General features: G+C 40.7%; 5 protein-coding genes across 19 annotated transcripts; 3 read left to right on the forward strand and 2 right to left on the reverse strand.

The window, feature by feature from the left end:
* The first annotated feature begins 3,248 nt into the window (after positions 1-3,248).
* On the forward strand, positions 3,249-56,626 carry chfr (checkpoint with forkhead and ring finger domains, E3 ubiquitin protein ligase). Of its 3 annotated transcripts, none has more exons than XM_072587717.1 (16): positions 3,249-3,440; positions 17,099-17,195; positions 23,053-23,162; positions 28,077-28,136; positions 29,308-29,748; positions 30,359-30,515; positions 31,980-32,134; positions 32,905-33,067; positions 35,136-35,257; positions 38,362-38,481; positions 41,010-41,093; positions 43,620-43,690; positions 48,286-48,373; positions 49,700-49,807; positions 50,879-50,951; positions 52,596-56,626. In XM_072587717.1, the coding sequence occupies exons 1-16, from the start codon at positions 3,332-3,334 to the stop codon at positions 52,636-52,638; spliced, it is 2,001 nt and encodes a 666-aa protein (XP_072443818.1). In that variant the 5' UTR covers positions 3,249-3,331; the 3' UTR covers positions 52,639-56,626. The 3 variants fall into 3 exon arrangements, with proteins under 3 accessions (XP_072443818.1, XP_072443819.1, XP_072443820.1); XM_072587718.1 differs by lacking the exon at positions 3,249-3,440 and adding an exon at positions 7,945-8,021; XM_072587719.1 differs by lacking the exons at positions 3,249-3,440; positions 17,099-17,195; positions 23,053-23,162 and adding an exon at positions 26,850-26,993.
* Positions 56,627-64,797: 8,171 nt separating this feature from the next.
* LOC140488061 (uncharacterized) lies at positions 64,798-119,482 on the reverse strand. 2 transcript variants are annotated; one of them, XM_072587729.1, is made up of 8 exons: positions 119,013-119,482; positions 107,766-107,921; positions 97,591-98,621; positions 83,275-83,326; positions 79,641-79,761; positions 78,932-79,065; positions 71,448-71,693; positions 64,798-70,299 (listed from the first exon to the last, which is right to left on the reverse strand). In XM_072587729.1, the coding sequence occupies exons 2-8, from the start codon at positions 107,778-107,780 to the stop codon at positions 69,706-69,708; spliced, it is 2,193 nt and encodes a 730-aa protein (XP_072443830.1). In that variant the 5' UTR covers positions 107,781-107,921; positions 119,013-119,482; the 3' UTR covers positions 64,798-69,705. The 2 variants fall into 2 exon arrangements, with proteins under 2 accessions (XP_072443830.1, XP_072443829.1); XM_072587728.1 differs by lacking the exon at positions 107,766-107,921.
* golga3 (golgin A3) lies at positions 98,473-201,897 on the forward strand. Of its 7 annotated transcripts, none has more exons than XM_072587721.1 (24): positions 98,473-98,563; positions 141,210-141,585; positions 154,342-154,731; positions 160,111-160,223; positions 162,687-163,363; positions 165,561-165,672; positions 166,394-166,700; positions 169,073-169,275; positions 169,785-169,922; positions 170,762-170,923; positions 171,815-172,183; positions 174,803-174,880; positions 175,044-175,307; positions 175,432-175,526; positions 176,921-177,137; positions 184,566-184,709; positions 187,377-187,574; positions 188,538-188,654; positions 189,255-189,394; positions 190,850-190,982; positions 192,714-192,836; positions 195,674-195,838; positions 196,583-196,746; positions 198,996-201,897. In XM_072587721.1, the coding sequence occupies exons 2-24, from the start codon at positions 141,450-141,452 to the stop codon at positions 199,234-199,236; spliced, it is 4,686 nt and encodes a 1,561-aa protein (XP_072443822.1). In that variant the 5' UTR covers positions 98,473-98,563; positions 141,210-141,449; the 3' UTR covers positions 199,237-201,897. The 7 variants fall into 7 exon arrangements, with proteins under 7 accessions (XP_072443822.1, XP_072443824.1, XP_072443821.1 ...); XM_072587723.1 differs by lacking the exon at positions 98,473-98,563 and adding an exon at positions 123,514-123,545; XM_072587720.1 differs by lacking the exon at positions 98,473-98,563 and adding an exon at positions 123,627-123,792.
* Positions 201,898-208,605: 6,708 nt separating this feature from the next.
* On the forward strand, positions 208,606-267,862 carry ankle2 (ankyrin repeat and LEM domain containing 2). 3 transcript variants are annotated; one of them, XM_072587731.1, is made up of 14 exons: positions 208,613-208,738; positions 213,401-213,553; positions 225,410-225,907; positions 234,364-234,558; positions 235,906-236,099; positions 237,257-237,445; positions 240,940-241,062; positions 241,163-241,229; positions 242,776-242,957; positions 249,433-249,530; positions 253,064-253,242; positions 257,805-258,723; positions 261,056-261,187; positions 266,031-267,862. In XM_072587731.1, exons 3-14 carry the CDS (start codon positions 225,421-225,423, stop codon positions 266,266-266,268), a joined length of 3,003 nt encoding a protein of 1,000 aa, XP_072443832.1. In that variant the 5' UTR covers positions 208,613-208,738; positions 213,401-213,553; positions 225,410-225,420; the 3' UTR covers positions 266,269-267,862. The 3 variants fall into 3 exon arrangements, with proteins under 3 accessions (XP_072443831.1, XP_072443832.1, XP_072443833.1); XM_072587730.1 differs by lacking the exon at positions 213,401-213,553 and having other exon boundaries at positions 208,606-208,738; XM_072587732.1 differs by lacking the exons at positions 208,613-208,738; positions 213,401-213,553 and having other exon boundaries at positions 225,683-225,798.
* A 1,583-nt stretch (positions 267,863-269,445) lies between these two features.
* Positions 269,446-283,424, reverse strand: pgam5 (PGAM family member 5, serine/threonine protein phosphatase, mitochondrial). Of its 4 annotated transcripts, none has more exons than XM_072587735.1 (6): positions 283,233-283,424; positions 281,149-281,324; positions 279,206-279,331; positions 276,528-276,616; positions 275,145-275,275; positions 269,446-270,614 (listed from the first exon to the last, which is right to left on the reverse strand). In XM_072587735.1, exons 1-6 carry the CDS (start codon positions 283,418-283,420, stop codon positions 270,467-270,469), a joined length of 858 nt encoding a protein of 285 aa, XP_072443836.1. In that variant the 5' UTR covers positions 283,421-283,424; the 3' UTR covers positions 269,446-270,466. The 4 variants fall into 4 exon arrangements, with proteins under 4 accessions (XP_072443836.1, XP_072443834.1, XP_072443837.1 ...); XM_072587733.1 differs by having other exon boundaries at positions 275,145-275,278; XM_072587736.1 differs by having other exon boundaries at positions 283,165-283,401.
* Between the last annotated feature and the right edge of the window lie 4,934 nt (positions 283,425-288,358).

Below are 288,358 nucleotides of genomic sequence, written 5' to 3' on the forward strand. Positions count from 1 at the left end.
CTTCACCAGTCTGTTTCTGTTCACATACCTATTGAAGTCTTTACAGTCAGTTTTTATGTTCCTCATGAGCTTACCCTCATAATCCAGTTTCCCTTTCTCAATCAATCACTTAGTCCTCCTTTTCTGAATTCTAAACTGCTCCCACTTGTCTATTGCTTTTTCTGACCGATTTGTAAGCCTCTTTCTTGGATGTAATACTACTTATAATTTCCTTCATAACCTTTGTTTGGCCACCTTTCCCATTTACTTTGGCACTAGACAGGAATGGACAATTGCTGATTTCACCCGTGTGCTGTATAATGTTTGCCATTGCCTTTCCACCATCATCTTTTGAAGTAAAATTCCCCAATCTGTTATAGCTGTGGGAGAAAATACTGGTCCCGGCCTCCCTATGACATGGCCACAAAACAGACAACATAACATGTTGGAAATTACCCACTAAAGCCTACCCACAATGCCTTAAATTGACCAAACCAGCCACTCCAGACATCACACATACTTCAGAACGTGACTCACCCAGCCCCAGACCAAGAGGACATACTTCTTGAGATGAACTGATACTGACCCTTATACTCCACAATAGCCTAGCACCTCTGATGTCCTTAGGGCACAGCTGCTCCTACTAGGAGTCAAGCCTTCACAAAGGGTACCTGGACAAGGAGGCACCAAAGATACTTTGCTCACCCCCTCAACAATACAAACACATTGATACCAGGATGAAGTTAAAAATCACACAACACCAGGTTATAGTCCAACAGGTTTAATTGGAAGCATACTAGCTTTTGGAGCAGCGCTCCTTCATCAGACCAGGATGAAACTGACTAATACCTACTCCAGCCAAGGATTGGAATCTCCTGAGTCAATTAAGAAATTCATTGTCAGACACCGGACACTCAAATCTTTTCAATGAACGAACTTTATTTCTCTTTGTTGTACAACTCACACCATTGTCTCATAACTCATACTTCATTGTTGTAAAGATATAAGACTCCACTGTATTCTCTGTTCAGGGAAGAAGCCGTGGTTCTTTCTGAACAGCCTGTCAGTGATTGTTTCAGTGGGGTTAAGTCTCTTCGGCGATATCGCTGTTTGTTAAATAAATCCCTGTCAGTTCTCAGTCCAATCTGTGTGTTTGTGATCTCTGATTAATTGGGCTAAATTCTCCAACAATAGCCAATTCATATCATCTTACCATGTATTTATATTCAGGACCTCAGTCTCAGAATCAACTATGTTAGTCTCCATCCTTGATGAGGTATTCCACTATATTAAGGTCGCCAAGCCCCAAGGTGCCTCACACAATGCAACTGCCAATTAATCTTTTCTCACCACACAATACCCAGTCTCAGGTGGCTTGCACTCTAGTGGGTTCTTCAACGTACAGTTGGTTCTGCTATAATGCATGTTTCTTCAACTTGAATTGACTTTAACGCAATTGAAGAATTTAGATTGTTATTTGTTGAACGCAAACTTTCCAAACCTGTATTAGGTATAACATGATTGTGACTCCAATAGTTTAAATGGCACAGCTATTGCACGATTTTCTTTTAATGCGAGTTTTTCTGCCTTCATGTTTTCACAAGACAGTTCTTGGAGACAAGTGAACAAAGGTCCAAGGTCGAATGTCCTAGACCGCTGAAGTGTTCTCCGAATGGGAGTTCACAGGGAGTTAACACCTTCAATACCTTATCTAGGCCAACATGGCCATTCTAAAAGATGAGACACTTAACAAACAATTCAGGTCTTTTTCAATATATAATTTCAGTTACATCACACTGGAAACTTTTGCTATAAATTCTGTGTCTTACAATCTTATTCTCCACAATCACCTGATGAAGGAGCAATGCTACGAAAGCTAGTGCTTCCAAATAAACTTGTTGGACTATAACCTGGTATTGTGTGATTTCTAACTTTGTTCACTTGTCTCCAAGAGCTGTCTCGTGAAAACATGAAGGCAGAAAGGCTTAAATGATGCTGGAAGACCATTCGTGAGGAATATGCTTGGATGGGAACTTTTGCAGCAACAAGTTGAATTTCAAAGAGCCTTAACCAAGCATAAATAACATCTTTTGAGATGAACTCAAGTATTGCACAGGGAAAGAAGCAAAAACTTTGATTTTACTTCCCTGCTATTCATTTCATTAAAATGTGTAAGGGGATGGGGTGGCGTGGTGGCACAGTGGTTGACATTGCTGCCTCACAGCATCAGGAACTTCTTGATTCTAACCTTGGGTGACTTGCATAGAGTTTGCGTGGGTTTCCTCCCACAGCCCAAAAATGTGCAGGTTAGATAGACTGGCCATGCTAAATTGCCCATCGTGTCCAGGGATGTGCAGGCTGGGTGGATTAGCCATGCAAGGTTACGGGACTGGGTATGGGTGAGATGACCTCTATCTGCACTGTAGGAATTTTATTATTCTATTCTGTGGAGATAAATAAATATCAGTACCCCTCTCAAACTGCACCAAGAAGTGAAGAATTTTTTTTGTCGGGTGGTCTGGGGACTACGTTCACTTTCAGGTGTCGAAACAGAAACTGCTCTGGGAAAGTAACGTAAAGTCACCATCAGACCATCAGGTTGCTATTACTTAGAGAGGGATGAACAATGGTGAACAAGAGTTCTGAAGGAGGGTCATTGGACCCGAAACATTTCTGGTCTGATTTCTCTCTGCAGATGCTGTCAGACCTGCTGAGATTTTTGCAGCAATTTCTGTTTTTGTCGTTAATGTGGCTTAAGCTGACGCTCACCACACTTCAGGTGATGGGGAGAGGAAAGCTCGTAACCTCATCCCTACGCTGTTGATATTACTTTGCATCGCATTGCCGTCCACCCGACCTCGCTAATTGATCCCAAACTGTATACTGGCAACAGTGTTGACAATCTCTCCATTCAGGGGGTGCAATACCAGGGGGTGCAGTGTGGGAGCAGCAGAGAGCCGGGGAGAGGGGGGGTGGGAAAGAGGGAAGGCGTGGCTTACGTCAATGCGGTGCGCATTGGCTGGGCGTCTGATGTGATTGACGTCTTGCTTCACCATTCCGAAGTGACGGATGTGCGCGCGGTCAGCCAATAGAGGAGGGGAGGGGTGGGGCGGGATGAAAGGGGCGGGGCCTGGGCTGGTGCTTTCCGGTTATGGGGGTGGGTGGTGACTCGCCCTGTCAGCTGTTAGTGGGGGGAGGGGAGTGAGACTCCGAGGCCGGCTCGGCCTGGTGAAGGGGGGGGGGGGGGTCTTGTGGAGTGATTGCGCGTGTCCTGTCATCCCTGTTCCCGGGTGTGTGAATGAGGAGGTAACCGGCGGGAGGTCTGGGCCCGCAGGGAGGAGAGTGGAGGGGGATGCAGTCACTGGAGAGCCAGGCCTGGGGCCGCCTGAGCCGCATCGACAGAGAGAGCGAGAGCCACATCCTGCTCGTGAACAGTGAGTGGACCATCGGCCGGAAAAAGGGTGAGTGAGGCCTCGGGGATCAGGGCTGGAGAGAGGCTGGGCTGACAGCAGCTGCTCACACGGCGAGGGGAGGAGAGGGTAAGTCAGTCTCCCTTTCAGTAAAACTGGCCTCATTGTCCCCCTGGCAAAAGGAAGCCAGAGTCTTATTTAAAGTTACTACTGACTGTAAATTCTCTGAAGAATAAAGAGCCCCAGGATTGTGGAAGATTGTTTATCTTTAAATTATACATTTCTTTTGAAATTAATTTGTTCCTGATCAAAAGGAAAGGGGCAATAGATTTTTCCCATTACACAGGGTAAGGTGAATGAAGTCTTTTTTTTATTTTGCTTCCTTAGCTTGTTTAAAAAAAATTACATATCCTGTTTGCTGGATTTTCCAGATTTCATCCAGGGTCTTGTTATTTAGTAAAACATTCCTCAGCGTTTAGTTGTTGAGCTGGTTATCTCTCGCAGGTTTGGATGTTCTGAGCTTTTTTTTCAGTTTAAAAAGAAAGAACATGCATTTTTAAGGCACCTCTTTTGATCTCGGAATGACCCAAAGTACTTTGCAGCGGGAGGCAAGTTTTCTGAAGTGTACTCATTTGCAACATATTTTTGGAACCACACATCAAGCTCCTACAAGCAGTGGTGTGATATTGACTGGATTATCTACCTTCAGCAGTGTTGATTGAGAGGGGGAGAAAGGAAGGTGGTGGCGGCGGCAGCAATATTAACCAGGAAAATCAAGACAGCTGTCTTATTCTTCAAGTAGTCATAGAGATGTAAAGCATGGAAACAGATCCTTTGGTCCAACTTGGCCATGCCCACCAGGTATGCTAAACGAATCTAGTCCCATTTGCCAGCAGTTAGCCCATATCCTCCTCAACCTTCCCTGTTCATGTATCCATCCAGATGCATTTGAAATGTAATTTTACCAGACTCCTCCACTTCCTCTAGCAGCTCACTCCATACATGTGCCACCCTATGCTTGAAAATGTTGCCCCTTAGGTCCCTTTTAAATGTTTCCCTTCTCACCCTAAACCTCTAGTATTGGACTTACCTACTCCAGGGAAATGTCCATGTTTGTTTACCTTATCTATGCCCCTCATGATTTTATAAATCTCACAAGGTTGCCCCTCAGTCTCCGCTCCAGCAAAACAGCCCCAGCCTGTTCAGCCTCTCCATTTAGCTTAAACCCTCCAACCCTTCCAGCATCCTTGTACTATAAATCTTTTCTGAACCCTTTCAAGTTTCACAACATCCTTCCGATAGGAGGGAGACCAGAATTGTAAATAATATTCCAAAAGTGGCCTAACCAATGTCCTGTACAACTGCAACATGACCTCCCTGCTCCTATACACTGCTCTGACCAATAAAGGTCCTTTCTACCTGCAACTCTACTTTCAAGGAACTATGAACCTGCATTCTAAGGTCTTTGTTCAGCAATGCTCCTGTCTTCTTCTCCCTCAGATGGCAAATGTGGTCTTGGTTTAGTATCTGATCCATAACACAACACCTCCAATAATTCAGATCTCTCCTGGTACTGCAGTGCCAAGTCTTTGGTCTGAGACCTGACGCCTCTCTACCTTTTAACTGGGACATGAATTCTTCTACTTTTGTTGAATGGAAAAATTTCTTGCAACAATATCAAGTATCTGCAGATATACTAATTCCTTCAGCATTGTTCTCCTGATTTTAATGTTCATAGAATTCCAGGATTCTTCTTCCTGACCCTGTTTCCCACACGTCCAAGAAAATAATTGAAATTTCTTTTTGTTTCCTTGTTTACATTTTAAGATTTTTTTTGTTTGATCTGATTCAAAGCTAATTGACAATCCTCAAACTGTCTTTCCTGCAGATTCAACATATTTTTAAGTAACTCCATGAACTTGGTATTTCAGTTACTGGATGAGCAGCGGTCTCTAATTCAAATTTCACCATGATGCAGAGAATGTGAACCGCTGGTCTGGCTTAAATTGCATAATACAATGCTGATTCCTGATGCCCTAATGCACCCAGGGATGGGCTTGAAATGAAATGCTGTCTGGCAAATCCTAAATGTCACAGTCCAAGGATGATGGTTCGGCCACTTAGGACTGAAATGAAAAATTTACTCGAGTTCTGAATCTTTGGGATTTTGGAGACTGTTTGAGTATATCATGATAGTTTGGGAATTGTTTGGGAATTTAAGGGATATGGAGATCGTACAGGAAGGTGGAGATGAGACTGATCAACTATGGAGTGGTTGAATAGTATTTCAGACTCAAGTGGCCAAATGGCCTACCCCTCATTTTTGTTGAGATATGTTGAAATAAAGGCTAGCATCTTCATGTAATACTGCACGTTGTTGGGCTGTTGGAGGCGTCATCTTTCAGATGAGACACTAAAATAATGAGGCATTGGTTGTAGAGTACTTTGAAATGCTTGGAGGTCATGAAAGAATGCTATAGAAATGCAATTTTTTTTTAAACTCCAGTTCTTGCCTTCTGGGGCAATTAGAGTGAAATAATGTTTGACCTTCTCTTAACTAAGTTATTCCCCTCCACTGCTAACACTCACCAACCCTGAGGCAATTTGTGTTAAAGCTGTACACCTTTTTTGAATAATTGCATAACATATTGTACTGAATGTGGTGGTGTTTTGGGGTTGTTATCAGAAATGCCACAGCATGCATTAATAGGTTCAGTCATCAGTCGTTCTTTGTGCCTGTCTGCTGCACTTTGTCCTGATGGAATTGTGAAATTATGAATTGGACTTGAAACCACATACAGTTTAATTTAGGTTAGAGTTGTTGAGATATATAATTAAGGTAGGGTTCTGTTATGTTTGTATCTTTTCATAAAATAAATTCTATAGCTTTTTTTCTCAACCTATTGGTTGGCAGGAAGCCCACAGAACCCACTTCCTGTACTAATTAGAATTAGGAAGATGAAATGTTTAAGTTCTCTATGCCCAAATAATTATTTCGAAACTCATAGCTCAAGCTAAAAATATCCAAGCAGTTGAATGATTTTTTTCCAAAAAAATCATTATTCTCTTGGTTGTTCATAGCAAAGAACCACTTTAGTTCCACTCTTGTATGTCTTCACTGAAAGAACTGAGTGCTATGCTGCCTCTTTGTTGGGTACCTGGAACAGTCCATCTTCCGCAGCTGCACTGGCACATTCCCCACCTTTTCCTCCGCTACGTCGATGACTGTATCGGTGCTACTTTGTGCTCCCACGAGGAGGTTGAACAGTTCATCAACTTCAACACCTTCCACCCTGACCTCCAGTTTACCTGGGCCATCTCGGACACCTCTCTCCCCTTCCTGGACCCCTCCATCTCCATTTCCAGTGACCAACTCAGCACGGACATCCACTCCCACAGCTACCTGGACTACACCTCCTCCCACCCTGCCTCCTGTAAAAATGCTATCTCTTATTCTCAATTCCTCCGCTTCCTCAAGATCTGCTCCCAGGAGGCCCAGTTCCACCGTAGAATATCCCAGATGTCCTCCAGCACATCTCCTCCACTTCCCTCACCTCTACCCTTGAACCCCATCCCTCCAATCACAACAAGGACAGAACCCCCTTCCACCCTACCCTCACCACCGGATACATTGCATCATCCTCTGCCATTTCTACCATCTACGAACAGACCCCACCACCAGGGAGATATTTCCCTCCCCACCCTATCTGTGTTTTGGAGAGACCATTCCCTCCCACTCCCTTGTCACCTTCACCTGCCACCACAAGAAGGGCAAAACTAGCACCCAGACCTACCCCCTCATCTCTGTCCAAGGACCCTTCTACATCCGACAGAAATTCACCTGTACTTCCATACACACCTTCTACTGTATCCGGTGCACCTGATTGGGGAGACAGGATGCCAGCTTGCGGATCATCCCAGAGGACATCTCTGGGTCACCTGGACTAACCAACCCCACTGCCCCGTTGCTGAATACTTTAACTAACTCCCCCTCCCACTCTGCCAAGGACATGCAAGTCCTGGGCCTTCTCCATCACCAAACCCTAACCACCTGACGCCTGGAGGAAGCATGCCTGTCTTCTGCCTTGGGACCGTCTAACCACATGGTGTCAATGTGGATTTCACCAGTTTACTCATCTGCATCTTCTCTCTCCTCTTTCCCCACCCCCAAACATTATCCCAGTCCCAACCTTCCAACTTGGCATTGCCCTCTTGAACAGTCCTACTTGTCAATCTTCCTTCCCATCTATCTGCTCCACCCTCCTCTCAGATCTCTCTCTCTTTCACCCCCACTTTCACCTACCTATCTCATTCCCAGCTACCTTCCTCACCAATCTCAACACCAGGTTATAGTCCAACAGGTTTATTTTGAAGTACTAGTTTTCAGGTCACTGCTTCAGGTAACTAGTGGGGCAGGATCATAAAACATAGAATTTATAGTAATCTAGGTTTGTTTAATATATTGTTTTAATTGCATGACACTGATATTTTGCTATAAATTCTGTCTTAACTAAAGGTTTTACTTAAACTGTAACTTATCTTGAAGGTGATTTGAAAGATCTGGGATTTACATATTAATGAACCAAAACCTGGAACCCTTCCTGAAAGATAAAAGACTTCACAGCAATCTAGGTTTGTTCAATACACCATTGTAATTGAATGACACTGATCCTTTGCTATAAATTGTCTTATGATCCTGCCTCACTAGTTACCCGATGACAGAGCAGCACTCTGAAAGCTAGTACTTCCAAGTAAACTTGTTGGACTATAACCTGATGTTGTGATTTTTACCTTTGTCCAGCCCAGTCCAACACTGGCACCTCCACATCTTGAAAGTTTGTGGAATTACTTTGTTTTTAAAACAATTGGAGCTAAAATGTGTTTTGCTTGAATTATCTGGGTGGAATCTTCCAGCTCCTGAATGAATGGTTTTTATCTTGTTTCACTGGTGCAATTCCCAATATGTCTTCTGCACATTGGGTGTAATGTAGTGTTTTGAAGGTCTTCACCCCTTTTAATGGTTCCTTGGGAAAGCTTTCCAAGACACATGTGTAAGCAGCACCCTAGAATCAGTAATGTATCTGTCACAATTAGAACAGAGTTTTTATAGTATTGTTTAAGCATTTGAACAGCCATCAAAGAAAATACTAATGTTTGACATTAAATGCAATCTTCTGCTGTAACAATCGTGATGGATTTCACTAAGTGGTTGACTGGTGTTTAATGGAGTGCTTTCTTTAAAGTAGCACTTTGTGACCTCTCAATCATTTTTTTCTTTGTAAGCTGGTTATAAATGATGTCTTTGTGTAGAGTTGCTCAGGTGCTGCCCTCTACTTTTTATGGAAACTAATGATTAAAGTTAATAGTGTTCCTCCCTTCCCTGGGGAAAAGATTGCTGCAGTGTTTAATCTGCTGAGTGCAATCCACACTTGCCCTGAGTGAGTCATGGATCTGTAGTGTATGTTTTTTCCTCGTTGTGCAATACCAAGATTAATTGGCTCCTTTTCACTCTGTAAATTATGGACCAATTCTTTAAAGATATTTTTCTGCCCCAGTATTTTTTTTCAAAAGTGTTAATCTCTTCCCCTTTACTGAAGGATTTTGATTCTTGAATCCTCACTAATTTAAGATATTTACATGCCAACAGCCCTTTCAGATTTGCAAAACACTGACTATTATTAAAAAGGCAGTTGTCTCAGACAATGTCACACTTCTTTGTATTTGAGCTCGATGATAAATTTTGGTTAAAATATTGAACTCAACTAATTTGTTCAACTCAGTCATAATCGGGATCAGGAATTTTAGCTTTAGCTTTGCATCTTTCCCAAGCCAAGGTGCTGAGATCTATTGCCGTGTTGCTTTATTATGTTAACAATCACACATCAGGTTATAGTCGAACAAGTTTATTTGGAAGTACTAGCTTTGAGTGCTGCTCCTTCATTAGGTAACTACCGTGGCAGGATCATAAGACAGAATTTATAACAAAACATCACAGTGCCATGCAATTAAAACTATATATTGAGAAAAACCTAGATTGCTGTTAAGTCTTTCATCTTTTAGAATGGGTTGCAAGTTTCAGTTCATTAATATATAAATCCCAGAACTACTTTTAAGTTACCTTCTCAAGATAACTTAAGGTTTTATATTAAAAAAGTGACCTCTCGGCTGAGACAATGAATTAAAGGTGTGAAGTTAGAGTCTGTCTGTATCCCAATCTTGAGTCAGACAGGAGCGGAGAAACTACGCCATGTTTTTCGTAGTCTGCAACACATTATCAAAGAGGATGTGCACCTCGCCAAGACCTTCCCTACGCCTCCACTTCTTGCTTTTACACAACCACCAAACCTTAAACAGACCATTGTTCGCAGCAAACTGCCCGGCCTTCAGGACAACATCAACCACAGCACTGTACAACTGTCATGGCAACCACTGCAAAACGTGTCAGTGTGTTGACACTGATACCACCATTACACATGGGGGCACCACCCACCATATACACGGCAGGTACTCGTGACTCTGCCAATGTTGTCTATCTCATACACCTGCAGGCAAGGGTGCCCTGAAGTATGGTACATTGGTGAGGCCAAGCAAAAGCTATGAAAACAGGTGAATGGACACCATGCAAAAATCATCAGACAAATGTTTCCTCCCAGTTGGGGAACAGGTCAGTGGTCAGGGACATTCGGCCTTGGATCATCAGGTGACCTTCCTCCAGGATAAGCAACAACACAGTGGGTGAGCACAGGCTGATAGCCAAGTTTGGAACCCATGAGGATGGCCTCAACTGGAACCTTGAGTTCATGTCATGTGACCTCACTACACTATACACTCTCGCACAAGCGTACTCATGCAGACCCCCTCCTACACATGCTCTCTCAGACACACGTCCATATACCATGCACACACCCTCTCTCAGCCTTATCCGTAACACACACGCACTCTACCAAGCATACGTAAATGCACACATTCTCATGCACATGCCTCTCTCTCTTCCCAACCCCCCCCAACATGTGCTTGTGCGCACATGCACACACAAGTTTGGGTGTATTTCCATTTTCAGATCTATTCCACTTTTGCTCAAAAAGCACACAACCTGCTGGCAGTCAATCCATTAATTTGTAAATTCCTACTTTGAAAATAGAACCAGTCTGACTGAAGATTTGGGAAACAGACAAACTCTAACCTCACACCTTTAATGTATTGTCTGAGCTGAGATATTGCCTTTTTTTTTGTATAAAACCTTTAGGTTGTCTTGAGAAAGTGACTTGAAAGAAAGTCTGGGATTTACATATTAATGAACTGAAACCTGTAACCCATCCTGAAAGATGAAAGACTTCACAGCAATCTAGGTTTGTTCAATACCCCATTGTAATTGAATGACACTGATCCTTTGCTATAAATTGTCTTATGATCCTGCCTCACTAGCTACCCGATGACAGAGCAGCACTCTGAAAGCTAGTACTTCCGAGTAAACTTGTTGGACTATAACCTGGTGTTGTGATTTTTAACTCTGTCCCCCCAAGTCCCAGTCCACACTGCTACCTCCACATCATGGCTTTATTATGTGACCACCTCACATAATTTCTCAAAACGCTACATTCATTACCAATTCTCCCCTCCCCAAGTAATCGTGGGATGCTACTAGTTTATTTGGAATGGTTGTATAACTATTTCCAAAGGATATTAAAATGTTAGCCAACCAAAACAATGGTGTTGATTTCCATTTCTCTGATGATACTTCAAATCTGGCATCAAGTCAACAGAATCTCCAATAGTCCAGCTGTTAGTGGTCTTCAAACAGCATAATCAACCATTTTGTTGAAGTATTTTGTCAGAGAATATTACAGAAAATTATAAACTCTTTCACTTTTAATTTTCAAATAACATGGTCAATTATTAAAATTGGATGATTATTAGAAGTTGAAACATTTATACATTTTTTCCAAAGAAATTAATATGTTGAATCGCTTTTACCATAATTGAGGAGTTTGACATTCTGAAAATGTAAAAGTTGTTTCTCTGGGCCAACGAGGCTGTTTTACACTAATTGTAATCTTAGTGTGCCATTAAAGGCCCAATTACACCCCTCTTCATAGGTGTCATTTTATGGGCTTTTACAGCAACTTTAATCATTTAAAAGTTGAGAGCAACTTCAAGATTTCTATTGTTTATCAATTCCCAAAAGACATTAATGGAGTAATGATGGCGAATGCTGGCAATCTTCCTGTTAGCACCAATGTACAGTCCACACATATATGTAGAATTGCCTGTAGTTCAGACCAGCTTTGGATGGAGGGGGTTGCGGACAGGTACCATTTCTGAATAACTTGTTTTTCAAATGAAAATGCAGGAGTTTGCATGTCCCACAAGTACCCAGATTTATTCAAATTCAATTCAAACCACCTTGTAATGATAGCATTTTATCTCTTGTCATTAGGGAAGTTTGTAACTAGTCCATTACTGTAATGGCTACATTTTTGTGCCTGTAATATTGAGTCGAGAGTGTGGTGCTGGGAAAGCACAGCAGGTCAGGCAGCATCTGAGGAGCAGGAGAATCGACATTTTGGGCATAAGCCCTTCATCAGGAATGAGGCTTGTGGGCTGGGGCTGAGAGATAAATGGTAGAGGGGGGTGGGGCTGGCAGTGTTGGGTGAAAGTTAGGTGGATGAAGGTGAGGGCGAAAGTGATAGGTCAGAGGGGTGAGTGATGGACAGGTCCGGAGGGCAGTCCTGAGTTGGAGGCTTGGGACTGGGATAATGTGGGGTTGGGGGGGGGGGGGGGGGGGGGGGAGGGGGAGAATAAGGAAGATGTTGAAATCCACATTTATCCCATGTGGTTGCAGGGTCCCAAGGCTGAATATGAGGCATTCCTCCTCCAGGCGTCGAGTGGTAACGGTTTGGCGATGGAGGAGGCCCATGGCCTGGATGTCCTTGACACAGTGGGAAGGGGAGTTGAAGTGTTCAGCCATGGATTGGTGGGTGCGGGTGCCCCAGAGATGTTCTCTGAAATGATCCGCGAGAAGGCGTCCTGTCTCTTTTGACGTAGAGGAGACAAAACTGGGTGCAATGGATGCAGTCGATGACATTGGTAGAAGTACAAGTAAATTTCTGACTGATGTGGAAGGGTCCCTTGGGGCCTTGGGTGGAGGTGAGGGGAGTGTTGTGGGCTCAGGTTCTGGAAAGGTGTCAGGTGTGGGGGGAATGGTGAGAACCTGCTGAGGGGGTAGCGGAGAGAATAGTATCTCTGGAATGCTGATAGGGAGGGAAATGTACCTTTGGTGGGGTCCATCTGGAAGTGGTGGAGGATGATTCAATGTATCTGAGGTTTGTAGGGTGGAAAGTGAGGACCAGGGGGGTTGTGCCATGTTGCATTCGGAGAAGTGGGGTTCAAGGGTGATGGTGTGTGAAGTGGAGGAGATGCGCTGGAAGGCATCCTCAACCACGTGGGAAGGGAACTTGCGATCATGGAAGAAGGAGGCAATCTGGGACTTTGAGGTGGAATTCGTCATCCTGGGAACAGATGCAGCGGAGGAATTGGGAATAAGGGATGGCGGTTTTACAGGAGGTAGAGTGGGAGGAGGTGTAGTGTAGGTAGCTGTGGGAGTCGGTTGCCTTATTGATGTCTGTGGTTAGTTGGTCGCTGGAGAGGTCCAGGAAGGAGAGGGAGGTGTCCAAGATAGTCCAGGTGAATTTTGAGGTCGGGGTGGAAGGTGTTGGTCAAGTTGATGAACTGTTCAACCTCCACGTGGGAGCAAGAGGCAGCACCGATTCAGTCATCGATGTAACAGAGGAACAGGTTGGGGGTGATGCTGGTGTATCTGCAGAAGATGGACTGTTCCATGTATCTGACAAACAGGTAAGCATATATAGCTGGGTGCCAATGGCTTTTAGAGGAATTGGGAGGATTGGAAGAAGCTGTTGAGGATGGGGACTAATTCAGCCAGGCAGATGAGGGTGTCGATTGAAAGGTACTAGTTGAGCAGCGTGAGAGGAAGAAACAGAGGGCTTGGAGACCTTTGTCGTGGTGGATCGATGTATACAAGGACTGGATGTCCATGTTGAAGATGAGGCGTTGGGGGCCGGGGAAATGAAAATCTTCGAGGAGGTGAAGGGCGTGGGTGGTGTCACGATCGTAGGTGAGGAGTTCCTGGACTAAGTGGGACGGGACAGTGTCTAGGTAGGAAGAGATGAATTCGGTTGGACAGGCACCAGCTGAGACAGTAGATCGCCAGGGGCAATTGGCTTTGTGAATCTTCAGTAGGAGGTCGAATCGGGCAGTGCGGAATTCACAGACAATGAGGTTGGAGGCTGCAGGTGGGAGATCCCTGGAGATGGAGGTTGTGGATGGTCTGGGAGATGATGCTGTGGGTGGGAGATCCCCAGAGGTGATGAGGTTGTGGATGGTCTGGGAGATGAGAGATGAGCCAAAATCCTAACCCTAACCCATCACCAATTGGTGATTGGACCTAATAGATTTATTAATCAGTTACTCCATGTGTTACAATTGATTTGTTGAGAGAGCTGGGAAGATTAAATTAAAATCAGGCTTAAAACCTCCTTACAAAATGAGAGGGAAATCTTGTAAATGATAGTTTTCATCTGCTTTGTCTGATAGCACAACCTGCTGCATCATGTTTCCAGCTGCTTGAAATGGGTAAATTATCCATGTACAATTTTCAGGAAATCTCTTAAGCAGTCTCCATGACCATAACTTACTACTACAACAACTTACATTTATGAAGCACCTTCAACATGATGACATTTAGTAAGCCTGTCACTTCCTATCTACTACTGTTTTTGAAAACATTCAGCAATAAGAGATTGCAATAAAGTGTTCATGTGCACTACATTCACAAATTTATATCTCTCTCTTTCTTCCCCCTACCCCATACTGCTGATTAACGTTACTGCCGATCTCTGTATCATCCTGGGATTTCACAAACTCCCCCTGCAGGCTGTTCCATATATGCAGGAAGTGTGAAGAACTTGCATCTTGTATATTGTTCTTGTGTCAAGTTGAACCTCTGTGATTTACTCTGCAAAATCTGTTAATCTGTTTCTGTTTCCTCAAGAGTATTTCTAAGCTCACCTTTTTCAATGTAAACATCTTTACTTTTGTTTTCCCTTGAGGGCAGCTGTCCAAACCTTATCAAGTTGGCTTTGATTTAGTACTTCCAGAGATTGTGTTGTGCTTTCCAAATGTGATTGACCAGTTTTTAATATTTAGCACCTCCAGGTTCAAGTGCACCTTATTGTTTGTTTTATCTTTCCTTAAAAGGAAGCACATCCATTCCATGATTGGTGGTTATTTCATGATGCACAGACACACCTCAGAAATGAAAATATGTTTTCCTTCAGCACCTTTCACAATCTTTGGACACCTCAAAGGTGCATTACAGACAATTGAAGTATAATTACTTTATAACTTAAGAACAGCAACAGCCAAAATCTGCACAACAAGCTTCAACAGACAGTGTGACAAGGATTAGATAATCTAATTTTCTGGTGCTGATTGAGGGTATATAGATATTGACCCAGGCACGATGTGAGACATTCCTTGATACTTCACCAGAATTTGGCCTACGATGTACAGATCCCATGAGTGGGACTTGAACCCACAACCTTCTGACTTGAGTGCTACCAGCTGAGTTCTTTCAATGCATCTGATGCACATATTCTGCTGCAGTGTTACTTGTGTCCTGATAAGATCGTAGACTAATTGTTGGGAACAAAAAGCAAGGCTGATTACAGTTGGACAGGCTGATGGCCTGTTTTTGGTGTTGTGGACTAGATCAAACACCAGATCAAATTTAGGAGATAGCCTAAACCTTAACTTTTATCCTATATGTAGGCAAGTATAGGTGCTGTGTTCCAGATGTAATTTGTTTGGTCTCACTACTCAGCTTAAGCAAAACACACTTTATTATTACCCTGCAATTAAAGAAAGAAGACTTAGTCTAACTTTAACTTTAATGGAAAACTTAACGGAATAATGGATTATTTAACTACCAAACAGCAATTGTTCCAATATAGGAACAGCTCACAAACAGATACAGTACTTGGCAAAGGCAAAATCAGCAAAACTCGTTGTCTCAAATGCGATTCTGGCAGCAGAAAGAGAACCCCACCTTTTCTGTGTAACAGAGAAAATTCTGGAAAAGAAACTAATTCCACGGCCAAATTCAAAATGCAACAACTGCTGAAAGTTAAACTAAAACCCTGGTTTTGTGGGAACCTGACTCCACCCATTCATGTGGCTTCTGCTGGTCCAACATTTTTTAAAAAACCATGGCCTCACAAGAAGTTTATTTTATAGGCTTGGAGAGATTAATTGGCATCTATGGCTTTGAACCTTTCCATAAAAATACCACGACAAAATACATCTGTAAAAAGCCATAGTATCATCACACTGGCAAGAAATCAGAAGCTTTCAGTGCTTAAAATTGTATTCCATTATAATGAAATCTGACATTTGATGCTAGAGAAATGAGTCTAAGAGTGTGGTGCTGGAAAAGACTCTGATCTCCAGCATCTGCAGTCCTCACTTTCTCCCAGTTGTTAGAGAGATGAGCAAGGTATTTAAAATTAATTTTGATAAACTCTTAATATAGCGAAGAGAGTTGGTTAGTAAATTAGCCCTTTTACCTTTCTAAATTATAATTTGTGTAGCCCCTCTACAGAAGTCCAATATTTGTGATTGGGCATGGACCTGTTTCTGATTATTGATATCGGAAATGAATTCTTTTAAAGATGAGATTTGTATCCTTTTTACTCCTGAATCGTGCACAGATTAGAAATAGTTTCCATATTGGTTTAAAGAAGGAAAATGATGTAAATCACTTTATTGGGGGTTGTGTATGACATCAGTTAGTGAATATATTGAGTTCTGTATGGGATTGACAGAAGGAATGCTGCCTTGGGATTTTGTGCTTGCTTCTATTTAAAGAGCAACTCTAACATGGTTTTACATATAGAATTGGAACAGGTCTATTTTAGTTAATCACTGAGGTGCAATATTGAAAATTGAACTATCTTCAAATGATAAGAATTTTAGGTAACAAAATGAAACAGCACAGAAGAAGCACATTCAGCTCATGGTGGCTTTGCCAGCCAAGTGGCAGGATGGTTCAGGGACCTGGGTTCGATTCCATCTTGGGGCAACTATCTGTGATGATAGTTTGCACATTCTCCCCATGTCTGTATTGGTTTGTCTGGCAGTGTTGGTTTCCTTCCACAGTCAAAAGATATGCAGGTTAGATGCATTGGTCATGGTAAATTACCCATAGTGTCCAGGGATGTACAGACGAAATGGATTAGCCATGGGGAATGCAGGGTTACAGGGATAGGGTGGGGAGGCGGATCAGGGTGGGATGCTCTTCCGGGGGAGGGTGGGGGTATACTCAATGGGCCAAATGGCCTGTTTTCACACTGTAGATTTAAGATTCTTGGTAGAGCAACTCAGAAACTCGCCTGGTATTTCCTGTAACTGGGTAATTATTTTCCCTTCAAGTCATTATCAAGTTCTTTTTTTCAGAATACTATTGGATGCTTCCACCACCTTTTGAGGAATTCCATTATGTATTGAAAGTTGACTAATTAGTGAACTATCTTAATTTGAGAAGAGTTTTGTACCTGACTAGTCCTGAATTATGCAAGTAATATAATAAATTACCTTTTTATATTTAAAATCAATGTTCTGTTTTTTTATAGGTTGTGACTTGTCATTTCCTGGCAATAAACTTGTTTCTGGAGACCACTGTAAAATAATTAGAGAGAAAACTGGACAAGTGTGGTTAGAGGATACAAGGTAAACTGCATCCTTTTTTTCTAGATTGAGCATTTTGTTTCTGTTTTTTAAAGTATATTCTGAAAGTGAAATTTGTTTATCTTGTGATGGTACCACTGCATCCAACACAGACTTGTTGTTTATTTGTGGATGCCTGGCTGTTGCTAGAGATCAAAATTGGGATGAAAGTTTGTCTCTCTTTTGTATGCGAGGGTCCAACCTGAAATGAATTAGGTGCACTTGATCCTATTTGTATCAGAATTTAACCTATAAACAGAACTGTCAACAACTTGGCATTGAAGTGGCAATCTCATCAGGGATAAAATTACTTCTTTGAAGATAAAAATGCACGTTTTAGTGGAATAGAAGTGCTGTGCTGGGATTGAATTTCAAATCCTTTACTTGTGTAAAGCTAGCTTTTTCCTGCTTCTGATTAATGCTGTATTGTTACAAGGTAACCGTCCAGTGATTTTGATACTGTCCACAGATTGAAGTCAAACCTCTCCCATTTGGAGAATGACAGATCTAAGTTGGAAATGTTAAATGACAAAAATGACTGAAGCATTACTATCTAATGAGCTGATGTGATTTTTTTGGTTACTTTTTTGTGACCGTGATGTTAGATGCAGCATTAAGTTTAGAGTAAATCTGAAAATGATAAACTGATGCAAAAATTATAAGTTAAAATGATAAACTTTAAAACCCCTGATTTAGCTATATTCAAATTAACTCAAATTCTAGCAATTGATGAGAAAACTGAAAAGAGAATGCACTTTCTGTGGCTGCTTGTGCAAAATACAGCAACTAATTAATGTTGAATTTCACCAACGACTCAGTAACCCAATTGAATTCTTTGACTCCCTGTTTGAAATGGCTCTTATGACTCTTCAATTAGATTTTGTTCTGGAGATTTTTCTTTGTTGAAATTGTTGTATGTTGCCAGTAGGTGGCTGTAGAGTTCATTAAACATCCAAGTAAGTTAATGGTGCAATTCGCTAGCATTTGGCTGGTTGAACTTTAAAATTGTTTTGCCTGGGTCAGAGCTTGATACATTAACATGAATGTACTGATTTCCAACAGTTAGCAATAGATATGTTTGGAAAGCTGAAGTCCCAGTCTAAACATTCAAATTAAAGCCAGATTGGTCCACAGAGCATTCTTTAAACCTATCTAAGGGTGCTTTTTAAAAATACAATAACAACACCAACTGGATTTATACACTGTACAGTAGTAAATCCAAGAATTATGTAGTTCCATTTTCCAGGCTTAGCTCTGGAATCAAATTTTAGCCTCATTGCAATTTGCTAAATTTACAGAGCATAATTAAACAATTTGCATGAATTAAACAATTAAGTAAAACAGGAAGAGCTTCTATGCCTCAGGCAAGGGGTGAAATTGAAAAGCAGTCTCCATAAGACCATGAGATATTGAAGGTGAACTCGGCCTTTGGACCCATTGAGTCTGCTGCAGCACTTGATCATGGCTGATATGTTTCTCAACCCCATTCTCCTGCCTTCTCCGTGTGATCCATGACCCCATTAAGTTTCAATCAGTTTCCCTCATCATTCTAAATTCTTTCATGTATTCCCAGTCCTCGGCTATTTCTCATGACAAGTCATTCGTCCCTGGGATCATTCTTGTAAACCTTCTATGGACCCCTTCCAATGCCAGTACATTCTTCCTTGGATACAGGGCCCAAAGCTATTGTCAATATTCCAAATGCTGTCTGTGCAGAGCCTTTTAGGGCCTCAGCAGTACATTGCTGCTCTTGTATTCGAGCCCTCTTGAAATGAATGTGAACATTGCATTTAACTTCCTAACTGCCAACTGAATTGGCATGTTAACCTCAAAGAGGATCCTGATCTAGAACTTCCAAGTACCTTTATGCTTCAGATTTCAGAAGCCTTTCTCCATGTAGAAAATTGTCCTCATCTCTGTTCTTCCTATGAAAGTATATAAACCTGTCACATCATATTTCATCTGCCACTTGTTTGCCCACTTGCCTAGCATATCCAGGTCTTATGGCAGCCTCCCGGCTCTCTCAACACTACCTTGTAAAGACTTTCCGGAAATCCAAATAGATATGTCCACTCAGCTTTCTGTGTCTAACTTACTCATTGCCACTTCAAAAAAATTCTAACATTTGTCAGATGTGACCTCCCACACTACCTCCCCCCCCCCCCCCCCCCCCCCAAACAAAGTTGTGTTCACTCAGTCCTATTTTATCATGCACTTGAGTATTCTACAATCTCTTCTTTAATAATAGACTCTCAAATCTTACCAGTGACTAAAGTCTTCTGCCTCCTTCCATTCTTAAACAGGGGTGTTACATTAGCCATTTTCCAGTCCTCTGTGATCTTCTCTGACTCTAGTGAATCCTGAAAGATCACCAATGCCTGTGCAATCTCCTCAGTTATCATCTTCAGAACTTTGAGGTGTATTCCATCTTGTTTAGGTGATTTATCCACCTTCTCCTTACTGATAGCCACTGCACTTATGCCTCTTGACTGTCTTGAAGGTCTGTTATGCTGCTGGTGTCTTCCACTGTGAAAACTGATGCAAAGTGCTTATTCAGTTCCTCCACCATTTCTTTGTTCCCCATTACTACTCCATCTTCTTTTTCCGTTGATTCAATGTTGACTCTTGCCCCTTTTTTTTTAGATATCTGAAAAACTCTTGATCATCTTTTATTTTACTAGCAAGCTTACACTCTTTCATCTCTATTGTTTCTTTAAGTTATGCTCAGCTAGTTTTTAAAGGCTTCTCAATCCCCTGACTTCCCACTAATCTTCTCCACATTATATGCTTTTTCTTTTATGCTATCCCTAGCTTCCCTCATCAGCCATAGTGGCCTTACCCTCCCCTTAGTATGTTTCTTCCTCTTTACAATGAATTTCTGCTGCACTTCCTGAATTACCCCAGAAACACCTGTCATTGCTGTTCCACCATCTTGTCTGTTCGGCTCTCCTTCCATCAACTCTGACCAGCTCTTCTCTTGTGTCTTTGTATCGTGTCCTTCTTGGTAACCTCCAGCTTTTGACAAGTCGCGTAGAAAGCAATTTACTATTTAAATAGATATTGCAGATCTAAGGTACAGAGTGATTAGTGAGCCCCTTTACGTGAATTATAAAATGTTAATATGCTGATACAGCAAGTGATTAGAAAAGCAAATGTCATTTGTTACAAGGGTAATGGCATATAAAAGTAGGAAGTTTTAGTGCAGCTGTGCAGAGCTTTGGTGAAACCACGTTTGCAGTACTGTATACAGTTTGTTTTCCAAACAGGAAATTATTACTTCAGAGGGAGTTTCAAGAAAATTTGCTGGACCTATTACTGGAAAGCTTATCTTATAAGGGGACCTATAGCCACTGGAATTTGGGAAAATGACAGATGCTGCATTTGAAACATTGAAGGTTTTGAGGGGACTTCATAGAATGGAGACTGGGAAGATATTTCTTTTGTGAGGTGCTCTAGAACTAGGGACCATGGCTTTTTAAAAAGGCTGACCTCTCCTTCTTAAACTGAGATGAGGGATGTGGAGGCTGAGTGATTAAGTTTACTCAAGGTGGAGCTATTTTGATTCTGAATAGACAAGGGAGTTGAGGCTGATGTAGTGGAGAGACAGGGAAGTGGAGCAGATTAACCATGATCTCTCTGAATGGAAGCCATGATGTGGAGATGCCAGTATTGGACTGGGGTGAGCAAGGTCAGAAGTCAGGCAACACCAGGTTATAGTCCAACAGGTTTATCTGAAATCACAAACTTTCGGAGCATTGCTTCCTTGTCAGGTGAAGTGAGAGAAGCACACAATGTATGGGCAGAGAAATCAAAAGATCATACAAATGGTGTGCATGGAGTGTTGCTAGACCAAATAATAGGTCTCTAGAGTGTCAGATGGTGTGTGTAAAATGTCAACAGCTGAATATCAAGTGAAGGGATGACCTACAATCTGATTAAATGAGGCAGAGAATTACAAAAAATTAAGATGGTACTGCAGTCAAATCAAATGACTGGAATAAAATAATAGGTATAAGAGTCATATACTGAGGGTCTAACCAAAGTAATAATTCAAAACTGTAAAAACTAAGGTAGAGAGATCATCACAATTTATCAAGGTGATGGTGTCAAAACAAGATAGTAAAGAAGATCTTCCAGATACAGAGCAGTGTGGTGGGGTCACATATAATGCAGCATGAATTCAGGGTCATGGTTGAGGCTGTCTGCATGAGTATGGAACTTGACTATCAGTTTCTACTTAGCGATTCTGCATTGTTGTGTATCTGTGAGGACGTTTGCCTGAAGATGGGAGGCTGAATGTCCTTGACCACTGAAGCGTTCCCTGTTTGGGAGGGAACATTCCTATCTGGCAATTGTTGTGCGATGTCCATTCATCCATTGCTGTAGTATATGCATGGTCTCACCAATGTACTATTATTTGAGGGGACCTTGCCTGCAGCATATGGGAGAGACAATGTTAACTGAGTCACATGAGTATCTGCCACATGCATGGTGGCTGGTGTTCCGATGTGTGATGGTACTATCCATGTCAATGATCTGACATGTCCTGCAGAGGTGGTTGTGGCAGGATTGTGAGGTGTTGTGGTTGATGTTGTCCTGAAGGCTGGGTTGTTTACTGAGAGCAATGGTCTCTTTTTTAAGGTTTGATGGTTGTTTGAAGGTGAGAAGTGCAGACATAAGGATGATCTTGGCGAGATGCTCATCATCATCATCAATGATGCGTTGAAGACTGCAAATAACATGGCACAGAGCGCCAGGAATGTCCCTCCCAGTCGGAATGCTTCAGCAATCAAGGAAATAAGGCTTCTGTTCTTCAGCCAAATGTTCACCAAGCAGAAACTGATAACCAAGTTCCATATTAATGAAGACCGCCTGAGCCATGATTTTTGGGTTCATGTCGCACTATGTATAAGCGCACCACATTGTTCTGTATCTGTAAAACCTTCCTTACTGTCCTGTTTTGACACCATCGCATTGATAAATTGTTATGCTTGCTTTCTGAGTTTCCACAGTTTTAGATTACTTATTAATTTGGTTAGACCCTTGGCATGCAACTCTTATACCTGTTATGTTATTCCAGTCATTTGATTTATCTCCAGCGCCACCTTATTTTTAATCTTTTGTAATTATCTCTGTCTCATTTAATCAAATTATAGGTCATCCCTTCACTTGGTATTCGGCTGTTAACATTTTACACACACTATTTGACACTTGATCACCTGCAGAAAGCTATTATTTGGCCAGTTAACACACCATGCACACTATTTGTATGATCTTTGGATCTCTCTGCCTAGAAACTGTGCTTCTCTCTCTCCACCTGACAAAAGGGCAATGCTGCAAAACTTGTGATTTCAAATAAACCTGTTGGACTAAACCTGGTGTTGTCTGACTTTGATATTGAATAGAAGAGCAGGCTAAAAGGGTCAAAAGGTATTTCTGAACCCTAATATTCCTAATTCAAAGTTGCTTTTATTCTCTAATCAGATGGTGCAATGTTCGAGGTGTTTATACCTTGTGTTTGGGGGTTGTTTACAGGATTATGGCTGTGAAGCAGTCCTGTGCAAGTTAGTAGCGAGCACCACTGTTGTGGCCTAACATTTACATTATTGCTGCTACACATGCCAACAACAGTGGCATCTTGTTTTACTTAGTATTTAACTTAGGCCTTCAGAATTAGTGGGGAGGGAATTACCAGAATGTCAACTTGTTCATTGCAATGTTTAAAAAGGGTTTTAAAGTTGAGCATGGCATAATTTCCAAATAATGATGAAAGCCCTGGGCTTTGACAATCTGATGAGTGCAGGTTTGATGTGCCTCCTTTACCAAGAAGGTTGAAGACGACCTATGTTCTTGTTTTCAGCACCAATGGAACAGTCATCAACAAGTCCAAAGTAGTGAAGAAACAGACCTATCCATTGCAGAATGGAGATGCCATTTACGTTGTCTACAGGAAGAATGAGCCAGATCAAAGTAAGGTTACTATAATTAAAAGTATCACCCATAGTTTGAATGATCCCATTTCCGGTTTGTTTGGATGTGATTGGGTTGCAACCTGTGAAGCCGCTAAGTAAGAAACCTGCTTTGTAGTTGTCTGTTATTTTTGGCTAGTTATTGTTCTCAGCTAAGTAAGATTTGTTGCTAAGATAGCAGACAGCTTATTTGACAGCTGGTACTGAATTAGCAAAATTTCCTGTAAAGTTAAATATTCCAAAATGGAAAACTGATGCCTTTGTTTTTGGTCCCTGCTCCAAACCCCCTTCTGATTTCACCTGTCTCCCTGAGACATAATCAGTCAAGACAGTTTGCAACATCAAAAGCATAATTGGCTTTGACATGAGCTGCATAGAATAGAATCCCTACACTGTGGACACAGGCCATTCGACCCATTGAGTCCACGCCACACCACCAGAGTATGCCATCCAGAGTCGCCCCATTCCGGCAACCCTACATTTCCCATGGCTAATCCACCTAACCTGCATGTCTCTGGGCAATTTAGCGTAGCCTATTCACCTAACCTGCACTTTTGCGACTGTGGTAGGAAACCAGAGCACCCAGAGGAGACCCACATGGACTGGGAGAATGTGCAAACTCCACACAGATAGGTAGTTGCCTGAGGATGGAATTGAACCCAGGACCCTGGCGCTGTGAGGCAGTAGTGCTAACCACTGAGCCACCTTGTTGCCAACTACATTCCTGCCTTCATTAATCTGACTTTTTTTTACCTCTAACGTTACTCCACTCAGTCTCAGTCCATCTGCTGCTGAAACCCTCTCTTCCAAACCCTCTGTTCCCTTGAAACATAACTATTCCATTGCACCCCTGGCCAGTCTACCACATTCTACTTTTTAAACTTAAAATTGTCCAAAAGTGTTTCCCAAGCCTAACTCATACCAAGTCCCTTTGACCAGTCGTCAGTGTTCCCTCTAATTTTCTTCCCAGCTGCGTGGCTTCTGGAACCAGAAGTCAGTGCTGAGATTACAGGCTGTCGCCAATCACCATGCGTGGGGCACTGGAACTTCTGCAGCTTTGAGGGAACATTACCTAAACCTGGCTCTTGGTCAAGCACATTCTTGATTTAAATATTCTCAGCCTTACTTACAAATCCTTCCCTGGTTTCATCCTTCCCAATCTCTGTAATCATCTTCATCTCCACAATTATCTGAGCTATCAGCATTCTTCAAATTCTGACCTCTTGTACATCCCAATGTTATTTGCTCCACTACTGGTAATCATGCTTTCAGTTGCCTAAGCCCCAAACCCTGGAACTTCCTCCTTAAACCTCAACAATTATCTTCCTTGCTTTTACTCTTTTAAACTTATTCAGACCAACCTCTTTGACTAAGTTTTAATTTAGCTTGTGACCTTGTGCTGCATTTTTTAAAACCATAAGAAAAGTAAATGGGAGTAGGCCATTTGGCCCCTGAGCCTGCTCTGCTCTGCTATTCAGTAGGAACTTGACTGATCCAGTGCTTCTCACACTTGCTTTCCTGCCCCTTCTCATAACTCTTGAATCCCCTATGGATCAAGAATCTATCGATTTCTGCTTAAATATACACTAAGACTCTGTCCCTGCAGCTCTCTGTGGCAAAGAGATCCAAAGACACTAAACCCTTTGAGAGAAGATATTCCTCCCTTTGCAACCCTTTATTCTGAGACTATCCTCTGATCCTAGGCTCTCCCATTATGGGAAATGTCATCTGTGCATTTACCCTGTCAAGCACCTTTAATCCTATATGTTTCAATGAGACCACTCTCATTCTTCTAAATTTCCAATGAATAGAGTCACAAGCTCTGTAACCTTGCTCATAAGACAATACCTCCAGACCAGTAAACATCCTAGTGAACCTTCTCTGAACTGTCTCCAATGAAATAAAATCTTCTCTTGAAATAAGGGAACCAAAACATTCTCACCAACACCTTGTATGGTTGCAGTAAGATTTCTTGACTCTTGATACTCCAAACCCCTTGAAATAAGGGCCAGAATTATAACAGTATAGACCATAACGAAAAGAGCAGAATTAGGTCATCTGGCCTACTGAGTCTCTGCCATTGAATCATGGCTGGTATGTTTCTCCATCCCGTTATCCTGTTTCTTCCTGTCATCCTTGATCCATTTAGTAATCAAGAACCTAGCTGTCTGTCTTAAATACCCTTGATGACTTGGCCTCTATAGTCCTCTAAGGCAATGACTTTCATTAGGAAACCGTCTTCTGAAGAAATTCTTCCTCGCGTCAATACTAAAATATTTTGAAGGGTCACTTGACCCAAAACATTAATTCTGATTGCTTTCCACATATGCTGAGCTTTTCCAGCAATTCATGTTTTTGTTTCGAAAAAGACATCCCTGACTCTGAAGTTGTGCCATCAGGTCTGAGGAGAAAGTGAGGACTGCAGATGCTGGAGATCAGAGCTGAAAAATGTGTTGCTGGAAAAGTGCAGCAGGTCAGGCAGCATCCAAGGAGCAGGAGAATCGACGTTTTGGGCATAAGCCCTTCTCCAGGAATAACATTCCTGAAGAAGGACTTATGCCTAAAACATCGATTCTCCTGCTCCTTGGATGCTGCCTGACCTGCTGCGCTTTTCCAGCAACACATTTTTCAGCCATCAGGTCCTACCCTCTTTCTTTATCTCTAGGTCCACTCTATCCAGACCCCTCGGAATTCTAAGCTTCAGTCAGATGTCTCCCTCCACATTCTAAATTCCATTGTGTACAGCCCCAGAGTCTTCAACTGCTCCTAATATGATGAGCCTTTCAGCTTCAGGATTGTTCTTGTAAACCACCCCTGGATGCCCTCCAAAACTAATGCATCCTTTCTTGGATATGGAGCCCAAAACTGCTCTCAAAATTCCAACTGAAATCTGATCAGACCCTTACACAGCTCAGCAGTACATCTCTGCTCTTGTATTTTAGCCCTCCTAAAAGGAATGCTGACATTTCATTTGCCTTCCAAACTGCCTAACCTGTATTAGCTTTCCTGATTACCTGCTGCACCTGTGTAGTGTGTCCAAGTCTTTTCAAGTCCCTTTATGTCAACATTTTCTGCAGTTTATTCTTTTTGTGCTCTGCCTTTTTTGTAATACTGTTCTATTGTTTTTATTAGCTTTACATTTTTTTTCCACATTGGGCAAAATGTTGGTATTAGAAGTACAGTTATTTTGCCCTATCAATATCTCTGTAAACTGTTTGGATTCCTCTCTCATCCTGCCTTTTGTGTCATCTGCAAATTTAGTTGCGATACATTCATTGCTTTCGTCCAAGTCGTTAATATAAATTGTAAAAGGTGGCAGTCCCAACACTGATCCCAGTGGGACCCCACTGGTTACAGGTTATCAACCTGAAAAATAATCTGTTATCCCCATTCGCTGTTTTCTATCCATTAGCCAATTTTCTATCCATGTCAGTGCACTACCTTCAGCATTGGGGGCTCTTGTCTTAAACTTTGTGAGGTACTTTGTTGAACACCTGGAAGTCTGGTTGAGACTTCCTTGCAAAACTCTAATAAATGAGTCGGGTAATATTTCCCTTCCATGAAACCATGCCAACTCTGCTTGATTAGATTATGATTTTCTAAATGGTGTGCTATTACCTCAATAATTGATTCCAATACTTTATGAACGATTGATGCTAAACTAATCATCTTATTTGCTTTTTTGCAGCCCCACCCCTATTTTTTTAAAATATGGTTGGCACGTTTGCAGTTTTCCAGTTCTCTGGCATTTCTCCAGAATTGAAGAATTTTTTTGGAAAACTACAACCAATGCATCCACTGTCTGTAGCTGCTGCTTTTATGATGCTAGAATGTAAGCCATCAGGATTAGGGTCTCTTACCGATCTAGAGACCCATTAGTTTGCCTAATACTACTACTTGAGTTATGGTACTTAATCCCTTTCCTGAATTCTTTAGATTCAAAGTCTCTTCCGCTGAATTGACTGATGCAAAAAAATCTCTTTAACTCCACTGCTATTTCCTTGTTCCCATATTCATTTTCTAAGAGTCCTATGTTCACTTTGATCCTTCTCTAATTGTATAGTAGAAAGTGAAGGCTGTAGATGCTGGAGATTGGAGTCGAGAGTGTGGTACTGGAAAAGCACAGCAGGTCACGCAGCATCCGAGGAGCAGGCGAATTGATGTTTCGGGCATAAGCCCTTCTTCAGGAACGATGCTTGTGGCTAAGGGGCTGATAGAGATATGGGAGGGGTGTGGGGCTCGGGGGAAGGTAGCTGAGAATGCAGTGGGTAGATGAAGGTAAGGCTAAGGTGATAGGTTGGAGAAGAGAGTGGAGCAGATAAATAGGAAAGGCGATGGGCAGGTCAGGACGGCAGTGCCGAGTTGGCGGCTTGGGACTGGGATAATGTGGGGGTAGGGGAAATAAGAAAACTGTTGAAATCCACATTGATCCCATGTGGTCCCAAGGTGGAATATGAGGCATTCTTACTCCAGGTGTCATATCGATCTTAGTATTGACAGTGATAGTGAGTGCGTTCTCTGCTAAGCATTATTAGTTTGTGAGCATTGAGGAAAAACTGATTTGTATTTGTAAGATTTATTTGCATGGGGTAAACAGCCTAATACATACCAGTCAATCTTACATTCAAATAGGTCCTTTTGTGACCCTAAATTTCAAGGAAGATTTGTAGCTAAGTTTGGCTTTGGTGACACCTGCAGTACATACAATACTAACTTCCAGGAGGATGTTATTATAAATGAACTACTTGAATACCTTACGTTATCATCTTTCCATTCAGTATCCCTGCATCATTGGCAAACTACCAGTCAACTCCAAAGGATGTTTTACAGTTCAGTGTTATTGCACTATATCTTTTGGTTTTAATGAAAGGAAGTAGCCTTTTCCATTATCATCTCTCTTTAATTTATATTCTAGATGTTGCCTATTTGTACAAAGCACTGAAATCTGAAGAGGGAATCATGGAAGAACCAATAGGTAATTAAGAATTGTTTGTTAGATTTTAATGGAAATATAAAGTAATGCATGTGAACTTTCTCTAGTTGTAATAACATGAAGAAAAATGTTTAATTCTGTCATTGATGGAGTGAAATAGGGTAGGAGAAGGCTTATATGGAGATCAAACACCAGCAGAGGATAGTTTGGTCTGTTACTATGCTGTAAGACTTACAAGGTATCTTGTGAACCTAGTGACTTATATTACAAGACAGAATTCAATGTTCAGAATTGAGGTTGCTAGAAGTAAGTTGGGAAAACCTGCTTCTATTGGCAATTACAAGGCATATAATTAAAATGTTCACCAGATATTAGTAAAATTTGTGACCAAGCCCCTCCAAGGTTTAGGGGTCATGGAAAACCTGCAAAAGTAGTAGAAATTTCAACATGAAGCCAAGTAATTGAAAAGTCATGGAAATTTGTAAAGACGTGGGAGAGACATTTTGGACTTCAGACAGAATTAGAGTTTTTCTGATGTTGGTGGACATCAGTACACACACCACAAACACCATAGACACGTTGCTTTGCCTCATGCCAAGAATCCAGGTTTGTTCCAAGTGTCAGGCTACAAGTTGTTCTTGTGGAGTCCGAGGTCTCAGTGGAGGCTTTCTTCAGAACCTGAGCTTAGTTAATGGTAACCTGGAACAGCATCAAACACCTGGTGCAGAAGAAGATGCCTAAACTATTGTTACAGGTCTATATTCAAGATCCATTTTCTCTGATCTTTTGCATGAGACCCATTTATTAAAAAATTCTGAATAGGTCTGTTATGAAAAAAGCATGGAATTTTTTTTCCTGAATGGTGCAGAGTCCTGTCAAGAATGTTGGCATGACATTGATTAGAATTGATGATAGAAATGGAAGTGGATAAATATTTGAAAAATTAAGCAATTTTGGACCAAAATGTGTGGGAAATTGGCTAAGAATTAGACTGTTGGTCAGTTTTTTCAGAGGACAAGTACCGAGACAATGGCTGCCTCTGTGTTACAACATTCTTGGATATTTCTTATTTTATTTATATATCTTCGCAGTTCATACAGTTTCATGCAGTTAGTATTCCATAAGCAAAAAGGCTTTTTAGTGAGGGGTGAATTGACTTAATGTCAATCTGAAAATGCGTTATCATGTACTTACAAATAATTTTTGTGTACAGGATCCTCCTGCAGTATTTTTAAAGAAACCTCAAGTTTGGACAGCAACAATGACCAAACAGCAGTCATTTCCCCACTTTGTTCAAAACAAGCTGAACACCCTTTCCGAGAGGAACCACAGCCATGCACGTCTTACTACGATCCATTCTGTACCTCTGGAGCAAACTCCGACACTGATCAGCCTATTACTTCCATTGTGGAGCCATGCACTTCCTCAACAGAACCTGTGGCCACTACTGCTAGATCTTCAATGTTTGCACATGGACCTAAATGTAGTCCAACATTTTGGACTTCATGTCCAAAGATCCTTAGTCCTGCTTTATCACCTTCAAGGATTCAGGTGAATATAGAAAGCACATCAGGACCTGAAGCCTCAAATCCAGGTGCCTTGGAGAAGGAGAAAGAGGAAGACCTGGAACCAACCAAAAAGAAACACAAAATGGGCAAGTGTTTATTTTGCAGCTTTGACTATTGAGAATTTAGATTTTATTTCCTGAGTTGACTAATATGAGCACCTGACGCTACACAACTCCTCCAAACCCTTTTTCCCCATTCTATAGATCTGTCCAGATCTTTACTGTCTGAGCTAAATTGTAAGGAAATTTCAGACAAAGTTTCAACTTCCAATTGCTTTCCAATTATGCCTGCATAATGTGGATATCATTGAGAAGTGTGGTATCTATGCGCAGAGGAGCACAACCTACCAGGAAAAGGGGGAGATAATTAAACGTCCTGCATTAAAATTTTGGAACAAAAATGTGACAGTGCATTTGCAGTTTGAATCATTTTTAAATTTATGTAGGTCTATACATGACGTATTAACATAGATTCACACAACACAGCAGAAGGTCTTTTAGCCCATTATACCTGCACTGGACCTTTTCACTATTCATATGGTGATAGGCCCACTTTTCATCTCCAGCATTTACTTTCTTTTTAAATTCAAAGATTGGATTCTGTTTTTCTTTTGTCCAACTTAACACATAAGCTTTGTGCAATTTTAATATTTGCATCTGCTATAAAATACCTTTTTCTTGTATAACTTTTTGGTAGAGACATATGGAGTTTCAGATCCATTGCTGCTCCATGAGAGTCAAAGTTCAAACATTACACGTGAGGATCAAGTGACCTCTGAAGGAAAGCAGCCAGATAAAATGGAGGAGACGCTCACCTGTATCATCTGTCAAGACTTGTTGCATGACTGTGTCAGGTACATTGAGATGTGAAAGCTTTACGTAGAACATTACAGCGCAGTACAGGTCCTTCGGCCCTCGATGTTGCGCCGCCCTGTCTTACTAATCTGGCGCCCATCCATCTACACTATTCCATTTACATCCATATGCCTGTCCAATGAAGACTTCAATGAACTTAAACTTGGCGAATATACTACCATTGCTGGCAATGCATTCCATATCCTTACTACTCTCCATCTCTTATGAGATGAGCTACGTTTCCAACATTTGATTGTTTTGAAACACAGCAAACATTTTATTAACAGGTACCTAATGGGACCCAGGTGTGTACCAGTTGATCAAATATTCTGGATCATAGAATCTCTACTGTGTGGAAACAGGCCATTCGGCCCATTGAGTCCACACCAACCCTCCAAACAGCATTCCCCCATCCCTGAAACCCTGCATTTCCCATAGCTAATCTACCTCCCCAGCACATCTCTGAGCACTATGGGCAATTTAGCATGGTCAATCCACCTAAATTGCACATCTTTGGCCTGTGGGAAGAAACTGGAGCACCCTAAGGAAATTCACGCAATCACAAGGAGAACATACAAACTCCACACAGTCACCCAGGGATGGCATTGAACCTGGGTTTCTGGTACTGTGAGGCAGCAATGCTAACCGTGCTGTTGATCGAGGTCCACGTTGATGGGAAAACACACTAAGTAATAGAAACGAATTGCAGGGGTATACACATCACTGTTATATTTTATTTACAGCATAAATCACTTAAACAATATTGTAACTTTACCTTAAATAAAACTTGGCAGTAGAGAGCCATCTCACTCTCAATCTTAACTGATTGCTCTGACATTGTGGAGGTCATGATAATACATTATTTGAGAGATATAATTTTTGCTGGCTTATCAAGAATGCCAGTTCATAAAGTACTAGTCACTGCAGAGTTTGCTGCAATGGGAGTTTATTTAAAATATCTACTCAAGACCACAACATCACAATATTTTGAACAGTCTAGCTCTAGTGGCGTCTTAGACCCAGATGTAGCCTCCTAATGTGGACTTTGTGGGTGGCACTGCAAAATGGCAGAAAAAGATGAGCTTCTGAATTAACAGTATTGCTATCAAGGATAGTATATTTGGGGTATGATCAGTAGTAATTAATGAGTGTTATGCATCATTATAGCATGGATATTTTCTGATCAACTGATTCAGAAAAATCATTACGCAGCTCTGAACCAGGGGGTATTTGAACTGGAGCCTCCTGACTCAGGTAGGTGTATTAGCCACTGCATAACAACAAGAGCTTCTCAATCTAGCCTGTGCTTGTTGTTAATATTATTGTTTGAGTGATGGTAACTCTGAAAAATGTGAGTGATTAAGCTTAATCTTTGCAGCACAAAATGTAAAAGCTTTATCCAACAATAAACCCTATGAGGTCTAATTCCACCTTTCCCTCTACCCACCCCTGACCACCTTCAGCCTTCAACCATGTATGCATTCTTTCTGTGCGGCATGTTACTCTGGCTGGATGGAGCGATCATCACTCTGTCCAACGTGCCGTTGTCCTGTCGAACGCATCAGCAAGAACCACATGGTGAATAATCTGGTAGAGGCTTACCTTTTGCAACACCCAGGCAAGTAATTGCTGTGTTAAGTTTATGTACACTGATTTTTGTTTGTGTTAGAATATGCTCTGTCACGTATTCCAAATGTTTGATGTTGTGTGATTTGGGAGAGATGGAGAAATGTTGGACATACATCGTAAAGCTGAAAGCTGTAATTTATGGAAAGCAAAATTGTAAATTCATTGATATCTTGCTCTTGGTTATCCTTCATTGAATTTGACAGTTATTTGAGTTTTCTCAGTGCATGAATTAAGACTGCAGAGGTGTAAAAAAAAAACCCTTTATCTGGAAGGAAATTGAATTCCCACATGAAATACTGTTGCTAAGTCAGTAATGGTTGTGTGAATTCAGGCTCTGACCTTTTTGAGTGAGTTAATGGACATGACACATGCAAGATGCAAGAAGCAAGATTGTTTCCAATTTGGTTCCTTTATTGAATTTTGTAGAACATTCGCAATTTTACCACTGTAACTTTCCATTGCTGGATTGGAATGCAATTCTGAGAAAGCTATAATAGTTAATAGGGAGTAATGCAACAAACAACAAGAAATACAATTTTAAAATGTCAGAGTGGAAAAAATGATCTTGTCAGGAAACATGCCAAGTATGCAAATTTCTTGACAGAATTTGGTAAACTTGATTTCCCGATCCTATTTCTTGCTTATCTGAAAATTTCTTTGCTTGCCCTAGTGGGAGAGGAAAGGAAATTACTGTGCTAGATAATGGAACTGGTTTGATGATTTGTTTTGGTCACATTTATGTGTGAATTACTATTTCAGAGAAGTGTCGCAGTGGAGATGAACTGCAAAGCATGGATGCCAGAAATAAAATCACACATGACATGTTACAGCCTAAGATTAAGCGGTCATTCTCCGATGAAGAGGTCAGCTCTGAGGATTTTCTCGAACTGTCTGATGTTGATAGTGAATCTTCTGATTTTAGGTGAGTTTTTGAAAGATCTGCTGTTTCATATAAGAAATGCATGAGGAGCAGATGATCCTTGTAAAAGAGGGTAGTTGTTGATCAGCATTCGTGCTGAAGTTCAAAGATTCCTAAGGCAAGCAAAATAATTGGTACAGTGACTAAACAGCAGTAAATGTCCTGCTTTGTAATGAATTATTGGCCCTTTACAATGCAGTGGGGACAGACACAGACTGAGAATTCAGTATCCACAGTTGGCTAAACGTTATTGCAAAACACCCTGACATAATTTAGGCCATGTTCTTGTAATACTTCAGCTGTCATGTTATGTATATTCACTTTTTGGAATGAATAATGGAGTTCCCTTCCTGTCTTCTCCTGAAGCTGTTGCTTCTTTGCTGTCCAGGCTCTTCAGTGCTGGTTATGTGCTATATAAGCTAACCTAAAATCTATTTTTAGAACCTTAGAGCATTACAGGCCCTTCAATCCTCTATGGTTCCACAGGTCAGCACAACAATCTGAAGCCTATCTATTCTACACGATCCACTCTCCTCCATGTCTATCCAATGACCATTTAAATGCCCTTAAAGTTAGCGAGCCTACTACTGTTGCAGGCAGTGTGTTCCATGCCGCTACTACTGAGGCAAGAAACTACCTCTGACAACTGTCCTATATTTATCACCCCTCAATTTAAAGCTATGTCCCATCGTGCTAGCCAACAACATCTGAGGAAGAAGGCTCTCACTGTCCACCCTATCTAACCTTCTGACTATCTTGCATGACTTAATTAAGTCACCTCTCAACCTTCTCTCTAATGATGTGTTATCTGAATTTGGAGGGTTTCGCAGTAATTTGATTGAGCATTGTTTTTAGAATTTTTGAAATAAATTTATAGAATAGATAGTGAAAAGCTTTTTCTGCTGTTGGGCTGAATCTCAGCCAAAAAACGTAAGTTGAAAATCCCTCAGGTTATCAGGAGACATTAGGAAACTCCTCTTCACACAGTGATAAGGTGTGGAGCAGACTTTTACAAAAAGCAGTAGGTGTCAGCTCTAATTATTTTAAATCTGTGATTGATTTTGCTGGCCAAAAGTATAGAAGGATTGGAGCCAAGGTGGGTGGATGGAGTTCAGAGCTATCAAGGAGTCATTAAATGGTGGAACAAGCTTGAGGGGCTGAATGATTGTTTTGTTGCACGCATCGGCAGTTGGTGTCATTGGACCAATTAGTCATGGGAGTACTGTCACCAGGACTGACTTTGTTCCACCTAATGTGTTCAAAATGCATTGTGTAGTGGATAATCAATGAAAAGTGGGTGTCACTAAATGGCAATGAGGAAGAGGACTCTTGGATAATTTATTTTCGTCTACCCTCTCCCATATCCAGGGCACTGAAGTTAGTTGTTTTCTGCAGTTTTGTATATTGGTTAAGATCCACTGATTTGCTGTAGACTAAGGAATCCTGGTCTGAGTAGCTCAGCTGCTTAATGAACAAACTTACTAAGGTACCTACAATTATATAGTACCTTCCACACACTCAATGTCACAGAACTCCATGGTAATTTGTTATCGTAATGGTCAGGATGCAGGGGCAAACTTCCCTGTTCTTTAGTTAGTGCCATAGGATCTTTCTTTTACCTAACCATCAACCAAATGTCATTTTAACATGCCCTCTGAAGGACATTTTGACTGATGAGCAATCCCCCTGTACAAGACTGGAGGATCAGCCTCTGCTTTGTTCTATTCTCTGCAGTTGGGCTAGGACTTCTGACTGGTGTTCAAACTGGTACCAACTGACATTTGAATAAAACTACTTGAGATACTGCTTCAGTTTATTTTGAGCGTGTGATGGTTCAGCTCAGCTTTTTAATGGAGACAGAAGACATGAAATGCGAGTGGTGCAAAATGGGAAATGTAAATGAGTACAAAACAAGATTTATGATTGGATTAATTGCTTCTAATACATTGTTTCTCTGTATTTGTTTTCTTGGTGCTCCTTAAGAGTTTCACAAGCTCTGCAGTAAAAGTTTTTAAATACAGTTTGCTATCTCTACATGGTTGACTGCATTTATATTTCTATTCATTTTCAGTCAGCCCCATATTGTATGCAGACAGTGTCCTGGATTTCGGTCCGATAACAATCCACCTACATTTTTGCCAAGTTTCAGAATGAATACTGATGCCCCATCAACTTCTTCTAGTATTCCTGTTGGTAAGTGTCTATTGACTATAGGCAGCACGGTGGCTCAGTGGTTAGCACTGCTGCCTCAGTGCCAAGGAGTCTGGTTTGATTCCAGCCTCGGGCGACTGTCTGTCTGGAGTTTGCACATTCTCCCTGTGTCTGTGTGCGTTTCCTCCCACAATCCAAAGGTGTGCAGGTTAGGTGAATTCACCATGCTAAATTGCCAATAGTGTTCAGGGATGTGTAGGTTAGGTGCATTAGTCAGTGGTAAATGTGAGGTAATAGGGTAGGGGGAATGGGTATAGGTGCGTTACGCTTTGGAGGGTTGGTGTGGACCTGTTTGGCCAAAGGGTCTGTTTCCATACTGTAGGGATTCTGTAATTGGCAATACTGCAATTATAGTTAATATCTCGAAGCACAGCTTTGAATTGCTTGCTTAACTGCACGGTTTAATTTTTTATATTCACTTGGGATGTGGGTGTCACTGGCTGGCTAGACCAGCATTTATTGCCCATCCCTAGCTGCCTTTGAGAAGGTGGTGGCGAGTTACTTTCTTGAACTGCTGCAGTTGAAGTGCTGTGGATTGACCACCATGCCTTGGAGAGGAACTTTCAGAGTTTTGACCCAGCGACAGTGAAGGAACAGCAATATATTTACAGGTCAGGATAGTGAGTGGAACTTGCAGGTGGTGGTGATCCCCTGTAACTGGTACTGTTGTCCTTTCAGATGCAAGTAGTTGTGGGTTTGGAAATTGCTGTCCAAGGATCTTTTGGTGAACTTCTGCAGTTGTAGGTAGCAGTGTACATGAAGTATCAGTGGTGGAGGGAGTGGATGTTTGTGTGTGCAGTGCAGTGCAGTGCCAGTCAAGCAGGCTGCTTTTTCCTGGATGTTGTCAAGCTTCTTGAGAGTTGTTGGAGCTGCACCCATCCAAGCAAGTGGGGAGTATTCCATCACATTCCTGACTTATGTCTACTAAATGCTGGACAGGCTTTGGGCAGTCAGGAGGTGAGTTACTTGCTGCAGTATTCCTAGCCCTTAGTCTGCTCTTGTAGCCACTGTGTTTATGTGGCAAGTGCAATTGAGTTCTAGTTAATGGAAACTCCCAGGATGATGATTAATGTTTCAGTAGTGGTAATGCCATTTGGATCTGAAAATGTGTTGCTGGAAAAGCACAGCAGGTCAGGCAGCATCCAAGGACAGGAGCCCTTCCTGAAACGTCGATTCTCCTGCTCCTTGGATGCTGCCTGACCTGCTGCGCTTTTCCAGCAACACATTTTCAGCTCTGACCTCCAGCATCTGCAGTCCTCACTTTCTCCTAATGCCATTGGATGTCAAGGGTTGGTGCTTGGATTGTCTCTTATTGGTGATGGTCATTGCCTGGCATGTATATCTTGTGAATGTTTGCATCATTTGTTTTCAAGTGGATGTGATATAATGGGTTAACGTTTTGTTGTCTCTTCTATGATTTTCAGTTCTGTGTTAATTAATTTGAGCTGTGTGAGGCAAAAATGTGGAAGACTAGACTGAAGATTGGGAAGAAAGAAATAGGATATACCAATGGGGTGACATGGAGTATGGCTGAAGGAGGCTTTTGTGTGGCCAAAACAGCAACATGGGAGAATATTTTTCCAAATGATCTGTTTCTGCCGTACCTTTTGATATATAGTGTTGCCTTAGAGGGGCAGGCAATGAATTTGCTGATCAACTGACCTTGTATCACAAATGGATTATCTAGAAAATAATCTGGTGGCTGAGGAACAGTGTACATAAATGCCAGAAAATAATGTGAAAGGAGAGGACCTGAGCAGAGCTAGATGCTAACCTAGTTATGTGACCCCAATATTTAGACCCCTCATTTATTTTAAGAACTGTCTTGAGAACAGGTCTCTTGTTTTTTGAGTTAATAATGCATGTCAACAACAGTACTTGAATTTTGCAATGATTAACTTAAGTTACTTAACTTTGTTATTTTAGTTTTTGAGAATTTTTGTTTGCCTATCATTTGCTTAGTTGCTGGCTCCTGCCCAAATCTGATTTAACTGTTAAATTGAAAGTCACCCAGAACTGGCTACTAGAATATCAGAGCTGAAAAAGACATGAACATAGCAGTGCAGGAGGAGCCCTTTTACTCCCTCCTGCCTACACCTGTACTGCTCTTAGAGTCATAGAGATGTACAGCATGGAAACAGACCCATCGGTCCAATTTGTCCATGTCGACCAGATATCCCAACCCAATCTAATCCCACCTGCCAGCACCTGGCCCATATCCCTCCAAACCTTTTCTATTCATATATCCATCCAGATGCCTTTTAAATGTTGCAATTGTACCAGCCTCCACCACTTGCTCTGGCAGCTCATTCCATACACGTACCACCCTCCTGAAAAAGTAGCCTCTTAGGTCCTTTTTATATCTTCCCCTCTCACCCTCAACCTATGCCCTCTGGTTCTGGACTCCCACACCACAGGGAAAAGACTGTCTATTTATCCTATCCATGCCCCTCATGATTTTACAAACCTCTAAAAGGTCACCCCTCAGCCTCCGACGCTCCAGGGAAAACAGACCGAGCCTATTCAGTCTTTCCCGATAGCTCAAATCCTCCAACCTGGGCAACATCCTTGGAAATCTTTTCTAATCCTTTCAAGTTTCACAACATCTTTCTGATAGGAAGGAGACCAGAATTGCACGCAATATTCCAACAGTGGCCAAATCAATGTGCTATACAGCCGCAACATGACCTCCCAACTCCTGTACTCAATACTCTGACCAATAAACGAAAGCATACCAAGCGCCTGCTCGTCTAATCTTGTTTCACAGCATCCTTTTTAAAAATGTTAATCAATTACATTTATAATCACTTTACATCTGAGAGCTACAAAAGTGTAAGTCATATATAATGATATGAATTCTAGATTGACTTTACTTAATATACTTAACAGTGAATGCTCAGATTATGGATCATGATCATTCATTTGACTGTGTACTGGTGGACGAAAGGAGATTCTCATTTATGTTTTAGGTTTTTTTTGTATTTAGCAGTGAACTCATAAATTTTCTGATCTCTGCTGAGTGAATTACTTTGTCCATGTCCAAAACTTGCTAACTGTATCTTTGTTTTTGTTGAAATGTTTTTAAGCTGTCCAGGAATACACCTGCCCTGCTCGAGGTCCTCACATAATTTGCACTTGCTGTTTTCAACCGATGCCTGACCGTAGGGCAGAACGTGAACAGAACCCGACTATTACACCTCAGCAATGTAAGTGGTCACCTTGCAGACTGACTTAGTTTTTTTTAATGAATTGCCTGGCTGTTTTGAAAAAGAAATTTATAGGGCCTCTGAATGAAATCTTTAGCTCAGCTTCCTTTCCAATGGAGTTCCAGGTCTTGTCCAAGTTTCATAAGACTATAAGAAATAGGAACATGGAGTAGACCATTTGACCCCTTGAGCCTGCTTCACCATTCAATAAGATCATGGCTGATCCAGCACACTCCATGTCTACTTTCCTGCTCTTTCCCCACAAGGATTCTACCCCACAGCTAGCTGTGGCAAGGGGTTCAAAAGGTTCGCAACCCTTTGAGCGAAGCAATTTCTCTTCATCTCAGTCTTAAATTGGCATCCCTTTTATTTTGAGACTGTGCCATATGAGGAGAAACCATTTATGCTGTCAGAATCCTGTATGTTTCAACTAGATTACCCCTCATTCTTTCCAGTAAGTAGAATCTTTGTTCATGAGATAATCTCTTCAGACCAGGAATTATCCTGGTGAGCCTTCTCTGAACTGCCCCAAATGAAATGATGTTTTTCCTTTTCAAAAAAAAAAGACCAAAATTGATCACCGTATTTTTGTTGTGGTCTCACCAGCACCAGGTCCTAGGACCTGAGCACAAACAAGGACCTCAGTTTGACTGAACCTTTCATTAGAAATTGCATTATTTTTAAAGATGTGGTTAGTGTACTCCAGTTTGTTTAAACCTTTCCCTGACCTGAAAGTGTAATGTATTTTTTGTTCCAGAATGAAATTGTTTAAGCTTTAGGTTATAAGTTTGCTCGCTGAGTTCAGACATTTCATCACCGTGCAAGGCAACATCATCAGTGAGTCTCTGGTGAAGCGCTAGTGTTCCCGCTTTCTATTTGTGTCTTGGTCTGTTAAGGTGGGTGATATCATTTCCGGTTCTCTTTCTCAAAGGTCCAAATCATTGTGTTTGAATGCCAAGCCTCTCGGAATTCTCGTGCGTGTCTTTATTCATCCTGTCCTAGGATGGATGTGCTGTCCCAGTGGTGTGCTCAGTCCGTGTGAAAACTACCTATACAGTATATTCAAGGATGGGTACCCGATAAACACATTCCGCTGATTGTTAAACAATAAACCTAAACAAGTAAACACAACACACCCAGAAACACTAGCCACATTGCCATTCATCAAAGACATCATCAAAGAGATGACTACCAGACTACTCCAACCTTATGGCATCATGGTAGCCCACAAACCTACCAACACACTGAAAAAGCTGCTGATGAACCTAAAGGACCCTATACCAACAACCAGCCAAATGAAATACTGTGCAAGGATTTTAACAAACACTACATTGGACAGACAGGCAAAAAGTTAGCCATCAGGGTTCGCTAACACCAACTAGCCACCAAAAGACATGACCCACTATCACTAGTTTCCTTACATACAGACGAAGAAGGACACCACTTTGACTGGACAACACATCCATCCTAGAACAGACTAAACAGAGACACGCATGGGAATTCCTCGAGGTCTGGCATTCAAAACCAGAACTCCATCAATAAAAACATGTATTTGCACTCTATTTTCCAATGTCTGAGAAAAAGAACCGGAAATGATATCACCCACCTTTTTAACAGACCAAGATACACAAATAGCATGTGGGATAGAACACCAGCACTTCATTGGAGGCTCACTGATGATGTTACCTAGCATGGTGACGAAACGTCTGAGAACAAACCTGCCAGCTCAGCGAGCAAGCTTACAACCTAAGCTACAAATCTTCTTAAAAATTGCAAATTGTTTAAGCTTGGTATTCATTAATCATGTGATTACTGTTATATATCATCAGTCAGTTAAAACCAAAAATCCCTAACTGGGTATTCATTTACAGATAATTTAATGCTAAAGATAAAGTGAGGGCAAAACAAAAATCTAATGTATGGCCGCAGTGATGTAGCATTTTCTTAGGGAATCATATAACAGTGCAACATAAAGGAGGCCAGTGTGTCTGTTTGAAAGGCCCTTTTAAAAAGCTAACCAATTATCCCAATTTTCCCCATGGCCCTGCAAAGTTTTCTTCAAATATTTAACCAGTGCAACTTTGCAATTTATTATGGATCTACTTCATCTTAAGGCAGCAAATTTCAGATCATAACTTATTGCTGCTACATTTCACATCATCTTACTTCATTTGCTAATTATTGTTTTTTAAAAAGATAATAGAAGTCTAAATCTAATTTAGTTTAAGTTGCCACTTTAATATAACAAGGCTTACTCTAAAATGCGCAATCCATGTAGTTCCCATTTAAAACTGATTTCTAACAGTAAGCGAGAATAAACAGGTCAGCTTTTTCCTTTAAAATCATAAATTTGGATCTACATTAGAATGTTAGTTTATGTAGAAACTTGCTGTGAAATCTGTTTCAAAACAAAATGAGCCTTGCTTCATGTAACTGCCTAATCAATGCTGTATTCAGCCATTCATATCACGGTTAACCTATAATAACATAATAGACAAGTAATTCTGAAAATGTGTCCTTCCTTGCAGGCACAATTTGTTTGCGGACCTTTTGCCACATGTACTGGGGCTGCACTCGCGTGGGATGCTCTGGCTGCTTGGCAAGATTTTGTGGTAGATGCACTTTCTTTCATTCATTTGAAGGAGTCCTTTAGAACGATACAAAGATGAGACTGTAAGATGGGTCAGTTTGTTTAGACTGATGATACAAGAATACTTGGTTCTCAGCTAATAGTTTAACATTCTGTACTTCAGCAGGTGTTTTTCACTGATGACTTGTTGATTCTTTTCCTGAGTGTTCTTGTCAGGACTCTGGGATTTAGATGTGTCGAACTGTGATTAGAGAAAATTCTCTCAGGCAACCTCTGGGGCTGAGGATGATTTTCTTTTTTGCAGTTTCAGTGGATTTGGAAATGGCCGATCAGTCCAGTGCGTAATCCTCAAGCTCTGCCATATGTGCGTCAAGTTGTGTTTTAAAGATTGAGTAGATGATATTTGGTTGGAGGTTTTCCCACTTCCTCCAGTGCCTCAATATTGCATCTTTCTGATGAAGTTTCTCAGAGGCAGTGTCTTTTCTGTCTTCCTGAATGAACTACTTTTCATTTTGGCCAGTCAGGGTCTTGATGACTCTGCTTGTGTATTTTTTTTAAAAGTGCTTAAGAAACTCAAGTCTGGTCGTATTTGAGAAGAGAGGAACAGCATTCATATTTCATATCCAATCTGACTCTTATTCAGTTCTCTTTTCCTCACTACAGATGTTGCCAGACCAGCTGAATTTCTCTAGCCCCTTTTGGCTTTTTATTTCAGATTTCAAACATCTGCAATATTTTAATTTTGTTTGAATCTGCCTGTATCATGAACCTCTTCTAGGATTCTTTCCGTGTATACTTAAAATGTTTCCTCGCCCTCCTAGGGATTCCTGCTAAAACCAAGCCCCGAGTTGAGCCATTTGTTTTGCGTCTGGTATCGGGCATGCCACAATGTGTTCTGCCTAGCGGAACTGATTTTGAGTGAATATTGCCTCAATGTTAGCTTGGAAAAGGATGCTTAGGTTGCCTTTCTTGCCATTGCATTTGGAAGATTGTGCAAAGGTACTACTTCCCCAGGCTTTGAGATGTAGGTTATCCAAGTTTTTAAAGTGTATAGTGTTACGACAGCCCCCCCCGCCATTAATCTAAACCAGCAACACAGAAAAGATTTACCCTGTGCTGCAATCTGTGAAATTTTGAGGCAAAGAACTATCCCAAAGTCATTATTAAACAATAAGAAGTTATTAATTATACTTTGAAAGTCTGTTGTGGTTCTCTTCGCCAATTTGTGTTGCAGACGTTTCGTCCCCTGTCTAGGTGACAGTCTAACAGAATAATTAACTAACAACTATTTACTCAATTACTAACGACTCATTTATCAAAACTTATCTTTTACCTTCCCCTCTACAATACTGATCCGATAAAATCTCCAATTAAGATTTACCAAAAAATTCAAATTTCAAAATCAGCCAGCTGTTAAATCTTCTCTTTGTATCTTCCTTTGTAGATTTGCTCTTCAAGTCGGTGTCGATGTTTTTTTCTTTGCAAACACTTCAGATGGGTACATCTTGGAGAATTCTTACGAGCAGCCTGCACCTGTTGGACTTTTGGCAGTTTTCTCTCAACTGTTCAATTTTTTTTCTGGTTTTGTACACCAAAGCATTGATCATTTTATTGGCTTTACTATTGTCAAAATACCAAATTCAAACTTGATTGGAGTTTGGTATCTTGGGGCATAATTCGGCTAATTGGTTTAAATTTGAATTTGTTTTTGTCTCATAGCAACCCAGTCAGTGCTAACTGCTCTGACCCAAGCGTTACATTGTTACCTTGTTCCAGACTTTCTGCGCCTAAGTCCTTGCTAGCTTTCAACTCTCTTAGAGGTACAGTACCCCTTACACCTTCATAACAATAGGAGCACAGGAATTGCTGCAGCTTGGTAAACCATGCCTTTAATCTCAGACTTGAGATCCAGCATTCAATATACTCTTCTGAGTTGACTAGAGGCTGAGCTGGCACTTGGGAGTCTGTGATGAATTTCTTAGTCTATGCCAAGAGTAGGCTCCCAAGGCTTGGAAAATTGTCTACATTTTCTGGAATCTCACCACTGGGCTCAATTCTTATGGGATGGCAAGGGTGTTTTGCTATGGGAGTTTGCTGTTAGTTTCCTGAGTGTTTAGTGAAAAAACATGTTTGAAATGCTTTGGCAGAGGAATCCATGATCTGGAACTTACTTTCTGATTGAATGCAAGTATCATTTGGAAACTAAAATGATGACTGAAGTTGGAGTGGTTTTGGTTTCAGATGTCCATGCTGACAAATGGAACATTTTCCAATTTCTAAACCTCTTGGATATTTTCAGTACAACAGAAATCCATTTGGCTCATAGCTCCATGCTAATACTTTTGATAGGACAAGATTGAACTACAATCACCATTTTGCACATCCCAATAGTTTGTGACCCTAGTTATTTTTTTAAAATGGATCTGATGTAGGGCCACTCTGTGCTAATTCCAGTTTCTGAGGAGCAACCCTATGTGAATATATTGTTCTTTTTTTTTCTATAACTGAACTTTGAGTGTTAACCTGATAGTGCAATATTTTTTGACAGATGTAAATTTTGGCGAGAAGTGTTTGGATGGAATATTAAACAACAACAGCTATGAGTCTGACATCCTGAAGGTAAGGTTCCCTCTTTGAACAAGCTTCAATTTTTTTTTAATGCATTCAGTTTCTAGGCCTGTATTTGGTTGACCCTGGAGTCCTTGTTCTGCACATTTTAGCTAGCCAGGTGGACTGCTGTTTCACATCCCTTTTATTGCTTGTACTATGTTAGTGTTAAAGACGAGAGATATCAAAGAGTGACTTGGAATGACTCTTGTATTTCCTATTCAGTTAAGCAAAAGAATAGGTCTTTTTGTTAGGAGTTCTTAATGCACTGAACTACTATATGATTTACATCATGATTTTGACATTATCATTAAAATTATGAAGAATAGTTAGGCATGCCTACATTTCAGTGCACATCAGAGGCAGTTATTGTTTGAAACTAAATGAAACTGTGCTTTGTTCAATGTATGATTGCTCCAACAGTGATTAAGAGGAGCAGCAGAAAATATGTTTAAGGTGTTAGTCAAGAAAAGGAGTTTGGTCAAGACGAGCAGATGAATGCATGGCTGAGGAGCTGGTGTATGGGAGGAGGATTCACATTTTTGGATAATTGGAATCTCTCTCTTGGGGTAGAAGTGACCTGTACAAGAAGAATGGATTGCACCTAAATTGGAAGGGGACTAATATACTAGCAGGGAGATTTGCTAGAGCTGCTCAGGAAGATTTAAGCTAGTAAGGTGAGGGAGGTGGGACCCAAGGAGATAGTGGGGAAAGAGATCAATCTGAGACTGGTACAGTTGAGAACAGGAGCGAGTCAAACAGTCAGGGCAGGCAAGGACAGAGCAGAGAATAAGGTTGGACTGATAAATTAAACTGCATTTATTCAATGCAAGGGGCCTAATAGGGAAGGCAGTTGAACCTCAGGCATGGTTAAGAACATGGGACTGGGATATCATAGCAATTACAGAAACATTGTGCAGGTTTGGACAGGAGTGGCAGCTTAATGTTCCAGGATACAAATGCTACAGGAAAGATAGAAAGGGAAGCAAAAGAGGAAGAGGAGTGGTGTTTTTGTTAAGGGATAGTATTATAGATACTGAGGGAGGATATTCCCGGAAATATATCCAGAGAGGTTATTTGCGTAGAACTGAGAAATAAGAAAGGGATGATCACCTTATTGGGATGGTGTTATAGACCCCCCTCCCCAAATCGTCAGAGGGAAATTGAGAAACAAATTTATAAGGAGATCTCCGCTTTCTGGAGGAATTAATAAGGTGGTTATGGTAGGGGATTTTAACTTTCCAAACATAGACTGGGACTGCCATAGTGTTAAAGGTTTAGATGGAGAGGAATTTGTTTAGAGTGTACAAGACAATTTTCTGATTTGGTATGTGGATTTATCTAAGAGAGAAGGTGCAAAACTTGACCTACTCTTGGGAAATAAGGCAGAGCAGGTGACTGAGGTGTCAGTGGGGGCCAGTGACCGTAATTCTATTTGTTTTAAAATAATGATGGAAAAGGATAGACCAGATCTAAAAGTTGAAGTTCTAAATTGGAGAAAGGCCAATTTTGACAGTATTAGGCAAGAACTGGCAGCACAGTGGCTTAGTAATTAGCACTGCTGCCTCACAGCACCAGGGTTCCAGGTTCAATTCCAACCTCTGGTGACTGTCTGTGTGGAGTTTGCACATTCTCCCCGTGTCTGTGTGAGTTTCCTCCGGGCACTCCGGTTTCCTCCCACAGTCCAAAGATGTGCAGGGCAGGTGATTTGGCTGTGCTAAATTGCCCATAGTGTTAGGTGCATTCGTCAGAGGGAAATGTGTCTGGGTGGATTACTCTTCAGAATGTCAGTGTGGACTTGTTGGGCCGAAGGACCTGTTTCCACACTGTAGACAATGTAATGTAAAGTTTCAAAAGCTGACTGGGGGCAGATGTTTGCAGGTAAAGGGACGGCTTGAAAATGGGAAGCCTTCAGAAAGGAGATAATGAGAATCCAGAGAAAGTATATTTCTGTTAGGGTGAAAGGAAAGGCTGGTAGGTATAGGGAATGCTAAAGAAATAGAAGGTTTGGTTAAGAGAAAAAGAAGGAAGCATATGTCAGATCTAGACAGGATAGATTGAGTGAATCCTTAGAGTATAAAGGCAGTAGGAGTATACTTAAGAAGGAAATCAGGAGGGCAAAAAGGGGTCAAGAGATAGCTTTGGCAAATAGAATTGAGGAGAATCCAAAGGGTTTTTACAAATACATGCAGTAGATGGGGGAGATACTAAACGAGTATTTTGCATCAGTATTTACTGTGGAAAAGGATGTGGAAGATGTCCAATGTAGGGAAATAGATGGTGACATCTTGAAAAAAATGTCCATATTACAGAGGAGGAAGTGCTGGATGTCTTGAAATGCATAAAAGTGAATAAATCCCCAGGGTCTGATCAGGTGTACTCTAGAACTCTGTCGGAAGCTAGGGAAGTGATCGCTAGGCCTCCTGGTGAGGTATTTGTATCATCGGTAGTTATAGGTGAGGTGCTGAAAGACTGGAGGTTGGCTAAAGTGGTAGCCTGATGTCGGTGGTGGGCAAGTTGTTGGAGGGAATCCTAAGGAACAGAATGTACATGTATTTGGAAAAGCAAGGACGGATTAGGGATAGTTAACATGGCTTTGTTGATTGAGTTTTTTGAAGTAACAAAGAGCATTGATAAGGGCTGAGCAGTAGATGTGATCTATATGGACTTCAGTAAGGCATTCGACAAGGTTCCCCATGGGAGATTGTCTCGCAAGGTTAGATCTCTCTGAATAGAGGGGGAACTAGCCGTTTGGATACAGAACTGGCTCAAAGATAGAAGACAGAGGGGGATAGTGGTGGTGGAGGGTTGTTTTTCAGACTGGAGGCCTGTGACCAGTGAGTGCCACAAGGATTGGTGCTGGGTCCACTATTTTTTGTCACTATATAAATAATTTGGATGTGAACATAAGAGGTATAGTTAATACATTTGCAGATTACACCAAAATTGGAGGTGTAGTGGACAGTGCAGAAGGTTACCTCAGATTACAATGGGATCTTGATCAGATGGGCCAATGAGCTGAGGAGTGGCAGGTGGAGTTTAATTCAGATAAATGCAAGATGCTGCATTTTGTGAACGCAAATCTTAGCAGGACTTGTACACCTCATGGTTAGGTCCTGGGGAGTGTTGCTGAACATAGTTTCTTGAAAGTGGAGTCGCAGGTAGGTAGGATAGTAAAGAAAGCTTTTGGTATACTTTCCTTTATTGGTCAGAGTATTGAGTACAGGAGTTGGGAGGTCATGTTGTTGCTGTACAGGACGTTGGTTAGGCCACTGTTGGAATATTGTGTGCAGTTCTGGTCTCCTTCATATCGGAAAGATGTTGTGAAACTTGAAAGGGTTCAGAAAAGATTTACAAGGATTTTGCCAGGACTGGAGCATTTGAGCTGTGGGAAGAGGCTGAACAGGCTGGGGCTGTTTTCACTGGAGCGTCGGAGGCTGAGGGATGACCTTATAGAGGTTTACAAAATTAAGGGGTATGGATAGGGTAAATAGACAAAGTCTTTTCTCTGGGGTGGGGGAGTCCAGAACTAGAGGGTGTAGGTTTAGGATGAGAGGGGAAAGATATAAAAGAGACCTAAGGGGCAACTTTTTCCATGCAGAAAGTGATATGTGTATGGAATGAGCTGCCGGAGGAAGTGATGGAGGCTGGTACAATTACAACATTTAAAAGGCATTTGGATGGGTATACGAGTAGGAAGGGTTTGGAGGGATATGTGCTGGGTGCTGGCAGGTGGGACTAGATTGGGTTGGGATATCTAGTCAGCATGGAAGGATTGGACCGAAGGGTGTGTTTCCATGCTGTACATCTCTATGACTCTCTGACAAGGGAACTCCCAACACTTGCAGTAGGTCTGTGGAATCTTTAATTTCCTCAGCAGGATTTGAATCCATCAGACCCAAGCAGTGAGTCTGATACCAAATGGGTCAATAAAGTGTGGCACTGGAAAACCATGCAGTAAGTCAGGCAGCATCTGAGGAGCAAAGCATTTCGGGCTTGACCCTTTCTCCAGCATCTGCAGTTCTCACTATTCTTAATACCAAATGGGCCAAGCTGTGAGTTCAGTTAGCAGAACGCTGGCTTTTTGATCAGCCATTGTACTCTTGATTTTCTCTCGAGACAGTACACCTATCCTAGCTGAGAGAACAGGTGGATTAACTACTCCCAGGCCTTCTATGCTGCTGTATGTCTACATTTCCCCAATTGTGTAAACCTGACTGTGATCACATTTACTCCTCTTGTGGGCTGTGGAAACAAGCCCGTCGAAGTTTTTTTTTTGTTTTTTAACTGTACAAAACCCATCTTATCCTTCCTTTGGTTTGACATTCAACATTCAATTAATGCAGGAGAGTCACTACATCGCTTCAACAGATAACTCATTAATTTAAAGGGAATTACTTTACACTTTTTTAACTCATCATTAAACCACCGTTTCAGCTTTTAAAAGAATTACTGTCTTGTCTTCTAATCTGTGCTGAACCAACAGAAATGTAATCTTAGACTTGACACCGACATTAAGAGCAAAATAAGTTGAGAACTCGATACCAAATATGCAGCATATAATAATACTGCATTGCACCATAATCATGTATGGCATTGCCTTTCAGAATTACCTTTCATCTAGGGGCCTTTCCTGGAAAGAGATGCTGCAAGAAAGTCTTTTACATCTTCAGAGAGGAAGGTTTGTTCTTACAGGTATGTATAATTTAAACGGGTAATTATAATTGAAATGTTAATGGGGTATTCTGAAAATAAATGTTTAAAGAAAATCTTGCATTTTGTTAGCACCATTTATGGCCCCAGGAAGTCCTGGAATGCAAATACTTGAGCAAATGAAGTGCTTAAAATGTAGCCACTGTTGCAGGAAATATGACAACCAATTTTCATGTGATGCGATCCCACAAAACAAAATGGCATAATGGCCAGGCAATTATCTTATTGATGTTGATTGAGGGATAGGCTGAAGTGCCTCAATTGGTTCATGAAGGTTTGATCAAAATGAACATCAGAAGATGCATATGCTTTGATATAATGCAGATTTATTAGCTTCAACTAAATATATTATCAAAAATGACTTATTTGCTTAATAAAGTGATTTTCTTATACATATTCAAACAAGTGAGTCCCACCTTAAAACACCTCATGACATCTGGCACTTGGAGCTCAATGTTAATTCCCATGGCACTGGTCGTAAACTCAGTCCAGTGAACTCTGAAAAGTCTCTGATATTAGTTGTATACGGGATTTGATATTGTACGCTGTATTGTCTCATCTGAGTACTTTCCCAAGCATTCCTGGTGTGCAAGCAAATCCAAATCCAAACTGTCTGTTCCCACACATGGCTACCTTCTTGCAAGACAGCCTGTTCTCAATACTTTTCCATTCTCCATCAATTGCTTATTGATATGCCCAATTATCCTTAATGATTGAATTTGGCAATTGTCATTTTTGGTATCATAACTAGAGATGGGTATTTGCCAGGATACTTGAGAGACTTCCCTTGCTCTTTGAACTGTGCCTTAGTATCTTGTGCTTCCACCTAATAGGGCAGACTGGACCTCAGTTTAACATCTCATCTGATGGTCAGTTCAGTCATACTTAAGGGATGAGCTTTGACCTTTGTGGTTGAATCTCAAGAGTGGACAAATAATACAATTTTGCAGTTATATTACCTGGAATAAGTGACCACATCAAAATTTAAATTGGATCCACTTTCATATTGGAATGCATATTTTTCTTTGAATTTTTCAGTGGTACTTTACTTTCTGAATGGCATTCGTATGTATTAGATAAAAAGGCAATCATGGTCATCGTGTTTGATCTACGTGGCACGTAGTGATTACTGTATATGGTAACTTCCAATGAAAGTAAATTGTGGTAATAGCCCCTGCTTTAGCGTTTTACAGTCTTTAATAAATTGGAATAATGTTTGACTATAAGTTTGTATAATCAAAAACATGAGTTTAATTCCATTGAGGTCTGAGTTGCATTTACCCTTTATTAATTTTTTTTAAAAAACAGATTATCATGTCACAACAAATGTTGTCCTGTGCTACTGCTGTGGTTTGCATAACTTTCGTGAGCTAGCTTACCAGTACAGGCAGAATATTCCTGCCTCAGAACTTCCAGGTTAGTTGTCTTTAATAACTGGTTACCAGTTTTTGAGAAACTGGTCACTTTGTTTTTGTTCTCACTCATATCCTCAGGACATCTCAAAACACTAGAGAAACGATAGAAATATATTGAGGTTCAACCAAGTTCAACCATCATCAATAAACTGACAAATATCTCTCCAAATATGGATCAATTTCATTCAACTTATCTGAGAATAAAATTCCTAAGCACCTTTAGGAACTGTGCAGCAAATCAGATTTTTTTTTCTAAATAGATCCTTTTTCTAAATGGAATTTATTTTCAGCCACTTTTCCTAGAACATAAATCCTAACTTAATTGTTTCGACTACGTTGAATCAATTGATCACAATTTTTAAAAAAAACTTCAACATTACACATTGAATAAAGCTCACTCCAAATATGTTCCATTTTCAGATTCCTACATATGAATACATGTAACTTCTAGCAGGCATAAGTGAGTCACATTGCAAGTCCAATTGATAACTGTTTAGTAGTTGGGCTTTCAATGTAGCTCACCTAACACTTGCCAGAAGCTGCATGTATTGATTCATAAGAACCTTTCATTTCAGGAAATAGTAACATGTCCAGATGTTGTGATTTTTTTTCAAGCTAAAAGCATGGAATGCAATAATTACTTAGCGTGTTCTCCCTGACAACATCTCAACCAATCAGTCACCTTGCTGATAGATAAGCACCCTTTTCTTGTGCAGCATAAATGTTTGTTCCCTTGGAAATGTCATTGTGTCTGCTGGACAAAGCAATTAAATTCTGCTGGATAAAGTGAATATTTAATAGGAATAAATGTGTTCATTTGACAAAAGAACACTTGAAGAGATAAAAGTATACAGGCTTAAATTAAGTGTAGATTGTACTGTATTTAATTTGACTGCATGTGTGTATTTTAAAGCACACTATCAATTGTGCACTGGTTTTCAGCAGGACACCAGCATATATCTGTCTATTTATCACATTCTGTTTTGTCCTGTGTATTGTAATGAGGTAGAGTTATTCAAGGTAATCCTGTCTTTAAAAATTGTTTTTCTACATTACAATTAATTCATCTTAGAGTCTGTAACTGCACGTCCAGATTGCTACTGGGGCAGGAACTGTCGCACCCAGGTTAAAGCACATCATGCTATGTAAGTACCAAATGCAGGTTAATTACATCTCTAGTGTTGAGAAAGTTTTGAATATATTGCATGTTACTTTACAGTTTCTCTTAATCACTGCCTAAAATTCAATAATGTTTGCCACTGTTGATTAACAGTCTATAAACATGCCAATTTATGATGTCTGCATTTTGACTCATCGGTGTTTAGATTTGGTGGCTAGAGCCTGGACTATGCAGTTTGCCTCCTGGCCTTCTGCTTTGTCGACTTCATGGCCTTGATAAGTGTTCTTGCTCTTACCATCTTTTGGCCTTGCTTACTGGTGTCTGGTTCTTGCCACTTTGTATTCCCTCGCCTTGGTTGTTGATTCTTGATTACATTAGAGATGTGGTGATAGCACAGATTATAGAGAGGAGACTTTGTGTCAGGTGGAGTAGAGTGAAAGAGATAAGATGAGAAGAGGGACTTGGGAGCGAGCATAGGAGGGAGGAGAGTGCAAGAAGTGTAGTGAGTTTTAGGAAGATGGGTGATAGAGGCGTGTAGACATGGTGTGAGAATGTAAGATGGAATGAATGGAGATGAAATGCTGCTCAGAATAAAAGAGAAGGGCCAGGAGGGAAAGGTTTACCTGACAGAAGGGGGATGGTAGGAAGACAAAAAAAAATGGGACGGGTTGGAATGGGAGGCATGGGATGGGGTAGAAATTTGTCAGAGGGATGAAAGGAATTTCAAGAGGTACTGTTGAAACAAAAAGTTTCACTGCAAATGATTTACTTGTCGCTGTTATTTTGAACAAGGGTTACAAAACTAGTAAATGTCTAGTGGCATTTCTAAAGTCAGGGGACGTGTTATTCCCAAATGATTATTGTGCCATGTACCAGTCAATACATTATATGGTAAAATGGCTGTTTGTTTTAAGGGCACATTTCTGGGCATTAAGATACTGACTTGAAAGAAGCTGTTTGTAGCTGTAAAGGAGCCCTGTTTTGTCGCCTGTCCATTTAGGGCCTCAGTTTTACCAAACCAGAGCAAGGGTTGGTCAAATATGGATTTGCTACAGCAAATGATCCCAATACCCTCATTGCTGAGGGATGTTTATTTAAAAACTAATTCGAAACACAAATAAATCCGAATGCTTCATCTGCAACTAATCTGAAAAATCGGCTTTTCTAATGTTTCAAATTGGCATCTGATTGTGAGATCTCAGCTCTTCCAAATGAAGCCAATAGGCTATTTGGTTGTGTTTTATTGTTCTATATTTTAACCCTGAGTATCCCAGCTGGCTTTTATGCACCGCCAATTTTCTTCATTCCATCATTGTTGTGCCTAGACTCCAAATCCTGGGATACCCTCCCTAAATCTCTTCACCTCTCTTGTCCTTTAAGACACTTATTAAAACACTCCAAACATGTGTCACCTATTCTAAAACGTATTTTTGTGGCTAACTGTCCAATGTTGTTCGATGCAATACGTTAGGACACTGTAAATCATTAAAGACAATACAAATGCAAGTTGTTAGTTGCATCAGTCAAATATTTGGAACAGACAGCTTGTACAAGACTTGTATGCATGTATGTTTTCTTGTAATATAAATTGGAATTGGTGTTGACAGCAAAAAGTGTTTTGAAGTAAGTCAGTTGAAGAAAATCTTGCTAATAACTTGCTTTCTTGCAGGAAATTTAACCACATCTGTGAGCAAACACGTTTCAAGAACTGAAGATTCTCAGCATCAGAGCCATGCAGCCCCCTGCAGATGAAGTTTGAGTGACTTTGAACTTCAACAGTTGTCTTTAAGAATCTGTTTTTATACAATCAACCTTTTGAGTCTAGGGGTCATTGTAAAGTTTATTATACCTAAAAGTTGAAACCAAGATGAACCACATGGTAGAAAATACATCTGTTTTTCTACCATTTGGTAGGAAGCTTGTGCTTTGATATTTTTTAAAAAGTTCTATATTTAAAAGAGCACACAGTTTCAGAGCAAGGCCTGCAAATATTTGCTCTGCTGTATACTGCTGTAATATCACATTTTCCACATAAAATTGATTATTCTTAATGTTCTTTTGTTACTGCTGTGCAGTCAATGTAGGAATATAATTTTTTTATTGATGCTTAGAACAACTGGAGCTAAAACACTTCACAGTGTTTTTATGGGACAGTTGTCTGGGGAAACTCAGTGACTTGACCATAGAAGCACAGAGTTGCAATGTAAAATTCCCTGCATTCTGAAGCATTCCTTGCTCAGCTGACCTCTGGAAGCATTTGAACAATATTTTTTGAAGCTGAGTATTGTAAAGGTTTAAATTACAATAGGAAGATTCCCTTAAATTTATATTGAAAGCCTGCCTTTACTTTTTACTGCATACTTCCTCCTAATGCAACATTAGCTTCTGAAAGGGCCCAGGCCCAGCAGCTTAGTGTCTCAGGTATATGTGATGGTTGCTGGTTTAGAATATGTTGACCACCAGTAGCTGTCAAGGATAAAACAAAATCTTCTGATAGAAATAAAAGTCGCTCCTTATCATTTGGAGTGATTTCTTTTACATTTTTTCAGGGATTTCTCCAATATTTGGAAGTCTTTATCAGATTTTATTGCCTCCTCTTTTGAGGTTCCTCGCTCGACTTACTGTTCTATCCAGATCAAAGGGCCGTTCTCCATTTGAGGAGCTTATATTAATGAGTATCGATAGGCTATTTGACTGTAGAATCTTTGCAGACAAGCTGAAACACTTTCTCCATCATCCATTCTTATAACTTAACCAGTGTACGAACGCTGACTGACTGTTATTCTGCTCCTTATCTAACACCATGGTATTAAGAACATTTAGGCACAGGGTGGTGTAATTTAGGCCGTCAAGCCTGTTCCATTACTTTGAGAGAACATGGCTGATCAGTTCCAATCCATTTATTTGCCTTTGCTTTGGCTCCTTGATAATAATACTCAATGGAAAAACAATGGTCTTGTAAATTCCATTGTTTCAGGAAGTTCTGGGTTTATAGTATACCTTGTGTGGGGAAACAAATCCTTCCTGATTCCACTCCTCAACACTCTGAATCTAATATAAAGATTTGTAACAACCCAGAAACATAGCCCTGTGCTAAACTTTCCTAATGTGTGTGGCTTGGTAATTTTGCATAAAGTATTTTTCAATGGGGTGGGGAAGGCTGTAATCTTCTGTGTGGCTAAAAATCATTGCAGGTCAAATTAAGAGTGGATGGGCACATTCACCTCTAACTTAAATGGATAAATTCATTGTGAGACAGTAATGTCCCAGACTTGATTTCCAATTCATAGTGTTAGCTGATTTTATGAGACTGAAGGGAGGGTTCTGAACTTGATTTCAAAGTCCCTGCACAAATATCCTGCTGTCCACTGACATGCTGCTGGTTCATAGTCAAGTAAAGACAATCCTGGAGGTTTAGTATGATCCATTTCATGCTGGGCCAGTCTGCTAACTCAATATCTGGTCCTCAATTGGAAAGTAATCACCGAGTGAGATGTGGATCTGTCACCCAGCAAGGAATTTTCAGAACAGATCAGGAGAAAATTGAGCTGAAGAAATTAAGTTACTTTTCAGTATATTTAATTTATTTTGCTAGGCAAAGTGTGCATTCTAACTTTCAACTACTTTTACCCAGAATGTAGTGGGAAAATGAAATGTACGATCATGTGGAATACTTAAAATGAATAGTCTAAAGATGCATTTATGGGGAAATGTTGATAGGCACATAAGGAAGAGGAAATAACTTTTGATAGTGGGCAGAGCTTATGGAGCATAACCACTTGTTTAGATCAGTGAAGGCTAATGGCTGTTTTTGTGCTGCACATTTTAAGCCATTATTCAACTTTTAAAACTTTAAACAGTTGTCACAATTTGCGAAGCAATAGAAGTATTTCCTCTGGATCTGTACCTAAATCTCAGGATCGGGGAATGAAGACGCCTTGATTTATTGTTTATTTTAGCAATCGAAAATACAATTTCAGCTGTAAATTATTGTTGGGATAAATGAATGTTTTACTCATGGGAGAAAAAGCCAGAAAAGAAACTGGGTTCACACCTGGAGGGACTGCACTCGAACAGTTGCTCCTCGGTGAATCACGTCTTAGTCTAGGTCCTTCTGTACAAGCACTTTATTTTGATAAAATACTGAATAGCAATTACAATTTATCATTTGAGATGAGCAAGTGATTTAGCACTGGAATGTTTCATTTTGCATGAATGTTTATAGCTGGTTTACAATCTGATCTGAAGCTGCAGTAATTTTAAGCAAAAATTGATGGAACCTAGACAATTTCATCATTGACCATTTTAATATGAAGTTTTCCAAATTTAAAATCTCACCTTTCCACCAATTGGCATATATTGTCCTTGGTAGGAAATATGCAATCCAGTCTATTCCCTTGGAAACTGGGCTTTGAAAGAGACTTACATTAATAGGATTGAAGAGATCTGATCTTTTCTTTTATACAGCATAGAATCATCTTAGACTAAAGGAGTTTATTTAAACCATCATCCTTGAGCAAGACCTTTGAAAAGACCATCCAATTAGCCTCACTCGTCTGCTGTTTCTTCATAGCCAAGCATGCTTCATTTTCAAGTACTTATGCAGACCCTGTTGAAAATTCCTATTGAATCTGTTTTACCCATCCTTTCAGGTAGCATGCATCAGAGCACCAAAACTTGCTGCATTTATTTGGAAGAAATTATCTGCTCTCCTCTTATCTCTCATCAATTACCTTTAAACCGGAGATCTCTGGAAGCCCAACACAATAAATAAATCCTTGATAATTTTGAGCACATGTATTAAAATATTCTCTTGTCCAAGTTCCTTGTAAGAACAGCCACAATTTCTCTAGTTTCTCTACATAAATAGTCCTTCTTCTCTGGTACTATTGTAGTGAATCTTACCTGCGCCCTTTAATGTTTTGTCCTTTCCCAAGCACAGTGCCCAGATTTGGTGTCCTGTGTCCCCCATTATAAAGCCCAAAACCCCACTGTCATGTTTGGCAGCCTTCTCAACTTGGCAAATATTTGTCCATGTGAAACTCAAATTCTCTTCCAGAACTCCATTATGTACTGTTCCACTTTGTTTAATATCACTTTTCTTCCTTTCAAATGTATAATTGAATTTTTCTCTGTATGAAATGTTACCTGCCATCTGTCTTCCCAGTTCATCCGTCTTTGTCCTCCTGACTTTTACTGCTATCCTCCTCATTGACAAAGAACATACACCCGATTAAACAATGTTCCCTTTAATCTTTGACACCTTGCCTTTCCTGTTTAGAAGACTAGTATTAAAGGTAGTTTGATTCCATGAAGTCTGATAGATCTCATCTCATTTGCATAAATTGGAGCTCCTGCTCATGATATGCAATTCCTACTGTGTTAATCAAATGTCTTCCCACTGAGGCCATCACCAAACACCCTAGCTGGCCTAACTTTGCACCCACCAGGATAGCTGCTAACATTTTCCTCATCTGTTATTCAGTAGCATCACATTTATTTACCAAGTTGGATTTGTGACCCTGGGTTGGATTTTTGAATTGAGTCACAGGGTTTGTGATTCTGTGGCAGGGCTCTAGAGGGATTTAAGGAAATCTCAAATGTCTGCAATAATTTTTCAGTGCTATGTAACACTGCTAAACTGGTAACTGTTGCTGAAAAAATGATGTGTTTTATATTGATTAAAAGCAGTTTGCTGAACTTTGTCTGAATATCTAGTAATAGCTGCAATGCTTAGCTATATGTTTGATTTGTTAATGTGTAAAGTCTGGTGTTTTGAATTGGACTTCTCAGCAATCTTAATCCCCATTGAGTTGCTGATTGCTCGGTCTCATGGGTTTTACAGCTTGCATGTTTCCCAAGGTTCTGATGTCAAAGCTGCTTCACAATTATCTTTTAAGAGTTAGGGAGATTAACGAGTTTTTTTTAACAAAAGAGGAAACTGGAAATCTGAAACAAGCAGAAATCTGAATAGTTATGTACAGAAGTACATTTTTGCCATCATATCTGTTCTGCTGTCCTAAGGGGAATCACCTCTTGCCTCTCCCCACATCCCTGCATATTCCCCTCATTCAAAAGGTAAGAATATTTAGGAAATGTAAAACAACTGTACGGCACAGAAGAACATCCCATTTTCCAGTGTATGGTCTGTATCCTTAGAGCTTAGGGAAATGTTCTAAGACCACAGCATTCCAGGGTAGACATGTAACATTACAGCTTGCCTCAACAAAACCAAGATGCTGGAAATCTGAAATAGAAGCAAATGAAAAAAAAAAAGACCTAAAATATTGTCTTTCTATCTCCAGGAATGCTGTCTGACCTGCTGAGTGTTTCGAGGATTTAATCATAACTTGCCCTTTTCTGCATACTTTCCAATATTCTATTTCTGGTTTTGTTGATCAGTGAATTAAGTAGTAGGCATACATTTCCGATTTTGCATGCTCCAAATAAAAATAGCGTTCCTGGATGGAAGGAGCTGTTGGTGATTAAGAGTTAGATTTGTGTAATTAAACACTGAAGGAAGACTGTGCGGAGACTGTTACATATCCAGGAATGTCTCTAAATGTGACAATTCCTCGATAGCATGCACATTTTCTTCCTCTTTTTGTCTATGCAGCACTTTATCATATTCTCAGAATATACAAATACTTTGCAAGTGCACAACATTTCCTATATGATCACTGTTCTGTACAAGCAGGATTGCTGACAGAAAGCTTCCACCAATAGCAGACGTTCCTTACCACCCGGCCTGCTTCTTGATGGGATTTGGTGAAAGGAATGTAAAATAGAGTGTTGGATATATCGCATGTCATAAAATTGCACTGACTTATGGGCCTGGATTATGAGTTGACCGCTGGAGCAAGGTTTGACATTAACCTTAAAGTTCCACTATGAACACAACTATATCCCTGCTGTTAGAAGCAGCTTTATGTAAAGTAGGCATTGCAATTAATAGCTCAATCCATGCAATATAGTATTTTGTGTATATTTTAAAAATTCTGAATGAGTGCTTCTAAGTGGTGTTCTCCCTACTGGTTTATGGGAACGCACAGTGGTACAGGTAAACAAAACCTAGTGGAGAAAGGAGGTTTACAATATTTAGTTCCAGCTGACTTTTCATAATTATTTCTTTTGAAGTGTCTCCGTACCAAGCATTAGTTTTAGAATCCCTACACTGTGAAAACAGGCCCTTCAGCCCAACAAGTCCACACTGACCCTCTGAAGAGTATCCGAGATCTACTCCCAAAGCATCTCTAATATTGGCAGCCAGCAACAGCTGCATGTATTTATGTTGTGTCTCTAAATTAGGAAAACATTCCGAGAGGTTAAAGGTAGATCTCTGTGGACTTAGTCACTTTTCCTGTTTTGCAGCAGTGAGCACTTTCCAAAAGTCCTCCTTTGCCTCTGGTGCTCTTTGGGATGACCAAGGATTATAGAGTTAATGAGATCAGGAACTCTGTAGGACTATAGCAATGATCTGTCATATCTAAACTTCTGTTAAGCTCTGCATTAATTTGCTGTGCAACTTTACCCTTTATAAAAAGTAAATGCTTATAGCAGATAAGATCAAAACTTCATTTCCCAAAACTACTGTGGGAGTTAGTAGCTAATGAAAGCAATTAATCATCTATCCTCCAGAAAATTACAGCTAATCTTCTAAAGAATTGTGTTGAACTTTGTTTTCTGTTTAATTGGATGTGATCCAACCCCTTTGGCCTTCCAAATTTCCTCATCTTTTGACATTAATCTGATCTTTGTTCAAAAACTTTTCAGCATCAACTATCAAAGCAGAAAACATTATTTTAACTGGCTGTGTTGAAACTAATAAAAATAAATTGTAAGAAACCCCTAGAAGCTTTTAGTGTGTTAAACACAGTTTGATATCTTGGCTGCTTAATGAAAAGGTCATAGCATAAGCAGACATTTAATCAAGAATTGCTTTAATTCTGTTGACACAAAGTTGTCGTGGGTCGGTAGATAGAGGTGATCACTGAAGTAACTTACATGCTTCAGTAACGACCACAAAATTTTATTTTGGACATAATTTATTTAATTCGGACACTAGTTGAGCCTCGTGGTACTGGGAGTGGATGCTTCTCCGTGCGTTCGTCTGAAAGTGTCTGTCTGGCTATACTGACAATTAATACTACTTCAAATGTAACCCCTGTGGTGTGACTGAGCCAACAGACCTGGGTTTAGGACACTTGTGATTGAACCAAATGAGGTGAGTTACTGCCCTCTATCAATTTTATTCATCATTTGATGGGATGTAATTGAATAAAGAAAGCTTTCTTGTCCAATTGGCTTCTTCCCCTAGGTGCTGTGACAGTGTTGTTTCAGATTTTGCTGGTGATTTATAAGCCATTTTCTCAATAATATGGCTTCTATTGACTCCCCCTTTATTCAATTTACAAGAAGCTTTGTGATTTGTAATTGTTTGTTTATAGTAGAATTGCTCAGTAATTCTGTTAAATTACATGTTCTTGGGCTACCATTTTGGAGGAATCTGTGCCTTTATCTTTCAGACTGGTTTTCATCGAAAAGTCGTTGGTTAGTAGATAAGTTAGAGTTACAGCATCGAAAGGCTACATGGCCTGATAATATGTCCATAGTGTTTATGCTTCAGATGAGCCTTCTCTTGCCCTTCTTCTTTTAACCCATTCCATGTAAATTTCTATTCCTTTTCCTTTAAACATGTCTGCTGTTTCCCTCAACCCCTCCTTGTGGTAGCAGGTTCCACATTCTAACTTAGCTCTGGGTAAACAATTTCCCCTGAATTTCCAATTTGATTCACTAATGACGACTGGTTTCTTATGACCACTGCTTTTGGAGTATCCATCTGGGAAAATCCTCTTCATGTCTGCTCTGTCAAGCCACTTTTTGATGTTAAATGCCGTTGTGTCAGGTCACCCCTCAATTTCTTTCCTCTCTGAAGAGCAACCAAACCTATCCAATCTTTCCTGATGGATATCATCTCACATTCTGTAAATCATTTTCACCTCCTCTCGTGTCTCTATAGTCAAGTTATAAAACAGAAAGTAGAACTGTTCACAGTAAAATGTAAAAGTGTAGCCAAAATTCCATACAGGCTTAACATAACTTTTCTGATTTTCAATGTTATCCTTGTATGTATGAGCCCCAATGATTGGTTTGCTTATTTCATTATGGCATAATTAATCTATGTTGCCACTTCTAATAATTTGTGTAGTTCTCCCTGCTCCATTATCCATTTTGTCACTTAATATTCAATGAATCCTGGGCTGCTTATTCTTCCAGTGTACACCTCGGCCTTCTCCAAATTCAACTTCATTTATCAATTATATGTCCATTTTGAATACTATTAATGCCTTCCTCTGTATTAATCGTACTTTTCCCCCTGCCAAGTCTGGCAATATCCTCCGATTCTGAAATAGACCTGTTTGCAAGGTTGCATGAGACATACGTTGGGCACTAGTAGATAAGCATTCTAGGAGGAATGCTAATTTTGAGGGAGTTTGTATTTTTTTAATTCATGTAATTCAGGCATTTTCTGTGCCCACAAAGTGGGGATGAGCTCCTGCCTTTCTCCACTGCAGTCCTTCTGTAGGTGCTAGTAGAGAGGCTATCCCAAGATTTTGACCAAGGAATAATGAATGTAGTGCCAAGTTAGGATGGTGTCTGCATTTGTATGAACCCAAAATAATCTGTATTTATGTGATTTACTAATTGAGAAGTTAATCTTGGTGTAGATTTAAAAATCTGAAATTGAAGGTATGATTTAAATATTTTGTGCTATTTTTCTCATCCCATCAAAACCCATGACCCAATTTTTAAGCATTTAATTCTGAACATAGCTGACCTTTCGTTTAGCTCACTTAATTGGTTAGTGTGTGCTTACGACAATGGAATCCCTATTTAACTTGTGCATAAGGGCCTATAATTAGACCCATTTGCATGTGTGTGCAGACAATTAAAGTTTCAATTTGAAGATCCCTCTTTGAATTCAGAATTAAAGCAACCATTTAAATGAGCCAGGTTGTGAAAATTATTTCCATTGTACCAATTGTATCAATGACTGGCACATAGTTAATAATGTGGGCCAGGAATTCCAAAGGGATTCAGATCTGACTTAATTCCAATCTCTGATATATACGTGTTCTATAAATTTGTACTATATTTTACTGCATTAATTTTTTTGAGCAAAAATCAAACTTTCTTTTCTGTCTTGGAATTGCAAATAAGCTTTTGGCTGTAGTTTTTCAAACTTTCTGCCTCAATAAATTGTTGTGTATATTGTTTATCTTTAAAATCCTATGTTGCATTTTTCTTCTGACATGGTCATTCAATGTGAATCAGCTGACTTTCAGAGGAAATCAGAACAATACATGGTATGTTATTACAAATGTGTAGTGTTAAAACTTACAAATCCAGTATTTTTCTGGGTTGGCTTCTTGTAACATTTTTAATTCCAACTAAAGGAAGTAGAGTCAAACTTTTTGTTGGTTGTCTTTACTTCTGGATGTGCAACTGGAATCTCTTAAAGCATTTTTCATTTCTCTGCTACTGGTTTAAGAACACATCACCACCTCCGTTTCTCTCAATCATGCAGTCAATGTAACTGTTTCAAAGGCATATCAATGTTTTCTGTTGAGCAAGGCTGCAGATCATTTAACAATGCTATGTTGCTGCATCTCCGACAGAAATAATAACTGTATACCTGGTTTATTTTTGTTCCTCCTCCCGAGAGAGAGTGATGAATGGATCCTCTCAGTTATGTAGCAAATGATGAATTCAAAGATATTCATGTCAAAAATTGAGTTTCTACAGTAGCTATTAGTTATCTGCAATAAAACACAAAGTCACTACATTTAGATAAAAGCATTGGGTGGAAGTAAGACCACTGGTTTCAGCTTGGGATACCTTGGATGTTCATTTTTGATGAACCGAATTATTCCAAAATAATGAATTCAGGTCAGAATGAATTTGAGTTGATGTTTTGTTAAATATTAAAACTGCATACTTTTAAATGCATAAATCCAGCATTTGCAGATGGCTCAGAATTGGTTCAATGTTCGTGTTGTGACAGTTCACTTTTTTAAAAAAACTTGTTAAATGTGTGGGTGAACATTTTAAAGACAAAATTCTTCTTTTACTTCAGTTTTGATGACAAGTGTGACTTGTGTTTCTGTAAGTAGCCATGGAGCAGAAATACTGAATACTCAATACTGAAATTTATAAAATAAAGGCAGCAAGCTTCATATGATAGATTTTGGACATGTCTTCAGTTGTTTGTGAGGATGGATGATATGTTCCAAATGATAGTTTAGTGCAGGGTAATCTATATCAATAGATTCTGCATTGACTTTTTGTAGGAGTTTAAGTGTCCATGAACAAGGACAGTGAACTTGGTGCACCAACTTTAGATGCCTTCATGATTGTGCTGACATCAGTGGAAAGATCAATGGTCAATATCAAACAGTCAATTGGTTTTTGTAGAAATACCAAATAGTAGAATATATGGTGCTGACTGACTTCATTTGTGTTGGCATTTTCATAGATTCTTACAGTGTAGGAGGCTATTTGACTCACCACACCTGTGCTGGTTCTTCAATGAAGCTATTCACTTAATTGCATTCCCCTGTTTTTACTTGATAAACCTGTGGTTTTCTCTTTGAAGTAAGTGCATCAAGTTTTCTTTTAAAATGATTGCCTGAAAAGGCAGTGAAAATAGGTTGAACAATGTGTGGTCTATTCTGCATTCTATATGGTGCTTCACATCACATCTCATGAGAAGTGGCCATGATTGCAGAGGCTGCTTTTCAATTGTTACATTTCGGGCATTCAGATGGTAATCCTTCCAGCATGATCGACTGTGCAAATGTCTGTGAAGTGTATCCCCCTCTGACTTAGTTGACTAATGCCTCCTTTTGTGGGTGGATGATTGTAAGGTATATAATTGAAAACTAAGATGATGGACTCTGATTTCAGATAGGATGTAGACCAACTTGGCCTTCAAGCCATGTAGCTGGCACAAGTGGTCCTGAACACACTAACCAAATTTGCAGGGAAACAACATCATCCTAAACTGGTAGAGAGTGAAAGATTACCTGAGGGAGATGTTAAAAATTCTGGAAAGGTTTGGTAGGGTACATAGAGAAAGGGGTTTATGCTTTCTTAGAGGAGACCAGATAAGATGGACCAAGTAAAAGGTTATGTGAATTGGCTATGCTAAATTGTCTGCAATGAGTCAGGTGAGGTGCAGGCTTGGTGAGTTAACTATGCTTAATGGAGTTAGGGTAGGGGGCTGGGTTTGGGTGCAATGCTTTTCAAAGGGTTGTACGGACTTGATAGGTTGAATGGCTCTCTTCCATATTGTAGGGATTCTAGAATTCTCTAAGACAAATTATTAGTGAACATTTTATAGGCCCACTAAGGAATTCAGGTGAAACATCATTACTGAGTAATTTGTCTGTGGAGTGCTGTCCATTATTGTTGTTTGCTAATTTATATTAATTCAGTCTATTGGCTTCTGTTCCTTTGTACAAATCCCACCACTTCCACAGTTATCTATTCAGGTTTTATTAGAAGTTCTAACACTGCCTCCAATTAAGGAGCTAGAAAGACCGAATCGGGGTTTCTAAGTGTCTTGTGGTGCTTTGGAAGCTGTGGATAGAGGTCATAGAGACGTACAGCATGGAAACAGACCCTTCGGTCCAATCTGTCCATGCCGCCCAGATATCCCAACCCAATCTAGTCCCACCTGCCAGCACCCAGCCCATATCCCTCCAAACCCTTCCTATTCATTTACCCATCCAAATGCCTCCACCACTACTTCTGGCAGTTCATTCCATGTCAGTTGTGAATTTCACTGTTAATTTTCCCAGACGTGCTCTGATGTCCAGCGATACATGAATTCAAACAGCAAAGGCAGTAACTGTGGAGGTACTTTGTGGTATCAGTTTCTCCCTCCCTCCCTCCCTCCCTCTCTCCCTCTCTCCCTCTCTCCCTCCCTCTCTCCCTCTCTCCCTCCCTCCCTCCCTCCCTCCCTCCCTCCCTCCCTCCCTCCCTCTCTCCGAGGACCATGTGCTTCCTTTGTCTTAAAACTGCTGTTGTTTTGACATTTTTTTTCCAAAGCTCAAAAGCTATGCAACAGTAATTGCTACTCCTGGAATCCAACACCTAAAATACCTCAAACAAGCAGTTGTTGCAGCCAGAAATTTTTCCCTTCCTCCATCTTGGATGACTAATCATAAACTGTTTGTGGTTCGTGGACTTGGTTCAAATCATATTCTTCCCTTTCCAAATGTTAATCTCCCTTTGTTTCAAAATTTGTCAAAATGGAAAAAAAACTTAATACAACAGTTGACAGTGATGGTCACAATTTCCACTGTCAAGACAACCAGAGAACAGTGGAAGAAATGGGCTCCATGCAAGACTTTAAAGCAGAATTTCAATTGTCATATATTGCAACCTTCTGCATTTTTGCACTGAAATATCTAATGTGCTTCATTTTTACTCTTTCAAACTCAGTTTATCCATTTTGTAAACATAACAAAAGACAAAGTATTTATCATTTTCTTCAAAATGCTGAACATGTTAAAGTGAGGAACCTGTTATTACCTAATTGTTTATCCATTGCTAGTACTCCCAGTTTAACTCCATATTGAGTGAACTAGTACTTTGACTGCACCTGAAAATACTACTTGAAAGGATGCTATCCATAACCAGCTTTAACTAAAGGTTATTTTGGGACAAGTAACAATTATTTGATTGAACAGTGCTGAATGTGAGTTTGATGAAACTAATAGAAGCATATTTCCTTTTGAAAATGTATAAACCATGAAATGAGAGAACAATCCCACTGAAGTTTGGCAATACACTTATCAGCTACATTTTATTTTGAGAAACTCATCATTTAACAACATAAATTGAAATTTCTTCCTGGAACATAATTTAGGAAAGCAATTTAAGATGCATTAAGACCTGAAGTGTAAATTTTATTTAATTATATTTAAGACTGATAATTAGTCACAAGTACATTGCATGACAGTTCTTTTAGTTCTGAACCACAACCTGAGCTACAAATCTTCACAAAAATCACAGTTCTTTTATTGCTATGAAAGCTTTTGTTTAATTATAAATTGATTCATTTAGGGACTGATTATAACCAATTTGTTAATGTGGCCTCAGTGTAATAACAAAATTGTCCTTGTTAGCTGTAGGTCATGAATTACTTAGAGGTCACAGAGATAATAGAGTTATAACTAGGTCTCCAGGACTAACAAATGGGCCTATTACTATCAGACTGTTACCACAAAACAATCGCTTGTATTATTAAGGACATGGTTTAGATTTGTTTACTTCATTAGTATTCAAATGAGGCTGCAAAGTCGTATACACCATTATGTTTACTGTCCTTTTCAACCACTTCTTTAGTACACTGTCTCCTGCAGTTATGCTAATTAAACTAGGCAAGCATGTGTATGGTGAGGTAATGGTTGCCCTGTTGACATTTTTGAACAGGTGAGGCACACTCTATGTAAGACACAATAAGGAAAGGTGCATAAAACATTATCAACTACCACAGACCATTTAAAGATCCAAAAAGAATAAAAGGAAGGGAATTTCAATATTTTCTTCCTCCAACAACATTACAAAATGACTTCATTGATCTCCGTTCTTTGCCGTATGATGTTGACTATTAGAAACAGACTCTTTGGTCCAATTAACCCATACTGATGCAAATTAAACTAGTCCTACCTGTCTGTGCTTGCCCCATATCCTTTCAAATATTTCTTATTAATGTCTTTTAAAAGTAACCACCTGCATCCACCACTTCCTCTGGAAGTTTATTCCACACATAAATCAAGCATGTTTAAAAAAAAATTGCCATTGCCTTGTTTTTAAATTTTTCTCCTCTCACCTTAAAAATATGCCCCCTAGTCTTGAAATCCACCATCCTATACTCTTCATGATTTTATAAACATTTAAGGTTACCCCCTCAACTTCCTCTGCTCCAGCGTCTCCTTAGAACGCAAACCTCTATTCCTGGCAATATCCTGGTAAATCTCACCTCAGCCTCTTCCAGCTTAATGATAATCTTACAATAACAGAGCAACCAGAACTGGGATCTTGTTCACTAACTTTTGGCACTGATATATTAATGTAGGTGAAGTGCTTCGGCAGGTTCAAGAGAGATGATCAGTTGTTGTACGGATGTAAAAGATCATAGTAATAGCTTCTTACCCATCCCCTCTGCTGCAGTTTCTAGGTACTTGATGAGCTGCAAATAAATTTTTCATTAAGTACCATGTTTCTATCACATGATGGAAATAGAGTTTCTATTATCTGAATGACCTCAATAAGTAATTAATGACCCAAAACTCTCTTTCATAAGGATGAAATAGTTATTGAATTAAGGGACATGTTACAGTGGAATCTACTATTTGTTCACCTGAGTTCAATTATAGAAAGAAACTGGGATTGATCTCAAATCAGGAGAGGATCGAGTCATGGAATATAAAAAGCTTTCATGCTTCTGGAGAGATCAGGAGAAAGGGTTTCCACTTGCAAGAGAGGTCGTAACTAAATGCTAGTTAAGTTAATATAGCTCATTTTGTCAGAGGTGAAATTGGGAGAATTTTTTTGAATACTGTTTTAAAAAGTCAGACAATGCTGGATGGAGATTTGGTAGTAGCATTCAAAAGGATACTGGATAAATATAGAGGGAAAAATTGCTGGAAAATAGAGAAGGCCATGGGATGAACTGGAGCACACTTGGAGAGCTCTCAGACCTAGCTGGCTAAATGGCCTTGTGTGCTGTTCTATTCCAAGGCAGCATAGAGGTTATACAATAAAACTAGTTTGCCTTTCACAGGAGTTATGGACCAGAGTATAGAATCGAGAGAGAGAATAAAACACGAACTGGGCTGTATGCAGTTAGTCTATCATCACATTAACTCATCAAATGAAAACTGTATTAAAAGAGAAAAGGACACTTAACTATCTACAAGCTAACTCTTTATTACTAGTCACTTTTTAAAACTGCAAGTGAAACACGCAACAAGACGACTGGTTTGACAATTAAAACAATAATTTACAAGTGCCTTTTGTTTAGAACCCTGTTTTTCATTGGATGACAAGGTTTGGCGTTCAGTCCTAGTCCGGTTCAGAGGCAGGATCACTGGACGCAAACTGTTAACAACTCTTTCCCTCCACAGATGTTGCCAGACCTGCTGAGATTTTCCAGCAATTTTTGATTTAGATTTAGTCCTAGTCCATCTTGCACTCTGTGCCAAGTGTGTGGATTTTCACCAACACAGGATAACAAAACTCCAGTTATATGTAAAAATGTAAAATTCTTGTTTACAATCTAATCATTTCAGTTTTGATACTTGATTTGAGACAAATTACAGTTTATTTCAATGAAAATGAAAACAAGCAATAATAGTTAACTTCAAATAAGTTACAAATTGAGGATGCTAAATCATTTATTTGAATCTTGCCTTAACGTTATGTCCTGTGCCTTTATTACAATTTGGTTTTCACCATTGTGTTATTCAAAGATCTGCAAATATTGAGATAGACAGAGAACCCAGCAATACTAGAAGAATGAGACAAATATTTCCCGATTGGAGCAGTTTGTAGACAGCTCTACATTCACAAGTGACACATGCATCAGTTTTCCTTTTATCAACTGCCTGTTCGTTGTCATTTCTCACTGAATTCCACCTCCTTAAAAAGATCTTAATATTTTTTTTTAAAACTACACTGAAAGTTGCAGCTTTTTTTCCAGAACTGTCCTGCAACTCAAAACAAACCAGGCAGGATTTTCAGTCTCATGAATAAACATGTTCTCTGACAGAGATTTGAAGTTTAATAATTTTCAAAAAAATTTGTAGCTCAGCTTGTGGTTCTGAATGTGAGTTTGCTCGCTAGCTGGAAGGTTAGTTTTCAGACATTTCATTACCATATTAGGTAACATCATCAGTGAGCCTCTGCTGAAGCACTGGTGTTATGTCCTGTGCTCTATTTATGTGATTAGGTTTTTTTTTGGGTTGGTGATGTCATTTCTGGTTCTTTTTCTCAGAGAATGTTAGATGGGATCCTCACCACCCACTTCACTTTCAATAACAGGACCTATAAGCAAATCAACAGTACACCCATGATATCACTGATAGAGTTCCTAGCAGAAGGTGTCAGGCAGAGACTCAAACAAATACCTCTGCCAATCATCCACCCTAAACTTTAGGTCCGCTATGTGCTGGACACCTTTGTCATCACTAAATGAAACAAATTAGAGGAAACCTTTAAGACCATCAATAATATCCTCACTGACACAAAATTCACAAAAGAGGTGGAGAACAACAAACTGCCATTCCTAGATGTCACACTAGAGCGAACAGTCAATGGGGAACTTCAAGTAGCATCTACAGGAAAACAATACACATGGACCAAATACTTAACTACAATTGTTCCCAATACCCGCAAATGAAGCTGCATTAGGACATTATTTCAATGAGCCACTACACACTGCAGCACAGTGAAACTATGAAATCATCTATCCAGCATATTCAAGAAGACCGGGTACCCAATAAACAGTCTGCCAATTTCTCAGCAACAAACCCAAAGCGCCCAGAAACCCTAGCCACTTTACCCTACATTAAAGACATCTCTGGAATGACTGCCAGACTACTCAGACCTCTTGGCATCATGATAGCCCACAAACCCACCAACACACAAATAGCAGCTAATGAACTCAAAAGCTCTATATAGACAACAAGCAAAATGAACATCATTTACAAAATACCTTGCAAGGACTGTAACAAACTACATCAGACAACTAGCCACCAGAATACATGAACATCACCTAGCAGCAAAAAGACATGACCCACTATCACTAGTACCCTTACATACTGATCTGGAAGGACACCACTTTGACTAGGACAACACATCCATCCTCGGACAAGCCAAACAGAGACACGCACAAGAATTCCTCGAAGCATAGCATTCCAACTCAAACTCTAGCAACAAACACATCGACTTGGATCGCATCTGTCATCCTATGAGAAAAAGAGCCAGAAATGACATCACCAACCCAAAGAAACCTAAATGTAAAGAGAAAGAGGACATCACACCAGCGCTTCACTGGAGGCTCACTGATGTTCCCTAGTATGGTGACAAAACATCTGAAATCAAAATTTCCAGCTCAGTGAGCAAACTAATATCCAGATTTGAAGTTGTCTTCACTTATCAAGAAAAACAAAACTAGCCAGAGAAGCTGTGCAGAACATAGTTGTGATATTCAGGTGTACAGTTTGCATATTTAGCTCAAGTCAAATATAGATCCGTAATCCTGACTTCTTTATCACTTTTTAAATGGAAAGCTGAAGCAGTTTAACAAAAGTATTGTCAAAGTAGACATAAGACTCACACTTCAGGATATGGCTTGTTTCATTTCTGACAAGCTGAGTTGTTTTAAGAGAATCCAACCAGTTGTCAATGAAAAATTGAAGACTCTTCCCACAACATTATTGTCCTAAGACAGTACTTTACCACTGACATCAAGTTGTTCATTGTACACCTTTGACATGCATTGCAGGCAATGATGTAGGTCATCGCTTTTGTGGTTGTGTTCGTTAGTTTTAAGAGCTGGTACATTTCAAGGACCTGGTAGTTCAGCCGCACTTGTCTCCATCAGCGAGATACAGCTTTGCCCTTTTTTGGGCATCAGTTATGTTCCTTTATGTTGATATGAGAAGTTCGAAAATTTATCCATAGGATGGAATTATAAGTTAGAATTACTTTAAATTGATTGGATGATTCAGTTTCGGAAAAACATCTGAAGCATTATTAACTTTGTCAACTGTAACATCCTCCAATGGAGCTAGATTCCCAGACAGGCCAGCAGGATGTAGAGCTTGTACCAGAGGTTGTCGATCTTCACTCACTTCTGAGATGACAAAAACTGGTTTTGCCAAGGTTTTTCGATCTGGTTCATTTGCCAGACGTCTGCTTTTGGTTGAGTCAGTCTGAAGACTTTTGATGATGTTGTTTGACACACAGCTCTCTGTGAAGAACCTTGGCCCTTGATTAGATGGCACAGATTGTGGATCTGGCTGCTGGCAGGCATGGTCCTCACAGTTAGTGGTCATGCCCACGTTGTGGTGACGTGCATTTGACCGGTAGCCAAAGCAGGGACTTCCAAACCAGGCTCTTCTCAGGTTGGTGCCTGTGAAGACCCTACGATGACTCTGTGCAGATTGAGTAAGTGGATAAGAAGCAGCACTTCCTGAAGAATCATATATTTGCTCCAACTCTGTTGCCAACCACATATCAGACACAACTTTCCGCTTGTTCTCAATGTAGTGGTCACTTGGTGAGTTGCCAGTACACTGCGTAAATTTTAAAGCATGAAATAAAAGGAAGGGCAATAGTGAAGCAAACTTTTGCTATCTTCATGATTTTATAAATTGATAAACTTGTACTGCACAAAAATCTGCTTATCTTTGGATGATGAACATTAAGTATAACAAAGATCAACCAAGTCTCAGTGGGTACAACACTACTCTGCCCATTACCTAATAGCCCCACGATGAGAGACTGGAGTATAATGCAGACTGACACTCCAGTGTAATAATGAGACAGTGCTGCACTGTCAAAGGTGTTGAATCTGAAATGGAGTTTCCATCCAGCATAGTAGACATAAAAGAACAGAAGAGATTTCTCTCTTACCAATATTTATCTTTCAACCAACATAATTTAAAATTATTTTAAACACATTATTTGCTAATTATTTAATTGCTTTCTGTGGGAACTTCCCATACACGAGTTGGTTCACATGTTCCCTACTTTATAACACAGCCTGAATAAAGTATTCCATTGGCTGCAAAGTGTTTGGGGAATCTACTTGCCTCGGATAGAATCATACAATGGTTATAGAACAGAAAGGTAATTCAGCCATTAAGTTTGTAATGCTTTCTGAAAAAGCAGATTTTAAAAAATTGCAGGATGTAGACATCACTGGCTAGGCCAGCATTTATTGTCCATTCCTCAGCTCTTGAGAAAATAGGTGGTTATTTCAATCTGAAATTCTATTAAATTTTCCTTTCCTGCAACCACTTATCTAACTTTTTCATACTTGTTGACCTGGTCTTTGCTTCAAATCACTAACACTGCTAATGAATTCATAGCCTCACTGCTCTGTGTAACATGCATTACTTATTCTCCTCTAGCCAAGAGGCTAGAGTCAAGTTCCACCTTCTCCAGAGGTGTGCAGTAACATCTCTGAACAGGTTAATTAGGAAATTATCTGCAAATACTACTCGGTCAACGTAAGGACACTTGCACTGCTGCCTCACTAGTGATGTACTCAACTGGACCATAGCTACCACAAACAATTGCTGGCCCTTCACCCTACCTACAAGGCTTTAATTTCTCCAATTCTATTTGGAGTGAATTACATTCCATGTACATATTTTGCCAAATTTCATCATCTGGCAGATTTCATGATTGAAACAGGACTGACTTTAGATGTACTCACGCAATTCTCCACCAGTTTTGTAAATGAACTTGTATTTGTCCAGTCACGCCAATTTCTTGGCAGTTGTGGTAATGGCCCCAAAACATCATGGACATTCTGGTCGCTCCAGGTGTGCTGCTGGGTTGGGGAGGCTCCTCCACCATCACCTCTTCTAACCAACTGTGGCTTCTCTCCTTCAGAAACCAAGAGATCTGGAGCTAGCCAATCACAGGCCAGAGATGGACTTGTCGGGCTTCTCTTGGGAACCTGTGGTGAAGGGAATTGGAGAGAATCCAAGCAGGTATATTCCAATGTACAAAAGAGGCCAGCGCAGTCTTGTGCATCTACCTTTATCGCTGATAAAGGTAGATGCAATAGCAATGTTTAAGAAGCATTAAGACAGAGACATGAACAGGCATACATGAATAGAGGCATACAGACCATGTGTATGCAGATGGGATTTGTTTAGAATGACATCTTGGCCAGCAGAGACATGGTGGCTGAAGGATCTGTTCCTGGGTTGTATTGGTTTTATGTACCTATGTTCTTACCAAATCTTTTGATTTTGCTGATTTCTGGTTTTGGGAGAGGGCCACAGAATCACCACTGATAGAGCACTGACTGACAGGTGTGTTCCAAAATGACCTTGTAAGAGAAGAGCTAGAGGGGCAGTGAGGTTCGGGAAGGAATTAGTGTGTTTAGAACCTCAGCATGATGAACTCACAGCCACTGATGGTGGTAAAAGTAAATATCAGGATGCAGGAACTACAGAAGCATGGACACCTTGAACGTTTAGAACCATAGATCATTACACAGATAGGGAGAGTTAACCAAAGCCAACACAAGGATTTTATTTTTGTAAAATGCAGCAAGTGACTACAGCTGGTAATGCAGTTACTCTAAAAATGCTGGATACACATTCAGTTGTGACCTTCAAAGAGGAACTGGATAAATGCCACTAAAAAAAAACTGCAGGGCTATACGTAATTGACAGATTAGCATGACAAATTAAATGACTCTCAGAGAGCATGCACATGAACCAAATGGGCTCCTTCTGCACTGCAATCATTGTGATTCTTTTTCCTCAATACTACCCATCCTTTTTGGAAGGTCTCCACGTCTGCCTCAGGAAGTCTCTGGAGCAGTTAAAATTGCCCAGATCAGCAGATTGCAATTTCAGCAGAGGTACACCAACATTATCCCAACTTTGATAGGGATTCATGCTGGCAGCTATGTGCCACAGAGTCTTGGGTGATGGGTTCAGCTTCAATGATCAGACCAGTGATAATAAGAATTGAGATGTCATGTTGAGGTTGTAAAAGACATTGGTGTGGTCTTTCCTGGAGTACTGTGCACAGTTCTGGTCACCCTGTTACGGGAAAGATATTAAATTGGAAAGGGTTAAGAAAAGATTTGAGAATGTTGCCAGGAATGGAGGACTCGAGTTACAAAAATAGGCTGGTTAGGCTGGAACTTTCTTCATTGGAGAATAAGATATTGAGGGGTGACATTTATTGAGGTTTATAAAATCATGAGGGGCATAGATAAGGTGAATAGCAAGGGTCTTTTACCTCAGGTGAGAATGTTAAAGATTAGGGGGCATATTTTTAAGGTGAAGGGAGAAAGTTTTGAAAAGGATTTGAGGGGCAATTTTTTTTAAACACAAAGTGTGAAATGAACTGCCAGAGGAAGTGGTGGATGCAGGTACAGTTACAACATTAAAAAGATATTTGGATAAGTACATGAATAGGAAAGGTTAAGGGGGATATGGGCCATTGGGACTAGTTTAGTTTGGGAATATGGTCGGTGTGAATTATTTGAACTGAAGGGCCTGTTTCCATGCTGTATGACTCTAAGCCCCACTCCAGAGACCTCAGTGTAAACTCCAGGCTTACACCATAGTAGTGAGGATGTGCAACATGCAATTCTTTTGTTCCGATATCAAACCAAGCTTGTTCCAGGTAATTCTAAAACATCTCAGGGGTAACCACTGGAAGAGTACCTTTATGATTCAACTTCACTGGTTCTAAAGTGCTTTGGGATCAAAATACCTACTCACCAAGGACTGCGGTGGTTTGAGAAAGTGCCTCACCACCACCTTCTCCAGGGCAACTAGAGATGGACAATAAATACTGGCCTAGCCAGTGATGCCCTCATGCCATGAATTAATATTTTTAAAAAGTTAAAAATCATGCAACATCAGGTTATAGTCCAATAGGTTTATTTGGAAGCACTAGCCTTCGGAGTGCTGCTCCTTCATCAGGTGGTTGTGGAGTACAAGATCATAAGACACAATTTAGAGCAAAAGATTACAGTGTCATGCAACTGAAATGATATATTGAAGAAACCTAGATTGCTGTTAAGGCTTTCATCTTTCAGAATGAATTACCAGTTTCAGTTCATTAATATGTAAATCCTAGAACTTCTTTTAAGTCACCTTCTCAAGATAACTTAAGGTTTGATAATAGTAGGTGACTCTCAGCTCAGACAATGCATGAAAGGTGTGAGTTCAGAGTCTGTCTGTATCCTAATCTTGAGACAGACTGGTTCTTCTCTAGCTATACCCTAAACATTAAAACAGCCACCCTCTACTGACAAGCCCTGTGCGTACACAGGATCTGTTCAGATGAGGAGGAACGTGACGGAGACTTGAAGATGCTCAAGGAGGCCTTCATAAGACCAGGGTACAATACTCAACTCATTGCCAGTTCTGACATGCCACAGCAAGAAACCGTAATTACCTCCTTAGGAGACCGACATGGGATGCAACTGATAGGGTACCCTTCGTTATCCAGTACTTCCCAGGAGCTGAAGAACTACGCCATGTTCTTCGCAGCACCTTGCCAAGACCTTCCTTATGCCACCACTTGCCTTTAAACAACCGCTAAACCTTATCCAGACCATTGTTCACAGCAAACTGCCTAGCCTTCAGGACAACATCAACCACAACACCATATAACACTGTCACGGCAACCACTGCAAGACGTGTCAAAGTGTCAAAGGAAATACCATCATTACACGCAGCATGTACGCAACTAGTACTCACGTGACTTGGCCAACGTTGTCTATCTCATACGTTGCAGGCAAGGATGCCCTGAGACACGGTACATGTCGAGACCAAGAAGACACTACGACACAGTTGAATGGACACCAACAATCACCAGACAGGGATGTTCCCTCACAGTTGTGGGAACACTTCAGCAGTCTGGGACACTTGGTCTCAGACCTTCGGGTGACCATCTTCCAAGATGGACTTCGGGATACACAACAATGCAGAGTGGCCAAGCAGAAGCTGATAGCCAAGTTCAGAACCCAGAGGATGGCTTCAACCGGGATCTTGGGTTCATGTCACAGTACAGGTGACCCCACTATACTATACACACACACATCCACGCAGACCCTCTCTCACAGACACGCTTTCTCTCAGACACATACATACGTCTCCCAAACTCACGCACACACCCTCTCACAGGCTTATACTCCATCACACACTCACACACACTTTACCAAGCTTGCACACGTGCAAACACACACACGCTCACATGCACTCCACTCACATGCACACTCTCTCTCTCATCATGCACACACACTCATATACGTCTATGGGGTGAATTTGTATTTGCAGAATTCTATTTGCAGGTACATTCTATTTTGCTCAAAAGATGCACAATTTGCAGGCAGTCAATTCATGTAATAATTTGCAAATTCCACTTTGGAAATAAAACCAATCAAGATTGGGATACAGACAGACTCTGACCTCACAACTCTAGTGCATTGTCTGAGCTGAGATGTCACCTTAAGTTATCTTGAGAAGGTGACTTAAAAGAACTTCTGGGTCACTGCTGTCTCACAGCGCCAGGGACCCGGGTTCAATTCCAGCCTTGGACGACTGTTTGTGTGGAGTTCACATATTCACCCCATGTCTGCATGGTTTTCCTCTGGGTGCTCCGGTTTCCTTCCACAGTCCAAAGATGTGCAGGTTAGGTGAATTGGCCATGCTAAATTGGCCATAGTGTTCAGGAATCTGTAGGTTAGGTGCATTCGTCAGGGGTAATGTAGAGCATTAGGGTAGGGGGAATGGGTCTAGATGGGTTACTCTTCGGAGGTCGGTTTGGACTTGTTAGGCCAAATGGCTATTTCCATACTGTAGGAATTCTATGACTAATAAAACAGAAATCTGCAACCCATTCTAAAAAGATGAAAGACTTAACAGCAAGCTAGGTTTCTTCAATATATCATTTCAGTTGCATGACACTGAAATAGAACATAGAAAAGTACAGCACAGAACAGGCCCTTTGGCCTACAGTGTTGTGCCAAGCAATAATCCTAATGTAAAATTAAATAACTTAACCTATGCACCCCTCAATTCACTTTGCTATAAATTCTGTGTCTTATGACCTTATACTCCACAATGACCTGATGAAGGAGCAGCATTCTGAAAGCTTGTGCTTCCAATTAAACCTGTTGGACTATAACCTGGTGTTGTGTAATTTTTAACTTTGTACACTCCAGTCCAACACCAGCGCCTTCACATCATACTTCTAAAAAGAAACTTATCTCAGGGGGTGCAGTTATACCGGAATGGCAATCTCCTAGTTTCAATTGGGAATCCATCACCATTGTGATTGGGATCTCAGGATCCTTTGCAGCTCACCAACTCAGCTGGACAGAGTTTGCAAGTGGATAATGCTGCTTTAAGCAGCCTCTAATACTGCTGTTTAGATTATGAGGCTGAGGCATTCTATCCTATTAGTCAGATTTTCTCATGAAAGTTTGTACTGAATTTCAGTTCTGAAGAAGGGTAATTGTCCATATTTTGTGTTTTTGGCTGACCTGGGTAAAATCAGGTTACCTTCAGTTCACCTGCTCAAAGGGGAATGTTCACCGACAGGGATTTTCTGGTTGGAAAGATTGCTGGCTCCCAAGCTGATTGATTGGAGAAGGAAGGGCATGATGCTCTTCTGAGGGTCAGTGTTGACATGATGGGCCAAATGGCCTGCTTCCAGTCTGTAGGGAATCTATGATTCAATGTAATGTATAATAGTACCTAATAATTAATAGATGTAGGTGAGTGTATGGGCCTTTAATTCAAAGGGCACAAAAAAAATCTCTGGATAAGAAATTAATAAATCCTGCATTTTTCTTCATAATTTAAAAAACAATTAAGACAGAAAATCTGAAACTTAGGCCCAGAATATTACAGGGCAGCAATGACTCTATCCACGGGTTGAAAAGTCGGCGGCAACCTTCTTGTAGCCATGTCTGGGAGTTTCATTGAGATAGGTAACTGCCTGAATGTCAGACTCCCATCTCTTTAGGGATTCTCGTATCAATCTGTTCTGGGACATCACTAATTTTGTCTTCCTCTTTGAAGGTGCTCCTTAAAAACCTACCTCTGTGACTAAGCTGTTGATCATCTTGTCCCGATTTCTCCTTAACTGTCAAATTTTGCGCAATATTTCTTCTCTAAAGCAAGTTACGATGTTTGCTATGTCAAAAGCTCTATTTAAATGCATGTTTTTGTTATTGTACTCACTGTAATACAACATTTGGGCAGGAGGTCCTGATCCCAAACAGAAAAGCACTGTTAATCTTTGTTTTCCTTCCAGAAAATGAGATAATCCCATCAGCTTACTTGTCTAGACAATTATTACAAACCAAAACATTCACCAGCTGCCATGCCAACATCAGAGCCATGCACTTTTGTGTGACTTGAGTTGGCACCGTTTAGGGCAACGAACCATACCTCATACTGAATGTAACAAATATTCTTATGAAAATTACAGAATATCTACTCTATTATTTTAAAGAATACCAAGTTCCATTATTTAGTGTCTATACATTTTAAAGTACAAAAGAGCTATAAAAGTCTGTAATATCTGTCACCGAGGAGGCATAGAGCCTTCTGTTAAATTTCACAGAATCTCGTAGAATTGTTATAGTGCAGGAGGTGACTATTCAGCCCATCCTGTCTGCACTGGCTCTCTGAGCATCGACATTTATTGAACCGAGGTATAGGTTCAAAATTCATGGAGTAGTGAACCATCACTATTGGCAAGATGAGGAAAGGATGTTCAAAATGCGTGAGCTCCTGAAACTGTGATCCTGGATTAATAATCCAATGCAGATCGGGGTTTGAGACACCTCCAGGATTTCAGCACAAATCATGATGCAAGACAAGGTCCTATCTGCTCTCTCCAAGGATTGCATTTTTAAAAGCAGTTTTTTAATCATCCATTCTTTAGACTTCACCTACTTCTCAAGTAATTATTTCACTTCAATTTGATTTATCTTTTACCCATTCTCAAAATATTACAACAAGGTTTAAATGTTCATATTGAACTTTTGGTGAACATCACTGGTTTCAATCAAATTTTAAAAAGTGAACTGAATTTTGAAGGGAAATGCTAGAAATTTGGGTGATGGATGCAGAATCATTGGGAGCAGTTGAAAGGGAATTGAATATTCCTGAAGGGTAAAAATTGAAAGGGATCTGCTGAAGAGTGAGGAGCGGTTGGAAGTAACTGAATTGCTCTTCAATTAAACTTGAACAGACTCAAAGGCAGCACTGCTGCTACCTGCACTATACTGTTCTGCCACAAAATACTCAAGATGAATCAAGAACTCAAGAACCTGGACATTAGGAGCTGTTATCATTATTTAAGGGGTGGAAGACTGCCCTCCTATGACTATGGTTCCAAACTGATTTACAGTCAGAGTAATACAGCATGGAAATGGACTCTTCAGTTCAAGTTGATTTTGTAAATGCCCAAGCAAAATCACTTATGCATAACATCGCCTCAATGTGGCCAATTTGTCGACTTGACCATAGACTCCCACACCCAAAGATTGAATTTAAATAATAGATGAGAGACAATAAATAAATACTGACCTGGGTAGTGGGACGTTTAGATTTTAGAAACCTTCACAGACTTTATGAAGGAAGGGCAACTGGGGGGTGGTGGAGGACAAGGTAGAGAACTTGAGACAGAAGAACTGCAGCAACTCACCAAGGCTCCTTCAACAACTCCTTCCAAACCCATAGCCTCTACCATCAAGTAGGACGAGGGTAGTAGATATGTGGGGCCACCACCAGCAAGATTGCCTCCAAACCAGATTCCATCCCAACTTGGTATTATCACTTTTAGAGTCATTCAGCACAGAAACAGGCCCTTCAGTTCAACTCGTCTGTGTCAACCAGCCATCCCAATCTGACATAGTCCCATTTGACTGGGTCAAATCCCTAAAATTCCCTCATAACAGTAGAATGAGGGATGTGTGCCCCCAAAGCCTGCAGTGGTTCAAGAAGACAGCTCACTGCTGCCTTCCGAAGGGGCAATTTGGGACGAGCAGAAATGCTAGCCATACCAGTGACGCTTAACATCCCCATAATGAAGGTAAAAGTATAGCCCAAGAAAGGTGGTTTGAAAACAAAGAGCGTTAAGTTCAGTATTTCATAAGCTGATGATTCAACTTCTATCCTCCATCCAATATCTTCAAAGTACCTTTGTTTTAAAGCTGGAGAAGTGTAAGTTGCGCAAACTGAGACCAGTCGAAATCACAAAGATCTCATCGCTCCCAGTATCTGTCACTGCTGACTCACTGGAGGCCATTTCCATTTCAGTGTGGTTTGAATTACCTGCAACAAGTCAGAGTGGGAATTAGAGAACTCGTAACAAGCCAAAACCACTTCATTAACACAGAACATTTTTGCTACAGCTGAGCTTTAAAATAACTCTTTAAACTCTTTAAATAATCTCAAAAAGAACTTCAATTTATTTTAAGTAATATCTGTACATTTCATTGTGCTTTTTAATGTTAAAAAGTCTCAAGCCTGGGGTTTCAAATTTAAGCAAACAATTATAAATCTTTAGTGAGTTTCATAGAAGCTGTTTCAGCATTTCTCTACAAAAGTTAAAAATTTCCGTTAGAAATATTATTTATTCCTGAATTCACAGTCACATAAACCTGAATTCCTCTTTTAAGCATGGAAACTCCTGAACATTGGGAACATCACTTTTTCCAGGTGACTTAAACAAACATGGAGAACACCTCCTGCACTCAACGGTAAAAAGATTATTTTGTGTAAGTGGCAGTAACATTCATTTGAACTCATGGTTCAGCTGTCACTATTGAGAAAAGGAACTTCCTTGCCTTCTCCTGTATTGTAACCAGATCTCAAGTACTTTCAAACAGATCTCCACACATACTAACCCATTCCTCCAAGACCAATGCTGTGATTGTTGTTTTCATTTTCTAACGAGACCTCCTGGTTTGACCTGTTGGCCACGAGCTGCATTTCTCCAATATCAACTGCAGAATTCTGGATCCCGTTCTGAAAAAATGAGAAAAAGCAACAACTCAGTTTTGGATAAACATTCCTTTGCAGCTGTGGAATCCTGATATGGTGGCTGATGCAACACAGTAACTCAAAGCAGTTTAGACAGAACCTTCCAAATCCATGACCACTACCGTCTGGAGGGACTAGGGCAACAGATACATGGGAACACCAGCCCTTGCAAGTTTCCCTCCGAGCCACTCAGCTTCCTGACTTGGGAATATCACCATTGTTTCAGTGTCTCTGGATCAAAATCATGAAACTCTCTCCCTAACGGCATTGTGCAACTACTTTCAGTACATGGACTGCTGTGATTCAAAGAGGCAGCTGACCACCACCTTCTCAGGGGCAACTAGGGATGGGCAATAAATGCTGAACTAGTCAACACAGCTGTGAATTGGGAATGCGTACTAGAAACAAGAAACAAGGTCTGTTTGAATAATTCAATTGAGCTTCAGTAGAAAATCAATGGTTTCTTTGTTCTTTCCCTTTCAGAATGGACCAGTTCCCTTTTTGAACGGATTATAACCATTGTTCACAATATAGACACTGGGTCTTACAGTCAAAACCTGGACAAGGAAGCTAGCTGGGACTGGGAGGCCAGACCCACAGCTCCACACTTGCTGATGCTTTTAACTGGCTCTTCTCAACTGCAATCTCAATCATCTGAACCTCTGGTCAGGTAGAAAAGGAGTTGCTTTTTAAACAGTACCTTTAGTGATTACCAGATATCCCAAAAGCTTACAACTAATGAAGTACTGTCTGTTTGGACATAACGTGATAGCTCTGTTCCTGTGTGATCTAGCATCATAAGAAAATCACGTAATAGCCACGCCATGTAAACCAAGAGGATCAGAATCGTGTTACCATCAATACAGGTAAGGAAAGCTAATCTTCTACAAATAACTGTCTAAATTTTTCAGCTGTGGTAAAGCCAATTCACGTTGAAGAAATGTGCGTTATAGCAGAACTGACTGTACTCTTAAGTGTTGCTTCCATTGCAATTTAGGAAATGTGGCAACTAATTGGTGCAGTCTCCCACAAACAGAAACTTGATCATGGGCAGACAACCTACTTTATATGAGATTCTGATTGTGGGATAAATATTGGCCAGGACTGTTGTTGTTCTTCAATGTAGTGCCATAGAAGAATTGTTCACACCTGCAAGAGATTATCATCTCATCCAGAAATGCAGCACCCCATTGGCACTGCATGGAAGTGTCAGCCTGAAATTTCTGAGTAAGATTTGAACCCATGACCTTGCGATTCCATCCAATGAGCCAGGGTGGAGACTGACAGGTGGAAGTGGCGGCGAGAGCCTGTGAGGAAAAGGTCAGCCACAACATTAAGTCTGTGGAGGATTGCTGTCTTTGGTGAAGGAAAAGAAAGGAAAGACACCGAGAGTCAGAGAGAGAGAGAGAGAGAGAGAGAGAGAGAGAGAGAGACAGAAGAAAACAGCAGAGGAGAGGCCATTTCCATCCCTTATGTATAAAAAGGTAGTGGAGACCCAGATTGAGGCCTTGAAATAATCGACCTGGAATTAAAGATAGAATCTCCTGGAAATAACAGCAAGGAAATCTGGAGAGAAAAATAAAACTTACCATGAAAGGATATTTTGGTATTTAATTGTTGATTTATCACTCAAACATTAACCATAAAAATATTGGTATTGGAAAAAATGGCCATTGACTGGTGGTGGGAGATATGATGATGAGATCACAAAGAACATGGCAATAAGACCAGTTTCATGCCTGGGCTAATTGTGCCAGTGGAAATGTGATGCAATGTTTTGTTGTTGCTGGTATCTTGGAGTAAGTGTAGGAGGTCAAAGTGTCAAATAGTTAAACAAGAGGAGGATGAAAACATTATTCTCTACTGCACGTTTTGCTAAGGTTTGCAGCTCAGACCATTAAATTAATGAGAATTCAGATTATCCGTTCTGTTCATGGATGGTAAGGTTTTCTGGAGTTCTCATCAGTAGCAGGTGGTGAAGAACAAACAGCGCCAGATTTTATTGCTGGTTAGTGAAAATCTCCATCAGCATGAACACAAAATAATCCTGGTGCTGGTAATCCTCACAACCCTGTTCCTGATTTGGTTTCACATCTGTCCCTGTTTGTAGAAAAGCAGCAGAGATGTGCTGGAATTGCCAGGAGGGTTGGGTGGGGTTCCTATTACTAATGTGCCCAGTGGCATGCATCTGTATCCCTTCTACTCCCCTAACTTTGCCTGTCACACTCCTATCTGCTGCTTTGGCTGATTTCCTTCTGCTGTGATCATTTACACCTCTACAAGTCTCATTTTCTGCTGTACTTGGAGAAAGTGAGGATTGCAGACACTGGAGCTCAGAGTTGAGTGTGTAGTGCTGAAAAAGCACAGCAGGTCAGGTAGCATCCAAGGAGCAGAAGAATTGACAGTTCGGGCATAAGCCCTTCATCAGGAATGAAGCTTGTGGGTCAGGGCTGAGAGATAAATGAGAGAGGGCTGGAGTTCAGGGGCAGGTAGCTGGGAAAGCAATAGATGGATGAAGGAGAGGGAGGAGGAGATAGGTCAGGGGGGAGTGATGAATAGGTCTGGAGGGCAGTGCTGAGTTGGAGGCTTGGGACTAGGATAATGTGGAGCAGGGGAAATGAGGAAGCTGTTGAAATCCACATTTATCCTGTATGGTTGCAGGATCCCAAGGCAGAATATGAGGCTTTCCACCTCCAGGCGTCGGCTGGTAACAGTTTGGCGATGGAAGTGGCCCAGGACCTGCATGTCCTTGACACAGTGGGAGCAGGGGTTGAAGTGTTCAGCCATAGGGCGGTGGGGTTGGTGGGTGCAGGTATCCCAGAGATGTTCTCTGAAACAATCTGTAAAAAGCTGTCCTGTCTCCCTGATGTAGAGGAGTTCACTCACTGTCACCAATCCACCTTTACAAGGCTAAGGGTCTGTATTATTATCAATGGTAGAGAATAAAGACTCTCCAGTGGGTAATAAGAAGTACTTGTCTTACAAAAAGAAAGTATGTAATTTATGGCATTAAAGCAATAGAAACAAACAATATTAACTAGTTTGGCATAACTATAATCAGCAGCAGCCATAGAAGACACATCTGTATCAGGACCCTGTGCAAGAATACCCAACTCTCCACCCAGAAACTGCTCTATCAGCAGATTGGATGGAGCAATTTCAACAGTAAGTCTTTCCAAATGATGACCTCATAATAGCTATTCAGCCCCTGAGACTGCACCATTATCACAAATTAATCCAGTTGATTACTCTTCCAACTCTTTCCCCCGAACCAATCAATGTTTTCTCTTTCAAATATTCATCCAACTCCTTTCTGAAAACTATAATTTCATCTGTATCCATCACCACATTATCATGCAGCAGATTCCAAATCCAAAATATTTGTTGCAAGAACATGTTTTCTCCCTTCATATCATTAATAGAACAGAAATAAACATTAACTTTTTTTTAAAAAAGGCCATTTATAAAATCAGACCAATATCTTAAATTAAACATTACCTCTCGACTTCTTGAGCAATGGGAATGACTTCCTTTACAATGAGTCTTTTTCCTGAATGAAAAATACAACACTTTGGTTTAGTCAATTAGCTCAAAAGGGAAAACTAAAATCTGCAGGAAAACATAGACTCAGCTCTTTGACAAAGACAGAATTATGAATTATGTTTGTATAGCACCATAAACAAATCTAGAACCTGCCAAAGAGCTTTACACCATTAAGATTTAGAAATACATCACTGTTCCTGCAGTGTTGCTGGTCAAGTTCCTGAAACTCCCTCTCTAACAGGATCAAGGGTCAACCAACATCACATGAACTGCAGTGGTTCAAGAAGGCAGTGTCAAGAGTGTGGTGCTGGAAAAGCACAGCAGGTCAGGCAGCATCCTAGGAGCAGGAGAATCGACGTTCCGGGCAAAAGCCTGAAGGCAGCTCACCACCAGCTTCTCAATAAATGCTGACTACAAGCCTTTTTTGAAAAAAATTGTCAGGACAGTACTTTAGAGCCAATAAAGAATGTAGTCAAAATTGTGCCAGACACTCTGCACATAGCAAGATTCAACTAATAGCAATGAAGTAAAGAACAAATGGTGTGTTTTTTTTAGGTACTGATCAAGGGTTAACTGGCGAATCAGGAGAATTCCAGTCTGATTTAATGTCTCATTTGAAAGTTGGCACCTCCAACAGAGTGGTACTAGAAGGGTCAGGTCAGGTGAACAATTGGTGTTAACTTTTCCCACTGTGAATTCAGACGGCCTGGCCTCCTCTCCACAGACAGTTCAATCAATTTTTTTTAAAAAGAATGCTCTGTAAAATATTTATCTACCTCTTGTGCTGTTCTGTAAGCCTGGTGTCCATGGCCCAGACTATTAATTATACTTTTTTTTAAAAGTTCTGTTCAAAAAGAAGCAAGAGCCATTGTGTCAAACAAGGGAGACAGTTTTAGTGACTTGGTTCGGTTCAATATATTTTCTCTCTGAATCAGTGCTTAGCCATTTGCTTCATTGTACCTTCTCAGCCTGTGGAAGAGGGACATTACATGTTGCTCTGATTTTACCTTCAACCAGTCTTAGGTACATTGGCATTGGATTGGTTCAAATTTAATGAAAGGAATTAAAACCAAAAGAAAAAATATTTTGGAAATATACAGCAGGTCAGTGAGCATCTGTAAGAGGAAAGTTGGGATGAAATGTCAGATTTGTTCCTCTAGCTTCATGATTATATTATTATGGAAGCTTTCCAGATCTTTATCTTACAGGTAGTCCACTAATATGAGTCTATCAACAGACTGTACTGTCATTAATAACACCAACATTTCTACAATTAAACCAAGAGACTGGAACTCCCTACACCCCGGAAAGTCTGTGACATAATGGCTGGCTCAGACACTCCAGGTTTAAGTCCCACTTCAGGACTTTAAGGCAATGGTTGGTGTATCACAACACGGTCAAACAGTTCAACTATCAGCCTGTTTGGCAGGCACTGAACGTGTCGGAGGGTTTCCTCATCAGCCACGTTAAAAAAGGCACAGGTTCTCACAATCATCACTCGGACAACAATACACTTGAGAAGCCTTTCTGTCCAGTTTACCAAGCCTTTTGTCAAGAACTGGTCAACAAACAAATGACAGACTCAGCAAAAACCTGGGGTTCTTTCGGGAAAATTTGGCTTTCGCCAAATGAGCAGATGGCCAGTCAATGCCATTGGAGCAGCACGTGGTAATGATACCAACAGGTTAGAACTGTTCATAGCCCAGGATTAGAAATGGAGAAAGTTTAAAGCACACATGGAGTTAATTTGGTTCTTCCTGCCTATTGATCTTTTTCATAAGACCATAATAACAGAGACGAACAATACCAAGTCTAGAGACCTGCTGCTAACTGAATGATGATCATGTGAACAGTGCTGATTATCTCAAACAGCCATCTGGTTCACTAGTGATCGCTAGGGAAGGAAATCTGCCATCATTACCTGGTCTGGCCTACAAGAGACCAACAGCAGTTGACTGCTAACTGACCCATGAACAAAAGGGATGGGCAAAAATACTAGCCTGGCCCAGTGACGCTGACACCCCATGACAAATTAAAAAAAGATGATAAGATAAATGTAGGTAAATCCCAGCTGGGGGTGGATGATGTTAATGGACCCAGCTTTGTTCACAGAACATGCAACGTCCCTCTGACTCAGAGTTCCCAGGGCTGCAGATTATTCCACAGAGAATCCCTGACATTAACTGGTCAGTGGAAAAGGCAACTTGGTGGCCAGCCAGCAGGGGGCAGTGATGGGGAGACGGATTTTAAAAATGCTGCGCGGATTAACCTCACTGATTCCGTCCCTCTGTGATCAGCCTGAGGATGACCTCTTCACTTCCATCCTTACTCTGGAGGTGACTTTATTGAAGCATAGTAAATTCTTAAGGGATTTGACAGGGTAGATGTGGAAAGCGGACTTCCCTTGTGAAAATTTCTAGGACCAGAGGGTATCACCTCAGAATGAGTGGCTGTACATTTAAGATAGAGATGAAAGGAATGAGGGCTGTTGAGACTGGGTTATTAAATATACTCAAGGCTGAGATAGACTGATTTTTAAATTGGTAAAGAAATTGAGGATAATAAGACAGAAAAGTGGTGTTGAGGATGATCAGATCTTTGGTGGAGCAGATTTGATGGGCAGATGCCTTACTTCAGATGCCTACACTTTATGATTTTATGAACAGCGGAACAGACTCACAAATGTAGAGTTGCCGCACATTCCTGCCCCATCACCACTGCAAATGGTGTACTGGACATTGCTCAGAGAGCTGGGAAGTTTACTTGTGTGACTACAGTGAACTGTCATCCTGCAGACTTTCCCATCACTGTACAGAGAGCCCTGTGGCACATCCACAGATTGGAAATGTGAGGAAATCTCTTTGGGGAGCTGCAGTTGCGTAAACCATCTGCCCATCGACCCACTGGCATTGGTGGTCTGTTTTCTATACATTCCCAAAGGCGTTCAATCTTTCTGGAGATCAGGGATTCCATTTCTTCTCCTTTTAATTTTTTGCCCAACTGGCTCTTATTGGTAGAGGACCAGACTGAGATCATGTTGGTGATATTTTGGATCATGGAACTTGTCCTTGTCCTTGTCCTTATCCAACATTTGTTCATTTGCAGCTGGGTGACAGGCTCGATCAAAAGCAAGGACATCGGAGAGGTTTCCTCTGCATTTTAACTGTCTCATGTGCACTGCTGCCCAACTGAAAATCAACTAAATGTTCACATGGGGACGGGGCCAGACATTTCAATCATTGGATAAACTTCTCAGCTATCGGCCATTTCTTCCTTGGTGTTAAACTTGATACGAAGTATTGCAAAGCAATCTGAATTGGAGAAGTGTGTGGGAGATCTCTCTAATAGAACATGACAAATTGATTTGAGTTTTTAAAATGCATCACAAGTGCTGCTGCATTATCCCTTGAATAACACAATTAGCCCCTGTGGGCTCCTCCTACTGCATTATTATCCCAACAACAAACCGTTCCAGTCAAGCAATGACCCATAACAAAAGCTCTTGTGCTGAATTTAATCACTGCCTTGTTCATTGTAATTCCATGAGGGAGCACCTTTCTTTCACAATGGGAAACCAGAGAGCCAATCTCTGCTCAAAGTACTGTACTCATTCTACACCAAAAAAAAACTTGCCTTTATATAGTACCATTTACATTCTCAAAAGAACTTTTGGGCATGCTACACCAATAAGTGACTTTTTTTTTGCTTTAAGTGTTTTAGGAAACATTTTATCTATTGTGAATACTGCAAGCTGTCATAAAGAGCAATACAACAATAACCAGATAGCAATCAGCTTCAGCGATATTAGTTGAACCATAAACATTGGTCCACACAAATACAGAGACTAATGCATTTGGAGATGGAGCTCCCATGCTAGATACAAAACTTCAATGACAGATAAGAGGGCAGAAGCATCCAGTAAAATTATATTTCACTCAGAAACTCTATTAACGCTTGGATCAAAGAAAGTGTTATTGTTCAAAAACACTGAAATACTCTACATTTTATTTCTTTATAGGATGAAGGCATTGCCGACAAGGCCAACATTTATTGCCCATCCTCTACATTCCCCCTAATATTTTTTCTTCTGAAAGCACCTCTGAGGTCCATATGCAGCAGTGACTTCTGGAACTGGACGTGAATGCGAGGAACAACGTGGGCATGCTGAACACAGACCCTCAGAGTGGCTGCATGTTGCTCAGCAGTCCTCTAGGTGGTGGTGGTGAGCTGCCTTATTGAACTATGTGGTCCACATGGAGTCCACAGATCTGTTAGAGAGGGAACCTCAGGGATTTCCACCCAGTGACTGTGAGAGAATGGCAATGTAGCTCCAGGCTAGTCAGACAATGAGAGACATGGGGGGTGGGAGGGGGGGGGGAAATCTTTCCTCTAGGTAAGAGAAGGCTCTTAGCAGTTTTCTTATGGTTATGAAAGGGTTCAGTTAGGTGTCATGCAGAACCCCATTAAAAGTAGAGTTGTATTAGGCACATCGGAAAATGGTTGTGGTTGTTGCTGGTCAGTCGTCAGCTCCAGGACATCTCTGCAGGAGTTCTTCAGGAGAGTGTCATAGGCCCAACCATCATCAGCTGCTTCACTAATGACCTTCCCTCCATCATAATGTCAGAACTGGGAACGTTCACCAATAATTGCATAACATTCAGCACCATTTGAGACTCCTCAATGAACACTCCACTACCAACATCATAGGGATTCCACTGAGCAGAAACTGAACTGGACCAGCTGTACAAACACTGTGTCTACAAAGGACGGTCAGTAGAGTTGTAGAGATGTACTGCACGGAAACAGACCCTTCGGTCCAACCCGTCCACGCTGAACAGAAATCCCAACCCAATCTAGTCCCACCTGCTATCACCTGGCCCATATCCTCCAAACCCTTCCTATTCATATACCCATCTAAATGTCTTTTCAATGTTGCAATTGTACCAGCCTCCACCACTTCCTCCAGCAGCTCATTGCATACACGTACCACCCTCTGCGTGGAAAAGTTGCCCCTTAGGTCCCTTTTATATCTTTCCCCCTCTCACCCTAAACCTATGCCCTCTAGTTCTGGACTCCCTCATCCCAGGGAAAAGACCTTGTCTACTTATCCTATCCATGCCCCTCAATTTTCTAAACATCTATAAGGTCATCCCTCAGCCTCCAACACTCCAGTGAAAACAGCCCCAGCCTGTTCAGCCTCACCCTGTAGCTCAAATCCTCCAACCCTGGCAACATCCTTGGAAATCTTTTCTGAAGCCTTTCAAGTTACACAACATCTTTCCAATAGGAAGGAGACCAGAATTGCACGTAATATTCCAACAGTGGTCTAGCGAAGAAGGTTACCTCAGATTACAACAGGATCTTGATCAGATGGGCCAATGGGCTGAGAAGTGACAGATGGAGTTTAATTCAGATAAATGAGAGGTGCTGCATTTTGGGAAAGCAAATCTTAGTAGGACTTATGCACTTAATGGTAAGGTCCTGGGGAGTGTTGCTTACAAAGAGACCTTGGTGTGCAGGTTCATAGCTCCTTGAAAGTGGAATTGCAGGTAGATAGGATAGTGAAGGAGGCATTTGGTATGCTTTCCTTTATTGGTCAGAGTATTAAGTACAGGAGTTGGGAGGTCAAGTTGTGGCTTACAGAACATTGGTAGCTAGGAGTACTGCAGCAAGTAACTCACCTCCAATATGAGGCACAAGTCAGGAATCTGATGGAACTGATGGAATGATGGTCTCAGTACTGAGGGAATGATGGTCTGTCAGAGAAATTAAACCAAGTCTACCATCCCAAGAAGATGTACAGTACTCCCATGGCATTATTCCAAATAGGAGAAGGTGTTTTCTCCCTGATCTCTTGGCCACTATTCACTCCTCAGTTAGCATCATGTAAAGCAGATGATCTTGTCATTATCACATTGGGCTGTTTCTGGGACCATGTTGTACTTCCTATGTTACAACAGCAATCACAAGTTAGAAATATTTATTGGTTATGAAGTGTTTTTGGAATGCTGTAGGGCTCTGAAAGAATAATCTAAGTCTTTCATTCTCACATTTTAATTTAAGAGGAAGATGGGCAGGAAAAAAAAATCAAACTAGTCATTCTAGTCAGTCTCATTGTTATAGACCAGAACAAACCCCCTCAAAGTATATTAAGAAAATAGTGTAGACCCCAACGTTTTGTCATTTTAAGGTACAAGGCATTGTATTCCAGATGCAATTCAGTTGGTCAAACTACTTAACATTAAGCGCTACACTATTTTTACACCAGAGTTAAAATACAGACAAAGTAAAAAGAATTGGCTTAACTGTAACTATTGGCATGCTTAACAAAATAATATATATAGACTATGATTAGCTAATGGTTCCAATATAGTAACATGTCATAAACACACCCTTGGCAAAGGGAAATTCAGTAAAATAGATTGTCTAACATGCAATTCCAGCAGCAGGAAGAGGACCCCAGCTTTTAGATATAACAGAGAGAAGAATAGGAATTTCCAGATCCAGCTTCAAGACCCCAGCAATCGCTGAGAGCTAAAACTAAAAAACCTAGGTCTGTGGGTGGGATCGATCTCCCATTCAGGCAACTTCTATTGTTCCAACTTAAAAAAGCACAATGCCTCACAAGCTGCTTACTTTCTTGGTTTTGAGATGACAACCACTTGGCACCTCTGTTTCAACTTTCCTTCATTAAAAAAAAAGGACAAATTACACCTCATTAAGCCAAAAATATTGTCAAGCCATATAACGCTAACCCAAAATTGCTCTGGCCCATCATCTCTATACTGGCTCGGTGACTCAGTCCCCAGAATTTGCATGTTCTCTCCCGTTGTGAATCATAATTCGGACACTCCATCCAGAGGCCAAAGCAATGTGATCTCTTAAAACAGGGGAAAGGAACAGACTAAGTAGGGCAGAGTCTTCTGTGAGGAATCCCATGTACAGACACGGGGAGGAGGCAGCCTTGTGGCACAGGGGGTAGAAGGACCCTTACCTCTGGGCCTGAAATTCCAGATTCAAGATCTATGCTGGGACTTGTTGGCCACTGAAGGTGATGATTAGACTATAACATTTTCCGATGTTCAAGATGGCAGGCACATGAGCAGGTGGGTCTCCTGGTCAGTCATTCTGTAGGGGGCAGTGGTAACCACTTTGTACACACGTGTGGACTGATCCAGTGGGAATTGTTTAACCTCAGAAAGAAGGATGAGGTTTCTAGGACAGGTCTAATTGAGGGTGCTGTAGGAATTTTACTAACTCTAATTAAACAGCCAACTAGCACAAAACTGGGCTTTGTTTACTCACCAACTGGGATCATTCCAGGTGTTTCAGATTTGACCAGAGAGATGTCTGGAGGGAGCTGAGCAGTAAGATGCACAACTGATCAAAGTATTCCTCTGAATCATGTGAGACATAAGACTTCCCAAACCTACACGGGAATAGCGGAGTTGTGTTTACATTATTATCAACTGCATTCGAATGGACAGGAAAGGGAAAGTGGTCCCACAAGGAATGTCCTGGGGCCTTAATTATACACTATATCTATTAATACAAGACAATAGAAATCTTTACTAATGACACAATGATCAGTGGCACAAGAACTAGTTTAAAGCAGAGTATAGAATTATAAAGAAAAATGAAAAGACTAATTGAATGTACAAGACTGCAGTAGACAGTGAAATAACATCGTAGTGGTAAAAACAATGACTGCAGATGCTGGAAACCAGATTCTGGATTAGTGGTGCTGGAAGAGCACAGCAGTTCAGGCAGCATCCAAGTAGCTTCAAAATCGACGTTTCGGGCAAAAGCCCTTCATCAGGAATAAAGGCAGTGAGCCTGAAGCGTGGAGGGATAAGCTAGAGGAGGGTGGGGGTGGGGAGAAAGTAGCATAGAGTACAATGGGTGAGTGGGGGAGGGGATGAAGGTGATAGGTCAAGGAGGAGAGGGTGGAGTGGATAGGTGGAAAAGGAGATAGGCAGGTAGGAAAAGTCCGGACAAGTCATGGAAACAGTTACTGAGCTGGAAGTTTAGAACTAGGGTGAGGTGGGGGAAGGGGAAATGAGGAAACTGTTGAAGTCCACATTGATGCCTTGGGGATGAAGTGTTCCGAGGCGGAAGATGAGGCGTTCTTCCTCCAGGCGTCTGGTGGTGAGGGAGCGGCGGTGAAGGAGGCCCAGGACCTCCATGTCCTCGGCAGAGTGGGAGGGGGAATTGAAATGTTGGGCCACGGGGCGGTTTGGTTGATTGGTGTGGGTGTCCCGGAGATGTTCCCTAAAGCGCTCTGCTAGGAGGCGCCCAGTCTCCCCAATGTAGAGGAGGCCGCATCGGGAGCAATGGATACAATAAATAACATCCTCTATTTTGGATCTAGAAACTAGAATCTCTCTCAAATGACGAAAAGCAGCAGCACGATTATTTAGGGGTATATTTATTAAATTACCTGTCATCAGGTACAAAAACAAGGAGACTATTGGAATGTTAACTTTATATTCAAGTCCTTTAATTATAAAAGAAAGGAAGTTTTGCTGCTATTGTACAAAGCCCTGGCTAGACATGATGTACAGATCATCATAACCAGAGCTTAGACAGATCGGCCATGGGAGGTTGCAGTACAGAATGACCAGAATGTTACCAAGGCTCCAAGGTTTAACTTCAAGAGATTACATAGGTGGATTATCTCAAAACACAAAAGCTTAAGGATTGCTTTGAGTTCAGATTTTAGGGAATTTATAAAAGGACTTGTTAGGAAATGGAAGGAAAACAAAAAGGGGGGGGGAGGAGGGGAGAAGAAAAGAAATAAAAATGGAGGGGGGAGGGGGAGGGAGAGAGAGACAGACAGAGACAGAGAGAAAAAACAAAAACAAATAGTGGGGGAGACAGGGAAAACAAAGAGGGAGGATCATCACTGGAGATCAGTAGTATTGGTAACCAGGGATATGGACGCACTTGGGGCTCTTGGGGTGCAGTGGTACTGTACCTGCCTCTGGGCCAGAAGAGTTCGAGTCCCACTTATACTAGAGGTGTGTCATAACATGTCTGAACAGGTCGGCTCAAAGTACTTCTTGAAGAGTGTGTAGCAAGGTGTTAGTAATTGATAGAAGGTTTAGAAAAAGGTGGAGAGGAATTTTGGGAAAACACTGCCTTCAAAATGTTGCATCATGTTTAGGAAGCACTTGGGATAGAAGCTCACCAGGCCCTGAATGAGCAGCACTGCACAGAAGTGCATTTGAGCTTCAGTGTGTGGGGGCTGTGTAATGCTGAAGCCCTATGAATTGCCTCACATAGCTCAAACTCGAAGACCTATCCCGCACAGAACAAATCACTGCCTCCATCTACTGCTGGTGTGCTCACAGCTCCATTGTATACTCCTTATTCCCAACACAGAGGTAACACATCTGCTCCTCAGATACTGAGCTTCATGGCTGATCGTTCCACGTTGGTGAACAAACTGGAGCTGACTCTTCCTGCCAGCTGCCAATCTTCCCATGGAGGCAGCCAGATGCTTAGCTGTCCAGGGCAGTGGGTCTTCTACCCTGCACACTACTGGCAGCATGATCTACCCTGGCAATTCTCTGGAAGAGGTCAACTCTCTGTGTACCACCTGGATCTCCGGGTCCCTGCTGGCAAAGCAGACACCAATTTCTCTGTGGTAGTTGCTCAGTGCCCTTACCATCCTGCCCACTGTACCAGTGCATTTGAGCAAGTCCCTGAGTGCCAAGACCAAAGGGTCCTCCCTCTACTTGGTCTCCAACAATCCTTCCCGTGCCAGCAGCTTGACCAGGTGCAGAGACATGGCAGCGATGTGCTCACTGGCAAGTACGCCTGACTCTAACGTCGAGAATGTAGCCGCTAAGGTATCAGTATTGGAACTGGTAGGAAGGGGGGTACTGAGGGAAGAAGTAGTGGTGGACAGGTGTTAGTGCTGCTGCAGTTGGGCAAAAGGTGGTGAGGTGTCTGAACTCAGTAAGCGCAGAGGCCATACTGGATTGGGAGTGCCCACCCATCTGTGTGTGTGTCTGTGGTGTGTAAGGGACACAGTGAAGTTGGCAAGAGCGAGCAAGGGAAGATATTGTGAGTGAGTGAGAGAGTGCCCAGGGTGAATGTCTGCAAATGTTCAGGGCAGCCCCAGACTGCCAAAACTTCACTGAGGGTATAACAGCCCAAGTCTAGTGTCTGTGCCAGGGATATCCAGGCAGCAATGGGTATTTCTGATTATGGCAAGTGGAATAAACTGGGCAAGTTCAAGGCAATAGTGTAGAGAGAAAACCCCCACAAAACTCAATGAAAATTCTAAAATCTGCAAACAGTCAGTCAATTCTTCAATTGAAATGCTGTAGTCCATTGAGAGCTATTGACCAAGGGGTGGAGAGGGAGATTAATCTAGATCAGTATTTCCAGCATAGCTATGAAGGACTGAATGGCCTCCTTCTCTGCAATAAATCTTTTACATTTCAAATGTCACGAGCTTATGATAATCAGCCACTGGACGGCAAAACCGACTGCAGCAGCTGACTGGCCTCTTCCAGTGCCTAATCTACAGACAAAAGACAAGAAACATTGCTGACCCAGGCAAGAGTTTACTTCCATTTTATGTTCAGAGACCATTTTAGTCATAATATCTGAGAACTACAACTGACTAATCAGAGCAGATAATTATTGTGCGATTTGTAACTATTTTTAAAAATCAGATTTAAACATTTAACAATTAATTGAAGTACAATCGTAATGCAGCAATATTGTTTTGAGTGGGGAAGGCACAGGAGACAGAGAGAGAGAGGAAAAATGATCAGGAATCTAAATGTCAGTCAAAGCGGTCACAAGTCAAAGCTTGTGAGATTATTCCATCTGGAGTCGGTTAACCTTTGCTGAAAGCCTAATTTTTCAGGATGTTGGAGGCAAATACTGACTAGAGAAGTTATACAATTGAGTTCTAGGTCTAGACGTACTGTTCCTGGCAGGAAATTGCCTTGTGACCCAATCAGTACATCTGATGTGAAATTCTCGTGTTAAGGTTAGGCTGGGACCTGTTTTCAATATAGCACCCAGGCTGACTCCAAAACCACAGAAATAGCCAGCAGCAAAAACATCTGGAGGGGTCAGAATTTCTACAGGGGATCTTTCAAACAGCCATCGGGCAATCCAATGCATGAATCGGTTGCCAAAGAGTCCCCTCAGAAATCCCATCCATTGAGGTGTAGCTAATCGGACTCTGGCCAATAGGTTGGAGGATCACTGTTCTGTCTCCTCAGGGGAGGGGAAAGGAAGATAGGATCCAATCCAGGCTCAACACGTTCCACAAGTAACAGCAGAGGGGTCTGGTGCAAATTCCTGTTCTGACAGAGATTCCTGAGAACAACACATCACACAGGATTCCAGAGGGCACTTCCAAAGCGTGGAGATAGTGCAGTCTCTGGGACAGGAGTAATCAATGACACAAGGTGAGAGAAACAGAGAAACTCCAGTTAACAGATAAACTGTTTACCCTAGATTGAGTGAGTAGGTTGGGCCTGGACTGGGTGTTCAGAAGAACGAGAGGCGATCTTATTGAATCATACAAGATCCTTAAAAGACTTTGCAGGTTAGGTACAGAAAAGTTACTTCCCCTTGTGAAAGGTCCAGGACCAGAGGGCATAATCTCAGAATAGAGGGTTGCACATTTAAGACAGAGATGAGGAGGCTTTTCTTCTCTGAGGAGGTTATGAATCTGTGAAATTCTTTACTATAGAGGGCTATCGAGGCTAGGTCATTAAATATATTCAAGGCGAGATGGACAGATTTTTAATCTATAAGGGAATCAGGGGTTTTGGAGAAAAGGCATGAAAATGAGTTGAGGATTATCAGATCAGTCATGTCCTCAATGAATGGTGGAGCAAACTCAATGGGGCAAATGGTCTATTTCTGTTCCTATGTCTTATCAATTCATCTTTTTGATGATCTATGGGAAGATCTCACTGAATGAAGATGGCCTGAAACCCAAGTCCCATCATCATTCAACAGTGCACAGGCTTGCTTCTCCCTAAATGATTTCTTAATGTACAATAGGAGTGCCAAGAGACCTTAAGCATAGATACCAAAGAAGAAAACTAACAGTGTGCTTTATTTTGAAACTTAATAGGCATTGAGAGTGTAAATTTATCAAAGCCAGTTAAGATAGTTTCAATAAAGATTCCCATGAAGGCCATAAGACCATAAGACATAGGAGTGGAAGTAAGGCCATTCGGCCCATCGAGTCCACTCCGCCATTCAATCATGGCTGATGCGCATTTCAGCTCCACTTGCCAGCGTTCTCCCCGTAGCCCTTAATTCCTCTAGACAACCAAAACTGGACACAGTACTCCAAATGGGGCCTAACCAGAGCTTTATAAAGTCTTAGTAGTACATCTCTGCTTTTATATTCCAACCCTCTTGAGATAAGAGACAACATTGCATTCGCTTTCTTAATCACAGACTCAACCTGCATGTTTACCTTTAGAGAATCCTCGACTAGCACTCCCAGATCCCTTTGTGCTTTGGCTTTATTAAGTTTCTCACCATTTAGAAAGTAGTCCATGCTTTTATTCTTTTTGCCAAAGTGCAAGACCTCGCACTTGCTCACGTTAAATTCCATCAGCCATTTCCTGGACCACTCTCCCAACCTGTCTAGATCCTTCTGTAGCCTCCCCACTTCCTCAGTACTACCTGCCTGTCCACCTAACTTCGTATCATCGGCAAACTTCGCTAGAATGCCCCCGGTTCCCTCATCCAAATCATTAATATATAATGCGAACAGCTGTGGCCCCAGCACTGAACCCTGCGGGACACCGCTCGTCACCGGCTGCCATTCTGAAAAAGAACCTTTTATCCCAATTACCATCAACAATTAGAAGTGTAATACTTTAAGTTATCCTTATTGTACATATATCTTTATTCATATCCATTCCAAGAAATTAACATAACAAAAGGGATATGATGATGGTCATTCAAAGTAACCTTAAACTGTAGTTGTGTTCCACACTGTTCATTTTACTGGGAAAATGCAATTGGTTCCTCACATCAGTTGTAAAGGGAAAAGGGGTGTTCGACCTGACTCATCTAAGCCCTTTCAGGTAAATATAAAATATCCCATGTCACTATCGGAAAGAATACCAGGGGAGTTCCACATGGTGTCATGGGACAGTAGTTAACCATTCAACCAATATCACTAATGCAGATTAACTCATCAGTATCACAAGTTGAAGCTTGCTGTACTCAAATCAGCTGCTGATTTGAGTTCCTCTACCACCACAGTGACTACAATTCAATAATACTTCATTTGCACTTTGTATTCTCAAACGAAGAAGTTTTATTTGATTAAGAAATGTACAGTGGAAACAAGTCATTGAGATGCACAACATGGAAACAGACCCTTCGGTCCAACTCATCTATACTGACCAGATATGACTCTGTGACTCTGTATCCCATTTGCCAGGTATTTGGCCCATATCCCTCTAAACCCTTCCTATTCTCATACCCATCCAGATGCCTTTTAAATGTTGTAATTGGTCCAGTCTCCACCACTTCCTCTGGCAGCTCATTCCATACATGTACCACCCTCTGTGTGAAAAGATTGCCCCTTAGGTCCCTTTTAATTTTTTTTACTCCCCCAACCCCAGGGAAAAGACTTTTGTCTATTTACCCTATCCATGCTCCTCATAATTTTATAAACAGCTGTAAAAGGTCACCCCTCAGCCTCCGACGCTCCAAGGAAAACAGCCCCAACCTATTCAGCCTCTCCCTGTAGCTCAAACCCTCCAACCCTGGCAACATCCTAGTAAAAATTTTCTGAACCCTTTCAAGTTTCACAACATCCTTCCGATAGGAAGGACGCCAGAATTGCAATAGTCCAATAGTTGCCTAACCAATGTCCTGTACAGTTACAATATGATCTCCCAACTCTTGTACTCAATACTCTCGACCAATAAAGGAAAGCACACCAAATGCCTCCTTCACTATCCTATCTCCTTGTGACTCCACTTTCAAGGAGCTATGAACCTGCACTCCAAGGTCTCTTTGGTCAGCAACACTCCCCCAGGACCTTACCATCCAGTGTATAATTCCTACCCTGATTTGCTTTCCAAAATACAGCACTTCCTATTATTCTAAATCAAACTCCATCTTGAAGCTGGATCCTGAAATACATCTCCCTCATAAAATGACAGTTGTTCAAAGCTTTAGCACAAAAATTAGTTTCTAGAACAGATTTTGCTTAAAGGTTTGAGAAACCAGAGAGAAGTTAATAGAGTTTAAACTTACCTCCAGGTATGACATAGTGCAATCAGAAGAACTGCAGATAAGATAGCAATGCCAGCAATGACCAGGAAATGAATCATATTGTCTTGGTCCCTGTGCTTTATCACAGCCTGAAGATCAGGGTCTGCGCCAGTTTTAAACTGGTAGAGTAGTATGAAGCCACGACCCTTGTCTGTGGTGGTGATCAGTTCCACCACCACCTCCACCATCTCCAGGGAAGAACCAAATGTCAACGTTTTGTTGACTGGGCTATTGGTTCCACAAAATCGGGCAGAGAATGTGATCAGGTCAGAAATGTATAAAACATCATTTGGACAGATCTCTGGAGGGACGAGTGGTGTCACTTTTGTCACAGGGATCACTGTGACCTCAGTCAAACTGTTTACTTGTTGTATCTCACGCTGGTCAATTTCAAGCCTCGTTCCACCTTGTTGGACCCGTTTGCTGTCAGATTGTGGGTCTACATTCGTGTCTTGGTAATTGGCAAAACCAGTTAGTGGATAACTCAAATTTGACTCTTCAGAATCATTCTTATTCAAATCGCCAAGCCAAGAGTCTGTGATTGAAAATTCCTGTTTTAATGGTGGCATCTTCACCATTTCTAACATTGCAGACTCTTCCTGTGCCACTACTTGTTTGTCTTTAGCTTTACGGGATTGGGCAGAGTAGTCTCCTTCAAAACGTTTTGAATTAGACGCATTTGTCTCATTAAACAACATCTTTTTTCTTCCACCTTGAACAGACTCCTTTTCATGATGATACAAGTTGTTGGACTCTCGAGTCTGGACAGTTCCCCCTTTCTCTGATGGCCCAGAAACAGATCTCTCTCCACTTATCATCGCAGGAGCTGACTGAGCATTGTGCAGACTTTCAAATACATCGAAATCAAAAACTTCCAAACCAAGACGCACACCAGCCGGGATGAAAAACTGCCACAAACAGTGAGTGCCTGGAACATAACTTGTGGGAAAGCCAGGTGAGAGGATAATACCTTGAGCTTCAGAATCAACAACGGCTCCACACGTGTAATAAACCTGAAAACAAAATATTGCAGGGAATCACCAAGACAACCCAAGATTGGTCAACTACTTCCAGCTCCTGTTTCCTTTTCCAGTTGAACCCCCTTGAATGAATTATTTAATGAATCATACACAACATAGAACAAGCTGGATGATGGTTTGGAGGATAATTATCATTGCTTCCTAGTTCTGGTAACCTTTTGATCACACTGGGTATAGATTGAATGCTCAATAGCATTGACAGCTACAGGTCAAAGGCTAGTGATAGGCTAAAGCCCCTGAGACGGGCAGCAGCTCATGTGTTGGCCCTCAGGCTTGCAGAATTCCTCAAAATCAGAGTTGGACTTGTTTCTAACTGGGACACAGATCACCTCATATAATACGGTAAGGACTGCAAGGAATGATCAGAATCGGAGTGATTTCCTGGGGCTAGGAATCAGGTGGGGGATCTTTTCAGGTTTTCTTCCCAATTTGGTGTTGATTTTTAAAATCTGGCGTTTTGGGTGGAATGGACATGGATTTCGATGCACAGAGATGCAGGTATGTGTGTGGTTGGCATGTCATTGTCCACATAAGACTGACTGTAAAATGGGCATTACCACCATCACGACCAAACACTTTTCCCCCATCTGCCCCCTCACCGGTCAGAGAGTAGTTTCATTGGAGACAGATTTCCCCGCCTAAGTTGTTGAGCAGTTTAGGGAATTAAGGAACTTGCTTCTCATTAAGGGAAAGTGATGGCAGTGTCTTCACTAAACTAGTAATCCTGGGGCCCAGACTAATGTTCTGGAGACAATGGCAGATGGTGACATTTGAATTCAATAAAAACCTGGCCTAATAGCAAGCAATTGATGTCCTTTAATGAAGGGAATCTGTCATCCTTACCTGGTCTGGACTACACATGACTCCAGACCCACAGCAATGTGGCTGACTGTTAACTGTCCTCAGGCATTGAGTGATAGACAATAAACACGAGGCCTAGCCAGCAACACTCACATCCCATGAATTTTTTTTTATTATTGCACTCATCCCCTTATAATAATAGGCAGATCAAGTCTTTGGCTCAGTGATAACATTCCTTTCTTTGTGTCAGATGGTACATGGTTTGTCCCAGATATTCCAACAAGTTCAGGCTGAAGTTCCAGCTATGAACACTCTGTTGACCTCCAGTGGGCAAGCACATCAAATGGAGGTGAGTCTGGACTCCACTCCCCATTCTAATCCCTCCACCTCACTGACACAGTGCTCACAAAACCCTGCCAGCCCAGCCTAGCCCATCCCAGCCTACCCCACCCCATCCCATCCCAGCCCACCCCACCCCAGCATACCCTACCCAGCCCTTTCCAGCCTAGCCCATCCCACCCCACCCCACCCCAACTCAGCCTACCCCACCCCACCCCAGCCTAACCCACCCAACCTACTCCCCCAGACCAGTCTACCCCAGCCTACACCAGCCCAGCCGACCCCACCCCAGCATACCCTACCCAGTCCTTTCCAGCCTAGCCCAGCCCAGCCTACCCCAGCCCATCCTAGCCTACCCCACTCCACCCTATCCCAGTCTACCCTACCCCACTCCACCCTATCCGGTCCAGCCCAACCCAGTCTACCCTACCCCAGTCCAGCCCATCCCAGCCCACTCGAGGCCACCTCAGCCCAGCCTAGCCCAGGCCCTGGACTAAATGGAGATAATTATAGCTAAAGGAGTGTTGTCATCACAGTCACAGATTGTATCAGAGATGTAGCATGCACTCTGTATCAAAACCTCAAATCATAGGTGTCAACTAGTACATAAACCAATAAAAAAAACACATTTTGAAACTATTAACATTTTTCCATACTTAAAAGAAGTTTACAACTACCAGATGTGACGGATGTGCTGGGCAATCTCGTAAAGAACAAAACCCAGCATGACAACTTTCATCTTCCATTTTAAAGCATACCAGGTTCCTTCAAAGCTTCATTTTAATTTAAACCACTTGTCACCACATTAAAAAACCGACTTTAACAAACAATTGAAACACTCTGATCCAACAGAGATAATCATAACATCTAGTTATTCCTCTACATTTCCAAAACAAGCTATGTAAACACAATCAGTTTGGTCTGTTTCTCATTTTTGAGCAATAAAAAATCTTAAGGGTGACCCCACTTCCAAAACGAACAGAGTAATGAGCGATGCACTGAACTGATATGGTCATGGAGCAAAGGGAAGTGAAAAGAAACTCAGATGCCTGTCATTCCCAGGGTAAATACTGACATTTGTTGCTAACCCAACCAAAATTGGCAAGTTCAGGGTGAACTCACCCACAGCAACAACTTCCATTTGTACCGTGCCTACACTTCCCAAGTTCTTGCACAGGAGTATTACCCTGAAGGACAGAGAGATTTAGAAAGGGAATTCCAGAGCTTCTCACCCAGGCTGCTGAAGGGACAGCAATATTGGAGCAATTAAAAAGCAGGAAAGTTCAATAGACATTAACACTATGCCACTGCCTTCCCGAGTTGAAAGCAAGTCCCTTAATTCCCTGAACATCGTCACAACAATGGCCAGAGACAGTGCGATGCAAAGATATCCAATAGCTTAAGGGCAGGAAGCTGTTACAGAGATAAAGGGCAAGAGTTGAGACAAAATGTTGGAGAACTCAATATATCTGGCAACATCATGAAATGTTAACTCTATTTCCCTCTCCACAGTAGATGAGTTTCTCCAGCATTTTCTGCATTTGTTTCAGATTTCCAGCATCTTCAGTACTTTGGTTTCACTTGCAGGATTTGAGTAGCAGAATCTGAATTTTAAACCAAGGTATTTCTTAGTTTAAAAAAAGTGGGATATGTCATTTCATCAAAAGGGTTGGTTCTCATGCCCACTTGTCCAAAGGAGGTGAAACAAGTGAGAGATGTCCTATTGAAAATAGAAATGTCTTTAAGCCACCCTGTCCTCAGGAGGGCCCCATGTCTCTCGGATAATAGCTTCAGTACCTCCATTGGTCAGTCACTCCAGCAACAAGCAAATGCTTTTCTGCTGGTCACAGCCTGTTTTACTGTGGTGTCCTAGAGATGGCAGAGACTCCACATTGAACAACACTCTGCAGAAATTGCTGCAATGTCCAAGTCATATCCCATCTTCTACGCTCCCTCTGGACTGGATTGCAGGAATACCCTGGCATGTTACCAGGTCTCAAGGCCTCATAGCCTCATCATAAATTGTTGTAAACAGTTCTACTTGCCAATACCCAAAAATGGCAACGGAGATTTCTGGTTTAACACCAAAAGTATCAATGGAAGGGAAGCAGTTTTTATCCATTAATGGTTAATAAAAATTATGTTACAGATAGAAATGGAAATAAAGCAGCAGAATAATTTTTTAAAACAACATTACCTTTAATTTTTGCTGCTTTTCGCACTCGGGTGCTTGTTTTGTATCAATTATGAATATCTCTATTGGCCTATTTAAACTGTAATTTGCAACTGAATAAACCATGGATTTAATAATGAATCTCAAGAGAGCTCCTAAAAAGAATCTCAACAACCAATTGATTAAGTAATGATGATGCAATAAATACAACGACAAACTGACTTGAGTCAAGGCTCACTTCCAATTACATGAACGTAATCAGTTTCCAACAGAACCTTTGCCTGTAGTAATTCTGCAGGTTTCCTAAAATAAAAGCAAATCTGCTTCTCCAAAATGGGTTTTCATTAAAATCATATTTGCTAAAAAATAAGAGAAGATTGTTCAACCTACTGGGTTTTAAAACGGGTGAAATGAGGCCAGATCAAAGCTTTTTCACATCGAGGACTGCAATTACTGTGTAAACCTTGTTCTATAAAGACTCCCTCTGTTCCCATCCACAAGCGTGCAAAGATCAGAGAGGAAAGCAGCATGTTGAGTAAACGTTGTGTTGCCACAAGGATGACTTGGACTGTATTTATACATTGCCGAGTTCATAGCAGAATGAGTGCAGTATGAATGGCACTGCAGTATGACCTTGGCGGCATCAATGTTGTAAAGCTACATACTCTGGGGCACCCAACAAGGGATCAATAATAAAGCAAACGCATATCCCTCTCCTTCCAGATGCAAGCCTGAGGTATAATGCTGCAGGCATTATACTGAAGTTACTGAAATAGGCCATTCAGCCAAACGTTGATATATAGACCCCTCACTTTACAGCATCCACCCTTCTCAACACATGTTTTTATTACTTTCTGCCTTCTGCACTTATCAACCTTCCTTTCAAACGTGTTGATGTTATTCATCTTGGTTTACTATAACAGAGTGTTCACTATTCACTGGCTAGGTTTCTTACTGTGAGTGAATACTTATGACCCCTATTTTCTGTCTCCACCACAAGTGGAAGCACCTTCTCTACATTTGCTCAATCAAACTGTTTCATAAGCTTTAACCCAAGAACAGCATAAGGAAGAAGAAGGAAACTGTGAGGGTGAAGCTGCTATCATCTTCACACACGGAGTGAATGGTTACAAAGTGTGAAAGCTAGCAATGGGAATGAAAGATGTAATAGGAAAGGTGAATGTCAGGACCGTAAAGGTAACTGCTGTGGGTTGGCATAGTCTCAGACAGAAAGATGCCATTGAGAACAAGCCAGAGTAGGCAATTCAGCCCCTCCATCCTGTTTCCCCCATTTAATAAGGTAATGGCTGATCTGACTGTTTAAACTAATTTGGCAGGGGGATGGGATCCGGACTTGTAGTCCAGCAAGTAAGCTAGCTGTGTGTCAGGATGCCCAAGACTGTAGGGAGGCTGTGGAGAAGGTAGCACTGACAGGGACTACTTGCGGACACAGAGATGGGCTCAAGTGCGTATACTTCAACGCAAGGAGTATCAGAAATAAGGTGGGTGAACTTAAGGCGTGGATCGGTACCTGGGACTATGATGTTGTGGCCATCACGGAAACATGGATAGATGAGGGACAGGAATGGCTGTTGGAGGTTCCTGGTTACAGATGTTTCAGTAAGATTAGGGAGGGTGGTAAAAAAGGAGGGGGGGTGGCATTGCTAATTAGAAATGGTATAACGGCTGCAGAAAGGAAGTTTGAGGGGGATCTGCCTCTGGAGGTAGTATGGGCTGAAGTCAGAAATAGGAAAGGTGCAGTCACCTTGTTGGGTGTTTATTATAGGCCCCCCAATAGCAGCAGAGATGTGGAGAAACAGATTGGGAAACAGATTTTGGAAAGGTGCAGAAGCCACAGGGTCGTAGTCATGGGCGACTTCAACTTCCCAAATATTGATTGGAAGCTCTTTAGATCAAGTAGATTGGATGGGGCAGTGTTTGTGCAGTGTGTCCAGGAAGCTTTTCTAACGCAGTATGTAGAGTGTCCAACCAGAGGGGAGGCCATATTGGATTTGGTACTCGGTAATGAACTGGGACAAGTGGTGGGCTTGTTAGTGGGTGAACATTTTGGTGATGGTGACCACAATTCTGTGACTTTCACCTTGGTTATGGAGAGAGATAAGTGCGCACAACAAGGAAGATTTTACAATTGGGGGAAGGGAAATTACGATGCTGTAAGACAGGATTTGAGGAGCATACGTTGGGAGCATAGGCTGTCAGGGAAGGATGTGGTGGAAATGTGGAACTTTTTCAAGGAGCAGATACGACGTGTCCTTGATATGTATGTACCGATCAGGCAGGAAAGAAATGGTTGTGTGAGGGAGCCTTGGTTGACGAGGGAGGTTGAATGTCTAGTAAAGAGGAAGAAGGAGGCTTACATAAGGTTGAGGAAACAGGGTTCAGACAGAGCAGTGGAGGGATACAGGATAGCCAGAAGGGACCTGAAGAAAGGGATTAGGAGAGCTAAGAGAGGGCATGAAAAATCCTTGGCGGATAGGATCAAGGATAACCCCAAGGCACTTTATGTGTATGTGAGAAACCTGAGAATGACGAGAACGAGGGTAGGTCCGATCAAGGACAGTAGTGGGAGACTGTGTATTGAGTCGGAAGAGATAGGAGAGGTCTTGAACAAGTACTTCTCTTCAGTATTTACGAACGAGAGGGACCGTATTGTTGAAGAGGAGAGTGTGAAACGGACTGATAAGCTAGAAGAGATACCTGTTAGGAAGGAAGATGTGTTGGACATTTTGAACAACTTGAGGATAGACAAGTCCCCCGGGCCTGACGGGATATATCCTAGGATTATGTGGGAAGCAAGAGAGGAAATTGCAGTACCGTTGGCAATGATCTTCTCGTCTTCACTGGCAACGGGGGTGGTACTAGGGGACTGGAGAGTAGCGAATGTTGTGCCCCTGTTCAAAAAAGGGAATAGGGATAACCCCGGGAATTACAGGCCAGTTAGTCTTACTTCTGTGGTAGGCAAAGTAATGGAAAGGGTACTGAGGGATAGGATTTACGAGTATCTGGAAAGACACTGCTTGATTAGGGACAGCCAGCACGGATTTGTGAAGGGTAGGTCTTGCCTTACAAGTCTTATTGAATTCTTCGAGGAGGTGACCAAGCATGTGGATAAGGGTAGAGCAGTGGATGTAGTGTACATGGATTTTAGTAAGGCATTTGATAAGGTTCCCCATGGTAGGCTTATGCAGAAAGTAAGGAGGCATGGGATAGAGGGAAATTTGGCCAATTGGATAGAAAACTGGCTAACCGGTCGAAGGCAGAGAGTGGTGGTAGATGGTAAATATTCAGCCTGGAGCCCAGTTACAAGTGGAGTTCCGCAGGGATCAGTTCTGGGTCCTCTGCTGTTTGTAATTTTTATTAATGACTTAGATGAGGGAGTCGAAGGGTGGGTCAGTAAATTTGCAGATGATACGAAGATAGGTGGAGTTGTGGACAGTGAGGAGGGCTGTTGTCGGCTGCAGAGGGACTTAGATATGATGCAGAGCTGGGCTGAGGAGTGGCAGATGGAGTTCAACCCTGCCAAGTGTGAGGTTGTCCATTTTGGAAGAACAAATAAGAATGCGGAATACAGGGTTAATGGTAGGGTTCTTCGTCAGGTGGAGGAACAGAGGGATCTTGGGGTCTATGTACATAGATCTTTGAAGGTTGCCACTCAGGTGGATAGAGTTTGTAAGAAGGCCTATGGAGTATTATCGTTCATTAGCAGAGGGATTGAATTCAAGAGTCGTGAAGTGATGTTGCAGCTGTACAGGACTTTGGTTAGGCCACAGTTGGAGTACTGTGTGCAGTTCTGGTCGCCTCACTTTAGGAAAGATGTGAAAGCTTTGGAGAGTGTGCAGAGAAGATTTACCAGGATGTTGCCTGGAATGGAGAGTAGGTCGTACGAGGATAGGTTGAGAGTTCTCGGCCTTTTCTCGTTGGAACGGCGAAGGATGAGGGGTGACTTGATAGAGGTTTATAAGATGATCAGAGGAATAGATAGAGGAGACAGTCAGAAACTTTTTCCCCGGGTACAACAGAGTGTTACAAGGGGACATAAATTTAAGGTGAAGGGTGGAAGGTATAGGGGAGATGTCAGGGGTGGGTTCTTTACCCAGAGAGTGGTGGGGGCATGGAATGCGCTGCCCGTGGGAGTGGTAGAGTCAGAATCATTGGCGACCTTTAAGCGGCATTTGGATAGGTACATGGATGGGTGCTTAATCTAGGTTAGAAGTTCGGCACAACATCGTGGGCCGAAGGGCCTGTTCTGTGCTGTATTGTTCTATGTTCTATGTTCTATGTTCTATGACTGTATTCTCAAATTCAAATTCACACCAAGAATCCTTTCCTTCCCAAGAATCTATAAAGCTCTGTCTTAAAAAGATTCAAAGATTCCCTCCCATCACCTTTTCAGGAACAGAGCTCCAAAGATTCATGACCCCATGAGAAAGAGAATCTTGCCTCATCCCTGTTTTAAATGTGTGACGATATTTTTAACCAGTGACACGTGGTTCTGGCTTCCCCCATAAGAGGGAATATTCTTTTCCTATCCACTCTGTTAAGACTCCCCCCCCACCCCCACCCAAGGATCTCATATGGTTCAATCAAGTCACCACTTACTCCAAGAGGGGGTCATTCACATCATTGAATCACTGGGAGCTCTTTCCAAAGGAATCTAGAGTTGTTCCACGCCTTATCCTTTTCTTCCTGTACTTGTAATTTCTTCCTCTTCAATGTTTATCCAATTTCTTTCAAAAAGCTACAGTTGAATCTGTATCCACTAAACTTAAAGGCAGTGCATTCCAAATCCCAACCATTCATGCCATAAAAATATATTTCTCTGACATCACCTCTGGTCTTTAATCTGTGTCCTTTTGGCTACTGACCCTGGAAACAGCTTCTCCTCTCTCACTATTCACTTCATTAAAACCCTGCACAACTTCAAACACCTCCATCAAATCTCCTTTTAGCTTTCTCTCCTGCAAAGTAAAAACAAGCTTCTCAAATCTCTCCAAATAACTATAACCCCCTATTTGTAGGGTCCTTTAAGCAAACCGCCCATGTGTGCTGTATGATGTCCCACAACCCTCCTAAACGGTGGTGTTCAGGATTCGACATGACATTCCAGTTTGTGCTGAAGCTTCAGCACGACCCAGCAAAACACATCCTCAACTTAAACAGGAAGAGAAAGAAAAAGGACAGAGAGAACAGCAAAACTAAGGCTGGGTGAGAGAGAATAAGAAGCTGCAGAGTGGAAATTAAAAAAGACAAGCAGCAACCCTGAAATCAAACAAATTCATAGATTTATGCAAATCCTCCAAGTCTTCCTCTCCTTCAGCTAATGCACTCAATTTACCAAGCTTACCGAGAAAATCTCAGCACTTTAAACTGAAAACAGAAGTTAAACTGCAAAAAACTTACATTTGTTACTACAGAAATATTTTGGTTATTATTGATCTACAAGTTGATCTAAAATGTTGGAATGTTGTATCAAATTTAATTCCGATGGAATTAAAACCATCAACTGTCCCTTTCCGTGTTCTAAAGGGGAAACTACAATTCTAAGGAAAGGGTTCCATATCAAAGGTTCTTTGATTTGGAGATGCCGATGTTGGACTGGGGTGGACAAAGTTAAAAATCACACAACACCAGGTTATAGCCCAACAGGTTTAATTGGAAGCACTAGCTTTTGGAGCACCGTTCCTTCATCAGGTGGTTGTGGGAACTGAAGAGTGAGAGAACAGAGAATACACCTTAACCCAAATGGAGGCATCTCTTTGTTTGATGTCAGGAAGGAGAGATACCTGGAGGACTTCCATATTAAATCTCCAAATGGGAAATAGTCTTGAATGCCCCTTTGGCTGGTTCCATCATCTGCAAGTTATTGGACTCGAGATTGGGGTTGGAGAGAGGGTTAAGGATCCAAACATTCTTCCTTGCTTCAGTTGCACTTTATATTGCTGTAAATACAAGAACTTTTAAAAGGAATTCATGTAACAAGGAGGAAGAAATGAGAGATTAAAAAATTAAAGACAATAGCGAAGAACTTGCATTTATATAATGCTTTCAAAATGACAGGATGCCCAAAGAAGCACAGCTATTGAAGGACTTCAAAGTGCAGTCATAGTGGTAAAGTAGAAAATGTGGCAGTCAACTTGTGTACACCAATCTCCACAATCAGGACTCAGATAATCTGCTTTAGAAGTTGGCAGAGGGCTAAATATTGGTCAGAACACCACAGAAAGCACTGAAAATACTCAAGAGGGCTGACGGCAGCTGAGAGAGAAGTAGCTTTAATGTTTTAGACAAGTGAAAAGGGAAGGAGGGTTGGAAAGTAATAAAAAGAGCAGAAAACAGAGCAGGAGAGATGGCCCAGTGTAACACAAAGGAAACAACTCTTTGGAATGCTGAAATGGGAGGAGAGGGAAAGGAGGACAACGTGATGGCATCCTGCCAATCTCCTGACACAAGGCCCATGCAACACCATCAAAATAGCCACTCACTAAGACCAAGTAACTTAATTGCCTGCTTAGGTACATTTATAGCCAGAGTCACCATTTCCACTGATTGATTTATTATGTTAATTAAATATCTCAAGGCTCAGAATGGCCTCCTCCTGATCCTATAAAGTCACAAACTTGCAAGGGATATGAAATTCAAAATTAGTAAGAGTGAAAGTAGGGATAAAGTTAATGACTATGGGAAAAACAGTAGAAACTACTTTGCCTCAGTATTTACAGTAAAGGAGGATAGATTGCCTGAAGTCCTGAGGAGAGCAATGGTGGATCACAAACAGGAAGTGAATGAAGTTAACACAAGTAAAAGGGTATTAAAGGTAATAGGACAGCACTTTGTAGATGCCCTAACTATAATCATTCAGAGTTCCCTGGATACAGGAGTCCTCCCTCCCTCTGGATTAGAAAATTGTATATGTCACTCCTCTTTTTAAGAAGAGAAAAACCACGGAATCATAGACCAGTTAGCCTCATATCTACGGAGGGGAAATTGTTGGAGTCTATAATCGAGGTCAGGAAAACTGAATCCTGAAAAATTTCAGTTAGTCAGTGTGAGCCAGCATGGATTCATGACAGGGAGGTCATGCCTGACAATCTTCACTGAAATATTTGAAGATGTGACAAGGTAGTAGACAGGGAAATGTCTGTGGGTGTTGTTTATATGGACTTCCAGAAGATATTTGATAAAGTCCCATGTTAAGAGATTGTTTACTAAGATGAAAGTCCATGGAATAGAGTGGAAATTACTGACATGGCCAGGTAATTGTTGGAGTGACAGATGACAGAAAGTAGGGATAATAGGTATATACTCAAACTGGCAGAGCATGGCAGTGGTGTTCCACAAGTATCTGTGTTAGGGTTTCAATTATTCACATTATTTATTAACAACTTGGATAATGGCTTACAAAGTCATACCTGTAAATGCACTGATGACACAAAGTTAGGCAGTATTGTAGATGATAGCATAAAATTGCACTGGGTTATTTATGGACTAAATGAATGGGCAAAACTGTAGCAGATGGAGTTCCATGTAATCAAGTGTGAGGTTATCCATATTAGACTGAAAAATGATACATCAGGGTCCTGTCTAGACAATATGAAGATAAACACAGGGATGCCCAAAGGAACTTGGAGATTCAAGTGCATAGATCTTTAAAATGTCGCAAGCAGGTGCAGAAAATAATCAATAAAGCTACTGGAATGTTGGCCTTGAAATCTAGAGGAATGGAGTACAAGTATGCAGAAGTTAGACTGCTGTTATACGAAACGCTGGTTATACCCCACTTGGAGCACTGTGAGCAGATTAGGGCATCATACCTTAGGAAGGGTAGATTGGCCTTAGAGAGAGAACAATGTAAGTTACAAGAATGACACCTGGATTTCAAGGGTTAAGTTATGAGGAGAGATTATACAAGTTGGAAGATTATTTTCGAGAATTTAGATGAATAAGCGGTGACCTGATTCAAGTCTTCAAGATATTAACAGGAAAGGACACGATAGATAATAATAAACTAATTACACTGGATGGGACTTTTAGAATTAGGGAGCATAGTCTGAGAATTTGGGCTAGTTAAAAAGCTCTTCTACACAAAGGGTATAGAACTCTTCTTTAAATGGTATTGGATGCAAGATTAGTTGTTAATTCAAACTAGAGCTTGTACCTTTTGATTAACAAAAAAAGCTAAGAGGATGGGCCAAACGCAGGAATTTGGAGTTGGGCCACAGATCAGCCATGATACCATTGAATGGTGCAACGGTCACAAGGGCCCCTCTCCTCCTGCCATCGCAGGAATTGCAAAACCTCCTCCCCCCTCACCTCTGTCCAAGGCCCCAAAGGAGCCTTCCATATCCAAAGTTTTACCTGCATTTCCACATATGTCATTTACTGTAACTGTTGCTCCCGATTCGGTCTCCTCTACATTGGGGAGACAGAACGCCAACTCCCAAAGCGCTTCAGAGAACACCAGCTCCACCACCACATGGCCGAATACTTCAACTCCCCCTATCACTGTGCTGAGGACATACTAGTCCTGGGCCTCCTCCATCGCCAGTCCCTCACCACCCGACGCCTGGAGGACGCCTCATCTTCTGCCCTGGGATCCTTCAACCCCATGGTATCAATGTGGATTTCATCAGTTTCCTCACTTCCCCTCCCCCTACCTTACCCCAGCTCCAACCTCTCAGCTCAGCACCACCCTCATGACCTGTCCCATCTGTCTATCTTCCTTCCCACCTGTCCGCTCCACCCTCCCCTCCGACCTTTACCCCCACCTCCATCCACCTATTGCACTCTGAGCTACCTCCCCCCAGCCCCCCCTCCCCTCATTTATCTCTCCACCCCGAGACTCCCTGCCATCATTCCTGATGAAGGGCTTTTGCCCAAAACATTGATTTTCCTGCTCCTCAGATGCTGTTTGACCTGCTGTGCTTTTCCAGCACCACAATCTTGACTGAAGGGGCTGAATGGCCTCTTCCTATGTTCATAATTTGAAAAGTCAATTAGAAGTATCAAATGTAGAAGGACTTTTGAAATAATTTTTTCGAAGATTATATTTAGATGACAGTCTTCAGCGGAGGTTTTGTCTGCACTACTTAATCACGAATCATAAAGGTGCAAGAGGAATGCAATGCAGAAGAAATGATTTAAACGACACAAGGAATTACTTAAACATCAAACATTTTGCGTCAGTCACTTTCCAATAATTTTTTTTTTATGTTAGTGCCATTAACGATTTGAAATTGATTTCAGAATGAACATTCTTTTAATGACTGCCTTCTCAATGTTGGCCTCCCTCCAACAACCTCGAGCAGCAGAAACAAAACTGGGACACAGTGTTTACCAATTGATTAATACAAATTAGCACAACAAAATTTAAAATAACACAAACCTAACCATCCATAAACTTTAAAAAGTTCCTTCAAATTTAGGAACAACTGTGTTAGAAATTCAGTGTTATTCACGTAACAGAATTATTAGGACTCCCCGGGATAATACATTTAATCCGGGCTTGGGAGAGGAGAGCAAAAGGAGGTAAAATGGCGAGGGTGGTAAATCTTTGCATTTTAAGGACTAGAGAATCCTTTCTTAAACTGACTGAAAACATTTTCCAGTGCTGGAATTATTACTGGAACCTGCAGACTACGAACCACATACTTTCCCCAAAACATAAAAATGAGAATAGTCATTTCTGGATTGCAAGACAGAAATCTCACTTTTGGGAAAATAAACAATGACATCAGAATGGAGTAGAATACTGACTGAGGTAATTCCGATTTACACAAGATAGAATCAGAACAGGAATCTTTTCCAGTACAATCTTCAAACAAATTGGATTCAAGAGGGGACTGAATTAAAAGAATATTCACTTTTGGGTTGATTGAAGTCTTACTGCAGATAGCCAACAGTTATATATAGCTCAATTGAATGGCTTGTTATGCTGGAACATGGAGTAATTTAGGCTACACAAAATCGGTAGCCAGTAGTGCCATACACAGTCAGGATGGATCGAGATTAGGAATTTGAAGTTCCTAACTGTATGTAACAAACAATTGTCACCTTCCTCTTCCAATCCTCACCTGTGCTGACCGACTCAATGCAGAGTTTCCTTTACCTAGTCCCTCCCAGACCAACACCTTTCAAAAACACAATGGCAGGTTCCACAGAAAATCTAAAAAGACTTCCTGCTAAAGTGCTCTCCTGCATGTCTCTCAAATCCTCCACTGCCTGTGTGATGTCAGGCTACATTCATTTTTGAATAAAATCTAATTTCATCTAATTTAAGCATTGGGGATCTCAAAATCTTTGTCCTTGCTCTCTGCCACAAAATATTCCTTCCCTGACCATTGTCACGGCAAAGTTGCACACTGAGGCTTACAGGTTTTGAAAACAAAACCTGGAATGATGCTACGTTTCCAGCATGGATTAACATTGTTTAAATCCTTACTTTAATCAAAGCTGAATACCACATTTTTAGTCAGTATGTCAAATTATTCCTAAATACAATAAATGGCACTGCCACATTTGCCAAATCTACATTCTCTCCTCCTGTTTGGGAAATAGTGTGAACTCTCTAAACAACTGGAATTGTTAATGCTCTTGTTACTCTTAAAACCAACATGCTGTTATTTTAATAATAAAGCAAACAGAAAGAAAACTTTATACTGAAGCAACACAAGATTTACTGAAAATCACTCTCTAATTTCTGGTTTGAATGGAAACTTAATTAACTTTCAACCTGAGCTCCTAAAGTGGAAGCAAGCTTCTTTTGAGCCAATTGTAATAAGAAATGCAATCCTAATTAAATAAAAGTTTTACAAAACAATAAATATTGGTTCCCTTAAAATAAAACAACTTTTTAATCTATAGGATTCCTCATCAGGTCATAAGGTTTCTATCATATTCTGATTTAGTTGGAAATAATCCTTGTATCAAATGATAGATTTATTGTAATATTTTATAGAAAAGCTTCCTTCTGATCCATTAGTATATTACACCTTGCATTTATTTAGTACCTTTTATTTTCTTTATTCTTTCATGCACTGTCAGCTTCACTGATAAGGCCATCATTTGTCTCACCCTAATTTCCTTTTAGAGCATATGAGAGACAACCAGAGCACTTGTAGGCCGGACCAGATAAGGACAACAGATGTCCTTCCCTAAAAGGACATTAGTGAACCAGATAGATTTTTACATAACTTCATGGTCACCATTGCCAAAGCTTGGTTTTCAATCCTAAATTAATTATGGAATTTGAATTGAAACCAGCTGCCCTGGTGGAATTTGAATTCACATCTCCAGACCATAGTCTGGACTTCTCGAGTGTTCATGCATTGACATTATTCTTAAATACTTAAAGGTCCAAACCATAAGGAAATATCCAGAGGTGTGACCATACGTCTGAGGTAGGTTTTAAGGAGAACCTTAAAGCAGGAGTGAAAAACAGAAATAAATAGAGAACAGCTCTGAGGAAGGGTCACTCGACCTGAAACGCTAACTCTGATTTCACTCCACAGATACTGCCAGACCCGTTGTGCTTTTCCAGTGATTTCTGTTTTCATTTCTGATTTCCAGCGTCCAGAGTTCTTTCAGTTTCTACTGATATGAAAAATAGAGAATTTCTTTTAGAGTTTAGGAAGGGCATTCCAGAGATTATAAACTGGCCAGATTTTGTACTGGTTGTATGCATGTGCACTGTCTCCTGGCAGGAAGGCTAGAGGACTGTGAAGGAGAGGACTGGGGTTTCTTTGACTTTAGATTGGAGAATCAACTACTGGACTGCTGGCTGTCAAATGGCCTTCCAGCTTACACCAATACTGCATAAGGTCACATGATAATTATACATTAAGAGAACTACTTGTCCCATCTTTATTGAACGATCTTGAAAGATTCTACTGTTGCAATTTCAAACTATTTCCTAAAATGATTCTGTGGTTTTCACTAAGTGCTCGTTTTCCTTTCCTCAGTTTCCTGTAATACTCTCACTACTGGTCACTCACTGTTGTCTTGGACATTTCTGCAAAGTGATCCAAGTGATAAAAAAAGGACATAATTCACCCCTTCAGTTTGTTGTTAATTAGATTCTGCTTATTCCATATCTTCATTCCATCTACTTGCTTTGGTTCCACAACCTTTAATATGCTAACGTAAAAAAAATAATCTCTCAATACCTGGTACTTAAGATGTTTGTATCTTGGCTGTGTATTATATATTTTAATTGATTCACTGCTTGGGGTACGACCTATGTATCTCGTATTGGACCAGCATGAAAATTCAAGCACAACACTGCTCAATTGCACAGAGTGCACAATACCATTTTGGACCGATAGCAGCATCCTGTTAGTGGAAAGTATTGCCCATGCAATAGTAACAATGCAAATTGGTTTGAGTGACCTGTTGTTTAAATATGCATACCACATGACTTGTCAGCAATTGATAAACAATCCTGAGTATCTTGCAAGAAACTCCAACAACCAATTTAAGATAATCTGGTGGGCTCCTAACAAAGTAATTCAGTTTGAAATGTATGGAAACAGATACTCCGGTCAAACTCGTTCATGCTAACCAGATATCCTAAATTAATCTCGTCCTATTTGCCAGAACTTGGCCCATAAACTTAAAAACCTTTCCTATTCATATACCCATTCAGATGCTTTTTAAATCCTGCAATTGTACAAGCCTCCACCAATTCCTCTGCACCACCCTTTGTGTGAAAAAGTTGCCCCTTAGGTCCCTTTTAAATCTTTCCCCTCTCACCCTAAACCTATGCCTTCTAGTTTTGGATTCCATACGCTGTGAAAAAGATCTTGGCTATTCACTCTATCTATGCCCCTTATGATTTGGTAACCTCTATAAGGTCACCCCCCCCATCCTCTGATGCTCCAGATAAAATAGCCCCAGCCTATTCAGCCTCTCCCTAAAGCTCAAACTCTCCAACCCTGGCAACATTCTTGTAAATCTTTTCTATACCCTTTCAAGTTTCACAACATCTTTCCTATAGCAGGGAGACCAGAACTGATCACAGTATTCCAAAAGTGGCCTAACCAATGTCCTGAACAACTGCAACGTGAAATCCCCACACCTATACTCAATCAACTGATCAATAAAAGCAAGCATAAGAAACATCATCTTCACTATTCTGTCTACCTGTGACTCTGTCTTCAATGAACTATGAACCTGCACTTCAAGGTCTCTCTGCTCAGCAAACACTCACAGGATCCTACCATTATGTGTATAAGTCCTGCCCTGATTTGCCTTTCCAAAACGAAATACCCCCCATTTATCTAAGTTATATTCCATCTGCCAATCCTCAGCCTATTGGCCCATTTGATCAAGGTCCCTTTGTACTCTGACATAACATTCTTCTCTGTCCACTACATCTCCAATTTTGGTGTCATCTGCAAACTCACTAAACATTCCTGCCATATTCACATTCAAATCATTTATATAAATGACAATGGACCCAACACTAATTCTTGTGGCACACCACTGGTCACAGCCTAAGTCTGAAAAACAACCCTCCAACACCACCCTCTGTCTCCTATCTTCAGGGCAATTTTGTATCCAAATGGCTCTCTCTTCCTGGATTCCATGTGGTCGAATCTTGCTATTCAGTGTACCATGCAGAACCTTGTCAAACGCCTTGAAGTCCATAGAGACAACGTCCACCTTTCTGTCTTCAATCTTCTTTGTCACTTCTTCAAAAAACTCAAATACATGAGACAATTTTCCATGCACAAAGCCATATTAATGGTATCTAATCAGTCCTTACCTCTCCAAACATATGCAAATCCTGTTCCTCAGAAGTTCCTCTAACAACTTACCCGCCATTGATGTCAGGCCCACCGATCTATAACTCCCTTTTGGGCCTCATACCTCAGGAAGGATGTAGTGGCGCTGGAGCGTGTTCAGAGAAGGTTTACAAGAATGATCCCAGAAATGAAAAGCTTAACATATGAGGAATGTTTGAGGATTCTGCGTCTATACTTGATGGAGTTTAGAAGGATGGGGGGGGGATCTAATAGAAACTTACAGAGTACTGAATGGCCTGGGTGGAGTGGATGTTGGGAAGATGTTTTCATTGTAGGAAACACAAGGACCCAAATGCACAGCTTTTGAGTAAAGGGAAGACCTTTTAGAACAGAGATAAGGAGAAACTTCTTCAGCCAGAGAGTGGTGAAACCATGGAATTCCCTTTCACAGAAGGCCGTGAAGGCCAGGTCATTGTGTATATTTAAGATGGACACAGATAGGTTCTTGATAGTCAAGGGGATCAAAGGTTATGGGGGAAAAAAAAGAGGGAGAATGGGGATGAGAAACTCATCAGCCATGGCAGAGGAGACTTGATGGGCTGAATGGCCTAATTTCTGGTCCTATGTCTTATGGACGTAAATATATCAGTAAAGGACCCAGCGATCACTGGCCTAGCTTCCCACAAAGATCTAGGATACACCTGATCAGGCCCCTGGGATTTATACACTTTTACGCATTTTGAGACATCAAGCACCTCGTCCTCTGTAATATTTATCAAGATATCACGAATTATTTATCCAGGTTCTCTAGCTTCCATATTGTTCTCCACAGTGAATACTGATGCAAAATATTTGTTTAGTTCCATGCATTTAGGGTCATAGAGATGTACAGCACAGAAACAGACCCTTCGGTCCAACTCGTCCATGCCAACCAGATATCCCAACCCAATCTAGTCCAATTTGCCAGCACCCAGCACACGTGCCTCCAAATCCTTCCTATTCATGTACACATCCAGATGCTTTTTAAAAGTTACAATTGTACTAGCCGCCACCACTTCCTCTGGCAGCTCATTCCATACACGTACCACCCTCTGAGTGAAAAAGTTGCCCCTTAGGTCTCTTTTATATCTTTCTCCTCTCACCCTAAACCTATGCCCTCTAGTTCTGGACTCCCCGACTCCAGGGAAAAGACCTTGTCTATTTATCCTTTCCATACCCCTCATGATTTTATAAACCTTTATGAGGTCACCCCTCGGCATCCAATACTCCAGGGAAAACAGCCCCAGCCTGTTCAGCCTTTCCCTATAGCTCAAATTGTCCTACCCTGGTAACATCCTTGTAAATCTTTTCTGAACCCTTTCAAGTTTCACAACATCTTTCTGATATGAAGGGGACCAGAACTGTACGCAATATTCCAAAAGTGGCCTAACCAACGTCCTGTACAGCTGCAACATGACCTCCCAACTCCTGTACTCAATACTCTGACCAATAAAGGAAAGCATACCAAACGCCTTCTTCACTATCCTATCCACCTGCGACTCCACTTTCAAGGAGCTATGAACCTTCACTCCAAGGTCTCTTTGTTCAGCAACTCTCCCTAGGAACTTACCATTAAGTGTACAATCCTGCTAAGATTTGCTTTCCCAAAATGCAGCACCTCGCATTTATCTAAATTAAACTCCATCTGCCACTCCTCAGCCCATTGGCCCATCTAGTCAAAATCAAATTTGTAATCTGAGGTAACTTTCTTCGCTGTCCACTACACCTCCAATTTTGGTGTCACCTGCAAACTTACTAACTATACCTCTTATGTTCACATCCAAATCATTTATATAAATGAAGAAAAGTAGTGAACCCAGCACTGATCCTTGTGGCACTCCACTGGTCACAGGCCTCCAGTCTGAAAAACAACCCTCCACCACCACCTTCTACCTTCGAGCCAGTTCTGTATCCAAAAGGCTAGTTCTCCCTATATTATGGAAGATCTAACCTTGCTAATCAGTCTCCCATGGGGAACCTTCCTGCAATTCCACAGTTTGTTGATATTTAAGAGGCCCCATTCCTCCCTAGTTCCCCTTTTGTCCTTAATGTATTTGTAGCATCTCTGTGGATTCTCCCCAACCTGGCTTAGTAATTCTCATTCAATACGACACAGGTATTCACAATGACCTGTTTTCTGCAACCAAAAGGAATTTGGTTGTCCTGGCCTTGAGCCAGTTTTGAATGAGGCTGAGAGTGGGGAAACCTACAGGCAATGGTTTGATTAACCAGAATCCCCTTCCAATCATTCAGCACCTTTTTGCGTAAATTATTGAGACTGTTTGGAATTTGGCATTCACGGGATTGTGCTGATCAGGGCAGGATGGGAGTACAACATGTCTTTTTTTTCAGCAGTAAAACAACAACTTTGATAGCTTTCATTTAACGCAGGGGGAGACCCATTCCCTCGGTTATTCCCATAGCTTCAGGCAGAGAATTGCAGGGCGAGTGCTTTCGAAGAACAAAACAGACCATGAAAATGTTTGCTTCGTTGTACATTCTCCGGTTTGTGTTTTGAAACAGAATACAAAAGAAGTTCCTTTTGATAAAACCATGGAACTGGCAAGTGTCCAAAACACCTTTGAAGAAAGTCAGCTCGCTACTTCACTGGGAACAGTTCATTAAAGCCTCCCTCTTCTCGTTATCCTTCTCCCTACGTCTACAGTCACAATTTACAGATGTTGTACATTGACCAATCTGCGGGTATAATAAAAACCTTCCTCCGTCCCTGTTTGTCAATTAGGCCGAGAAGAAGGAAGTTATTAAAAGCCCCGCTATTTTTAATTGAGTCCGGATTGTGGACGGATTTGTATTTCAGTAAATTAGACCAAGTGAACCCACCAACTCCGTTTAAATTTACAAAGCTTTTTAATGAGCTTCCCTCCGTATATCTACTTCCCCAATCACGAAACTGTTTGATTTTACAAACTTTGTTTCAATGTGAAAAAGATTAATATCGCTAACATTGATTTCGCTGAAACTGTTTGAACCGGCTTTTTCAAAACTCTTAAAATAGTTTTCAAAAGTTTGCAGGCGGGTCACTTTCCGAAGAACAGTCAACATTTTCAAAACAAAAGATAAAAAGATTATTCCGGATGGTTTTTATCTGCATGAAGAGTATCTTCACTGATTTATTCCGCCTTACAGTAATAACTAGATAACGTGTGTGTTTTTTCAACAACTGGAAATGATGAAAACGTTACAGTTTTTTTTTGTAAAACTGCTGTCTCCCCCCCCCCCGGTACCTACCCTACGGGATGTAGGCTCCACACTGCAGACACAAACTGTCCCCAAGGTCAGCATCCACAACAGTTTGCCAGCCGAGGAGCTCTGCTCCATGGTGCTCCAGCCAGCCCCAGTCCGTCCACTTCATTCACAGAGGCGCGCACACGCAGGTAGGCGCGCTGCCGCCAAGGCTTTCCTTAAAACTGCAACAAATCTGCCTGCCTGGTGCAGAAAGCGAGAGGTTTCCTCCTATAGGGGCCTCTTTGAATCAGAGGGAGGCAGCTCCATTTGTGGCTCTACAGATTTTCGCCAGTTATTCCCAGAGATAGTTATCGGTCAAATGTCGAAATTCTGTGTTTAATGTTGCAAAAATGCAGTGAGTTTTCAATCCGTCCCATTGTGTCTAGTGATCTGACCTTGGTATTATTGCGTTTGCTACATTGTCGATAGAGGGGAGTAAGAGTCTCGGACTCATGAATTATAACAATTCACATCATCCTGGCTGGGGAACTACACTGGCTTTTCTTTCGCTGTCGTTAGATCCAAATCATTTTGAACTCCCTCCAAAGAGCCCTGAGGGGGTCTTTGCATAACATGAACATCATCGGTTCAAGAAGCAGTTCCCCACCAATGTAATTAGGAATGGGCAATAAATATTGACCCACAGTTCATGAACAACCAAAATACAAATATATCATTACAGTAGTAAAATGGTCCAGTGTGCTGCCTGAGCTGCTGTGCTCTTCCAGCACCACTAATCCAGAATCTGGTTTCCAGCATCTGCAGTCATTGTTTTTACCTCAGTGTATTTTACAGCAGGCCCAGTGGTTAGCACTGCTGCCTCACAGCACCAGAGACTCCCTTCACATTTATCTGAATTAAACTCCATCTGCCACTTCTCAGTCCATTGGCCCATCGGGTCCAGATCCTGTTGTAATCTGAGGTAACCCTCTTCGCAGTCCACTACACCTCCAATTTTGGTGTCATCTGCAAACTTACTAACTGTACCTCTTATGCTCGCATCCAAATAATTTATGTAAATGACAAAAAGTAGAGGACCCAGCACCAATCCTTGTGGCACTCCAGTGGTCACAGGCCTCCACTCTGAAAAACAACCCTCCACCCACCACCCTCTGTCTTCTACCTTTGAGCCAGTTCTGTATCCAAATGGCTAGTTCCCCCTGTATTCAATGAGATCTAACCTTGCTAGCCAGTCTCCCCTGGGGAACCTTGTCAAATGCCTTACTGAAGTCCATATAGATCACATCTACTGCTCTGCCCTCATCAATCTTCTTTGTTATTTCTTCAAAAAACTCAATCAAGTTTGTGAGACATAATTTCCCATGCACAAAGCCATGTTGACTATCCCTAATCAGTCCTTGCCATTCCAAATATATGTACATCCTGTCCCTCAGGATTCCCTCCAACAACTTGCCCATCACCGAGGTCAGGCTCACCGGTCTACAGTTCCCTGGTTTGTCTTTACTGCCTTTCTTAAACAGTGGCACCACGTTTGCCAACCTCCAGTCTTCCGGCACCTCACCTGTGACTATCAATGATACAAGTATCTCAGCTACAGGCCCAGCAATCACTTCTCTAGCTTCCCAGAGTTCTCAGGTACACTTGATCAGGTCCTGGGGATTTATCCACCTTTACCCATTTCAAGACATCCAGCACTTCCTCCTCTGTAATCTGGACATTTTGCGAGATGTCACCATCTATTTCCCTACAGTCTGTATCTTCCATATCCTTTTCCATAGTAAATACTGATTCAAAATATTCATTTAGTATCTCCCCCATTTTCTGCGGCTCCACACAAAGGTCGCCTTGCTGATCTTTGAGGGGCCCTATTCTCTCCCTAGTTACCCTTTTGTCCTTAATATATTTGTAAAACCCTTTGGATTCTCGTTAATTCTATTTGCCAAAGCTATCTCATGTCCCCGTTTTGCCCTCCTGATTTCCCTCTTAAGTATACTCCTACTTCCTTTATACTCTTCTAAGGATTCACTCGATCTATCCTGTCTATACCTGACATAAGCTTCCTTCTTTTTCTTAACCAAACCCTCAATTTCTTCAGTCATCCAGCATTCCCTATACCTACCAGCCTTCCCTTTCACCCTGACAGGAATATACTTTCTCTGGATTCTTGTTATCTCATTTCTGAAGGCTTCCCATTTTCCAGTCGTCCCTTTACCTGCGAACATCTGCCTCTAATCAGCTTTCGAAAATTTTTGCCTAATACCGTCAAAATTGGCCTTTCTCCAATGTAGAACTTCAACTTTTAGATCTGGTCTATCCTTTTCCATCACTATTTTAAAACAAATAGAATTATGGTCGCTGACCCCAAAGTGCTCCCCCACTGACACCTCAGTCACCTCCCCTGCCTTATTTCCCAAGAGTAGGTCAAGTTTTGCACCTTCTCTAGTAAGTACATCCCCATACTGAATCAGAAAATTGTCTTGTACACACTTAACAAAATTCCTCTCTATCTAAACTTTTAACACTATGGCAGTCCCAGTCGATGTTTGAAAAGTAAAAATCCCCTACCATAACTCCCTATTTGGAAGCACTGACATTGAGTGATGTAGAGCCATAATCTTATTCACTGGTGGAACAGACTCAGGTGCTGAATGGCCAATTTCTACTTTTTTAATGTTCTTAATCCCTTCTCAGTACTGTATTTTACTGGTTTATGTTTTGGGATCCTCTGGCAGTTCTGAGGGATGCATCATTGCCCTCTGCTGGACAAATCCTAACAAGCCAAGAGAAGTTTTTTTTGAGTGGTATAATTTGTGAAATTGCACTGCAGGATTCAGAAGTGAGCTTTTATATGGAGAAGAATTCAAATAAATATCCTTATGTTACTCATACTGTGTGTGAGGTCTTTTACAATAGTGAAAACCTAGATTAACATACGCAAGAACCAGATATGGGAGAAAATGGCATTGAGACATTAATTGGGTAAAGAAGAGACATTTCAAAACAAAAAACATTGCTGGAAAAGCTCATCAGGTCTGTTAGCAACGAGCTGCAACTCAGTTCACTCAGCCTGAAACGTTAACTCTGATTTATTCCCACTGATGCTGTCAGACCTCCTGAACTTTTCCAGCAAACTCTATTTTTGTTTCTGCAGTTCTTTCAATTTTTATTTAAACATTTTAAAATCATTGGAATCAAAGTTACATCATTGCAGAAATGAAATTCAATGGAATGAATTAATGGATCAGGCATTCAACATTTTCTTCCAAAACAGCTTGCTCTCCTATCACACTGGGCTGTGATAAGCACTGCTACCTCACAGCGCGAGAGACCGGGGTTCAATTCCCGCCTCAGGTAACTGTCTGTGTGGAGGTTGCACATTCTCCCCGTGTCTGCGTGGGTTTCCTCCGGGTGCTCCGGTTTCCTCCCACAGTCCAAAGATGTGCAGTTCAGGTGAATTGGCCATGCTAAATTGTCCGTAGTGTAATGTAGGGGAATGGATCTGAGTGAGTTGCTCTTCAGAGGATCGGTGTGGACTTGTTGGGCCAAAGGGCCTGTTTCCACACTGTAAGTAATCTAATCTAAACACTGATCACAGACTAAGTGTAAACAAGTGAAATAATAAAAAGATGAAGATCTTTAAAAAAAGTAGCAGAGAATCTCAGCAGACATGGTGAGATTCTGTGGCTCTTCTTTGAATTGACAGTAGATAGGAAACTATGGGATATTATATTGAAGACAGGAGTTAGGAGGCAGGGTTGGTAAAGGAGTGAGTGGGCAGATGGAGCCCAGACCAAGGGATGGATGATAGTATGCTAGGGAGATAAAACTTGGTAGTAGGAGGCATAACCAGTTAAAAGTGTCATGACAGGGCCTGGGTGTAAGGGTGTAAAAGACACAGAAAAAAAGCATTCGGGTTTCTTTATTTCCTGACTATAAACTGGAAATTGGACGCTGCTATACAGCTGGAACATAACAAGCTCTTTTGCAACTTGAAGGTCAAATGGGATGGTGCAGTGTACACTGTAGGTACACGATATTCTGTTACTTGTGCAGTAAGGTGGATACTGTACGGAATAGGCTGGCACCAGGAGCCTTTGAGTTAAAGAAAACTGACGGCCAAAACAAAACCAAGAACTGCAGATCTGGGAAATCTGAAACAAAAACAATAATTGGTGGAAAACCTTCTCTGGCAGCATCTGTGGAGAGAAAGCAGAGTTAACGAAGTTTAATATTAGCTCCGCACTTTACTCACAGCCTCTGCTGCGAACTCACTCAGTGATCACGATCCAGATCATATCCCTGGCCCCGCCCTTACAGCACGGGTCCCGCCTTATACAACCGACCCCGCCCCTATATTATTGGCCCCGCCCTTACAGCACGGGTCCCGCCTTATACAACCGACCCCGCCCCTATATTATTGGCCCCGCCCTTACAGCACGGGTCCCGCCTTCTACAACTGACCCCGCCCCTACGCTAGCGGCCCGCCTCTACAACCCCGGCCCCGCCCCTCCACCTGACACCTGTCAATCCAGGGCATCGCCTCAACCGGATGGTCCGTTCTCGTCAAGGAGCCGGGTAATTTGTTTTTCTAACAGTGAGAGCAAAATCTCTTTCAAATAAACTAGCTGTCAAGTTTTTAATAAGCTGGATGAATTACATACAATGCCAGTTATTACTGCTGTTGTTAAATGGTGTAAGGTTGATATAGATACTGCGTCTGAAGTTTTAAATGTGATGCTAAAGGAAGATTCCAGCGGAAGGAATTCGGTGTTGGACTGGAAGAGCCACGTATGGCGCCCGGCTGCCGCTCACCTCTAGAAGGGTAAATGGCGGCTTGGGGAGAGCTGAATGGGGTTTTATAACCAGAGAGGGGGGTGGGGGTCAGAGAACGGTGGTGTTCTCAATTTTTATACGTTAGTATTTTCCCTTCTGTGGAAGTGTCGCGGCCTAAAGCTGGGGGCTAAGCCTCGGGTTGACGTTCTGAGACTGGCTGGGTGGGACGAAGAGGTTGGCCTCTGGAACTGCCCGGCAACGGTCTTTAAACCCTCCTCCGTCTTTTAAAAATATTGAACTGTCCTTTGTTTGCCTGGGGTTAAAAGCGCGCTCATCGGCGGTAACAGCAGACTGAAACAGCCGAGGTGTTAATGTTTGGGAAGATTGGAGGATACAAGGATTCGAGTGCTGGTGGCTCGAAGCCGAGCTGGGCATTTAAACGTTTGTGGAAACAAAAGGGAGGGAGGTAATGGTCAAGAAAACAATGAGTCTTGAGGATGTTATGGCCCCATTGGCATTGCGTTCTCATGACGCTCTATTTACCATCGCATTCCATTAGTATACGTTACAATTGCCTTTAGCTAAGTAGCTTTTTGTAGTAAACAAAGCAAAAATTGCTGGAGAAACTTAGATCTGACAGGACCTGTGGAGAGAAGGTAGAGTCAACATTTCGGGTCAGTAACTCCTGCTCTGAAGATGTTGATTCTGCTTTCTGTGGGAATGCTGCCTAACCTCCTGAGTTTTTTCTCCAGCATTATGTTTTTGTTTCGGCATCTGCAGCCCTTTGTCTTTTTAGATATTTGTAGTAGTGAAGAATTATTATAAAGTTATATATTTTTAAACTGACAAAGGATGTTTGATTTGAATCAAACGTATGATCAGTGGTCATTATGCTTTTGTAAGTTGTTATTTGCTTGTATTCCTTTGAAACATCTGAATTTGATATATGGTGAAATTTTATCCGTCTTTTGCTGCACCTCATTAATGCCATCTATATTTGTCATCTTTTCCGAGGTTTCAAATAAAATCTAAATTGCTTGTCATTTAATGTTTAATCTCCCCTATTGATGATTTCATTGTTCAGCATTTGTTTTTTATGTGCTGATGATATTATCTAGCCAAAGTAAATGATTATGAGAAAGTAAAGACTGCAGATGCTGGAGATCAAAGTCAAGAGTGTGGTGCTGGAAAAGCACAGCCTGTCAGGCAGCTTCTGAGCAGGCGAATTAACATTTTTGGCATAAGCCTTCATCAGGAATGAGGTTTGTGGGCCATGGGGTTGAGAGGTAAATGGGAGGGGGATGATTGAGAATGCGATGGGTAGATGAAAGTGGGGGAGAAGGTGATAGGTCAGAAAGGAGGGTGGAAATGATAGATGGAAAAGGTGATGGATGGATCAGGAGGGCAGTGCTGGATTGGAGGCTTGGGACTGGGATAATGTGGAGGGAGGGGAAATGAGGAAACTGGTGAAATCCACATTGATCCCGTGTGGTTGCAGGGTTCCAAGGCAGTATATGAGGTGTTGTTTCTTCAGGCGATGGAGGAGGCCCAGGACCTGTGTGTCCTTGGCAGAGTGGGAGGGGGAGTTGAAATGTTCAGCCACGGGGCAGTGGGGTTGGTTGGTGCGGGTGTTCCAGAGATGTCCTCTGAAATGATCTGCAAGTTGGCATCCTGCCTCCTGATGTAGAGGAGACCACATTGAGTGCAACTGATACATTGGTGGAGGTACAGAGAAATTTTGCCAGATGTGGAAGGATCCTTTGGGGCCTTGGTTGTTGGTGAGGTGGGAGGTGTGGGTGCAGGTTTTGCACTACTTGTGGTTGCAGGGCAAGATACTGGGAGTTGGGTGTGGGCTGGTGGGGAGCATGGGTCTGACAAGGGAGTTGCAGAAGGAATGGTCTCTCCAAACGCTGATAGGGATGGGGAGGGAAAAAAATCTCTGGTGGTGGGGTCCGTTTGAAGACACCTGGAGCAATAACTCTTCATGTTCCACCTTGGGGCCCTGCAACCAAACGGGATCAATGTGGATTTCACTAGTTTCCTCACTGCCCACCCCCATTCCCATTACCCCAGTCCCAAGCCTCCAACTTGGCCCGCCCTCTCAACCTGTCCATCACCTTTCCCATCTATCCACTCCACCCTTCGACCAATCACCACCTCCTCCAACTTCATCTACCTATCGCATTCTCAGCTACCTCCCCACAAGCCTCATTCCTGATGAAAGGCTTGTGCCTGAAATATCAATTCTCTTGCTCCTGGCCTGCTGTGCTTTTCCAACATCACACTCTTGACCCCCACAAAAGTAAATGATTAACAACTTTACCCTGAATTCAGATCATTTTAAAACTTCAACTGTTTCTGACTCTTGTAGTATGTCTGTTTTTGAATCTTAAAGTTCTCTCCCATCTTGGAGAATTTCCTAAATTTGTCCTTGTTCTTAATTTCCACCTTCTAGATATTGAAGCTGCTTTTTATTTTCAAATCATTCCTCAATTTTGAAGTGCTGGGGTAACTTGTGAAATCAGTATAGGCTTCAGCATTGTGTTATCAGTGCTGTGAATTTCTGGAATTCTGGCACATAGAGTCCTTAGGATGCATTGTGCTTCTGAGCAGCTTGTATAATCTCTTTCCAGTTAAACTTAAGACTTCTACATCTCCTTTCAGTTTCAACTATTACTATGTCATTGTGAATGATTTGGCTTTGGTCCTCTTCCATTTTGCTCTTTCTTCATATCAGGAAATTGATTAATTCATTATTTAGGGTCACTGCCCCTAGCCATTGTGTTGTTGACAACTGAGCTACATTCATCAATTTCCCTCAGGTTACATACCCTCAGTAACTACAGTTTGAAGTCTCCCTCTCTGTATTAGACAAACCAATACTTGTTCATTTCCTCTACGTGGGGTAGTGAGAATCTTGTATTGCTTTGGTATAGATCTGTGCTGTTACTGTCATTTTCTTTCTGCTTTTAGTGATCCATCTGTCCAGACTCTTAGCCTATTTTTCTCCGTAACTTCAAAATAAAACCTCTCTATTGCTGAGGCATCTTGGGAATGAAAAAACTCTGCTGATGAAAAATTCTTAACATAGTAACACCCAAGTCTCTTATTTGCAATACTGATCTTATAACTGGGAGCTGCTTAAAATGCTCATCCTAATTCTGTCTGACAAACATCTCGCCTCTTTCTTTTTTCCTTTTCCGTTTTAAGTTCCCAAACTACAGCTGTCTGTTCTCAAGTGGTTGATGGTCACATGATGTTCATAGTGAGTGTCAGTTTTTTTGTGTGGGAATATATCTCCTGGAACCTATCCTGTCAACAAAGTAGCACTTCTAGCAGGATCACTGGAGAGTGATTATGGTTAACACTATCTAGTTGATTCCTCGCTCCAACTTTCCAAACTTGAGACCCACTAGTTGCTACATTGCCTATGGTCAAGTTAAGTTTCATATCAATGCACTAAGAGGGAGACTTCAGGTTATAAATACTGAGGGTGGCTGAGGTCTGATAGGAGCCTTGAGGCTTCTGCTCTATCTGGATATTTTATTTACAGAAGCCATTTGACAAGGTGCCAAATAAAAGACTGATCCAGAAAGTTAGGTCCCGGGGGTTAGAAGTAGAATATTGGCTTGAAAAGAGGGTTGACTGACTGACAGAAAGCAGAGGATTGGGATAACCAGGTCCTTCTCTGGATGGTGAACTGTAACTAGTAGGGTGCCACATGGTTCATTACTTGGACATCAACTATTGACCATCTATGTAAATGATCTGCAAGTAGGGAAAGACTGTAACAATACGAAGCGCTCAGATGATACTAAAATATGTGGGAAAACAGGCTATAATGAGGAAGTTTAAGGGTGAATATTGATATTCTCGGAGAATGGGCCAGAATCTGGATGATGGAGTTCAATGTGGTTTCAATTTTGGCTGGAAAAATAAGAATAAATTATGATTTAAATAGGAAGTAGATTCAAAGTACGTCAGTGCAAAGGGACATGGGTGTCCTTGTCTATGAATTGCAGAAAGTGGATATGCAGGTGTAGCATATAGTAAGAAAATCAAATAGAATATTGGCATTTATTGCAAAAGGACTGGATTATAGAAGTAAAGTCTTATTACAATATTACAAGATGTTGGTGAAATCACACCTGGAGTACAGTGTCCAGATTTGGTGTCTTCAAGAAAGGATGTAGTGCCACTGGAGGCAGTTCATAGAAGGTTCACCAGGTTGATTTCAGGGATGAAAGGACTGTTGTACAAGAAACAGTTGAATAGCTTGGGCTTATGATCACTGGAGTTCAGAAGAATGGGGGAGTGGATCTGATAGAAGTGTAGAAAATGCTGAAGGGGTTTGATAAAATGACGTTGAGCAGATGTTTTCCATTGTGGGACAGTCTAGAACCAGAAGTTATAGATATAGAATAAGAAAGGGGTGGGTTCAAAACAGATGCGGAAAAACTACTCCTGACAATTGTAAATCTGTTGAATTCCTGCTCCAGAGTGTATTGGAGGCAGATTGAATCAGAGTCAAGAATGAAATAGGTATGTTTCTTATGAAAAGCAGGATAAAGGCTTTGGGGAGCAAGAAGGAAAGTGGAGTGGATACCAGGATAAAATCAATCAAGGTCAGGTTATATGGTGGAGTAGACTCGAAGGGACTGAATTGCCAACTCCAGCTCCTATTTCATATGTTCCTTTGTCACTCGCTGGTAAATCCGAAGAAACCATTGAGAGTTTAATGCAACGTATTAATTTTAGATTATGGTATTTTATCAGTGATCACAAATTCTATTCAGAATTCTTTAAGTTAGAGGTTGGATGCATCAAGCACTTTTTAAAAATATAATGTGTTGCATACATCACAATGGTGGTTGTTTTTGACTGCATGGTGGAATGTAATTTTTTAGCTAGCAAGTATACTTTGCAACATCACATGTACATTGATGTTTCCTGTATCATAATGCAGAAGTGTCTCATTGGCTGTAAAATGTTTTGGGATATCCTGAGGTCATGAAAGTTACAATACAAGTCCAATTCTATTAGTCTGTTTTTAGTTCTAGCGTATGTTAAACATTGTCTGGTGTATTTTATTAGGTATGACATTGGGAAATTTATGTAGCTGTAGTAACATTCTTATGGACCATTATATATGTGTGTGGGGCTTTGAAACTAGATTTCTCTGAGGTTAGTACATGATGGCTGGAAGTTATTCCTAAAATCCTAATCTTTTTGGATTGTACATTCTGTATCCTGCCACATTTAAAGTTTTGAATGTTGTATCCTAAGTTTTCAAAATTACCTAATGTTTTTATAATTATTACTCAATTACTTGGAATGGTTTTGATTTTAATCTCGTCACCAAGTGATGTATCACCACATATTTTCTAGAAATATAAAAGTAACATGTCTTAGTCATTATCTCAACTCTTTTGATCTGCTTGTCTGCTAAATTTTGTACCATCTAGTTGTTGATTGCCATTCATGTTTCCAGATAATTTTCTCAGTATATTGTGGCACTGAATTATTTAAACTTGAAAAAGAAGTTCAAGCGCTTTGCTTTGCTTTCACAGACGTAGAAATCCAGTTGCTGAGCATTTATAGATATATTACTGTTTTGAGTTCTTATTCATCTGTCCATTCCTGGACTTTGACAAAATAAGTTATTGCAGGTAGACAGAAAGTCAGTTTTGACTTAATTAGCATTTTGCAAATAATTGACTTTAAAATTCTCATACATGCTTTTAAACCACTTCATAGCCTGTACTTTGATATCTCTGTAACCACCTTCACCCTTCCCAAGATTTCTCATGCTGCTCAACTCTGGCTTCTTGAGCATCCTTGATTTTAATCTAATCACAATTGGTGGCTGAATTTTCAACTGCTAAGCTGCTAAACTCCCAAATACCCTCCCTAATCCTCTCTGTGACTTTAACTCTCTTTTCTCCCTTAAGGTAGAGCTTTGAAATCTATTTACCAAGTTTTTGTTATCTCTCCCAATACAATATTTGGCTTAGTTTTTAAAATGGTTTTTGTAAAGCTTCTATGAAATACTTTGGAATATTCATGTTGCAGGTGCCAAATAAATGCAAATCCTTGTTTGCCTTAAATGCTTTTTTTGGTCTCCAATCAGTCTGCAAGGAAATTACACTGTAACCACTAAAACCTGTTCTTTAGTTTCTTTAATAGTTCAAAATGTACTTTACAGATGTAAAGTAGCATTTGGAAGTCAAAATCTGTACAGTAGACTAAGCTGAAATGATTTTAATAGATTTTAATTCTTTTATTTTAATAAGGTCGGGAGGTGTGACTGGAAATGTTTAGATTTTTGAAAAGGTTATTGTTTAAGGGGGTGAAAAGTTAAGATAAAGTGGGTATAGCAGATTATTACAATTAAAATGGGGCAACTCTGAAAGATTTAAGTGAGATTTTAAAAAAGTGTTCCTCAGTCATCTCATCTCAATGCACTGAATTTTCCACTGTTTCTCTGAAACTTCCTATACATTGTGCACAAACTGTCCTCTTCCTACACTTTCAATTGATGCAGTCTTCACCGTAATTCCCTTAACAATCCTTTTTTGCCTTTCTCCAGCTTTCTTCAACCTTTTTATAACCCAAACTTGCTAACATCAAATCACTAATTTGTGATTTACTTTGTCTTTTTCTCGTTCTGACATCATTCTGCCCAAGCTTTTGACCTTGAGTCTTAATGTTTTGGTTCTTTTCAATTCAATAAAATCTAGAATAAGTCACGATCAACTTCTTTTAACATCAAGAAGTATGAAGTGTAATGTGACACACACTTGCAGTATATCTGTTTTCGTAAACTATTTTGACATTAATTTCTTTCCTATTTATGTCTACAAAAAATGTTTGAAATTTCAGTTGTATCATAACAGCTGATGGGTGGTGACGTTGCCCTCAAAGCATTGTAGGTCTGGTTCTTTGGAACTAAAAGTGATATTCATCTTGTTTTTACAGAGTCTATTATTAGTTGGATGGCTTTGGTAGTTTATTTTTGAGATGATGAGTTTGTTATTGTTCTATAGTCAGTCTTCACTCTCCAATATCGCTTTCGTTATAGTAATTACTAACTTGTGAGCCTTGATTGGGAGTGTTGATGCCTGGTTATGAAACACCACCTAGTCCAGCCACAATTAGTCACTGTATAATGATTGAAGGAGATGGATACATTGCCACTCTTGCCCCAAGCCCCCTTCAACACTCTCTCGAATGTCCTAATGTGCATAATTCAAAAATTACTGGACTTGCTGTTATACTGAAAAACAAGAAATAGCCAAGCTGCAATTTTGGTAGTCTGGAGTTTTTAGTTCTTCCAAGGCAGAATTTGTTCGTCTTTAGATGATTATCTGTCACATTGTACTACTGCAGTCTGTGCATGGGAAGTGTTTCTTTGATATTTACAATGATGTTTGTGGATTTTGGGTGAATTGCTGTAGTTTTGAGTTGTTCAGGCAGCATTTCTTACTATTATTTTATGCTCAGTTTTACTTGATTAAAGTATTTCTGGCTGACTCCAGAAGCAGTTTGCTGCTGTTCTTCAGGGTAATTGACAGTGGTCACATTTTTGGACTCTGGGTTCACATGACATACAGCATTTATGCTGTAGCTGTAGAGTCTGTTCAAAACTATCTGACCACTGCTAAATGAATGCACCATAAAATCCGAATCTATCACAAGTGAAGTTTAATACACTGTTGTTGAATGTCTTCCAAGCTAAGTAGATTACTCTTTCTTTTCATGATCATCATTTCTAGGGGTACAAACGGTAGATCAGAGCCCACATTCTCCAGTAAGTCGGTTAATTGTTCTTGAATCCTTGGTACACTGGTATCCCTAAAGGGATAGATTAACAGTTGAGTGGTATGGGTTGGTTTAGAAAGCTTATTAATTTATTTAACCAATTAATTTATATTTATTTAATAGTGTCTGACTGAACATTTTGTTGCATCTCTGGTAGAAGGGTTTGCATTTACAAGGGAATTTTTTTATTACATTTGAACCAAGTCTTAATGTGATTTGTATTTACAGCCACCCTTGATTCAGAAGTTGAGTTCACTTGCAAAGTGTTGTATGTTCAAAGCTGTTCTACGTAATATTAAACAATCTTTGTGATGATAGGTTTGCTTGTGAAATGGAACTCCTTTTAAATTTGTTGCAACTAAATGTTATTTAAAAAAAAAAAGTTGATTTGACATTGTGTAACAGTAAAGAGGGGGTAATTTTGACCAAGATAATAGACCCTTATTGCTCTTTGGAGTTCAGAGCTTCTATTTGTCTGAAGGTATATGCAGTACAGTTAGTTAATGTGAAAATTAATATTCTGTGATTTTTAAAGTACAGTATTTTAAAAACTATTGAATGTGAATCTTTTGCTTGCAGATATTATTTCCAAAAGTGGTGTGCAGCCTATAAGAAGTATGAATTTAATAGGCTTTGTTATCAGTTACAGATTTAAATCTCATTATTAATTTAAATCCATTCTGCAGTGCAGTATAATTCAAAGCCAGTTGGTGTGACTTGTTTGATTGAAACCCTACACTCCTTCCACTTGCTGTCTAGTGAGAGCTAACTTGATCAATTAAAGCAAAAAACGAGGATAAAATATACCAAATTCAAAGATTTTAAAAAATGTAAACTATGATTTTCTGTTCTGAAGAGCATACTGTTAGCTATCTTTAAAGTGGACAGTATGTTAGAATGTGCAACAACATCTCTCCAATAATGTTTTCTCATTTCATCAATATTTGCTAAATGTCACCTCCAGGGCTTATGGTTTCTTGGAAATTTTTTCCTTATAGCAACTGTCCAAGTAATTTGAAGACAATTTCTATTGATGTTCAAATTCTCATACAGATTATTATGGTGTACAGGGTAAGAATTGGTAAAAGCTCTATCAATAATGTCTGTCCAGTGTCTTTCATATTTGAATGTGGCATTTTTCCAATGTCTTGTTGATCATTTCCAGTTAATAGTTAAATGGCTGTTTCAGACTTTTCTGTGAATTTTAAACCCAAATTGATTTTTGAGGATTTCTACTGTTGAAGTAATGAAACGTTTTTGATGTTTTAAAACTGGTTTGAAGTTCCCCATTGGCTGTTCGCTCTACCGTGACATCTAGGAATGGCAGTTTGTTGTTGTTTCCCTCCTCTTTAGTGAACTATATGCCAGTAAAGTTGATGGCCTTGATGGTTTCCTCTAATTTGTTTTGTTTAATGATGACGAAGGTCATCCATATAGTTTGGGTCGGACCTAAAGTTTGGGTCGGATTGTTGGCAGAGTTGTTTGTTCGAGTCTCTGCTAAGAACCCTGACATTGGAGATCCCATGAATGTTCCATTGTCTTGTCTGAAGGTTTGTTGTTGAAGATGCAGTGGGTGGTAAAGCATAGGTCCACTAGCGTGATGACATTGTCCTTGCTGATGAAATTGGTGGTGTTTGGTGTATGTGTCTTTGGTTCTTCTAATAGTGTAGTCAGTGTTTCCTTGGCTAGGTTGATGTTGATGGATGTGAACAGGGCAGTTAGATCAAAGGAGACCATCATTTTATTCTCTTCTATCTTGGTGTCTTTCCCTAACCCTAACCCGTCAAAAAGAACGGGTACCCAATGAACACAGTCCGACGGTTTCTCAGTAACAAACCCATACAAGAAGACAAAACATGTCCAGAAACCCTAGCCACTCTACCCTACATCAAAAACATCTCTGAAATGACTGCCAGACTACTCAGATCTCTTGGCATCATGGTAGCCCACAAACCCACCAACGCACTAAAACAGCAGCTAATGAACTTGAAATATCCCATTCAGACAACAAGCAAAACTAACGTCATTTACAAAATACCTTGCAAGAACTGTAGCAAACACTACATTGGACAAACTGGCAGAAAACTAGCTACCAGGATACATGAACATCAATTAGCCACAAAACAAATGACACACTCTCCCAGGTATCCTTGCATACAGATGAGGAAGGACACCACTGTGACTGGGACAACACATCCGTCCTAGGACAAATCAAACAGAGACATGCACGAGAATTCCTTGAAACACTGTGTATTCCAACCAGAACTCTATCAACAAACACGTTGACTTGGATCCCATTTACCAGCCCTGAGAAAAGAAACTGGAAATGATATCACTAACCCAAGGAAGCCTAAACACACAAATAGAAAATGGGCCATACCACCAGTGTCTCATCCGGAGGCTCACTGATGATGTTACTTGGTACGGTGATGAAACGTCTGAAAACGAAACTATTGTTGATATTGGTTAAAAACAATGACTGCAGATGCTGGAAACCAGATTCTGGATTAGTGGTGCTGGAAGAGCACAGCAGTTCAGGCAGCATCCAAGTAGCTTTGAAATCGACGTTTCGGGCAAAAGCCTTTCATCAGGAATAAAGGCAGTGAGCCTGAAGCGTGGAGAGATAACCTAGAGGAGGGTGGGGGTGGGGAGAAAGTAGCAAAGAGTACAATGGGTGAGTGAGGGAGGGGAAGAAGGTGATAGGTCAAGGAGGAGAGGGTGGAGTGGATAGGTGGAAAAGCAGATAGGTAGGACAAGTCATACTGAGCTGGAAGTTTAGAACTAGGGTGAGGTGGGGGAAGGGGAAATGAGGAAACTGTTGAAGTCCACATTGATGCCTTGGGGTTGAAGTGTTCCGAGGCGGAAGATGAGGCGTTCTTCCTCCACGCATCTGGTGGTGAGGGAGCGGCGGTGAAGGAGGCCCAGGACCTCCATGTCCTCAGCAGAGTGGGAGGGGGAGTTGAAATGTTGGGCCACGGGGCGGTGTGGTTGATTGGTGCGGGTGTCCCGGAGATGTTCCCTAAAGCACTCTGCTAGGAGGCGCCCAGTCTCCCCAATGTAAAGGAGACTGCATCGGGAGCAACGGATACAATAAATGATATTAGTGGATGTGCAAGTAAAACTTTGGATGTGGAAGGCTCCTTCAGGGCCTTGGATAGAGGTGAAGGAGGAGGTGTGGGCGCAGGTTTTACAGTTCCTGCGGTGGCAGGGGAAAGTGCCAGGATTGGAGGGTGGGTTGTTTGGGGGCGTGGACCTGACCAGGTAGTCGCGGAGGGAACGGTCTTTGCGGAAGGCGGAAAGGGGTGGGGAGGGAAATATATCCCTGGTAGTGGAGTCTGTTTGAAGGTGGCGGAAATGTCGGCGGATGGCTTGGTTTATGCGAAGGTTGGTAGGGTGGAAGGTGAGCACTAGGGGCGTTCTGTACTTGTTACAATTGGAGGGGTGGGGTCTGAGGGCGGAGGTGTGGGATGTAGATAAGATGCGTTGGAGGGCATCTTTAACCATGTGGGAAGGGAAATTGCAGTCTCTAAAGGAGGAGGCCATCTGGTGTGTTCTGTGGTGGAACTGGTCCTCCTGGGAGCAGATCCGGCGGAATTGGGAATTGGCATTTTTGCAAAAGGTAGGGTGGGAAGAGGTGTAATCCAGGTAGCTGTGGGAGTCGGTGGGTTTGTAAAAAATGTCAGTGTCAGGTCGGTCGTCATTAATGGAGATGGAGAGGTCCAGGAAGGGGAGGGAGGTGTCAGAGATGGTCCAGGTAAATTTAAGGTTGGGGTAGAATGTGTTGATGAAGTTGATGAGTTGTTGATATGCTTATTTTGCCGAAGTTACATTATCATGATTTGAGCGGAAAACATTTAAAATTGTATTACATGTATAAATGTTCTTACTGGAAATATCTGGGCTTTAAAAAATGATCAAGTACATTGTCTAAAGCTCCTCAGCAAAGATTATACAGTCAGTGCAATGGTTACCAATCAGCCCACGTCAGGACCTGATAGCAAAAATCAAAGCTGGCCATCTAGTGTAGTACTGAGGAGGTGTTTGCCTAGTTGGGTGACTTATTTCAGATGAGGTCTGGTGGTGTTTGCCCTTTTACAATCTTATTTCTACCTATCAGAATGGAAGGCAGAGGAGTAATCTCTGCAGTCTTGGCCAATTTTGTCAATATCTGAGAAAAGAATACATGGACACTATCTCAATGCTGTTAATAGCTGTAAATTTATTCACAGCAAGCTGCTATGTTTCTGTAGTACAACAGTAGTTACCATTTAGAAGTACCTTTTGCTGTAAAATGTTTTGAGATTTTGAGTCATGAAATATGCTGTAGAAATGCAAAACTCCATAAATTTACTATGTTGCCATTAACTTTCTCTGACTCTGTTTGTAAATGAGGATTTCCCCTAGAAGATTTTGGGCTGGTTTGGTGCCTCAAATTCTCCTTCCCCTCTAGTTTCCGGTTCAGGCAGTGATGGGCATAGGCCAGATTGTTAATTACAAGAAAAAAGGATAAATTAAAGAATGAATAATTGGATCATATTTGTTGGTCACACTACAGCTAACTTGAAATACTTGTTAGGAGCAAGATACTTGTTCCCTTGGTTTGTTGGGTGTAGCATACTGAAGATTAAAAGAGGGTAAATGTGTGCCAGATGAACAATAATGTGGGCAAATGTGAGTTTGTTAACTTTGCTAGCAAAACAAGAATGCAGATTATCTGAATAGCCATAGGTTGGGATGGGGGAGGTATAATGAGACCTCTATGTCCTTGTATAACAGTCGCTGAAAGTAAGCATGCAGATACAACAGGGACGAAATAGAATGTTGAGCCTTCATTGTGAGGATTCATGTACAGGAGTGGAATGTCTTGTTGCAACTGTATAAGTCCTTGGTCAGATTACACCTCAAGTATTTTTGTAGTTTTGGTCTCCTTATCTGTGTAAGGATGCTCTAGGTATGGAGGCAGTGCATCAAAGATTTACCAGCCAGATTCCTAGGATGGTAGGATGAACGAATTGAAGAGAGACTGGATTGGTCAATATTAATTGAAGTTGGACGAAGAAGGGAGAATCTCATGAAAGCTTATAAATTTATAACGGGACAGAGAGGGTAAACTCAGGAAAGTGTTCCAGGTGACTGACTGGGGAGTGCAGAACCAGGAATCTTAGTTTTAAGAATATGGAGTAAGCCATTTCTCATTGAGATGAGAGAAATTTTGTAACCTGGAAAGTGCTCAGCCTATTGGATTCTCGGCTACGGAATGTGGTCGAGGTCAAAACATTAAATGTTTTCAAGAAAGAGTCATATGTAGTTCTTTGGATAAAGGATATTGAGAGAAAGTGAGAGCAAGCCACTGAGTTGGATGGTCAGCAACGATCATATTGAATAGTGGAGTAGCCTCGAAGGGCTGAACAGTCTGCTCTTGTTTTCTGATGTGGACTATAAACTTCCAGTTCTTCATGATATTTCCTGTCCCAGCATAATGGGTTTAACCAAATAAGATTATGAAACCGTAGAAAAATTTAAATAGAGTTCTTCCTTGGTAGAACAGGAGGTGTCCTACTCCTAGACACAGCCTGATCAGATATGTAAGAAAATCATCTGTTTTCAGTCTTGTTACAATTACACTGTAATCCTTAATTTAAAGTCATTTCATTAAAATTATGATTCATTTCTTCCTAGTACTAAGTTCCTACTTCACTATTATTTGCATTACATGATTCAGACAGTTGAGTCATTCCATTTTTAAAAGGGGGAAAAAGTGACTAAATTCTAGGGAGCGAACAGTAATAACCTTGTTTGCCTGTGATATTCACATTACTCTGTAGCTCTAAAGCTCAATATCATCTCTAGAAGCAGCAGTGCATTAAGCTGAAGATTAAAATCAAGCTCTAACAGGCCATTGTCTCTACCAACCTGAATCGTAGTGCATTGAAAGTGGAGTCACTGGTAAATAGGATAGTGAAGAAGGCACTTGGTATGCTTGCCTTTATTGGTCAGTGCATTGAGAATAGGCGTTGAGGTCACATTGAGAGTACAGGACATTGGTTAGGCTGCTTTTGGAGTATTGCATGCACAGTGGTTAGCACTGCTGCCTCACAGCGCCAGAGACCCGGGTTCAATTCCCGCCTCGGGCAACTGTCTGTGTGGAGTTTGCACATTCTCCCAGTGTGTGCGTGGGTTTCCTCCCAGTGCTTCGGTTTCCTCCCACAGTCCAAAGATGTGCAGGTTAGGTGAATTGGCCGTGCTAAACTGCCCGTAGTGTTAGGTGAAGGTGTAAATATAGGGGAATGGGTATGGGTGGGTTGCTCTTCAGAGAGTTGGTGTGGGCTTGTTGCGCCAAAGGGCCTGTTTCCACATTGTCTGTAATCTAACCTAATTCTGGTCTTCCTCCTATAAGAACAATGTTGTGAAACTTGAAAGAGTCCAGAAAAGATTTACGAGATGTTGCCAGGTTTGGAGGGTTTGAGCTAGAGCGTGAGGCCGAAATAAGTTTGGGCTGTTTTCCCTGGAGTGTCGGAGGCTGAGGGGTGCCTTTATTGCGGTTTATAAAATCATGAGGGGGGTGGTTAGGGTAAATAGGCAAGATCTTATTTCTGAGGTGGGGCGGGAGTCCAAAAGTAGACAGCATAGATTAAAGGTGAAAAGGGAAAGATTTAAAAGAGACCTAAGGTGCAACATTTTCATGCAAAGGGTTTTACTTGCATGGAATGAGCTGCCAGAGGAAGTGGTGGAGACTGGTACAATTGCAACATTTAAAAGGCTGTGTATATGAATAGGAAAGGTTCAGACGGACATGGGCCAAATGCTGGCAAATGGAGCTAGATTAATTTGGGATTTCTGGTCAGCATGGAAAGTTGGACGGAAGGGTCTGCTTCCATGCTGTACATGTTTATGACTCTTATGCTCTGTGTTCATGCAAAAGCCTCACGAGTCTGATAGCCAGTTTTACCAGTAAATCAGAACTAATGCAAGTTCAACTCTGTGGTTTGGTATTATTTGTTTTGAAATTCTCAACCTTCTGTTGAATGTATTATACCTAGATTTGTTCTGTGCAGCAATCTGTAATTCTATCTCTCCCTATTTCAGTTTATCTGCTGTTGAAACCCTAAAGTATGTTATTTAACCCTAGACATGACTATTCCAATGTTTTGCTAACCAACCTTCCATCCATCTGTAAGCTTTAAATCATCCAAAGCTCTGCTGGCCATTTCTTAACTCACTCTTAAGTTCAATTAATCACAACCCCTGAGCTCACTGACTTGCATTAGCCCTGCCAAGTGACACATCAGTGTTTTAAAAAGTTCATTTTTGTCTTCAAACCTCTGCATGACTTCATCTTTTCTCTTAGTGTAACCTCCTCCAGCTCTCAAATTCACTGAGATCTTAGTGCTGTGACAATTCTGACCCAATATGCACCTCCTGTTTTCATCTAACCACCATTGACAGTTGTGTCTTCAGGTGGGATCTAAGCTCTGGAATTTCACGACTGAACCTCAAACTCTCTCGAAGATTTCCTTAAAACTTTGCTCAAATATTCTTATTTTTTTTGGTGTCAGACTTCTATTTGATAACATTCTTGCAAAGTACCTTGAAGCGTTTTAAAGGTGCTCAAATAGTATGGTGTCGAAATTGTCTGAATACAACCAATGCATAATAGAACATAGAACATAGAACATAGAACAATACAGCACAGAACAGGCCCTTCGGCCCACGATGTTGTGCCGAACTTCTATCCTAGATTAAGCACCCATCCATGTACCTATCCAAATGCCGCTTAAAGGTCGCCAATGAATCTGACTCTACCACTCCCTCGGGCAGCGCATTCCATGCCCCCACCACTCTCTGGGTAAAGAACCCACCCCTGACATCTCCCCTATACCTTCCACCCTTCACCTTAAATTTATGTCCCCTTGTAACACTCTGTTGTACCCGGGGAAAAAGTTTCTGACTGTCTACTCTATCTATTCCGCTGATCATCTTATAAACCTCTATCAAGTCACCCCTCATCCTTCACCGTTCCAACGAGAAAAGGCCGAGAACTCTCAACCTATCCTCGTACGACCTACTCTCCATTCCAGGCAACATCCTGGTAAATCTTCTCTGCACCCTCTCCAAGCTTCCACATCTTTCCTAAAGTGAGGCGACCAGAACTGCACACAGTACTCCAAATGTGGCCTAACCAAAGTCCTGTACAGCTGCAACATCACCTCACGACTCTTGAATTCAATCCCTCTGCTAATGAACGATAATACTCCATAGGCCTTCTTACAAACTCTATCCACCTGAGTGGCAACCTTCAAAGATCTATGTACATAGACCCCAAGATCCCTCTGTTCCTCCACCTGACGAAGAACCCTACCATTAACCCTGTATTCCGCATTCTTATTTGTTCTTCCAAAATGGACAACCTCACACTTGGCAGGGTTGAACTCCATCTGCCACTCCTCAGCCCAGCTCTGCATCCTATCTAAGTCCCTCTGCAGCCGACAACAGCCCTCCTCACTGTCCATAAGTTACAGGTTTTCATAAGTGATAATGATAATTTCATTGTGAAACGTGGTTTTTGAGTAGTTTAATTGGCTTCAATTTTTGAGATGGAAAGGACTTATATTGACAAAGAAATGCAGTACCAACAGTTAAACTACTGATCTATTAGATGATATTCAAGGCCTCACACAGAGCCCATAAACTTCTGATTGCTATTTAACAAACAGCTGCAGTTAACCTTTTAAATTTATTCCTGAAATGACTCTAATTGTTATGCATATTAATCATGTTTACTGATACTGTTGTTAGATTAGGTTACTTAGTGTGGAAACAGGCCCTTCGGCCCAACAAGTCCACACCGACCCCGCCGAAGCACAACCCACCCAGACCCATTCCCCTTCACCTAACACTACGGGCAATTTAGCATGGCCAATTCACCTAACCTGCACACTTTTGGACTGTGGGAGGAAACCCACGCAGACACTGGGAGAATTGTGCAAACTCCACATAGTCAGTCGCCTGAGGCGGGAATCTCTGGCGCTGTGAGGTAGCAGTGCTAACCACTGTGCCACCGTGCTGCCCACTATTATCTATTTATAAAAGTTTCTGTACTAATGTGTCAAATGTATGTTTAAGCTGCTAGCTATCAAGGTTACACTCTAAGGCATTATTTATAGTATAGTAACAAATATGTTTTTCTATTTTAGGTTATTGATGGAATCAAGGGTGGAAAGAGAAGCTAGAGGGGGTAATTCAATTATTTTTAACCCATGTTAATCACTATTGCACCTGCTTAGGATGAGTGCAATAAGAACTTTTATTCCTTGCTTTACCAGCAGAGCTGCTTATACTGAAAAAAATTATTTAGTGCCTATCATGACCTCGATGTCTCAAAATACTTGAAACTTGTTTTATTGTTGGCATAGTCACTGTTGTAATGTGAATTTACACTGCAGTTTAAATCAGTTTAATGGATAGGGTCAAACCATTACATTGGATGATCTTACACCTTTCAGTTCCTTTGCTGTCTCACCAGCAAGACTCCAATCAGGTTTACTTGCATTTTGTTTCCTTGTGATTTCTAATATAATCATATACTTCCTGGTGTCAATTAGTTTCAGATAGTAAGTACTTACTTAGCGCATTGTCTTTCCACAGAGCCTACACTATCCTATTCGTGAGTTGCATAGGAAAGGCCTCAATCCTTGACGCATTGGAACCTGCCAAGTCAAATGCTACATTTCCTAGTTCACAGATCATGATGCTGCTTTTCAGAATGTTTGCAATCTCGTGATTTATCCTCAGCGGAGCACATTTCCTTTTAATGGCACGAAGTGACCTTTGGCTCATTGTGAGAAGACCCATAAAGTGACATTTGTTACTGCTAAGTTTTGTAGAATGATGGAAACCCCATCCCATACTCAAGATGTCGTATTGACTGATTCAAAGTGCACTGTAACGACTGGGAACAAAGAAGGAATTCCTGATGACGTAGCTATATCTGGGTCATCTGTCACAGGAACCGCTATGAACGGTGAGTAAACCACACCAAATTATACTTTGCTTACATTCCCTCCAAAAAAATACTTTCTTGGATGTTTTGTCACAATCATTTTTGTAATTAAAATATGATAAGCTTTTAATTTCACAAATCGAAGATGCATCAGTTGGGAGGTTATGTTAAAAGAAAGTGTCTATGCAGCGTTTGTTTTGAGTAGGTGAGGTAAAGTATGTACCTATGTAGATTCAAAAACGTGTGCTTGTTTCTTTGCTGGAGAAATTGAATTATTCAGTCAATTTTAAGTTCTTAGAGGAGGATCTGAATTTTAGTATTCTCTCAAATTCTGATTGTAAAGAGTCATGCAGTTCAACATTTTTATTTAAAGTTTGTGAAGCTGTTAATTAACTAGGTCTAACTGACAGTATGATAAAATAAATGCAGGCAGCAATGCTGTCAATAACCCAGGATGGCATGAGGGCATAAGACATAGGAAAATAAGTATTTGGCCCATCAAGTTGGCTCCACCAGGCAATGAGATCATGCCTGATCACAGTCCTCAACTCCATTTACTTGCCTTATCTGTATAAACTTTGGTTCCCTTAATGATTGAAAATCCGTCTCAACCTTTGAAAAATTTTAACAATCCAGCCTTGACAGCTCTGGTAAAGCATTCCACAGATTTACCACCCTCTAAGGATGAATTTTCCTCCTCATCTGTGTCTTAAGTGAATTGAATTAAATTTAATGTCATGTGTACCGAGGCACAGTGAAAAGCTTTGTCTTGCGAGCAATACAGACAGATCACATAGTTAAATAGTATAGATAAGTAAATAATAGGTAACAGTGGCAAAAACAAAAACATAGGTACAGGTGAAGTGGATGACCTGGATAAGTGGATAAGTCCTCTAGTCCTAGACTCCTACAAGGGGAACAATCTCTCTGCATCTACCCTGAAATGCCCACTAAGAATCTTTCTTTTTTCTAAGGTCTCCTCTTATTTTTCTAAACCTCAATGAGTACAGGCAGAAAATACTCAATCTCTCCTTGTAAAGTTTCTCCAAATTTAGTGAACCTCTCTGGACTGCCTCCATTGCCAATATTCTGGATTAGTGGTGCTAGAAGAGCACAGCAGTTCAGGCAGCATCCAAGTAGCTTCAAAATCGATGTTTTGGGCAAAAGCCCTTCATCCATTGCCAGTATGTCTTTCTATGGCTAAGATAATTAAAACTGTGCACTGACTTCTAGCTGTGATCTGACTAGTGCCTTGTATAATTTTACCAAGACTGTTCTATATTTTTATACTCCATTCTCTTGGAAATAAAGGCATTCCATAATTCTCGCTGAACTTGGAATTTTGTGATTCATACACTAGGACCCCAAAATGCCTCTGCACTGCTAGCCTTCTCATCTATTTTTTGAGTCACTCTCAAACTTGGTAATTATATATTCACTTCTGTCATCCAAATCATTTAATATATCTTACAAATAATTGCAGCCTCCCCTCTGATCCCTGTAGCATTTGCCTATTTAAAAGTTGCAAAACTAAAAATGCTCCTTTTCTCCCAACTCTGTCCCCTATTGGTTAACCATTGAGCATGATGGCTCAGTGGTTAGCACTGCTGCCTCATAGCACCTCGATTCCAACTTCAGGCGACTGTCTGTCTGTGTGGAGTTTGCATGTTTTCCCCATGTCTGCATGGGTTTCCTCGGGTTTCCTCCCACGATCCAAAGGTGTGTAAATTAGGTGAATTAGTCATGCTAAATTGCCCTAGTGTTCAGGGATGTGTAGGTTAGGCGCATTAGTTAGGGGTAAATGTCAAGTAATAAGGTAGGGGAATGGGTCTGGGTGGATTATTCTTGGCAGGTTAGTGTGGACTTGTTGGACCAAATGGCCTGTTTCCACGCTGTAGGGATTCTATGATAAGTGGAGGTGAGGTGTAATGTTCTGAGAACTCATTTACAAAGTAAATATTGAAGGGGAAAATTCCGAGTGTTTTCTAAAGACAGGCAAGTTTCCAACTTGTCCTAAATGTTCTGTTCTGTCATGCTCTCCCACCATTCTTATGTGTGAACTTAGAATGGTTTCCTCTTCCCCAATGAATTTAACATTGTAATTCTTAAAAACCTTGATCTTTATCTAAACCTTTTATCTTATCTTATCTCTGCAAGTGTTTACTTTGTCTTATGTATCTCTATTCCATTTGGACCACCAGCGTCCGGGCTGACTTTGCTTTGTGGAATCCTTCCATCAAAATGTTTTTTCCCCTATTCTTTCATGGGACGTGGGCTTTGCTGGCTGTGTCAGCATTTATTGCCCTTCTATAAATGTTGAGTAGGCAGTTAACAATCACCCTTGCAGATTTTCACAAAAACAGAAATTGCAGATGAAACCCAGGATGTCTGGCCACATCTGTGAAGAGATAAAGCAGAGTTAACGTTTTGAGTCCAGTGACTCTTTATCAGAACTGATAGCAGCTAGGAATCAGTGGAATTCTAATGAAGACAAATTTGAGTTGGGGTGTAGGTAAACAGATTAGTAGAGATGGAGTCCTGAGAGAGATATGAGAGAAACAAAGGTCAGAACAGAAGAAAAGCCAAATAATTGATGAGCATGCAGAGTAGGAGAGAATGGGCAAGTTGTGTTGAAAGCAACCCATGTAATGTGATAATAAACCTGAGTGTGGGTGGGAATGGTTAGCTGTACTAAAAGCAACCTATATCTTGATACAAATGGGAGTGGGTAAAAAGCGTGGAAGACCAAAATCAGGCTGCGAAGTTATTGAATTTGATGCGAGTCTTCGAGGCTTCAGTGTCCCCAAGCTGAAACTGAAATACTGTTGTTTGTGCTTGCATTGAAGCTCACTGGAACACTGTAGCAGGCCTGCCGCAGAAAAACTGGTGTGAGAACATGGTAATGGCAGGCAGCTGGATTCTCGGGTTATTTCTGTGGAGAGAATGAAAGTGTTGTACCAAGCAGCTGCCTAGCCTGTGTCTCCACCAATATAGGGGAGACAATACTGTTAACAGTGAATATAGTAGATAAGAATGAATGAAATTGAGATAAATCACTGCTTCGCCTGGAAGGTATGACAGGCCTTGGATAGTGAGGAGGGAGAAAGTAAGTAGGCAGATGTTACGCCTTCTGCGATTGCATGGGAAAGTGACATGCAGACGTTGGGATGTATTGGTAATGGAGGAGGAGTAGACCAGGGTGTCCTGGAGGGAGTGATCCTTGGAATGTTGACAAAGAAGGAGAGGGGAATGAGAGTCTGGTCCTAGCATTGGAGATGAGAGACTGAGGCTTGGAAACTTTTGGATTCCCTTCCTTTATAGACAGACAGGTTTTAGATCCAGATTTTTATTGAATTTAGATTTCACTAGCTGCCACAGTGGAATTCAAACCTACTGGGATTCTGGATTGCTGGTCCAGAGGCACTACACCATTCTGTCCCATTTATCTTTAATTTTTCTTTTTCAAAAGTGAAATCTCCTATGAGCCATTCTTCAACCAAGTTTTTGATGACTGTTTCCATTTTCTTGAATCTTGTCTCATTGTTCTATTTTCCTTATGTTTTTCTGTATTTTGGGCATTGGTTATATTCAAGTGTTATATAATAGCATGTTGTAAAGGTAATGTTGATATTTATTTCATGTGTGTGTTTGTTTTGATTTGTTTTCCTTTTTCTGATCAGATTGAAAAATTGCTTCTGTCAGCAGGTAGGGTTGGAATGAAAAATGAAGGTTAAGTTTGAAATATGCTGAAAATCAATGGAAGGTGAAGCTATTGGTTGTTAGTAAAAAAGAAAGTTTGAATTTGTAGTACTTTTTTTTTATATTTGGTGCTACCCCTGAGAAGAACATAAGAACGAGGAGCAGGAGTAGGCTGTCCAGCCCATCGAGCCTGCTCTGTCACTCAACGAGACTCAACTCCACTTACCCAGACTCTCACCGTATCCCTTAATTCCTTTATTTTTCAAAAATAGTCTACCTTAGCTTTAAAAACGTTTACTGAAGTAGTGTCAAATACTTCTTTGGGCAAAAATTCCATAGATTAACAACCCTCTGGGTGAAGAAGTTCATTCTGAATTTAGTCCTAAATCTGCTCCCTCTAATCTTAAGGCTGTGCCCTCTTGTCCTAGCTTCACCTACCAGAGGAAACATCCTATCATCATCTTTTTCATCGATTATCTTTGTAATTTTATATGTTTCTATAAGATCCTCCCCCCCCCCCCCCCCACCACATTCTTATGAATTTCAATGAATATATTCCCAATCTACTCAGTCTGTGCTCATAAGTCAGTCTACTCAGTCTGTCCTCAACTCCAGAATCAACCGACAGAAGCTTCTCTTCACTCCCTCCAATGCCAGTACGTCCTTTCTCGGGTAAGGAGACAAAAACTGCATACAGTACTCCAGGTGTGGCCTCACCAGCACCTTGTACAGTTGTAACATTATCTCTGTGCTTTTAAACTCAACCCCTCTAGCAATGAAGTACAAAATTCCATTTGCCTTCCTAATTGTTGTACCTACAGACCAATCCTCTGGTGATTCATGCATGAGGACACTCTGGTCCCTCTGCATAGCAGCATGCTGCAATCTTTTACCATTCAAGTAATAATCTTTTTACTGTTACTTCTACTAAAATGTGTGATTTCATATTTATTAACACTGTATTCCATCTGCAGAACTTTGCCCACTCATTCAATGTATGTATGTTCCTCTGCAAAGTTTCACAGTCCTCTGCACATTTTGGTCTGCCATTCATCTTCGTGACATCTGCCAACTTTGACACCATACACGATTTGATAGCCTACCTTATTTCCATGACAGTACACCTAACTCCAATTCATCTATATAAATTGTAAATTGCAGTCCAAACACACATCCCTGAGGATTTGCCAGCCAGAATAGCACTCATTTATCCCCACCCTTTGCTTCCTGTTAGTCAACCAATCCCCTATCCACCCTAATACTGTACCTCTAGTAGCATGCAGCAGCCTCATGTGTGGCACTTTGTCTAAGGTCTTTTGGAAATCTTCGGTACGCCACATCCACTGGGTCCCTGTTGTCCACCTTGCTTGAAATATCTTCATAGAATTCCAAAAGATTTTCAAGCATGACCTGCCCTTCATGAACCCATGCTGTATCTGTCCAACGGGACAATTTCTTTAGAGATGCCTTGCTATTTCTTCCTTGATAATAGACTCAAGCATCATCCTCACTACAGGGGTTAAGCTAAATGGTCTATAATTCCCCATCTTTTGTCTACCTCTCTTTTTAAACAGTGGTGTCACATTTGCTGTTTTCTAATCTGGGTCTGCCTAGAGTCCAGTGAATTTTGGAAAATTACTGCCAGTGCACCTGCTATATCTCCTTCCATCTCCTTTAGTACCTTTGGATGCATTCCATCAGGGCCAAGAAACTTATCTATCCTTAGCTCTATTAGCTTGCCCAACACTAGCTCTTCTGTAATAATGATTATTTCCAGGTCCTCACCATCTTCATCACTTACTGGCATGCTAGTAGTATCCTCCACTGGGAAGACTGATAAAAAAATACCTGTTCAATGCCTCGGCCTTCATAATATCCCATAACTAAATGACCCTTCTCATCCTCTAAAGGACCAGTGTACACTTTAGCCACTTTTTTTTTCATAGAAACCTTTGCTATTCTGTGCTAGTTTTTTTTCTCCTACCTGCTCTCTTTTCTTTATACCTCCTTTACTGGCTTTCTGTTCACCTTTAAAGTTTTCCCATTCTTCTAGTTACATGCTGTTTTTGGCCACTTTGTATACCTTTGCTTTCAATTTGATAGCCTGTCTTATTTCCTGAGACACCCGTGACAGATTATCCCTCTTCTTACAGTCCTTCCTTTTCACATGAATATATTTTTGCTGAGCACTTTGGAAAATTTCTTTGAAAGTCCTCCGCTGCTTGTCAACTGGCCCACCATAAAATCTTTGTTTCAAGTCTACTTTAGCCAGGTCCTCCCTCATTCTACTGTAGTCCCCCTTGTTCAAGCACAGGTCCCTGGAATTTGATTTTATTTTCACTCTGAGTGGCCTTAGTTGATAGGAAAAGTCATTCTTGGTGAAGACAAGTAAGACACGCAATTTGAAGAACTTCAAGGCAAATATTTGTGGCCAGACCAATCAAATCGTGTAGCAGTTGACATTTGAATGCCCAACCCTAATTGTTTACATATGCACCAGTGTGTCGGCTGCCTATCTAGAGGGAAGCAGTATTGAATCATAGTATTATACAGTAGAGAAGCTTAGATTTAGGTGCCATTCTTTAAATGGATTCATCAAACAGGGGCAGGTGGAAAGTAGGCTAACAGTAACGTCAAAGTGCAATTCAGTGCATAGAACAGTATTTCAAAAATTACCAATGTATTTTGAAGAAATTAGCTAAAATGTATGAGCTTTCAAATCTCATCAACGTTGACTTGTTTCAGATTGATGGAATGCTGTATATGATATTATATGATTGCAATAACACATTGTCAAATAACCTTTTACTCCACACTTTCCAGAGGTTTCAAGTGAACAATGTTTTTACATGTATACACAAATTATGATGGGTAATCAAACCTGAAAATCTTGTATCTGAAACAGAGTGATGCAATGCTGCCCCTTTGTGTTCAGCTCCTAGTTTGCATTGGCAAAGTTGTAACCAATGTGAACCAGTCACAGCTACAACAGCTATGATTTTCCCCACCCTAGTACTCTGGAACACAAAACATGTCTTTGGAGTCATAGGTAATTGAGAGCTGCTAGCTATCAAGTAAAGAAACAAAAAATCTGAATTTTTGAATTGGTGTGGGGGCCGGACCATAGGCTGCAGTCAGGTTGGTGGTCATTGTCCTAACTAACTGCCTTAAAGATGAACAAATGCAACCACCTTCATGCATTAATTGTCCCACATTCCAGAAACTAGAGCACAGAATCTAGGTTGGCACTCCAGTCTGTGTTGCACCTTTTGGAGCTAAGATCATCCTGGCAAGGTGCTTAATCCAAGACCATTCTCCCTCTTGCTTGTGCTTCAAAATAGTGGCAATGATTATTTCCAACCAGAGATGGAATTATTTTCAATTTCCTGGCCAATATTTATTCCTCATCAAATGTATTTGTGATTATAATAGCAATGCTGTTTGTGAAACTTTGAAATTCGGTTGTCCAGTTTCTGACATTCCAACAGCAACTGTGGAAATCCTTCATTATGCGTAAAGAACTTTGGGATGTCATGCCCTGTACAAGTCCAACATTACTGTTTTCATTATAAGTGACTTAAAGCTTTCTCTGAACAATTTTCCAGAGGGAAAATATCCAAAGCTTTTTTTTTAAACTTGTTCACTGGATTTCTGAGATATTGGCAGGTTGAATTACTGCCAATTGTGTATGTTGAATTACTCCGTGCTAAGCAGCCCACCACCACTACGTTCTCAGAGACGTTGCTGATAAAGGGCTTATGCCTGAAACGTCAGCTCTCCTGCTTGGATGCTGCCTGACCTGCTGTGCTTTTCCAGTGCCATACTTCTTGACACGGAGAAGAGACAGCATGGTTTTGTGAAAGGGAAATAGTGTTTAACCACTTCTTTGGAATTCTTTGAAGTATTCTATGGGGAAAGAGGGGCCTCATTGATGTACTGCACTTGGATTTCCATTTGACAAGATTCCATATCAAATGTTATCCTGCAAATTAGGAGCTTATGGTGTAGGTGATAAACATCAGCATGGATGGAAGTTTGGTTGGCAGAAATTAAGAACAATGTATAAATGGTCATTTGCAGGATTTGACAAGTGGAGTTCCTATAAGTGTCTGTGCTGAGTCCTCCACTTTTAAAAACATTCCCAGTGACTTATATATGAGGATTGAAGACATGGTGGCTAAATTTGCAGATGATGCAAAGATAAGTAGAAAAGTACATTGTGAAGACAACAAGGATGTAAAAGAATATAGATTGAATGAGTCAAAAATCTGACAATATAATGTGAATTTCTTCATTTGGCAGGAAGAATGGAGTAGTCTATAAATGACAAATGAATGCAGTATTCTGAGGTGCACAGGTATTGAGATGTTCTCGTACCTGAGACACACAAAGTTAGTATGCAGGTACAGCAGGTGATCAAGCAGTCTAATGGAATGCTATTCTTTATTTAAAAGGTTTTGAACATACAAATAAGGATGTTAGGCTTCAGCTAATTAGGAGCATTGGAGAGACCGCAACTCTAATGATGCATGTAGTTTTAGTCTCTCTATTTGAGGAAGGAATATGTTGGAGGTGGTGGAGAGGAGATTTTAATACATTGATAAATAGAATGAGTGGGTTGTTTCCATTGAAGTTTAGAGTGGATGATTCACTTCAAATATGTAAGTCATTGAATATTTTTAAAGCGAATGTAGGTAGATCCTGGTCAGCAAGGGGAATCAAAGGTTATCAGGGAAGTTGGGAATGTGGAATTCAGAACACAAACAGATCCACTATGATATTATTGAATAGTAGTGCAAACCTGAATGGCCTACTTTTCCATATGTTTGTATGTCATAATCCATGTGGTAAGTCCTTTGAATCAGTTAATTATAATTGACTGGCTTCATGGCTTGTTTTAAGTGATGTGAATTTGTCAACCATGTAGTCACTGGAGTCCCCAATAGAAGTCATGGACTTCCCTCCCTGAAGGATATTAGTGAGTCAGCTGGGTTGCAGTGAATCTCTGGAAACATTCATGATTGTGTCTGTAATATTATGTGATAAATTATTATATTTTTGAAATTGAATTCACAGATTGCTGTTTTTGGATTTAACCTTTATGAACTTTAGGTAGCTATAACTACTGTCCTGCCAAAGCAAAATAAAATATAAGCTTGTGTAATATGCAACTTTAGCAATTGCATTCAGTGAAGGTTATTCACCAAGCAAATTGGGAAATATTGGAAAAATGGAAATTTGGGAAGCATTTTCATTTTAAAATATTTTACAGGATGTAGGCAGTTCTGCCTAGGCCAGCATTTAATGGCCATCCCTAATTGTCAAGGACAGTTAAGAGTCATCCACTTTTCTATGGGTCTGGAGTCACATATGTTAGACAACCAAATAGGTTTTTCTGACAGTCGGCAATGGTTTTGCAGTCATCGTTTCAATCTGGACTTTTACTGAATTCAAATCCATCTGCAATGGTGCGATCTGAGCCCAAGTCCCAAAACATTACCTGAGTTTCTAGGTTAGTAGTCTGGTGATAATACCATTAGTCCATTTTGTTGTGAAACCCAGTTTTACAAAATAGTTTTTATACAGATTGGTAAAAGGTAGAAGTCATTTGTTTGATTGGATATAATACCATCTATAAGATGAACTGCAACAATTTGCCAACGCTACTTGGACAGCATGTTCCAATCTCATGACCTCTATCACCTAGAGGGATGAGGTAGCTGATGTTTGGGAATCCCACTATCTACAGTTTCCTTTCCAAACCACTCGCTGTCCTGACATGGAACTGTACCATTGATTTAATGTTGCTCAGTCAAAATCCTGGAATTCTTTCGAAACAGCACTGTGGGTGTCTTGCACCATATGAACTTTAACAGTTAAAGGTGGCTACTCCTCACCAAATTCTTCAGGGCACTTTGGAATGGGCAACAAATGCTGGCTTCAGTAACAGTGCTTGCATCCTGTTATGACACTGGGTAAACCCTCCTGCTTAATTGAAAGCAGCAATACAGAAAAGATGTGTCCCATGCAGTAATCTGTGAAAATTCAAAAGGCCAAGAACTATTTAAAGTAAAAATTACCAATTTTATTTCTTAAAGTATAACAGAGAATAATTAACTAACAACTACATTTGCTCTCTCTAACCTATCTTTTCCCTCCCTCTTCCACAATACTAGTCTGATAAAACTCCCAATTAAGATGTACAAAACTACTTATCTCAAAACCAAGCAGCTTTTGATTCTCTTCTGTATTCATGTCATCTTTTCTTCTTGGGGATTCTGCTTCACAGGTTTCTGATCGATAAAGGTACTTTTTATAAAGCTATTTTTCAGGCAGTCTTTACATGTTGGTAGCTTGGCAGTTCTCCTCTCAACTGTTCAATTTTCCCTGGTCTTGTACCCCCCCCAAGCATCAGATTGTCATTGGCATTTAAGATTGTCAATATACTAAATTCAAACTGGATTGGAGTTTGGTTTTTTTTTGGGGGGGTATAATTTAAACTGATTGGCCTAATTCAAATCTGTTTTGTCATTTCCAGGCAACCAGCTAATCGAGTTGTTCAACCAAATGTTATTTTAGTTATTTTCAGAACACTTGGTTTTGTAAGTTCTGTTGCTTTTAACACTGTTAAAGGTACAATCCGCACCCACCTCTTCCTAACAATCCCAAGGACAAATGAGGGAGGTAATGTTTTAAGGCCTCTTCTTCTATTGATTTTAATGTGACATATTCAATATTAGTTTGAAGGAAAACTGCTTTCTACTGATGTATCTGTTGGCATTTTTGTTCTTGGCATCTAATATTAAAGAAAAATAACTTGTGTTCTTGACGGATCGCCTGAAAATGCAAGCAAGCCCCTCTAACACGACACTAGTTTATGCAGAGGTTTTATGCCATAGGTACCTCCTGATATTTTCTGCCTGCTCATTATTGTGGATACTTTTTTTTCCTTTAGATCATTGATTTTGTTCCAGTTGTTTGGCTTGGCTGTTATAGATATCTAAGTAAAATTCATGAACTTGGTTCATATATTAATTTTATTTTTTCTTTAAGATGTACCAGCTAATAGGATAATCTGAAATACAATAATTGTAAACCTGACTGAAGCCATCATTGTGCGTTGAAGTCATTTTGTAGCATATAAAATTGATATACCAGCCAGTTTCATTCTCCTTGGAAGTCTTTGTTTATTAAATTAACACATGCAAATCAATTATTATCAGTGACACTACTTATTAGATGTCATGGAAGTTGTGCTGTTATTGTATCTAGAATACTTGGAACAGAAAGGGAAAAGTGGGTCGGTGTTTTCATACCAAAGTTGGAGAGCTTTGTTAACATAACTGTCACTTGTGATAACTACTTGCACAGATTGAGGTTACACCAAGGTCTTAGAGTAATGAAGTTGAGCTTGTTTTGAATGTTACTTTGGTAATGATGTGTCTGACATTATGAATGATTGCTAGGAGAAAGTGAGGACTGCAGATGCTGGAGATCAGAGCTGAAAATGTGTTGCTGGAAAAGCACAGCATCCAAGGAGCAGGAGAATCGACGTTTCTCCTGAAGAAGGGTTCATGCCCGAAACGTTGATTCTCCTGCTCCTTGGATGCTGCCTGACCTGCTGCACTTTTCCAGCAACATGTTTTCAGCTATGAATGATTGCTGCTTATCTCAGCAGAAAATGTATAAAGTAAGTTTGTGCCAAGAGTATCCAGAACCTTCAGAAACAAACTGGTTGACAAAAAAAGTGAACAATCTGGTGGTATTTTTCTTGTCCACAACAAGTTCATAGTTTTTTTTTATATTTGTTCATGGAATGTGGGTCAGCATTTACCATCCATTGTTAATTGTCCTGGCAAAGGTGGTGGTGAGCTGCCTTTCTCGACTGCTGTAGTACTTGGGGTGTCGGTGTATCCATAGTGCTGTTATGAAAGGAGTTCAAGGATTTTGATTCAGCAGCGATGAAGGGACAGCAACATATTTCGAGTCTGAATAGTGCAGACTTGGAGGGGGACGTAGAATTGGTATATAAAAATCAAAAGAACTGTGGGTGCTGTAAATTAAACAGAAGTTGCTGGAAAAGCTCAGCAGGGCTGGCAGCATCTGTGCAGAGAAATCAGAGTTGACATTTTGGCTCCAGTGACCCTTCCTTAGAGCTGGACCAGAAGTGTTAACTCTGATTTCTCTTCACCAATGATGTTAGACCTGCTGAGCTTTTCCAGCAACTTCTGGTTTTGTTTCTGACATACAAATGGTGTCGAGTCCATGCATCTGCTGCCTTTGTCTTTTTGGGTAGTGGAAGTTGTTGATTTGGGATGATGCTACTTCGATTGAACTTTAAAGAACGTTATCCTGATTTTTAGAATGTGAATGGTGCTTCTCAAAAGAGAATGGCAACTTTTGTGCTTTATTATCTGTTCATAATACTGAACAATTTTGATTTAGATCTGAACCCTGGTAGCACTACAGTATGTAGTTCTGGACTTGTTTTTTTTATGTACAGAAAGATAAACTTTTTACTTCTCCTGGCACTGAAAGTCCACATCTCTTTTTTTGTAAAAGAAAGTTGAAAAGAAATTAAAGCTATGAAGGACATAATGTTGACCTACTCTAAAATAGATGTAAATTTGAAAATTACCAGTGACACTAAGCAAGCAATGGTTTTATGCTTTGATGCTTTCTACCCAGTGTGTGCAGATGAGCATTTTGAGACAAAACAAAAGTATTTGTTCCAAGATTTTGCCTGCTTTTGGAGGTTATATCTGTCATGAAAAATAGTCTTGTTTTCCACCCTCCTTAGATCAAGAATGCAATCTGAACTTTGTGCAGTTTGAACTGAAAAAAAAATTGAGTTTCACTTATTTTAGTTGTCATTATTATCTCAATTTTTCTGTTTTCTCAATTTCCTTCCCCCCATCTAAAATATCAAATTATTGAATCTTTTTTTTTAAAAAAAGGCCACGAGCTTGCTAATGGTGAGAAGACTGGTTGGAAAAATAAGTCAAGCTTCACTTTTCAGTTGGTGTTAAGTGTAGAATAGGATGGTACTAGTTGCTAACTGTGCTTCATTTTTCATAGGTACCTATGTGAACAGTACTGATAAGGTGCCAAGCATTGGAGCAGCTATGGACGCCAGCAGTATCTCAGGCAAACATGAGGGCGAGATCCAGCAACTGTGTGCTTCCAGTGGTAAAGGTGCTGATGGTGAAGGAGACGGTTGTCAGAATGGATCCAAGGCCGTTTACAGGTCCACTGAGCCTTCTGACATTCCCCAAGCAGTCTCTACCTCACCAGAAAGTCAGCCACCAATGTGCAGATCTGATGAGTGCACACAGCCTTCCCCAGGTGTGGATGGTTTCCATGACAACTTAAAGAATCCTCAGGCAGCTAAATCTGAGCTGCTTGTTCAAAAATATGAAGCTTTGCAGTCGCTCATTATAAGTCTTCCTATGCAAGAAACCGATTTGTGTAAGCATTTATTTATAGAGGTGGCTCTTCCACCCTCCTTCCTCCTCTTTTGAACTTTACTCTCTGCCAAATTTTGGCATGCTTTTAAAGCTTGCTTGGTTGAGCTGGCAACTCCATGTGCTGTCTCTTTCTTTGCATGTGCTACCATAGAAATCTCTTTTTAGGAATGGCATTCATGTTTTAAGCTGGGAGTTTTTCATACTTCCTGTCACAAGATACTTCTCTGCATCAGTACAAATAACTTAGCAGAATTGACTTCCATGAATGATTTTGGAAATTGTCACCACAATAGAGCTGATGGCAGTAGCAGAGGTAAGATGAAGCCATTATAGCAAATGAGTACATTGATTCTGTATTTAAGTCAATTTAACAGGGAGTCAATGCAGGTTGGTGAGGTAAGGGGGGTACATGAGGTTTAATGCAGCTATCGATAACAAAGTTTTAGACAAGTTGAAATTTGTTTCAATTTGTTGTATAGCAGCTGCTATGATTCAGTATAATGCAATTTTCAACTTTTGTTCTACAATCCTGTAGAAACCTTTTGCGTTACACATTAAGTGTGTTCCTTTAATGTAATGACATGCAACAAAATCAAAATTACCTGTTTTTCCAGATTCTTTATTTATCCACTTAGGTTGCTGTTGGACCAGATTTGGTGTGGATCCTCTCTGATGTCTCTTCCTTTGCAGATTTTTAAAATAACCAGATGATGTGAGGCCTGTATTTAACACTGCAGCATTATAAATATTGCATTCTAAGAATCTGCATCATAGATGACAAATTTTTAAATCCGCTTTTCAATAGTTGTTGCAGTGCACCTTGACTGCATTCTTAAAGCAAATGATGACCAAGTAGCAAGCCACATCAATTATAGCGTGGCCAATTCAGGCACGTTAACTCAACCTTTTTTGTTACTTTTATAGTGTGTATTTTATAAGACAACATAGACAACTTTTTTTGTTTGTGCAGTTTTGGATGAAATTCCTCGCTGTTGGAGAATGGGCAAAGTTGGAAGATCAGTCCAAGCTTGTAGCAACCACTTCATCATTTTACAGGATAGTGTTGCTGTGAGCTCTGTACGAGTTGCAGCCTCCGTGAGAATTTTCGTTTAAGGAATTAGAAGGAGCAAATAGAGTTCTACAAGAAATTTTGTAGTTGGTCTATTTTAATTTTCTTGAATTTAGTTGGTTGTAAAACACAAACTAAGCCCAGCTTTGTGTAACAATGTATGCTGCTGCTCTAAAACTCCAATGCCTTTGATTTATTTTTGTTTGTAATGTTTTTCAGCTTCGTGTTTCTTGTTTGTATGTCTATACCATGAGTCACATAGTTTGTATTAATGAAAATGTTTTGAATCCAGATATGAGATATCTATATTTACTGAATTTGGTCATTGTGAGAGTTCAAATTCTTAATACTTTGAGTTGGATATCAATTCCTGTTTGTTACAATTGCAACTAAAGATTGAAATTATTTCCCTGCCAAAATCAGCTTGTTGATTGTGCAGTGTTTCCGGTCTCCTGTTTAGTGATCCATCTGCACAGAAGAGAAAAACGAAATCCCAATCTTATTCCCTCACTATGAAGCCATTTGCCCAAACCTTCAATTAAGCTACCATGTTGGTGGATCTGTGGTGAGGTTGACACTGCGAGAAGTTGTGTAATCCCAGTCAGCTCTTTGGTTTGATGGAGATTAACTGTAGCAGGGCTTTGAGCACTCAGATGTGTCAGATGTTAGTATGCTGACATTCAGGCTGTTGCTGGTTTGAAATGAGAAGTAATTTTTTTGTTTACAAAGTCACCAGGGCTATGCAATTTATTTTGTCATTGGACTTACTGACCTATTAAATTTAAATGTACATTCATGGTTGATATCGCTGGGTATGTGTGACATTTTAAATTGTTGGTATAATGTGATGTTATATCATCCTATTGATAGATTAAGGAGCTATAATGCCCTTCACAGTTTCCAACAGGTCTGTTTCTGCTGTGGGATGAGTTCTGCTTCAGCTACGATGGCTCCCTATTGTGAGACATTTATACAGTTGAAGGTTTGTGCAGATAGCTGCTATTGTTCAGCAAGTGTCCTGAGGGTTTTTACAGCTGAATCCACCTTTTTCCCTCACTTGATGTCCACAAATGTCACTCAATCAGGATTTACTAAATTCATTTTAACCTGTCTCATTTTTCTTCAACCCCATCACCAACCTCTGCCAGCATCCGAAGAAATATTATGCTGTTGAGCCCAATGGTATCTTTTTGCCTCTTGCTATGAATTGTGAGCTAACTCAACACAAGCTGAAGATTGATCTGAGGCCATTCTGATCCTGTAGCTTAGTCTTGCAGTACTTTTTACCTACTAGGCCTTCCATAGAGTCATACAACACAGAAACAGATCCTTCAGTCCAACCAGTCCATGCTGAACATAACCCCAAACTAAACCAGCACGATCTGCCTCCAACCTTCTCCCATCCGCATATCTATCCAAATGTATTTTAAACATTTGTAATTGTATCCACATCCACCACTTCCTAAGGAAGTTCATTCCACACACGAACTACCCTCTCTATTTAAAAACCCAATTGGTGTCTCCTGTCTTTTTTTTAAAAAATCTCTCTCCTCATCATAAAAATGTGCCCCTTTAGTCTCCAAAATACCTGCCTGAGAGAAAAGATAACCACCATTAACTCTATCTATACCTCTTATTCATTTTATAAACTTCTTTCAGGTCACCTTTCAACCTCTGATGCACCAGTGAAAAAATGTCTCAGCCTATCCAGCCTTTCTTTATAATTCAAAACTTGCATGCCTGGCAACATCTTGGTAAACCTCTTCTGAACCCTCTCCAGCTTGATAATACCCTTTTGTATAACTGGGTGACCAGAACTAGACACAGTAATCCAGAAGAGGCCCCGGTACAATTTCAATATGACTTCCCAACTCCAATAATCAAAGGACTGAGCAATGACGACCAGCATGCTAAATGCCTTTTTGACAACCCTAACTATATGTGACAAAAACTTCAAAGAATTATGTACCTGAAACAGGTCCCTTTGTTCTACAACACTACCCAAGGCCCTACCATTAATTGTAAAATCCCTAAACTTGTTTGTTGTACCAAAATGTAATACCTCACATTTATCCAGATTGAACTCCATCTGCCATTTTTTTTCAACCCATTGACCTATTTGATCAAGATCCCTTTTATAGTCTTAGAAAACCTTCTTCACTGTCTACTATGCCACCAATTTTGCTGTCGTCCACAAACTTAGTAACCATGCCTTCTATATTCTCATAGAAATCATTAATTTAAATGAGAAATGAAAGAGGAAGTGAACCAATCCCTATGGAACAACGCTGGTTATAGGCCTCCAGTTTGAAAAGTAGCCCTCTACTGTCACACTCTATTGCCTGTTGAAAAGCCAATTATGTATCCAATTGGCAAGCTCACCCTGAATCTCAGATGATCTAACTTTACTAATTAGTCTACCATGTGGAACTTTGTCAAAGGCTTTACTACAATCCAAATAAACAAAGTCTTCTGCTCTGCCATCATCAATCTTTTTGGTAATGTCCTCAAAGCATTCAGTCAAGTTTGTGAGACATGATTTCCCTCGCACTAATCAATTTTTGCCTCTCTAAACATCCATAAATCCTATCTTTTATAATTATCTCCAACAAGTCACTCACGACCAAAGTTAGACTCACTGGCCTGTAGTTACCCTGTTTCTCCGTACAAACTTTCTCAAACAAAGGTACAACATTAGCCACCCTCCAATCATGCACCCTACCTGCATTCATAAATGATGCAAATATTCCTGCAAGGAGTCTCACAGGGAGACAGCTTGCCATTACTGGAATCTCAATTGCATTTTTCTTGTCTTCTGTTAACTTTTACTTTCAGATGTTACCAAGTCACTGACCACCTATAACTGAAAGAGTCAATGTGCCGTGTGTGTGAATCTTGAGCTACTTAGTGCACAGATTTCCATGTGGACCAGGATTTGGGGTACAGTACTGGTGGTAATTGTGGTTCTGGACTGATAACTCAGAGGTTGTAAATTCAAATCTCGTCACAGCAAATGGAAATTTTAAATTGTGGGCTAATAGAAAAGTAACAAATAGCCATAGAAGTATTCCACCCACATCTGTCAGAAAATAAAATCTCCTACTCCTTACCTGATTTTGGCTTGCATGTCACCACAAACTCTCAAGATATGTTCATCTCTTGGTAAAAATTGCCCAGCAAATCACTAGTAGATCTCTCGGGTCATGTAGAGAGAGAGAGAGAGATTGCGAATGCAACCGTGCCACATTGCACTGTCTGAATTTTTTTTATTTCTGATTTACAGGTTGGTTCTTGCAATATGTAGGTAACATAGATTCTATAAAAATGTATTAAATAAAATGCAGTGAGATTTTGTCTAGTTATATAACCAATCTTTTCACAGCTATCTCAATATAACCATAGCACTTTTTGCAATTTGCTTTTAGTAGTGAATTTCTGTACATTCCAATTGTTTATACAGTTAATTTACTGAGCTGCCACACTAAGCAAGTCTCTATTCATTTTCATCTGACTCTCATCACCTACCCCTCTAATGGAAGAAGGATACAAAGCAAGTTATTACTTGGAGGTATTCAATATGGTCTTAAGAAAAAGTAAACAAATTCTGACCAGATTGTGCAACCTGAAACATTGGTAAAGTTTAGATTCTGGGATTTTTGTCTGACTTTCTTCTTTTGATGAGACCGGATTGAATAAAGGTATTCAAAATCATGAAAGTTTTTGATAAACTAAATGAGAAGAAACTGTTTCCAATGATGAGTCTACAGATACTCAAATCTGTGATGACTGGGTTTTTGTTTTTCAGCAAAAGCACCTGATATATGAGGGGGCAACATATTTTATTTTTAATGCAGTGGGTTGTGATGTGGAATATATTGCCTGAAATGGCAGTAAAAGCCAACCCAGTTATTTTTTTAAAAAAGATAAAAACATTATCATAATTAATGGAAAAAGAATTTAACAAGTGAAAGGAGTATTTCATATATGATCTAGTTTAACTGAGGCTGCTTGTCTGTGCAACAGTGGAGGTTATGTCTAGTTTGAGAATTTGAGGTGACCATGGCAACGTGCAAGTCTTGAAAAGATGAAGTGGAAAGTATTTATAAATATTTCAGGTGAAGGGGTTTTTTTTTTGAAAAAAAAGTTGAAGCTTTAGCAAACGAAGCCTGCAAACAGACTGGACATTTTTCTAACTAAACAACGTTAAGAGTAAATTTTGCTATAATTTTAATTGTAATTCTGCTTGTTTGCATTATAAGTAGATTTGAGTTATATAGGTGGTTTGAATTTATGATTTTGTTTTGAAATCAGGTACTGTGGATCCTTCTTTGAAAGAACAGAATGAAGAACAGATACGTTCACAGGCTCAACAACGTCTTGAAGAGCAGCTTAAGCAGTACAGAGTGCAAAGACATCAGCAGAGAGTAAGTGTGCTGGAATAAAACTGGTTGGAGAGGGTCAAGAGATACAGCTGATCTTTATTTCTACTTCATTTGCGACCCTGCACAACTTATAATTAACCAATGTCAACTTGGCTCAGCAGTGATGGAAAAGATTGTGTGCATTCAAGTCCCATTTTAGGATTTGAGTGCAGTCTAAGCTGATATTTGCGATGCAGGTCAGAAGTTGTTACGTTGGTGTCAGGTGAGACATTAATCAAAAGTGCCATCTGTGTCTTTCAGTGGACGTAGCAAGTCAGAGGTTCACGCAGGCTCTGTCACTGATACTAGGGTAGAAGGAAGCATAGATGCTAGGGTTTGAAAATTGAGGCTTCAGTTAGGCTAAGGAGAAAACTGTAATCAAGTATTATAGGGTAAAATAAATTGATAAGTGAGGCCAGGAAGAAGACTTGAACTCATTTAACCATATAGAACTTTGTAAATAATGAAAGAAAGTTCTTTTGTTGTTCTGGCTACAATGGCTGTTAAATATGAGCATATATAATTGGAGCAGAAATAGCCCACTCTGCCCAAAAACTTGATGTGCCATTCTATAAGATTGACTGATTTGGCTGTGTTTTGAATTCCACATGCCTATCTATTTGGAAAGACAAGGACTGATTAGGGATAGTCAACATGGCTTTGTGCATGGGAAATAATGTCTCACAAACTTGACTGAGTTTTTTGAGGAAGTAACAAAGAGAATTGAGGGCAGAGTGGTAGATGTGATCCATACGAACTTCAGTAAGGCGTTCGACAAGGTTCCCCATGGGAGACTGATTAGCGAGGCTACGTCTCACAGAATACAGGGAGAACTAGCCATTTTGGATACAGAACTGGCTCAAAAGTAGAAGACAGAGGGTGGTGGTGGAGGGTTGTTTTTCAGACTGGAGGCCTGTGACCACTGGAGTGTCACAAGGATCGGTGCTGGGTCCTCTACTTTTTGTTATTCACATAACTGATCTGGATGCAAGCATAAGAGGTACAGTTAGTAAGTTTGCAGATGACACCAAAATTGGAGGTGTAGTGGACAGCGAAGAGGGTTACCTCAGATTACAACAGGATCTTGACCAAATGGGCCAGTGGGCTGAGAAGTGGCAGATGGAGTTTAATTCAGATAAATGTGAGGAGCTGCATTTTGGGAACACTAATCTTAGCAGGACTTATACACTTAATGGTAATTGTTGTGGTTCTGTTCGCCGAGCTGGGAATTTGTGTTGCAGACTTTTCGTCCCCTGTCCAGGTGACATCCTCAGTGCTTGCACCCGAGCACCTGAGCTACAAATCTTTTCACAAACTTTGAACTTAAGGTCCTAGGGAGTATGGCTGAACAAAGAGACCTTAGTGTGCAGGTTCATAGCTCCTTAAAAGTGGAGTCGCAGGTAGATAGGATAGTGAAAAAGGTGTTTTGTATGCTTTCCTTTATTGGTCAGAGTATTGAGTACAGGAGTTGGAAGGTCATGTGGCAGCTGTACAGGGCATTGGTTAGGCCACTGTTGGAATATTGCGTGCAATTCTGGTCTCTTTCCTAGCGGAAAGATGTTGCGAAACTTGAAAGGGTTCAGAAAAGATTTCCAAGGATGTTGCCAGGGTTGGAGGATTTGAGCTATAGGGAGAGGCTGAACAGGCTGGGACTGTTTTCCCTGGAGCATTGGAGGCTGAGGGGTGACCTTACAGAGGTTTACAAAATTGAGGGGCATGGATAGGGTAAATAGACAAAGTCTTTTCCCTGGGGTCTGGGAGTCCAGAACTAGGGGGCATAGGTTTAGGGTGAAAGGGAACAGATATAAAAGAGACCTATGGGGCAACTTTTTCACGCAGAGGGTAGTACATGTATGGAATGAGCTGCCAGAGGAAGTGGTGGAGACTGGTACAATTGCAACATTTAAGTGGCATTTGGGTGGGTATATGAATAGGAAGTGTTTGGAGGGATATGGGCCGGGTGCTGGCAGGTTGGACTAGGTTGGGTTGGGATATCTGGTCGGCATGGATGGGTTGGACCAAAGGGTCTGTTTCCATGCTGTACATCTCTATGACTCTACTCTGGATAATCTTAGGGTCTGGTTAGACAAGGGAATCAATCTACCTTGCTTTAAATATTCCATGATTCAACTTCCACTTCCTCTGAGGCAGAGATCCAGATTTGCATATTGAGAGAATATTTCTCCTCATCTTTGTCTTATAAGATGAACTGTAATTTTAAAACAGCACCGTCTAGTCTTCACCGATCTACAAGAGGAAATCTACTTTCTCCATCCACCTTCAGAATACCATTTAGAATCTTATACATTTTAATCAAGTCACCTCTCACACTTCCAAATTCCGGTAATGCTACCATTTTACTGGGCAGCAGTGTTTGAAAAGGCTCATTTATGTAATTCACAGAATGAAAACTTGCTTTGTTGAGGAACAGCTTTTCAGAACAATGTGTCTACTTTTATCTTTCAGTCCAAGCAATCAAAAAATCGACTCAGCAGTACATTGGACCCAGAGTTGATGTTCCACCCTGAAGTACTTCCAAGAGCTAATACACTCAACTTGACTACGGAGTACTCGTTCCTGAGGACCAGTGTTCCACGAGGACCCAAAGTGGGCAGCCTTGGAATGCCAAATGCTCTTAAAGATGAGAAGACTTTGCGGCATTCAAAGACCAGCAAAATACGATCCCTTGCGGATTATAAAACAGATAGTTCAGAGGCTGGCAGTAGTATTGGGAGGTCTTCCAGTGTGGAAACATTATCCCAGAACAGGACTGGTTCATCCACATCTGTCATATCTGAAATAGGCCTTGCATCAGAAAATGATAAATTGGAGAGTTCATTGCATATTGAGGACAACAACTCTGAGATAGATGGCAGTGATCTGGGTGCGAGGCAAGATGGAAATGAAAGTGATAGTTCTTCTTACAGCAGTATATCTACCACTGGTATTTATGGGACCATGTCCGCGCTGGACAGCAGGCAAAAAAACACATACACTGTTGATGGGCAAGAAATATTATCAAACGATATGGGGCAGTTTCCTTCTATTGGGGAGGTATTACAGGCTGCGGCAGCAGAGCATCAGAGCGACCATCAGGAAGTGAATGGAGCAGTGCGGAGCCGGAGAGACAGTATTTCCAGCAGGTAACTGCTAGTGATATGCTTAAAGAACTTGACATAGGAGTTGTTAAAAGAAAATTCACTATTTTAATATTTTGGACATATGCTAGCAAAAAAACTTTTGTTAAGATGACCTGTGAACTCTTGATAGAAACCAAATGTTTAAGGATTGCACTTTGCAATCAGAATCTTTAGAATGATAAAAGACAAAATACCCTTCATGTCGCATCTATTTTATCAAATTGGCTTAATAATGCTTATAGTATATTTATTTGATGAAATGCTGACTATATCAATTTTTTAAAAAGTGAAGTTCATTGATGTTTGGAGAAGGAGCATATAAACAGGGAAGACTTGCTAAAATTATACAAGACACTAGTTAGACTGTACCTAGAATAGTGAACCCTTTTGTTCACCTCCATCTAATGGTTATACTGGCAGCAAAAGAAACTGTTCTTTAGATAGGTCTGTTTTATGGTAGAATTGTGAAAAGTTGATTAGGCTGGTTCTGTACTCATTAGTATTTTGGAAGAGTGAGAGGTTTTTTTTTATTATTCATTGGATGTAACTGGCCAGACCAGTATTTATTACCCATCATGAATTGCCCAGAGGATTAACCATAATGCTGAGAGTCTGGAGTCACCTGTAGGCCAGGCTATGTAAGGTTGGCAGATCTCCTTCCCTAAAGGGCATTTTCTGACAATAGGCAACAGTTTTATGGCCATCATTTGACTCTTAATCCCAAGTTTTTATTGAATTCAGATTCCAATATCAGCCATGGTGTGATTTGAACCTGGGTCCCCAGAACTTAATATGGGTGCCTGAATTAAAATTCTAATGGTAATACAATTAGGCCATCACCTCCCTTAACATTTAGTGACCTTATTGAAACATAAAAGATTCTTATAAGGCTTGACAGGGTGGATTCAGAGAGGGTGTTTTCCCTTGTGGGAGAATCTGATCCCAAGGTCATAATCTCAGACTAAGGGGTTGCCTTAGACAGAGATGAGGAGGAATTTCTTCTTCTAAAGGAAGTGAATTTGGAATTCCTTACCACAGAGCTGTCCAGACTGGGTCATTAAGTGGACTCAAGACCTGAGGTGGGTAGATGTTTAATCGATGAAGGAGCCAGGTATCATGGGGAAAAAGTAGGAAAGTGGAGTTGAGGATTATCAAGCCAAGATTTCATTGAAAGATGGAGCAGGTTTGATGGGCTGAATGGCTTAATTCTGTTCCTCCCCTTATGGGAATGTCTTTTTTGGGACTGGCCTTGTTTCCCCTTCTAAAAGTTAATTCAAAATATATAATATATTAATTCTATTCCTAAGGCAAAATATATAATATATTAATTCTATTCCTTTATTGATTTTAATGTTTATTGCATCAATAATAGCAGGGACATTAGCATAGTAGTTTTGTTACTTGTCTAGTAATGCAAAAGTCTAAACTATTAACCTAGAGAAACTGGCTTGGCTCCCACCATGTTATCAAAGGAATTGAAAAAAATAAAATCACAGCATTTCTATGTCCGATGATCCTGCCGCACTAACTATCTGAAGGAGCAATGCTCTGAAAGTTTTACTTCCAAATAAACCTGTTGGATCTGGTGTTGTGATTTTTAACCTTGTCCACCTAGTCCAACACCAGCACTGCCACATCATAAAATATGTTATCATTGTTGGTGTTGTGTGTATTGCTGGAAAAGCACAGCAGGTCAGGCAGCATCCAAGGAGCAGGAGAATTAACATTTTGGGCCGGAGCCCTTCATCGGGAACGACTAAGGGCTCCGGCCTGAACGACTATCATTATTTGTGACTAGGAAGTTCCTGGATTGTTTTGAAAGCCCAGTGGAATCACTGGATTCCTTTTTAAGGGAGGGCATTTGCTCTTGGTCCTGTCTTAGTGATACTAATGTCCCATGAGTTAATAAGGTTAAAGCTTTCAAAAATGAAGCCATAACTCTCGTTGATTGCACAATAGCTAGATTGGTACTGTGATCAATTTTGTCTCTTGCTATGCTCATTGCATTGTGAACAGCTATTAACAAAAGTTTGAGTTGTATTAGTGGAGCATATGCACCCATTTACCACAAATAAAACAGAATTAGAGGGTTGCACGTGAATTTGAAATATAATGGGGTTGCTGGAATTGTTTGCTTTTTAAATGATTACAAAGTGAATGGTGTGTTTTAAGTCAGCTATGTTATAATTTTGTTATGCAGTATCTCTGTGGAAAGCTCTGTGGCAGAATCCCACGATGACCTGATGCAAATTCTGAAAGAAAAAATGCGACTTGAGGGGCAATTGGAAGCTCTGTCTTCTGAAGCTAACGAGGTGAAAAATAGTATTTGCATTGTCCTGTGCTGTGCTTAGGATGGTGAGGGATGGGAAGGGGCTGGACAAGAGAGAAAAGGGAAGAGAACAAAATGACCTGACATTTAAAATCACTGTCGTGCAGCAAGGTAGATTTTTGGTTCAATTACCCAAATAGTTTTTGATTGTCTCTAGTCAGTAGATACTCATGAGATGCTGCTTCATTTTTTGATATGCTTTTCTCAATGCTAACCAATTGAACCATAGACCTTTTTAATCCATTGGATGTATTGTTGAAAATAAGGAGGTTTTTATGTTTCTATAGATGCTATTTAAATTGTGAGAATCCAAAGAAGTGCACTGTAGATTTGTGGGGGGTGGGATTCGCCTTTTTTGGTATTCCTTGCTTAACTGGTATGATTTCAGGTTTTGGAAGCTTTTGACTGCTCATGATAGTGTTAGAAATATTTGTGCAAGTACTTTCTTCTTTATAACTCCCACAAGCAATATAAAATTTCAACATGTCACTTGGTTTGTAGATAATAGATTTTTTTTGAATTCCTAAAACTCTGAAGTTCTTTTTATTCATATGAATTGGGTTTGCATATTTTTTTCTTCAAAGGAGCTTGCATGCTCAGTCTGGGGTATCCTGACATTGATGTTGAAGCAATTAAAGAAAAAGTATAACCAATCTTTATTAAGGGTAAATAGGGCATCATGAACATTCTTTTTAATTTCTAAGGGTTTGAAAGAGAAGACTGAATTGCAGGCCCAATTAGCAGCTTTAAATGCGCAACTACAGGCACAAAATGAGCAGAAGGTGCTCAGTGAGGAAAAGCAAAGTATGCTCAACTCTGAAGTAAACACCTTACGGCAAACATGTTCCAGCCTCGAACAGGCCATGACTGAGCTGCAGACGAATCTCGAGTCTAAGAATGCCAGCTTAGCTGCACTCAACAATGATCTTCAGGTGTCAGAGGAGCAATACCAGAGACTGGTGGGAAAAGTCACAGAAATGCAGCAGGCACTCTCCAGCAGAAATGACTCTGGTATGTCTTTACAGAATAATTGAATCTGTGCTTAGTTAGGAGCATGTCATAGCTTCTGTTTTTTGGTCTTCTCTTATGTCTGATGTTCTGATTCTTGCCAGATACCCATTAACTTGCTTTTTTTTTTGCTTTTTCCTGTATACACCCAAGTAATATTTATTGGAAACAAAAAATACAGAAGTTGTTGGAAAAGTTTAGCAGGTCTGGCAGTATCTGTGAAGAGAAATCCAAATTAACGTTTCAGGTCCAGTGACCCTTCCTAATATGTATTGGAGGCTGTTGGCTTGTGGAACATCATGGAGCCCAAGCCCGTTGTCTTTCTCACTCTTCCCACTAAGAGTATCTAAATAAACTAATCCTTACCCTCCTTCCTACTACCTCTCCCTGGTTTGGGGCAATGAAACCACTATCAACCCAAGGTAGAATAATGAATTCAACATAAATGGGGAATCCAGTTTCTCAGGTTACTGGCTGGAACTGATTGTCCAGTTATGGGGACCGTAGGATGTTTCTTACTTTAAAGATGTCAGATAAATATAAGTTTCTAGCCAGATAATTTTTAATAGACTTGGTATAATCTCTCATGTGATCGTTCATTCTGTCTCCTGAATTGTATGGAATTTTAAGTGTAATGACTTCATAGTATCGTGAAATCCATGTAAAATTCCACATTAAACTGTTGCAAATACTTCTAATTTTCAGTAGTGAATTATGCTTTTAGAGCGCTCCCAAGGTATAATTTCCTAACTAGCTACATGCTCTTTCTTAATTTCCAAAATTTGTTAGTTTGGTTAGTATTGAATTTTAGAATTGTTAGGAATATGGGACTTAGGAGCAGTATTAAGCCACTCAGTCCTCCAAGCTTGCTCTGTCATGGTTGATCTGGTTTGTGTCTGTATCCCACTTTCCTGTCTTCCCTCTCTATAGCCCTTGATTTCTTGTGTCTATCAAAAATCTGTCTTAACTTTGCCTTGAATGTATTCATTGACATGGTTTCCACTATATGGAGAAGAGAATTCTGCATACCAACAGAAATTCTCATCTATACCTTTAAAGCAGGATCACTTATTCTTTAACTCTCTCTCCACACAAGGAAATACCCTGTCAGTATCTACAAATCATTTCAGGATCTTTTATATTTCAAAAAGATTGTCTGCCATTTTTCTGAACACCAATGAATATTGTGCCCAGCCTGTCCAAGCTTTCCTCATAGGTTAACTGCCTCATTCCAGCAATGAGTCAAATGAACCTTCTCTGAACTGCGCACAACACTGTTCTCAATTTCTAAAGAAAACAAAAGTGTACACATTATTCCATATGAAATTTCACAAATGCTCCGTACAGCTGGAGTAACAAGTCCCTACTTCTATATTCAGTTGCTCTTGCAACAAATGAAAACAATTAATTTGCCTTTCTGGATGTAGGATTGCTCGCTGAGCTGCAAGGCTCATTTTCAGACGCTTTGTTACCCTACTGGGTAACATCTTCAGTGGGCATCAGGTGAAGCAATGCTGAAAATTCCCACTTTCTGTTTGTTTGGGTTGGTGATGTCATTTCCTGTGGTGAAGTCAATTTCCACCCCCCAAACTCTGGTTTCATTTCACAGTCCAAAGATGTGCAGGTTAGGTTGATCGGCCATGGGAGATGCAGCGTTACAGGGATATGCGGTGGAGGGTGGTTCTAGGTGGGAATTCTATGTACCATTTACACTCCGGTCTATCTGCGCCTCAGAATTGTGCAGTCTCTCTCCATTCAAATAGTACCCTCTTTTATGTTCTGCCCACTAAAATGAACACATTCGCATTTTCCTACGTAATGGTCAGTCTGCCAAATTTGTTTGCACCCATTTAACCTGTAGGCCCTCTAACTGCTCCTGTCAAATTTCCTATCTATATTGCAGTCATTAGCAATCTTGAGTACCATATATTTGGCACCAATTTCCATGTCATTGTTATAGATTGTAAATAATTGGAGCATTAACACTGATATTGTGCAACTACACTTTGTTATAGCCTGCCACTCTGAAAAAGGCCCATTATCGCTATTCTCTGCTTGCTGTTTCCTAGACATTCCTTTTAATCAATGTGCTCTTTTATAGATATTATATAATAATTGCCTAATTGAGTAATGTTTAGACCGGAGAGATTTTAATAGTTACATGAACGATTAGTGTGTTAGGTTTAGTAAGTATTTTCGTGCTATCCTTCCAGTTGACTATGAAAGGTGTAGTCATGTGCTTGTTTTTGTCTGTCTGGTTACATTGTCCTGGACATTAGTTTAAACTAAATAAGTGGCTGATGTAAGCAAAATGTAAATAGAAGAAACTGGCCTGCAAATTATTATTCTGAAGTATATTTAATTTTTTTTCCCAGTTCATGCTATTCAACAACAAATGACAGTATTACAGAGCCAGCTTCAGCAGGTACAATTGGACCGTGCCACTCTGACAAGCCAGCTCAAGGCTTCCCAATCAGAAATAGCTTCTCTGCAGCAAGTCAGGCTATGGTACCAGCAGCAGCTGACACTGGCACAAGAGGCGAGAGTTCGGTTACAGAGTGAAATGGCAAATGTGCAGGTAAGGTACCATGAGATTTTTATAACCTTTTGGTACTTGTGTTCCACTTAGCCTAAACCGTTTTGCTGCTTTTGCATTCAAAGTTTATTGTGGATATCATATATAGTCAATGACTTTTTAAAAAAAAATTGTATCACTTTAATTTGTATATTTAAATATTTTGGCTGTTACTATTTTGCCTTGGGTTATCTATAAATGAGTACAGAAACTGGTTTAAGTTAATCTTGGAAATGATTGACCAGAGAGAAACTGCAACTTGACATGAAACCAAGTCAAATATAATTTATAATCCAAATTAAGTGTTAGAGAAATTCAGGTCTGGCAACATATGTGGACAGAGAACTGTTTCTCTCTCTGGAGATGCTGCCAGACCTGCTGAGTTTCTCCAGCATCTGCAGTATTTTGCTTTTAAAATATAGTTTATGGTACACTCAAAACTTTTTTTTTTACATTCTGGGTTTTGTGGTTCTGCCATTGTTTCAGTGGAGATGGTTTTGCTTTACTTGCAGGCTGGTCACATGACCCAAGCAGCAATGCTGGAGCATCTGAAAATTGAGAATGTGACTCTTTCTCAACAACTTACAGATACTCAGCAGAGATCAATCAAGGAAAAGGAGCGTATTGCAATGCACCTCCAAAATATTGAGGTAAAGATGTAGCACTAAAAGTGAATTGTACTAATTTCCTGTGACTGAGAGTTCTGTGCATGACTCTGCAGCTGTCAACAAAGTTTAAATTTGATTCTAGTTTCTTTTAACATTTAGTCCTGCAAAGCATTGAAACAATTTTTTTGTTCTTGAAAGAGTCTTTTAGCATTGTCAATGTGTTGTAACCCTTCCATGATGAAATGTACAACAATCTGTTTAAAAACGTTAGCTTAGACCTGTTTGCCAGGTAATGAGTGCACCGTAGTGATCACTAGTGTGAGATCATTATAATTTCAGTCACACCAGATGATCATGAAGAGAAGACCAATTGAATAAGTTGTGACACTGTTTACGTTTTCACGTATCCTCCTGAAGAAGAATGAGGCTGCATTTCTCACTTGTTAAAATAATTTTAGTTCTATTTATGTCATCCTTCATTACAATAGGAAATTTTAATTTTTGTACATCATTGTTATTTATTTATTTGATTTAATATAATTTTGTCACAAGATTCTTTTTTACATTAACTGCGTTGATCTTTAGTAGTGAGCTACTGAAAGTTACAATAAATAGGATTCGTTACCCCAAAACTATAGACCCAAGTCAGCCCTTTCATGCGGTGCTACAGTGCAGAAGGATCCATTCTAGAAACTCATTTGCATTTCATGGTATAGCAGCTTGAGAGAAGCCAGTCTTAATTGTTTCATTATAGCTGTTATTAAATTATTCATGATTGAACCACGACTATTGAATTATTTTCTTGTCAAATGTGACTTTATCGGTCCACAAATTTTGTGATTTTGTTTTTAAGTATTTGAAAATGCCCTTTGTTGCATTAGGTTGATATGTTGGATCAGGAAAAAGCTTTCCAGCAGATCCAAGAAGCTAAGACACTGGTGGAAGATGATCTGTCACGGAGACTTGAAGAGTTTGAGGAAGAGCATGAACACCTTCAGAAACTTGCTGATTCAGCTACTGCATTGGAGAGGCAGCTTGAGGAGGTGAGGAGCAGGGTCATGGTCATCTGATTATGATGTTAACTCCACTTTGCTGCCTATCTCTCATAAATAACCCTCCACTCCCCATGTGGGTGAGGCAAGAGAAAAGTAGTCAAGTTATATGTTATGAAAAGAGGAAAAAAATGTGTATCCTTTTGAACATTATAAACTGTTCCAACACCAGCTTTTTTTTTGTATTACTTTTGATATGTTACTATTATTTATAGAAATGTAGTCATTTGCTCACAACAAAGACCAACAACAAATGGATGAATTGGTAAATTACTGACAGCTTTGGTTGAGGGAAGAATATCATGTCGGAAGCATTCCTTGCCTGTCTTTTGAGTAGTACCGTGGAAACTTTTATATTAGACGAGACATTAGAGCAGCGGACCAGGCCTAAGTTTAATGTCTAAAGAAAAACATCATTTCTGACGGTGCAGTGCTCCTTCAGTACTCTGTTGAAGGTCAGTCCTAAGGTGTGCACTTGAGAGTTCACAATAGAGTTTGGAATCTCAGACTTTTGACTTGGCAGAATGTAATTAAGATTGTAAATGCATTAGGTCTTCTCTGCTCTGAGCACCTCTGTCCAAGTGAACTTAGTTAGCTAGTGTGATTTCAAATTTTCAGAAAAAGAAAGTTCTTCAATTGCACTATTCATCAATTCCTTAACGTTTCCAAAAGCTCGTCTCTAGAGTGCACTGTGGCAATACAGCTCCTCTGTGGAAGCAGTTAAACACTTCTCTTATTTCCCCTCTCAAACGCGAACTTGTATCCCTTGTTCATCCATGTTCTTTTCTACATTTAACTGTGTAATTCTGTCTTGAGGAACTGTTATTAATGTTTATTTCTTTGTGATTCTCATTCTTAGATGTATTGAAAATGTCTTTTCAGGTTAAGTTAACCTTGCATCAACGTGAGCTCCAATTAGGAGCTTTGGAACAGGAACAATTAGACCTACTGAAACAGTTGACTGTCGCCCAGGAGTCCATGCACACCAAGGATCAAACCTTAAATGAGTTGCAGGCACGTTATGATGAGCTGGAGGCCCACCTAACAGAGGTCCAAACTGAAACCAGTGCCAAAGATGAAACAATTCAGTCCCTGCAGAATGAGAAGATTGTCCTGGAAGTTGCACTGCAAGCTAGAAAGACTGATAAGGCTGTACTGGGGGAAGAAACTAAAAAGCTTGAGGAGGACACTGAGATGGTTTCTGAAATCCTCGAACAGCTTCGGCAGGAAATTGCTGTTAAGACTGGGCTGGTAATTAAAACTTAACTGTTCTACAGTACATAATGCTTGAAAGATGAAGGAAAATTTCATTAACTATTTTGTGAATTTCAAGAAAATATTCAAAATGTTATATGTTACAACCCATAAGAATAAGTCACTACCTGATGCATGATCCAATTATATTTTCAGTCCCTATTTTGTGAGAGATGAAAATAGAACTTGGGTGAATAAAATTTACAACAAAAATAGAAAGCAATTATGTAGAATAACAATAGGAAATGTTTAAAATGGTGTTCAACAGAATCCAGGAAAATGTATTGCATTTTAAAAGTATTAAACAGCAATTCAATCAAGGCATCACTGATGAAGAATGGATCATAGGAAAGAGGTGTAAGAACAGTAGAGGAGAGCACAATGAGGTAGAGTATGAAAGATATAGCAGTAAGTTAAACAATTAGGAATGTTTTTAAAAAAGGTATTAAATTATCAAGAAACGAAGTCTACAGGCATGTACATTTTTAAAGTAAGTCATAATGGAAATTGTGGCAAAAATGGGCAAAATGGGATGAAATAAATAGTTGTGATTGTGAAATGGCAGAAATAATAAAGTTAAAAATCATGCTCACGCAGACCCTCTCTCATAAAGAAGCTCTCTCTTTCTCTCTGACATATACTCCCACGCTGACACACTCACCCCCTCAAGGATGTATAGCCCTTTACATTCTCTCACACATACGCACACTTTCTCTCAGACACTCATAAGCGTTCTCACCCCCCCCCCACCCACACACGCACCCGTTTGTGGGGTGAATTTGTACTTGCAGAATAACATTTTATTTTGCTCAAAAACTGCATGACTCCATGTAAGATTCTATAAATCTGTTTTTATTTAAGATTAGATTCAGTTTGAGCATTGTGGCATCGACAGTCTCTTACAGGGCACCTCACACCTTCAGTGTGGACTGACATGACACCAATTGTTAAAGTTGACTTGAGAATGCAAAAATATTTTGCAATTTTACATATGAAAGAACTAAAAACAACATATTCATTCTAAAAGATGACAGACTTAACAAACAATCTGGGTCTTTTTCAATATATAATTTCACTTATATCACACTGTAAACTACAAAATTACCACCCATTCTGAGATTAGGAATCTTGCAGCAAGTGACACAATTGCTAATTCCCCAAAGCCTTGTCTACCATCTGCAAGGCACAACTCAGGAATATATTGGGATATTCCCCACTTGTCTGAAAGCTCCAACAACACTTGAGAAGCTTGACACTATTGAGGACAATCCACCTGGTTGATTGGCACCAAGTCCACAAGCATCCACTTCTTCCACCATGGGTGCCTAGTAGCAGCAGTGTGTGCCATCTACATGATGCACTCACCAAGGGTCTTTGGACAGTGCCTTCTAGACCCATGACCATTACCATTTAGAAAGGAAAGGCTGTGGATACATGGGATCTCCACCATCTGCAAGCTCCCCTCCAAGTCAAACAGCATCCTAATTTGGAAATATATCTCCATTCAGAGATCATAGAATCCCTACAGAGTGGAAACATGGCATTCAGCCCAACAAGTCCACACCAACCCTGAGTATCCTATCCAGACCTAAACAATCCTGCATTTTCCCATGGCTGATGCACGTTACCTGTGGGTAATTTAGCATAGCCAATCCATCTAACTTGCACATCTTTGGACTGTGGAAGGAAACCAGAGCACCTGGTGGAAACCCAGGCAAACACTAGGAGAATGTGTAAACTCCCCACACAGTCGCCTGAGGATCACCGATGAAGGCCCTTCTACGTCACTGAGTCAAAACTCTGAAACTCCTTCCCTAGCAGCATTATGGGTGTGTCTACACCAAATGGACTGCATAGTTCAAGAAGTCAGCTTACAACCTTCTCAGTGACAACTAGGGATGAGCCATAAAGGCTGGCCCAGCAGCAGTGCTCAATTCACAAGTGAAAGTTCTTAAAAAAAACTTAGCACTAATGGATAATACTACTTAGACCACTCAGAATAAGAATTGAAAAGCAAATCATACTATTGTGAGGTCAGAATAAGGGTACCTTAGTTTTAATCTCTTTTGGCTATTATCAATCTTGGGTGCCCAAGTTAGGGTGTGTTTCAGTTTCCTTTCAAAACTCCCTCACCTTTGAGAATAAATGTTCAGGGAATTGGTTTTATTTGACAAGCTAGTAACTTGTTTTTTTATGAATGCTGGTCTTTGTGTACACTAAGACTTGAGTATTGCTGGACAGTTTTTCAAAACTTTTTATCTTGTATGCATTAGGATAAATCTCAAGGATACCAGTTCAAGGGGAAAACCACAGGAAAGTGATGATTGGTTGATACGTGAATTCTGATAGAGGTGTAACAGAGTCTAGAAACAAATTAAACACAGTAAAGTATTATAGTGTCATCGATCATGGGAGTTTTTAAAACCGGTAATAAATTTGTTCAGAAATGTCTGGATCACAGGAATTACGTTTTTGTATAATTCTAAAAGATTATCTATGAAGATCATTGTAAAACACGTGGTATAATTCCTACTTTGAAATAAGCATTACTTTCCAGTATTAGTAACTTTTACAGGAGATGTCCGTTTACATGTACATTTATTTGGCTTTTTATAGGTAGAAAATATGCAAAAGGAGAATACCAGTTTTAAGAAGCAGACTCAGAAACTAAAAGATCAACTTGTACAACAGAAGGTATATGTTCCTGAAATTTGTAATATGTAGTCCAGTCACTTGAAGTTAGCATTATTTACATGTTTAATAGATTGCTCTGAAAGTGATCAGAGGAATGGTATTAGTGGAACAGTATTGATGGTTTTCGAAATTTAATTGTGCCTTCAATTACCTCTTCCTTCAGGTAATGGTGGAGGCCTATCGACGTGATGCAAATTCAAAGGATCAACTAATGAATGAGTTGAAATCAGCAAAGAAAAAGCTGGAGTCAGAGGTCAAAGAACTGAAACAAGAAGTGGTTGTGTTGCAGACTGACAAAAAATCTGCACAGAATGAGCATTTAAGATTACAAAAAGAAATTTCTCGAATTCACCAACAAATGACTGATCTAGAAACCCAGCTGCAGTTGGCACAGGAAGAACGTGATGAATTGAATACAGAGCTTCAGGTACGCAGTCAATTTGACAACACTACATAAGCAACTGGACAATAGTGTTACTGAGTTGGTTTTGCTTAATTTCATTGTTCTTGTCAATAAACCATTACATTTGTCCTATTATACTTTCTAATAGTCAATGCAGTTTGACCGAAACCACCTAATATCACTTTCTCATGAGAATGAAGAACTGAAGAAGCATGTGGAGCAGATGCAGGAAGAAGCTAAAAAGTGAGCGTTTTTTAAAAATTAAATGCGAATGCTTATGTTCCTGCTGATTAAGGAATATACGCAAGCTTTGTTTTAACCTTTATGACCTGGCACTCTCAGCAAACTGGCAAATATGGCCTCAAATATCGCAAAGTTTACTGTATTATTATGTCCAGTTATTATAGTGTTTAAATTTATTTACCTCAATGTAAATATACTGTTATTTGATCAAATGGCAACATGAAATATCAACAGATTTTTCCTCACTCCTAATCTACTGGATGTCGGAGTAGTCAGTTGAGAGTGCGAGTGAGAAGGCTCTCTGCTGCTAAGTATTATTTGTGATTTATGCTGTAAATAAAGTATAACAGTGATTGTATACCCCCGCATTACATTTCTATAACTGTGTGTTTTTACATTGATTATGTGGACCTCTTGATTATGCGGAATATTTGATCCAATCGGTATATTCCTGGTCCCATAAATGCCGGTTAATAAAAGGCTTGATGTATGTCACTGAGTATAAATTTCCAAAATAAGGCTTGGGCAACAATAGTCAAGGTTATTGAAGATGAAGGCTTCCTACTTCCCTCTGTAATCACAAGGGAACTTCGTGGAACATTGCAGGACGAAACTCAAAGAACTTAGTGTTATAGAATAAAGCGCGCAGAAAGTTGCTGTTCGGCACATTGTGAATCTTTTTAATGGCGCTATTAAACTAATCTCACTGTCCTTTTCTGTCTACACCTTTTCTATTTTAATTTTTTCAATTACTTAGAGTCATAGAGATAAACAGCATAGAAACAGACCCTTCGGTCCAACCCGTCCATGCCAACCAGATATCCCAACCCCATCTAGTCCCACCTACCAGCACCTGGCCCATATCCCACCAAACCCCTCCTATTCATATACCCATCCAAATGCCTTTTAAATGTTGCAATTATATCAGCCTCCACCACTTCCTCTGGCAGCTCATTTCATACATGTACCACTCTTTGGGTGAAAAAGTTGCCCTTTAGATCTCTTTTATGTCTTTCCCCTCTCACCCTAAACCTATGTCCACTAGTTCTGGACTCCCCGACCCCAGGAAAAAGATGTTGCCTATTTACCCTATCCATGCCCCTCATAATTTTGTAAACCTCTAGAAGGTCACGTCTCAGCCTCCGATGCTCCAGGGAAAACAGCCCCAACCTGTTCAGCCTCTCCCCATAGCTCAAATCCTCCAACCCTGGCAACTCCAATACCTTGAATTTTCTATGGCTTCAGTTACGTGTTGATGATTTAAAGGCATGTTGATAGCTACTCATTTATTCCCCATTTCTTGTTCTTATTCCTTTTCGCACATTATATAAGGAATTGTTGGATTCATTTTCCTGAAGTTTTGAATCAGCATCGCCTTGATTTTTTTTCCCCAGAGGTATTTCTGAACAGAAGACGCGAATGAAGAAGCTTGGCACTGATCTCAGCAGTGCGCAGAAAGAAATGAAAGCCAAACATAAAGCTTATGAGAGCGCCGTTGGTATCCTGAGCCGTCGACTGCAAGAAGCCCTTGGAGCGAAAGAATCAGCTGAAGCAGAGCTCAGCAAGTTGAAAGATCAGCTCACAGAAGGTGGAAATGATAAAATTCTTCAAGTATGTTGCTTTTTCTAAATTGTAGATTGCAAATGTATTTGTTTTGTAGAACTTGAAAATTTGTGTCTGAGGCAAAATAAAATGTAAATGTAACCCTTTTGTTTAAGAAGATAGGAAGTTATAGGCTGGTTTGCCTGACTTTGGTCATTGATAAGAACTTTAGTGTCCATTATTAAGGATGAGATGGCAGAGTACTTGGAAGTGCATGGTAAAATAGGGCTGAGTCAGCACGGCTTTGTCAGGGGGGAGGTGATGCCTGAAAAATCTGTTAGAATTTTTTGAGAAGACAGCGAGCGAGTTAGGCAAAGCAGAGCCAGTGGTTGTGATCTATTTGGATTTCCAAAAGACTTTTTTGACAAAGTGCTGCACGGGAGGCTGCTAAATAAAATGAGAGCTCATGGAGTTTGGTGCAAAGTACTGGCATAGCTAGAGGATTGGCTGGCTGACTGGCAGAAGGGTTGATAGTGTGGTGCTGGAAAAGCTCAGCACGCTGGGTGGCATCCAAGAAGCAAGAGAATTGACTTTACAGACAAAAGCCCTTCATCAAGAATTATGCCTGCTTGATTGACAGAAGGAGTCTTTGTCAAGATGACCACTGGTGACCAGTGAACTTTGGTGAGGATCAGTGTTGGGACCACACTCATGTATTCATGTTATGCATTAAAGAGGGACTGAGATTATTGTTGCTGAATTTGCAAAATGCACAAAGGAAGTGGACAAACTGCAATTGAATTTGGACATGCTAAGAGTGGACAAAGAAGAGGCAGATGGAATACAATATGGGAAAGTGAGGTTATGCATGTGGATAGAAAGAGTAGAGGTGTAGATAATTTTCTAAACTGGGAAAGGCTTTGTAAATCTAAAGCACAAAGGGACTTGGGAGTTCTAGTTCAGGATTCTCTTACGATTAACATGCTAGAGTACAGGAGCAGAGACCTGCTGCTGAGGCAGTATAAGAATCTGGTCAGTCTGCATTTGGAATAGAAGAGAAGCTTTGGGGCCCATATTTAAGGAAAAGATGTGCTGGCGTAGTAGGGGGTCCAGAGGAGATTTACAAGAATGATCCTGGAGCTGAAGGGTTTGCTGTGTGTGGAGAGGTTGAGGTCTCTGGGTTTAGAAGGATGAGGGGCCATCTGTTTTAAACTTCTAGAATATCAAGAAGCCTGGATAGAGTGAAATGTGGAGAAGAGTTTTCCACTGGGAGAGACTAGGACATGAGAATACAGCCTCAGTGAAGGGATCCCTTCAGAACTGAGATGAGGAATTTCTTTAGCCACAGGTTGGTTAATCTGTGGAACTCATTGCTGCAGAAGGCTGTGGAGGTCAAATCATTGTAGAATCACTACCGGTTGGGAAATAGGTCATTCGGTTCAGCAAATGCACACTGACCCTCCAAAGAGCATCCCACCCAGACCCATCCCTCTACCCTATCTCTGTAACCCTGCATTTCCCATGGCTAATCCACCTAATCTGCACATTTTTGGACTGAGAGGAAATCTGGGCACCTCTAGGAAGCCCACACAGGCACAGCAACAATGTACAACGTCCACACAGACAATCAGCCAAGGGTGGAATCTAACCTAGCGCTGTGAGGCAGCAATGCTAATCATTGAGTCACTGCTGTGGTTTTTATTTTGAGACCGAGGTAGGTTCTTGATTAGTTCCTTGGTTCAAGGGTTAAAGGGAGAATGGAGGAGACCAGGGTTGAGAAGCATATCGGCTATGATTGAATGTTGATGCAGACTTGATGGGCCAGATGACCTAATTTTCTTTTGTATGCTATGGACTAAGAAGGAGCTTTATAAAATGTTGCAGTACAGAGGAAGACCAGAGGTATGATGATTATCCTGGCTCTTTGAAAGATTTATTCAATTTGTCTCAGCACCCTGCTATTTCCCACAAACCTAAAAAAAAAACTCTCTTGGCATTCTAAGACATCACTTACAGGATTTGCAAGAGAAGTTGTAATAAAATCTTTTTACAAAAAGTTCCAAAATTAAACTAAGGGCTGAAGCTGAGTTTCATTTTAGTGACAAAATATTCTGTGCCCAGTGGTTATGATATTGGGCGAACAAGCCACAGATTCTGAGCCAGATTCTGTCATAGCAGCTATCATGGTCACAAATTTCCATGCTATGTAACACTAAATACCTGGCACCACCATTTTCTCAAGGCTGCTCAGAGATGAACAAATGAAGTCATCTATTTGGGTATATCTTGTCCTGAAAAAGAACCCTACAACTGTGAAACTGATTCCACTGCTGGTTTTATTATTTGCCACTTAGGCCCTTTGAGCCTGCACCACCATTCAATATGATCATGGCTGATCATCCTTAATCAGTATCCTGTTCCTGCCTTATCTCCATAACCCTTGATTCCACAATCCTTGAGAGCTCTATCCAACTCTTAAATGAATCCAGAGACTGGGCCTCCACTGCCCTCTGGGGCAGAGCATTCCACACAACCACCACTCTCTGGGTGAAGACGTTTCTCCTCATCTCTGTCCTAAATGGTCTACCCCTTATTTTTAAGCTGTGTCCTCTGGTTCGGCACTCACCCATCAGCGGAAACCTGTTTCCTGCCTCCAGAGTGTCCAATTCTTTAATAATCTTATCTGTCTCAATCAGATCCCCTCTCAGTCTTCTAAACTCAAGGGTATACAAGCCCAGTCGCTCCAGTCTTTCAGTGTAAGGTAATCCCGCCATTCCAGGAATTGACCTCGTGAACCTATGCTGCACTCCCTCAATAGCCAGAATGTCTTTCCTCAAATTTGGAGACCAGAACTGCACACAGTACTCCAGGTGTGGTCTCACCAGGGCCCTGTACAGCTGCAGAAGAACCTCTTTGCTTCTATACTCAATCCCTCTTGTTATGAAGGCCAGCATGCTATTAGCCTTCTTCACTGCCTGCTGTACCTGCATGCTTACCTTCATTGACTGGTGTACAAGAACACCCAGATCTCTCTGTACTGCCCCTTTACCTAAATTGATTCCATTTAGGTAGTAATCTGCCTTCCTGTTCTTGCCACCACAGTGGATAACCATTCATTTATCCACATTAAACTGCATCTGCCATGCATCTGACCACTCACCTAACTTGTCCAGGTCACCCTGTAATCTCCTAACATCATCTTCACATTTCACCGTGCCACCCAGCTTAGTATCATCAGCAAATTTGCTAATGTTATTACTAATACCATCTCCTATATCATTAACATATATTGTAAAAAGCTGCGGTCCCAGTACTGATCTCTGCAGTACCCCACTGGTCACTGCCTGCCATTCCAAAATGGAGCCGTTTATCACTACTCTTAGTTTCCTGTCAGCCAATCAACTTTCATTCCAAGTTAGTACTTTGCCCCCAGTACCATGCGCCCTAATTTTGCTCACGAACCTCCAAAAGCTTTCTGAAAGTCCAGGTACACTACATCTACTGGATCTCCCTCGTCCATCTTCAGAGTTACATCCTCAAAAAATTCCAGAAGATTAGTCAAGCATGATTTCCCCTTCATAAATGCATGCTGACTCTGACCTATCCTGTTACTACTATCCAGATGTATCGTAATTTCATCCTTTATAATAGACTCCAGCATCTTTCCCACCACTGAGGTCAGACTAACTGGTGTATAATTTCCTGCTTTCTCTCTCCCACCTTTCTTAAAAAGTGGTACAACATTAGCCACCTTCCAATCTGCAGGAACTGATCCTGAATCTATTGAATTTGGAAAATAATCACCAACGCATCCACGATTTCTCGAGTCACCTCCTTCAGTACCCAGGGATATAGACCATCAGGCCCCGGGGACTTACAACCTTCAGACCTAACAGTCTCTCCAACACCAATTCCTGGCAAATATAAATTCCCTTCAGTTCAGGTCCTTCAGCCACTGTTACCTCAGGGAGATTGCTTGTGTCTTCCCCAGTGAACACAGGTCTGAAGTACCAATTCAAGTCTTCTGCCATTTCTTTGTTCCCCGTAATATATTCCCCTGTTTCTGTCTTCAAGGGCCCAATTTTAGTCTTAACCAAAGATTTTTTAGGTATGTGAAAGGCAAAACTTTTACTATCCTCCTTTATATTATTGGCCAGTTTACCTTCGTAACTCAATTTTTCTCTGCGTATTTCCTTCTTAGTAATCCTTTGTTGCTCTTTAAAAGCTTCCCAGTCCTCAGTTTTCCCACTTATCTTTGCTATGTTATACTTTTTCTCTTTTAACTTTATATGTTTCTTAACTTCCCTCGTCAGTCGCGGCCACCCATGCCTCCTCCTAGGATCTTTCTTCCTTTTTGGAATGAACTGATCCTGCAACTTCTGCATTATACCCAGAAATATCTGCCATTGTTCCTCCACTGTCATCCCTGCTAAGGTATTGCACCATTGAACTTTGGCCAGCTCCTCCCTCATAGCTCCATAGTTCCCTTTCTTCAACAGCAATATTGTCACTTCCGATTGTACCCTCTCCCTCTCAAATTGCAGATTGAAGCTTATTGTATTATGGTCACTACTTCCCAATGGCTCCTTCACTTGGAGGTCCCTGATCAATTCTGGTTCGTTGCACAATACCAGATCCAGAATTGCCTTCTCCCTGGTGGGCTCCAGCAACAGCTGTTCTAAGAATCCATCTCTGAGGCACTCCACAAAGTCTCTTTCTTGAGGTCCAGTACCATCCTGATTCTCCCAGTCTACCTGCATGTTGAAATCCCCCATAACAACTGTAGTAACATCTTTGCGACAGGCCAATTTCAGCTCCTGATTTAACTTACATCCGACATCCAGACTACTGTTTGGGGGCCTGTAGATAACTCCCAAGAGGGTCTTTTTACCCTTAGTATTTCTCAGCTCTATCCACGCTGACTCTACATCCCCTGATTCTAGATCCCCCTGCGCAAGGGACTGAATATCATCCCTTACTAACATGGCCACCCCAAACCCTCTGCCTGTCGGTCTGTCCTTACGATAGCACATGTAGCCTTGAATATTCATTTCCCAGACCCTGTCTGTTTGAAGCCACGTCTCAGTTATCCCCACAATATCGTATCTGCCAATTTCCAAAAGAACCTTAAGCTCATCCATCTTATTTCTAATGCTTTGCGCATTCATGTATAGTATTTTAAATTTGTTACTGCCCTCACCCTTCCCATCAACTCCTATTTCACTCAACCTTACAGCATGATCCCTTTCTGAGTTTTCTGCCTCATTGATACAATTGTCTTTCTTGACTTCCCTTGTTCTAACTTTCCCTCCAATTTCCTTCTTAAACATCATTTGTTCCCCCCCACCAACTACATAGTTTAAGCATAGCTGCGTTGCAGTAGCAAACCTGCCTGCCAGAATGCTGGTCCCTAACCTATTAAGGTGCAAACCGTCTCTCTTATAGAATTTATGCTCAGCACAAAACATATCCCAGTGATCCAAGAATTTAAATCCTTGCTTCCTGCACCAGTTCCCCAGCCATACGTTCAAGTCCATTATCTCCCTGTTTCTGGCCTCACCAGCCTGAGGAACTGGAAGCAAACCGGAGATGACCACCTTGGACGTCCTGTTTTTCTGCCTCTTCCTAGTTCTCCGAAGTCCCGCTGTAGTATGTCCCTCCTATTCTTCCTGACATCATTTGTGCCGACATGTACCACCACCTCTGGCTCTTCACCTTCGTCCTTGAGGATTTCCTGCACTCTGTCTGTGATGTCTTTAACTCTGGCACTAGGAAGGCAACACACCATCCTTAAGTCCCGCCTGCTGCCACAAAAACTCCGGTCAGTTCCTCTCACTATGGAGTCCCCTATTACCACGGCTCTGTGCGATGTCCGACTCTTCCGCTCTGCCTCCACGCCAACTTTTGATTGACAGACCTGGCCGCCTCGTGGACTGGCAGTGTCATCTGTCTCTACTGTTTCCAAAAGATTCAACTTGTTCCTGACAGGTACTTCCCCCGGGGTCTCTTGCACCTGTCTCCTCTCTGCCTTCCTCATCGTCTGCTCTCTTCTGGTACACTTGGTGTAATAACTTCACTGAAGGTCTTATCCAGAAAGATCTCGTTCTCTCGGATGAGCCTAAGGTCCTCGAATTCTTTCATCAGTGCTGCAATATGCTCTGTCAGTAGCTGAACGTGCACACACTTTCCACACTTATATGAGCCAAACACACCGGAGTCATTGACCTCCCACATCAAGCACGTAGCACAATGAACCAGCTTGGCAGTCATGTCTTCACCCTCTTCAACTGTGGCGTAATCACTTCACTCAATCTCCTTGTCAAAGACTCCTGAGCTAAAGCCTCACTCTTCAATCCACAGGAACTTCCTTGGACACTCTTTTTTGGGGCAAGTCTGTGGACTTTTAATTTAGGTTAGAGGAGAAGAGAGGGAGGGAGGCCCTACTTTGTAGGACCTGGGGTCTAGAACACACCCACTCGAATAACAATCACTTACCTTCCTGACCGGCTTTGCGCTCTGCCTTCACTTCCACTCAGCTCCCTTCGCTCTCTGATGCAAAAAAGCATCTAACTGTGTATACCTGCCTTTGATCCATCTCCCCTAATACTTTTGCTCCACAAAAATTTATCTATCCTAGATTTAAACTTAACAACTGATGCTTTAAGTTGGTGACTTCTTCAGAACTAATGATTTTCAATCTGAAATGTTAACTCAGTCTTGCGCCCTCCCTCCCTTGCTCTGTCGCGTCCCCGTTCCCCCCCCCCCGTTGCGCGCACCACCCCCTGTTGCGCTCCCCACCCCCCCCCCCCCCCACCCGTCGCACGTCGACCCCCTCCCCCGCTATCGCTCTCACCACCGCCACCACTCCCCTCTCTATACACACACACACTTTTCATTTCAGGTTTTTCAGCATCTACACTTTTTATTTGCTTTTGTATAGCTAGAGTTTTGTTGATTGAAATAAAGAATGATGCAGCTCATTGGAGCCACAGATTGAAGAGCTGCAAATTTCCAACATTTGCTATCCACTTGTTAAGCATCTGATCGCATTTGAATGCTATAAATAAGCCATGAAGAGCCATGTATTTGCCTTGAAGATAAGAACTGGAGGTCCGATCATTCTGGTTCGTTAGAAGGGTTGCTTCTTCTGTCAAACTCTTGAATAATGTCATCAAATACTTCCCAATTTCTGACAGGTTATATACGAGGTGACAAAGAGGAATTAACAGGACGTAGCTTTTTCCCACAAAGCTTTCCTGTTCAGACAAAATGTGCAATGTTTTCTTAAGTATTCAATCAATACAACACTTGTTTGATTTTACTTGAAATGAGACATGTGGTGTCAATATAGAATGTTTGCTTTGGTGCACCAGGCTTGCTGCAGTTGGGTTCATTTTTGGCCGAAAAATGCAGTGTGGCTTTTGGCATTACTGTATTGATGAGGTTGGTTGGAGCTGGACTGGCAAGTTATCTTGTTATCCCTTTGTATATTAATAGGAACGGATTCAGGCTTTGCAAACAGAGCTGCAGGCAGTAAACTACAGCAAAGCCACACTTGAAAAGGAGTTACAGGCAATCATCTCCCTTACCAGCCAGGAACTTGAGGATTATAGAGAGAAGGTCTTGGATCTAGAGGATGAGGTAAGACCTAAACCAAACCACGCTGTGTACGGGTATTGTTATTAACCACACCTACCCGATTTCATGTGACTAGGCTGGCAATCCGGAGGTTCGGGCTAATGTTCTAGGGGCACGAGTTCAAATCCCATCACAGCAGCAGGTAGAATTTGAATTTTGTGAACCAATTTGAAATATAAAGCAGATCTGAGTTATGGTGACCATGATAAACACCATCTATTTTCGTTCATCTACTTTAGGGGAGGTGATGGCCTGTGATAATGTTGCTGTTTTTTTTTAAAGCCAAGGTAATGTACTGGGGAACAGGTTTGAATCCTGCCGTGGCAGATGGTGGAATTTAAATTCAATAAAAATTGGAATTAAGTGTCTAATGATGGCCATGACTCCATTGTCACTTGTTAGGAAAACCCATCTGGTTCACTCCTCTTTTAGGTAAGGAAACTGCCATCTTCGCCTCCTGTGACTCCAGACCCATGGCAATATGGTCTTAATTGCCCTCTGAGGGATGGGCAGTAAATGCTGGCTTAGCTATTGACCACTTCATCACATGAATAAATTTTAAAGTCATTTTGGGAAGGAGATCTGTTATAATTACTGGTCTAGCCTTCATGTGACCTCCGGGCCATAATTATATGCCTGTTTTCTTAACTGTCCTCTGAAATTGACTAGCAAGTCACTCAGTCTTAGGGCAGTTAGGGATGGTTGACAAATGCTGGTCTTGCCAGTCCGCCAACATTGGACGAAAGAATAAAGAGGAAAAAAAACCACTTGTTGGTATTGTTTGCTAGTGAATTAATTTCTCTTTTTAATTTGGCTTGTTTCAGCCCAATTGAACACTACTATGGAAGTGAATAGATTAATTCTTGGATCTTTCATTCTCCCTTTGCCTGGCCCGCAAGAAAATAACCAGACTCAGGTGGTGGATCATTTTGCTGACCAAAACGTGTTTATAAACAATTATTATCCTGCTCTTTTGTGGTATGAAGACTTTTTTGTGTTCTGCAAAATGAATAGAAACTATTTTAAACACCACTTGCATTTATTTGGTCTTTGAAGACCTTATGATGTCTAGAAGTACTTTTGAAGTATAGTCACTGTGGAATTGTAAGTAGATTTCCAGGTGCATTATATTTGGAATCATCAATGCCACAAGGACATAGGAACAGATGTTAGCCCATTGAATCTGCTCTGCCATTCAATGAGGTCACTGATCTGATAGCCTTGTACTCCACTTGCCTGCCTTTTTCCCTATAACCATTGATTTCCTTACTTATTATAAGATCTGTTGCTCTTAGCCTTGAATATACTTGACGACTGAGTCTTGACAGACCTCTGCAATAAATATTTCCACAGGTTTGCTTCCATCTGGGTACTCTTCATCTCCGCCCTTTTGTTCTCTTGTTCTGATATGCCCTTTGTTCCCATACTCTGCCATATGGGGAAACAACAACGATCTACCCTGTGAAGTCACCCTAAGAATCTTGTATGTTACCTCTCAATCTCTTAAATTCCTATGAGTAAAGGCATAACCTACTTAAGCACCCCTCCATAAGGCAGTTCCTCTATACAGCAGCAGCCCAGTGAATCTTTCTTGGGATGTCTCTAATGCCAGTATATCTTTCCTTGGGTAACTATTCACAGTATTCCAGATGTAGTCTGAGTAGTACCTTGCATATTTTCAGTATAATCTCCGTACAGTTATACTCTATTCCCTTTGAAATAAAAGTCAATGTTCCATTTTCTTTCCTCATTGCCTACCCATCTTTGTCATTCGTACATAAGAACTCCAGATTCCTCTGTTCTCTCGCTCTCTGCAGTCGTTCCCCATTTAAATAATATTCAGCTTATTTATTCTTACTGCCAAAGTGCAAATGTTCACATTTTCTCACATATTTAATCTGCCAAGTTTTTGCCCATTGGCTTAACCTATCTTTATCATTCTGCAGGGTCTCGGCTTCATGTTCACCACTTCCCACCTCTAATGGTCAGGAGCAAACTAAATCTGTTTATTTACAACTGTAAATGATAAATGAGATATTGCCCATTACATTCATGTATAAACGCCTTTGATCATTTTCATTGCTTTTTCTTTCTCCCTTTAGTTCCTCTTGCCTGTTTCCCCTGCAGTTTCTCTTATTTCAAAGGGTTGCTGTCAATAATTGTTTTTTTTAAAATGAAAACACTATTTATCAATCCCTTCACAGGAATTAATACAAACACTCGGGCTTTTGTGACACAATAATAGTGTCCATACCTCTGAGCCAGGACGTTTCAAGTCTTACCTGTTGCACAGTTGTGTAATAACATCTTTTGACTATTCCAACCACTCACTCATTAAAAGCAATCTAATTCAAGCATTTGTGGTTTTTTTCCTCTGGAATTATCATCCTTCAGGCAAAAATTAAGGGTGTGTTCTGTCCTGAGGAATATTGGAAAGTATAGTTGTGATTCACGGTGTAAACTGCTTTTCAATACAGGATAGATTGTTTTCCAGATATTATTAGTGTTTGAAATTATAAATACATGATTGAAACTGTTAAACATCTATTTCTGTCCCTTTGTGTATCAAGTCCATATATCTTATGGTGGTAAATGCAGTGAGTATGAAGGCTGCTTAATTTGTACAAATTCTTTCGTTTGCTATGATAGCTTCTGTTCTCTGCCACTTAGCTTCAAGAGTCAAGAGGTTATCGGAAAAAGATACGACGCTTGGAAGAAGCCAATAAAAAGCTGACTCTAGAGTTGGAACATGAGCGAGGGAAATTAGTTGGCTTAAGTCAGTCCCATGCTGCACTGAAAGAGCATACCAGCATCTTGGAGACTGCCTTGTCAAAAAGAGAAGCAGATCTTGTACAACTTAATCTTCAGGTATGAGTCTAAAGTAGAGGATCTTTTTAAAGTCAATCATTTATGCTGGACCCCAAGAGTGCTTATAGATTAAAATAATTCTAATCACTCAAAATCTTTTATTTAAGTAATAAATCAAACCTAACATTGAATCTGGAAACACATTATAATTAGTAAAGTGACTTGATTTTTCTAATGGTTGTGTGTAACTAAACTTACATTAAATTTTTATTTTAACCATCCCATCCTCCTTTCTATAAATTCTTCTAAGCTACATGATTGCATGACCACCTAGTATTTGAGAATGTGCCAGGCAAAACACCACAAACAAGCTGTGCACACATAATCTTTCCTTTAATATGCATGCAATCTTAAAGGCACTGCACTGTGTAATAGGTCGATATGCGCAACAAATGATACTTAGAGCTATTGCTGTCTATTTTTTAAAAATGAACGTACTCGAGCTAATTATTTTTAACGGCCTTTTAACATTTTTTTTCTCTTTTTTTTTTCTCTGCTCTTGTCATGGAGTCACAGACTGTAAAATTGCTGTCTGTCTAACAGAACGATTTCCAAAGCCACTTATGGTCTAGAATGGCGATGAACCAGGTGGTCTCACTATTGAGGCAATCTTGTCAACCTCTATTCATATATTGTCAAATCAAGGATTGCAGAAGTTCCAAGGTCCTAGCTGTTTGTGCCATGTTAAGAACTCCATGCTGCCCCAAGGGCTAAATGCACCATCAATGAGCTGTGGTCTACCAATGCAGCCAGCCAAAATCTGTCTTGTAGAAAATTAGTGTTGATCTTGTGAAATCCATATGACAAATCAATCCAGTTCATTTTCCTTTTCCCCAACTTTGTGATTAATTGCATTTTGTCCTAACCTGTTCTACTTCAAAATCGAAAATAAAAGTGACTGAATGCAATCTTTCATAGTAACACCCAACAAAACGTTTTCATGGAGTGAGTTTTCTTGTACAGGTACAAGCAGTCCTAAAGCGAAAGGAAGAAGAGGACCAGCAGATGAAGCAATTAGTACAAGCTTTGCAGATTGCACTGGAAAAGGAGAAAGGAAATGTTAATGAATTAAAACAGCAGGTAAATGGTAGATTTAAGTCTTTATTTCGGGAAACGGTGAACATAAGTATGTAAATCGTTAGAAAGGTTCAATCAATTCCATTAAACTATCATTCAGATTATTGAATGAAAATTTATGCTGTGTAATATTACTGAATTTGCCGTATATAATATTATGTAACTTTTGTTGAAAACTATTGTATAATATAATAGTGTAGTAAAGAATGGTTGAGGCACAGCTCAGTTTAGCATTGAATCATAGATTCTCTGCCAATTAACTGGGTCTCAGCCAGGTTGGTAATTGAGCTACAACTGGCCTTGGTATTACTGAGCTCGTGAAGATTTCTGATCCTGTTGCTGTCTAGTGATTTCATGGGAACTTCCAGTATGGATCATGGATGAAGACAGTGGAGTGGTCTTAGTCACTTGAATGTGGGGTGCTGAAAGTCTGGAGATGTTTATTAAACAGTACACCAACAAGAGAGAGAATTTCAAGATTAAGAAGTTGGAGAATTGAGTCTGTATGAATGCAATATTTCTACCTCACTGAAGGAAATTGAAGTCAATCACTGTTTCGTTATTGCATTTATTGTGTTTTTAATTACTTTAATTGATTTATAGGTTTCAGCAAACAAGGCTGAGGCTGGACACAATCGTCGTCACTACAGAGCAGCTGCCCTCGAACTCAGCGAGGTGAAGAAAGAGCTATATGCCAAAGAACAGCTTGTAGAAGCTCTGCAGGCAGAAGCTGACAAACTCCAGTACGACAACCATGTGGCAGTTACGGTTCTTATACAAATCTGGCGTGCAATAGCTAAGGAATGAGATATGTGGTAGGAATGTTGAAACATGGAGAATTAAAACCCCTCCTTGTCTGCCCTGTTGGTGGAATTTCTCTACACCACAGATGCTCCAACCCTACTATATCATCTAATGAGACCTTCCCATATTATTATATGGGAAGGTCTTTAGGGGTCATAATTGCTCAGTGTTGCCATGTTGACTTTAGCTCTAGAATCTGAGAAATAACAGCCCGTACCCTACTGCAGTGTGTTTAATCTGGGATGTATGGCTGGAGTGATTTCACTAGCATTTGTTTAGTAACTGAGTTTGATATGTTTTCTAGAATTGTAGGACTGGAAGTTGATAATGGTAGCCCTTTGTCATATCTCACTGTTACTCTGAGGGAAAAGGACAAAAGTGAGATTTATTTGGTTACACTTTAATTGGGGTTGTTAGCTCATGTGGAGAGTTGGGAAGGATGGTCTGTTTCCATGGAATTAATGGAGACATGATTTTCTGATCTGGGGCGATAATGATGTAGTAGCAAAATCACTGGACTGATAATCCAGAGGCTCAGGCTAAGTCTGTGGGGAAATGGGTTCATATCCCACCAGAGTAGCTGTTGGAATTCAAATTATACTAATGCATCTGGAATTGGAAGATTGTCTCAGTGATGCTGACAATAAAACTATAATCCATTATTGTCAAAACCCATCTGATTCACGAATGTTCTTCAGGGAAAGGAATCTGCATCCTGTCATACTTGTGACTGCATACCCACACAATGTTTCCCTGAAGCAGCATGGCCCTGGGAAACCCCATGCATGTTGATTGTCATGTCCATGCCACAGCATGACTCTGTTTCCAGAAAGTGCTGCCGTGCATAGGTCTTGGCAGTTTGTGCAGGAGGAAGAAACATCTGATGGAATGTTGGATACACAGCAATGTTGTGAAATAGTCGAGGAAGGCACTTATTTCAAGAGCAGCTCGGTTTTGGTTAAAAAATACTAGCCTTGCCAAATGATGCCCACATCCCATGAATGAATAAAGAAGAAATATGGTGTATCCATAAAAAAACATGAAAAAGTAGTCAGAAACCACATGAACACGTTTTCTAATAATTTTTGAAACTCAAACAGTTTATTTTAAAAATAAATATTTTGTTATGGAACATGAATGTTTCCAGTAGAAAAGCTAATAAATGTCCTGGCACAGTGATCAAAGAAACCACTGCAGTTTTACTTGATGAAAATGAGGCATCATTTCTTTTGAAAACTTAACTTATAGGACATATCGCACCATATTCAGGTTGAACAAGTTCAATTCGAAACAATCATTGTTTTAAATAATTTGATTTCCTAATGGTCCCTGGACTTCATGCTTCATCATGATTTGGATTTATCTAATTTTGCTCCCATTGTGTTCTGTTGCAGAGCCCAGGATAAGAAACACTCTCAGGAAGTAGCACAGTTCCAGGAGGAATTGGCTGCTGCTCACTCCCAGCTTAAACTATTGCAGAAACAGCTGGATGAAGAGCTTAACAAACCAGTTACTGTAAACCAGGAGGTACAGCTTACCACGTGACTACATCGCTATTATCTATGTGGAATCTTGCTCAACTTGAATCATTGGTTTTAATGTGGGCTGTGATGTTTATTTGCTTGAATTTTAAAACAAGCTGAGTGAAAATGATTGGTTTCATTCACTTGTATTTGCCTCCTTGTGACCTTAGCCACTTTTTTTATCATATTCCAGCTGTTCTCCTGTGGGAGTGTGTTCGTAGGTTAATTGGTGCAGATGACTTGAACCTAAGTGGTACCAAGCACAGTCATGAAGGAGTGTTTCATTTTCAGAAGTGCTGTTCTTTATGGAAAATTTTATCTCAAGACTTTTTTTTCAATCTGTTTCAGATGGAAGTATTGCCTTTCTCCACCCCAACCACCTTGTCTCCAACATGGTATCTTGCCATTAACAAGTGCATATACCGTATAGCTTTGCTGGTACTTTGAGTCATGAGTGAACATTATGTTCAATCATTTTGGACCATAGGTCACTTGCCATTTCAATACGTCAGCTTGTTTCTCATTCTCATGTTTTCTTTTAGACTTTCTGCAGTGCTCCAGTGAAACCTGGAGGATCTCTTATTTTTGGATTAGGCACTTCATAGCCTTCTGGACTCAGCATTGATTAAACAATTTCACACTATGAACTCTATTTTGATATATTCCCCCTTCTACTGTCTGTAATTTCTATTCATTTGTTGCATTTAGAACTGATCTTTATTCTGCTGAAAACACATCTCTGGATCCAGAGTAAAAGTAAAATATTGTGGATATTGGAAACCTGCCATACAAACCAGAGTGCTTGCAAAACTTGGGTCTGACAGTCTCTGTAATAGTTATATTTCGACTCTGGTATAATTCTTCAAGTGTGAAGAAAGAGGTGGAAAAGTGTTGGGTTTTACATTTTCAAATCCACTTCTTCAGAGATGTTATCTGGATCAGGTGCAACTTGAACATAGGTTTCCTGGATCCGAGCTATACTATAGAAAAGGAACAACGTTAATGAAAAGGTACATTAGAAAATGTTAGAGGATGATTTGAGATTACAGATACTACAGAATAGAAAGCAAATGGAATGGTAACAGTTATATTGAAGAGACAAAGTTAGATCTGGAGTAACTTTGGTTTAATATTGCTGCTCCATCTGTCATCGTCTTGTATTGCTTTTAGTCACGGCTGTATGATCTTAATTAGATTGTAAAATGACTTGAGGTAAAATCTTGAATGAATTTATTAGAAGTGTATATAAGAATCTGAGGAATAGAATGCTGAAGCTTCATTTGTGAGATAAATGTTATCACCAGCGGCTGATGGAGAATGTTGCACTTTTTTTTATGAGGGGCCATGCTCCGTTTCATTATCATAAGGCAATTTACAGACACAAAGAATATCCACAAGGATCATGCCAAGTTTAATTAAGTGGTCGGTTTAATTAAATGGTCAGTTTGCTTGGTCCAATATTGGCTATCCCAAGACTAAATTGCAGTTCTTTTATGGTAAACCTGTTATCAATAAACCTGTGGCACTAGATTTGCTAAAGATTTTAATTTTAATTCTAAACACAATGTATGAAAAATATTTGGTCATTTGTGTGATTAACATTTTGTCTTTTTGGCATAGGAGGGCAGATTTGGTCCCCAGCAATAGGAATTAGTTTGGCAAATGGCTTTTACATGTAGACCACTAACTAATTATTGTGATTATGACGAAGTTTTTAAAAGGTCTTTCTTTTTAGGTGGAGGACTTGAAATGGGAAGTTGAACAGAAGGAAAGGGACCTACAAGCCTTAAGACAGCAACTCTCACTAACTGAACAGCGAGGTCAGAAGGAGTTAGAAGGGCTACAGGAAGCTTTACAGGTAGGTGATATGAACAAGAAGATTCATGTTTTGGTCTCTGCACCAAGTCATCTAACCTTTTCCTACTTTGATTAAGGTTCGCTGCTGAATGAGTTGTTTTTTTTTTTTGGCATTTTTGTAGTTTCTCCCCATTATCATTTGCTTAATTTCCTGTAAGATGCAAAGTTCAGAATGAAACCAAAATAGGTGAAAAAAGTTCGCTTTCAACTGATTAGTCACAATAGTTTGGTTATGTATTTGGGCAACTCACTAAATGCAAGTTCTACCTCATGCTATAGTATGGAGATGGAGGTGGCATAAGCATAGAAAATTGACAGAATGGAAAGAAACCACTTGCCACTGGGCACGCACTAGCTGGGAAACAAACCATCCATCTTAATCCCACTTTGCAGCATTTGGCCTGCTATGAAATCCCACTGACTATAACCCTTCACATAAAACTGTACAGCGTCACAACTCACTGGAGTAAACATAGGAAATAGGAGCAGGAGTAGGCCATTCGGCCCTTTTGAGCCTGCACCACCATTCAATATGATCATGACTGATCATGCAGTTTCAGTATCCCACACCTGTTTTCTTTCCATATGGCTTGATCCCTTTAGCTGCAAGGGCCACGTCTATATATTAAACTGGCCCCAACAGCTTGTGGAAGAAAATTCCACAGGTTCACTGCTCTCTGAGTGAAGAAATTCTTTCTCATCTCGGTCCTGAATGGCGTATTTTTTATTCTTGGACTGTGATCCCTAGTTCTGGACTTGCTCAACATGAGGTATCATCTTCCCGCATCTAGCCTGTCGAGTCTCAAGTGGATTTTGTATGGTTCTATGAGAGCGCACCCCTCTTCCCCCCCCCCCCCCCCCCCCCCCCCCCTACTCTACAACTCTTCTTAATTCCAGTGAGTACAAGTCCACTTGATCCAGCCTTTCCTTATATGTCAGTCCTGCCATCCCAGGAATCAGACTGGTGAATCTTCGCTGGACTTTCTCAATAGCAAGAATGAGTCAAAAAGGGTGGCGATGGAAAAGCACAGTAGGCAGCTCTTGAACAGCAGGAGGGTTAAAACCTCACTGTGCAGCCTCTTCAAAGGATGTCCACCTTGAAGAAATTCTCCTCCTCCCTCTACAAGGATCTCAGCAAGTCTCTTTGCCACTGCACTCACCCAGGTCATCTCCTCTGCCTTGAAGCTCTTCACCACATCCTGAAGCAGACCCACTAATATAGCCACCATCTCCTTCCTCAGCATCTGCCTATGCAATCGACTCACCCTCAATAGCAAGAATGTCCTAGGAATGTCCTAAGAATGACTAGGAAACCAAAATTGTACACTACTCAAGGTAAGGCCTCACCAAGGCCCTGTATAACTGCAGCAAGACTTCCCTACTCCTATGCTCAATCCTCTTGCTATGAAGGCCAGCATGTTATTAGCTTTCCTCACTGCCTGCTGCACTTGCAACAGCCTTCAGGGTGTTCCACCCTGACACACAGGTCTCGTTGCACCTCACCTTTTTCTAAACTACCACGGTTCAGATAATAATCTGCATTCCTGTTTTTCATGACCAAAGTGGATACGCTCACATTTATTCACATAATATTACATTTGCCAAGTATTTGCCCACTCAGCCAGTCTGTCCAAGTCTCCCTGCAGCTGCACACACTGCCACCCAGCTTACTGTCATCTGCAAATTTGAAGGTGTCGCATTCAATTCCTTCATCCAAATTATTAAACTATATTGTGAACAGCTGGGGTCCCAGCACTGAACCCTGCCGTACCCCACCTCGTCATTGCCTGCACTCTAAAAGGACTTGTTTATTCCAACTCTCTGCTTTCTCTCTGCCAACCACTTCTCTATCATCTTCAATACATTGCCAGGGGTTCTACTCTTCAATCACTGTTCTTCAGCTCTTTTGCAATCCTTCGCAGGAGGGACAGGTAACTGGTAGATTCACTGCAAAATGCTTGCCTTCCTGGATAAAAGCCGTGATTTACAGCAACTGGTGAGGGAAAATGGTCTTTCTTCAGCTTCAGATGTTTCATTAAGAAAGTTACAGCAAGTCTTCTTCCAGTGGTCCAAAGCCTTCTGTCAGGATTAGTCACATTGACAAACTTTCGTTATCCAGGATCCGATCAGATAGTTGTCAGTTAAATCTCAGTTCAGACATATCCCCAAGTGCCAACCCATCTACTAATAGTCCACCACCCCACCGAAGCAGCAATGTAAATACTACTTACAAAAAGTTTAAGTTATTTGCCTTTAAATATGCAGCAATTCCTTTCACAATCCTTGACTTTCAATCCACAATCAAAAATCCAGTAAAATAAAATGATACCGTCTTTACAACAGCTTCATGCCCAAAGCTTCACTTAATGAGTTCCAGATCTCAGTTTAGATATAAAGGGTACTTTTCATTTTAAAAAAAAAAGGAACTGGGATGGTTACTCGGCTTAAGTTATTATCTACTTGTTCTCTAATAACTAATTCAAGAATGTCACTATATACAAACCTGTCTTTTTGAGCTACAGTGTGTGAGGAGATGAATATACTTTTTCATTTTTGTGCATTGTCGCTTCTGAAATGTCAAAAAAGAGGTTTTTTTGAACAATTTCAGTCATATAGCGAAAGAATGTGGTCCTTGGTTAAACTATCCCACAAATTTGGGACAAAAATATGCATTTATTCTCTGTTGACTTCCTCGTTTTTTTTAACAATAACATCTTGGCTAGCTTTTTGTTAAACATTTTCATGCAAATTTGCATATTTCCAGTTTTTTTTGGTAGCTGTGTCTATTATAACTTTAAGCTTAAAATGGGACTGATTCTTCCTTGTACTGTTTTACAGGGTGTAAAGGTGAATCTGGAAGAACTGCAAGAGGAATTGACAGTCACCCGTAAGGATAAATTCATGCTCCAAACTAAGGTGACAGAACTAAGAAATACCATGAAGACATTACTGCAACAAAACCAGCAGCTGAAGATGGATCTGAAACAGACAAAAACACGGAAGGTAAGTGATTAACCCCAGAGTAGAACAGTATAGTTATCATATTGGTGGTGTTTATACCTGAAATATAGGGACTTGATCATTTTTTCCCAACCACTCTTGAAGGCAATGCATTCCAACTTATAATTACTCACATAGGCATAAATATTATTAGCTAATTTATTTTACTAGTATAGGTTGCTCTTGAACCTAGCCCCTCTTTCATTTGACTACTCAACTTTTGCCATCAGAAAATGTCTCTTGTAATGTTCGTTATCCAGATAATTAACTAGTATCAAAAGCAGGGAATCAACATGTGTATTATTGTAATATTAATTTTAATCCTGTCCGCATGAATGATGGCCAAATCTTTCTGGAGAACTCTGAAGGCCTTCTTTGATGTAAATGCATAGATCTGGCTTAATTTGTGTAGAAAGATGATTGATTTTATCAAAGTATAATTTGATTTTAGCTAGTTGTAACATATACAGAATTTTTTAGTCCTCTATGTCCCACTAAATGTTACAATGTTAGATTTTGACACATTATGCAACAAAGACTTTTTTTTTTATTTTTAACTATTATTTGGCAACCTTGATCTATTTTATAGGATTGAAGAAGTTACGAATTTTGGGATAATTCAGCAGCAAGAGACTTAGGTGGAACTTAGTAGTTAAATACTAGTACAAAACTGTTGGGTGGAATGCTCTGTTTCCATGCTGTAAATGCAATGTAACACTACCATTTTAAATACATATTTTTAAACAGAGAATGGAGTTGAAAGGAGATGTTGTTTCATCAAATCCAGTGACTCCAGTAAAGATCCCCGATTGCCCTGTACCTGCCTCCCTTCTTGAAGAATTGCTCAGGCCACCGACGGCTGTGAGTAAAGAGCCTCTTAACAATCTCCACAGTTGTCTAAAGCAGTTGAGGTAAGTTCCTTATGAAAAGGTCGGTTTGCTTTGAAGTATTAAGAGTCTTGATTAATGTACATTGCATTTTGCAGTAATTCATTACAGATTATAATCATTGAATAATCTTTTAAATAACTGCCAAGTTTTACAAAACTACCACAGATAGAAACAATTAGAATAAAATAATGTTCCTTGCAAATTTCAATTCAGTTAGTTAAATCATCCCATACAATAAATCATCCCATACGATAAATCATCCCATACGATAAGCAGTAAGATTTTGAGAGGGGCAGAAACCTTAAGAGACATTGGACTGTGCATCATAGATGAAATGGTAAATGAGGCATCTAGAGTGCTTTCCTTCATTGGACAGGAGTAGGCGATGGCCTAGTGGTATTAACACTTAACTATTAATTCAGACACTCAGATAATGTTTTGGGGACCTGGGTTTGAATTCTATAATTTAAAAAATCTGGAATTAAGAATCTACTGATGAGATCATTGTCAATTGTTGGAAAAACCTTTCTGGGAAGGAAATCTATCATCCTCACCTGGTGTGATTCCAGACCCACAGCAATGTGGTTGACTCTCAATTGCTCTCTGAAATGGCCTAGCAAGCCACTCAGTTGTACCAATCGTTCCCAAGTCTCAGGAATGAAACTGGACAGATCACCTGGCATTGACTTAGGCAGAAACAGCTCTGTTGACCTTGCAAAGTCCTTAGTAACATTTGGGGGCTAGTGCTAAAATTGGAAGAGCTGTCTCACAGAAAAGTCTAGCATCAACCTGACATAGTCTTACTCACAGAATCCTACCTTAGTCTATGTCCCAGACACCATCATTAGCATCCCTGGATATGTCCTGTCTCACTGACAGGACAGACCCAGCAGAGGTGGCGGCACAGTGGTATACAGTCAGGATGCAGTTGCCCTGGGAGTCCTCAACTTGACTCCGCACCCCATGAAATCTTGTGGCTTCATGTTAAACATGGGCACGGAAACCTCCTGATTACCATGTACTGTCTTCCCTCAGCTGATGAATGGATACTTCTCCATGTTGAACAACACTTAGAGGAATTTGACTATTTCTATACTTGACCAGACAGTGGATGTTACTGTCCATTTTAACCCTTAGTGACAGTAAATTGCCACACCTACTACAAAATTTGGGCCAATATTTGTCCAAGAATCTCAAGTGAAGAATGCTATATTTACTTAAGTAAAAGCTGCATATAAAATAAGTTTTTTTTTAAAATTAGCTTATAACTTGTAGGTAAGGAAAAGGAACAATATAGGCTATTACTGAAGATACTCTGCTTGTGCTTGAATAGATACAGGTGGGTTTAAGCAGGGGTATTTCTACTGAGCTACACAAAGCTGATGGGTAGCAGAAGGTTGTTCAGTCTAAGGTTGTATAAAGACCACAAGGTATGAGCAGTCTTTGAGAACTGAGATGAGAGAATTTCTTCAGCTCATGACTCTATGGAACTCATTGCTGAAGAGAGCTGTGGAGGTCAAGTCACTCAGTGTATTTAAGACAGAGATTGTTAGGTTCTTGATGAGTAAAAGGATCAAGGGTTGTGAGGAGAAGGTAGGTGAATCATGTTGAGAAACCTATCTGCCATGATGGAATAAAAATGCCTACTTTTGCCCCTGTATCTCATGAGAATACTGTTTCTAACTTTGATTATAGCAATATTAGTGATGAGATGAAAGTGAAAACCTGTTTTGAAGAGATTCAAGCATGCATTTGTAGGCAAAAGAAGCAGCATTTAGGGGGCAGCAACAGGTTTTTGTATGGAAAATGAGCTTGGAGATGGAATGGTGTTCTCAAGGATAACTGATCGAGGATGGCTTTCTTGAGACTGGCACAATCATGAGTCCCCTTGGAAAAGCAACCAAGTACTGTAGCATGAGTTGGTTCTGTTGCTGAATTTGCTTTATCGTGATGGCTGCAGTCTTGGGCAGCATTACAATTACAAGTAAGGTTCCTGCATCTTACTGCCTACTTCAGTAAATGACTCTTCAACCTAAAATCTTATCTGTTTCTTTCTACATTCATTGCCTGAGCTTTGTATTTCCAGCAATTTCTGTTTCCATTTCCGAGCTTTTGTTTCTTGTTGCAGTAAATTTTGTTTTACTAGAATAGTTAATGCTTTGGCACAGAACTGTTTGGATCTTGAATTATCTATGGACAATGTCTATAGACAATATCATTGGAAATCTATTTATAATTGTTAAAGAGAAAACCTTCTCTTTTATCCAAAGGCAAGAGATGGACAGTTTACAGCGACAGATGGAGGAGCACACAGTAACTGTACACCAATCTATGTCGTCATGGACACAAATGGAAGGACAATTGTTGGAACTTACTGCTGATGGCCCTGGCCCAGCAACAACAGAGGTGTCCAGCAATAGTACAGAAACTGACCTCAACAGTAGTGCAAATACTAACCATGCAAGTAGAACCTGTCAGCAAGGAACAATTTCTGCACCACCACAAATATAAAAGCCCTCAGAAATGCTGAAGAATGGGAATGTTTTCCAAATCTGTGCTTTATTTACATTCTTGTTTCCTTGGCTGCCTAACAGCAAAATGTTCATTCACACAACTGGCAATGGATTTAAATATTGCTTGTAATTGCCTGAATCCAACTTCCACATGTGATTTTTGTTAGACTACTGGGTCCATTTAAAAAAAAAATAAAGGAGGTGGGAGATAACTTTTTTTTTTCAGAAAGTCAATCCATCAGAAATTCAGTAGCATGGACTGACTGGGAAAAACTAACTGTCTATTTGGGTATTCTAACCCTTGAGTGATGGGATGGGGAATAATTACAAGGAGTGCTTAAAAGGTCAAGAAAAATATTGAGTCTAATTTATTAAAATTAAATTGTAACTTTAACTTTAAAAATGGTTGTAATTTTTGTTTTACAGTTCTGGAAGTTCTTCTAGTTTAAGATATATTTGTTAGTTTAAGGCTTGGGCAGCATTATGTTGGTATTGTGTAAATCAAAGGTCTACCTGAGGACAGTGTTTTGTTCCTTTTCACTTTCAACATAAAAATATTTTGTTCCTTTTCAAAGAAACCATAGTTAAGAAAATATTTTGTACCTTTTTGATCTCCATGTTTGTGGACATAAAGCAAGCCCAAATAATATCAACTTATTTAACTTCAGCAGCAAATGCTAAAGATGCTTGTTTATATATTACAGTTTGCTTGTGCATGCACATGAATATTCATCTAAATTTTTTCTTTCTTTACAATGCTGTTAGGCAATTGGATTGCACAACAATTTTGGTATTCTGGGTTTGACAGAAGGATAAGGGTTTTAAATCCAGTGACCAGTAGGTGTAAACTCGCAGCATAAAATGGCCTTGAGTTGACAGTTGTGTTCAGAATAGAATGTTAGATAGGCGCTCTCAATTGTGCGCTTCTCTATTAAGTCTTGGGTCAATGTAAAGGGAGCAAAGTAAACAGCAGGTATTGATGACCTGGGTGTTGCACTTGCCTACAGTGGAAAAGTAGTTAATTCCCCACTGCTAAGCATCCTCACCATGAGGAGCAGTAAGACCAGGTTTTTAAAAAAAAACTTAATTGAATTTTTAAAAATTGTGAAAAACTGCGTATTCATTAAAAGTCCCACTGCCACATACTTAAGATGTTATGTCATGGAGGAAGCACGTTTATATCACTAAGCTGAAAAAACTGAAAAATATTTTTCAACAGCAGCATAAATGCTTAGCCTAAGTAATGTACAAGCCGAACGAGCTGCTTTGACTATTTGTTATCATTTGTGCACTACAATGATTATTGTTTCTTTTTTACTAACTGCTGCTGTCCTGACATGATTGAATAGTTTGCTCAGTAGCTGCTAACTGTTTATTTTCATTTGACTTTCGCTTTCTGTTTATTTTGTTTTTCAGTTTGGTCTGTACACTTTGGATCTACTAAGCAAAACTATCTTGTACAGTATGAAAGTTCTGTAAGCATGTTAAGGGATTTAAATTTATGCATAACATTGCTGGAGAGCCTTGTGCAATAAACTATTTTTGGTAATGGTTTTCCATGTATGGTTTACTTTTGTGATTTTCTTTAAAGAGGGGTACAGCTTATTCATAAATTGCATGTACGAAACCAATCTTATCAGTCATCTGCTTGGTCTGATTTAACAATTAATATTTTACTTCGTATAAGCATAATGGAAGCTAAAAATACAGAATTCTGCTCAAGAGCAAATATTTTTATAACTTGAAGTGGGAACCAATGATCTTACTTGGATTTCACAGTTCCGTGACCTTCGATCCTCAAACAATATGTTCTTATCTGGTCAAGGAATACACAAAATGGTATTGGAGTAATTGATTGATATGGAAATATTGCCGAGAGTCATAATAGTAAATAGTTCAGATGAAGCGACAGCTTCTTAAGTGTTATCTAAATTCTGGAACATAAAAATCAATGCAAATACATTTATACATCTGTTGTTTTGCTAGCTCTGTATGTCCAGTGCTTTGTAACCTCAACATGTCATGATATTTCTTTGCATTAATGACATTAATAAAGCTGATTCTTCTGTAGTGAATTATAAAGAAATACCATGTCCAATGTAGTGGAATACACTGCTTGAGGCTGTGCTGGAAGCAGATTCAGTCACCGCTTCCATAGAGAATTGGGTAATTATCTGGACAGTAGATTATTGCAGGGTTGTAGGGTTTTTGGGTGGGGTCAAAGAGTGGAATTAAACAAATCACTCTCTCAGACAGCAGGCATGAATATGAAGAGCCAAATGGCGGCCACCTATGGTATAATTCTATGATTCTGTGCATGTATTCAGACATTATAGCATTACTACCTGGAAAATGACCAGGCTTTCACAATTGCATTATGCCTGTAGTTTGTATTTTTGTAGAAAACATTTAAATTGAGAATCTTTTAAAAGAAAATGTATGTTCCTTCTAATGTTAAACTTAAATGTTTTCATTCAACCACCATCACTACACCGATTTCCTCCGTTCTTGTGTAATTGGCAGTTCATGTTATATTTCATAGAATTTGCCTTTTCCGAACAGCTTTTTCCTCTAAACTTTTAACATCAACTATTGGGTTTAACTTCTCACAATTGCCTTTTGTTCAATAGTGAATAAAAGTCTGAAATACAAATTTAAACGACTTCTGGCTACATTTGTGTGAACCTGAATGCTTATTGATCAACATGCTTTCATTACCATTTCAGCACAGCACTGCATAAGGCAGAGATAAATGTGTCAGATTTTTAAAAATGAAGAGTACTGCTACTGTTTGCAGGACATTGCCTTCCAAGATTAAATGTGATGGAGGACTGGACATTAGTCCTATTTAGTGACCAGTATACAAATGTGGCTATTGGAGTAAATGGTTCTTCTGTCTACTATTTATGATCCTGTGTGAATTGAATTCAGAAATTCTTAATCCAGCTCCCTAGTAAACCAGGGAGTGCACATCATTCTGCCCTAACTTTACTGTAAATTTGCAATCGTTCTTGGAAATAAAAAAATAATTCCACTGAGTAAGAGTGCTATTCTATAGTGGGTATGGTTTGAGAGAGCATTACTCAGCATCCCACTTCTATCATTTTATCTCCCTACATAGCCAAATATGAAGTTTAATATTCCAAGCAATTTGTAACATATTGGCAGTAATATTTGATAGAACTGCCTGTACAAACTATACATGTAATTGTAAATTTCCCAGATTTATTTATTTATTTGTGAAATTATTACTGAGTTATTTAAAGTAAACATTGTCTTGTGAGCCTATAGCCCCAGTCCCATCTCTGGAAGCTAAGATTATAATTCGAATATAAATTTCACTATGAACTTTTTTCAAGGAGTTTTAGGAAAGAGTAAAGTTTTACCTCAATCTTGTTCTAATTGAGTAATATTTCTTACAGTATAACAGTCAACTTGCTTCAGAAAAGGTGAAATTTAACTGTAAAGCACTTCGGAAAGCCCTAAAGTCATGAAAGATGTTGCATAACAACAAATTCATTCTTTAATCTCAATTTTAAGCTATTTAATTCACAATTACCTATCGATTCTTAAAGCTATTAGTTTTGCATGTTAAGATTTGTAATCCAGTTCATGGTGTAATTGTGAAATTAAACTTTCTTTTGCCCTTGTAAAGTTTTGTGTTGCTTATTTTGAAATTGTTCTCAACTTTAAATGATCGTTTGCACCATTCCTCTCATTACCATGTAATTTGGACAATAAGGTGTAGAAGCAGAATTCATACATTCAGCTCATTGAGGATATACTGGTCTGATCATCCTCAACTGTACTTTCCTGCCTTTCCATTGTATCTCTTTTTTTCCATTGTATTTGAAGGGTACTGCAATGCTAAGAAAGGATACCAAGTAATTTCTTTCTTATACACTCCTCCCAACACTGACACTTCTTGAGGTGGAATCTCTAGATGTATATTCAGAATCACCTTTCGACATATGAGTTGCTGTTTGCCCCAAAGCTAGAGTTGCATCAAATAGGTTTTTGAACAGTATAAGTGAAAACTACCAGCTTCCACAAATTGTTTGTATCCTGTTGCTAACTGTCTGAAAGGGAGGTACAAGTATTTGTCCTTTTACAGATATAAACAAGGCAGTAATACATCCATTGAAAGTTGCAAAGATGTCTGGATACTAAAACTACATTAAAATATTTGGCAATGTTTAATATTGTTATATAATAAAAATGCAACTATAGCATGATGTAAAAACAGTAAATTGTCTCTAAAAAGATATGTAAAATTTGTGGTTATTTAAGTTAACCTCTCCACCAAAGCTGTGTGATGTTTTAATGTACCGTGACATGACATTGTTGATTTTACGGAACAAGATTTTTTTTCATAGTTCTAGTTTAAAAATTTTTCTTTAAGTTATATTATCCAGTGAAAGCATAAGTAATTTACATGATAAGTTTTTCTTTGCAGTGTACAGGTGTTAGTGCTTTTTTTTTTCAAGAAATGTTTTTAGCCAAGTTTTAATTTATATCACAGTACAGTCAGTTCTGCTATAATGTGCAAATTCCTTTCTTGTGCAATTCCATGTTATATGAAAATCGCATGATAGCAACACCTTTAACATTAATGGGGTCGGAATCTTGCCATAACCAATACATGCTTTCAAATTTCGCGTTTTAGAAAGTATCTCCAATTCATTGATCGTGTTAAAGCAAATTCATTTTAACAAAATACTCATTAGAGCAGTACGGCCTGTACACAGCTTCTTAATTTCACCTCAACACAAAGGATGTAATGTAAATCTGGAGATGGAGGCTTTTCCTGATCCTGAGGTAAAATGAATTTTATTCTGAAGTGAAGCCGTACAAATTCTTGGCTTGAGTTCGTAAATGACACCACTTTATACCAATGTTAATACCATATATTGCATCCCAGAAGTTAAAGCTCACGTCTCTGCAGCACCTGGATTGGGTTCCAACTTGTGCATACACTTGAAATTAGTCACATTCAGAGATAATTTTGAGTACGATATTCAAGGGAATTGTTCTTGGATTGGGAATATGCATAGATCAGCTTGCTTAATCTAGATTTGAATGTATGTTTGCATAAATACTGTAATGCCATATTATTTACAAACTTTCTCTTTTTAAGCATCACAAAATGTAATGCTATGTAATGTAATATTATGTAATTTTTGATTTTTTTCAACTTTTATGAATGATCACATACAGGAAAAGATGTGTTCTTGGGAATCTTCTTTCCTCACCTTCCAAATAATTGCATTAGTTATTCAAAGAAAACACTTTCATTGTTGCTAGAACTATTTACTTCAATTGGTTTACGAACGAATGTTCCAGTAAGTTGAGATCAGAAATCTTTAATTTGGAACCTGTTCAAAGAATGAAGTCTATTTTGCCAATGGCTTTAGGAAAGCTTCAGAAAACAGCAAATGAATGTTACATTTTGACATTTTATTGTTAATCAAATTTAAATAGATTAAAAAGCAAACAAAAGCTGCCCTTCCATTTTGATAAACCAACATAACGATCTACGTTTATACAAAAACAATTGCTTGCATTATAGTTGATAGTTCTTACTATGTCAGAAACATCCTTGCCTACTTCACTTAGAAAATCGGGTTTTATCAAGCTTCCAAAAAAGCTAATAAATCCACTAAAAGAAACTAAATTCACTAAAAGTGAATTTAAACAATGTGTTAAACTTGAGTTACCAGTCAAAAATATAGTAGCTTGGGTGGTGATGACCACTGATTATGAATCTATTGATTCAAGATGAATGTGAATATTCTTTTATTTTACAGATTGGATTCAAATGAAAGAATCCAATACCAAGCTACAGCTTTGCTAAAAGTTAAGCACTTTTTTTTATTGTGTATCTCTTTTTACCACCAGGAATTGAGTAATTTTAAGATACTTCAGTTACCTACCACTATAAGTCTGTCCTCAGATCTGGAAGTGTCAGCCCTTGAACCATTTACAAGTTTGTGTGATGCACAGCAAACAATGATCTGATCAAGAGAGTCATTGACCATCAGGATAGCTTTGATGTGCTTGATTTCAGGATCAACTTGTAAGGTGAACAAATGGCTAGGGCCATATTTGTAAGCTGCTGCTGAGAGGATAGGCCAATCCTACAGCACATGAAGTTATATGAATCCCAAGGTGAATATTAACTAGTTACTCTTGAGAATCATAGGAAGCCTGGTGTGGAAACAGGCCATTCAGCCCATCACTCCACACTAACCCTCCAAAAGGCATCCCACTCAGACCGACTCCCCTACCCTATCCCTGTAACCCTGCATTTCCCATAGCTAATCCACCTAGCCTGCACATCCTTGGATATTATGATCAATTTAGCATAGCCGATCCATTTAACCTGCACATCTTTGGACTGTGGAGGAAACCAGTGTGGACACTGGGAGCATGTGCAAACTCCACTCAAGCAGTTGTCCAAGGGTGGAATTGAACATTGGGTCCCTAGTGCTGTGAGGCAACACTGCCAATCACTGAGCACAATGGTAAAGGTGGTGAGCTGCCTTGTTGAACAGCTGCAGGTAGAATCTCAATGCCCTTAGGGAGGGAATTCCAGGAGTTTGATGCAGTTACAGAGAAGAAACTATGATATATTTCCAAGTTAGGATGGTGATCAGCTTTAAGGGGAATTTGCAGGTGCTGGTGTTCCCATGTATCTGCTGTTCTTGAATGTTGTTGGAGCTGTGTATGTCTAGGCAAGTGGGGAGTATTCCATCACAGTCCTGATTTGTGCCTTGTAAATGGTATCCAGGTTTTGGGGAGTCAGGAAGTGAGTTACTTGCCACAGTATTCCAGACTCTGACTTGCTTGTGTAGCTAATATGGATCCAAGTCCAGTTTGAGTTTCTGGTTAATGGTAACCCCAAGGATTTTGATAGTGTGGGATTCAGTGATCGTAAGTAACACACCACTTAATGTCGAGGGGCAGGGATTTGATAGTCATTGCTGACATTTTTGTGGTGCAAATGTTACTTGCCATTCCGAGCCCAAATAGACAAGCAAGAGGCTGGATGAACACAGCAAGCCAGGCAGCATCAGGAGGTGGAGAAGTTGATGTTTTGGGTATAATCTTCCTTCAGGACTGAGGAGGTCATGGGAGAAAAGGACTCATTGAAAAGTTCATAGCCTCGCTCAGACATGCACTTAAAGTGGGCACCCTTTGAAGAGACATCGCAGTGGAACAAACTTGGGTTAGAGATAAAAAACCTCAGATGCTGGAATCCAAAGTAGACAGGAGGAGGCTGGAAGAACGTAGCAAACCAGGCAGCATCAAGAGGTGAAGTCGATGCTTCGGGTGTAGCCCTTCTTCAGGACTTTGAGCCCAAGCCTGGATATTGTCCAGATCTTGTTGTATTTGAACATGGACTTTTACAGTTTTTGAACAATTGCCAATTGTGTAATCATCTGCAAACATCGCTGTGTCTGACCTTAAGATGTAGGGAAGGTCATTGGAGCAGCGTAAGATGATAGGGGGCTAAGACATCGAGGAACTCCTGCAGAGATGACCTGGAGCTGTTATTTCTGACCTCCAACCATCTTCCTATTACCAGGTAGAACTCTAACCAGTGGAGTGTATGCTGATGCCCATTGATTCCAGTTTTGCACAGGCTCCTATTATGCCATATTTGATGGAATGCAGCCTTGATGTCAAGGCTGCACAGGTTTTTGCTGAACAGCTTGATAGCATTGGTGATGACATCTTCCTCCACTTTACTGATGATGGAGAGTAGACCGATGCGGCATTAAATGGCACGGTTGGATTTGTACGGGTTTTGTGTACAGGACATACCTGGGCAATTTTTCACATTCAAAGTGTTGCGCTGGAAAAGCACAGTAGGTCAGGCAACATCAGAGAAGCAGGAGAATCAATGTTTCGGGCATACGTCCTTCATCAGGAATGGCTAATGGAAATTTCTTGTCATCCCTGATGAAGGGCTTACGCCTGAAACATTGATTCTCCTGCTTCTCAGATGTTACCTGACCTGCACAGCACTTTTTCTGATCTCCAGCATCTGCAGTCCTCACATTCTCCCAATTGTCCACAGTGGCAGCTGTTTAACAATGTTTTATCTATACCAGAAGAGCATGGCTAATGGAGGAGAGCACAAGTCTTCAGTACTATTGCTGGAATGTTGTTAGGGCCCATAACCTTTGCATTATTGAGTTCAGATTAGATTACTTGCAGTGTGGAAACAGGCCCTTCTTTGGCTCAACAAGACCACACCGACCCTCCGCAGAGCAACCCATCCACACCCTTTCCCCTACGTTTATCCCTTCACCTAACACTACAGGCAATTTAGAATGGCCAATTCACCTAACCTGCACATTTTTGGACGTGGGAGGAAACCAGAGCAGCTGGAGGAACCCCACGCAGACACTAGGAGAATGTGCAAACCACGCACAGACAGTTGCCTGACGAGGGAATTGAACCCAGGTCTCTGGTGCTGTGAGGCAGCAGTGCGAACCACTGTGCCACCCAGTTCCTCCTACTGTTTCTTGAAATCACGTGGAGTGAATCGAATTGGCTGAAACCTGGTGTTATGATGGAGACCACTGGAGGAGGTGGAGATGGATCATCCATTTGTGTTTGAAGACTGCTGCCAATGTTTCAACTTTAGTGGAAATGGTAATGTGCTGGGCTCTTCCCTCATTGATTCTGGATTAGTGGTGCTGGAAGAGCACAGCAGTTCAGGCAGCATCAAAGTAGCTACGAAATCGACGTTTCGGGCAAAAGTCCGATTTCGAAGCTACCTTGATGCTGTCTGAACTGCTGTGCTCTTCCAGCACCACTAATCCAGAATCTGGTTTCCAGCATCTGCAGTCATTGTTTTTACCTCTTCCATCATTGAGATGGGGATGTTTGTGGAGTCTCCTCTTGCAGTGAGTTGTTTAATTATCCACCACCAATGATGACTGGGCATGGTAGACTGCAGAGTTTAGTTATCGGTTGATTGTGTGATGGCTTTTCTCTATCATTTGCTGCTTCTGCTGTTTGCATGAATGTTTTGGCAGCTTCTCCAAGTTGTCACCCAGTTTTCAGGTATCCCTTGTGCTACCTTCTGCACTCTTTATTAAACCTGAGGTATGGAAAGTTGCTTTCTGAATACGTTTTTTTTAGCTTGCACATGAAACATTTTTTTCAAAATATGGGGTGTTTTCCATTCCTTTCCATTTTGAGTTAAATTTGTAAGAAGTTTCACGTCATGTGTTGTTGAACTAACCGGACTGCTCCGCAGCACCACCTGTGGTGAGGTGTAGCACCTGCAGGGCGAGTTTGAGGAAGGGGTGATTGGACGAATTGCTCGCTTTCCCGGATGTGCCATTGAATTTCCTGCGCAGGCAGTGCGTTGGCCACAGCTGGTCAGCCGGGGGGGTCCTTGCCGCTTGGACAGTTTGAACGGGTTGCTGTTGACGAGAGAAGTGTTGCCGGATTAACGTGACGGCGAGCGGAATGCGGCTCAGGTCAGTGTTTTGATGGACTTGTACCTATTTAAAAGCCACAGTTGTGGCCTGAGAGGTGTTGATGTTCCATTCGGGTTTCGGTGAGAAGTGGCGATACCGAGGGGTCGCTCCGGGCCGAACCGCCTTTTGCCCTGCCCTGAGGCTGCGCGCATGCGCTGTATCCCCCCCCCCCCCAAAAAGGCTGCGCCTCAATGTTTATGTCCCTTGTCCATTTGGGAAGCTTTATTGTTGCATTTTGTGCTTCAGTGTGTTGGAAGGCTCTGTCCTGCATATGGGCACAAAAGCTATATAAATATATTAGGATTACCTGGATCCCCGCCTCCGGTAGGGGCCTCCAAACAATGACTTTTGCAGCTTAAATGCAATGATCCTAATACTTCCTAACGATTGAGAAATTCAGTGAATAAGAAAGGGTTTAATTAGCATCCTGAGTTTTAAACCTGAAAAAAGGATTTTTTTTGTGTATTGCTTAGACCATGTTAGGTTGCAACATAATTGAGTAATTTATGCAACTAAATGAATCGTATATAGAGTTGTGTGAAATGCTATTCCAAATGCTGGTAAATTTACACCATTAAACACCGGTTTTTTTGTCCCTCTCCACTTCTCCAAAGACGTTGCCGTATTTGCTGAATGTTACCAGCATTGTCCATTCCGTATTTCAGATTTCCAGAATCCACGCTATTTACCTCTGGACTTGAAATTAATTTTATTGTTCATTTGATGTTTTGTTGCCTTCTAAGGCTATGAATGATTCTAGTGTCCTGTAATAAGGTCGTTGTGGGGTTTTATTTCACGTCTTCGCAAAATGAGTAATTTGATAGCACATCTTGTGAATTATCTTAAAAATATTAACAGCATGATTAGTGATGGGGTGGTATATATGAAAATATTCACTTAAGTGTTTGCACCGCGATCACCATCAGATTTTTTGTGACATAATGCTTTTTTTTGGTATTATGCAATCTGCAGTCTTCATCATAAACACAAGTCCTTGGTGTGGTTAAATAGTTGGATTAGAAAAATCAAATTAATTTCATTTCACGATGTATAATTTATCTACCAGATTTTACCTGTTGCAGATGCTGAATTTCTCAATCTGAAATAGGCCTACTGCTTTCCATATGCTAAATACCTAATAGTGACATCAGCTTGCAAGAACAGGAAAGATTGAATTTAGCTGGTAAGATATTAGATCTAATTTGGCTTTATTTTGAAAGGATCTGTGAAGCATTCATTTGTCTAGAATATGCCTGTTATATCTGATTGAAAATTGCAGACTTTTAACATTTGAAAATGCAACATTTAACTCAAAAAAAAAAATTCTACAGTTAAATCTGTATTCACACAGCATGTATCTATATACATTACCAATATCCCTGTAACATATATGCCTATACTGAATGAAACAAAATAACCAGATTAAAAGATAAACAGGAGATTGTTGACTGAAATGATCCTTGCATCAAGCCAGGGAAAGTAGCATGAATGAAGTTGAAACACTAGAATCATAGAATCCCAACAGTGTAGAAACAGGTCCTTCAGCATAGCAAGTCCCCACCGACCCTCCGAAGAATAAACCATCCAGACCCATTCCCCTACCCTATTACTCTACGTTTACCACTTCTACTAATGCACCTAACCTACATATCCCTGAACACTACGGGCAATTTAACATGGCCGATTCACCTAACCTGCATATCTGTGGACTATGGGAGGAAACCAGAGCACCTGGAGGAAACCCATGCAGACATGGGGCGAATGTGCAGACTCCACACAGACAGTTGCCTAAGGTTGGAATTGAACCTCGGTCCCTGTGAGCAGCAGTGCTAACCACTGAGCCACTATGCCGCCCTTTCCAACTAGGGTAACCAAATAAATGAAAACAGAGGTGAGAAAGAAAAATTATGCATTTATATAACACTTTTACAACTTTATGATGCCCAAAGTGCTTTGTGACAAATAAATGAAGAAAGGTATTGTAAGGAAACTGTTGCTTAGTTTCCTTCCCCTGCTTTGGAGCAGGCATTAACTTGCTACTGGATTACAATCTACTGTGTGTTGCAATTTTTTTTCTCAAGTAACCACTATTCATGTTGGTAGGGTATCCAACTGTAGATATAGCAAAGAAAAGTAGTAGGATTATTTAGCAGGAATCTTTTCCCTTGTTGATCCAATGATTCTGCAGTTTACTGACATTATCCCTACCATCATTTTGGCTGAAATGAGGGAAGCCCTTTGACCCTTAACTATCCATCCAGGGCAAAAGACTTAAGTTTGTCTCCCTAACAGACTCTTAAATGATCCTTTTGAGATTTCACCTCAACAACCTTTCCAGAGTATCACTTCAGGTATTGATTGGTTTTTCTATAAGCATTTTTTCTTAACTTTTCTTTCTTCTTTCTTTTGAATTTTGTATTCAGTTTGAGGAAGTAAGGAATAAAAACAAGACTAGTGTTTAAATTTGAATAAATTCAATTGAGGGTATGAAGGCAAAGTAGACTGCAGTGTACTGGGAAATTAGTATGTAAGATAGGACAGTAGAGTTGATGTGGTAGACGGTTAAGAAAACATTCTGTAGCACTCAAGAAAGATGCATTCCACTGAGAAAGAAAAGCTCTAGGGGAATAATGTGTCATCCTTAGCTAAAAAGGAAGTTAAGGATAATATGAAATTGAAATAAAAATACAAGGCTTTGGTCAATGACAGGTCAGAAGATTGGACAGAATATTAAACAATGGTGAAAAGAACAAGAGAAGACAAATTTGATTGTGTGTGTCAGCTAGAAATATACAAATACACTGAACTTCTGGAGGTATTTAAAAAGGAAAAGGGTAGGAAAAGTGTTACAGAATGAGTTTTTGGAATTAACGATGGGTAATAAGAAATGGGTGGAAGAATTAAACAGATATTTTGCTCCGTCTTCATGGTAGAGAATGCAGGTAACCTCCCAGAAAATCATTAGAATAACCTCTTCAATGGCATTCAATTTGGGTTCTACGAAAGACCCACAACTCCTAATCTCAATATAGACTTGAACCAAATAGTGACAAAACAACTGAACTCCAGAGGTGAAGTGAGAGTGACTGCACGTAACACTAAGGCAGCATTTGACTGAATCTCCTACAAAGGAGCCCTAGCAAAACTGGAGTCAGTCAGAATCAGGGAATTATCCGCAGAATAAAGGAAGATGGTTGTGGTTGTTGGAAGTCAGTCATCTCAGTCCAACAGGAGTCTATGCATCTCATCATGTTTGCTTTGAGTTTAAAATAGGGAGTCTATTCAAGATGGCGATGAGAATTTTTTTTGAGGTTTCTGAGTCGATAGAAGTCGTTCCTTTGTACACAGTGGTGGATGCTGGATCATCACCATCTGTCTTAAAAATATTCATTAAATTTGTGCCTAATGAATAATTGTGCCTAATAACAAAGGACTTGAATGGTATTGGCGTTAGTCATGAATGTGGAGCTAAGATCAGCCATGATCTTATTGAATGGAAGAGCAGATTTGTATTTGCACATTCTCTTAATTCTTAACTGTGTCCCCTTGTTGTGGTGTCTTCGGCTTTTCTTGAAGTAGTGCTTAATATTTGTCATTTAAAATCTTATGCATTACTATAAAGTTCTTCATTTGTTCCTTTCAAGACCCTAAAGCAAAACTCCAACAACAGTCAAACTCAATATAATAAAAATCGGACTCAGTCCCAAGCCAGGCTGCTCGGTTTTAACAACCTGGTCCTACTGATTGCAATGTTGGCTAATCTGAAGTGCACACATCTGATTTGAAATAAGTTTGTTTTAGTGATTTTGTTTTGGAGTTTATTTAGAAAAGAGCTCTATTGTTACTGTTGAAGGCTGAGAATTATAGCGGGAGATCTTGTGCATCCCTCACTGATTTCTAGGTGAATGGTATATTTGGAGGAAAGGTTTATGAAATATTTGCAGTGCAATATGTATCATTAACTCAATGGACCCTTCCTGCAAAGAACACATGAAAATCATGTAGATATTTTTAATCAACCTGTTCAGACATTTAATGTCACACCTCTGAATGCAGACCGACAGACCCAGAAATAGGGACACGATCACTGCCGCACAGGAGCCCCATGTGAAAACTATGAATACTGATATTTGTGGAATCAGCAAGATGTACTGACTTTATTTCCCAGAGAAATTAGTATGGGGACTTTGGTGTACTGTTTCTCAAGAGGTAACTGTGAATTTTAGTTTATTCTGAAGGTATTCTCTGGGGAGGTTGAGAACTTTCACAGAATGAGTCAATCCTTTTTATTAAACTAAAGACTTCAAAGCAGATGTTGTTTATGAATAGCAAGCCACCTCGATAACATATGTTCATGCTCCTTACTGTTGACCAACTGTCCTACCCTTCCTGATGAAAACACACACGAGCCCATCTCAAATACAGACAAACCAAACATTCTCCACAACATGTTTAAGTCTCATATTAGTATTCCTTTGATAACACTTGTTCTTTTGGCAATCAGTATGCTTAACTAATCAGTTAATTGATTCTGACCAGTGCTTGATTTAAACAAGTTTGTTTGTGTTTTTGTTTGTTACCATGGGTGCATCCATTTTCTCATTTAAAGTGTGCTTATGACGCATAATTAGTACTTTTCTGACTGCAATATTTTATTGACAGGAAGATTGGGTGCAACTGTGTTTCAGCAACAGATCCCTGGAAGCAAATTGGCACATGGTGTCTTGAGGTGTTAGTCGCCAGTGATTCCACTAAAGACCAGTGAGGCTCCTCCTCCTTTGGAGTTGACACAGTCCTTTCTATCTTCCTTCTGATGTAGGTGGAAATTGGCAAGACAATGCTGCTATTTGCTGAAAGAACAGCTTTTGCAATTGCTAGTTCTGGTATGCTTCTGTGTTCTGATTTGTGCTGAATGGCCCCGATGGTGGCAGTGACATTTTACCAGTCTGTTTAAAGCTCATTCCTAATTTGGCTAAACTTACCACCTCACTAGGGAGCTAACAGATGACATTGTATATAGTGTTCAGCAGCTGTCTCCAAGGCTGTGCTGCAGATAACTCTGGAATTGCCATGCCTTCAATGCTTGATTACATATTCTGCATTCTGTATTTAAGCATCACTTACATGGAGCACTTAGTCATAGAGATGTACAGCACAGAAACAGACCCTTTGGTCCAGCTTGTTCATGCTGACCAGCTATCCCAACCCAATCTAGTCCCACCTGGCCCATATCCCTCCAAACCCTTCCTATTCATATACCCATCCAAATGCCTCTTAAATGTTGCAATTGTACTAGCCTCCACCACTTTGTCTGGCAGCTCATTCCATACACGTACCACTCTCTGAGTGAAAAAGTTGCCCCTTAGGTCTCTTTTATATCTTTCCCCTCTCACCCCCTAAACCTATGCCCTCTGGATCAGGACTCCCCCACCCCAGGGAAAAAGGACTTTGCCTAATTATCTATCCTATCCGTGCCCCTCATGGTTTTATAAACCTCTATAAGGTCACCCCTCAGCCTCCGACGCTCCAGGGAGAACAGCCCCAGCCTGTTCAACCTCTCCCTATAGCTCAAATCTTCCAACTCTGGCAACATCCTTGTGAATCTTTTCTGAGCCCTTTCAAGTTTTACAACATCTTACTGATAGGAAGGAGACCAGAATTGCACACAATATTCCAACAGTGGCCTAACCAATGTCCTGTAACATGACCTCCTAACTCCTGTACTCAATACTCTGACCAATAAAGGAAAGCATACCAAACGCCTTCTTCACTATCCTATCTACCTGGGACTCCACTTTCAAGGAGCTATGAACCTGCACTCCAAGGTGTCTTTGTTCAGCAACGCTCCCTAGAACCTTACCATTAAATGTAATAAGTCCTGCTAAGATTTGTGTTCCCAAAATGCAGCACCTCACATTTATCTGAATTAAACTCCATCTGCCACTTCTCAGCCCATTGGCCCATCTGATCAAACTCCCATTGTAATCCGAAATAACCTCCTTCGCTGTCCACTACACCTCCAAATTTGTTGTCATCATCAAACTTACTAACTATACCTCTTATGCTCACATCAAAATTATTTATATAAATGATAAAAAGTAGTGGACCCAGCACCAATCCTTGTGGCACTCTACTGGACACAGGCCACCAGTCTGAAAAACAACCCTCCACCACGACCCTCTGTCTTCTACCTTTGAGATGGTTCTGTAGCCAAATGGCTAGTTCTCTCTGTATTCCTTGAGATTTAACCTTTGCTGACCAGTCTCCCACGGAAACCTTGTCGAATGCCGTACTGAAGTCCATATAGAACACATCTTCCACTCTGCCCTCATCAATCCTCTTTGTTACTTCAAAAAACTCAGTCAAGTTTGTGAGACATGATTTCTCACGCACAAAGCCATGTTGATGATCCCTAATCAGTCCTTACTTTTCCAAAAACATGTACATCCTGTCCCTCAGGATTCCCTCCAACAACTTGCCCACAAAGTCAGGCTCACTGGTCTATAATTCCCTGGCTTGTCCTTACCACCTTTCTTAAACAGTGGCACCACGTTAACCAACCTCCAGTCTTCCAGCAGCTCACCTGTGACTATTGATGTTACAAATATCTCAGCAAGAGGCCCAGCAATCGATACCCACAGAGTTCAAGGGTACACCTGATCAGGTCCTGGGGATTTATCCACTTTTATGCATTTCAAGTCATCCAGCACTTCCTCCTTTGTAATATGGACATTTTGCAAGATGTCACCATCTATTTCTCTACATTCTATATTTTCCATGTCCTTTTCCACAGTAAATACTGATGCAAAATACTTATTTAGTATCTCCCCCATTTTCTGCGGCTCCACACAAAGGCTACCTTGCTGATCTTTTGAGGGGCCCTTTTCTCTCCCTAGTTACCCTTTTGTCCTTAATGTATTTGTAAAACCCTTTGGATTCTCCTTAACTCTATTTGCCAAAGCTATCTCATGTTCCCTTTTTGCTCTCCTGATTTCTACCTTAAGTATACTCCTACTGCATTTATACTCTTCTAAGAATTCACTCGATCTATCCTGTCTATGCCTGACATATGCTTCCTTCTTTTTCTTGACCAAACCCTCAATTTCTTTAGTCACCTGCCCTGCTTTATTTCCCAAGAGTAGGTCAAGTTTTGCACCTTCTTTCGTAGGTACATCCACATTTTGAATCAGAAAATTGTCTTGTACACACTTAACAAATTCCTCTCCATCTAAACATTTAACAATATGCCAGTCCCAGTCTATGTTTGGAATGTTAAAATCCCCTACCATAATCATCCTATTATTCTTACAGATAGCTGAGATCGCTTTACAAATTTGTTTCTCAATTTCCATCTGACTATTAGGGGGTCTATAATACAATCCCGATAAGGTGATCAACCCTTTCTTATTTCTCAGTTCCACCCAAATAGCTTGCCTGGATGTATTTCCGAGAATATCCTCCCTCAATACAGCTGTAATGCTATCCCTTATCAAAAATGCCACTCCTCCTCGTCCTCTCTTGCTTCCCTTTCTGTCCTTCCTGTAGCATTTGTATCCTGGAATATTAAGCTGCCAGTCCTGTTCATCCCTAAGCCATGTTTCTGTAATGCTATGATATTCCCAGTCTCATATTCCTAACCATGCCCTGAGTTCATCTGCATTCCCTGTTAGACCTCATGTATTGAAATAAATGCAGTTTAATTTATCAGTCCTACATTTCCTCTAGCAAATCCCCCTGCCAGTATATTAGTCCCCTAGTCCTCCAGTATATTATTAGGTGCAATCCGTCCTCCTTGTACAGGTCACTCCTACCCCAAAAGTGCTTCCAATGATCCAAAAATGTGAATCCTTCTCCCATACACCAGCTCCTCAGTAATGCATTCATCTGCTCTAACTTCCTATTCCTTCCCTCTCTAGCTCGTAGCACCGGGAGTAATCCAGATAATACTATTCTCAAAGACCTTTTTAAATTCCTGTCTAACTCTCTGTAATCTCCCTTCAGAATCTCAACCTTTCCCTTCCTATGTTGTTGGTTCCATTGTGGACAATGACCTCCTGCTGGCCCCTCTCCCCCTTGAGAATATTCTGCACCCTCTCTGAGACATCCTTGATCCTGGCACCAGTAAAGCAACACACCATTCTGATTTTTCGCTGCTGGCCACAGAAATGCCTGTCTGTACTTCAGACTAGAGAATCCCCTAACACGGTCGATCGCTTGGAACCCGACGTACCCCTCATTGCATTACAATCAGTCTTAATACCAGAAATTTGGCTGTTTGTGCTATGTTCCCCTGAGAATCCATCACCACCTACATTTTCCAAAACAGCATAATTTGGTGGCACGGTGGCTCACAGCACTAGGGTCACAGGTTCGATTCCAGACTTGGGCGACTGTCTGTGTGGAGTTTGCACATTCTCCCCATGTCTGCGTGGGTTTCCTTAGGGTGCTCCGGTTTCCTCCCACAGTCCAAAGATGTGCAGGTCAGGTGAATCGGCCATGCTAAATTGCCCGTAGTGTAAAGTGCATTAGTCAGAGGGAAATGGGTCTGGGTGGGTTACTCTTCGAAGGGTCGATGTGGACTGGTTGGGCACACTGTAGGGAATCTAATCAATACTTGTTTGAAATGGGGATAGCCACAGAAGACTCCTGCACTACCTGCCTACCTCTCTTACCTTTCCTGGCATTAACCCATCTATGTGACCATATCTAAGACTTTGCTTCCATCCTATAATTGCCATCCATCACCTCCCTTTGCTCTTGTAAATTTCTTATTGCCTCTAACTGCCTCTCCAACCAATCCATTCGATCTGATAGGATTCGCAACCTTGCCAACATATGTTTGATATTTCTGGACAGTCCTCCAGTGACTCCATCATTCATTATGTTATGAAAATGTATTTAAAGGAAAGAGAAATTAAGATAATGGCCAATGTTGCATCACTTTGGAGTTGGTTAATTTCTCTCCTTGGCATTTGGTTTCTAGCATCACTTCTGTCTGTTGCTGCTTTTGCCCCTTCATGTGTGTCTCACTCAATACACTGCCTTCTTATGGATTTTTAAATCATCCAAGGTTGATTATCTCTGGTATTGGATAGTCCAGCTGCACTGCTGAGGCTTTGAGCATCTGTGTTATTGGGTTGACCTGGGAAAAGTCCTTACCTGGAATTTAAGACGTTTCTGCAAAGATAGAAAATTGAAAATATCACAAAAGAGAAGCAAACTTACGGGCAATTCTGAGCTGGCATGGCCAAGCACAAGGCATAGTGCAACAGGTCTTGATACATTGAGAAAGATTGCCTGTGAATAGAATCCTTCACTTACAAATCCGGGGCAGGGGCTCATTTTATCTCTGAGCTTGAATGCTGATGGCCTGCTCAAAAGGGGTGAAATCCCTCCTCTACTAAAACATGGTTAAAAATCGCACACCAGATTATAGTCCAACAGGTTTATTTGGAAGCACTAGTTTTTGGAGCGCTGCTCCTTCATCAGGTGGTTGGGGAGAGTAAGATTGTAAGATACAGAATTTATAGCAAAGGTTTACAGTGTGATGTAACTGAAATTATATGTTGAAAAAGACCTGGATTGTTTAAGTCTCTCATCTGTTAGAATGACCGTGTTAGTTTCAGTTCTTTCATAGGTAAATTGCAAAACATTTTTTAAAAGTTACATTCTCAAGTGAACTTTTTCAAATGGTGTCATGTTGGCCCAGATAACGCTTGGAAGGTGTGAGCTTCCCTGTGTGAGGCTGTCTGTGCCACAATGGTCAGACTGATTCTAATCTTAAAAAGAAATGGATTTACAGAATCTTATATGGAATCATGCAGTTTTTGAGCAAAGTAAAATGTAAATAATGACTCACAAACTTAATTGAGTTTTTTTGAAGAGGTAGCAAAAAGTATTGATGAGGGAAGAGCGGTCGATGTGGTCTATATGGACTTCAGTAAGGTGTTCAACAAGGCTCCCCGTGGGAGATAGGTTAGCAAGGTTAGATCTCACGGAATACTGGGAGAACTAGCCATTTGGACACAGAATTGGCTCAAAGGTACAAGACAGAGGATGGGTGAAGGGTTGTTTTTCAGACTGGAGGTCTGTGACCAGTGGAGTGCCACAAGGATCAGTGCTGGGTCCTCTATGTTTTGTCATTTATATAAATGATTTGGATGTGAGCATAAGAGATATAGTTAGTAAGTCTGCACATGCCACCAACATTGGAGATGTAGTGGACAGCGAGGAAGGTTACCTCCGATTACAACAGGATCTTGATCAGATGGGCCAATGGGCTGAGAAGTGGCAGATAGAGTTTAATTCAGATAAATGCGAGTTGCTGCATTTTGGAAAAGCAAATCTTAGCAGGGCTTATACACTTTATGGAAAGGTCCTAGGGAGTATTGCTAAGCAAAGAGCCCTTGGAGTGCAGGTTCATAGATCCTTGAAAGTGGAGTCGCAGGTAGATAGGATAGTGAAGACATTTGGTATGCTTTCCTTTATTGGTTAGAGAATTGAGTACAGGAGTTGGGAGGTCATGTTGTGGCTGTACAGGACATTGGTTAGGCTACTGTTAGAATATTCTGGTCTCCTTCCTGTTGGAAAGATGTTGTGAAACTTGAAAGGGTTCAGAAAAGATTAACAAGGATGTTGCCAGGGTTGGAGAATTTGAGCTATGGGGAGAGGCTGAACAGGCTGGGGCTGTTTTCCCTGGGACGTCTGAGGCTGGCGGGTGACCTTATAGAGGTTTACAAAATTGAGGGGCATGGATAGGATAGATAAACAGAGTCTTTTCCCTGGGGTCGAAGTCCAGAACTAGAGGGCATAGCTTTAGGGTGAGAGGGGAAAGAAAAAAAAAGAGACCAAAGGGGCAACGTTTTCACGCAGTGGGTGGTACATGTATGGAATGAGCTGACAGAGGAAGTGGTGGAGGCTGGTGCAATTGCAACATTTAAGAGGCATTTGGATGGGTATATGAATAGGAAGGGTTTGGAGGGATATGGGCCAGATGCTGGCAGGTGGGACTAGATTGGGTTGGGATATCTGGTCGGCATGGATGGGTTGGACCAAAGGGTCAGTTTCTGTGCTGTACATCTCTATGACTATAAGATTCTGTAAATCCGTTTTTTTAGATTGGAGTCAGTCTGACCATTGTGGCACAGACGGCTCACACCTTCAATACATTATCTGGACCAACATGATACCATTTGTAAAAGTTTACTTGAGAATGTAACTTTTTAAAAAAAAGCTTTGGGATTTACGTATGAAAGAACTGAAACCAACATGGTCATTCTAAAAGGTGAGAAACTTAAAAAATCCAGGTCTTTTTCAATATATAATTTCAGTTACATCACACTGTAAACCTTTGCTATATAGATTCTGGCTTACAATCTTATTCTCCGCAACCACCTGATGAAGGAGCAGCACTTCGAAAGGTAGTACTTCCAAATAAACCTATTTGACTATAACCTGGTGTTGTGTGATTTTTAACTTTGTACACACTGGTGTCTCCAAATCAATACTAAAACATGAACTCCGTGTTCAATTCCAAATGACAAACCATGAGGCTATAAATAGTCTTGGGGACTCCCGAGATCATGCACGGTGCTATATAAATTCGAGTGTTTTCAATAAAAGGCCCAATATTATTAACATTTTTTTGGTGTGTTTATTATTAGTGCAATTTTTCATTCTTAGGTGCTGAATCATTCAGTCTGAGTGCATTGAGGGTCACGTACTTGTTACTGTTTTGAGTATAGTTAATTGGAAAGGTGGGACTGAATTGCCAAAATACTTGCCAAACTACTGAGAAACGTGTATAATAAAATGTGTTTCCAGACTAAATTTTACATTGTATCTTGTCGCAAACCTGACTTGCAGTGCAACTTGAGATATGACATCAGCAAAACATTTAAGTTAGGGGTTTTAGATTTTCTTTCACCTTTTCTTCCTTTCTCACTAAAGATGCTGTCAACATTCCAAAATCTTCATCTTGAGTAGCTCCCCCGTGTATGTGACTGAAGTTAGATTATTTGTTAGGGATGGCACCAAATCAGAGTTCAGTTCTGTTTTTGCATGATGTGCACACAATTATCATTCCAGCAAAATGTTATCTTTGTATGGGATCTATGTAGCACAGTAACCTACAACAAATTATACAGTGAAAATGGCCTTAAAATCTACTTTACAAGCATTCAATCACTGAAGCACAATTGAGCACAACCAAATGTTTAAGACTAAATCCTTTGTGAGTGTAACTATGCTTAATGTGATATTCTGGAGAGGGAATTAAAGCTTGAGGCAAATCTTGGCTTTCAGACTCATCAGAGATGGATTCACAGCCCTACCCATCCATTCATTTTCCCCCTGGCTTTCTTCCATGTAGCGTTCTGTTAAGTGTATTGATATCATTGTGTACAGCTAAAGCAGGCATAAAGCAAAAGATATCACATTTTAGGAATTTTTCTTGTTTCTATAGTCAAGAAGTTAAATCTTAAAAAGTTCATATAGAAACTTGTGTAATTTGTTGGCAGATAGTGAGAATGTTACTGTAATTCAGTAGAACAAGTGAAAGTCAGTACTAACTTGCAAAGTTAATGAGAAGCTAAACTATTTTTGAAAAATGCTCACATATACTGCTATAAGAAGGTTTCAGGAAACCTTTCAATCTCTGGGTTCATTTGGTGGACTGCTTGAACATTCCTGCTGCAACTTCAGTTGTTGATCTGTAATCTCTTCTGATCAACCCAGGATTCTTGCTATAGTAATCAAAAAGAAAGATTGATCAGATTAAATCTTAGGCATTCAGTTTGGAGTGGTGCCATGGCTTAGTTGAGTAAAGCGTCTGTCGAGTTGAGTTGGGTTTCCAGTTGGATCACTTAATTCCTAACCTCATTGGAGGCTTGGTTCAACTATGGACAAAAATACTGAATTCCACTGTGAGGTGAGAATGACTGCCCTGGACATCAAGGCAGCATTTGAACAAGTTTGACTCTAGTTTTGCTAATGCCAATGGGAGGAAACACTCTGCTGATTGGAGTTATACCTGGCAAAAAGAAGATGGTTATGATTCTTGAAAGTCAGTTATTTCAGCTCCAGGATATGTCTGCAGGAGTTCCTCAGGGTGGATATTTTCTCTTCAACCTGTTCAGAGAATTTAAACTAAAGGTCTCCTAAGGTACTTACTAACTTTAATTTACAAGTCTTTTAATCTGTTTTGTTTCAGCATTCAGATGTGACAGATTGTATATTAGGAGGGCCCAATTCATAGAACAGTATAGGCCCTTCAGCCCTCTATGTTGTACTGACCTTTTATTCTACTCTAAGATCAAACTAACCTACATACCCGTCATTTTATTATCTTCCATATGCCTGTCCAGGAGTCATTTAAATGTCCCTAATGTATTTGACTCTGCTACCACTGCTGGCAGTGCATTCCATGCACCAACCACACTCTATGTGAAGAACCTATCTCTGACATCTCCCCAACCTTCCTGCAGTCAGCTTAAAATTATGCCCCCTCATGACAGCCATTTCTGCCCTGGGAAAAAGTCTCTGGCTATCCACTCTATCTATGCCTCCCATCATGTTGTACACCTCTATCAAGTCCTCTCTCATCCTTCTTCACTTCGATGAGAAAAGCTGCTAGCTACCTCAACCTTTCTACATAAGACATGCCCTCAAGTCCAGGCAGCATCCTGGTAAATCTCCACAGTACCCTCTCTAAAGCTTCCACATCCTTCCCATAATGAGGCGACCAGAACTGGACATAATATTCCAAGTATGGCCTAACTAGGCCTCTATAATGCTGCAGCATAACCTCGCAGCTCTTAAACTCAATCCCTCTGCTAACACAAGCCAACACACCATACACCTTCTTAACAACCCTATCAACTTGGGTGGCTATTTTGAGGGATCTATGGACGTTGACCCCAAGATTCCTCTGTTCCTCCACACTGCCAAGAATCCTGCCTTTAAACCTGTAATCTGCGATCAAATTCGACCTTCCAAAATGAATCACTTCACACTTTTCCAGGTTGAATTCCATCTCCCACTTCTCAGCCCAGCTCTGCATCCTGTCAATATTCCTTTGCAACCGACAACAGCCCCCCACACTATCCACTACTCTTCCAACCTGTGTATCATTGGCAAACTTACTAACTCATCCTTACTAACTTCCTCATTCAAGGCATTTATAAAAATTACAAAGAACACAGATCCCTGCGGAACACCACTAGTCACCGAGCTCCGCGTTGAATACTTTCAATCTACTACCACCCTGTGTCTTCTATGGGCTAGCTGATCCGGCATCTAGACAGCCAAATTTCCCTGTATCCCATACCTCCTTTCGTTCTGAATGAATTACCATAGGGAACCTTACCAACGCTTTGCTAAAAATCCATATACACCACATGCACTTCAGTACCTTCGTCAATGTGTTTTGTCAAATCCTCAAAGAATTCAGTAAGGCTTGTGAGGCATGACCAGCTCCTCTCAAAGTCATGCTGACTATCTCTAATCAAACTATGCTTTTCCAAATAATCATAAATCCTGTCTCAGAATTCTCTCCGTAATTTGCCTGCCACTGACTTAAGACTGACTGGTCGTTAATTCCCAGGGTTATCCTTATTCCCTTTCTTGAACAAGGGTTTAACATTTCCCACCCTCCAATCATCTGGTACTACTGGTGGACAGTGAGGATGCAAAGATCATCGCCAAACGTGCAGCAATCTCTTCCCTCACTTCCTGTAGTAACCTTGGGTATATCCTGTTTGGCCCAGGGGACTTTATCTGTCGTCATGTTTTTTGAAATTTCCAGCACATCCTCCTCCTCAACATCAACCTGTTCGAGCATATCAACCCTGTTTCATGCTGTCCTCACAAACGACAAGGTCCCTCTTACTAGTGAATACTGAAGCAAAGTAATCATTAAGGACCTCCTCTGACTGCAGGCATAAATTCCCTCCACTATCGCTCGTAAGCCCTACCCTCATTCTGACTATCTTCTTGTTCCTTGCAAAGTGTAGAATGCCTTAGGGTTTTCCTTAATCCTACTCGCCATGGCTTTTCGTGCCCCCTTCTAGCTCTCCTGAGTCCTCTCTTCAGTTCCTTCCTGGCTACCTTGTAACCCTCTAGAGCCCGGACTGATCCTTGTTTCCTTGATCTTAAGTACGCTTCCTTCTTCCTCTTGACTAGATGTTCCACATCTCTTGTCATCCAAGATTCTTTCACCGTACCATCCCTTCCTTGCCTCAGTGGAATGAACCTATCCAGCATTCGCCGCAAGTGCCCCCTAAACAACCTCAATGTTTCTGTCGTGCATTTCCCTGAGAATAACTTCCCAATCTATGCTCCACAGTTCCTGCCTAATAGCATTGCAATTCCTCCTCTCCCAGTTAAATACTTTCCCATACAATCTGCACCTATCCCTCTCAATGACTATAATAAAGTACAGGGAGTTGTGATCATTATCACCTAAATGCTGTCCCACTGAGAGACCTGACACCTGACCTGGATTGTTGCCAAGCCCCAAATCCAGTCTGACCTCCCCTCTGATCGGCCTATCTACATATTGAGTCAGTAATCCTTACTGGATACCTGACAAAATATGCTGCATCCAAGCTATTTGCACTAAGGAGGTTCCAATCAATATTGGGAAAGTTGAAGTCACCCATGACAACCCTATTATTTCAGCACCTTTCCAAAATCTGCCTGTCAATCAGCTCCTCCATGTCTCTGTTGCTATTGGGAGGGTCTCTCGAAAACTTCCAGTAAAATGACTGCTCCTTTCCTGCTTCTGATTCCCTGATGAAGGGCTTATGCCTGAAATATCGACTGTCCTGCTCCTTGGATGCTGCTTGACCTGCTGTGCTTTTCTAGTGCTGCACTTTTCGACAGTTTCTGACTTCCGCCCAAACTGATTTAGTAGACAAACCCTCCTCAATGACCTTCCTTTCTGCAGCTGACTCTCTGATTAGCAATGCCACTCCCCCACCTCTTTTACCTCCCTTGAAACACCTAAACCCCGGAACATCCAATAACCCTCTTGTTTACTATCCATTAACAGTTTATCTCCTTATAATCCGAGGCAATCTGATGAGGTTTGTTGTGTCATGGTGATAAATTAGCAGTTAGCAGTCCCCGAGATTTAAGCAGGCCTGTTCACTGACAAAAGGTCATTCTGAGGTCAGCAAAAGAGCTGCAACAGTTTATTTCTATCTCCAGCTGCTTTCTGACCTGCTGAGTATTTCCTGCATTTTTAGTTCTAATTTAAATTTTTCAGTATCCATAGTAAATTACTTTTCTAACTAAATTATTTTTGTTTATTATGTTTGCTAATGGGCTGAATAACAATCTGGCTAATATGTTTTTATGGAACACTGGGTGAGAAAAGGATTGGAAACATTTGCAGTCTAATTTTATTCAACTTCTATGAAATAATCTGTGAATCTTTGTCCTGAATTGTGCTACTTTGGATGGCAGCTAAATAACTGAAATACTGTTCTGTTACGTGAAGTTTTTTTTGCTAAGAAAATCACTACAATGCTCAAAGGTTGCAAGGTTATGTTCAAATCTAAAATAAATTAAATGTTGACAGGTTAAAGATTAATGATAACTTTGTTGTCAGTTAATTAGCAATATTTAGTATTTCTTTATAGATTTTATTCCTTTTTTTTTTCTCCACAGATAAAGACAGCATGGATTCTATTTTGATGCGATTGAAGCAACTTACCCCTGCTGAACTCAGACAAGAAATTCTCAATGCTGGATTGAACTATGGACCCATAACTTTGACCACCCGTTCCATTTTTGAGAAGAAATTAGCCCAAGCTTTGTTGGAGCACCAGGGAGGAGGAGAAGCAGTTAGGCTGCCTGAATTAATCGATTATTCAGTCAAACCTGACGATGACAAAACTTTGCATAGCCACTCCTCGGGTGTGTCTGACTGCAGTTCTGCCCCATATTCTGACCAGTCCCATCCATCAAGAGTTGTCAGTGCCGACAACGATGGACATTTTGGATATAATGTGGGACCGAATCCTCCAGATGAGGCATCATTATCAAAAGATGTAGATGTGAGTGATTTACAGAATAGTGCTGAACAGATGTTGGGAGGGTCAGCTGCCTCCCCTTCACTTTATTATGGGGTTTGTCCAGTCTGGGATGACATATTGTCCAGGAATGGTGAGTCTCTTAAATATTGTAAGTACATAAACATTGTAGTTATGTCAGGGCTAACCATACCTGAATTACTTCATCATTGATCATCCTTCCAGTGGAACCTTAAAGGTCAGCTTTGAAGTGTCATAACATTCCCTTGAAGACTACATGTATCCAACAATGGAGCAGGGCGGAAGGAAGGAACTGGGTGATCTCGTGGGTTATAATGTTTATTCCCTCTGTGAACTTAAATTGCAGTTGCAAATAATGGAGCAGAGACTTCTACCCTCTAAGTTTCTTCTCTTAAGCAGTCCCTCAGAATTTGGAGTGATGTGTTTCTGTTCTGATTCAGTAGATTCTGAAATGACTTATAAATCTGATGTGTGACCTGCAGAGTTGTTCCACGCAGACAGATGTGTTATAAAGGATTGGGTAGATGAGTTGCACACTCTTGGATACCGTGACTTCCCCTCTGCATGTTCTGTGACAAAGTCTTTCAGTGTATTCAGTGTCTTCTCTATTGAGTCTTCTCTGCTTTGGTCAGTCACAAGCCAGGAACTTGAGTTCCTGGTTATTTTTGAGATCTTCAGGGAGACTTTGAGGACATTTCTAAAGCATTTCAGCTCCTATCAAGGGAGTCTCTTATGAGAGGTGCATCAGAGGTCTAGTGTTAGGCTTGTGAGTGATGTCATGTCCAACGAGCTGTCTTTTTTAGTGACTATCACCTCAGTGTTTGCATAGGAGAGTTTCTGGCTTTGGACTGCCATTTTTGCTTCTGGATTTGGAGGTTTTTGTGAAGGCCTGTGGTACCTGTCCAGTGTTTTGATATTGCTGTATTTTTCAAAGAGCCCATGTGCTGCACAATAAATGTGATTTTAGCCTTGGGTTTGAGATCCTAATTTTCATATTCTCAGGTTTCTCAGTCAACTGAAGACTGAAATGTTACATTGGTGAATGTCACAGCTGATGAATTTCATCATCTATGTCTGTCTTCATCAAAAAGAGACTCTCAGTATATGGAAATAGTCAACATTTTCCAGGAGCTCACTGTTGATGTTAATTGATGGGACAAGACATTTTGCTGTGAAACATGGGTGGAAATAGAACTTGGTTTTCTAAGTGTTTAGCAAATATTTTCTCAAATATTTCAAAAAAGGAATCAATGATGATGTGGAGCTCAGTTTGAGTGATTGCACAAATAATAACTGTGAACTGAAACTCCATGACAGAAGGCACAGTTGGAGGGTTTTGGATTGAAGGTGAAGTAGGCTGAATATTTTCCTGTCTGTTCTGTCGATTTATCTCCATACCTATATGTAATTTGCTGGAGGTGATGCACAGCATTGAAGGGAGGTAAATGAAGAGAGTTGATACAGGGACACAATCTTGTTTAACTAGGGTTTTTTTTTTGCCAAGATAACATCTGTGATGGCTCCATTAATGATGGTCACGGATTACATCATATTGTAGAATGGGTGGAGGATGATAAATTTTGATGTTGATCAAATTTGAGGAGGTTACTCAATAGGTCAAAATCAAAGGCGATTAAAGAAGATGAAACACATGGGTTGGTGCTATTTCTTGTAGTTTTCTTGAATTGTCAGGCAGTGAAATCATGTTCATGATGTATCTCAAAGGAACATGGGGATAGGTCATTTGTTCCTCTGAGCCTGCTTCACCATTAATTAAGATCATAGCTGATCTAGTTATTTCATTTTCCCTTTATTGTCTGCAATTCAACTGTTGGCTTCTTTGTCTATCAAAAATCAAACTCAGCATTGGATAAATTTTAAAGACCTTACCTCCGCTGCATTCTGGGAAGAGAATTCAACACTATCAAAAACCCTCGAGGGATAAAAAGAATCTCATTTCTGACTTGAGGATCTCTTATTCTTAAACACAACTAGAAAAGGGGAAAAATGTTTCCCATATCCACCCTGTCCAATTAATGCACCAGGATCTTCTACATGTCAATATGGTCATCTCTAATTCTTCTTAGCACCAATAGATAAAGGCATGACCTGCTTCACTTTTCTTCATAAGGTAAGCCCGTCATCCCATAATTGAACCTTCTCTGAACTGTTTCTAAAGCCATTATAGTTTGTTCTTTGAATAAGGAGACCAAAACTGTAGACGGTATTGCAAATGTGGTCTCACCTAAGCCCTATAATGTTGTAACAAATCCCTACTTTTATATTCCATTTCCCTTGCAATAAACAACCACATTCCATTTGCCTTCCTAATTACTTGCTGTACCTGCATACTAACTTCATGATCCATGTACTGGGACACCTCCGATCTCTCTGCAGAGATATGAGATTGTTCTGCCATGTTTCAGGAGTTCATATCTATGTCCTCCAAGGCATTTGTTGTTTTTCAGGTGTTAAATAGCTTTTTGAACTTGAAGTTAATTGTTCACACTGACGGTTCAAAACCCATCCCCAACTTACCTTATTAATTTTGTTAAAGATCTGGAAAGGTTACAGGCAAGGATTTTTTTAAATCTCAAGTCTAACTTCAAATTTCTGCATTTTACTGGCTATCAAGAAGACGTTTTCTGTTTTGGACTACACTTGTTCTATCATATGGTATAAATTCTGGTCCAACTTTTCTTGGAATCCTTCATTCTAATCCAGGTCAGATAAAAAGTTATGTAGTTGCATACCTCTAGATTTTCTTTTGGGCAGATCTGACAGTGGAGGTTCCTACCGAACTTGCCCAGTAAAGGAATCCCGACAGAGGCTCTCTGTAGATGCCACACACTCTGTTTTTACAATATTAGCTGCAGTATTCTGGTAAGTAAATAGTTTGTCTGAATCATATTTGAGAAGCTATGCACTGACAGGAAGCAGATAGCCTGGTGAGTGGTTGTGAGTCAGGGAGTAGTATAGTGTCACAAAGCTAGTCCTTTTTTTTCCTAAAAGCTGTTCCTTGGCACAAGGAGACTCTGTCCTTGATTTTTTTCAGAGGGGTAATAAACCAGGCCGGGCTCTGATCAATCTGGTTTGGTACAGAGATGAAAAGAATTTTGAGAGGCCTTTTGTTTATATGTAAACAGATGAGACTTCAGGCCAAAGTGGTAATGTTTGAGAAGTGACCTATAGAATGACCACCCCCTTTCAGCTCTCTAGCTGAGCAGTTTAGTTGAGTCCAGAACTGGTTGGGAGTTGAACAGTGAGCTCTGTGGAAACAAACATTCTCTCATTCTGCCTTCTAATTCAACCTGTAAACATCTGATCCTTTTTTGTACTGTGTTTTAAAGGGGGTTTGCTTATTGGGACTGTTGTGTATATTTGGGACAGCATGCTTAAAAAGTGCAGCAGGTCAGGCAGCATCCAAGGAGCAGGAGAATCGACATTTCGGGCATGAGCCCTTCTTCAGGAATGAGGAAAGTGTGACAAGCAGGCTAAGATAAAAGGTTGGGAGCAGGGACTTCGGGGAGGGGCGTTGGAAATGCGATAGGTGGAAGGAGGTTAAGGTGAGGGTGATAGGCCAGAGTGGGGGTGGGGGTGGGGGTGGAGAGGTCAGGAAGAAGATTGCAGGTTAGGAAGGTGGTGCTGAGTTCGAGGGTTGGGACTGAGACAAGGTGGGGGGAGGGGAAATGAGGAAACTGGAGAAATCTGAGTTCATCCCTTGTGGTTGGAGGGTTCCTCCTCCGCCTAGGAACCCTCCAACCACAAGGGATGAACTCAGATTTCTCCAGTTTCCTCATTCCCCCCCCCCCCCCCCCCCCACCTTGTCTCAGTCCCAACCCTCGAACTCAGCACCACCTTCCTAACCTGCAATCTTCTTCCTGACCTCTCCGCCCCCACCCCCATTCCGGCCTATCATCCTCACCTTAATCTCCTTCCACCTATCGCATTTCCAACGCCCCTCCCCCAAGTCCCTCCTCCCTACCTTTTATCTTAGCCTGCTTGGCACACTTTCCTCATTCCTGAAGAAGGGCTCATGCCCGAAACGTCGATTCTCCTGCTCCTTGGATGCTGCCTTTTCTGCTGCGCTTTTCCAGCAACACATTTTCAGCTCTGATCTCCAGCATCTGCAGTCCTCACTTTCTCCCAACAGCATGCTTAAGTCCAGTTTGGATGGACTGAGTTCTTTATTCTATTCTTCGTATTTCATTGTGTAATTTTGTGAATACATTTTTTGTTTGTTTTAAACCCGGTAGTCAATCTCGCTAAACTATGCCCTTACTGAAACAAATCACAAAGTTATGGTCAGGGCTGCCTGTTTAAGAATATTTTGATTGTTCTGGCCTCACCCATAGAAATAGTTTAAAGGGTGGTCACTTGGTGGGGCAAGGATTAGTTTGGTTGGGTGAAGGTGGTTGGTTCAGACCATGTGATGATTGAAAGGAAGTGGGTGAGGTGATGGAAGGATAACAGAATGATGGAAGAGAAGTTGATTTTATAGTTATACAGAAGTTAGAGGGTTTGATAATTCAGTTGCCTGGACAGCTGGTTTATGCTGCAGCGTTCAAATCCTATATTGGCTGAGGTCACTGCAGTAACTTTCACTTTCAGAGCTGAGCAACTATCCAAACAAGCAAGTCACTGACTTTAATTCAGAGTAGAATAGCTTTTCTTAGCGAGGGTTCTAGACACAGGATAATTGCCCATTGAAAGTTTAAAGTACCTGGCCAAATCCCATATAATTATTGTGTTAGGATATCTGAGGGATCCTGACACAAACCTTACAGTGTATGTCCAGTCTTTGACTATTTAGAAAGGATACCTTTGTCTCTGTCTCATTGATATCCTGCAATATTTTAAAGTGATGGTGGTCTATTGCCCCATCCTCCTCACAGCCCTGTTTAAGAGACTTTGGTCTCCTTCTGAGCTTGTATCTGGCTTGTGATTAAACTGTTACATTAGTTTTGGCCCATTCCTGATGATTTTTCATAGATGCAGCTATGTATGATCATGCACATACTGTGCTAATGCCTCATAATTGTCTTTTTATTATCTTTGTTATTGGACTAAGGCTGTACTCTTCTGCGACCATATCATAGTTGTAGTGCTATGGCTAGCTGACGTTTTTAAAAAAGTCATATGTAGGCGTATTCCCCTTGTCAAATTGAAGTTTGGCATGGGGTGTAAAAATTCTGAAACATCTCCCACTGTGACTGATCTGAATGCCTCATAGCTTGGGAACAATGGTGCAGCGGCATCGAGCTGGCTGCCCTAATTGAAAAGTGATGTGCAGTTTGGAGGCCAACTGAAGGAACCAAGGTAATAGGTGTATATCCTTCTGTCTAGAAGGATCTTCCAGAAGAGGATTGACACTTAATAAAGTGACCTTTGCCATCAAACATATGCCTGTATGGTGCCTCAGCAGCACCCCCTATGGGATAAACAAGCACCTCCTGATTACCCTGTTTACCCTAACAAGAAATTATATATCATTGTTATGAAGGCCTATACTCCTACACTTGCAACAGACAAGATCACATTGGGATTTTATACCTTCCTTGAGCACTCCCAGCCTACGCCCCAGCAAGTGAGAAAATGATCCTCCTCAGACTGGCAGAAAGGACTGGAATCTCTGGAAGAGTGTGATAGGCAAGGAAGTAGTGGGGGAAGTAAACGTCAACATATCCTATCTGACAAAATGTGTAACATGGATCATGTCAGAACCAACGTGCTGTCCTCTGATGAGATTAATTTCAATAACTTGGTAGCACAGAATTGGCTGTGCAGTATTTATTCATTTTAGCTTTGACACTTGTGCTGATAATTTCTTAGCTTTGCTTTTAATATATTCAAAGCATTTACTGTGGAAATGAAACAATGAAAGATGAAGTGATGCTTGTTCCACAGATAACTTTGTGTTTGTTGTGATTTGTCAAGCTAAACCTTCAGTACCTCAGAACAAAGTCACTTTAATTTTCTGTTTTACTGAAGTGCCTTTTGTAATCAGAATATAAATTTAGTTAGATGTGAAATTCATGTAATGTCCTATATTTAGTAGTTGAGTTTGTCACAGAATCTTACTTTTGACAGGCTTAAAATATTGACTTGTCCTCCTGAATTGGCTTCAGAATTGACTAAGAATGTAATCCATCAGAGTTGAGGTAGGCCATTCAGCCCCTCCAGCCTACCCCACCATTCAACAAGATCATGATAGATTTATCTCATGCATCAAACCCTTCTTTTCATGCCATCTTATTATAGTTCTAAACTCTCTAATATTTCAAAAATCTATCTTTCTCCTCTTTAAATACTTTGTGATCTAGCCTGAATAGCTGTCTTTGGTAGAGAATTGCAGACATTCACTACTCTCCAAGATAAATTCCTTCATACCCCAGTTTTAAATAAGCATCCCCTTGTTCTGCAAGTATGTGCTCTATTTTGAGGTGGAAGCATTATCTCAATATCTACCCTTCCAAACAGCCTCAGAATCTTGTATGTTTCAATAAAATCACTCTTCATCTATAGATTCATATAGTACAGAAGAGGCCCTTCAGACTGCTAAAAATATCTAAACTAAAAATACCTGCTTACTGTTTTATTTTGCAGTAAGCAGATAGCCTTGAATGACATAACATGGATGAGTACTTGAAATGTCATTTTAAAAGGTTGTGAAGTGTTCTGCCTCACCTACCATCCCAGGCAGTGTAATCCACACCCTCACTGCCCTCTGGGTGAAAAATATTTTGTCAAATCCCCTCTAAACCTCCTGCCTTTGCTCTAAAATTATGCTCTTAGTTATTGACCCTTTAAGGGGAGCTGTTGCTTTCTCTTCACTGTCTCTGCCTCTCAAAATCTTATGCACCTCTATAAAGGTCACCCCCTCAACCTCTCTGTCAAAGAAAGCTCCCTGAGCTCATCCAGCCTGTCTTCACAGCTGAAGTGCTTCATCCCAGGCACCATCCTTGCATGTTATACCACTCAGTAACATGATGCTTGAGATTTCTACTTTCTACCTTCCTCCTGCTCGAGGAGCCGTACAGCCCTCTAGTGCTCCAATTTCTTTTCTCTTGAATTGGAATAATTGAAATTAATTTTCGTGACTTGCTGCCCTACCGTCTGAAATTGGATAAGTCAGCACTGAAATAGGATCAAACATAGGACCTTTCACCTTTGTGGCCAAAGACTTTCACCCTTGGATATTGAGTGGCATGACAGTAGGAGCAAATCCCACTAATTGCAGCTAAAGTGTAATCCCTACAGGGGAACAGAGTTTGCCATCAGGTTGCAGATGAAGGAAATGTAGCACTAATCAGATCTTGACTGGAGAATGTTACCTGTGCCCTTCTTGAGAGAAGGAGTTCAACTGTTATGTTATTTTGAAATTAATTATGATTTAAAGAAACTTATTTTGAAACAGTGTCACACACTTTTCAGTTTAATAAAGTTATAGTTTGAAGTGCAATGCAATCTTCAAATTCATCTTACCAGGATTGGTGTGGCTTGACTTGACTTCAAGGGTAGGATCCCGAGGCATTGATAACTTGTATTGCAAGAGGATAGGAATGTGTTTCTGAACATTAACGCTGATTTTGCTGGGGGTGAGTTAGGGAAATGTTTCTGCAAGGGAAGGGAAAATAATGTTTTCTGATATTTCTTTCCACGATTCTTTTCACTGCAACCTGGTAGATTTATAACAGGGTCATATGTAATCTGATTTTAAGGCTAATTTGGGTTTGCAATGTATTTATGATGATAACTAAACAGGGTTTGGAGGCTTTCCCTTCCTTCAGGTAATTAACACCCCAAAACCCCAGAATTCCTGTCAGTGAAGGAGAATCAATTTCCTGTGGGGCTGTGAAATTTGCCTCATTAAAGAGGGTCAGCTGCAAATTATATATAGGGATAATACTTTGAGATTACACCCGTTACTGTGTTAGAACTCCTGCCACTTGCTGAACAACCAGAGCATTGGAGGCATTGAATGTTATCTATCCTGAGTGCTTCATTCCCACTGTTTGTGGGACAGCGCAAAATGAACTGTCCCTTAATCAGTTGAACATTTTGGAAGCTTAAATGGGAAGGAGTTGGTACATGGTCATGATTTTGTTCAGGTCAGCTTGTTAATGTTACGTCAGGGTAGGTGAACGATTCTTATGCTGGAAGTTCTCCATGGAGCCAGCAGATGGCGATTGGGAGCTTAGGCCAATTAACTACCATTCGTTTATGTCTGCATACTAAATCCTCCTTTTGGATTTAAAATTTTCTACACCATTATCTATAATGGCAGGTAGCTATTTATTATGTCATGCGCAAGCAAAATAATAACTACATATAAATATTGTTACTTCTAAATTGGCCTTCATGATAGTATACTTATCAAGATAAATAGCTTAACAATCCCAAAATGGAAAATGCTTTCCCCAATCCAATGTCTTTCATCTCAATGGTAGTAAATATGGTTTCAAAGATGTGGCAATATTGGTTGTTGTGACTGGTGTTTCCTGTGCAAGGGCATTCACTTGGTGAGTCCCTTTGTTTTGTAATTGTTATTTTTTCCTACCTAAACAGACAAAGTGCATGTGTATGTGGATAAGAAGGAAGCTCTTCAAGCTGTAAAGTTGATGAAAGGGTCTCGGTTCAAAGCTTTCACAAACAGAGAAGATGCAGAAAAATTTGCCAGAGGGATTTATGACTACTTCCCCTCACCGAGCAAGTCAGCTGCTTGTGTATCTCCATTGAAAGCCAACGTGATGTATAATAGAGGTAAATTGTTGTCAACTAATTTCTTGAGGATTTTGGAAGTTTTGCGCTATCCCTATGACTTCAACATTTTCTTGATTTTTTTTCATATTAACAAAACTGGTTTGATAATTTTCTGGAAATAAATACCGTATTGGGGAACTAGTTCCACTTTCCTAACAAATCCACAATGAAAGCAAAAAGTGAAATTAAAAGTTTGTAACTTTTCAGATTTTTATACTGGTTTAGGTAGTTACTGATATAGTTTGCAATTTGTATTTCAGTAAATGCTAGTTTGAATATCAATCTCTCTCTTCTCAAGCTGTGGCACACTACCATTAAACATTATTATTAGATGTATCTGATTTGCACATTGCACAAGTGTGATGTGAAGGTTTAGATTACTTACAGTGTGGAAACAGGCCCTTCGGCCCAACAAGTCCACACTGACCCACCGAAGCGCAACCCACCCATACCCCTACATTTACCCCTTACCTAACACTACGGGCAATTTAGCATGGCCAATTCACCTGACCTGCACATCTTTGGACTGTGGGAGTCGCCTGAGGCGGGAATTGAACCCGTGTCTCTGGCGCTGTGAGGCAGTAGTGCTAACCACTGTGCCACTGTGCCGCCCACGGTGTTAAATCAATTAAAATATTTGCTTACTTTCTCTTGCATGCATATTCACTCATTCAGTCCCTCCCTTCAAATCTGGCAGCAGATTTATCCTAATTCTCAATTAACTCTTGGTCAAATAGCCAGCAACAGTTACCGCCCAGATTCTCAAGTGTAGAACGAGCATGTGGACACAATACTGGAGGGTTAGTACACCTTGAGGGGCGACATACTGAAACCTTTTTATAATGAATATTGAGATCAAAATACCGTTCAACAGTTGCACTCTACTTGGATAAAAGATTGTTCCCAGTTAGTATTAATTAATTTTGACAGGTTGGATTCTGATAATGGGGAAATAAAGGTGAATTTATTTTTTTTTGCTTCCCTTGCAGATCTTGATTATTTTGATCCTGTTCCTCTTGCAGTGTCTACACGCTGATCATTGCATAAAATTTAGATTGGTCAAAAATGTAAACTCTCCATTTCATTCACTGTTCAAACAAAGGATCAAAATTAAGAATTTTCCTTGTCCTCCATTATTGCTATATCACTTAAAACCTAACCAAAGGATGCAGTCATAGTTTGACCAAATAAATCAACTTCATATTTTTTTAACAAGCAGTAATGAAAGCTGAGTTTTGCTTCAGCATACAATGGACTAATCTATGAACAGTTTTGTTGCGTACTTTTTTCTCAGATTAAATTCGTACATTTGTTGAGATTTTTCTGCTTATTTTTTATTGTCGGTAGATGGCACAAGTTCTCTCGAAGTAGAAAGCACCAATAGGGAGAGAGCCAACAGTTTCAAAAGCCCACGCTCTCAGGATTTAACATCCAAGCTGCGGAAGGCTGTTGAAAAAGGAGACAAGGCCATCTTTCTTGATCTTGTTTGGAGTAATCCACGTTACCTAATTGGATCTGGAGATAACCCTACAGTTCTACAGGTTTGAGGATTTAATGCAAGTTATTCTGTGTTTTTTTTTGAATCTTAAAGCATTGACCACTACCACAGTCGAATTTCCTAGTTCAGATACTCTAGAAACTGAGCTTCACCCCCATAAACAAAAACTTCTGAACTTAAGTGAACTGAACTGAACTGACATTGGGAAAGGCTTAGAGAAAAAGGTTTGTGCAGTGAATAATGAAAGCACTATTCTGATATTGTACTGTGTCAGGAATTGAGAATGCAAGTTGCCTGTGTTTCTCAGATACTTGACTTTGGTTTTGCAGGTATTACTAACATTTTATGGTTGATATTTCATTGGGAACTGGCCAAAGCTTGGGTTGGTTTGCTTTGGCCCTTGTGATTCTGTATTCCATTCAATGGTTCCTCTATAATACTCACTGGTCCATTACTCTTGACCATGATGGAATGTTTAATCGCATGGTGCACAACAAAAAATGGAACAAATGTCTTCTGTTTATTAGGGGCTTTGAATTATTGTACACAGTCTTGGATATCACATGCTTATGTCACATCTGTGAGGCTTCAATCCAATCTATTTTACTGACATTTTCTGTTCCTGTTACACACAATATAAGAAGGCTGTACATCATTGCAATGACATTTCACTTGGGTTTTGTATTTGGCTGTGGAGACATATCTCCAAGTGAGGGCAAACACCAGTTTGCAATTACATACAAAAACAGAAATTGCTGAAGCAACTCAGCAGGTCTGACAGCATCTGTGAGGGAAAGCAGAATTAACATTTTGGGTTCGCTGGAGCAGAAATATTAACTCTGCTTTCTCTGTATAGATGCTGCCATACCTGCTGAGTTTCTTCAGCAATTCCTGTTTTTGTTTTGGATTTCTAGCATCTGCAGTTTCCTTTGACTAGTTTGCAATTACATGGACACTACCAAAAAGATGAGGTTTTGTTCTGAAGGGCGGTGTAGGTTGAAAACCAAGTTTGTATGAAGTAGTATCAATAGAACTGCTCCAGTCATCCTATACCTGGTTATCCAGTTTATTTTTGAAATTTTGAAGAAAATCACCTTTTACTGCTTCAGCAAGGGAATTGAGCACAGAACAAGGGAGAGGTGGATTAGAAAATAAAAGTTTCCTCTGTGAAATAAAATCCCTTTTGTGTATAAACTGCAGGAAGGATGTCGATATAATGCGATGCATGTTGTTGCTAAAGAAAATCAGCCTCAAATTTGCCAACTTCTATTGGACACATTGGAAAACCCTGAATTTATGCTGCTGATGTATCCAGATGATAATGAAGTTATGCTGCAAAAACGAATCAAATACATAGTTGACCTTTATCTCAACACACCTGATAAAATGGTTGGTATCACATTTTGTTTTGACTTTCAGTGAATATTGATGTGACTTGTGCAGTTTAGAAAAGTTTCTAAGTTAACTGTCGTACGGTATTATCTGCTGTTAATGAAGAATGTTGATTTTTATTTTGTGTAAAACAAAGAGTACAAATGGTCAGCTGTTTGGGTCTGGTTATACAGGGCAAAATGTAGCTTGAATTTCAGGTTGGATTGTAGTGTTTTTATTTTTTTTTTGTTGGATTGTGCATATTATTATATTTCCTGTACATCCAGTGTGATCCAACATGAAACTACAAAATCATTTTGGCTTCTACTCTTATTAAACAGCTCTTAAGGCAAGATTTCCTTAGCTCACTGTTATGTTGCAAATATTTGTATTTTGCATGTATCTGCATTAAAGTAACAGATTAGTCATGATTTGTTGAATATCAGAGCAAACTTTACCGGGCATATGGTCTACACAGCCTTTTATTTGTGTTCTATTCATTTACCAGTTATGTGCCTATTCGTTAACCCATTGTACCATCACCTTGAGAGAGAGAGAATTTCAGAAAGCTATTTTTGCCACGTCGAATTCCATACTCCGTACTCCGTACGATGTACTGCCACATGTGCACACTTGATCTCTTTCCCACTCCATAAGCACCGACTCATCTTGTTTCAAAACTCCAGTTGCATTTTGGTTCTTCGTCTCATTCGGTGTCTGAATAAGCAACATTTCCCTTTTCCATTCAGATGTTAAGGAACACAAGCTGCAACAACTCACTGGTATTGAGTCCTCCCTCCTCTTCACTTTTTCACTTTGGAGCAGTTTCTCTTTAAATAAGTTTTTCACTCTTTCCAATTGAAAGGTCTGATTAGGGGTACACACAAGTCCCAGTTATGTCTGTCACTTTGCAGGCTATGTGGACATTCCTTGTTGCAGTCCTACTCAAATGGTGGGCCCTTCCCTCAGCAATTTCTCAGTGATATCATCAGTGCTGCTTCCTTTTTTTGACTGGAATTGGAAAATGAATCAGTTTTGCTTCTAATGTCCATCCTTCTCTCCATTGCATCTGTTGCAATATTGCAGTCCTTCATAGGAGTGCCTCTGACATGTCTTCCTTTTTTCCTCAACTGTGGATTGCCCCAGCCATAACTGAAAGCCTCGTCCAACCAATTTCTTATACTTCTACTCTCACCATTTCCCCTCCATCCCAGAACAACAACAAAGTTCTCCTCACCCTCTGCCATCTCTAGCAAGATGCCACCACGAAACACATCATCCCCTCCCACATCAGCATTCCACAAGGACTATTCCTGCATGTCACCGTGGTCCTCTCCTTGCAACATTTCCTCACACCACATTCCCATGCAATTTGCAGAAGGTGTAACACTTTCCCTTATCCTGTAAGCACCCTTGAGGCAGCAGTTTACTTCCACATCTTTCGATCTAATACAATGTAGTTGCTGCTCACAGTGAGCTTTCCTCTACATTGTCAAGACCAAACACAAACCGGGTGACTACTTAAAGGAATACCTCAGCTTTCTCTTTAAGATCAATCTCAACCTTGCAGTACCTTGCTATTTCAGTACACCATCATACTGTCAGAGGTCCAGTAAAGCCTAATGAAAGCTGAGAGAAACAGTATTCTTTTTCTGCTTAGCACTTTAAAGCCTTCAGGGCTCAACATTGAGTTTAAGAAGTTAAGAGCAGACACACCCCATCATTTTAATACCTCATTCCCCACCAGTTTTTGTTTTTAACGTACATGTTCTCGGCAAAGCTGATCTATTTTGGACTTTTCGCACTTACACACAAAATAGGCATTAATGGTCTGTATATAAATAAAATATATCTTACCTGTACTCCCACTAGCACACTCCTTTTGTCTTTTGCTTTGTAAGCTCTCACCGTTTGTTTCACTCTCTCCTCATTGCCCTTTGTCAACTGCATAAAAACCATCATTTTACCAACTCCTTCAGCTCTGTAGAAGAGTCAAGTTGAAGTCAAAATATTAAATTTGTTTCTATCCCCAGAGATGCTGCCAGACTTGCTGAGGTTCTCCAGTTTTGATTTTCATTTGTGTCACGTCATCACATTTTAGCTTCTTTCTACGTTGCATGTCCCAGTTATTGCTATAGATGGAAAATCAGACTCCAGCACCAAAGCCTGTGTCAGATGCTCTGATATTATCTAGTTGCCCCTGAATTTTGAAATTTCCATGAAAGATCACCCTTTAACTATTGGATAAAGCTACCTAAATCTTTATCACTATCTACATTTAAATGACACAAATCTAATATTGAAATTTCAATGTTTTAAAAAAGGTTGTCTTTCTAAATCCCTAAGTTAGTTGGAGGTCATTTACATTTAAGTTATTTTCCTATGATTGTAACAGTTATGCTAGAGCGAAACACCACCTCCCAGGATTGCAGTATCATGCTCACAAGCAGTGGCTGTCAGCGAACTATTTGTGTATCGTCAAGCTTGGTGCTATCTACTAAAATTTGTGTTTACATTGTATACTTAATATAATAAAATTGTCAACATCACATACACATTCCAATAGAGGCTATGAGATAAAGAGTAGAAGAACTTAAGTCTAAGGGTATTGAGTTATATTGTACTACCAACAACATTCAAAGCATATCTAAGATGGGAAAGTCGTCTTGGCGTTTCCCTGCTACTAAACTCGGTGTCCTCTCCTTTCACGTTCGTATATCGATATGCATCTATTATCTAGAGATTGACTGTAATTATCACACAAGGCTTACTTCAACCGGGCAGCATCGTGGCTCGGTGGCTAGCACTGCCTCCTCACAGCGCCAGGAACCTGGATTCGATTCTCGCCTCGGGTGACTGTGTAAACTCCACACAGACATTCTCCCCTTGTCTGCTTGGGTTTCCTCCCACAATGCAAAAATCTGCAGGTCAAGTGAATTGACCATGCTAAATTGCCCATTGTGTTAGGTGCATTTAGTCAGGGGTAAATATAGGAGATGGGAATGGGTCTGGGTGGGTTACTCTTAGGAGGGTTGATGTGGACTAGTTGGGCCAAATGGCCTGTTTCCGTACTGTGGGGAATCTTAAATAAAATCACTCAGCTCCACATACTTAACCACTGAGAGACAAAAAAAAAAATTCTTGGAAGCATTATCCCTTCCATGTCTCACCTTTCTGACCTGGTGTGTTCTCATGTTTGGGATTCATATAATCTTTTGGAGCATTGGAGTCATAAGGACTGCAGCAGCTGAGAGGCTGTACAACTAGGTTTCCATTGCAGCTTGGAATGGATTATTAATACAGTTTTGTCAGCATGATTAATACCTTCCAGCAAATGGGTGTGTAGGAGAGCATATATTCATCTTTCAAGGGAGAATTCATATAAATCCTTGTTTACTGTGTAATTTGGAGTTTAAAATTAAATTGGTCTGCTATGTTTGTTTCAAAATTTTATATTTAGAAAACATTTAATTCATGAAAGCCCCTTCTAAAATCAATTACTTTATTTTCAGGGTTTTGACACCCCATTACATTTTGCCTGTAAGTTTGGACATGCTGAGGTGGTTAATGTGTTATGCTCACATCCTGATATCAGCAAATTTGCAAAGAACAAGTGTGGCCAAACTCCTGTGGAGGTAAGGTTTCATTATCTGTTTTTTTTCCCCCACAAATTATGTTAAATTAAAGTTTCTTTCATGAACAGAATAAATATGGTTGCATTTTTTCATTCCACAGGTTATCTGTGAAAGGAGTAAAAATAAATCTGAAGAACTAAAGGAAAAGATCCGAGAGTTTTTACAAGGTCAGCCGCTCTAAGACTAAGGATTTAATAAAATGTATGCTATGCCCGTGCACAGTTTGTTTCTTTTGAGGGGCTTTCTATTGCTGAACACCTTTTTTATCAAATGTCTGGCTGGTATGAGGAAATGGCTCATTAAAATTGTTGGAGGTGTTATGGGAGGTTTGCAAGGTCAGTCGTCATTGGTACAACAGGCGTGATGGCAACACAAAATGGCAGCATACCATGACACTACTAAAATATTGCTTTCTAACAGTAATGTAGATACTTCTGACTATATTTGTAAATAGACAACCAGGGAAGGCACATTACAATTTGGACTTAATAAACTTAGGTTCTGAAAGCATTTAAGTTTAATTCTCTTACATGTATATGGCGTTTTATATCTTTACTGCATGCAAATTTATTAGCCCTGTTAGCTTGGCAGTGTTTGTATAGGTTGCAGTGGGTATTAAAGCGTTTAAGTAGTTCATTTGGTTTTGGTCACGAGTTTGCTAAGAGAAAGGGGGAATTAAAGGGGTAATTTTCAACTTACAACTGAAGTGGCTTGTCTGCTACTGAGTGAGCCTATGATTTTACTCCGTTCATTTTTCCTTCAATAGAATCATGCCTGATGGCTTGAAAATTGGATCAGGCCAAAGAAACTTGTATCTTTAGAGAGTCTCTGTTGGTACTTTGTCCCTACCATTTCTGTTTATACGTAGTATTTGTAGCGGAATGGGGCAAAAAATAATCCTTGTTCCGTATTGCCTTCTATGAATGTCCTTCTACTACTCTAATTCCTCCCTTTCAGAAGATTGACAGAATATTTTGTCTAAAACCCTGTTTCGCTTGATGCAATGCATGGGATGTACCTTATTGCAAATAACTGGTAGTTGTGATCTTGTGGTTAGACCAGCAGACATAGGAACTCACAACAAATGGGGTACATTACCTAGTTGTAATGGTGTATCTCCAGAAGATGGTGCTAATTCTGCACATTCTACCTTGAACTCATCTAAGCTTTGCAAGAATAGTTTGTGAAAATAATATAATAATGTGCATGGTTAGCACTGCTGCCTTTCAGCGCCAGGGACCCAGGTTTGATTCCAGCCTTGGGAGACTATGTGGAGTTTGCACATTCTCCCTGTGTCTGCCTGGGTTTCCTCTGGGTGCTCCAGTTTCCTCCCACAATTCAAAGATGTGCAGTTCAGGTGAATTGGCCATGCTAAATTGCCCATAGTATTATGTACATTAGCCAGGGGTAAATGTAGGGGAATGGGTCTGAATGGTTTACTCTTCAGAGGGTCTGTGTTGACTTGATGGGCTGAAGGGCCTGTAGGGAATCTAATCTAATCAAACTCTCATTATGTGCTAGTTAGTGGAACTGTTTTCTTACTAGCTTTATAACATAATGTAATTGCTGCCTAAAGGTTTTTATGATTTGGAAGTTAACATAATATTGGTTTTCTTACACCTCTATAACTTGGTGTCTTGTTCTGTTGTAGGATTTTTGATTATAAGTACAAATAGTTGATATTCAAATTGAACTGACAATATTCTGTTTCAGATCGATATTATGTACCATTGCTAAGAGATATTGACAACTCCTGTCCACCCATAATTGGTTCTCCCTGGTCACCTGATCAGTCATCTGAGCAGCATTGCACATCTTTATCCAGGCACACTGGGAATCCCAAGGATCCAGTTATGGAAGTTAGAGCATTTGCAGGACCCATGCCTCCATCCAAGGTAACAGTTCCTCTTTTTAAAACTGAATCTCTGTCATTAAAATACATGATCATTGAATAAAGTGAGTAAGTATATTGTAGCTGTTCTGATGGTGCATGTATGTTAGAATATTATCCTTAAAATTGTCTTGTAAACATGTGCAAACTCTTGGGCTTAAATAGATCTATAATTATCTTTTTTTGTAAAAATTATTTTTGCAACTCGTAAGTAAGCAGTTGTGCTCAGTGGTCATTGTTAATTATCTTGCATGTGTTATCCTGATTATTGGTTCATTCATTGTAGGGCAGAGAGTATGGAAAGAATTAGGAATCTAAGTTCCGGTACAGCCATAAGGGGACACCACTGAAAAGTTGGGGTAGTCAACACAGGACTGAGTGTGTTGTTCTGAAGGGTGTGCAGTTGATGAAACAAGGTAAATAAGCTTATAGCACTAATTGAAGTTGCAATGTAGTTGGCATCAGGGACATGGTTAGACTAAATATCCAAGGATATATGTTGTATTTAGAGGACAGGCAGAAGGGCTGGGGTTACCTTGTAAGTAAGAAATTAAATCAATAGCAAGAAGCTGTATAGGATCTATATAAGGATGCAGCATCTGTGTAGGTAGAGTTAAGGAACTGCAAACGATAAAAGATCCTGTGGGAGTTATATACAGGCCACTTAACAGTAGTCAGAATGTAGGAATGAAAATAAATCAGGAGATAGTAAAGGCATGCAAGGAAGGCAATATTACAGTAATCATGGGGACTTCGATATGCAGGTGGACTGGGAAAGCCAGGTTAGTCGCAGAGCTAAAGAAAAGAAATTTGTGGAATGTCTACACCATACATTTTTTTGGGACCAGCTTGTGGTCGAGACGGCTAGAGAATAGGCATTTCTGGATTTGGTGATGTGTAATGAGGCAGACTTGATTAGGAAATTTAAGGTGAAGGAACCCCAGGCCACAACATGATAGAATTCACCCTATAGTTTGAGAGGGAGAGGTTTTGAACCTGATGTAACCGTGTTAGAATTGAGTGAAAAGTAACTGCAAAGACATGAGCAAGCAACTGGCCAGAGTTTAGATTAGATTACTTACAGTGTGGAAACAGGCCCTTCGGCCCAACAAGTCCACACCGCCCCGCCAAAGCGTAACCCACCCATACCCCTACATCTACATTTACCCCTTACCTAACACTATGGGCAATTTAGCATGGCCAATTCACCTGGCCTGCACATCTTTGGACTGTGGGAGGAAACCGGAGCACCCGGAGGAAACCCACGCAGACACTGGGAGAACGTGCAAACTCCACACAGTCAGTCGCCTGAGGCGGGAATTGAACCCAGGTCTCAGGCGCTGTGAGGCAGCAGTGCTAACCACTGTGCCACCGTGCCGTTTGGGAGGGGAGCAAGAGTGGGCATTGGGACTGCTGAAAAATGAGGCTGGAGAATTAGTAATGGGGAATCAAAGAATGGCAGAGGAACACCCCCACTCCTGACTACTGTACATAATGTGGGATCGTGTTCAAATAACAAACAAAATCAGTGAGTGGCGAAAATAGCCTTTTTTATTCAGCAACCACAAGTAGCACAAGTTGGAAGTGGCAATAGAATCCTGAAATGCAGTTCTTATACTAGCCTTTTTATACACATTTCTTGCATATATTAAAATTCCATTACTATGGTGTTACATTGTTTTATCTATAGTACACAAAGGTTTGAGGGGTTTCTGTCATAGGAAACAGGAGCCGGATTAAAACGTGTGCTTAGTGTCTGTCCGGTCTGCTTGCATAATTGAGAGGCGTTAATCTTTTGTCTTTTAAGTTAGTAAGCGTTAGTAAAAAATACTAAGCCTATATGATCGAACTAAGTTAGAAATTGTACCTGCACTTATTAAAAGAATAAAGGTTACTACAGCTGGTTTGTGAGATTTGTTTACCATTTGTCAGTGTGAGCTTCATTCATTCAGGCAATTTCATACAAGCACTCTTTTGACAGTTAGTTTCTGAAATGGATAATGGACCAGTTAAAAGTTATTTAACAAGTGCATACTAATTGGAGAAACTGTTTGATGTTCTGTAATCTATTCAGGTCCGGGAGATGGTTGGTAACCACTGATTAATATTGTAATGTTTCGTGGACACTAGATGGGGATGGTATTATTTACAATATTGACACCTATGCAGAGATAGCTTTTGACGTAGAAATATGCCTGATAAGTGTTTAAAGTGACTGGACTGAAAGGGATGTTTTAATTTTAGTCTATATTGTAATAGTACAATAGTATACAAAATGCTGTTTTACGAATGAATGAACTAAACTTAGATTAGATTAGATTCCCTACAGTGTGGAAACAGGCCCTTCGACCCAACAAGTCCACACCGATCCTCCGAAGAGCAACCCACCCATTCCCCTATGCGTTATAGTAAACGGCGGGTTAGTAAAGGGTTATGAATGAATGAACGGGAACCTGGTATTAATAAATATAGCGGGTGAGTGACTTAGTAAAGATAATCTAAGTTGCAATATCTTTCAACTCCCATCAGTTTGGGATACTGTTGAAAGGATAGTCTCTTGCAGGAAAATAGAAGAGACAGTCAGATCTTGGGCACTAAGAATGAATCTTTTGTTAGGTGGAATTTGACAAAATTTAAAAGTAATTGTTATAGGGGACACTCCTGTCAAGGGCACAGACAGGAGATGTTGCAGCAGTGAATGTGAATCTAGGATAGAATGGAATCCTACAGTATGGAAACAGGCCACTTGGCCCAACAAGTCCGCACCAACACTCCGAAGTGTATCCCACCCAGACCCATTCCCCTACCCTATTACTCTATGTTCCCCCAGACTAATGCACCTAACCTACACATCCCCGAACACTATGGGCAGTTTAGCATGGCCAATTTACCTTAAACTACACATCTTTGGACTGTGGGAGGAAAACTGAGCACCTAGAGGAAATCCACGCAGACATAGGGAGAATGTGCGACCTCCACACAGATGTTCACCTGTGGTTAGAGTGGATCCCTGGTGCTTTGAAGCAGCAGTGCCACTCGTGGTATATTGCTTTCCTGGTGCCAGGATTAAGAATGTATTAAAACATTTGAAGCCTCTTGTTAAAGGGGAGAATGAGAAACCGGAGGTTATTGTACACATTAGTAGGTATGGCATAATTAGGGAAAAGATTAAGGCTTTGCAGAGTCAATATAAGAAGTTTAAAAAAGTAGTAATCTGTGGTTTACTGCCGGTGCTTAGCAAAGGTAAGAATAAAATGTAAGAATGAGGTAAAGAATAAAATGATAAAGAAAATAAATGAATGGGTGAAGAGGTGGTGCAGTGTTCAGAGGTTCAGGTTATTGGATCATTGGGAACTCTCCTGGGGCAGAAAAGATCTGTTCAAAAAAGATGGGTTTACCTGTAATAGTAAGGGACAAATGTCCTGGAGGGAAGATTTGCTAATTCTATCATGGGAGGCTGTGAATATCTGTGGGGGGGGGGGGGGGGGGGGGGGGGGGGGTGCTGGAGGGATCCTAAGTAGCAGAGTAAACAGCAAGACAAAAGAGGGTGGTTTTGAATCTGAAAAGAACACGTTAATTAAAAAAGACAGGCAAGAGCAAGTCAGAGAACCAAGTAACTCTGAACTAAATTGCATTTATTTCAGTGCAAAGGATCTTACAAGTAAGGCTGATGAACTCAGAGCACTTTTGGAACATGGGGTTAGGATGTCAAAGCTATTACAGAAACCTGGCTAAAGAATGGACAGGACTGGCAGCTTAATGTTCCAGGTTTCAGATGCTGTAGGAAGGATGCTGAAAATGTGTTGCTGGAAAAGCGCAGCAGGTCAGGCAGCATCCAAGGAACAGGAGAATCGACGTTTCGGGCATCAGTCCTTCTTCAGGATTCCTGAAGAAGGGCTGATGCCCGAAACGTCGATTCTCCTGTCCCTTGGATGCTGCCTGACCTGCTGCGCTTTTCCAGCAACACATTTTCAGCTCTGATCTCCAGCATCTGCAGTCCTCACTTTCTCCGTTGTAGGAAGGATGGCAAGCGAAGAGGGGGGAGTGGCTTTTTTGACTAAGGACAACATTGCTGCTGTAACTAGAGAAGGTATTTCTGAAAAATAGTTCAGTGAAAATATATGGGTTGAAATTAAAAACAAAAAGGGAATGATCACCTTGATGGGGTTGTACTTTAGACCTCCCGAAAGTCAGCAGGACATTGAGGTGCAACTTAGTTTTGGATTACTTTTTACTTTGGTTGGACCCTTGCCAGGCAACTCTCCTTCCTATTATGTTATTTCAGGCATTTGGTTTGTCTCCAGCACCATCTTATTTTGAATTTTTTGTCATCATCTCTCTGCCTTATTTAATCGGATTATTGGTCATCCCTTTGCTTGTTATTCAATTGGTAACACTTTACTCACACCATCTAACAATCTTGATCACCTACAGAGACCTATTATTGAGCCTGTTGACACTCCATTCTCATCATTTGTATGAACTTTTGATCTCTCTGTCCACTGACCCCGCTGCCCATAAATTCTGTGCCTGTGTACTTCGGGCCCTGATGGAATGCATCACACGCTAATAAAAGCGATGGCTGCAGAAATAGCAAATACACTCATGGTAATTTTCCAAAATTCACTGGACTCCGGGGCAGTTCCAGCAGATTGGAAAACAGCAAAATATGATGCCATTGTTCAAAATAGGAAATAGACAAAAGATGAAGAATTATGGACCAGTTAACTTAACTTCCATAGTTGGGAAAATACTTGAGTCTGTTATCAAGGATGAAATGGCAAGGCATCTATATTGAAATTGTCCCATTGGACAGATGCAACATGGGCTCATGAAGGGAAGGTCATGCCTAACTAATCTACTGGAAAACATTGCAAGCATGGGGACCCAGGGGTGTCTATGTAGATGTGGTGTATCAAGATTTCCAAAAGGTATTTGAGAAGGTGCCACACAAAAGGCTGTTGCATAAGATAAAGATGCACGGCGTTACAGGCAATGGATGGAAGATTTGGCTAACAGGAAGCATAGGTAGATGATTTGAAGATGGGGACCACGTGTAGAGTGTCAAAGTTTGTGAATGACACTAAGATAAGTGGTAGAGCAAAGTGTGCAGAGGACTGTGAAACTTTGCAAAGGGACACAGATAGTTTAAGTAAGTGGGGAGAGGTCTGGCAGTTGGAGTACAATGTTAATAAATGTGAAGTCATCCAATTTGGTCGGAATAACAGTGACAAGGATTATTACTTGAATGGTAAAAAGAAATTGCAGCATGATGCTATGGAGAGGAACCTGGGTGTCCTTGTGCATGCATCACAGAAGGTTGGTTTGCAGGTGCAACAGGTAATTAAGATGGCAAATGGAATTTTGTCATTCATTGATAGAGGGATTTAGTTTAAAAGCTGTAGCAGCTGTATAGGTTGCTGGTGAGGCCACAATTGGTATACTGCATGCATGCAGGTTGATCTCCCTAGTTGAGAGAGGATGTACTGGCATTAGAAGAGTGTAGAGGAAGTTCACTAGGTTGATTCCAGAGTTGAAGGGATCTGCTTATAAGGAGAGACTAAGTAGACTGGGATTATGTTCATTGGAATTTAGAAGAATGAGGGGCATCTTCATAGAATCATAGAATCTCTACAGTATGGAAACAGGCCCTTTGGCCCAACAAGTCCACACCGACCCTCTGAAGAGTAACCCACCCAGACCCATTCCCCTACACTATTATCCTATGTTTACCCCTAATTAATGTACCTAACCTATGCATTCCTGGACACTATATTGTTAGCGTGGTCGATTCACCTAACCTGCACATCTTTGGATTGTGGGAGGAAACTGGAGCACCCAGAGGAGACCCACACGGATGTGGGGAGAATGAGCAAACTCCACACGAGGTCGCCTGAGGCTGGAATTGATCCCAGGCTCCTGATGCTATGAGGAAGCAGTGCTAACCACTGAGCCACCTTAGAAATATATGAAACCATGAAGGGAATAGAAATAGAGAACTGTTTCCACTGGCAGATGAAACTAGGACAAGAATGCATAACCTCAAAGTAAGGGACCCGGCAACATCAGGAAGTGAAGAAGTCGACGTTTAAGGTGTAACCCTCTTTCAGGACAAAATTTTATGAGGAGCAGTTTTAAGACTAAATTGAGAAGGAGCTTCTTCACCCAGAGGGTTGTGAATCTACGGAATTCGCTGCCCAGTGAAGTAGTTGAGCCTTCCTCAATAAATGCTTTTAAAGCTGAGAGAGAATTTTTTGAAGAGTAAAGGAATAAAGGGTTATGGTGAGAGGATGGATAAGTGGAGCTGAGGTGACATGATCTTATTGAATGGCAGGGCAGGCTTGAAGGGCCAAATGGCCTACTGCTGCTCTTAGTTCTTATGTTCCTATTTATATAGCACCAATGTTTTTAATGATTTTTTTCCTTAGAACAGATACAGTTGTTTATACTGTTGTTGTTCTTCTCTTGTTTCAATTCAGGCAGAGGAATTTCGGAGAGTATGGAAAACTCCATCTCGAGAGAGAGCAAATGAATTTAAAAAGGCAGATGCTGAGCGAGGCTATGAGAGAGTTGGAAGGTAAGGACACCAAATCGCAATCTACAACTTCCTCTCCTTCTAAATATGAAAATGAGGATGTGACTAGTTCATCCTATGCAGACATAGTCTAACTATCTTGGCTGTTGGTTAGCTCAATTGCTTGGACGGCTGGTTGGTAACAAGAGTAATGCCAACAGTTTGGATTCATTTCCTTTATCGCATGAGATTACCAAGTCGATGCCATCTTCTCAATTTTGCTCCTCACCTGAGATGTGGTGACCTTTGTTAACTACCACCAGTTGTGTGTGTCTAATGAGAGAGAAACCCTGTCACCCTCTGGACTTAATGGAAATTTTACCTTGTATATTTATATATGCTATAAATACCTCTGCTAAATAGAAAACAATCACTCTTCACAGCAGAGATTTTCAAGCAGCATTTAAGTATCAATTTGAAAGTGCTGACATTCTCCCAAGCTGTCTACCTAATGTATCCAAGCTTACAGCTCTGAAGGACCTATGATTAATTGACAGTTTATGGCTGACTTAGTTGGACCTCCGTTTGAGTGTTTCTGGGGGGGGGGGGGGGGGGGGGGGGGGGGGGGGGGGGGGGGGGGGGGGGGGGGGGGGGAGGGGGTGGGAGTAAGGATGTTTCCACCAAGGCCCTCTACCTGATTGACTTCATGTGAGAATTTACACATCTGTGAGCATCACTTTAAATGCTATTATATCCACTCAAGTGAGGAGATTAAAACTGTACACAGTACTCCAGATGTGGTCAGAATGGGTCATGTTTCCTTGACAGTTGAAAAGTGCACCAAGAACTCCTGTTTGAATTACTTAACCACTGTTAATATCCATTAAGAGTTGTGCTATCGGAGAGAAAAAGAAAGAAACTAGTTAATAACATCCAGTTTATTAAACCGTTCAAAGGTCATAGTGAATATAAAGTTATACAAGTGTTAATTCAACAAAGAAATAAACCATTCTAACTGGAGGTTATTGAGACTAACATCTTTCATCAGGGAAAATGATTATTAAGGGGTTGGTAGTGGAGCACTTAGAAATTATTAATGCACTTAGGCAGAATGTGTAGAGATAACATTGTAATGGATAGAGGATGAGTTGGCTAATAGGAAGCAAAGGGTAGGAATAAATGGGTTGTTTGAAGATTAGCAAGATGTAACTACTGGAGTGCCACAGGGATCAATGCAGGGGCCTCAACTATTTACAATTTGTATAAATAACTTGGATGAAGAGACTGAAGTTTTAGTTGCTAAATTTGATTTGATGATGAAAGATGAGTAGGAAAGTAAATTGTGTGGAGGATGTAAAACCTATAAAGGGATGTAGTTAGGGGCAGTGGGCAAAAAAATGGTAGATGGAATATAATGTGGGAAGATGTGAACTTGTCCAGTTTGACAGGAGGAATAGGAAAAGCAGCATGTTATTTCGGTGAAGAAAAATTGCAAACCTTTATGGTACAGAAGATCTGTGCGTCCTGCTACATGAATCATAAAAAAAGTATAGAGATTAAGCAAGTGTTGACGAAGGCAAATAGACTGTTGCCATTTTATTGCTGGGAGTATGGAATATTAAAGAAGGGAAGTTTAAGTTTCATAGGATTTTGTTAAGACCACATTTGGAGTACTGTGTACAGTTTTAGTCTCCTCACTTGAGTGGATATAATAGCATTTGAAGGCTGACATGGCTGATTTCTGGGATGAAAGGCTAGTCTAATTGGTAAAGGGTGGACAAATTGGACTGGTATCTATCTCAGTTTAAAAAAAAATAAGAGTTTATGTTATTGAAACTTTCAAACTCCTGAGGGGCCTAAACAGGGTAGATGCTGGGAGGATATTCTCTCCTTTGTAAGAGAGAAAAGAACCAGGGGACACATTTAAAAATGAGGGGTCTCCCATTTCAGTTGGAGATGTGGCAATATTTTTTCATGGAAGGTTTCATCTGTGGAGCTTTTCCTTCTCATCAATGTAGACCTTCCTGATGAAGGGCTTTTGCCCGAAACGTCGATTTCCCTGCTCCTTAGATGCTGCCTGAACAGCTGTGCTCTTCCAGCACCACTAATCCAGAATCTGGTTTCCAGCATCTACAGTCATTGTTTTTACCACATCAATGTAGACAGATTGATTAAATGTTTTTAAGGATGAGTTGGGCAGAATCTTGATGTAAAAGTCTGTCAGAAGGCATGTGGATAGATAGGAAAATGGAGTAGAGGCAACAATCTGATTAGATTAGATTAGATTAGATTACTTACAGTGTGGAAACAGGCCCTTCGGCCCAACAAGTCCACACCGCCCCGCCGAAGCGCAACCCACCCAAACCCCTACATCTACCCCTTACCTAACACTACGGGCAATTTAGCATGGCCAATTCACCTGACCTGCACATCTTTGGACTGTGGGAGGAAACCGGAGCACCCGGAGGAAACCCACGCAGACACGGGGAGAACGTGCAAACTCCACACAGTCAGTCGCCTCAGGCAGGAATTGAACCCGGGTCTCTGGCGCTGTGAGGCAGCAGTGCTAACCACTGTGCTACTGTGCCGACATGATCTGCCTCATGTCAAACATTGGAACAGTTTGAGGGGCTGAGTGGCCTTGCTTTTCTGTTAGGCATGTTAAAAATTGAATAGTTAATGTGATTGCACTTAGATATTTTTAGGCGCTCCCTAGTGAGGAGAAGGAGTCACTTCATTTAATAGGTGAATCGTTCTTTGGTAATGGAATTGTAAATAGGCAGGATGGTGAAGAAGGCATTTGGCACGCTTGCCTTCATTGGTCAGAACATGAGTATAGGAATGTTATGTTGTAGTTGTACAGGACATTGGTGAGACCACTTTTAGAATATAGTGTATGATTCCGGCCCCTCTATTGGAAAGATGTTAAACTTGAAAGAGTGCAGAAAATATTTACATGGATGTTGTTGGGACTGGAGGGTTTGAGTTATAGGAAGAAGCTAAATTGGCTGTGGCATTTTTCCCTGGAACAATGGAGGCGGAGGGGTGACCTTTTTAGAGGTTTATAAAACCATGAGGGGCATGGATAGGGTGAACATCTCAGATAGTCTTTTTTTCATGGGTGAGGATGTCCAAACTAGAGGGCATAGGCTTGAGGTGAAAGAGGAAAGATTGTAAAAGGATCTGAGGGGTGTGTAACGTTTTCACGCAGAGGGTGGTGCAGTTATGGCATGAGCTGATGGTGAAGACTGGTACAATTACACCTTTTAAAAGGCATTTGGATGTGAAATAGAATAAGACATATTTATAGGGATGTGGGCCAAATGCTGGCAAATGGGACTAGGTCAGATTGGGATGTCTGCTCAATGCAAGTTGGATAGAAGGATCTGTTTCCATGCAGCATGGCTCTATGTTTCTTGCCCGATAATTTGTGCGTTCTGCATTTCACTTGTAATAATTTATTCAAACGGTAGTAATGCTTGCATTAATTTCACCTAGAGGAACAAAAAGCAAATGCTTTATCAAGAAGACTTTTAAATCTTTCATGTGGGCTTTTAATAAGTAACGGTGTAATGTAATAATAACTTTCATTTCAGGGATTTAGCTCATGAAATGGGACATCCATGGGCTGAGTACTGGGAATTTCTTGGCTGTTTTATTGATCTTGCGGCACCAGAAGGAATTAGAAAAATAGAAGACTATCTGAGTAAAAAAGCTGAACAGGAAGGTGGAGACATCTATATCTGCAATAGATTCAGAAGTCCTCCACCAAGTGGTAAGTGTAAAAGTAAATGAGAATCATGGGAATTATTGCACAGTTCTTCCACATGAACTACATACCCCCAATTAGAGTAGACCAGTACATTAGCTGCATGATGTTAATTGAGAATCCAGATTTTATTAATTGCACTAGACGCCATGGAAATCGCAACACTACTGTATTTCAGTTGCCCTACCTGCATAATGTGAATAACAGTTTGAGGCCAAGTGAGGGAAGCAAGCAGAATCAATAACCAGCTGTTTGAACAGTCTGTCTCAGCCAGGGGATAGCAGCATCCAACCGCATAGTGAATGAAGAGCTGGGATAGAGTGTGCTGTTTCCCTGGAGAGTCAACGTTCTCAGCAGTCGCTCTGAAGTCATACTAGTCACAAATGTTGGCCTACTCCTGTTCATATGTTACAGTCTGGAAGCTGCAGTAAGGTGGTTGTGCATTTCATGGCAGAATTCCAAACTTAGTTAAAGGAAAGATTGCAAATTTTTGCACCATTAAATAAATGTATATAGCTGAAATACACTGACCATTTTGTGTTTGTTTTGCTTACTGAAATCTGCCTCACCATCACCACCCTTATAGGTTGGTGAGCTATATGTACTGGCTCACTTTGTCTAACCTTGCTATCTTTAATCTTTTATATTTTTCCTTTTCCAATCACGATGACTCAGTGGGTAGCACTGCATTGGGGACTGGGTTCAATTCCAGCCTCTGATGACTGTGTGGAGTTTGCACATTCTCACTGTGTCTGTGTGGGGTTCCTCTGGGTGCTCCAGCTTCCTCCCACAGTCCAAAGATGTGCAAGTTAGGTGGATTAGCAATGCTAAATTGTCCATAGTGTTCAGGGATGTGCAAGCTAGGTGGGTTAGCTGTGGGAAATGCAGGATGACAGGGATACGGTAGGGCAGGTGAGTCTGGCTGGAATCTCTGCGGAGGGTTGATATTGACTTGATGGGTCGAATGGCCTGCTTCTGTATTGTAAGGATTCTACATTATGTAATCTTGACTGCATTAGTAATTCTAAATATAACATTCAAGATTCTTATAGCTTCCTGTGTGAAAACATTGCTTCCAATAATAACCTGTTTCTCATTATCTCATAAGCCAGACGAAAATAACCTTTCCTCTGTTATACCAGCTATTTAAGATTTATTTTGAGACCTCTGTAAGGTCTTTAACTTTCTTCATTCAAATGAAAAGTTTAAAAGCAACATTTAATTGAGATTTGCATATTTCATTATTTTTATCAGGCTTTTTGTGCATTTATATCGGGGTCTATCGATGCAAATTCCATCAAACCAAACAAGAATTGGTTTCCTGTCTCAATTCTCTTTAAGAAGCAGCATAGTGGCTCATTTAGCACTGCTGCCTCAGTGTCAGGGACCCATGTTCAATTCCAACCACAGGCAACTGTCTGTGTGGACTTGGCACGTTCCCTCTGTGTCTGCAAGGGCTTCCTCCCGGGTGCTCCAGTCTCCTCCCACAGTCCAATAATGTGCAGGTTAGGTGGATTGGCCAAGCTAAATTGATTTAATTTATTTATTGTCATATGTACCTAAGTACAGTGAAAAGCTTTGTCTATGAGCAGTGCAGGCAGATCATAGTAATCAAGGATATGCAGATTATTGGGTGAGGAAAAATATGTAGAGGCATACAGGTTGTGTTGCACAGGGTATGTCTGCTAGGCGAGATCAACATTAGCAAGATCAGCATTATTTGAAGTTAGAGAATCCGTTCATAAGTCTAATAACAGCAGGAAAGAAGCTGTTCTTGAACCTGCTAGAGCATGTGTTCAAGCCTCTATTTTCTGCCTGATGGAAGAGGTTATAGGAGAGCATTGCGGAGTTGCGATGGATTGTTGGTGATGTAGGTAGCCTTTTCGTGGTAACAGGCCATGTAAAAGGAGTCCATGGTTGGCAGATTGGCTTCTGTGATGGTCTTGACTGTGCACACCACCTTCTATAGTTTCTTATGATTCTGGGCAGAGTGGTTGCCATGCCAGACCATTCTGCACCCAGATAGTATGCTGTCAGTGGTGCATCTGTAGAAGTTAGGGAGGATCCTTATGGACATGCCAAATTTCCTGAGCCCCCTGAGGAAGAAGAAGTATTTTTATACCTTCTTGACCATCGCATCTGTGTGGGAAGTCCAGGACAGGTGGTTGGTTGTTGTCACTCCCAGGAACCTGACGCTGTCCACCCTGTTAACCTCAGCTCCGTTGATGTAGATGTGTTTTCCTCCTTTCTTTCTGAAGTCAGTGATCATTTCTTCAGTTTTGCCAATGTTGTGAGAGAGGTTATTCTCATTGTACCACATCACCAGCCCTCTATCTCCTTTCTGTATTCTGACTCATTGTTTGATATCTGTCCTACCATGGAGGTGCTGTTAACAAACTTGTAGATGGTGTTTGTTTGGAATTTGGCAACACAGTCAGTGTACAAGGTAGGGAGCTGAGAACGATCCTTGGGGGGGGCACTCCAGTGTTGAGTGTTATCATGGAAGACATGCAGTTGTGTTGCTTCACCTAATACGGTCTGTGGGTTAGAAAGTTGAGGATCCATTTGCAGAGGATGGAGCGGAGACCTTGGTCATGGAGTTTTGAGATCAGTCTGGAGGGGATAATGGTGTTGACTACAGCTCCGCCTTCAATGAACAGGAGCCTGATGAAGGTATCCTTGTTGTCTAGTATGTTCTAGGGATGCGTTCAGGGCTAGGGAAATGGTAAGTTTATTGTAAGGTTGGTAGACAAATTGTAGGTGATTTGAGCAGGCTGAGAGACTAAGAGTTGATGTGGACTGTGACCAGCTTCTCGTAGCACTTCATGATAATGGACGTCAGAGCCACTGGGCGATAGTCGTTAAGGCACGTTGTATATGCTTTCTTAGGTACTGGGATGTAGTGGTCTTCTTGAAGCCGGTGAAGACTTGTGCTTATATGAGGAAGAGGTTGAAGATGTCAGTGAATACCTCGGTCAGTTGGTTTGCACAGGATCTGAGTGCTCATTCAGGCCTGTCGCTTTCCTTGGGTTGATTCCCATGAAGACAGTCAGCAGCGGTGACAGTGGGCACAGGTACGTCTGGGGCTGTTGGGCAGGTGCCATTACACTGCTGGCATTCTTATTGAATGGAACATAGAAAGCAGAGAGGGATGTGTCTTTGTTTGCTATCTTGCTCTGCTTCATTTTGTATCCCATTATGTTGTTCAGGCCTTGCCACAGGCAGTGGAAATCTGTTTGGCTGGTTTAGCCCTCCAACTTGGACTCGTACTGCCTCTTGGCATCCCTGATGGTTTTGCAGATGTCATATCTGAACGTCTTGTATAGGTCTGGGTGGCCTGACTTGAAGGCTGCATGCATGGTTTTCAGTAGATTTCCTGGTTCATCCCAGGTTTCTGGTAGGGGATTGCTTGGTTTGACATCTTTGGCATGCAATTCTCCACTCATTTGCGAATGAAGACTGTGACAGTGGTGGTGTACTCATCTAGGGTTTTTGCTGAGTACTTTAATATGGTCCAGTCCACCAATTCCAAGCAGTCCCAGAGACTGTCTTCTGCTGCCTCTGGTCAGCATGTACTACTTTTTGTAAAGGGCCATCCCGTTTCAGCTTCTGCTTGTAAGCTAGGAGGAGGAATGCAGCACTATGATTTGATTTTCTGAAATGTGGGCTGGAGAAGTTGGTCTCTTTGGTTGTGCAGCAGTGGTCCAGCATGTTCTATCTTCTGGTGGGGCAGGAGATGTGTTGGTGGTACTTCGGCAGCACCCTCATGAGGTTGGCCATAGTGTTCAGGGATGTGTCAGCTAGATGGATTAGCCATTGGAAATGCAGGGTTACAAGGATAGAATAGAGACGTGGGTGTGGGTGGGATGCTGTTTGGAGAGTTGATGTGGACTCGATGGGCAGAATGACCAGCTTGTTCACTGTAGGGATTCTATGATTCTAAGCTGCTGGCCATGTTAAAGATACCAACATAACGCAGAGGTTGCTACTTTCAAATCCATACAATTTTTAATTTTGAACATTTATACATAGTTAAAGCAAATAACAAAAGTGAGCTTCTGTGCGCACAGACTATACTGTAGTGCAAAGAAACAAATCCAGCAGCTATAAGCTGCAAACATTTATTAATTTTTTTCTTATGCAGCAGTAGCTGTTTGTAAACTTTCAGAGGGACTTGCAGATACTGACAGTGGAGTTGGAGCATTAACATTGGATGAGATTCTAATCTCTATCCTAGTCTGAGGTGAAGAGTGTTAATCTTCTTTAGTCATACTCCTTATAATTTATATATTAAAAACCAGCCCAAAAGATCTGACCATTTATCAGCCACACACCAGCCTCTTCCCACTTCTCTTGTCTCATCCTATCAACATTTCTTCTGCTCCTTTCTCCCTCAACTATTTGCCTTCCCCCAAAGATATCTAAGTTATTCACCTCAATCATTTCATGTTGTTATGAGTTTCCCATTCTTATTGCTGTGATTTTTAAAAGCGAATATTGTGGAGGAATGATATTTAAGGTCTTTGTGAAAAATTGCAATCAAAATTTATTCTTTTCTCCTCCTACAGGTAAAACTAATAAGTACTGCAGCTCGATCTCTGGTTCTTTGTTGGATGATGACCTCAGTTTAGAAGAATTAAAAAATAGACAAAATGCTGCACTAAAAGTCAGCATGTCAGTGGTTAGTTCTGGAACTAGCCCTGGTACCATTGAAGGAAATGGATGCCATATACTTCCTGTGCAGCACTCAACAGACCTTATTGATTCTACAAACAATCTAAGTAAACTTGACATGGCGATCTCACCCAACTTAAATGGAGTCTGTTCTCCTGTTGGTACTGAAAATCCTGGAGGGCAATGTTCTCGTTCATTTACCATGTCTGGATCAAAAGATATCCTTTCCCCTGTTTCTAACCTCATGGCTGAATTTGAAAAGCTTTCACTCTACGATGATGAAGAGAGAAATTTGCTGTCTGAGATGAATGAAGTAACTGGAGAATTGATGGGCAGTAATGTGTCAGGATTGGTAGCTCATGAGAAAAGCTCTATGAATGACCAGGATATACAGTGGAGTAAGAGTGATCTAATTGAGAGTGAGGGAGTGACTGAAAAAGAAACCAGGAAGGAAAATCCATTACTCACTCCTGACCAGAAGCAGTCTGTGATAGAAGATAGTGGTGAAATCTCAGATTTATTGTCATTATGCACATCAAAGGTAGCAACTTTACAGCTCAAAAATCAGAGGAACTATGCACATAGCAGCAGCCAAGCCTGTAGGACAGTGATTTCTCCTACTTTGGAAAGGGAGTTTTCTGTAAATCCTTCAACACAGGAATCTAGTGCATCTCAAGACAAACTGAACTCGCAGACCACTATGCATTTGGAGAACATTACTGGCAGATCCCCAGAAGACCAGCAACAGTTTCTTCCCAAGCACACTCCAGGGTCTTTAAGAAGAGGATCCTCCAAGGGGATCTTTCTGGTTGGGTAAGGAACCGATAACGTACTTGACCATATGATTTGGGACAGAATTAAGCTACTTGACTTGTCAAACCTGCTCCACCATGCAACCATCATAATATTTCTTAACCCCATTCTCCTGCCTTCTCTCCATAACCTTGCTAACCAAGAATCTATCTATTTCTGTCTTAAATACTCCCAATGACTTGACCTTCACAGCCCTCTGCAGCAATGAGTTCCACACATTCATCACCATCTGGCTGAAGAAATTCTTCCTCATCTCAATTCTAAAAGGTCATCCCTTCACACTGACACTATGCCCTCTAAGTCCTAGTCTCTCTTAGTAATGGAAATGTCATCTCCATGTCCACTCTCAGTATTCTGTAAGTTTCAATCAGATCTTCCCATATCCTTCTAAACTCTATTGAATACAGACCCAGAGCCTTCTACCACTCCTCATATGACAAGTCTGTTACCCCAGAATCAATTTTGTAAACCACTTCCAAATCCTCACCAGTGCCAGCACATCCTTAGATACAGGGCTGAAAATTGCTCTCAACATTCCAAATGCAGTCTGACCATGGCCTTGTACAACACCAGCAGTACATCCCTGCTCTTGTATTCAAGCCCTCTTGATGTTAACATTGCATTTACTTTCCTAACTGACGACTGAGCCAGAATGTGCTTCATAATTCCGAAGCCTTTCCTCATTTAGAAAATAATATATGTCTCTATTCTTCCAACCAGTGTACAGAATGTCATTCCCCATTGTTTGTTCCATCTGCCACTTCTATGACCACTCTCCCAGCCTGTCCAAGTCCTTCTGCAGTCTCCCTACTTCCTCAACACTTGCAGTCCCTCCACCTATCCTTATCATCTGCAAACCTAGCAACAATACCCTCAGTTCCTTCATCCAGATTATTAATGTATAATGTTAGGACTATTGATGATGGGTAGGTGCTAGAGGGTAAATAAATACATCATTAACAAAACTAACTCATCCAGCCTAACTATTGAATAAATATAATATACTTCTGCTTATTACTTTTCTACTTTCAAATGTAGGAAACTAGTTTTTAGTACTGAAATTTACCAGGCTAGATTTCATTAAAACAAAATGAAAGATTTACAGCATAGAATAAGGTGATTTAGCCTACTCTGTCTGTGCTGGCCAAAATAAAATGATTTTGAGCCTAATCCCACTTCCCAGCTCTTGAATTCAGGATTGTAAATTATGATATCTTTGTGCGTCCATGCATTTTTAAAAATGTCCTTTGCTTTTATTCAAGTAGAGAGTTTGCTCTGGGTGAAAAAGTTTCTCTTTAATTCCTCTTTTCAATGCAAATTATGCAAAGTAATAAGTAGACTCATAGAAATATACAGCACAGAAGCCGACCCTTTGGTTCAACTTGTCCATGCTGACCAGACTGTACTGCGCTATAATGTTCTATATCCTAAATAAATCTAGTTCCATTTACCAGCATTTGGCCGATATCCCTCTAAACCCTTCCTACTCATAGACCCATCTAGGTGCCTTTTAAATGTTGTAATTGTGCCAACCTCCACCACTTCCTTTGGCAGCTCGTCCCATACACGCACCACCCTTTGGGTGAAAAGGTTGCCTCTTAAATCTCTTTTTTTAAAACTTGCCTCTCCTCACCTTAACCCTATGCCCTCTAGCTTTGGACCCTGCCCCCCCCCCCCCCCCCCCGCCCCTATCCACCTTTGTGTTTTGTGTGTCCAGCACCACCACCTCTGTAATATGGATATTTTTCAAGATGCCTCAATTTATTTCTCCATGTTCAATATCTTGCATATCCTGTTTTTTTTTACAGTAAACGCAGATGCAAAATACTCTTTTAGTATCTCTCCCACCTCCATCAGAGTTCGTTCTAAGAAATTATTTAAAAGGAAATTTCCTGAGCCATTTCCCTCCATTTGAAGACTTCATAATGAAGACTTCATTCCTGGTTGATATGAGTTCACTGATCTGAGTCCTTCCCGTTGGTTTGAGCTCTCTGGGACAGGGTTGGAGAAATGTCAGGCCAGGTTTCAGCTTTGTCTTCAATTACTCCTTCAGGAAACTGATAAAGGTACACAGATACCAGGCCTGTATATGACACCTTTCAAAGCAAAGAACTTCAGTATCTTAACTTCAGAAATAAAATATGGGCTCTAAATTGAGGCAAAGGATGATTTTTCTTTGGTGTATAGAGCCTACTCTAGTACGGGTGAGGTGAAGAGAAGAATAAAAGAATGTTTTTAAACACCTGGAGTGTTATGCTTTTAAAATACTTGGAGCCATCGAAGTTACTGGTTAACATTGAAGTGTATACAGTTCTCTCTCTTTCCCCTCCAGAGATGGACCAACGAAGCTTGACAGTGATGTTTTAGCTGCGCTGAATGGTGTTGATATTGACCCTCTGATGTTCCCATGTTTAAGTCAGTGGAAGAACAGAATGCAGTTCTACTCCCCGTCAGAAATGCAAAGGTGGGTTTTGAAAACAAAGAAAACCTTGTACCCTCAGTTGGAGAAAGATTATGGCGGCTTAGTCCTTTAATTACAAATGTTGAAGGTATCAAATTGATACTGCCTTAATATACTGTATCTGATGATATGCCATTGGTAAGCAGGTTGTAAAAGTGTATGTTGTTGAACTTGTACAGAAATGATGATATTTTTTCTTAAAATATCATTTTTTTCCCCATATTATTCTTGGGGAAATAAGTGAGTCTGATGAAACTCAGTACTTGTCCTAAGATAGTCATGGCCAGGCTTTAGTTTTTGGCTTTTTCAATGGACATTAGAAGCAAACCACAACATGTGAACTGGAAAAGGTGGGGGTAGGGCTAACCAAGTCTGATGGTGACATGTTCCCACACTGCAGGACATTAGTAAACCAATTTTATTTTTCATTTGGTTTCTTTAGTAGACATGTTTGTTTTTACTGCTGCCATTCTAGACCAGATTAATTGAATTCAGTTTTAATTCTTAACTTGGGAACCTTCTGGATTTTCAATTTCTGGGTAACAGGTCAGTACCAAAACCAACTGCATTACCTAATTCAACTCTAAAGTATGTGAAATCTAACTATCAGATGCTCAGTATCAAGTCATACAGAACAAACCTCAGGTTCAACACTCACTTTGCCCAGAAGGGAGGAAGGTCCTGATCTTGAACAGATCTGTATGGCATTCAGACAGAATTGGGTCTCCTTGACTTCCCAGAATCGAACAATCTGCTGACTCTCATGGTCTAAGTTCATATCAATATTGGCCTAGGTTCAAGGTGCCAGAGCAGGGTTTCCCAGAGTGGGTTGAGACCTCCACTGGGGTTGGCTGCAAAAATTTTGGGGTTGCAAACTAAGGCAGCACTGACTGTCATGAAACCTCGACTGAGTACTAACAACTATCTGGCCACTTAAAAATACCACAGTGATTTAAATAGTGGGCATGGCCAGACAGGTCAATCCTTGATAAAAGCCGAAAGAACTGCAGATGCTATAAATCAGAAACAAAAGCAGGAGTTTTTAGAGGAAAAGCTCAGCAGGTCTGGCAGCAACAATGAGGAAAAATCAAAGTTAATATTTAGGGCCCAGTGACTGTCAGAACTCACGGTAGCTAGGAAAATGTCAATTTATGTGCAGATATAGTGTTGGGGGAGGGGGGAAAGAGAGAGGGAGATGAACAGTTGGACAAACGAAAAGTGGATAACAATCTGGCTAGGAGAATAAATAGCTATTAATGGAAACTGTTAGTGGCTAACAATAAGTGCTGTGTACTGGCAGACTTTGTGGTAACAAGGTGTGTGGGATTGGGGGCTTAGTACATGGGCGAGTTTAGGCTCTAAAATTATTGAATTCTATATTGAGTCTGCAGGGCTGTAGGGTTCCCAAGTGGAAAATGAGGTTTTGTTCTTCCAGCTTGCACTGAGCTTTGCTGGAGCACTACAGTCAGCCTGAGACAGAGATGTGGGCCAGGAAGCAGGGTGGTGTGTTAAAGTAGCAGGCAACTGGAAGCTCAGGATCATTTCTGTGGGCAGACTGGGCGATTGCTTTGCAGAACACCTGTAGTCTATGCTTCATTTCTCCGATGTAGAGGAGACCACACTGAACAGTGAATGCAGTAGACTAGATTGTGAGAAGTTCAGGTAAAGTGCTGCTTCACCTGTAAAGATATGGGGTCTTGGATACTGAAGAGGGAAGAGGTAAATGCGCAGGTGTTACATCTTTGGCGACTGCAGGGGGAAGTGCTGTGGGGGAGTGTTGGGAGAGGAGGAAGAGTGAACCAGGGTGTCCTGGAGGGGAGGTGAATGTGTGTCTGGTGGTGGCAGAAATAGCTGAATGTGGAAAATCTTCTGAATGTGGATGTTAGTGGGATGGTAGGCAAGGACCAGGGGAACCCTATCCCTGTTGTGGGAGGGAAGAGAGGGGGTGAGGGCGGAAGATGGTTCGGACCCCATTGAGAGCCTTGTCAACAATGGTGCTGGAGAATCCTCAGTTGAGGGAGGAGGACATTTCAGAGATTCCCTCGTTGAATTTGGCCTCACTGGAATATATGTGATGGAGATGGAGGAACTGGGAGAACAGAATGGAGTCTTTACAGGAATCAAGGTGCGAGGATGTATAGTCCAGGTAAGTGTGGGAGTCGGTGGGTTTATAGTGGATATTAGTGGCCATTTTATCCTCAGAAATGGGAACAGAGATGTCGAGGAAGGGAAGGGAGGAGTTCAAGATGGATCAGGTGAGAATGAGGATGGGCTAGAAATTGGAAGTGAAATCGATGAACTTTTCCAATTCCAGACAAGAGAAGGAAACAGCACCGATGATATTGATATATTGGAGAAAGAATTGTGGGTTGGGTCCGGTCTGGGATAGGACTGGAGCAGGGACCACACAAAGAAACAACATAACTGGGGCTCATGTGGGTATTCATGGCCACCCTTCTAACCTAAAGAAAATGAGAGGGGTTAAGCCTGAATGCAGTGTTGCAAAACACTGTGGCAGGGGAGGTGATTTCCAGGTGACCCAGATGTTACAACATCCTCAGTTCTTAGGATCTTGTCAGTCTCCAAGTACCAAAACAGGGTCAGAGAGGTCAAAGTTGAAACCAACAAATGCTGGGGATCACGGTGAGTCAGAGAGCAAGCTAACGGTTTGAATCTCAATGACAGAGCTGATGTGAAGTGTGGAGAGAGCAGCATTTATGCGCCGGTTGAGGGGAGAGCAGGTGTTGGAGCGGTGGTGGGATATAAAGTGCTGTTGGAGTGTTGATCATTCAGATTCAGTGATCGGAATGTGAGAATGGCAGAACAATGGTGTTTCTCCTGCCAGACCTGAAAGAGAACACAGTCTCACTGGGGCGTGGGAGGGGAGGGCGGACATAGTGTTAGAGAATGTAACAAGTAAGACGAAAAGAAAGTGACGGAATGGGAGTTGGGTCGCAATTTGAATGTGTTGAACTCAATATTAAGTCCAGAAGGCTGTAAAGTGACCCATCTGAGGATGAGATGTTGTTCCTCCAGTTTATACACTGGAATACTGCAGCATGCCGAGGACAGGCAAGTGGGCGTTTGAACAGGGCGCTGTGATAAAATGACTGGCAACAATAAGATCGGGTCGTGTTTGTGCATAGACTGGAGGTCTGCTGTCTTGATGGCCAAAGATTGGGGAGCACTGTGCTTGTGTTGCTGGCACCTATCCATCTGTTTCCCAATGTAATCACCACTTCCAGCTGAGAATAAGAGAAAAAATTATCTAAAAGAGAGGAAACGGCCTTTTATGTTTTGAACAGAATGTGTTGAAAAACATGTTTTATGTGAGTTATTGTAACCCATGCATTGCCAAGAAGATTTAATTAGAACATATCAAATATTTGGTATAGAACCTGTTATTTTCAGCATATGGTGTATCTGTGAGGCTATATGTTTGCGAGATTTGCACCATTGTTTTAATGGTCCTCCAGCAGAGAGAGCTGTGTAATCCAGTATAGCCACTAGCATTACAGCTTTCTTAAGCAAAAAAATTAGATGCAGTGTTTGTTCCTAATTCAAATATGGTATTTCATTTAATGATTATTATAAATGTTCTCCTGGGAACTGAACTGTTATGATGAACAGCAAATATTTGTTCCAGATTGTATAACATTATACAAAAACAGTGCAACATTTTCTATATGCATTGAGCCATTTTACAGTAAAATTATTGGCTCTCTCCTTCTGTCCTTCTAACTTCGATCTGTAAGCCTCTTTCAGTTTTACTGTTTGTTTGGGAGTTTGTTTATTGGGACTGTTGCACGTTTTTTTCAGAACAGCATAATTAAGTCTAGTTTGGATAGACCGAGTTCTGCAGGTATTCTATATTCTGTTCTTTGTGTTTCATTCCATAATTTTGATTAAATTTTTAAAACCTGGTAGTCAGCCTAACTAACTTTGGGTTATTTTCACTATACACTTACTGAAACAAATTGCAAAGTTGCGGTCTGGCTGCCTGCATAAGAATGTTTTGTGTGATCTGGCCTAGTCCATAATAATCTGCTTTTATGCATTTCAAAGGATAGAAATTCCAACAGTGCTGAGTGTTTTAGAATTCTTAATGAGCATGAACAACTTTTATTCCCTCTAATTCTGGTCATGCACTTGAGGCCCTGAATAAAACCTGAGGTCTTTCAATCAGATGGAGTGGGAAATGTAAAGGCAAATGACATATAGTCGATTTGACCAGTATTTACATAAAGATATAATTAACGTTCATCAAGACTAATCTTAAACAGTTGAAAATTATTTACCCTGCGATTGGGCGTTCTGATTTCTTCATCTTCATGCCATTCATCCCAGCAGTACAATGTAACAGCTCTGAATCACTGTATATAAACTACTTATCCTGACCTACCTGATCTGTCATGTTTGAATAAAGTCAATGAAGGCCACAGTTAATTTCAGCTAACTACTACTTCTGCATAGCATGTTGCTATCCTCGAGATAGTTGATGCAATGGGAGGACCTCCTCAGTAACCTCAGAACCATCTTCAGATCAATGCAATTTCCTCTAATGTATGTGGGATATGGGCAAAGGCTGTCTGCAGTTGCGCAGTTTTCACCTTGCAGTTCTAGTTCTCATTATCATTTCTGATGTGGAAAATATCTTACCAGCAACCCTCAAAGTCAACTTCTTTGGTAATAAATTATATGACATGAATACTTGTATGTTGAACTAATGTTTATTGAGTTTGTTCTGCAAAATGTTGTGTACATGGCAGAGCTCGAGGTAAAACCTGGCAAGTGGATCAAATAAATTGACATGCAGTTGCTTTCACAATTTTATTTGTTCTTGCAGTTGGCCAAGCCCTGCTATACTAAAAGGGAGACCAAAAATGCAGTCCATTGCACAGAGTTCTCCATGCAGCCCTGGTTTCTCCATTCATGGGAGATCTAGTCCACTGTGCCACAGTCCAGGAAAATTTGGGAGCTTTCCATACTCAGAGTTTGGAAGCCCAGGGCGATACAGTCCAGCCTATGCCAGCCATATCCAGGTGCTGCGACTTCTGCACTTAACTGAATCATCTGAGTTCTAACATTTGCTGTTGTGAAAACAATATGTTGACCCATTTTAGAGGAGGAACTGATTTTATATTTTGAAAAAAGAAATGTAGTTTCCTAAATACATCTAAAATGTACAATGGCTGTTTCATTGTTAATGTATTCTTTTGATGTAAATCAATTTTCATTGCATTTCCTTATTGCCTGTATTATCCCAAGTTCCCCATTTCTCTGTAATCAATGTTAACCCTGATGTTTCTGCCATCTCTTCATCCAGACATGAATACATTACAACTTTTTTATGCCATGCTGTAATAAAGTGTCCCCTATTTGAACTTGCCCGAAAATAGGATTGGGAGAAAAAGTAATTTAACTTTTCTGAGGATTTCATGACCAAGGCAGCTCTGAATATTGAACAGCATCCTGGACCAGGCTGATAATGTTAGTAACACTCGCAGTTGTGTTTCTTTTTTAATTTAATTTCTGTGAAATTTCTCTAAGATTCCACTTATTTTGGGGGGTGGGGGTGGAATGAAGTCATGCAGAGGAAGAATAAATTAAACTGGCTTTATTTGTTATTGCTGGAATGTACATTTATGGGTGTGTTACTGAACATTATACAGCATGGAACTGAAATGTGCTACAGAAAGCAAGTTTCTATAACTGATGTGTAGAAAGGCAGAAAACATCTATGTTAAACATATGAAGAGAGAAAATAAGGTACTGACATACAGCAATGAATCAGTCTCCCTGACACCTTGTTTGCATTGGTCATTAAGTATTCTCAGTACGTTTGTCAATTGTATTAAAAATTGTTGCAAGAAAATTGCATCTGTGACTTTTGCAAGCTTTTTAGTGCCTTTTTAAAAGTACTTTTTAATTGAGCTATGGACTAGTATTACTGTTGCCTTTAATGTAATTAAATGCAGCATATAGGTATGGGATGACTGGATAATTTCTGGAGACCATCTACTGTTCAGCCCCCACATTGTTACAGCACAGATACCTAGGACACAGTGCTAACCTGAAAGCACTTTTGTCCTTGTATAAAGTGGTTTTACACTGTTGCTCCTACACCCATAAGTGCCAGTAGATTGGTCCTCTAATTATATGAAAATGTCTGACCTTATTGCCTCTGACCTTTCAGACTGCACCTCTGGGATGTAGCATGTATTTATGGTACATTTCTTACTGTGTAAATGTGAAATGATGACTAGAGAAAAGAATAAAGAAAAATGCATAAAATTAAAACATTTAATTGTTATAATGGAGTTTCACATTTTTTTAAAGCCATTGAACAATATATGAGTGTTCAGTATGCAAGTGCAAGTTGCTGAGTAGCATTGAATAGTTTTGTGTGTAATCAAAAACTTAGGAAATTAAATCAAACACATGATTTGTAAATTTTTATATTGTGGGTTTATCTGTATCCTGACTTGCTCAGTTCAAGTGTAATATTGATGCTATTGTGACTGGGTTAATTTCTCACTGTCATTGGCTTCAAGGTGCTGTACTTGACAGCTGAAGAAGAGCAAGAAATTCATTCTCCCCTCCCTGTGGTAACATGCTTTGAAATTTAATAACTGGTCTAGTGTAGGTAGTAATTTAATAAACATTTCTGTACAGTGAGTTTCTTTGCTTTTTTTAAAAAGAGACTTATAATTATATGGAAGATGTGTAACGAGGGGAAGGAAAGCACCTTTGCTGACAAGTTCCTATTTCTAATGTTTATAAATCTTCAGCTGATCTGTGCAAAGAATTCCTAAACAGCAGAAATTCTCTAACATGATGAATTACTATTGAATGTTGGTGAGAAAAATGATATCAATAAAACAGTATATTAAGAAATTGGAGGTAGGATTTTTAAAGGTATAACTTCTAACTAGAACAATGTTTCAATAAATACTGCAAGACATTGGTGTAGTGACCATGAAGCTAGGTTGCTCACTTTCAGATAAAACTGAGTCAGAAGTCCAACAATACCAGGTTATAGTCCAACAGGTTTATTTGAAATCACAAGCTTTTGGAGAGTGTAGCCCCTTCATCAGATAAACCGTATTGAATTTGGAAAAGAAGGTTTTGTTCACGTTAGAAAAAGAACCAAAATGATTACATCAACTTAATGAAGTGCTCAGGTTCTGTGCCAGTCTTGAAAGGATGATCTCATTGGGAGGGAGCACAGTGATGACCCAGTTTAATTCAGTTCCTGTTTTGGCCACATGGTGGACTTCCTGCTCCATCTCTCTGGGCACTTGCTTTACTTTTAAGATTGACTAGTTTGTAATCCAATCTTTTAGCAAAAGAAAACTTGCTGACAATAAGTAGAAGAGCCCTGTTAAAAAGAGTTTTTAAATGGGCTGTATTTGTAATTGTTAATCTCGAGCATATCTAGGCTTTGCAAAGTGTTGGATGACCATAATCAGTTTGAGTTGTTTATTTCATTCATCCTCAATGAAAACCTCTATCCTGCATTATGGTTATGAAGTAAGGTGTTTGCTGTATTCAAACATTTGAGAGTTGAAGCTAATTTTTGACTAGATCTGATATAAACTATTTTCTTTACTACTGGTGACTTTTGGCATTTCCCAACAGGTATAATCCACATTGCACTTTCTGGAATTTAATTGGGAGGATGAAATTTTCTTTTCCATATCTTTAGTTCTTAGAAGTCCTAACACCATATGGCGTGAAGAGGGGCTTGTTCTGCCTGTAGCTTGTTGTAAGTTGAATTAGCCTCTTTCTCACCAACAGCAAATTATCAGAGGGAGGGTTCTCTTGCAGCTTGCCACAAGGTGCACATGCTTTTTTACAGCACTCCAGTTAAGTTTATGGTCTTCTGAGTAATTGATTTGAAAACCTTTCACTGCTAAAATCAGAATGCAGTACTTAATCAACACCACTTACATAACAGGCTGTTCCCCTTCACTGACTTAAGTTGTACCACAGAGTGAATGAATTAGGACTAGCTGGTAATCTCAATTTACAATGATTGTGGTCAAGATTTTCTGTGAATAATACTCTTGGAAGATTGTTAGAGCCCAGAAGCTACTTCGAACTCAAATGAAAAAGAATTAACTTAGAATGAGTCCTTCGATAATTACAATAACTTTAACCAGATTTATGGATGTAGTTTCAAGGGGATGAAAGTTACTGAGTGTGATCTTTCAATCATATTACTTGACAATAATATGTCTATTGCTACATGACAACAGTTTGTTTAAAAACCCTTTATTGCAGAGCATTGTAATGAATTTAATATTGCATTGATGTAGTCTGGGAAAAAAAATCAGTAAACTGCTTAATGCAAAACATGATACAAATTCTACAGCTTGATCACCAATTATCAAGTATAATGATTTGTTTCATTCAGCTTTTATTCAACCCTCCCCATCAAAGCTGTGATTATTTCAAAATTAATGACTATTTCAAAATTAATTCATTGGTTCTGACACACTGTATTATAAAGATAAAAAAATATTTCCTTTAACAGAGGGAAGTTATCCCATTTCATTCATGGTTTTAACAGCCTGTTCACCTACAGGGATATCACAATTCAATGACCGATGGAGGATCAGATTCATAGCAACTGCTCTCCCCCTGCCTGAGCAGTACTGGCTAATGCACCCCATTGCACAGGGCAAGGAAGGCCTGCTGCTAGGTTTAGCTATGCAATGAGCCAAGGAGAATAACATGTCTCACTAACCAAAGTAAAGCAAGATACTGTGTACTAATAGGGTCTAACATTGATAATGGGGCACTGCTTTGCCTCAAGCATACAATATCTGAGAGAGAAAAGTGACTCTTTGATAGACTAAACAAACCTCTATGCTGAGAATCATTAAAATTTTTAAAAAGCAAGTTACTGGTACAGTGATAAAGACACTCCGGACCAGACTTTGCATCTCCCTCCAAGTTAAGTTTACTAGTTCTCAACAAGGTTACAATGAGGTAAGGGAGTGAAAGTGAACAGAAACATACGGTAGCACAGGCAGAGACATCATTCAAGTCCATTATCAGCTAAAATGAATCAACATTAATTAATTATATCTCTCACACAAACACACATACAACCTGGATTCAGGGGAGTGATTTGAAAATGTACAGAAAATTATTAAAATAAAAATCAACTTGTAAACAGACATGGTGACAACTGATATCATTTCAAGTATTAGACAACATTCTGCACTGTGAAATGAAGCACAAGATTTTGAAATAATAAGCAGCAGTTCTGTTCTAGCGACTTAATTTGTCAGGAGGCATGAAGCCTGTGTCTCCTAAAGTTCGGAGTGCAACCCTCCCATTAGGGCGGATGGTAAGCCAGGTGATGCTGCCATTGTTGAGACACATCCTCAGCCATCCTTCTGGCGGAAACTGCAAAGCTCTACAAAGAGAAAAAACATGGATTACTGGAAAATGTATTAAATATTGGTGAATCTATGAAGTTATTACAAAATAGATCATTCCATCATTAGAGAACATCCCCACTTCTGATCTAATGATAACAAAATGATGCAAGACCTCAAATACTGAAACAGTCCATATGCAAATACAGCAAGTGCTGGACAATATTCAGAATTTAGAAATTGCCAATTCCTTGCTTAAACATACTTGGTGATTGAGCTTCTACTGTTCTGATGTAGAGAATCCCAAATATTCACAGTAAAAGAATTTCTAATCTCAATTATAAGTGACTTTCCCTTTATCTATTCACTACATCCACCCCTTTAAATTATTTTGACAGAAAACAAAAAAATGCTGGAAATCACAGTGGGTCAGCTAGTATCTGTGGAGAGAAAGCAAGCTAATGTTTCGAGTCGAGGTCACTCTTCATCAGAACCCAGAAATGAAGAGTCATCTCGACTCAAAATATTAGCTTGTTCTCTCTCCATAGATACTGCCTGACCCACTGTGATTCCTTGCATTTTTTGTTTTCAGTACAGATTCCAGCATCTGTAGTCATTTGCTTCTCCTTTAATTATTTTGCAAGTTTCAATTCCATCACCCCTCATTTTACATGTACATATAGGTCCAGTACACGTAGGTCCAGATTCTCCAATCTCTCTCTATAACGAAGTCCCATTATCCTAGAAGAAAATGTCTGGTGAATTCCACGTTTGTTGCATTTCATCTACACAATAATATACTTCCTAAGGGACACTAAGGGTGCATGTAATACACTGGGTGTGGTCTAACCAAAGTTCTATAAGACATTATTGCAAAAGGCTTTGAGTAAAGTAACAGTAAAGGTCAATATTCTATTAACCTTCCTAACTGCTTGTTGAACTACACGTCAACCTTCAGTGATTATTCAGTGAGGACTCTCAGGTCCCTTTGTACATACACTTTCTAATCGGTTACTATTTAAGATAAATACTCTGCACATCTGTTCCTCCTACCAAAGTGGATAACTTCACAACTGTGCACATTATATTCCAACTACTATGTTAATGTCCACTCACTAAGTCTTTCCAAATCCTTTAACTTGGGTCTTCCTCACAACACATAGGAAATTTTACACTTGGACAACACAACCAAATCACTGAAACGTACTGTGAACAACTGGGACCTCAAGTACCTGATCCTTGCAATATCCCATTAGACACAACCTAACAACGTTAGAATAACCCATTTATCCTTACTGTTTTTGCCCACTGGCCAATCTTTAAATGCGTGCCAGTACATTACCTCTTATTCCACGTACTTCAGTTATGCTAACCTATAGGAATCTTTACTAAAAGTCTTTAAAATTTTGAATATGTTCTATCCACTAACTCCCCTTTATCAATGCTGTTAGTAGCATCCTAAAAAAACTAATACATTTGTCAAATACAACTATCCATTCAAAAATCTATGCCGACTACAATTAGTTAAATCATTATTTTGTTAATGCAAACAGATCATGTGTTGTACCATAAAGTTTATGCTATTGAACTAGTAATTCATAACAGCTGGATACAGACAGGAGTTCAGATGAGAGTGATGCTGGAAGAGCACAGCAGGTCAGGCAGCTTCCAAGGACCAGGAAAAGTGATGTTTCGGGCAGGAGCCCTTCATTACGAATGAGGCTGGGAGCCTCCGGGGTGTTTACATAAATGGGAGGGGGGTGGAGAAGGTAGCTAAGAGTGCAATAGGTGGATGGAGGTGGGGATAAAGGTATTAGGTCGAAGAGGAGGGTGGAGCAGATAGGTAGGGAGAAAGATTGGCAAGTAGGACAGGTCATTAGGATGGTGCTGAGCTGGAAGGTTGGAACTGGGGTAAGGTGGGGGATGGGAAAATAAGGAAACTGGTGAAGTCCACATTGATGCCCTGGGGTTAAAGTGTTCCGAGGCAGAACATGAGGCGTTCTTCCTCCAGACGTCGGGTGATGAGAGGAGGCCCAGGACCTCCATGTCCTCGGCAGAGTAGGGGAGTGGAGTTGAAATGTTCGGCCACGGGGCGGTAGGGTTGATTGGTGCAGGTGTTCCGGACACATTCCCTAAAGCGCTCTGCGAGAAAGCGTCCAGTCTCCTCAATGTAGTGGAGACCGCATCGGGAGCAACGGATATAATAAATGACATTTGTGGATGTGCAGGTGAAACTTTGACGGATGTGGAAGGCTCCTTTGGGCCTTGGATGGAGGTGAGATGGGGAGGTGTGGACGCAAGTTTTGCAATTCCTGCGGTAGCAGGGGAATGTGTCAGGAGGGGAGGGTGGTTTGTTAGGGGGCAAGGACCTGACTAGGTAGTCACTGAGGGAACGGTCTGTGTGGAAAGCGGATAGGTGTGGGGAGGGAAATATACAAATGGTGGGGTCCGTTTGGAGGTGTGGAAATATTGGCTGTTGATGCGATTTATGTGGAAGTTGGTGAGGTGGAAGGTGTGGACCAGGGGGGGTTCTGTCCTTGTTGCAGTTGGAGGGGTGGGGTTCGAGGGCAGAAGTGCGGGACATGGATGAGATGTGTTGGAGGGCATCTTTAAAGACTGTAATTTCCCCTTCCATGTGGTTAAAGGAGGCGGCCATCTGGTGTGTTCTGTGGTGGAACTGGTCCTCCTGGGAGCAGATACGGCAGAGGCAGAGGAGTTGGGAATACGGGATGGCATTCTGCAGGAGGTAGGATGGGAAGAGGTGTAATCCAGGTAGCTGTGGGAGTCGGTGGGTTTGTAAAAAAAAAGTCAGTGTTGAGTTGGTCGTCATTGATGGAGATGGAGAGGTCCAGAAAAGGTGAGGGAGGTATCAGAGATGGTCCATATGAATTTTTTAGGATATAGTACAGAAGGGGTCCTTTGCATTTCTGAGAGTGTGTGGCCCTCAGTTGAGCATAGCTGACTGTAGACAGCATGACTGGACGCTTCCTTGCAGAGAACTTTAGGGAACAGCTCTGGGACACCAGCACCAATCAATCAACCCCACTGCCCCGTGACCGAACACTTCAACTTCATCCTCAACTCTGCTGAGGACCTGCAGGTCCTGGGCCTCCTCCATCACCACTCCCTCACTACCTGACGCCTGGAGGACACATGCTTCATCTTCCACCTCAGGATCCTTCAACCCCAGGGTATCAATGTGGATTTCACCAGTTTCCTCATTTCCCCTCCCCACCTGACCCCAATTCTAACCTTCCAGCTCAGCACCATCCTCATGACCTATCCTACCTGCCAATCTTCCTTCCCACCTGTCCGCTCCACCCTCCTCTCTGACCTATCACCTTCATCCCCACCTCCATCCACCTATTGTACTCTTTGCTACCTTCTCCCCAGCACCACCCCCCTCCCATTTATCTCTCCACCCCGGAGGCTCCCTACCTCATTCCTGATGAAGGGCTCCTGCCTGAAACGTCGATTTTTCTACTCCACAGATGCTGCCTGACCTGCTGTGCTTTTCCAGCATTACTCTAATGTTGACTCTGATCTCCAGCATCTGCAGTCCTCACTTTCACCTACAGACAGGAGTTCAAATACCTGCCTGGCATTTGGGGAAATGAAGTACAATTAATTAACTAAATCTCGAGTTAAAAGTTAGTACCAATAGTAATAATCATGTAACTACTGCATGGTCATTAAAAACCCACTAATTTTTTTTTAAGTGAAGGAGTTCTGGTATTCTTACCTAATCTGACCTACAGACAACTCCAGACACACAGCAATGTGGCTGATTCTCAGCTGTCCTCTGAAATGGCCTAACCAGCCAGTGAACTGTATCAAAGATAGGCAGCTTAATACCACCTTCTCAAGAACATTTAGGAATGAACAATAAATGCTGGTCTTACTCCTGAAGCTCACATCCTATAAATGAATAAGACAAAATCAAGCGAGGCTGTTTGCACTTAAGTGAGTTCTTCTCCTTCAGTTTGATAAGTCTGAATGTAGCTGTGATATTTTGGTGTTAGCCTTTATGCTCCCAGCTCTGACAGGTATGGGTTTAAGTCCCATTCCAGATATTTGAGCACAAACTCTAGGTGGTCAGTACAATCGTGAGTCAGTGCGGCACTGCTTTTTTCAGGTGATAATGTTAAAATTATGGCCTGTCTGGTTACCATTCCTTCCACTAGAAACAATTTCTCAATTACTCTCATGATTTGAGCAACTCTATTAAATGTCCTCTAATCTTTTTTGCAGAAAGGAAAATAATCCTTGCTTGTCCAGTTTCTTTGCAGAACTGATCTCAACCCTGTCAGTTCTTCAATATAGATTTTTCCAAAACCTTTAAGCATCACTGAAATGTATTACCAAGAGTGCACAGGCAAGACGTTTCATTTCCAACAGATTTTTGAGACTGATAAAAACTAAATAGATTTGCATGCATTTATGAACATCATCAAACTGGTGTTATACTAAACAGAACATTGACTTGATGCTCAAATAGCTATTTGGAACTTCACTATCAGGTATAAAACATCTACACTTTCCCGTTATAACAAACATTGAATAAATACCTGCAAACAAAATAGCGGATAACGTTTGCATGACAAACAATGATCTCATAACTATCGTTCTCTTGCTTCAGATCAGCTCTGTGAATATAGCGTCGGAAGGCAGCTTCAATTCTTGCACCATCTTCATGATACTGCTGAGTACATTTCAAAAATATGTAAGTCACTTTAGATACTGTCTGGAAAGACGTAATGTTTAGAAATTACAAACATATTGGCAAAATCCATCTCTGAGCTATAATGTGGAAATATATTGCCATTCCTTCGTTGGATCAAAATCATGGAACTCCCTTTCTAACAGCAAAGTGGATGCAATATGTCGAGAACAATTATAATGACACTATGAAATATACATTTTAGATTACGCTTCAAACAGAATTGTAACCTGCTCCTTCTCCAAATTATTGCTAAAGGAATCAAAATACAGTTTTTTAGATTATTTGTTCATAGGATGTGGGTGACACTGGTTAAACCATCATTCATTGACCATCCCCAATTGTCATGCTGATGATGACAGTGCTGATTTGCCTTCTTAATCCGTTGGGTATTGGAGCACCTTCAGTTCTGTTTGAGGGGACTTCCAGGATTTTGACCCAGTGACAGTGAACAAGCAGTGATGTACTTCCAAGTCAGGACACTAGCTGGCTTGGAGGGGAAAGAGCAGGTTGTGGTATTCCAATGCATCTGCTGCCTCTATCCTTCTAAATGGTAGAGAGCAAAGGGTTCCAAAAAGGTGAACTGCTTTGTTGAGATTATTGAGTGTTATTGGAGCTTCACTCATCGAGGCAAGTATTCCTGATTTCTGTGTCGATGGTGATATGTTGAGTCCCATTGGGGGAACACAGGCATTTTGCTGCTGTGACCTGAATTTAATTCAATTCAAATGGATGTGATTTAAAATCAACTTGTCCAATGACTTAGTCTGGACTCATCCCAATTATCAATCCAGAGCACAAAACTGCTCTCACATACTTCAATCTCTTACGCAGAGAGGGACAATTAGCATCAGCAGAACAGAAACACAGCCTCAGTAGACTCTTTTAGCAATAGTGCAGCTTTCAATGTATCTAAAACTAATAGCATTCACCAATTTCCACACACCCATGTTCTGTAGAAACAGCAGAATAGGAGATGAAATTTTGTGCAAAGCAGTTTTGGGTTAAAGGGGTGAGTTATAACAATACTTTTAAAATCCACATGGCTCCATAACAGCAAGAAGTTCATTAAAAAAAACTTGCCAAGTCATCCGCATCTATAAAAGAAAGTCAAACTATATTCAAACATTAAATGCACTGTACCAATGGGACAGCGTGTACTCTTGTGATTTCCATTGACATTTCTCAACAGAAGCAGTTTATTGAAAGTTACCATTAGCTTCATTCTTACCATAGCCTCTGGTTTCCAATGGCTGACTGGTGGCACGGGTTCAATTGGTGCTCCCTCTCTCAGTAAGTCACAACTCATCATTTCCAAGCCTAGAATCACAATGCTCACAAGTATAAATGCCACATCCAATCAGTACATTGTAAACACTAATTGCTTACTTACACTGATACTTTTGCCCCATTCCCCACTATTGCTACGTATGAACACTCTTCAATTTCGCTACAAAGATGCAACTGAGGTCAATGACCTGCCACAGAAGGAGTTTAGTTCAGAGTGGTGCTGGAAAAACACAGGTCAGGCAGTATCCGAGGAGCAGAAGAATCAACGCTTCGGGCATAAGCCCTTCATCAGGAATGAGGCTTGTGGGTCGGGCTGAGAGATAAATAGGGGGTAGGGGGGTGGTGGTGGAGGAGGATAGCTGAGAAAGTGATAGGTGGATGAAGATGAGGGAGAACGTGATAGGTCAGGTCTGGAGGGCGGTGCTGAGTTGGAAGCTTGGGATGTGTAATGTGGGGGGTGGGGGAATGAGGAAGCTGTTGAAATCCACATTGATTAAAAATGTGTTGCTGGAAAAGTGCAGCAGGTCAGGCAGCATCAAAGGAGCAGGAGAATCGACGTTTCGGGCATAAGCCCTTCTTCATTTTCTCCTAGAAATCCACATTGATCCCATGTGGTTACAGATCCCAAGGTATGAGATTCCAGAATATGAGGTGTTCCTCCTCCAGGTGTCAGGCGATAATGGTTTGACAGTGGAGGCGGCCCAGGACCTGCATTGTCCTTGACAGAGTGGCAGGGGGAGTTGAAGTGTTCAGCCACAGGGTGGTGGGGTTGGTGGGTGCGGGTGTCCCAGAGACGTTCTCTGAAATGATCCTCAAGAAAGTGTCCTGTCTCCCTGATGTAGAGGAGACCACACCGGGTGCAACGGATACATTAGATGACACTGATAGGGGTAAATGTATTTCTGATGGATGTGGAAGGTTCACTTGAAGCCTTGGATGGAGGTGTGGGTGCAGTTTTTGCACTTCCTGCAGCGGCAGGGAAAGATGCCAGGAGTGGGGTGTGGGCTGGTGGGGGCGTGGACCTTATGAGGGAGTCGCGGAGGGAATAGTCTGTTCAGAACGCTGATAGTGGTAGGGATGGAAATATATCTTTGGTGGTGGGGTCCATTTAGAGATGACAGAAGAGGCGGGGGATGTATGCAGAGGGAGGTGGGGGTGGAAGGTGCAGACCGGGGTGAGGGGGGGGTTCTATCCTTGTTCCATTGGGAGGGGTGGGGTTCAAGGTGATGCGTGAAGTGGAGGAGACGCGATACCTACCTCGTACGTTACTTTTGTCCCTGAGGTTGCTGGCGCTGCAGGCACTTCCGCCCCGATGGACACCACTCACCTTAGATACAGAAGCCTTGATCGCCAATGTCACCCACCAAGCAGCTCCTCCACTTCACGCACCACCAGATTTCCATTCAATTCGACTTTCATCATTAGAGGGTTTGATTTCAGGATAGTAGATGGTGACTAGTGGAGTTCAGCAGGGGGTCCTGTTGGGACCACAACTATTCGTGTTATACATTGATGATCTGGATGAAGGAACTGAGGGTAGTGTTGCTAAATTTGCAGATGACACAAAGACAGGTGGAGGAACATGCTCGCAAAGTGGATAAAGAAATGGCAGATGGAAGACAATACTGAGAGGTGGGAGGTTAAGCACTTTAGTAAGCAGAATAGAGGCATAGACTATTTTCTAAACTGGAAAGGTTTTGAAAATCTGAAGCACAACGGGATTTTGGAGTCTTATTCAGGATTCTCATCAACAGATCTTTTAAAAACTTCTAAATGAGGAAAAGGACCAAGGTCCACCTAGTTCATGATAGTGGAATTAATGACTGATCACAATGATCAATGTCTATCAGTGAATTTACAACTGATCAAGACATGAAGTGAGCAAAACTCATCGTGGAGACCTTTTGGGGACTTAGGTCTATGTTCCAGTGTTTCTCCCAGCACGCAGCATGCAACACTCAACCATCACTGGGTCCCAAAGTAGTCAAAGGGCTTTTATCTTAATCTCAACTTTTTCACTCAGAGGGTGGCGTGTGTTTGGAATGAGCTGCCAGAGGAAGTAATGGAAGCTGGTGCAATTGCAACATTTAAAAGGCATCTGGATGGGTATATGAATAGGAAGGGTTTAGAGGGATATAGGCCAAGTGCTGGCAAATGAGACTAGACTAGTTTGGAATATCTGGTCGGCATGAACGAGTTGAACCAAAGGGCCTGTTTCTGTGCTGAACATCTCGATGAATCTATGACTATTACATTCATCTACACTTCATGGATATGCAAAGCTACTTACATTTATATAGCACCTTAACCATAATAAAACATCCCAAGCCACTTCAAAGGAGTGTTATCAGATAAAAATTGACACCAAGCCACATAAGGAGAGGTGATCAAAGATTTAGCCAAAGAGGTGGTTTTAAGGAGTGTCTTAAAAGAAGAAAAATGTTGAGGAGAGTGAATAAATCTAATTGTGTGTTGTCCCTGTTAAATATCCAAGTCTCACAAATGCAAATTTCACTTTTTTTATGCTACAATTGATTATTAAAAATCAGAAAAAGAAAACTGATGTGCAAAGTACCTGTAAGACACAGTATTAGTCTGACTGAGTTCACCCTGACCTACCTGGCAGGTATTTACTGATAATTGTTGCTGTCTCTTTTGCTCTGGTCATACTGGAGTGAATGAGAACGTCATAGTTCAATCCCAAACTTGCCAATCGCTGACCAGTTAGTTCAGCCTGTTCACGTCCTGGAACAAAGTAACATTATCAGCCTGAAGATAATGACCAGGATACTGTCAATAAAGCAGCAAGTCATTCAACTAATAAATTAAACAAACTCCATCAAATGTCTGATGGACTATGCTTTGCTCAAGTACTGAATATATTAACAATATTATATGAGAAACACACATTTCTAGAACTGTAAAACACAAATAATGAAACATGAGCTGCTTTGCTCTTTATAACATGTCCTGTCCTGGACATTGTTCTGCCGGTTTAAAGGAACACTGGCTGCTCCTGCACATCCTTTCTGACCAAGGAGCTTAAAACAACTGAACTTGTTGGTTTACTTGGCCTTTCTCCAACAGTTAAAATCTGAGTTTGGCATCACCACCGCAAATCAAACTCTGTAATCTGCTCTTCCACTCTCAAACCTTGCTGGCTTCCTGCACTACAACAATCTAAGTTTATAAAGTAATTCTGACATAAGAAAACATTCCACAGGTGTTTGCGAGTTTTGAGAAGATTTGTCGCTCAGGTTGAGGTTCTGGATGTAGGTTTGCTCGCTGAGCTGGAAGGTTTGTTTTCAGATGTTTCGTCTCCATACTAGGTAGCATTTTCAGTGAATCTCCGAATGAAGCACTGGTGGTGTAGCCCGCTTTCTATTTATATGTTTGGGTATCCTTGGAAAAACGAACCTTCCAGCTCAGCGAGCAAACCTACATCCACATCCATTCCACAGGTCTTCACAGGAAATTATAAAGCAAAATCAGACACTGAGGCATGCAAGGAGATGCAGGGATAATGATCAAAAACTGATTAAAGTAAATAACTATTAAAAGATTAATTATCCAGCAATTGTGTTTAATTATTTGGAAATAGAGTGCATTAACGTAGTTTTCATTGTGTAAATATAAAAGGGTTTTTGTGGTGAGTGTTAATGTCCCTATCCCTGGGTTGGGAGGCCTGGGTTCAGGGGTGTAATAATCTCTGAACAGGTTGATTTGAAAATATCTCTTGAGCAAATATAAAGAGATGAAAAGGTGGGGGCAGGTTAAATTAGGTGATGGATACTTGTAGTGATTCAACCTGTAAATAAATGTGAAATTGTGTATAGATTGGCTCCAGTATTGTTGTTCACCAATTGACTTTCTAAAAGCAGAAAAGTAGGTTTGAAGGGATGGTTTTAAAGGAAGAAAATGAGTTAGATGCACAGAGGGAATTCCAGAGCTTAGGATCTGAGCAACTGAAGGCATGGTCACCCGTGGTGGAGTGATTCAAACTGAGGTGGCTCAACAGGCGAGCATTAGATGAGCACAAACATCTGAACAGTCACAGGGCTAGGAGAAATTACAGGAAATGGTGAGAATAATCTGAAAACGAGGATGTGTATCATAGAATAATAAAGCACAGGTGGCAACTATTTGGTCTATTATGCCTGTGCTAACTCCTTTTAAAATCTGTCCAAGTGGTCCAAAAACAAAATAACGCAAATGTTAGAAATCCAAAATAAAAGTTAAGCCATTTGTCATTTAATCCACCACAGACATTCAAACTGTTTTCCTCCCAGCCTCCTCCTTTCACTTGTACAAAACCTATTTCACTTCAAACATTTGACAGGTTCTGCTAGAACTATGGAGTATTCCTGAATTTTATGTCTAATTCATCCCTTATATTTTCTCCCAAGCCCAGCAAAATTTCCTCTGCAAGATCTTAGCTCCTAGTTTCCCAACACAGTTATTCCTCAATCCTAGCAAATGCATAATCATTACAAAATAACAGTAGATAAAACCAAAAGGATAATCTACAAAGGGTCTTAAGTAATAATTTCACGAATACAGACCCAGTGATGTCAGACTTCTTTCTTTGTCTGTTGAGGCTGACAGGTTGTATTGGGAATGCCTGATGAGGAAGATATGCCTCGTGGCTTTGACTTTGTAATTTTCAAGTTGAGCAGTAAAATCCTCAGTGTCGTCTTTGTTTTTCTTATTGGGTTTCATCAGTGAAATAGGCTCCCGCCTAAATGAAAAGCAACTCAAAAATGTTTATAACAGGCACCACCTTCTCAATGTTTTACATTCCATCAGAAAACTCCTTCCCTGGCATTTTAACTAGGCACCTGAGAACTTGTTCAGCTCATGCATCAAGAACTAATCTGCCTTCAGCACAAGTGCATATACACAACTGCATTAAATTTTGACAAACTTAGTGAAAGTAACCAATTCATTTAAAAAAAAAATAATTTGTAGAATGTGGGCATCACTGGCTGGCCAGCATTTATTGCTTGTCCTTGAGAAGATGTTGGTGAGCTGCCTTCTGCAGCCCTTTTATTGTAGGTTAACCGAAGAAGGGAATTCCAGGATTTTGACAGCTTCAGTATCTGGGGAACTGCAAATAGTGCTGAATACTGTGCCATCATTGATGAAATCCCCACTTCTGACCTTATGATGGAGGGAAGGTCATTAATGAAGCAGTTGCAAATTGTTAGGCCGAGGACATTGCCCTGAGGAATTCCTACAGAGATGTCCTGGAGCTGAGAGGACTTATCTCCAACACCAAAACCATTTTCCAATGTACCAACCAGGTATGATTCCAACCAGATGATGTTGTGAAAGGGTTCAGAAAAGATTTACAAGGATGTTGCCAGGATTGGAGGATCTTAGCTATAGGGAGAGGCTGAAACAGGCTTGGGGCTGTTTTCCCTGGAGCATCAGAGGCTGAGGCGTGACCTTACAGAGGTTTACAAAATTATGAGGGGCATGGACAGGATAAATAGACAGTCTTTTCCCTGGGGTGGGGGGAGTCCAGAACTAGAGGGCATAGGTTTAGGGTGAGAGGGGAAAGATATAAAGGACACCCAAGAGGCAACGTTTTCACGCAGAGGGTGGTATGTGTATGGAATGAGCTACCAGAGGACGTGGTGGAGGCTGGTACAATTGTAACATTTAAGAAGCATTTGGATGTATATTTAAAAGGAAGAGTTTGGAGGGATTTGGGCCAGGTACTGGCAGGCGGGACTAGATTGGGTTGGACCGAATGTTTCTATGCTGTACATCTCTATGAGAGTTTGTCCCCCTATTGATCCTTGATACTGCATTCAGTGGAATGTAGCCTTGATGTCAAACTGTACCAGCACAATAACTAAAATAGCTCAAACTAGAAATAAAAACAGCAATATATGTACACTGCATGTTTTACAGACACAGAAACAGGAGACCACACTCTGCTCTTCAATGACGATTCTGCCATTCAACTAAATCCAAGTATATACTTCACTTATTGGCTTTTATTGTAAATCCCTTGATACCCAACTCCTTTGATATCCAATGGGGCGCTGGACTCGGTACATTAACTCCGTTTTCTCTGAACAGATTTTTCAGCAATTCCTATTTAAGGTACTTTCATTTAAATGATTTGGAGATGCCGGTGTTGGACTGGGGTGTACAAAGTTAAAAATCACACAACACCAGGTTATAGTCCAACAGGTTTAATTGGAAGCACTAGCTTTCGGAGCGACGCTCCTTCACAACCACCTGATGATGGATATTGATGGAGAGTTAAATATTGAGCAGAAAACCCCGGGAGGCCGCTCCTGGTCCACAGGGGACCCCCCCTCTCCCCTCCCCATCTCCCCCTCTCCCCCTCTCAGGCCTCTCGGGGCTCGGGGCCGGCGGCGAAAGGAGCTCCGCAGAGTTTTTGTTGTTTATTTAAAATGCGAGGGAAGGAGGGTGGGCAGCTCCGACACTGCGCGCCTTCCTCCCCTCAGCCCCGCGGGGCTTGAACCTGGGGAGAGGGAGGGTGTTTCCTGCGGCCTTCCCCGGGGCCGGGGGCCGGGGGCCGGGGACTCTCCCGCACTCACTTGTCCCAGTTGGAGTCCCAGACGGCAGCCGTTCGCTGCTCCAGAGGCGAGCTCGGGCTCCAACTCACCGCCGCCGCCTCGACCCGGCCCTCGCCGCGCCTTTGGGTCGTGGCCGCCGCGGCCACCACCACGGCGGCCGTGCCAGCGATACCGCAGGCCACTTGGAAAGCTTTCCGGAACGCCATGGCCCGCCCGCCTGAAGACGGAGACACGACTCCGCGGAGGATAACAGGGAACCAATGTTCAGGGCACGCATTGCCGGGGGGAGCATTAACGCAGGCGCAGCGGCTCCCGCTGGTGGCCGAAAAGGGACAAAGAGTGTTTTCGAAAACCTTGTTCCGCTTAATTCGACTATCGGAATCTCCCTGCCTGGTCACATTTTAATGATCATCTGGTGCAATGTTTCTAAAATAAACTTTCCAACTACTGAGGTGACTTAAGCAATAATACACTATCAGCCTAGTCATCTGTTTGAAGTACTCGCAAACAAAGGTATAAATTGATAAATATCATTATTAAAACAGTTTAAAAACCAGACAGCACTAGGTTATAGTACAACAAACAGGTTTATTTGGAAACACGAGTGTGGAAGAGGATCATAAGATACAGAATATATAGCAAAAAATTACAGTGTCATATAACTGAAATTATATAGTGAATAAACCTAGATTGCTGTTAAGTCTTTCATCTTTTACAATGGTTTGCAGGTTTCAGTTCTTTTAAAAATAGATTTGTTTATATAGCACCTTTTACAATCAGTAAAATACTTATGAGGTATAGTTATTATTACAGACTTTAAATGTGCAACCTATTACACACAGCAAGATGATAATGATTCAATAATCTGTTTTAAGCAATGGTGGTTGTGAGATAAATAGGACTCCTCTGCTGATCTTCTAACTACTGCTAGGGGAACTTTTGTGCCCACTCAACAGAGCCTAGTTTAATATTTTCCTGAAAAGACAGCATCTCTGATATGGTAGCACTACAAAAACCTAGGCTGATATTCTCCTTATTCAAAGTTTGGGAGAAGATTTGTAGCTCGGGTGCTCGTTGTTGTGGTTCTGTTCGCCGAGCTGGGAATTTGTCTTGCAAACGTTTCGTCCCCTGTCTAGGTGACTGGGACAACACTACCATTATAGGGCAAGCCAAACAGAGAACAGCCAGGGAATTCCTAGAGGAATGGCACTCATCCACAGACTCGATCAACAAACACATCGACCTGGACCCAATATACCGGCCACCACAGCGGACAGCTGGAACTGACAACCGGAAGCGGCAGAGACAGGCCACTATAAATGCCTGAGGAAACAGCACAGAAGCGCTTCACAGGAGGCTTCCAAGCACTGAGGATGTCACCTAGACAGGGGGCGAAACGTTTGCAAGACAAATTCCCAGCTCAGCGAACAGAACCACAACTCTCCTTATATTAGTGCAATGTAATATCTAGAGTGGGATTTCAGACCACAACATTTTGAGGTTTGAGTGACACTCCTGACAGTACAGAAAACATTACAGCACAGTACAGGCCCTTCAGCCCTTGATGTTGCGTTGCCCTGTAAAACCAATCTGAAGCCCATCTAACCTACACTATTCCGTTCTCATCCATATGCCTATCCAATGACCATTTAAATGCCCGTAATCTTCTCCCAAACTTTGAATGCCCGTAAAGTTGGTGAGTCTACAACTGTTGAAGGCAGTGCTTTCTATGCCCCTATTACTCTGAGTAAAGAAACTACCTCTGACATCACCCCTCAATTTAAAGCTATGCCCCCTTGTGCTAGCCATCACCATCCTAGGAAAAAGGTTCTCACTGTCCATCCTATCTAACCCTCTGATTATCTTACATGTCTCAATTAGGACACCTCTCAACCTTCTTCTCCCTAACAAAAACACCCTCAAGTCCCTCAACCTTTCCTTGTAAGACCCTCACTCCATACCAGGCAACATCCGAGTAAATCTCCTCTGAACCCTTTTCAAAGCTTCCACATCCTTCCTATAATGTGGTGACCAGAACTGTACGCAATAATCCAAGTGCAGCCACACCAGAGCTTTGTACAGTTGCAGCATGACCTCATGGTTCAAAAACTCGATCCCTCTACTAATAAAAGCTAACACACCGTATGCCTTAACAGCCCTATCAACCTGTGTGGCAACTTTGAGGGATCTATGTACATGGACACAGAGATCGCTCTGCTCAACTACACTACCGGTCGCCCAGTACTCTACATTCCTGTTACTCCTTCCAAAGTGAATCACCTCACACTTTTCTGCATTAAACTCCATGTGCCACCTCTCAGCCCAGCTCTGCAGATTATCTATGCCCCTCTGTAACCTACAACATCCTTCAGCACTATCCACAACTCCACCAACCTAAGTGTCATCCGCAAATTTACTAAACCATCCTTCTACGCCCTCATCCAGATCATTTACCAAAATGACAAACAGCAGTGGCCCCGAAATAGATCCTTGCAGTACACCACTAGTAACTGAACTCCAGGATAAACATTTCCCATCAACCACCACCCTCTATCTTCTTTCAGCTAGCCAATTTCTGATCCAAACCACTAAATCACTCTCAATCTCATGCCTCTGTATTTTATGCAATAGCTTACCATGGGGAACCTTATCAAATGCCTTACTGAAATTCATATACACCACATCAACGACTTTATCCTCATCTACCTGTTTGGTCACCTTCTCAAAGAACTCAATAAGGTTTGTGAGGCACGACCTACCCTTCACAAAACCGTGTTGATTATCCCTAATCAACCTATTCTTTTCAAGATGATTATAAATCCTATCTCTTATTACCTTTTCCAACACTTTACCCACAACTGAAGTAAGGCTCACTGGTCTATAATCACCAGGGTTGTCTCTACTCCCCTTCTTGTACAAGGAAACAACATTTGCCATCCTCCAGTCTTCTGACACTATTCCTGTAGTCAATGACAACATAAAGATCAAAGCCAAAGGCTCGGCAATCTCCTTTCTGGCTTCCCAGTGATACTTGGGATAAATCCCATCCGGCCAGGGGATTTATCTATTTTCACAATTCCCAGAATTTCTGACACATCCTCCTTGTGAACCTCAATCCCATCTAGTCTCGTAGCCTGTTTCTCAGTATTCGCCTTGACAACATTGTCTTTTTCCAGTGTGAATACTGATGAAAAATATTCAATTAGCGCTTCCCCTATCTCCTCTGACTCCACACACAACTTCCCATTACTGTCCTTGATTGGCCCTAATCTTACTCTAGTCGTTCTTTTATCCCTATATACCTATAGAAAGCTATCTGCCAACAACTTCTCATGTCCCCTCCTCGCTCATCTTAGCTGTCTGTTTAGGTCTTTCCTGGCTACCTTGTCACTCTCAAGCACCCGAACTGAGCCTTCATATCTCATCCTAACATAAGCTTTCTTTGTTCCTCTTGACAAGAGATTCAACTTCCTTAGTAAACCACATGCTTTGCACTCGACAACTTCCTCCCTGTCTGACAGGTACATACTTATCAAGGACACACAATAGCTGGTCCTTGAACAAGTTCCACATTTCTATTGTGCCCATCCCCTGCAGTTTCCTTCCCAACCTATGCATCCTAAATCTTGTCTAATCACATCGTAATTGCCTTTCCCCCAGTTTTAGCTCTTGCCCTCAGGTGTATATTTATTCCTTTCCATCACTAAAGTATACATAACTGAATTGTGGTCACTATCACCAAAGTGCTCACCTACCTCCAAAATCTAACACCTGGCCGGGTTCATTCCCCAGAACCAATTCTAATGTGGCCCTGCCCCTTGTTGGCCTGTCTACATACTGTGTCAGAAAACCCTCTTGCACACAATAGACAAAAACTGACAACTAAAGTACTTGAACTATAGTATTCCCAGTCAATATTTGGAAAGTTGAAGTCCCCCATAACAACTGCCCTGCTACTCTTGCTCCTGTCGAGAATCATCTTTGCTATCCTTTCCTCTAAATTTCTGAAACCATTCGGAGGCCTATAGAAAACTCCCAACAGGGTGAGCTCTCCTTTCTTGTTTCTAATCTCAGCCTATAGTACTTCAGTTGACGAGTCCTCAAACATCCTTTCTGCAGGACTGTCCATGACTAACAATGCCACACTCCCACCTCTTTTACCATCTTCTCTGTTCTTAATGAAACATCTGAATCCCGGAACCTGCAACAATCATTCCTGTCCCTGCTCTACCCATGTCTCTGAAATGGCCACAACAAGTTCACTCACCTTACTCCGGATGCTCCTGGCACTGAAATAGACATACTTCAAACCACGTGCCCTCTTGCAACCCTGAAATCTTATTTTGGACCTGCCTACTCTCAACCTCCTCTATACTTGAACTATAATTAGGTTCCCATCCCCCCAGCTGAATTAGTTTAAACCCACCCAAAGAGCATTAGCAAATTTCACCCAGGATATTGGTACCCCTCTGGTTCAGGTGAAGACCATTCTGTTTGTAGAGATCCCACCTACCCCAGAAATAGCCTCAATTATCCAGAAATCCAAAACCCTCCTGCATCATCCCTGTAGCCATGTGTTCAACTCCTCTCTCTCTCCCTATTCCTGACCTCACTAGCTCGTGGCATAAGCAACAAACCAGAGATAACAACTCTGTTTGTCCTAGCTCTAAGTTCCAAAACAATGCAACAGCATATAAAACAGTGGAGCCACAGAAAATGGGGGAGATACTAAATGAATATTTTGCATCAGTATTTACTGTGGAAAAGGATATGGAAGATACAGACTGTAGGGAAATAGATGGGGACATCTTGCAAAATGTCCGGATTACAGAGGAGGAAGTGCTGGATGTCTTGAAACGGTTAAAGGTGGATAAATCCCCAGGACTTGATCAGGTGTACCTGAGAACTCTGTGGGAAGCTAGAGAAGTGATTGCTGGGCCTCTTGCTGAGATATTTGTATCATCGATAGTCACGGGTGAGGTGTCGGAAGACTGGAGGTTGGCAAACGTGGTGCCACTGTTTAAGAAGGGTGGTAAAGACAAGCCAGGGAACTATAGACCGGTGAGCCTGACCTCGGTGGTGGGCAAGTTGTTGGAGGGAATCCTGAGGGATAGGATGTACATGTATTTGGAAAGGCAAGAACTGATTAGAGATCGTCAATATGGCTTTGTGCGAGGGAAATCATGTCTCACAAACTTGATTGAGTTTTTTGAAG

The sequence above is a fragment of the Chiloscyllium punctatum genome, chromosome 17, assembly GCF_047496795.1.
Source record: "Chiloscyllium punctatum isolate Juve2018m chromosome 17, sChiPun1.3, whole genome shotgun sequence".
Taxonomy (NCBI): domain Eukaryota; kingdom Metazoa; phylum Chordata; class Chondrichthyes; order Orectolobiformes; family Hemiscylliidae; genus Chiloscyllium; species Chiloscyllium punctatum.

Coding starts and splice junctions, on each gene's coding strand:
- chfr (XM_072587717.1), top strand. CDS start 3,332: ATGCAGTCACTGGAGAGCCAGGCCTGGGGCCGCCTGAGCCGCATCGAC. Junction 3,441..17,098: donor GACCATCGGCCGGAAAAAGG/GTGAGTGAGGCC, acceptor GTTTTTTTATAG/GTTGTGACTTGTCATTTCCT. Junction 28,137..29,307: donor AATCATGGAAGAACCAATAG/GTAATTAAGAAT, acceptor TTTTGTGTACAG/GATCCTCCTGCAGTATTTTT.
- LOC140488061 (XM_072587728.1), bottom strand. CDS start 119,102: ATGGAGCAGAGCTCCTCGGCTGGCAAACTGTTGTGGATGCTGACCTTG. Junction 98,622..119,012: donor TGGAGCCTACATCCCGTAGG/GTAGGTACCGGG, acceptor TTTTGTTTTCAG/GTTTATTACACGTGTGGAGC. Junction 79,066..79,640: donor CATTGGTCTTGGAGGAATGG/GTTAGTATGTGT, acceptor GACTTGTTGCAG/GTAATTCAAACCACACTGAA.
- golga3 (XM_072587721.1), top strand. CDS start 141,450: ATGATGGAAACCCCATCCCATACTCAAGATGTCGTATTGACTGATTCA. Junction 163,364..165,560: donor AGAGACAGTATTTCCAGCAG/GTAACTGCTAGT, acceptor TTTGTTATGCAG/TATCTCTGTGGAAAGCTCTG. Junction 165,673..166,393: donor TGTCTTCTGAAGCTAACGAG/GTGAAAAATAGT, acceptor TTAATTTCTAAG/GGTTTGAAAGAGAAGACTGA.
- ankle2 (XM_072587730.1), top strand. CDS start 225,421: ATGGATTCTATTTTGATGCGATTGAAGCAACTTACCCCTGCTGAACTC. Junction 225,908..234,363: donor TGACATATTGTCCAGGAATG/GTGAGTCTCTTA, acceptor CTACCTAAACAG/ACAAAGTGCATGTGTATGTG. Junction 258,724..261,055: donor AAGGGGATCTTTCTGGTTGG/GTAAGGAACCGA, acceptor TTTCCCCTCCAG/AGATGGACCAACGAAGCTTG.
- pgam5 (XM_072587733.1), bottom strand. CDS start 283,420: ATGCGTGCCCTGAACATTGGTTCCCTGTTATCCTCCGCGGAGTCGTGT. Junction 279,332..281,148: donor AAGAAGTCTGACATCACTGG/GTCTGTATTCGT, acceptor ACTTTGTTCCAG/GACGTGAACAGGCTGAACTA. Junction 270,615..275,144: donor ATCCGCTATTTTGTTTGCAG/GTATTTATTCAA, acceptor TTCTCTTTGTAG/AGCTTTGCAGTTTCCGCCAG.